The sequence below is a fragment of the Lissotriton helveticus genome, chromosome 5_1 (assembly GCF_964261635.1).
Source record: "Lissotriton helveticus chromosome 5_1, aLisHel1.1, whole genome shotgun sequence".
NCBI lineage: Eukaryota > Metazoa > Chordata > Amphibia > Caudata > Salamandridae > Lissotriton > Lissotriton helveticus.
Window position 1 is genome coordinate 2,038,255,913 of NC_136065.1, and position 270,736 is coordinate 2,038,526,648.

General features: G+C 46.5%; 1 protein-coding gene across 2 annotated transcripts; it reads right to left on the bottom strand.

The window, feature by feature from the left end:
* Nucleotides 1–9,976: 9,976 nt before the first annotated feature.
* Nucleotides 9,977–155,647, bottom strand: LOC144756227 (proteasome subunit beta type-7-like). 2 transcript variants are annotated; one of them, XM_078645846.1, is made up of 8 exons: nt 155,341–155,647; nt 76,927–77,020; nt 46,681–46,778; nt 19,699–19,839; nt 17,467–17,582; nt 16,380–16,438; nt 12,428–12,579; nt 9,977–11,657 (listed from the first exon to the last, which is right to left on the bottom strand). In XM_078645846.1, exons 1-8 carry the CDS (start codon nt 155,403–155,405, stop codon nt 11,546–11,548), a joined length of 837 nt encoding a protein of 278 aa, XP_078501972.1. In that variant the 5' UTR covers nt 155,406–155,647; the 3' UTR covers nt 9,977–11,545. The 2 variants fall into 2 exon arrangements, with proteins under 2 accessions (XP_078501972.1, XP_078501973.1); XM_078645847.1 differs by lacking the exon at nt 155,341–155,647 and adding an exon at nt 113,447–113,772.
* Between the last annotated feature and the right edge of the window lie 115,089 nt (nt 155,648–270,736).

A 270,736-nucleotide genomic window follows, 5' to 3' on the forward strand; every position in this document is an offset into this window, starting at 1 on the left:
CACTGGCGCGTTTGCAAAGGGGAGACTAATTCCCCTTGCATACTGGGGGTCCCTGAGTCATATCTGCCCAAACGCCGATATTCCTAACGATTGAAAATGACTTTTCTTGAGAAACATTTGGATTTGGATTATCATGTCCTATTCTTTGGAAGTTTTGAAAGACTGACTTTGAGGATGCTATAAATTACTCAAGTCTGCCCGAATTGTGTGGGTAAAATTGATACCTAGTCACTTTGAATAAGAATGTACTTACGTCTCGTCTAACATTTGGAAGAAATATCTAGTTATATGACAACAGGATACCGACATAACTTGAAGGAAATAAGAAGTTCTGTTGTACAGAACGAAACTTGTCGGTTGGCTGTGGTACATAAACTTAAGGAAAATAAAAGCATTTGAATATACACCAAGATTCAGCGCTTCAATAAGGACTCTAAGTCATATGATTTGATTGGACTTATTGTGCAAGTGGTGCTATGCCAAACTTTGGAATATTCTCCACTATTCTCTACTACTTACTTTCTACTTCTCCACTACTCTCTAATACTCACTCTCTACTACTCATTCTCTAGTACTCTACTACTCTCTACTACTCTCTCTCTACTACTCACTCCCTACTACTCACTATCTACTACTCTCTACTACTCACTGTCTACTACTCTCTACTACTCTCTCTCTACTACTCACTCTTTACTACTCACTCTTTACTACTCACTCTCTACTACTCTCTACTACTCACTCTATACTTCTCACTCTCTACTGCTCTACTACTCACTCTCTGCTACTCACTCTCTACTACTCTCTGCTACTCACTCTCTACTACTCTCTACTACTCACTATACTACTCACTCTCTACTATTCTCTCTCTCTGCTACTCACTCTCTACTACCCACTCTCTACTACTCTCTACTACTCACTCTTTACTACTCTCTACTACTCACTCTCTACTGCTCTCTACTACTCACTCTACTACTTACTCTCTACTACTCTCTACCACTCACTCTCTACTACTCACTCTCTACTACTCTCTACTACTCACTCTACTATTCACTCTACTACTCTCTACTACTCACTCTCTGCTACTCTCTCTACTGCTCTCTACTACTCACTCTCTACTCTCTATTACTCACTCTCTACCTCTCTCTACTTCTTTCTCTACTAGTCTCTACCTCTCTACCTCTACCTCTCTACCTCTACACCTCTACCTCTCTCTACACGCACACACATATACACATATATATATGCATATATATGCATATGCATATATATGTTTGTGTATATATATATATATACATACATATATAAACATATATAATCTGCATATCTATATAAATACAAATATAAATGCATGCATACATATATGCATACATATGCATGTTATTTACATGAAAGTTTTAAAAACACTAATAAAAGCAAAGCTAAAAAGCCACCTCATTACAAACAGAATGGCTTTAACTTAAACGAGGGCGAGATCTATTGCATTTTCAATGCTTGTTTACTTTGGTTCCATCAAGAAGGCATTCAGATGTGTCACACATTTGCCATAAATTCTGAATGTTAGCACTCTAGTTCATCATTAGATCACTGTAGGAAATCTACTGCTCACCAGGGAAGTCTGCTGCTGGTATTCAAAGTGCTTGTTTCAGTCTGCATGTCGGAATTTTTTTAAAGAAATAGAAGAGGATTTGAGAAGTCACTCAAAATGTGCCCTAATTTTTCTTTTTGAAGCACTAATCATACTTTCTATGGCAAAATGAACCCCCTCATTTTGTTCCTTTTTAAATTAAATGTTTTCAGACTTACCACTTCATTCCAATCAAGATAGCTTCTGGTGTGCCATACTTTTGTCATAAATAAGACTGTTAGCGCTCTAGTTGTTCTTTAGAACACTCTGGGACATTCTGTCATTGGGCTTTACTTGGGCTACATCTGGGTGATATTTGGGCTACATTTGGGCTCTTTTGTCTCTGGTGGCCATCTTGGGAGACTGCATGTCAGAATTTTTTAATGAAATAGAAGAGGATTTGAGAAGTCACTCAAAATGTGCCCTAATGTTTCTTTCTGCAGCACTAATCATACTTTCTATGGCAAAATATACCCCCTCATTTTGTTCCTTTTTAAATTAAATGTTTTAAGAGTTACCACTTTATTCCAATCAAGATGGCTTCAGGTGTGCCATACCTTTGTAACAAGTAGGACTGTTAGCACTCTAGTTGTTCTTTAGAACACTCTGGGACATTCTGTCATTGGGCTATACTTGGGCTACATCTGGTGATATTTGGGCTACATTTGGGCTCTTTTGTCTCTGGTGGCCATCTTGGGAGACTACATGTCAGAATCTTTTAATGAAATTGAAGAGGATTTGAGAAGTCACTCAAAATGTGCCCTAATGTTTCTTTCTGCAGCACTAATCATACTTTCTATGGCAAAATATACCCCCTCATGTTGTTCCTTTTTAAATTAAATGTTTTAAAAGTTACCACTTAATTCCAATCAAGATGGCTTCAGGTGTGCCATACCTTTGTAATAAGTAGGACTGTTAGCGCTCTAGTTGTTCTTTAGAACACTCTAGGAGGCTGCAGTAGAACACAAAGGAATGAACTGACAGTCTCTGTCCTTGTTGGATGTACATGTTTTACTGGGAATGTCAGACTTCATTCTCACATGACTGAGAAAGATAATGTGAATTTACAGAAAATATGCTTTCAGTTTAGCTTATAGATCCCCTTCCAAACCACTGTGGGAAAAGCATGAGATAATACTTTTCTTTCAAACATGATTCATGATATCCCAGCAGAAGGCTTTTTCACATGGTAAAATCACCTTAGAACACACCACAATTCCTAAAATGAGTATGGTACCATCAACAAATGATTTATAATGTAACTAAAGTCCTAAAACCCTCTATTAACTACAATGTTTTTTCATGAGGTGCTATCATGTATATTGGTCACAAGATGGCTGCCAACACTTCTTGGATGAAGTGCTGACAGCCAATCAGATTTCACGATGAGATATGTGGTTAGGCTCCGCCCAGATATATATGTGTTTTTGAAGTTAATTTTCATTAAAACCACTGGAGCAATTTTCACCAAATATAGCAAAGGCACTTCTGCGTACCAGTCCCTACAATTTTGCCAAGTTTGGTGTAATTCCGTTCAGCGGTTCGGGCTGTAGACTTGTCAGAACGTCCTATGGAAATTAACATGGAGAAAACACGTTTTGGGACCCCCCTTTTTTCTCAGCCCCCACTTCACGAATCCCCCCGAAAATTTCTGGGAAGGAGCGCAGCGGAGCTGGCCAAAATTTTAGAAAATTACACGCAAATTCCTCAACCGGCACTAAAGTTATTCCCAATAGAATGTTGCGGATTTCCTGTTTCAGGCCTTATATAGTTAGGAATTAGCATTTAAAAAGCCATTGAAATTGCTCCTATATAGTTAGTTGTACTAACTGTATTTCGCGCACCCGCAATCCACTGCTGATGATGTCACATGTTACATCATTCATGACATGGCCAGTGACATCACTGATGACATCACTGATGACATCTCAAATGACATCACTGATGACATCACTGATGACATCTCATTTGACATCACTGATGACATCACTGATGACATCATCCAGTAACTGTGTGTTTCTGTAAAGTTTAAATATGTTTTACATATTGAAGAATGAGTGGATGTATAAGTGTCTGGATGAAGGATTTAGTAGGTGCGTGACTGACTGTATGAGTGAGTGATTAAACGTGTCTTACTAAATGCATGGGTTAGTGACTAAACTGTCTGAATGTGTGCATCAGTATGTCTGTTGTTGTGTAAGCTGCTGCATGTGTTGATCAGTAGCTATATGAGTGGCTATATGGGTTATTGATTGGTTGCCCAAGTATTTGAAAGGGAGACTGAGTGTGTGTGTGGGTGGCTGGGAGGTGTGTGACTCTGTGCATAGATGTGTGAGCAGTTGATTCACTAGGTGTATGAGTTCAAGAGTGCATGTAGAAACAGCTATATGGGCGGTTGACTGTGTGCATGGGTGTGTTGGTGAGTGAATGGATATCTCAGTGCTACATGTCCAAGTAAGTACATACGTAAAACACAGTGCATGTGAGAGTTGGCATATATAAATGACTATACATGAGAGCCAGTGAATGTGCAAGTGGCTGTATGGATCATTGTGTACTTGTATCAGTGATTGTATAAGAGAGTAAGTATGTGTTAGTATATGTTTGAATAAGTAAGGTGTTGTGTGTATAACTGTATAGTTGAGGAAATGGAAGTGTGATTGATTCTTTGCATGACTGACTAGGTGTGTGAGTAACTCCATGGATGAGTGGCAGTGTGTGTGAGTGTCTGTATAGGTGTATGAGTGCATATGATAGTGTTGTATTGATGAGTGGCTGTATGTATGAGTGATTCTATGGGTGAATGAGTGAATGTGTGTGTAGACCTAGGAATCAGTGAGTGCGTATGTAGTAACTGGTATTGGTGTGTCAATGGTTTCAAGAATGGTAGTCTGTATTTAACACTGGGTGTATCAAAGGTTATATTAGACTGTGAGGAGGTGCATTGTATTATCACATGAATGATATCATCAGTGATGTGATCAGTGATGTCAAATGAGATGTCATCAGTGATGTCATTTGAGATGTCATCAGTGATGTCATCAGTGATGTCACTGACCATGTCATGAATGATGTAATATGTGACATCATCAGCAGTGGATTGCGGGTGCGTGAAATATAGTTAGTACAACTAACTATATAGGAGCAATTTCAATGGTTTTTTAAATGCTAATTCCTAACTATATAAGGCCTGAAACCTCTGGTTTTTTAAGGGAATTTGCAAGGTTTTAAAAATGCTAATTCCTAACTATATAAGGCCTGAAACCTATGGTTTTTTAAGTGAATTTGCAAGGTTTTTTAAATGCTAATTCCTAACTATATAAGGCCTGAAACATATGGTTTTTTAAGTGAATTTGCAAGGTTTTTTAAATGCTAATTCCTAACTATATCAGGCGTGAAACCTATATTTTTTTTCAAAAAATGTCAAAGGTTTTGTAAATGCTAATTCTATTAGCGGATAACGTTTATATATGTTATTATCCTTCTGGGACCACCTGAGCAGCCATCTTGTTTCTCAGGAGAAGTGAGGCACAAGAGAGCACAAAACAAAAGTGGAAAACGCAAAAAGGGGGCAGGGTAGAGACCCCCTGACTCCCTAGCCGTTCTCAGGGGGTCCCAGAAGGACCACCAAGTGCAAATATATATTTTTTTAAATCGCGGGGTATGCGCATGGTACGCGTACCGTACGCGTATGGTGCGCGTACCCCGCGATTTTCTTTTTTTTTTTTGCCCTTGGGGGTCCTTTTGGGACCCCCTGAGAAGGGCTAGAGGGTTGGGGGGTCTCTACCCTGCCCCCTTTTCGTGTTTTCCACTCTTGTTTTGGGCTCTCTTGTGCCTCAGTTCTCCTGAAAAACAAGATGGTGGCCAACACTTCCTGGTTTGGACAGTTTAGAATGTTGACAGTCGACTGCCAGCCAATCAGAAACTCGCTTGCGCACGTAAGGGTACGCGCACGTACGCGTACAGTGCGCGTACGGTGAGCGCATATAGATATATAATTTGCTCAAATTCAATTTTCTCAACAACTACTGGAGGGATTGTCACCAAATATAGAAAAGGCACTACTGCATACCTGTCCCTACCATTTTGCCAAGTTTGGTGTAATTCTGTTCAGCCATTCAGGCTGTAGCCATGTCTAAAGGTCCCATAGAAAATGCCATTTGAAAAATGTCAAATTCAATTTTCTCAAGAACTACTGGAGGGATTCTCACCAAACATAGCAAAGGCACATCTGCATACCAGGCCCTTCCATGTTGCCAAGTTTAGTGTAATTCCATTCAGCCGTTCGGGCTGTAGCCGTGTCTAAAGGTCCCTATGGAAATTAACATGGGAAAAACACGTTTTGGGACCCCCCCTTTCGGCCCCCGCTTGACGAATCCCCCCGAAACTTTCAGGGAAGGAGCGGAGCAGAGCTGGCCAAAATTCTTGAAAATTACACGTAGATTCCTCAATCGGCGCCAAAGTTATTCCCAATAGAATGTTGAGCGCATGTAGATATATAATTTGCTCAAATTCAATTTTCTCAAAAACTACAGGAGGGATTTTCACCAAATATAGAAAAGGCACTACTGCATACCTGTCCCTACCATTTTGCCAAGTTTGGTGTAATTCCGTTCAGCCGTTCGGGCTGTAGCCGTGTCTAAAGGTCCCATAGAAAATGCCATTTTAAAAATTTCAAATTCAATTTTCTCAAAAACTACTGGAGGGATTTACACCAAACATACAAAAGGCACTGCTGCATACCAGTCCCTACAATTTTGCCAAATCTGGTGTAATTTGGTTCAGCCATTCAAGCTGTAGCCGTGTCAGAATGTCCCTATGGAAATTAACATGGGGAAAACACGTTTTGGGACCCCCCTTTTTTCTCGGCCCCCGCTTGACGAATCCCCCCGAAACTTTCAGGGAAGAAGGAGCGGAGCGGAGCGAGGCAAATTTAAGGAAAATTACAAACAGATCCCTCAATCGGCGCCAAAGTTATTCCCAATAGAATGTTCGGAATTTCCTATGGTAACTAGGTCCTAACTATATATACCTACTGGCGACCGCTAGTAGGTAATATATATATATATATATATATATATATATATATATATATACACTAGCAGCCCGTCCTGACGTTGTCCGGGTATGAAATAGAATGTGTGTATTTGGCAAGGGCAATTTATTTTAAAATATCGCGGTAGACAACATTTTTGTTTCATTAGAATATGGACGGAGAAGGCCCAGCTGCAGCCCTTGTTGATGTTAGCAGGCGCGTGTAATTGGTGTAGTGATCTGCCGCCTGAGCCCGGCTACAGCCATGGTTGATGTTAGCAGGCGCGTGTAATGTTGTTGAATGAGAGAGTTATCAGCCGCGGGTAAATCCGTTTAATGAGAGAGTTGAGTGACAGCGAGTAGGAGAGGCTGCAGTAATTGTCCCCGCAGACACGCTCATTTGCGTGTTCCCCCGCTTGAGGCCCAGATGCAGGCCCGTTTGATGTTAGCAGGCGCGTGTTCCCTCACTTGAGGCCCAGCTGCAGCCCTGGTTGATGTTATCAGGCGCGTGTAATTAGTGCACTGATCAGCCGCCTGAGCCCGGCTAGAGCCCTGGTTGATGGTAGCAAGCGCGTGTCATTTCGTTGAATGAGAGAGTTCAGTAACAGCGTGCAGGAGAGGCTGCAGTAACGTTACTTACCAGGCCTCCAGGTGAACGCGTTTGTCACGCCCCCAGCACACGGCCACAGCAGACGATCTTCTGATTAATGTACGACCCACATGGCATGAAGGGCGGAACGTAGCACACGCCCCCAGCGTTTCTCACGCCCCCAGCGTGCCCCTTAATGCGGCGCAATTGCGTTCACATGGCATGAAGGCGGGACACACGCCCCCAGCGTTTCTCACACCCCCAGCATGTCACGCCCCCAGCGTACCCCTTGATGCTGCGCAGCAACGTAATTGGCGCTTGTATGTACGACTCACATGGCATGAAGAGCGGACACACGCCCCCAGCATTTGTCACGCCCCCAGCGTTTGTCACGCCCCCAGCACAAGCCCACAGCCCACGATGTGATGGCCGTACGACACGCCCCCAGCGTTAGTCACGCCCCCAGCCCACGCCCACAGCACAACGCCGACACGCCCACAAGGGACTAACGGCTAAGGCGCTCGACCTCGGACCTCGGACCTGGGGATCTGGGTTCGAGTCTTGGTAACGACGCCAACATACTGTGATTCTGGGCAAATCACTTAATCTCCCCGTGCCTAACAAAAATGAATGTGTGTCCTCATGTAACGTAACTGGTGCTATGTAAAGCGCTCTGATACCTGATTCAGTTCAGGTCAAGTTCGCGATATATAAAATTCTGCAAAAAAAGAAAAAAATATATATATATATGGTGGCCGTCTGCATAGCCTATGTCCTTCTGCTGCAACTGCCCTTTCCAACGCTGTATTGGGTGTTGTGATTGGCGCTGTGGTTACTGAGATTACCCGCCTCAAAGGTTTGGGCTCTATCTTTATAATATTAGTATGGATATATATATATATATATATATATATATATATATATATATATATATATATATATATATATACTAGCAGCCCGCCCCGATGTTGTCCGGGGGCAATCAGGCTTGCTGGTATTCCACCCGCCGACATGTAATTACACTGGTCCCGTACTTCTAAGCAGAGTTTTGGGTGCTGGTACTTATTCTTAACTCTGCTTAACCCCCAGGCTCACTTCCATTCCCACGTTGTCCGGGGGCAATCAGGCTTGCTCCTAGTCGCCGAAACCCAGGCCCCCAACCACCTCCTCAACCCAAGTTCACCGCCACCTTCAGTGCCCCCAATCATCCGCACACGCCCTGCTCCCTAACACTGTGGCCACGCATCCGACGCTGCAAACGAACAAAGCCAGTATACACGCCCCGCTGCAGCGCTAAAGTTTACCTGTCATCCCGCTCCAGTCCGCCTTACTTCACCGCTCCTCCCCGCGATTCACGTACCTCAGGCCGCTCCAGTGTGGCTAAGTTCTCTGCTCCTCCCTGCGCTGTTGTGCGCCGCCGCTGCAGTCCAGTCCTCCTTACTTCACCGCTCCTCCCCGCGGTTCACGTACCTCAGGCCGCTCCAGTGTGGCTAAGTTCTCCGCTCCTCCCCGCGCTGTTGTCCGCCGCTCCTCCTCGCGCTCCCGTCCTCAGATGATGATGTCAGCACTTATGTGGTTAGTGCACACGGCCGGCGCTACTTCGAAGGGACTACTTTTTTTGTATTGTAAATTTTTTAAATGACGTATATATTTTTTTTATATAGCCTATGTCCATCTACTGGACCTCCCCTTTCCAACGCTGTATTGGGTGTTGCGATTGGTGGTGTACTTTCCGAGTTTACCTGGCTCAAAGGACACTGTTCTCTCTTTATAATAGTAGTATAGATATATATATATATATATATATATATATATATATATATATATATATATATATATATATATATATGAAAACAACCTCGGCTTTCTTTCGCCTGGAGCCCAGTTCTGGATACCGTCGGCGCAGAAGGAGAGAGGAGACCCAAAGTGCAGGTGAGCAGTATTTTTTATTCAGTGAAGAAAGCGGCACACCTCAGCTACATATATATATATATATATATATATATATAAAAAAAATATATATATATACATATACACACACACAAGAAATATATGTGCCACCTTCGTTTTTTGTGAAAATGTAAGCATTCATGTGTATACAATTTATTCATAGATTATTTGATAATACACCATGGACCAGTTCATGAATTTTTTGATACGCAAGCAAGATAATTGGAAAGACTGATGATAAGGGATTAATCGGGGTAATTGCCAGTGTGATTCAGAAGAGCACATAAATAGCCAATGGACTTTCTCAAAATGACTCTCCATTATTCTTTATCACCATATATTACCGTAGATAAGTCAATGCAGTTAAGGAAATAAAAGTCTTTCAAAATTCAGGAGCAGGAGAGAAACCAGAGTGAAGCAAGGTGGAGGATAATGAGTTGTGCCAGTACAACAGGGTACAAGGAAGAGAAGAAAATAATAAAGTGTGGAGACAAGGCCAGATGATGATCTGGTTCAGAAGTGTGGAAAGCTAAAATAGCTGGTGAATGTTGCCCGGTACCTATACACTCTTGGGCGGATCTTTTAAAGCACTTCTGTCCTCTCTGCCCCAAAAGTACTGCCCCAAACCCAGAATTGAGTATCATGTAAGGTGATATACATAATGAACTACATAATAAATTATTCTCAACGATTATCCAAAATATGGAAAGCATTTTTCAAACATTGGAAACTCAGAAAAAAGAGGTGAAACACATTTAAAGAAAAACACTTGCATCTTATCAATGAGAAAATCGTTTAGAGATTTACTTTATTAAATCAAATCAGGAATCTTCACATAAACAAATGATCACAGAACCAAAAAAACTAAAATGTACTGTTGAATCAACTGTGGTAATTGTGATTACTGAGAGAAATAGTGCAGATCAACGATAAAGGCAGTGAAATCAAAGTAAAAGATCATGCAACATGTTGGCCAGTGCACACAGGGATAACAGAATATTCGGTGAAGTTATTTAATTTCATTTCACTATAATTACATCATTTCACTATAAGCATGAAGAAAGTTAAATCAACAATTGGCATACATTTCAATCAATATAACCATAATCAAACACAAATAGATGTATCAAATATTAGAGGTTTTAAAATCAAATAGAGGAGGAGGAAATGCAAGCCTGAATGCATTGAAACAAGAGATCTTCTGGCTAAAAACATTTAGAACCGTACATTCAAGAGGCATGAATGATGCCGATGAGCTGCCATGTCTTTTGAGAGTGTAAGAAAAAAACTTAATGGAGAATAAAAACTATTGACTACATCAAAGAGATTGAACGTAAGAGTTGAGTAAGGAGACTGGGCATGAGGTAAAGAACATTGTGAAAAAGATGAAAACTCCAAAAGCAGGAGTACACCAAATGGATGTACATCACACCATCAGCAGAAGCAGTGAATCAATCCAATATTAGGTGTATATGTTGTTTTCCATGGCAATGTTTGGAATGTATCTATTGAGGAACCGGTACATATCCCAAAAAGCAATGAGATGTTAAATTTTGTCCAAAATAAGATTATATTTTGATACAATTAATCAAAAAATCCCTAACAAATAATTGAATTAAAGTATAGAAAGGAAAATAAAAATAGTGCATTGTTGTAATCAAAATGGTGATGCATATTCAGAGAGTAGCAATTTCATGTGGGGACACATGGGAGTAGTGCAAGTTAGCTGAACCACTGTGGCTCGGGGAGGAGAGCTTGAACTGTATACCTCTGGACCTGTGGGAGGATTCAAAGAAAGAAAAATAATTTTTAAGTTTAGGGGTGGAGGAGTATTGAAGGAGCTGCACACCTCTGAGGGCTATGTGAAAATAGAGGGAACCTCACAGATGTGGCCCAAGTCTTGTGGTTAATCCAAGGAGAGTCGCGTTCCTCTGGTAAGGCATGGGGGATGGGAGTAGCTGTTCCTCAGTGGCCTAGGACTGAAGGTGGATTGAATAAGGTGTGCAATCTAGTCCAGTGGTTCTGGCCTGTAAGGAAGGATGTAAGGAGCTATGAGTCTCAGAGGGTTGCTCATCTAGAAAGGACAGAGCTGCATGTCGTTGTCACACAGCTCATGATATAATGGTATGAGACCTCGCGTATTTAGAGGAGGGACAGGGGATGATAGAAACAGTTCATGGATGGAGCCAACTAGCCAGGCACCACTAGCCTACAGCAGGGCAATGATTAAGAAAGCTGCAACCCTTTGTTGGAGGGCAGGGGGACAGCCATGTCTCTGTTCCTGGCTGGGGAAGACAGACTGATTTATACACCTCTAGTTCAGGACTGATGAAGGCTCACAGTGGATTTCACTCTGTGTCCATGGGCTGCACCACCTCTTCAACTAGTTCCAGCTCCAGGGGCGTGATGGTCTTTGTCAGTACTGCGGTGGTCCCCTTCCTGTACCGGTAAGACCCAAGCCTGGGAAAAACAACAGATTCAGAAGGCCTGAGTTAGACACCTGTTAATGTTAATAAAAATGTATAGAGCACACATACGTCGAGTGGCTTCATGGCGCTAAAAGGCTCCAAATACTGTCGAAAGGGAACATATAAGCTAATCTAGCTTTGTGCAAATAGCCAGGTTTTCAGGAGTTTCCTAAATTGCAAAAGGTCTGTACAAGACCGAATTTCCAGGGGATAGGAATTCCACAGTTTGGGGGCAAGAATGGCAAATCTGTGGCCTCCTTGACGAGCCCGTTTAAACACCGGGGTGGAAAGGAGAGAGAGATGGGTAGACCTTGAATTACGCATGGGAGTGTGCCTGAGAATTAGACTATTGATAAACAGACACGTGTAATAACTTGACATCAATCCATGGACCACAGCAACAGAAGCGCATTGTTATGATGGTGGTGGACAGGAATCCCTAGAATGGAGCAATTGAAGGGGTCACTGGTACAAACACTATCTTAAAACACCCAACAAACATCATGTCCAGACACAGTCCTTTCTCATGTGGTCTCAGATCTCTACTGTTTTGCTCTGCCAGAACAAGAGGGAAACACACCTTCACCCTGGAGACACATTGCACTGCTAACTACATACTGGGTTAACATTTCCCACAGCAGAAATCACAGGAACAATTCACAATTATAACCCTTTAAGAAAAGACCAGCTACGAGTTAACGTATGTCTATTAGGGATATGCATAAGCAGAGATGCAGAGGAGCAGAACTGTTTCAGGCTCACCTGTGTCCGCTCTGGCCTGGGCTGTCGTAGCCACGCAGAGACTCCGTGCCCTCCTTGGTGATGATGCACAAGTCCACATTGCTCCCGGATCCCAGGTCACAGGTGATTCCAGCAGTAATGGCCTCCCGCACCAGCTGTTTGGCATCCTCACGCTGTGAGGGATGAAGTGGACCCACAAATGGCAGAAGGGAAGAAAAAGCGATAGAAGAGGTCAAATTGGATGTCCACCTGCGTAGAAATCACTCGCAGTGAAATGAAATTTCTAGATGATTTTTTCCCCCATGGTGAGTCTGCAGGCAAAGCAATATGGAAGAGAAGTACAACTCCAGGAACACACATTAGGAAAAGATGTGCAGAGTTGTGCTGCAGAGAGACAAGTTCTGGGAATCAGCTGCTGTCACACACATGCTGGAGGGACAGCTTTGTGTTCCAGATAATGTAATGTAATGAAATTTGTACTTGTAAAGCGCACTGATACCCATGGGTGTCCTGGTGCTGTAACGCATACCGCTGTGGAACCCTTCCTGGCTTTTCCCTGTGAAATGTCCACTCCTGGGCACCCCCAAGGTGAAGCCAGGCATCCCAGCGCTGTTGGGGCTGTTGTGGAGATTAAGCAAGCTATTGCCCAGAGTTGCAGAGTGGGACCCATGATTAAACTAGGTACCGAGGCGAGAATTATCAGGTCCGAGGAAATTGAGCCCAAGACCTGCCGAGGTGGGAATTGAACCCTGGTCCCGGGCCAGATCTCTGCATCAGGGTCTGCCGCTCTAACCATTGAGCCACACTGTTGATGTACAATGATAGCATTGTACATCAACATTCACTCACTTGCCTTCTGCTGGGACAGCCCGGCTTATACTCAAAGAAGTTACATGGTGTGGAGGAAAGAGAGGACAAACATCCTACACATAGGAAACATCTTACACATTGGTGCTATGTCTCTCACTGCCCCATCAATCCTAGCCCACTGCAGACAAAGCAAAACGTATTCTGACACCATATCTGGCAATCTGCAATCATCAGGCATTCATTCACCTTGGCTCTTTACAAGAGCTCTGTTGGGGACTGGTTCAATAGATAGTGCTGGGAGTAAGTGGCACGTGTTTCTCTTTTTTTGGTTGTTCGAGAAGGCAGTGTCATCTGCCCATTTAATGATCTTACGTAGCAGTGATGAGTACAGTTGGTCTTCGATTTTAAATGCCACACCACAGAATCCACCCAGCAATTTCCCTGGCCTCACACTCCATTCCAACTTTGCACCGCGTGCCCTGTCCTCGAGGCCGCAGCAGGTGGAGAGGTTGTGGCAGGGGATGGGACAGCATGCACAGTGTCTCTTCTGCTACACATGCTGGTCCTGCTGGCAGATGACTCCTCACTTGATAAACACAATATACAATTATACAGCTCGCTAAAGCCACTAAAAGTGTTCTGATGCTTATGAAGGGAGCGGTGCACCGAATCAGGAATGCAAAAACACTTAGGATCATTATCAGGAGACCTGATGATGTGATGTTGGCTCACAAATACCAGTAACGAGTGGCCAGAAAGTCAAAAATTCTGCATCGAGAATGGAGTTTATGGACCTTTTGGAACACAGTAGAGTCAAAGAGCATAGGGTGTGGAATGGTTGATACATGACCAGTTTTTGTTTTTTTCAAAATATGTTTAGGATCTAAACCATAAAAATCCCTATAACAGAAGCAGTGAACATCAGACGTCTACCACATCCTAAGGACACCAGGACAAAGAGCGGAGACCAGAAAAGACAGCAGCATGGCACAGGAGGCCGAGGAAAGCTGGCATGGTCAAGCCCTGACCTAAAAATAGACTGGACCATGGCATTGTGGGGGTCCTCTGGAAGAAAATGAAAAATATTGTGGATGCCCTGAAGATAAAAGAAACTGCTGGATGTAAAATGGCATAGTAGGATGAAGGCAAACTCCCATGTTTTTGACAGAATGAGTATGGGAGGGTAGAGGACTCAGCCTCAGATGGTCATCAAGAAGCTGTCCAGGCACTGGGGGTGAGGGGGTCGATAATTAAGAGTCGTATCAGTGTTGAGTATGAGCCACAATGTGCAAGACATAGAAAAAAATAATATGGGACACAATAGCTGCCGGGATATCTAGGCGGATCTGGGGAGCAATGCCTCCCAGATCCACTGCAAGTCTCAGATCAGTGACATACAGGATCAGATTCAGTGACATACAGGAAAACAGATTCAATGATATACAGGAAAGCAGATGCAGTGGCACACATGAACGCAGATTCGGTGACATGCAGGAAGCAGATTCAGTAACACACATGAAAGCAGATTCAGTGATACAGGAAAACAGATTCAATGATATACAGGAAAGCAGATTCAGTGACATGCAGGAAGCAGATTCAGTGATATACAGGAAAACAGATTCAGTGACATTTTAGAAAGCAGATTCAGTGACATACAGGAAAGCTGGTTCAGTGACACAGGAAAACAGATTCAATGATATACAGGAAAGCAGATGCAGTGGCACACATGAACGCAGATTCGGTGACATGCAGGAAGCAGATTCAGTGACACACATGAAAGCAGATTCAGTGATACAGGAAAACAGATTCAATGATATACAGGAAAGCAGATTCAGTGACATGCAGGAAGCAGATTCAGGGATATACAGGAAAACAGATTCAGTGACATTTTAGAAAGCAGATTCAGTGACATACAGGAAAGCAGATTCAGTGACACACATGAAAGCAGATTCAGTGACACAGGAAAACAGATTCAATGATATACAGGAAAGCAGATGCAGTGGCACACATGAAAGCAGATTCGGTGACATGCAGGAAGCAGATTCAGTGACACACATGAAAGCAGATTCAGTGACACAGGAAAACAGATTCAATGGTATACAGGAAAGCAGATTCAGTGACACACATGAAAGCAGATTCAGTGACACAGGAAAACAGATTCAATGATATACAGGAAAGCAGATGCAGTGGCACACATGAAAGCAGATTCGGTGACATGCAGGAAGCAGATTCAGTGACACACATGAAAGCAGATTCAGTGACACAGGAAAACAGATTCAATGATATACAGGAAAGCAGATTCAGTGACATGCAGGAAGCAGATTCAGTGATATACAGGAAAACAGATTCAGTGACATTTTAGAAAGCAGATTCAGTGACATACAGGAAAGCAGGTTCAGTGCTATGCAATGGTCCTAAACCAGACTAATTAGAGTTCAGGAAAGATTTGAATTCAACAAAAAAAAAATCTTGAGCATGAATATGCGTTTCTAGTGCTTTGGGTTCCAAAAGGAGCAAAGATCTGTGGTGAAAATTGCTCCCGACAACCGGGTTGGCAGAAAGTTTTTTTGAAAAACAACACGATGACTGTGTCTATTCAAATAACAAGTCCATAGTCCGAATCCAAGGAGGAACTGCAAAGATCAATCATGGCTATACAACTAATACAAAGCTGTTAGAAGTGACATAATATTGGTATTACAGGTGATTTCTTACGTCAGCCTGCCTCTGATATTAAAAAGAATCCCCATAGGGAGAATAGCATATATAATATAATATGGCATCACATTGTATTATATTATGATATAAAATATGTATACACTGCACGTCTCAAAGTGAATTTTGTAAATAAAAAGTGTAATTAGTAACTTAATAGTGTCCATTTTGTTAGCTTCTGTTGGATCTAAAGCTTAGCTAACCTTTCATGACTGCAAACTGGTGACCTGTGGGCTTTACAAAGATCTACACCAGAGGCTGTATTACACCAAGTGCCCTGGGGATATCACAGGCGTGTGCGCTTGCTTGATACAGAGCCCCCTCTGTTATACTGATAGCGCTGGCGTATTAACACATATATGCAGCATAATCTTTACCCCTCATTCTCTGCATTGGGTGATGAATCGACATTAGTAAAAATCATTGTTACATGGGGAGAAACTCTCACCTCCAAGTTGGGCTTGAAACGATCTTCCAATACAGCGATGGCAGCCGCTGATCCGGAACCTGTGGCCGCAAGATGAGAGCGAATTAGAACCAGCATCTAGTGACAAGTCACTCATCATCATCCATAGACTGCTCCAGAGGTAGAGTATGTATGTCTGGTCTGTCTACAGTTATGACTTTTTTGTCAATCAAATGGTACACCTGCCAGTCTCTCTCTGTTCATCTCTCCATCCATGGCAGTGTGTGTTTGTCTGCCTCTCGGTCGGTCATTCGCTCTTTTCTTTTATGCCTGTCCATCCATTAGTGAGAATTAATCTATCTATGAGGCTCAACAGGTCACTATGGGCCATATGTATCAAGATACCCATTTGCGATTCCCAAATAGCGATTTTTAAGAAATCGCTATTTGAGAATCGCAAATGGGTATGTATGTACAAAATCGCATTTTTTTTGCTATTTCTTAGAATTCCTTAATTGCGATTAATTGCGATTAGCAAATTGGGAAGCGCAATTAAGGAATACTTTCCCATTCATTTCTATAGGCCAGGAGGCCCATAGGAATGAATGGGAAGTTATTCTCAATTTGCGATTCTCAATTTGCTAATCGCAAATTGAGAATAATTTCAAGGGTGCAGGGGTGTCCAAAGGACACCCTGTTGTACCCCTGAAATATGCATGGGTGCACATGTGGCGCACATACATGCCCTAAAGGCATGTATGTGCATCACATGGCACTTTGAAAAATGCAAAAATGTGCATTTTTCAAGGAATTCGCAACTTACCACCAACTAGAAGTTGGTGGTAATTTGCGATTCCTTAAGGGCATTTTGCTAACTTTTTTTGCTACATACATTGCATTTAAGGAATCGCAAAATTTGCGATTCCTTAAATGCAATTGCAAAATAAGGAATCACAAATTTAGCGATTCCCTATTTTGCACCAGTTTTGCTTAATACATTCCATTTAGCAAATTCGCATTCGCAATACATATGGCCCTATGTCTACTTGTGTGATTGTCACCATGGCATCCGCTGTCCATTATTCAGAACACCTCAGTCATGCTTAAAGTACAGGAAAGAAAGTCTTACCCATGGCAACAAAGGGAAGCGTGTCGGTGGATCCATGGGGGTAGATACTGTACAGGTGGGACCCCTTGCAATCCACGCCGCCCACAATTATAGATGCGCCAATGTGGCCCTGGTACCTGCGGCAGAGGAGGGCAGTCATAAGCACAGAAGTGAGAACATGCATGACTTCGATTGCTTCTCAACCTGGGCTCGAGCACCGTTGCAGATGGAATACGCAGCCACTTGGATCACAACTGAGGGTGCGATGACCAAGAGCGCCAGTACTGGGGTGCCACAGCACCAACATATGACTAGACGGACAACTGGAGGGGGAGGGGGGCAATGAGAAGACGGTGTGGTCATTACCAAGCATGCTTTGAATCTCAGAACAGGGACGTGTAAGGTCTGTACTCCATATCAGTCAGTAGTTACTGGCAGTATCTACTTTGGGTTCTGTAATTAACTACTAGCACCTGGGGCCTCTGTTTTTCCTCGTTGTACACTTTTCTCTCCATGGGCAGTAAGGGCAAGCAGTCAAGGCTGTCTCTAGGAAGTAACAGCAACACAAGCAATTTCAAAGAAATAGATTTAAAGTCTATGCTGAGTTATATCTTTTTTAAGAGGAATGCCCAAAATACTTTTAGGAGAGCCCCACACATGCCACATTTTCTAAAAACTTAAACCTATTGGCAGAGATTTACATCACCAAACCTACTTTCACTGTTTTTTGTAGTAGATTTTCCCAATCATATGTCTGGACAGCTGAGCCATATGCAGGGATCTAGTGAGAATGTCTTCCGGCATTTCCCACAAGCTACTAATCTCTGTGCGGAAACTAAATAGCACAGAATTCCTACAGAGGAAATGGAGCCCTCAGTGCAAACACACTTTTTTTTAAAAACGTATATTCACTGTAAAAAAGCCCTTTATCTTCACCCCCACCAAATGTGGGAGTAATAAGTTCTCCTTCCCATCCTGGAAGGGGAATTACTTCAGCCTTTCCAGCCACTTTGCCTACCCAATAAATCTATGATTCATATAGCCAGGGTGAGGAAATAATCTTTATTCTTTTGAATACTATAATGTTCTCAGAGGCGCGATCAACAAATACTGTGGCCAAGACCAAAGAACATTTTTCAAAGTATCAGATTCTATTGGATACACATATTAAAAATATACGTAAAAACCCCTAACACAACTGAAACACATAACCGTTCCACACAGATCATAAAAAGTCATTTTGAGGTAATTTAGTCAATTATTAAAGTAGCCCTGCAGTTGCTGTGCACGAAAAGAAACACTATCTCATTTTCATGCCAGCTAAAGAAGAGAAGATTAGCTGCAAATTACACCAGAACTGATGTTTTGGCTATGCTATAACTTTAAGTCTTCATCAGGCGGAAGCAGTATTCTTTTTCTGGAATACTAACATCTGTCCTAGTCTGCAGATAATGTTATATGTCAATGTCAATGAAAGTGATAACTGCTGATGTCAAATAATGGGAAAATAAATATTATTGTAGATCATCTATTTGTTTTTATCAATTGCAGTATATAGGTAATGACTTCACAAATGGATAAGAATACTTGTTTGCAGGAATCATGTCAAACAGCATTCATAACTGAAACTATCTTAAATTGAAGCCGGTTATAAATACTCTTTCCAGAACCAATTTCACGCGTTAGTAGAAGAGGCTTTTAGAGTTTGAATACCCGTTAAAGGTGACCTGTAATTTGGCACCAATGACTGGCACCAGTCAGATGTTGCGTCGCCATGTTTTGCTATAAGCATCAAGAAAGTTATCTGTGGTTTTCACAAGTACCTTTGTTAGCTTTGCATCAACCCGACACTTAACTCAACTTCTCACACACCCACCTCCTTCTCACAGACCCACTTAATTGCAACCTTTTCCTGCTCTCCTCCTTCCTCTCAAACCATTGCTTTGCCCCTCAGTTCCTCCTACTCTAGTCTAGGCCACTGATTCCTTCCATCCATCTCATATTCATTCCTTTTCTCCGAGTCTCTCTTCTCCCCGTGTTACCTCTCTCCCACCCTCTGATGTTCTTTCCTCCTAGTTCACTTCTTTTCTATTTCCTATTATATTTTTCCCTCGTAACTATTCCCACACTCCTTACATTTCCTCACACTCTCCCTCCGAACCCTTGAGAGGCAGTAGAGTGTAGAGTCTGTTTTATTTCGCTGAACACGATATTTTCCTGGGCTCGGGGGGCCAGGCCTGCCCGGGCACCCACCTGAAGAGCATCTGTTTCAGCATCCTGTTGACGGTCACCACGCGGGGGGTGCGGCCAGTGGAGAGGGCGTGCAGCTGCATGTTGGAGGATATGAGCTGGGTGGTCACCTCAGCGTCCGCCGCCACGCCGGCTCCGCAGCAGCTGTGCGGGGGGTGCAAGAAAACAGGAGTCAGTGCACAGTGTCGGGTATCAGAAACTCACCTTAACACCCTTTCTGGCTGAGGGCCCTTTTTAAACTGACATGTCCTATTAGTGCCAAGCTTTGTTGCATAAAATAGCCAGCAGGGGGCGGTGCTGCACAAGAAATTAAACTTGCCAATAATTTTTTTTACTCATACGCACTTGGTGCACCTTTCACATTCTTTTTTTTTTATTTCTGTAATTTTTTATTGTGTAAAAAAATATATATTTACATGGAGCACGGAATATACATGAGTGGAGGAAAAAGGGAGGAAAGAAAGGCAAAAGAAAGAGGACGAGAAAGGCGCCAGGGGGGGGGGGAGGTAGGAGGGGGTGTTGGCCACCGTCGTTCCGTGGCTTTGTTCGAGTGTCAGTTTCAAAGTCCAGCTTGTCATCATCTTCTGCCGCCCCCTCCGCGTGGCTCGGTTGGTGTCCTTGACCCGCGCCCCGGACGAAAGAGAGGGTTGCGGAGGATAGAAGTCGAGAAAGAAAGAGTGGAGGAGCCTTGCGTATTAATTTCCTTCTGTTGGCGCGTGGATCCTCAGGTTGCGACCCTCTGCGGTGGTTTAGAGTTTGCGCCTATGGGGGTTTCTGCGATGATAGGTAGAGGTCTAGGGGTTCCCACATGTTCGACTGCCTATGAGTTTTCGGCGTATATTTCGCTGTGATGTTATCTGCCCCCCTTAGGAACGTGACCCAGTTTAGCCATGCCTGGGGCGCAGCCTTTGAGGTGTCCTTCCAGTTACTTAGGACTATTTTGACTGCAGCCGTCAGCAGTAGGTCAATGAGGTCACGCTCCTCTTTCGTTGTGATGGCCGGGGATGCAAAACCTAGGACTAGACTTGGGAAATCTATGTGTATGGCTACTCCTGTGATCTCATTGATAAGTGTCCCAATTCTGTCCCAGAATTCCCTGATCTTAGGGCAGCTGAGAAGCAGGTGTTCTAAGTCTCCCTTCTCTCTGTCACAGTTCCAGCATGCATCACTCTCTCGGATCCCCAAGGAGGCCAGGCGGGCTGGTGTCCAGTACGCCTTGTGTACTAGCCAGTATTTGGTCTGGTTTAGCGTTGCAGTTATTTTTTTCCTAGAAGTTGATCTCCATAGTTCCGCTTTCTCGGTCTCACTTACCCCCACATGCATCAATCTAGGATTTTGCATTTCTTAAATAGCGAAAATTAAGGAATCACTATTTAGGAAATGCAAAATCCTATGCATCAAGAAATCCTAAAAGTTTTTAGGATTTCTTAATTTTCGGAAATTGCGATTCCTTAATTGCGAATCGCAATTAAGGAAGAGGCCCATAGGAATCAATGCCGTTTTGCATTTTTTTTTTTTGCACTCGCAATTTGTTGATGCATTGCAAGGGTGCAGAGGGGGTTCAAAGGACCCCCCCCCCTGCACCCCTGAAATGTATTTTCAAGTGCATGTTTCACACACACATGTCCTAAGGACATGTGTGTCTGTAACATGCAAGTTTAAAAAATGCATTTTTTTGCCTTTTTAAAAATTTTCGCAAATTAACACGAGGGTCAACCTCGTGTTAATTTGCACTTCCAATTTCAAAATTCGCTATTTTTTACAAATTGATGCATTGCATTTAAGGAATCGCACAAATGCGATTCCTTAATTGCATTTGCATTTTTAAGAAATGCAAAAAATAGCGAATTGTTTCATGCATCCCAAAAAAGTATTTAGGAAGTGCAAACGGCCGAATTTACCGATTCGCACCGTTTGCACTTCCTAAATAGGTTGATGCATGTGGGGGACAGTTCCTTTCCTGCTGCACCTCCCCAGAAATTTGTAACCTTATCATTGAGTTTGGTCTTTTTGGGGCGGAGTGTTTTGTATAGGTGTGCTACTTGGTGTCCTAGTGTGTTGAGACTGGCTGCAAGTTGTATGAGTGATGGTGTTCGGTTGTTAAGGTTCGCTTTCCTGATTGCCACTTTGATTTTCAGGAAGTTGTAGAGCTCTATGCTTTGTAGATTGTGAGCTTCCTTGAGGGTGTCAAATGTTGTGTACTCGCCCTGCTTTTGAAGGTCCTGGGCAGTGGAGATACCATGTTTGTACCATTCGTGCATGTCTAGAACCTTATCCCTGTATCTTAACTTAGGGTTATACCAGATGGATTCTAATTGGCCTCCCTTGATGCTTGTTGTCAGGAGTTTGTCAACACTTAGGAGAGCTATTTTTGTGTTCTTTAGGACTGGGTTGTCTTTGGCTGCTGGGTGTCGAGTGGCAGTGAGGAGGGCGATGGGGTTCATGCCTTTTAGTAGTCCTCGCTCGAGTGTGAGCCATGCTGGGGTGTATTCCTGTCTTGGGTCTAACCAATGTAGCCCCTGTCTGGCTATGCAGGCTACCTGGAATCGTTTGAAGTTAGTTATGTTTAGCCCACCCTGATCTTTTGAGAGTCTAAGCTTTTGTAGGCTTATTCTAGGTTTTTTCCCTCTCCACAAAAAGTTGTTCAGTATTTTGTCTAGTCTCTTGTGGAAGTCTTCTGTGTTGGTAAGTGGGAGCATGGTTAGCATGTAGTTGACCATCGGTGTGATCATCATTTTTATCACTTCTACCCTTCCCCACCATGTTGTGAATCTGGGGGACCACCCTTCTACTTTATCCTTAATTTTCTGGATTGTTGCTTGTTCATTATGTTCCAGTGTCGTTCTTAGGTCTCTCTCAAAGAGGATGCCTAAGTATTTTATGGGCTTCTGTTGCCAAGCTAGTCCAGACGTTCCTAGTACTGTTCTTGTCGTGTGGATGTTTAACGGTTTGCACTCTGATTTGTCTGTATTGAGTTTGTACCCTACGCATATTTCCCGATAGTGTCAGTCAGTGCTTTGATGGATCTTTCTGGATCTTCTGTGACTATTAATACGTCATCAGCGTATGCCGCTAACTTGAATTTTTCTCCTCCTATTGGCATCCCCGCTATGTCTTCGTTCGTTCTGATCATTGTGAGGAGCAGTTCTATGGCTAATAGAAAGAGGGCTGGTGAGAGTGGGCAGCCTTGTCTTGTTCCCCTGCCAAGGTGTAGTATGTCTGATGTGCCTCCGTTGACCACCACCCGCGCTTTGGGGTTGTTGTATAGAGCCATCACCATCCTTCTATAGTTTGGCCCTAACCCGAATTTTCCCATGCATTGGTCTAAAAAGGGCCATGAAACCCTGTTGAACGCTTTCTCCGCGTCCAGGGCTATCATAACGGCTGCATTGCTGCTTCGGGAGGAGTGGCTGATTATGTGGCATAGTAGTCTTGTGTTGTCATGGGACATACGGTTTTTGATGTAGCCCACTTGAGAGTTGTGTATCAGTTTAGGTAGGTACGCATTGAGTCTATTGGCTAGTATTTTTGCGTAGATCTTGCCGTCTACATTTATTAGGGAGATCGGTCTAAAATTCTTCGCCTCATTTGTGTCTTTCCCTTCTTTAGGTATAACAATTATGTTTGCTTCAGCCATTGAGGGTGTCATGCGTCCAGTCTGGACACATTCCGTGAATACTTGTTTCAGTGTCTGTTTGAGAGTGTGCATGTACTGCTTGTAAAAGGCAGCTGTGAAGCCATCAGGCCCCTGTGCCTTATTGTCCTTGAGGCTTGTGGCTTTCTCTATCTCATCCTCTGTTATGGGCAGCTCTAAGATGTCGCGTTCTCGGTCTGATAGTGTAGGTGTGGGTATGCTTCCTAGCAGCTCCTTGCCCCCGTCCTCCTTAAGCGTGTCATCTTTGGTGTACAGTCCCTCATAGAAGTCTCTGAAGACCTCCAGGATGTCCTTGTTTGCAGTCTGGGACTTGCTGTGTCTGTCTTTGATTGCTTCTATCGTATGCTGTTTCTGTTTCCCCTTTAGGTAGGACGCTAGGTTTTTGCCCGCTTTGTTTGCAGTACAGAGGTTGATAGACTTGTATTTATTAATCCAGGTCCCTGCTCTCTCACTCAGTATTCTGTTAAGTTCGTACTTCCGTCTGGTAAGGTTTGTGAGTGTATTACTATCTTCCATTCTGGCGATGTGGCTGTTCTCCAGCTCTTTAATCTCTTTCTCTAGGTCTTCAATTCTTTTGTTCCTTCCTCTGTTCATCCTGCCCTTAATGGTCATTACAGTACCCCTGATGGTGGCTTTTAGGGCGTCCCATAGCACTTCCCTGTTTGTCTCTGATGTGTCATTTATTAGCAGGTATTCCTTTATTGCCTCCTTTATCTCAGCCTTCGCCGAGATGTGTTGGAGTAGACTGTCATCGAATCGCCAACTGCAGGTTGGCTTTTCGTTGTGCTTGCCTGATAGGGTTAGGCTTATGTGCGAGTGATCTGATACTGATCTGGGGCCTATCTCCGTGTGGTCTATGAGGTGGGTGTGTGTTTCTGACATTAGGATGTAGTCTATTCGGCTGTATGAGTTGTGTGGGTTGGAGTAGAATGTGTATTCTCTGGCATCTGGGTTGCTTAGGCGCCATGGGTCTTTCAGTCTTAATTTGGAGCATAAATTCTTAAGGATGTTGGGGTTGTTTGTTGATTGGCTCGGTCTGTGCGGGTGTTTGTCAATCGATGGATCAAGGACTTGGTACATATCCCCTGCAACGATCAGCAGGTCGTCCAGCGGTAGGGTGTGTAGTTGTGCTCCTACCCCTTCCCAAAATGGTTTGTCCTCGCTGTTGGGGCCGTATATGTTTGCTACGTGGAATGTCTCTCCCGCTCTTCTAAGTGTGGTCACAAGTGTTCTTCCTTGGGTGTCTGCCTGTGAGTCTACCACTGCTATGTTGGAGTTTCTGCTGATGATTGTTACCACCCCATTCTTCTTATTCTGCGCAGGTGATCCCACTACCTCACCTATCCAGTTTGCACTTATGCGTCTAATGTCTGCTGCTTCCAGTCTCGTTTCTTGGAGCACATATATGTCGCTTTTTTGTTTCCTAAGATGTTCGAGTACCTTCCTCCTTTTCACTGGGCTGTTGAGACCCTTGACGTTTAGGGACACTATCTTAATGTCAGCCGTGATGCTGCTCTGGTTGCTGTTTGTCATTTGTGCATCTCTGTATTTCGCGGCTTGTATGGCCCTTCTCTGTGCGCTTCTCGTTTCCGTGTTGTGTGTGGGTCTATGTCTCTACGCCTGCGTACGCATTTGCTGCTCCAAGATGTGAGTGTATAGAGAGAAAAGTAGTGGAAAAAGAGAAAGTGATAGTAAGTAAACCCATGTACATGCTCCCCGCACCCCCCCCGCTCCCCCAGCCCCATCCCCACCCTCCCTTCCCTCCCCCGCCCTCCCATACTTGCTGATTGGGTGTGCGGCGACAAAGTTCCTCTGCCCCGCATCGTCCCTGAGGTAGAGTTTGTTCTTCCTTGGGTGTAGCCTTTGAGGTAGTTGAGAATAAAAAACACAGTCAACATCTGTCTCTGTGGCATCGCCTTTGGTGGTGCAGAGACCTGGTGTGCCTTGTTGTGTCAGTTTTTGTCTGTCCTGAGCACGGTGCGGTATATTTGTTGTCTTGTAATTTTTGGTCCGTCATGCGTCTTACTCCAAATGGCCGTTCGCGTCTGGTGAGGCACTTCTTTTCGCTGCTCCAGGGTTCTTGGTTTGCTCCATCTCTTCTACTGGCGGTCCTTGCAGGTAGTTCCTTAGGTCTCCTGGGCACTCGAAAAACATTGTTTTCCATTTGTCTGTTACTTTAAACCTGGCGGGCGCAACGAAGCTGAAGGTGGCGCCTCTTTTACGCAGGGCTTCTCTGAGGGCTAGAAATCCTTTTCTTAACTCTACAGTTGGCTTTGAGTAGTCCTCGGTCAGCACGATCTTGCTCCCTGCCCACGTAAGGTTTTGATTTTTCCTGGCAAAGGCAAAGATGGCGTCTGTTTGGCTTAGTCTGAGCGGGTTGCATATTATTGCCCTTGGCCCCTTGCCTGTCGTTGGTTTTCCTGCTGGTACTCTGTAGGCTTTTTGCACTTCGAAGCCTCTCTCAAAAGTGATGCCTGTGAGCAGGGGGATCATCTCCTCTAGCATGGCCGCACACGAGCCTGCCTTGTCTTCTGCCCCTTCTGGTACGCCCAGGATCCTTACGTTGCCTCTTCTTGCCCTATTGTCCTTCTCTGCTAGCTGTTTTTGTACGTTCTTAGTGGCTTTCTGCAGCTCTGCTATGGCCTTGGTGTTCTCACTTATATCGTCCTCCACTGAGCCTATTCGGCTCTCTGCTGCCTCCATTCTTGTGTTTGTGTTGTGGAGGTCCGCTCTTATCGCCGCCAGCTCGAGCTGCATGTTCTCCACTTTGAGTTTCGTCTCCTTCGCCACTTCATTGCCTTCGTTTATTTTCCTTAGGATGGTCTCAAGGGTGACTGTTTCGCCTCTGTTTTTAGTGGGGATGCTTGATTGTCTATTTTGGGCTTTTTCTGGTCGCCCACCGTCTTCCCTTCGTTGCCTGCCATTGTCCCAATGCCCCTTCTAGATAGAATGTTGCCTAGCCGCCCCTCTGCTTGGACCACCTTTGGTAGGGTTGTAGCTTTTGACGCCGGTGTGTGAGTGCCTTGAAATCTATATCTGCTGGGCTCTCTGATGTGCCTTGTTCTGGTCTTTGCCTTTGGCCCTGCCAGCGTGTGCTTTGTCTCGTTCGCGGCTGTTCAGCCGCCTGTTCTTTGCTCTGCGGCGTTCTGCGTCTTGCGTCTTACTTTTGAAGGGGTGTTTGTTGGCGCGATTATGGTGGGGGTCTTAGTGAGCACTTGTTGATATGTTAGGCTTTCTCGTCGACACGCCTCTGTACAGTCTCTTGCTTAGGAGCTTTCTGCTTGCCTTGTCTGCTGGCGTGCCACACCTCCGTGTCGCCCCTCACCCCCGTGCCGCGTTCCCCGGGGTTGGAGCTTACTTGTGGTCTCGTGCCTTCTGTTGGTGCTTTTTGCCCCTCAGTTCTGCTTCTTTCCCCTTGCTTTCGTCTGTGGCGCTTAGTGTACTTCCGCGGCTCCTTAGGGCTGACTCTTTCCACTTTCCACAGCTGAGAGAAACCACTGCTCTCCGTGGTGGCAGTAGGGGGATTTTCGTGGGCAGGGCAGGTTTGCTTAGCGTGCGGGGTACGCCTTGCGGACAGAGTTGCCCGATTGACCTTTTAGCTTTCCTGATTGTATCTCCTCACTGTTCCGCCTCTGGAGCACCTGTGTAGGCTTGACCCCGTGGGACAAGGTCCAGTGCAGGCTCCCAGTGCCTCTCGGTGCGTGTCCCTGGTGGCCGGCTGGCTGTGGTTGCTCAGCGTCTCATGCGGTCATTTTGGCCTCCCCTCTCCGCGCTGTTGCTTGCGGTATCAGGGCGCGGTGTGCCTCGTGGGCCCCCCTGCCGTCTCTGAAGACTGCTGGGCGGGCCGCTGTCCGACACCGGGCTCCTCCTCCGCCTCTCCCCCGCTATTACCTCCTGTATCTCGTCTGGGTCGGGGGGCTCAACCTGCGCTTCTGGCTCCGGTGCTTATTTCTCGTCCGTCCCCGTCCGTGCGGAGCTTCCGGTGGCGCCGTCCTTCCGTTTCCGGTTCGTCACTTCCGCCTGGATTTGGTGAAGACGTCCGGTAATGGCGTTTCTTCCCTGCAGCTACTTCCGGTTCTCCTTTACTCGGTTGGCGGGTCTCCCTCTCGGTAGGCTTGCAGTTGAGCGGGCCCTCCTGTCGCTGCCTGCCGCTTGCTCTGCTCGCTGTGAATCTGTGCCGATTGCCGGGGTAGTCCGCTCTATCACCTCCTTTTCCTGGGTAGTTGGATGTCGCTAGGCCTCGTGGTCCTGTTAGAATAATAGAAAAGAGCGGAAAGAACCGGACTGGATGAACTACCTATGCAAGGGAATGAGAGACGTAAGAGCTAAGGATGGAACCCATCCCATGTCAGTAGAAGTGTTTCTTCTGGTGCATATTTTTATAGCCAACAACCTTTTGCATGGGAAGATTCCCAGACCCAGGCTTCACCTTATTGTCTATTTGACCTCACTCACAACCCCTCGGTGAAAAACATCCCGGTAATTCCCTGTTACCCATCTTTAATTCTATACTTTATTAGGTGAGTTAGCCTAGTTTGTTCAACTGAAGGAAACAAAGACTAAAAATGTCAGTCAAATTATCTTTATTCGATTTAGTTAAAAATCATACAATGAAATTGTTTAATTGTATTTTACTTGTATATAAATGTTTTTTTATGTTCTTTTATGATTTTTAACTAAATCGAATAAAGATAATTTGACTGACTGACTGACTAAAAATGTCAGAATGCACTGAAATAATAAACTAAAGCTCAAGACTAAATGGTGACTTGATATGGAGAGATAGAGCAGCCAGTTGTTGGTGGAAGGAGATAGGGCAGTTATAAAGTGCGTCTTTGTGTACCTGGTGACGGCTTGGAGACTCCCTAGACATTAGAAGTTATGACGGTCTTGCGTAATGGCGATGGCTTCACTACTCACAAGATTTTACAGAGTATGAACTGTGTCTTGTGTAATGACGATGGCCTTAATGCCCACTAGATGTTGGAGGCAATGAACAGTGTCTTGTGTATGAGTGAAGGCTTCAGTACTCGCCAGAGGATGGAGGTTATGTAGTGCATCTGTAGTGCGTTTTAAGGGTCAGGGCTTTAATACTCACTAGAGTTCAGAGGTTATGAAGTGCGGATTACTGACATAATATCGACGGACCGAATATCGACCTACAAGAATATCGAGTACAGAATATCGATGGACAGAATATTGACATCCTATCTGTACAAAGGTAAGTACAAAAATATCGAAACCAAAATATCGTTGTTTAAAATATCGTTTTTTTAAATGTCTTAGAAATAATATAAAATTAATTAAATAATAAATATAATTATGAAAACATAGTTAGAATTATTTTAAAAAGTTATAGATAATAATAAATGTGAAATAAGTAAACATACATATTTAAAAAAAATATAGATATATTAACTTAATAAGGTATATTAACTTAATAATATTAATAAATACTTTTTTTATTTAATAATAAAATGTTAGAAACAAAAGAAAAATTATAACTACATATATATACATAAACCTGTAATATACATATAAAAATAAAATATATGTATTATACATTTAAATATTAAAATGAATTTTTATTTGTATAAAAATATTTTACTCTACATTAACCATAACAATAGGGAAAAAGTTGGATAGCGTAGGTGATACACTTACTATTCCCACTCCAAAGAGTGCACCAGTAGGGAAAGTGTTGGATAGCGGAGGGGAATAATTTACTATTCCCACTCCACAGAGTGTTACAGTAGGGAAAGTGTTGGATAGCTGAGTGGTTAAAATTACTATTCCCACTCCAGTAATTACAACAGTAGGGAAAGTGTTGGATAGCAGGAGGGTAAAATATACTATTTCCACTCCAGTGAGGACACCAGTAGGGAAAGTGCTGGATAGCGAAAGGTAAACATTAATATTCCCACTCCAACAAGTGTAACAGTAGGGAAAGTGTTGGATAGTGGAGGGGTAAAATGTACTATTCCTACTCCACCAGTAGGGAAAGTGTTGGATAGCAGAGGGGACTAATTTACTATTCCCACTCCACGGGGTACAACTGTAGAGAAAGTGTTGGATGGCGGAGGAAATAAATTACTGTTCCCACTCCAGCGAGTGCAACAGTAGGGAAAGTGTTGGATAGCGGAGGGGAATAATTTACTATTCCCAATCCAGCAAGTGCAACAGTAGGGAAAGTGTTGGATAGTGGAGGGGAATCATTTACTATTCCCACTCTAGCAAGTGCAACAGTAGGGAAAGTGTTGGATAGCAGAGGGTAATAATTTACTAGTCCCACTCCATGGAGTGCAACAGTAGGGAAAGTATTGGATAGCAGAGGAGATAAAATTACTATTCCCAACAAATTAACAAATACTTAAATAATACAAAATAATGTACCTCTCACCAAATACCCCTATAAATAACACCACCACTATTGTAAAACATGACACAATTAACATCATTGCTTAACAAGTAATTAATTGGCAAATAAAAATAAACAATACAATTAAAAACAATGAGTAATAAATTAATTCATACTATTAAGACTATAAAAAAACAATAAATAAATATTCTCTCCAAAAAAAGTAAAATTATATTAATGTTTAATTACTTGTCATATTACTCCCTTCTAAATACACACTCCACGCATAAAAACATGGACACAATTTACATTTTACCAATTAATTATTAATAATTAATAACCAATTCATAATTAATACATAATTACTACATAACAAATATTTAACACAATTAGCAATATTAAATATTAAATACACAAATAATAATTAATACAAATGATTAATGAATTAATTATAATTAAATTACTTCCCACCCTACTCCCCTATAAACCCACAACCCGCTCTTAAAAAAATAACACAATTAAAATATTTACCAATTAATTATTAATATACAATTATTAACTAATTAATAACAAAATATTTAACACAATTAACAACATAAAATATTAAATACATACATATTTATAAATACAATTATTAATTCATTCATTTTAATTAAATTACATCCCACCCTACTCCCCTTTAAACCCCAAACCCGCTCCTAAAAAAATGACACAATTAACATATATTTACCAATTCATTATTAATAATTAATAACCAATTGATGACTAATTAACAACACATTAATTAACACAATTAACAATATACATTATTAAATAACAATATATAAATTAATTAATTACCAATTCAATTCAATTCAAGAAGTCTTTATTCGATTAGTTCATCATAAAAGACATAAAATACAATATAAACATACATGTGAACAATTAAAACAAGTATTAAATCATTTATAACTAATCAGCTTCTTGTACAAATAAACAAACATTTTTATAGTGGGACTTAAATACAACCATAAAACAATTTAAAACAAGAGTTTAAATCATTTAAAATTAATCAATTTCTTGAACAAATATGCTACGTTTAACATAGGAGCTCTAATGCAACCGTAGGTCAGGCGGTTACCAAAAACTAGGCTGTCACCGTTTGAGTACTTTTAATATGCCTACTTCTAAGCACCCAGGCCCAACCTAGAAATTTAGCAACCCCGACAACAATAAGGGAATCTAAGTTAGTTCTTAACAATCTGGTTGCTTCCATAGCCATTCGGGTACCTAGATGTCTGCAGGCCGGTCCAAGCCATTTGGCTCTGGGGGCAGAATATAGAGGGCATACATACAAAAAGTGATTCAGGCTCTCCCCAGTACCATAACACTTGGGGCAGAACCCCGTCCTTTCTGTTCCCCACTTTTTAGTGAACTCCCCAATGGGAAGCGAACCGCATCTGAATTGAAAGAATAATTTACGGTCCAGGGGTTTGGTTATAGTGTCCCAATACCCTTCAAGCTTAGGCGCATCCTTATGTACAATAAACAGACCGGTAAGGCTGCTGGGGCTCGACTTCAGGTACATATTAAGAGTCACCCAATCCCAGTAACATTTTTTAAGATCCCTTTTAGAGGGGAAAATGGCTGACTCAGGCGAGGACCACAAAGAGCCAAGACCCAAAGCTAATAAAGTAGCCTTAAGGTCTCTGAACCAACCAATATTCGTGGCACCAGGACTATTTTTAACCTCCAAGCATGCTTCAGCATAATAGTGGAGTTCAGGTGTTGTCCACAGACGACGCCAGAATGTTAATGGACGAAGTCTTGCTTGGTCCACCACCGAATGGCACCCAAGATCATAAAGAAGAGGGGTTAAAGGGGTCGACTGTGGCAAACCTATAGTTAACCTTAAAAATTTATTTTGGGCATGTATTAATGGGTTCAGATTACTGCCACCCCATAGTTCCGCACCATAGAGGACCGCTGATAATACCTTCCCACCATAGATCTTTATAAGCGGGGACATTGGCCTCGTAAATGACCCTTTGTGCTCCTTAGTCAGTGCCCCGCCCAGCTGTTGATGTTTCAAAGTCATGAGCTCAATCTGATGGGTCCAGCTCAACGTGTCGCTGAAGGTAACTCCCAGGTAGGTGAAATGCTTGGTTTGTTCCAGTGGGATATCCCCCATGGAAACCCTGGCGTTTATTTGCTTGTGCCCCCTCAAAACCATGAATTTGGTTTTGGACACGTTCACCTCCAGCTCATGTTCGCTGCAGAAACTCTCGAACCTTGTCAGTGCCTTTTGCAGACCCTGTCTGGTTCGTGAAATCAAGAGAGTGTCGTCGGCGAACATGAGCAGGGGCATTCGCAAGCCCGCCTGGCTTGGAGCATCCGTGGAGAAGTTATCGAAGTATTTGGTAACCCCATTGATATATAGGGAAAACAAGGTAGGGGCCATAACACAGCCCTGCCTGACTCCCTTATCCACAGGAAAATTTTCCGTCACCTCTCCCGGTTTTCCCCAGCGCACATACGCAAAGGTCTGGGCGTGGAGGTTCACTATAAGGCGAACCAATATAGGGGGCATACCCATATCCAATAAGGAGTTCCATAGACCTGCCCTCGGGACCAGGTCAAAAGCTGACCTAAGATCCACGAAGGCCGCGTACAGGTTGCCTTTTCCCAAAGTAACTGTCTTCCAATGCAGAAGCATAAAACGGAATGCCTGATCCAAGGTGCTCACATGGGATCGAAACCCTGCTTGAAGAGGGGTGAGGATGTCATACTCCTCTATCCATGCCTGGATCCTAGTGAGCAGAAGACGGGTGATAATCTTCTGTACCGCGTCTATTAAGCTGATCGGCCGGTAGTTGGATGGAACCGACCGATCGCCTTTCTTGAAGATCGGCAGTATTTCAGCACCAGCCCAGGAATCGGGTACTCTGGCGTCCGCTGCCAATGCATTAACCAAACGCACCAAATATGGAACCCAAAGGTCATGGTCCTCCAAGAAAATATCCGCAGGGATACAGTCAGGACCAGGCGCTTTGCCCCTAGGGATAGCTCTCAAAACTACTTCAACTTCCTTAGCCGTAAACACAAGAGTGTCAAAGGATAATGGCCATCTAATGGAAACATACGCTGTATTACAACATCTAAATTGTTCCACAAAATGGGACACCCATTTTTGTGGTTCAACAGAAGCAGGGCTTGGGCGATCGTCCTGTGAATTACCCCACCTAAGAAGGTGCCAGAACTGCTATAGATTCCTACTCCCACAGGACTCAGATAGCGATGTCCAACGCTCATTATCCCTATCATCTTTGGCATGGCGCTTTGCTTCATTGAAGGCTTTCCTACTTACTTTAATTAGGGCAGGGTTCTTTGATTTTAGAGCCTTGAACAGATCTGCATGAGACTTCTTGCAGGCTTCGTTAAACCAATTTAGTGGTTTCTTACCCTTTCCTCTCCCTTTATTTGCAACATATTTAACAAAAAAAGATTTTAGGGACAAAAATAAGCTGGCATGAATAGCTGCAATGTCTAAATTCTGTACACCACAGTTTGCAGTTTCTGCCAGGGAGTTTGAGACCAGAGCTCTAATCTTTGTACGTGCTTCCACGTCAACCGAAACCTTTGGCCATCGTACCCTCCTCATATCATTTGAAAGTGCAACCGCCTCCTGAACAGGATTAAGGTGTCGTACATTCAACCCGAGGAAACTAAAATCCTTTAACTCTGCCACCAAAGGGTCATGGTCACTTTCTTGCCGCGGTCTAACAGACATATCCAGAACCACCGGCCACATTGATATGTCAACTAAAATGTAGTCAATACGACTACTGTGTCTACCATTAAAAAAGGTATAATTACCCATCCTATCCGAGCTAGTCCGACCATTGAGTGCACGAAGCCCCCAATTCAGACAAAGACCTTTAATATATACCGCTGCTTGAGACCATTTGATTATCGGGGGTAATTCAAGTTGTGGGATTCCCCAGATCTCATCCTCTGCATTTGTTAACAGACCATCATCATTACTTAGTGGTTCAAAGCAGGTATTAAGGTCACCCATAAGCACTACATGACCAGAGTTTACATTGGAACTTAAAAACTCATCTAAGCAAGCAAGGGTGTCTACGACTCTGCCACCCGTCATACCCCTAGCATAAACATTGATCAACAGTATATCCAACCCACCGCATGTTCGGATGCTAACTATCAATAAATCTAAACAATCAATAAAAATTTCATTGACAGTTACACCTGCAGCTTGACGAACCCAATTTGTTAGGCCACCCATAGCCCGACCTCTTAGGCCTTTAGTCGCGGGTTTATGGAAATTCAAAAAACCGGGGAGATACACTGGAGAAATTGCCCAGGTTTCCTGAAAACACCAAATATCTCCTAGTGAGATAAACTCTACCCAATCAGGATTACATGTACGAGGTTCTAACCCTGCAATATTCCAGCAACCCATAACAGTTCCCTTGTTGTACATTTGTTCACATAGGTTGGTATTCTCAGACACGCTGGAAACATTAGACAGGGAGGGAGTTTCTTCGTGCCCAAGGGCAACCAAGCTTGTACCCAACATCGTCAACCCAGCAGACCCAACTTGGGGACCTGGGGGTTGATTTGCACCCACTATAATAACATTCATTGATGGCAAAGGGGTTAGTGACAAATCCAGTGTACCCATCTCCAATTGATTACTCATACCCCCCTTCATAAAGTTACATGGATGCGCAACAGAACTTCCAGAATTATTAGATAAATTAAGGAGAACCGCCCCCCCTCCCAAGTATACCGGATGAGACACTTCATCCCCTATCGACAATACTGGTCAATCGTTTGATGATAACCCTGATAGGGGATCATAAAGGTTCCTCAACGGTATATTCCAATGATCTTTTGGGTTAAAACTAGTTAGATTTGGATAAACTGGATAGTAGTTGGGGGGTTGTTGGACCTGCGGAAAGGCATAGTTGAAAGGAACTGTAGGGTACAGAGGATTATTTGTGACAAAGTTATTTGATAAAACGGGTGGACCAAGGGGTTGAAGTTTGATTTTAGCCCAACCCGGTGTTTGCGGGGGACAGTTGTAAGTAGATTGGGTGTAGGAACGATACCGTTCCTCGGGGTTAATTTGTGGTCCATGATAGCTAGGTGTAAAATTGGACCATTTGAGGAGGCTTTTGGTATTTGAAACATGGGGTCGTTCAGTTGGATTAATCAGGGTCTCAGGATAAAAGTAACTAAGATTCCTGGTAGAAACCCCTCCCTCATGTTTCCCTACAAACCAATCAGAGATGTAAGATACTACTCTGTTGTCCCTAAAGTTGATGATAACTATATCACCCTCTATATCCTTTGGGCGAACCCCCACCCATTGACATCTTCTGACCGTGACTATGTCCCCATTGAGATGCGCAGGAAGGGGTCTATGAGTCTTTAGCCAAAAGATGACTTTGTTTTTTAAGCTATCAATGTTTTCCCGATCCCCTTCCGAGACAGGTGGCACCCCCGTCATTACAATAACAAAGTTCATAGAGTCCGGCGGCAAGTCCACATTATGCCTCTTTAATGGGGGATTGTGGGAATTACCAATAAAGGGAGCCAGTGTACCCTCCCCTTTCTTTGTCTGTTTCATAGTTCCCTGTGGCGGGAGTTTACTAACAACTGCCCTGGGGTTCGCATTGGCCGTGCTGGCTAGTCTTGGAGGTTTAACAGCCACAGCCGACACTTTAATTGGAATAGTGGCTGCATTGGTTACACTATTAGGGGGTTTACTGGTGTTAGTATTTATAGTACCTGTCACGGGTTTAGCAATTTGGGTGTTGATAGGAACACCCTTGCCCTTAACAGAGGTGGAAGGCTGTATTAGCTCAGGGGACACCAATAGGCAATCCAATTTTTCACTCACAACCCTAACCCGCTCTAGCAAGGGTAACATGTAAGACTTAAAGAGCTTCTCTATGAAGACACGAGACGCCTCACTGAGTCCTTCAAGAGCTAGGTCCGGAAAAGGCGGGATTTGTATTTCTGGTGTCAATGAATCTACATGATGAGGGATTAGTTGTTCTGGGATAACAGTTGGTGGGGGGGTTATAACAGTACGGCGGTTTTGGCCTTTCCTTTTTACCCCACCCTTTCTCCTTCTTTTCCTCGGTGGGGAACATACCACCCTCTTAGCATCATCAGGCCCAATAACAGCATCGCCCACACCCTTCAGTGGTGAGTTCTCACTGGGTTCAATACAGACCAGTGAAGGGTTGGGGAACGTGGGACAGGGCCCCTGATCCCTAGGTTGGCTATCTAGAATATTTACATCCACAAAACTCGAGTGATCAATAGGAATACAGAGTAGCTGATCACCACAGGTTGCACTGACACATGGCGGCGAAATAGTAGGAAACCTAAATATGCTAGGAGTTTGGTTAATATCTGTACCATCATCCTCAATCGAGCTCAGCCCTCGGACATCCGTGGCCTGAGTAAGATTTGAGTCTGATGGGAGGGGCAATTGGCTTCTCTTCAGTTGCTCAATTGAGCGTCGTCGCACCGCTCTTCTTTCCGCAAGGAGGAGATCCCTATCTACCTCCTTTGTTGTTTTTTAAAAAAATTTGTCAAGAGGGCCAAGTGGAAAACTACACACACCAGGGGGGGCTGAGTGACTCATATCAAACAGTGGAATAAACAAGAGTAGAAAGAGAATATAATAACTACCCCTATTTGATACCTTGCTACAGAGCTAGCAGCAGCAAGGCGGTGGGCAACTATAAAATAAATAATTAAAATGACATACAATTTTACATACAAATGTCAATCCCGTGGCCCAGCCCGGCCTCCAGCGGCCCCGGACGGCCACAGACGGTCCCGCCCTTGTCCCGGGCTTCTCCCGCGCGCTCTCTGGTGGCTATTATAGAGTGTGCACACAATAGGTGGAAGAGTAGGAGGGGTCGGGGAGAGCGGCCCAGGTGTTGCTGCTCCGGGCTGGCGGGCGCTCCTGGGAGTTGCAGTCCCTGATGAGCACTCGCTCTCGCTCGCAGCCCCGTAAAAACACTTCCCACTGCTTCCCTTCACGCAGCTGCAGTCAAGAACACCACACGCTGCGGGACCCGCGGAGCGGGTTCCGCGAGAAGAAGGTCTGATGGCTGGTCAATCCCAAACGGGTAATAAAAGGTTCTGTAAAGCGTCCCACTCGCCGTCTCTGAGAGTGCTGGTTAAAAGGGCTCGGTGGAAGAGTAGGAGGGGTCGGGGAGAGCGGCCAAGGTGTTGCTGCTCCGGGCTGGCGGGCGCTCCTGGGAGTTGCAGTCCCTGATGAGCACTCGCTCTCGCTCGCAGCCCCGTAAAAACACTTCCCTCTGCTTCCCTTCACGAAGCTGCAGTCAAGAACACCACACGCTGCGGGACCCGCGGAGCGGGTTCCGCGAGAAGAAGGTCTGATGGCTGGTCAATCCCAAACGGGTAATAAAAGGTTCTGTAAAGCGTCCCACTCGCCGTCTCTGAGAGTGCTGGTTAAAAGGGCTCGGTGGAAGAGTAGGAGGGGTCGGGGAGAGCGGCCCAGGTGTTGCTGCTCCGGGCTGGCGGGCGCTCCTGGGAGTTGCAGTCCCTGATGAGCACTCGCAGCCCCGTAAAAACACTTCCCTCTGCTTCCCTTCACGAAGCTGCAGTCAAGAACACCACACGCTGCGGGACCCGCGGAGCGGGTTCCGCGAGAAGAAGGTCTGATGGCTGGTCAATCCCAAACGGGTAATAAAAGGTTCTGTAAAGCGTCCCACTCGCCGTCTCTGAGAGTGCTGGTTAAAAGGGCTCGGTGGAAGAGTAGGAGGGGTCGGGGAGAGCGGCCCAGGTGTTGCTGCTCCGGGCTGGCGGGCGCTCCTGGGAGTTGCAGTCCCTGATGAGCACTCGCTCTCGCTCGCAGCCCCGTAAAAACACTTCCCTCTGCTTCCCTTCACGAAGCTGCAGTCAAGAACACCACACGCTGCGGGACCCGCGGAGCGGGTTCCGCGAGAAGAAGGTCTGATGGCTGGTCAATCCCAAACGGGTAATAAAAGGTTCTGTAAAGCGTCCCACTCGCCGTCTCTGAGAGTGCTGGTTAAAAGGGCTCGGTGGAAGAGTAGGAGGGGTCGGGGAGAGCGGCCCAGGTGTTGCTGCTCCGGGCTGGCGGGCGCTCCTGGGAGTTGCAGTCCCTGATGAGCACTCGCTCTCGCTCGCAGCCCCGTAAAAACACTTCCCTCTGCTTCCCTTCACGAAGCTGCAGTCAAGAACACCACACGCTGCGGGACCCGCGGAGCGGGTTCCGCGAGAAGAAGGTCTGATGGCTGGTCAATCCCAAACGGGTAATAAAAGGTTCTGTAAAGCGTCCCCTTATTAATTAATTATTAATTAATTAATTTTAATTTAATAACTTCCCTCCCTATTCCCCTATAAACCCACAACCCGCTACGGAACAAAAATGCAATATTTAATTGCTTAAAAATGTAATAATTTCCAAAAATATATTAAAAAAAATATTACAATTAAATTGCTTGCCACCCTATTCCCCTATAAACCCACAACCCGCCTTACACCTAAAATACGCAAAAATTACTTAACATAAAATTAATTACTTCTAAAAATTTCAAACAATACTTTCAAAAATAAACTATACTTTTAACACATAGACTAAAATACAGAACACTAAAATAAATTTCGATATTATTAACAACAATATTTTGACTAACGATATTACTAACTTCGATATTAAAAAAAATTATATTTCTTAATTGCATGTTGATATTCTTTTCAACGATATTCTTGCAGGTCGATATTGGGTCACATCAATATTATTGCATATCGATATTATGACTCAATACCATTAAGTGCGTCTTGTGTAAGGGTGATGGCTTTACTATTCACTGTGGCGGTTGGAGGTTAATAAGTTGATCGTGTCTTAGAGTCCGTTTTGGATACCTGAACAATTTTGACGTTATGAAGTGGGTCAGGTGTATTGTATTGTAATGTCAATTATATAACGCTTACTACCCCTGACGAGGCGTTGAAGCGATTTTTCAGCGAGTAGCACGCTACTCAGGGACCCATAGGGAATTAGTGTTGAATTAGTATAGTGAAACATGCAAGTAAACTTGTGGTGGATAGGTTAGTCAGTTATTTGGATTCGGAAGGATAGCAGAAGTATAGAAGAGGAAAAAAAAGGTTTGTATTTATATAGTTTGTATTTATATAGTGCTTGTTACCCCTGATGGGTTGTTGAAGCAAGCTACTCCGGAAATCCATAAAGGATTAATGCTGAATTAGTATGGTGAAATATGAAAGTAATTTGAGTGGTGGATATTAGTCAGTTATTTGGAGTGAGAAGGATAGCGGAGGGATAAAAGGGGAAGAAAGGTTTACATTCATGTAGCACCTGTTACCCCTGATGGGTGTTGAAGCACTTTTGTGGCGAGTAAGACGCTACTCCGGAACCCATAAAGGATTAGTGTTGAAAATGAGTATAGTGAATTATGAAGTCATTTGAGTGGTGGATATGTTATTCAGTTATTTGGATGAGGAAGGGTAGGTTGCGGGATAGAAGAGGGAAAGAGGTTTGTATTTATATAGCGTCTGCTAACCCTTGATGGGGTTTTGTAGCGCTTTATTGGCAAGTAGCACACTACTCTGGAATCCATAAGGATTAGTGTTGAATTAGTATGGTGAAACATGAAAGTAATTTGAGTGGTGGATATGTTAGTCAGTTATTTGGTTAGAGAAGGGTTGTGGAGGGGTAAAAAAAGGGAAAAAGGTTTGCCTTTATATAGCGCTGGTAACTCTGATGGGGTGTTGAAATGCTTTATTGGCAAGTAGCAGACATCCCCAGGCCTGAAGAGGCCGATTTCAAATTGATATTTGAAGCTCCCTCTAAATTATTGTCATGCGCACGTAAGCAAAACAATAGATGCAAGAGGCTGATACCTAAGGAGTGAACATAATATTTGCCGGAGTACTGAATCAGTGGGAACTGTCCATTATTGGATGTATGGGCATGCAGAAAAAGGGCACTCAAGAAGGGTCTTTGTGGCTTTCCTCTATCACCATAAACTATGTTCAAACTGTCCATTTATGTTTGAATTGATTTGTGTTAAAGGCCAGTTTTCCTCGAAAGCCTGAGTCAGGAACAATACAAAGTACTATCTAAAATGACACAATTAAGTGTGTAGCACACATAATAGATATATTAATTCATCAGTTCAAATCAATAAATACCTTAGTTCAACTTTACCCATAAGTCCGTTGCAAGCTGCACCAAACGTCACCTTTATCACCCCAACCAGATACAGTTAAGAGTCCTTGATTGATACATGTTTTGACTATTCAGCTCAGCTAGCTGTTTACTCTACTGGAAGCTCCCAATGATTGAGAGGGAATGAGGGAATGTACTTGTAACAGAAATTCTCCTGATCTCTGCCATTATAGGTATGGGAAAGAGACATTAATATTGATCGCTGCGAAGCTGGATCCTTTACCATTATGGTGAGCCCTAAATATTCCCTATCGGGCATTCTTCTATACAGACCCCCGGGAAGACTGTTTGATTTTACATGCAGCCTTATAGAGGCCACAGCCCATCTTACTTTAAGGAAATCTAGACTTTTGGTGCTAGGAGACATGAATATACACTTTGATGATGCTGGGGACAAAGACGCCACCAGCATACTAGCAGAATTACTGTCTCTGCAGCTAGATCTGAAACATCAAAGTCCCACCCATAGACAGGGTCACCTGCTCGATCCAGTATTTAGCAAATGGAACGGAGTAAAAGTGCTTCCTCCTGTGCCAGTGCCCTGGTCTGACCATTTTGTGGTCCCCTTACATATATTAGCAACTGAAACGGCAGTCAAAAATGAAAACCTGCAGACCTATTGCTGTCGCAAATGGAAAAATTTTAATCCCAAAACGTTCACCGACAAGCTTGAACTGGCTGGACCCCCTAAAGGCTCCGACTGTGAGACCGCCTATACTTGTCTAAAAAATATGATCCTCACGGTCCTGGATGAAACGGCTCCCATCCGTAGATCAGTGACCAACAAGAAATTGAGGAAACCTTCCCCATGGTTTACAGCTGAACTTCAAGATGCTAAAACCGCCTGTAAAAAATTGGAACGAGACTGGCGTGTCAACTTCTGCCCCACTGCTAAAGCCCTTTATAAAAATGAGCAAGCAAAATACTATAAATTGATCCGTTCCGCTAAAGCTCTACACTATAAGACCCGTATAGGTGAAGCAGAAAACTCCTCCAAGGAGCTTTTTAAAATTTTTAAGGAAATCTCAGTAGTCACCAACGAGAGCAATGCCCTTAATGATTCGGTGGCGAAATGCAATGATATTGCCAAATACTTTGCTAATAAAATTACTACCATCTATTCTAATTTCTCCACCGACCTGCTTTCAGGATCTGATTTTACTGAAAATTTGGAGCTCATCCATACAAAAAAATGTCTGACCAGTTTCTCTGTTCCTCACACTACTGCTCTTACCAGCATCTGTAGGAGCATTAAGTCTGGCTCGCCCCGGGACCCTGCTCCCCCCAAGATACTCACAGCTAGTTTAGAAGTCCTCGAGTATCATTTCAGGCACATCCTCCAACTTTCTTTCTCTACGGCTACCCTCCCTATGGAATGGAAAAAAGCTATTGTGCTGCCGATAAAGAAGAAACCCAACATCAGTCAGGACACTCTGGAAAATCTCCGGCCCATCTCGCTGTTACCCTACTTAGCGAAGGTGGCTGAGAAAATAGCTAATAGCCAACTTATGGCCCATCTAGAATCCAATGGTGCGTTTCACAGCTCCCAATCAGGTTTCAGGGCAGGCTATTCTACCGAAACCGCCCTACTGAGAGCGACAGAAACCCTACGGGCAGGTGTAGATTCAGGACAGACCATGGCACTTATAATGCTGGACCTGAGTGCGGCGTTCGACACTGTAGCACACTCCATCTTGCTACAGTGTCTGAACAAAGCCGGGGTCACCCAGGAAGCTTTGGGTTGGCTAAAGGCATTTCTCACCAACCGCTGCTTTCAGGTTCAGAGAGGTGCTTCTCTCTCTGACAGCATTGCCTTGGAACAGGGGGTGCCTCAGGGCTCTGCCCTGAGCCCCACCCTCTTCAATCTGTATATGGCCCCTCTGGCTGAAGTTGTTCAATCGTTCGGCATTGAATTAGTCTCATATGCCGACGATACCCAACTTCTCATCTCCCTATCTCAAGCTCCCTCTGTTTCTTCTGACAACTTTAAATCTTGCATGCAAGCTCTGGCGGTTTGGATGACCCAACACTGCCTGAAGCTTAATGGCTCGAAAACAGAGGTTCTTGTTATGGGAGGTAGGGATTCTAGCTGGACCAAGGAGTGGTGGCCTTCTTGTCTGGGACCGCTACCCACCCCCTGTGAAGCAGCCAAAAATTTGGGGATTTGGGTTGACCCTAAACTCTCCTACGACTGCCACGTGAACAGGGTGGTCGGTAAATGCTACGGGGTCTTAAAGACCCTTAACCGCACCCTGGATCTCCTCCCTCTTGAAGCAAGGCGCACCATGACCCAAGCGCTCGTGTCTTCCAGAATAGACTATGGGAATGTGCTTCTGCTCGGAACATCGCAAAAAAACATCAGGAGACTTCAAGTCCTGCAGAACACAGCAGCACGTCTAGTCCTTAGGCTTCCCAAGAGAGCCCCTTCCAAACCTTCTCTAGATACCCTCCACTGGCTACCCATAAAAAAGAGAATTCTTTTTAAAGCATTATTAATATGCTATAGGATCATCTCCCAAAAAGCTCCTTCCTACATGAAAGACTTAGCCATTCCCTATGAGCCCAATAGAACTCTTCGCTCCAGGGGAACTGGCTTGCTCACAGTACCCCGTATCAGGAAGGCCAGAATGGGTGGCCACTCTTTTCGGGCTATGGCCGCCAAAGAATGGAATGCTCTCCCTATGGAGATTAGACTTGCGGACTCGGAGACTGCTTTCAGGAAAAGCTTGAAAACTCACCTGTTCTCTCTGTAACTCCATCTATGCACCTGATTTCTTTCTCAGCGCGGGGACACGCCGTGATGGCGTCACCAGGCGCTTTATAAACTCCTTTGTTGTTGCTGTTGTTGTATTAAACAAATGTGGGTAATCAGGGGTTCAATATCAAAGTTGATCCTGAAAGAGTGCAAAGCTTATTTTGAGTCGGTGGTTTCCGATGCTCGGCACAGGCACTGAATTGTCACACTTGCAGCAGGGTGATGGTTAGAGGTTGTGATGGTACTTTTTGGTACTGTCATTTGCAACCCTGGCGGGGCAATAGGTGATGCAAGCTGCAGTGGTCTCCTGACAAAGGCCTTGACTCTTATATTTTAAAAAATTAACCGCTGGTCTTGTGTAATGATAAGAGTTAGATACTTAGTAGATCACAGGGTTATGAAGTGTGTCTTGCGTAAGGGCGAGGGCTTCGCTATTCACTTATTCACTGGAGGTTGGAGGTTAATAAGTGGATTGTGTCTAAAAGTCGGCCCAGGATACTTGTTACATGTTTGAGGTATTGAAGAGGTCCTGGTGTAAAGGTAAGAGTTTGATACTTAGTAAATTACTGGGTTATGAATAGCACCTTGTGTAAGCGACACAGCTGGATTCTTGCTTGATATTATGAAGCGTGCCTGATGTAAGGGTTGTGACTTGGAGTGAATTATAAAGGAAGGGACGCTTGGATACGCTGTAGCTGTTGGGGGCCATGAAGGGAGCTGTAAAGAAATGGAGGCTTGACTCAACTGGTGGTGTAGGTTATGTTTTGGTTAGTAAAAACAGGAAGTTTGAACAATCACTAAATGTTGGAGGTTATAAAGTCAGTCTACTGTAGGGATGTGGCCGGATACTCACTACATGTAGGGGGGAAGTGAGTTGATGGAAGGGTGGATTAAATGAAATATCTTGAGTTCTACAGAGTAAGGAATGGAAGGCTTGCAAGCTCACTAGAGGTTGAGTTGTAAAGGAAGGGAGGGCTGGAAACTAACTAGCTTTTGAGTAGTAAGTGAAGGGAGGACTGAATATTCACTAGATTTTCAGTTGCAAGGGAGTAGGGGCTTGGATGCTTATTAGATGCTGATGATTATGTATTTAGTAGAGAAGAGAGTCTTGAATACTCCCTAGATGAAGAGCTGTCAGGGAGGGAGGGCTTGGATGCTCACTAGACTTCGATCAGTAAGGGAAGAAGAGCCTGAATACTCACCAGATGTTGGGATTAGGTTGTAAGGGAATTGAGGCTTGGCTATACACTAGATGTAGGGGTTATATTTTGAGTAGTAAGGGGAGGGAGGCTTGGATATACACTAGATGTAGGGGTTATGTTTTGAGTAGTAAGGGGAGGGAGGCTTGGATATACACTAGATGTAGGGGTTATGTTTTGAGTAGTAAGGGAAGGGAGGTTTGCATGTTCACTACATTTTGAATAGTAAAGGAATGAATACTTGGATACTCAGTAGAAGTTGGGATTATGTTTAGGGTGGTACTATAAGTGAGGCTGTTTGGAAATTATTATTAACATTTTATAAAGAGCACTTACCCCTGGGGGTTTCCCGGTGCTAAACACCAGGCAAGGGAACATCAGGACTAGAATTCAGAACAGCCATCTTTTTAGCTGCTTCTGAAAAATCGTTGGCGAGGGACATTGTCTCTGTGGTTCTGGAAGGGAATTCCATAACTTGGGCGCCTGATAAGCACACAAAGTACTCCTATGCATGACCGTTTTATTGTCAGGACCACACAGGGATAAGCCACTAGAGCGCAATGACCAGCTCGGATGATATGGTTTAACAAAATCCTGCAAATAGCACAGCCCAACCCCAGCGTTTGTTCTGGACACATAGCACAGTGTTTTAAACTAAATTTGTTTCTCAATTGGGAGCCAGTGCAGTTACCCTAGTAAAGCTTCCACGAAGGTGCCCCCTGGGAGCCTAAACAGCATCCTGGCCGCAGAGTTCTGGACCACCTGTAGCCTTCTAATGAAGCATTTGTCAGTCCCCAAATAGAGCATGCTTCTGTAGTCCAATCTCAACATGATGAGAGCCTGTACCACTGTCTGTTGCACTGAAAAAGGAAGTAGCAAGATGATCTTCCGCAACCATTTCAGAAAAGGCAAAACAAGTGGCCGCCACCTTTGTCATTTGAGGCTTCATTGACAACTTTTCATCCAGCATGAACCCCAGATTGTTGACCTTGTGTGTTGGATGGATCAGACAGTGGGTTCAGATTTTCTAGGCCAATGGTGGGGGCTTCACGAGGATGGATTCTTTCCCAGTACCAACATCTCTGTCTTCTCCCCATTCATTTTTAGTGAATAGCGGTTCATCCGTTCTACCACCTTACTTAAGCAGGAGTCCAAAGCATCCAAGTTGTGCTCTTGTGCCAATGACAACGAGAAGATGAGTTGTGTGTCATCAGCATAAGAAAATAATTTAAGACCACAGCTTTCCACCAAGTCTGCTAATGAACGCACATAGATGTCAAAAAGTGCTGGACGGGATTCACTAGATGCTGGATTATATTTTGAGTAGAAACGGGAGTGAGGCTTAGATACTCACACATGTCAGGGTTATGTTTTGAGTAAAAAAGTAAGAGAGGAATTGCTACTCACTAGATGCAGGGGTTATGTTTAAAGTGATATTGTAAGTGAGGCTTGGATACTCACTAGATCTTGGAGTTATGTTTGATCTTGCAGTTATGTTTTAAGTAGTAGCAGAAGTGAAGCTTTGATATATGGTAAATGTTGTGTTATGTTTTGAGTAGTAATTGAAGTGAAGCTGTTAGGATATTCACTGATGTCGGTGTTATGTTTTGATTAGTAAGGAAAGGGTGGCTTTGATGCGCACTACATTTCGAGTAGTGAAGGAATAAATCTTGGATATTCACTAGATGATGGGTTTATGTTTTGAGTAGCAGATCTTGAAGTTAGGTGTTGAGTAGTAACAGAAGTGAAGCTTTTCTATGCAGCAGATGTTGTAATTATGCTTTGAGTAGTGTTGGAAGTGAATCTGCTTGGATATTCACCAGATGAAGGAGGTATGTTTTGAGTAGTAATTGAAGTGAGGCTTGGACAGTTACTATATGTTAGGCCTATGATTTGAGTAGTAACAGAAATGTGGCTGTGATGCTCACTAGATGTCGGGGTTAGGTTTTGAATCAAAATGCAAGTGAAGTTTGGATACTCACTAGCTGTCAGTGTAGTGATTTGAGTTGTACCACAAGGCAGCCTTCGATGTATGCTAGATGCCAAGGTTATGTTCTGTGTAGTAACGGGGTGAGGATTTAATAGTCATAAGATGTTGGGTTTATGTTTTGAGTAGTAAAAGAAGTGAGGCTTGAATGCTCACTAAATATTGGGGTTATGTTTTGATTGGTAATGGTTGTGAGGGTACTTGGGTACTCTCTAGACAGTGAGGTTATGTTTTGACAAGTAATGGAAGTGACAGTGAGGTTATGTTTTGACAAGTAATGGAAGTGAGGCTTGAACAGTCACTAGATGTTAGGCTTATGGTTTGAGTAGTAATAAAAGTGAGGCTTTGACAGTCACTAGATGGCAAGGTTATGATTTGACTAGTGATGGAAGTAAGGCTTGGATGCTTACTAGATGTTGGGGTTATGTTTCAAGTTGTAATGGAAGTGAGGCTTGGATACTGACTCAATGTTGGTGGTTTTGTTTTGAGTAGTAAGGGAAGTGAGGCATGGATACTCACTAGATGTTGGTGGTTTTGTTTTGAGTAGTTGAGTAGTAAGGGAAGTGAGACATGGATACTCACTAGATGTTGGTGGTTTTGTTTTGAGTAGTTGAGTAGTAAGGGAAATGAGGCATGGATACTCACGGGATGTTGGTGGGGTTTGTTTTTAGTAGTAAGGGAAGTGAGACATGGATACTCACTAGATGTTGGTGGTTTTGTTTTGAGTAGTTGAGTAGTAAGGGAAGTGAGGCATGGATACTCACTAGATGTTGGGGGTGATGAAGTGTATCTTGTCACAGTTCTTGTCGGCCACAACCATGTCATCTGTGGCCCTCGTATCTGCTCCCAGAACCACGCCGTCCTGCAGGGAGAGAGGGAAATAAAGGGTGAAGGTGTAGTAAGAGAGCCTTTACTGCAGCTTGCAAAGACACATACATGTACAGATTGGCATATGCACACAGATCTTGATTTGCATATATACAGGAATGCATGCAGAGTCCCTCTCTCACACACGGGTGCTGCGCACGCGAACACACAAAAGCACACACAGATATATTTGTGGATACACACATAGGACCATATGTGCATAGAGACAGTAAGCAGATATATTTTTTTTGTAAATCTTTTTATTAACAAAAGCTCGGGAGACCATACCATACAGAGACAATATCATGAGAGTAAGCAGATATAATGATATGCAGTTACATATCGACACAGGTGTGGACGCCCACTAACATACAGACTTTGGAAGAGGGAGGTCAAAGGAAATGCTGAGTAAAGATCTCTCCCAACCACAACCCTCTCCTTACAGAGACTGGGCCTGATTCACAGAATTAACTTAAGACTCAATCCTAAACTTACTACTAGTTTGGTATTCACAGAATGCACTTACTACTTTTGGCATTCACAGAATCCACATACTACTTTTGGTATTCACAGAATGAACTTACTACTTTTGGTGTTCACAGAAGTTAGGATTTTGTCTTAAGTTTGTCTTAAGACAAACTTAAGACAGACTTAAGACAAACTTAAGACAGACTTAAGACAGTCTTAAGTTAGGATTTTGTCTTAAGTCTGTCTTAAGTCTGTCTTAAGTTTGTCTTAAGTCTGTCTTAAGTCTGTCTTAAGTCTGTCTTAAGTTTGTCTTAAGACAAACTTAAGACAAAATCCTAACTTCTGTGAATACCAAAAGTAGTACGTTCATTCTGTGAATGCCAAAAGTAGTAAGTGCATTCTGTTAATACCAAAATAGTAGTAAGTTTAGGATTGAGTCTTAAGTTCATTCTGTGAATCGGGCCCACTGTGTGTAAGTATTGGTAGCTCTTACTACCCATCAAACCAAATAACTTTATAACTGAGTAACTGTAACTTCCTGGTTATCCGCCTACTGCCTTGTAGTCTCAGCATTTAAACTTTACGCCATCCAACACTGGAATTAGTACTAGATTTACAGCCGCTATAGTTAGGTTAAACTAGGGACTCCCAATGAAATGCCATTGTCATAAACAGTATGTTTTCTACCCACTCCGGTCTCAGAAGGCTTCATGGTGCGGTTTGTCAATGGTGGACCGACACAACCACGAGGGAACTAATGATTATGAACTCGAAACTCTGGGTATATCTGCCCTATAGATTTAAGGCATGCATTGCAACTCTGAGGCCATGCAACACATTACAAAGCTTGTATGGTATTATACAGTGACCCTCTCCTGTTTAACAGTTATTTCAGAGCACGTTCTAACCCCTCTTATGAGCATTAAATATGATTCTAAATTGTGTTTTTACTTTGTCTAATTTGCTGTGGGTTCAAGGACAGAGGTCAAATGTCAGTCTAGTACTCTGAAAATGTGCTGCTTATTCTTTTAAGAGGGAAACTGGGTGTTTACTTTTCTTTCAAAATAAAGGCTGAAAGATGTCTTTTTCTTCTAGCACACAGCAACATTTAAATACATATAAATGAACTGTACACATATCTCTAAATGCATAAACTGTTGGGAAAGCACAGATAACGTCTTTTCCCTCAAATTGTGAAGTGAGACGGAAACAAAGATATTAATAAGATGAAAAAAATCAAGACACTACTTGGTAATGGGCAAATGAACAACTTTCTCATACTTCAGTGAGGCCTAAACCTTGGAGATGCAAATGCATCCCAGCAGCTTTCTGCTGAGGCAAGCAACATGAGACAGACGCTTAGTTTCAATCATAGAGCAAAATGGTGGCTGCATGGCAGAAAATGGCGATACAGATGCTAACCTTAACTCACAAAATATCTGCAGGGATTGATTACACACGTATGCAATAGTGATTAATACAAAGTAACTACATGAATGCTAACATAATACAGTGTAAAGCATAAGTGATGGAACAATAACGCATTCAATTCCAACAGGAGAGCAGATACACTATTCTAAAGCCAAAACAAACAAATATTAGGCTAATCCAGCATATGTGGAAGAAAGCAGATTCACTATTATAACTCGAAATCTAACTTCAAGGAGATCAAACATTGTGGTAACACAGCCTAAATAGGGGAAAGCTAATTCACTTTTCTAACTCCCCAAGACCTACAAACAGTAATAGAACACAATAAATGAAGGGTCGCCTTTTTAAAGACCACTTGTGAGGAAATGGGGGGTATTACATGGTGTGGCTGTGCGACATCACCATGTAATACACCTAAGAACCCCGTTAGGACCCTTAGGTTTCATTTGTCAAACCTGCAGCTCTACCCTGGGTAGCGCTGGCTCTGAGCAGCAAGGCTAACACAAAGAAACAAGCGTAAAGCAATTAAGCAGCACCAACAAAATTGAAGAAATTTCCAAGACATCAAAGAAATCCAACATAAGAATTTATAAAAATGAAATGATTGCATTTTACTCACCAAACTGAAAAACACTAACTGGACAGTTCCAGAAATATAGAATTTACAAGGTATAGTAAATCAAAGCATTTCACTCAACCACAAACAAACATTGGCAAATTCAAAGAAATTGACACTTCGAAACGTTCTCACTAAAAAGTTTGGACTCTTTATGCGTTAACTTGGAGTCACTTTAGGCTACCAAATCCAGTAGGGAGCCAGTCAGGGGGACCAGCAATGTCTTCAGAAACAGTTACCTCAGCAGTCTTCAGTCAGTTCCAGATGCTTTTATTCTTTGCAGGGCTTTCCTTTAGAAGTGGTCCTGATGCAAGTGATGAGGGAAACTGAAGATGCTCAAGGATGCTGGGGATGTGATGTGATGGACGGGGGTCTTGCTGCGACTCCTCCTTGGTCCACAAAGGGGGTGTGGTGATCCTGGTCACAGGGTTGATGTTCCTCGAAGACCTTTCAATGCTGAAAGAAGTCCAGTGGCCACTGAACTACCAGTTGCCCAGTATCATGGTCACCAGTCAAGCCTTCCTGGGTTGATAACTTGTCCATCTGGGGGTCCCTGCTGCACTCAGACATCACTGCCAGGCTCAGAAAACTCAGGTGAACTTATGTGCACCAGGCCCTGGGCCCTGGGTTGGCAGCAGGTTGAAGACTTTGGACTACCAGCTTGCCCCACCAGGTTTTTTCAGCTGTTGTGTCCCTGTGCTGCGAACATGAGGCCAGGCAGCCGGCCCTTGAAGTTCCTGGGCTTCGGCTGGGCTCTGGAGACAACTTCTCATTGAGCAGAGCATGGCAGGCTCAGCCCGTCTCCTTTGCTAGCCACCAGGTGCAGTGCATGATGGTGCAGCCTCCTTTTGCCTATTCCACTGTGCAACAGGGCAGTCCTTCCTTGGTCCTTTTTTCTGTCCAGTCGAGATCTGGGTGCCAGGAGAGCCATATTTACATACATAAAATGCCTTCAGGGTACAAGCAAAGGGTCCATGGATATATGCTGTGTGTATAGTCAACTATGAAAAGCACCAGCATGAGGGCCAAAGATTGGTATCCAGTGGACTACCAGGGCCCCTACCTCCGGATGACCACTTCCTAGGAAGTGTGGCATCTGGCTATCACAGGATGCTCTGTTCTGTCACTCCCAAGATGGCAGAACTCCTATCTTGACGTCCAGAGCTATCTAGACCAGCCCAGAGGTGTAGCTCTACATGCCTCTGGAAAAACGGTTTGGCAAATGCTTTCCCTTCTCCTGTCCCTAGTGTCAGCCTGTCTTCCTGCACAATGGAGTAGCCCCTCTTCAAAATGTTACCCATATGCCCTTCAAAGGCAGCTTCTCATTTTAAGCTCACCTTCTGGGCCAACACCTGTGTGACTGTCTACAGGAGGGAGGTGATGCTTCCTTCCAGAGCAGGACCTACAGTCTCCTTTCCTGAGAGGCACTAGGACATCTACTCAGGAGGGGAAGAAACCTGTCTGCAGCACAGATACCGAGTAAATGGGCACTGGAAACCTTAGGCAACTTCTAAAGGTACACTTTACCCATCAGTGATATTAGATTCGATTTAACAATTTAATTGGATTTAATGCTCTGATTCTTTAGACACCTTACAATACCAACTTTAGTAGTCCCATTCAGACGTTAGGAGGGCTGAGATGTCAGCCTGTAAGTCTGTTCTAGCCAAAAGGGCTATTATCCTTTCCACAGTAAAAACAACAATTTACGTTTTTTACTGCTGGACGTGCTCCACTTTTAAACATGCAGCACTCTGCCTTCGGGCTTGTTACGTCTATCTTAGGGGTGACATACATTTATTAGCAAGGATTGGGCTTTGCCATTACCTTAAATAGCAAAATTGAATTTGCAGTTTAAAACTGCTCTTTGAGCCATGTTTACCTTGTCCCACTCAGGGTGGTACAACAAGTGCTGCAGTTCCTAATTTACAGGCTCTGGGTACCCGTGGTGCCATGTACTAGGGATGTACAAGTAAGCTAGGCTATTGGGGACAAGCCAATTAAACATGCACCATTTTAAGGGTCAGAGCACATGCACCGAGTCCAATTTAGCAGGGCTCAGGGCATTTCAGAGTCATTACATCAGTATCTAGTAGTCAACATGAGGGCAAAAACTGGAGGTAAACCTGGCACAAGAATGTTTCCTTACAACACTACATCACAATACAATAACAACACACTTCCGCTTCCAGAACTCAGCTACATCTCCTATCACTCACTGACTGCATGCTTGCCTTTGCCTCTGTACAGCTTTACGGTGCTTTTGGCTGAGTCTGTGCTATACACATACCACATATACATGTGTAATAAATTTGGGGGAGTGCAGATTAATTTTCTAACTATAAGGCTTACAAACATTGGACCACTGCGCCTCTACCGGCCTGGTCGCCCCCACGCTCCGCCTGTATCCCGCTCCTACCTGCCTACCTGCTCCTGTGCCTGCCGCCGCAGCCGCCGACGCCGCCTGCTCCCTCCTCCCTCCGCCAGCGCCCCAGCCGCCCACCAAACCCGCACTCAATTTTCCCGCCGCTGCCAGCCCGCGGCCCCGCCCCCCTGCCAGCCGATTGGCTAACCCGCTCCCGCCTCCCCGCAGACCCTCCCTACCGGCTCCCTTCTTATGACGCCCCCAGAGCGACCGCGCAGCGGACGCGCGCAGCAGGAGCACCGAATGAGCGCCGAAGGTGCGCCAAAGGTAAGCCCGTCTGCGCCCGTCCGCACCTGGACCACGCCCAGTGCCAGGACCCCTGGCTCCCGCAGTCACCAGCCCTCCCGCCGGACCTACGCCGCCACCGATCTCTACGCACTCAACGCCGGCAGACTCCCGGGCTGCTACCGAGCCACCCCGAGACGCACCCACGGACCCTTCTGCTGCAACGCCTGCAAGTTCACCTGCATCCGGACCTGCACCACTCCAGCAGTGCCCAAGACCTCGACGAGCAACAGCAGCAGCCACCTGAAGTGCATCCTGCTCAACACCCGCTCCGTCCACAGACACGCCGTCGAGCTCTGGAACCTGCTCGACACCACAGCCCCAGACGTCGCCTTCCTCAGGGAAAACTGGATGAACGCCTCCTCAGCGCCCGACATCGCCATCGCCATCCTGGACGGCTACAAGATCATCCGGAGGGACCGCACCAACCAGACAGGAGGAGGCATCGCCATCATCCACAGGAACTCCATCCGCATCACGACCAACACCGACGACACCCTCGCACCCGCCGAGCACCTGCACTTCCAGATCCACATCAACCCCAGGACCACCCTCAGAGGCACCCTCATCTACAGACCCCCGGGACCACGCACACAATTCAGCGAGGACATCGCCGACTTCGTCAGCCCGCATGCCCTCCCCTCCGCTGACTACATCCTCCTCGGGGACCTCAACTTCCACCTGGAGAACAACAACGACCGCAACACCACCACCCTGCTGGACATCCTCGCCAACCTCGGACTCAAGCAACTGGTGACCACCCCCACCCACTACGCCGGACACACTCTCGACCCCGTCTTCTCCTCCAGCAAGGACATCGCCTTCAGCCACGCCACCGGACTCCACTGGACGGACCACAGCTGCGTCCACTTCAGCTTCAAAAGGACCACGATCCACCACCACCAGCAACAAGTTGCACGCAGAAGCTGGAACAAGATCACAGCCGACCAGCTCGCTACCTCCCTGAGCAAGAACCCACCCACCAGCGCATCGAACCCCAGCCAAGCGGCCACCAACCTCACGAAGTGGATCAGCGACTGCGCAGACGACCTCGCCCCTCTGAGGACCCCGCCTAGCAGACCCGGCAGCAAGAAAGCCCCATGGTTCACCGACGAACTCAAGAACTCGAAGAAGAACTGCAGAGCCCTTGAGAAAGCCTGGCGCAGAGACCCAACACCGGACAACATGACTGCCCTCAAGCTCGCCACCCGAAGACACCACCAACTGATCCACGCCACTAAGAAAACTGCATTCAAGGCACGACTGGACAACAACGCACACAACAGCAAGGAACTCTTCAACATTGTTAAAGAGCTCTCCAACCCCAATGCCGGAAACAACGACATCACCCCTTCGCAAGACCTCTGCAACTCCCTCGCCTCCTACTTCCACAACAAGATCGCGGACATACACAACAGCTTCAGCACTCAACCGACGCACGCCACGACCGAACCATCGCCCCCCAACACCACCCTCCGCGCCTGGACCCCGATCAGCACCGAAGACACCATCCGCACGATGAACACCATCCACTCCGGATCTCCGACCAACCTTTGCCCTCACCACGTCTTCAACAAGGCCGACGCTGTCATCGCACCCTACCTACGGGACATCATCAACACCTCCTTCAACACCGCCACCTTCCCGGAGAACTGGAAGCACGCCGAACTCAGCGCCCTACTAAAGAACCCATCAGCCGACCCCTCTGACCTCAAGAACTACCGACCCATCTCGCTGCTCCCGTTCCCCGCAAAAGTCATCGAGAAGACCGTCAACAAGCAGCTGGCCCCCTTCCTCGAGATGAACGGATCCCTCGACCTCTCGCAGTCTGGCTTCAGGGCCAACCACAGCACCGAAACCGCCCTGATCGCAGCCACCGATGACATCCGAGCTCTGCTCGACAACGGAGAAACAGCGGCCCTCATCCTCCTAGACCTCTCCGCGGCCTTCGACACCATCTGCCACCGTACCCTAGTACAGCGCCTCAGCAACGTCGGAATCCGGGAGAAGGCGCTGCAGTGGACCATCTCCTTCCTCGCCGGAAGGACACAGAGAGTCCGCCTCCCCCCGTTCAGATCAGTAGCCACCGAAGTCATCTGCGGCGTTCCTCAAGGCTCCTCGCTCAACCCAACCCTCTTCAACGTCTACATGAGTCCCCTCGCAGCCATCGCACGACAGCACAACCTCAACATCATCTCCTACGCCGACGACACCTAGCTGATCCTCTCCCTCACCAACGACCCCGCCACCGCCAGAGCCAACCTACACGAAGGGATGAAGGAGGTAGCCGAATGGATGAAGAACAGCCGCCTGAAACTGAACTCGGACAAGACGGAAGTCTTCATCCTGGGATCCTCACCCTCCGCCTGGGACGACTCCTGGTGGCCCCCCGCCCTAGGCAGTGCACCCAAACCAACAGACCACGCACGCAACCTGGGCTTCATCCTGGACTCATCCCTCTCCATGACCAGACAAGTCAACGCCGTCTCCTCGTCGTGCTTCAACATCCTACGCATGCTACGCAAGATCTTCCAGTGGATCCCCACCGAGACCAGGAATTCGGTCACCCAGGCCCTCGTCACCAGCCGACTGGACTACGGCAACTCCCTCTACGCCGGAATTACCGCCAAACTCCAGAAGAGACTCCAGCGGATCCAGAACGCCTCAGCAAGACTCATCCTGGACATCCCCCGTCGCAACCACATCTCCGGACACCTGCGAGACCTGCACTGGCTCCCGGTCAACAAGAGAATCACCTTCCGTCTCCTCACCCACGCACACAAAGCCCTGCACAACCAAGGACCAGGATACCTCAACAGCCGCCTCAATTTCTATGCTCCCAAACGCCAGCTTCGATCGACCAGCCACGCCCTCGTCGCCGTCCCCCGCATCCGAAGAGCTACCACAGGGGGAAGGTCCTTCTCCTACCTCGCCGCCAAGACCTGGAACTCCCTCCCGACCCACCTCCGCCTGACCCAGGACCACCTCGCCTTCAGGAAGCAGCTCAAGACCTGGCTGTTCGAGCAGTAACGGATCCCCCCTCCCCAAGCGCCTTGAGACCCTCCGGGTGAGTAGCGCGCTATACAAATACTTTGATTGATTGATTGATTGATTGGGTACCAGAGCCTAACTGGGTGAAAGCTGATTTAATATTCTAAACCCGAAACATATAAGCAATGGGCTATAGCAGCATAAGCATTAATTATAAAATAACTCAAAACATAAAATCATGGGGGTATCCCATCATAATTACTATTCTAACTCCAAAACATAAAATCACGGGGGTATCCCATCGTAATTACTATTCTAACTCCATAACATAAAATCATGAGGCTATCCCATCATAATTACTATTCTAACTCCAAAACATAAAATTATGGGGGTATCCCATCATAATTACTATTCAAATTCCAAAACATACAAACATTGGGATATCCCATTATAAATACTAATCTAACTCTAAAACATACACGTGTCGGGGTATCCCATCATAATTACTATTCTGATTCCAAAACATGCAATTGACGAGTATCCCATCATAGCTACTATTCTAACTCCAAAACATGCATTTATCGGGGTATTCCTTCATAACTACTATTACAACTCCAAAGCATGCAATCGTTGAGGTATCCCATCATAATTACTTTCCTAACTCCAAAACACACAATCTTGGGAGTATCCCATCATAATTACTATTCTAACTCCAAAACATAAAATCATGGGAGTATCCCATCATAATTACTATTCTAACTCCAAAACAAAAAATCATGGGGGTAACTGAGCATAATTACTATTCTAAATCCCATCATAATCACTATTCTAACTCCAAAACAAAAAATCATGGGGGTAACTGAGCATAATTACTATTCTAACTCCAAAAGATAAAATCATGGGGCTATCCCATCGTAATTAATATTCTAACTCCAAAACATAAAATCATGGGGGTATCTCAGCATAATTACAATTCTAACTCCAAAACATAAAATCATGGGGGTATCAAATCATAATTACTATTCTAACTACAAAACATAAAATCATGGGGTATCTCAGCATAATTACAATTCTAACTCCAAAACATAAAATCATGGGGGTATCAAATCATAATTACTATTCTAACTACAAAACATAAAATCATGGGGTATCTCAGCATAATTACAATTCTAACTCCAAAACATAAAATCATGGGGGTAACTGAGCATAATTACTATTCTAACTCCAAAACATAAAATCATGGGGGTATCACATCATAATTACTATTCCAACTCCACATCACACTGTGGAAAAGTAAATTTTGCCATGTTCTGTGTCCCTACGCGTCCTCCATCATATGTTATATGTGCATGATTAAATATGCATATGTATTCCCTATGTTTGATTAAAGACGCAATTATAGTTGTGTCCACCTCTAGTATGGCAGTTTCCAGTTCTCGTGAATACTACGAATATCAGGCCTATGTAAAGCTACGTTGCCACGTTTCTCAGTGTGCACGTTATTCCATTGTAAAGTCCCCGTTTCTAGGCCTCAAAAGGGCCCGGACACCAGATTCAGCTCCTGTCTCCTGTCTCCTGAAGCCTCGCGGAGGAGCGATACAGCCCCCACCTGTATCCTCGACCCTTCACTTACTTCCTGCCTCGCAGTGCCCGGTTCAGCTTGGCCCTGCCTCTGAGTCTGCCAAGAGTATGTTATGATTCCAGATTATCAGTTCAGTCCTCTTCCTCTGCATTCCTAAAGCTACTGAACTGCATCAATAGTTTCCGTCATTGTCTAGCCTTTACGGCCCCATGTTAGAGAAATACTGTATTAATGGTCATTTAATATTCTTCATCACGCACTACATGTAGAATAATGCATGGTCCAGTCTTAGTGTCTGTTAGCCTTTCCCCTCCTGACTTCTAGTTTATATCAACATGTTCCCTAAACATCAGATACTAGATACTGCTTAGGTACATGTCGCCCTGACTCTCCAGACTTCAGTCTCTGCTCCTAGCACAGAGTTCGAAGCCCCCAGCCTCTCCTAGTGATACGTCATTGCCAGTTTGCGCGCACCATCAGGTTAGAGGTCCCGGCTCCTCAGGTAGCCCCCTCCATGGTTTCCGCCCCATTCATGACATATTCTGTTACGTTTGCATCACATGTCTATGTATACGCCCTGTTACACCTCTTTTCACCCTTATCTTTCGCGACTGCTACGCGTCACGCCTGTTGCTCCACCCACCGCTACGCCTATTGCAATGTAATGCTATGTGTTTGCGTTATGTATATATGCTCATGTACTGTTATTAAAAGTTACGCCGTCATTCCCGATCCTGTCCCCGGCAGCGCTGCCATCCTATTCCTGTGCAGGTGGTCCTATTCCTGTCCTTATGCTGTATTAAACCTGCAAAACTCCTACTACCTCGAATCTTGACTCTTATTTATTGAGCTATCTGTTATTCATTTATTCATTCAAAAATAGGGTATTATTTATTTATTTACCACATAATGGCGCCCGAATAGGAACTTGCCCTTTCCCCACGCGTCGGTGAAGCCACGCCGACCCCCTGACCCTCTGCAGTCGTGACGGAACTCTTCTGCGCACCGGCAGATATTTCTGCTTCAAGTATCCCTCAGGCCCACGGAGGAGACGGAGGAGGCGGTCCAGCGTCCAGACGAGACGGTGGAGGAACGCGGCGAGTCCCGACCAGAGCTCAAGCCGAGAGTCCAAGGTCCGAGGTATCCGGAGGTCCACCCGTAACTGAAGTCCGAAGTTCGTCGTCCGTCGTCGTAGCAGTCCAGTCCGATCCGAGGCCTTCCGTTCTTGCTGCCCGGTGAGTACCGTCGCTGGGGTAGTATCTAGACAGGGTCAATCTAAATTGACTCTGGTCCGTGGGTTGGTGGTACACAGACCCACAAACGAAGTGTTCACCTAGGTGGATACGGGTCTTGATGCGTCCCTTTATGGGACCGGTATGTTCCGTACTGTTTCAGCAGTGCATCCAGTAACTCTAGTCTGTTCCGTTCTCGAGAAATTCTTGTGTTTCTGTTCTCAGTATTCCAGGTAATATTCTGTCCGAACTGTTATGTTATGATGTTCTTCATGTTTTTTAACGTCGTGGTATGAATGGGGAATAAGTATCGTGTTCATTGTGTATTGTATTGTGTCTAGATTACAGTCCAGTCATGCCCTTGTTTTCTAAGTTACGTCAGTTAAAAACTAGAAAGGGTCTGCTGGAAGCAGCAGTTCCAGTTCCGCCTAGGGACAGTCCAGGTCATTTTATGTATCAGAAGCATGGCATAAGCGCCATATTGTATCTAGATTTATGGGTAGAGTATACCAAACAGTTAGAAGAAAAGTATAGATGGCCCGTATCGGGCACATGGGATGCCGAGTGCATCATGCGAGTAGAAGAAGCATTATGGAAAAAGAAAGCCAGACAGTCACAGAAAGATGCCATCGAGTTATGGCGCAAAGAAGCTCATAAAAGAACCGAAAAAGAAATCAGAAAGTCAGAATTAAGTAGAGAATCCTCAGAACGAGCACAAGAAAAAGAGTTAATCGAGATAGGTGAACGAATTAGAACTGAACAATCAGAGAGACAGAGGAATGCTCTTATTAAGGGTATGTATCCTCTCCTTGCCGAGGGCTTGCCAAAAGCGACCCCGGAGGCATCCAGTAACTTTCCGCCACCGTTAGTTCCGACCAAGCTACGTCACAAACCGACCGCAGCTGATATTTTTATTTCGTCCTATTTGGACGACACAGTCCCAGAATATGCAAACCCTGTTCGCGCTCCGCCAGTCCCTGTAGATCAGGCACTTCCCGCTCCTCCAGACACCGGAGTACCTGTTACGGTACCCCCGGTCCAGCCCGCCATACAAGTTCAGCCTACATTTCCATTTCCCACTCTGCCAGGACGAAGAGCATCAGTAGACGACTCTAGTTTAGGGGCCGCAGGAGGAGGTCCTCCTCAGACCCCGCCGCCACATAAGCGTTTAACGACAGCCGAATTACATATGCAAGCGTCACAGCGTACGCCCAGACATCAGTCTGTAGCAGAAATAAGAAAAGCCCTTAATGAATGCGGCTATGATCCAGTCCCAGGAGAGGATAATATGGTTTTATATTCATTACGTGTAAGAAGGGTGGCCGAGTATCTAGTCACCCTACCGAATATGAAAGAAGACCTAGACAGAATATATCGTTTCATCCGTACAGGGGATGATCCAGAAAGCATTGGCGAGGCCATGTCTCAAAGGAAAGCTGAGACCCAGCTCATGATATTAAAGTTTCTGATCAATTGTCTAATAAGAGAACAAGATTACCCGTCCAAAGATCAAGCCGAAATGAGAACCCTGACAAAGTGGAGTGATAATATAGCCGAGGGTAAGCACAGAACCATGAGTGCTATGGACAGTATGTACAAGAAAATTCGTAAAGAAATAATAAGGTTACACGATCAACGTAAAGCAGCACAAGTAAGCGAGAAAGAAAGTAACTCTGATACTGAAGAGGTAGAGGACGAGAATCCCGACAGAATAGCGTATGTAGGAAAATCTAGATTTCCAGATCGCCATTTACGCCTAGAACACAAGTCTACTTTCCATCATCCAGCACCAGAACAAGGTTCTCTAGAACAAGTATTCCAAGCTACCGATCACATTCTGAAATCACGAATCGGTTACAGTGAGTTGAGTACCATGCATGAACAAGAACTAGTCCGATCAGCAGTCCGATGGATTACTGATTCTACCACTTTTCCAGACGAAATAGTGGCACAAATGTTTCTGAAATTGCCCCCAGCCGAGCAACGACTGGCGGGTATGTATATGATTCAGCACCTCATTACATTGTATGAGGGTCAGCACTCTGATCCAGGCCCGTTACATGATATCCTGAACGAGTTACTCCAGTATAGATGGAAAGGTTTAGGTACCGATTTAATTAGTGTCGTTCTAGAACAACGTCACAAATATAGAACGTTTTTGAACCCGCATTTTGTTCATGTCTCACCCCCAGAAAGTAAACCATTTTACATGGAGAGACAGAATCCGTTACGAGAAGTCCACCCAGTTAGAGGAACGGGTGGCGAACTAGAACGAGTGTTTGTTTACACTCCGATTACAAAGATGGAACTCCTAGAGATGAAGAAATTAATTCCCTGTCATGATAAAGATCCAGCAGGGTTCCACCGAGAATTAAAAGACATGCTCCGTATGGGAGAATACACGTATCCAGATATAATTAAAATGTTAAAGGTTCTGCTGCCCGCAGGGGTGTATGAAAAGCTCAAGGAAAAAGAATGGGAGGTGGGAGAGAAAAAGATCGATTGGGCAGTTCTAGAAGCTGAAGATAAGGCACGAGTACCAGGTACCGGTCTTGGAGCGAAATGTAAAGAATTACCAGAATTATTAATACAAGTCTTACCCAGATTATTGACAACTAGAAAAGAAGACTGGGATGCAATCTCAGCCTGTAAACAGAAACAAGATGAAGACATTAGTGATTTTTATTCTAGATTTGAGAAATGTTTTAGCATCAACAGTGGCCTCAAGACAAGTAGTGAGTCATACCCTCATCTTTTTGTTACTAAATTAGTCGAGAATTCAAGTCCACAAATTAAAAATCGAGTTTTGAAAGTCGAAAGTACCTGGCAAGCTAATACCCCGTCCCAGATGTTACAGATGCTCCAATACCACCAGAATAGAATCAGGGAAGAGCAAGACCACGAAAGGAAGCGTATGAAAGACACGAAAATGAAAGTACTAGTTGCACAATCTGTTCCTCAAGACAGTCAGAAGAGGGGTCCAAATCAAGCCAGTCATCCTGCAGCTCCCGTTAAAGGGAACTGCAATTATTGTAAACAGCCAGGTCATTTTATAAACGAGTGTGCAGTTCTGAAACATAACATAGCTACCGGTAAAACTAAAGAAAGACCACGTCCGCCTAGACAAGAACAAGTTTCACAGACTCCTCAGCCACAGAATGCACCACAGACAGTTACAGCACCGCAGCCCATCGCTGCAACACAGCATGTTACACAGCAGATGTACCAGTATGCACAGTCTGAGTATCCAGAGTACCAGCAGTATTCATGAAACAGCCTAGAGAGGGAGGTAGGCTTGCCTCTCATCGAGATACCTGTAGATCAAGAAGGTCCCTATGTTCACAGTCAAGTACTAGGGAAAGATAGAAAGTTTTTGATTGATACAGGGGCAAGTAGGACCACAATTAGTCACGCCGAAGTTCCAGGGGCTCCGCTCTCAGGCTCAAGAAATGTTTCCCTTGGATTTTCAGGAAAACCTATCGTAAATGAAATATCAAAGCCAGTTACTCTAGAAGTAGGTCCATTGTCCCGTACTACTGATCTGTTACTTACTAAGTCATGTCCAGAAAACCTATTAGGCATTAAAACACTGAAAGAATTAGGTGCAGTTATATGCTGTTCCCCAGAGGGAATACGTCTGTTCCTACGTGACTTCAAGGGTCACTATGTATTACGAGATTTTGATCCCAGATTGTCTAATGTTCCGCAGCATTTATGGGCGCAAGGTCCAACTGATGTAGGTTACATGCAAATCACACCCCATCGTGTGACTCTCAAGCCAGGTGTAGTGTTACCACGAATCAGACAGTACAGATTGCCACCTGAGGCTGTAGCAGCCTTATCCAAAATTATTGACGAGCTCATCGCTCAAGGAGTAGTTGTAGAAACTGACTCCAATGTATGCAATTCTCCGATCATTCCAGTCATGAAACGTACTGATCCAAATGCACCCCCAGTATAGCGATTAGTGATTGACCTACGAGAACTTAATAAATGTATTATTCCCCAGTATCCAGTAGTCCCAGATATCTCTTCCCTATTAACAGCCATTGATTCCGAAGCTTCATTTTTCACTGTCATAGACCTCAAGAATGCATTTTTCAGTGTCCCCATTCATCCAGACAGCCAGTTCCTTTTCGGATTTTGTTTAAATGGAAGGAGCTATATGTTCACACGAGCTCCTCAAGGTTTCACAGAAAGTCCTAGTATTTACAGTCAAGCACTCAAGAGACAACTAGACAACATTCACATGCCAACTGACACTGCCCTGCTCCAGTATGTCGATGATCTACTGATCACAGCCCGTTCTGAACGTGATTGCGAGCGAGCATCCCTTACAGTCTTGTATTTCCTAGCCGAGATGGGGCACAAGGTGTCCCCTTCGAAGCTTCAATTCTGTGTCCAGCAAGTGGTCTACTTGGGACACTTACTGTCCAAGAGGGGTAGGCAGTTGACACCAGACCGTATCCAGTTAATAGCGAGTCTTCCTCAGCCCAAGACCCAGAAGGAGGTACGTGCTTTTATCGGCCTCACTTCTTATTGCCGACAATGGATTCCTCAGTATGCATTCCTAGCCAAGCCACTGATACAGTTAACGACACAGGAGGCAGCCGTATCGACTGTCCTCCCTTGGACATCTGAACATACACTCAGTTTCAATGAGTTAAAGAAAGCCCTATGTCAAGCTCCAGTTCTAGCTACACCAAACTACAGTAAGCCTTTTACACTTTTCGTCACTGAACGTGAAGGTACAGCATTATCTGTTCTCACACAAGATCAAGCAGGACAATACAAGCCATGTGCTTATTTTTCGAGCACATTAGATCCTGTAGCCCAGGCTCTGCCTGCGTGCCTCAAGTCAGTTGCAGCCACAGCACTAGCTATCAGACAAAGTGATTCCATAGTCTTAGGACACTCCCTGACAGTACAAGTTCCACACTCCGTGGAAGTTCTTTTAAACCGAACACAGACTCAGCATTTGACAATTGCACGTTTAACAGGTTATGAATTGACACTGTTCCAGCCACACATAGAAATCAGACGCTGCAACGTTTTAAATCCTGCTACATTGTTACCATCAGTTACTTTAAGTCCGGACACACATGACTGTGTGGAAGTAGTTAACATTACGACAAAGCCAAGACAAGATCTGACAGATATTCCGTTACCAGATCCCGACCTGACACTTTATGTGGATGGTTCATGTATGAGAACAAGTACAGGAGAACTAGTCGCCGCATATGCAGTGACTACCGACACCGAGGTTATTGACACACCGTATTGACACCCTGTCCGCTCAAGCAGCAGAGCTAGTTGCTCTGACACAAGCCTGCATACACGCTAAGAACCGGAAAGTTAATGTTTACACAGATTCACGCTACGCATTCGGAGTTGTACACGACTTTGGAGTGCTCTAGCAGGAGAGAGGTTTCATGACTTCTCATGGAACCAAGATTCAGCATGGTCTCCTTATTCAAGCTCTGTTAGATGCCATACATTTACCGACATCCATTGCTATCATGAAGTGCAAAGCACATACGAAAGTTACTGACATTATTTCCCAGGGTAACGATCTAGCAGATCGCACAGCCAAGCTTACAGCACAGACTCCAGACATTCCAGTTAACATGACACACACTCCAGATCCGACTACATGCATGACAGTTAAGGACCCTACACAAGATGTCATAGATATCCAGTTACATGCTACTCCTGAAGAAATCAAGAAATGGTCCGAACAAGGAGGGGTCCAGACAGATCAAGGATGGTTAACGAAGGGTAGAGCCACATGGTTTCTCCCCGACTCTATGGTTCAAGTCATTATCAATACCGCACATAGTCCAGCACATTTAGGAGAAAAAGCTATGTTAGACAGTATCCAGAACATTTGGTTCAACAAGCATTTACGAGCTGCAGCCAAGCAGAAAGTCCGTACCTGTATGATATGTTGTCAGTTTAATCCAGGTAAAAGTGTCCCGGTGGAACAAGGGGGATTCCAGCCTCCTGACCACCCTTTTGAAGTCCTCCAGATGGATTATATTCAGATGGAGCGATGTCGAGGTTTCAAGTATGTCCTTGTAGTTGTATGCGCTTTGTCCAGGTGGACAGAAGCATATCCAGTCCCAGATTACACAGCTGCGACCACTGCCAAGCAGTTGGTTCGTGAGTTCTTCCCCCGTTATGGACTCCCTAGGGTCGTATATTCTGATAACGGCCAGCCATTCTCATCAGAGTTAATGAAACACGTTTCCCTATTGTTAGGGTACCAGTGGAAGTTCCATTGTGTACGCCATCCTGAAGCAGCCGGTCTCGTAGAGAGACATAACCAGACCCTGAAAATTCGCATCGCAAAAATTTGTAAAGAGAAAGGTGTGGACTGGCTAGTAGCTCTGCCAGTTGCCTTGTTCTATATGCGCATGGTCGCACATTCCAGATCAGGTCTGTCCCCGTATGAGGTCGTTTTCGGCCGCCCCCCTAACATGTGGGGTACTCCTAGACCCCGAAGTATTACCGATGTTTCAAGTAATATGCTGACAGATTACCTAGCTTCCTTGATGTCTGCCCTCAACTCTTGTCGTTCACAGGTTGCCGCCGCATTTCCAGACAATACCGAGGTGGCACCGCATGAAATCGTTTCAGGATCCATGGTCCTTGTCCGGAATTTTGACCGCTCAAGTCCGCTGGAGCCACGCTGGAAGGAGCCCCGACAGGTCCTCCTCGCCACCCGTACAGCCGTGAAGTTGGAGGGTCGCAAAGGCTGGGTGCACCTTTCACATATAAAGAAGTTTTATGGACTGAAACCCGTCTCAAAGAACATTTCCCAGGATTTGAAGGATTGCCAAAATATTGTTCTCAAGGACTGTCCCGCAAAAGACATTGCTACAAACCCTCCCCTGTTAGAGAAAACTCCGCAGCAGGAGTATAAGTTGAAACTCCGGTCTAGTAAAATAAGTCAGCCAGTTTGATTGTCTAAGTCCTCCCCTAGGTGAAACGGTTAGACTGTTTCTGACATGTATAAAATAGACCCCCATAGTGAGAGAGTTAGTCAAAACTCAATCCGATGTATCATTTTTCTATGTTTCATATTATTTCTCAGCATTATGATTTCCTGCACCAGTTATGCATTTTACCTGTGTTTCCCAGTTTCTCATGTAAATACGTCTTCTAATGCTACAGTAGAACACACGTTTAGTGATCTGCCTCCTCATGAACTCTCTTACCGCCTCGCTATGCGAAATAATTCTTTCATCCGCATGTTACATTATTCACACCAAACCAGCAATGCCACTAATTGTTGGGTGTGTGGTCGACTCCCCCCTTTCCAGACACCGAAGGGAGTTCTGCCACTCTTTCCTTATCCTTTTTCACATAATGGTTCGTGTGGAGCATGGTCCACGTTAACGTCATCCTCAACAGATATGTCTTTTCTTAACAGTACATGTTTTCCAGACAAGCAAGGTCTTCCCCACAGAACCGGGTTAGATCTAGAAAATGAAGTTTACAATTTAGGTAATTATTCTTCGAATTTCATGGTCCTGAATGTTCAGTCTGATTCCACTCCAGATTTACCTGCAATTTCAGTACTACCAGTCAAAGGCGAATTATGTGTCCGAAATAATGGTTCCGTACACGTAGGACATAGTGATTGTACTACTATTGTCAAGTATAGTGACAGTGGGAAATCTATCTTCAAAGCTTCACGTCATTCTTATTTTATTTGTGGTCAAACTGCATATGTTCGTCTGCCCCTCGATTGGGAGGGAACCTGTTACATTGCCTTCCTACTGCCACCAGTTTTCCTAGCCCCATCTGATTATCATAGAAACACACATCTAGTACACATTAGACATAGAAGGGAGTCCCCAATTGTCGATTATACTGAAACTGCTCTAGAACAGTATACAGATTTCAATAGAGGTTTCTTTTTCTTTATAGGACCTATCCAGAATAGTAAACTAATCCGTAGGTCAACCAGAACCCTTGAAGCTGTAGTCAATGAGACTGCCTCTGCTCTAGGTAACTTAACCGAAGAGCAATCTGCTATGAGATTTGTCGTTTTACAGAATCGTCTCGTCCTTGACGTCATATTGGCCGATAGGGGCGGGGCCTGTAGAGTCATCGGATCTAGTTGCTGCATTTTCATTCCAAATAACGCGCCGTCTGTTTATTCAGCTATAACCAGACTCCATAAAATTGCCCATCTGTTACACCAAGATCCAGGCACCTGGACATGGTCCGGTTGGTTCTGGAATATAATTTCCGCCTGGGGATGGAAAGTCTTGTCCTTTCTAGGTATTGCAGTAGCGATCATATTCAGCTGCTGCCTCTGTATACAATGTGGCCCTGCGATTTGCGGCATTTGTGCTACCTCTTGTATTCCTAGTCCCAAGTCCCGTTCTAAATCCCGTTCCAAGAAAATTCGAGACGAGCAAATGATACTGTATGAAATGATAGATGGTATCATGAATATTGATGTTTCCTGATGAAACGTAGTGACAAGGAGGGAATGTGGAAAAGTAAATTTTGCCATGTTCTGTGTCCCTACGCGTCCTCCATCATATGTTATATGTGCATGATTAAATATGCATATGTATTCCCTATGTTTGATTAAAGACGCAATTATAGTTGTGTCCACCTCTAGTATGGCAGTTTCCAGTTCTCGTGAATACTACGAATATCAGGCCTATGTAAAGCTACGTTGCCACGTTTCTCAGTGTGCACGTTATTCCATTGTAAAGTCCCCGTTTCTAGGCCTCAAAAGGGCCCGGACACCAGATTCAGCTCCTGTCTCCTGTCTCCTGAAGCCTCGCGGAGGAGCGATACAGCCCCCACCTGTATCCTCGACCCTTCACTTACTTCCTGCCTCGCAGTGCCCGGTTCAGCTTGGCCCTGCCTCTGAGTCTGCCAAGAGTATGTTATGATTCCAGATTATCAGTTCAGTCCTCTTCCTCTGCATTCCTAAAGCTACTGAACTGCATCAATAGTTTCCGTCATTGTCTAGCCTTTACGGCCCCATGTTAGAGAAATACTGTATTAATGGTCATTTAATATTCTTCATCACGCACTACATGTAGAATAATGCATGGTCCAGTCTTAGTGTCTGTTAGCCTTTCCCCTCCTGACTTCTAGTTTATATCAACATGTTCCCTAAACATCAGATACTAGATACTGCTTAGGTACATGTCGCCCTGACTCTCCAGACTTCAGTCTCTGCTCCTAGCACAGAGTTCGAAGCCCCCAGCCTCTCCTAGTGATACGTCATTGCCAGTTTGCGCGCACCATCAGGTTAGAGGTCCCGGCTCCTCAGGTAGCCCCCTCCATGGTTTCCGCCCCATTCATGACATATTCTGTTACGTTTGCATCACATGTCTATGTATACGCCCTGTTACACCTCTTTTCACCCTTATCTTTCGCGACTGCTACGCGTCATGCCTGTTGCTCCACCCACCGCTACGCCTATTGCAATGTAATGCTATGTGTTTGCGTTATGTATATATGCTTATGTACTGTTATTAAAAGTTACGCCGTCATTCCCGATCCTGTCCCCGGCAGCGCTGCCATCCTATTCCTGTGCAGGTGGTCCTATTCCTGTCCTTATGCTGTATTAAACCTGCAAAACTCCTACTACCTCGAATCTTGACTCTTATTTATTGAGCTATCTGTTATTCATTTATTCATTCAAAAATAGGGTATTATTTATTTATTTACCACAACACAATCATGGGGGTATCTCAGCATAATTATTATTCCAACTCCAAAAACACACAATCATGGGGGTATCTCAGCATAATTACTATTCCAATTCCAAAACACACAGTCATGGGGGTATACCATCATAATTACTATTAGAATTCCAAAACATACAACCGTTGGGATATCGCATTATAAATATTAATCTAACTCTAAAACTTACACTTGTCGGGGTATCCCATCATAATTACTATTCTAATACCAAAACATGCAATTGACGGGGTATCCCATCATAAATACTAATCTAAAACCAAAATGTACACTCGTCGGGGTATCCCATCATAGCTACTATTCTAACTCCAAAACATGCAATTATCGGGTTTCCTTCATAACTACTATTACAGCTCCAAAGCATGCAATCGTCGAGGTATCCCAACATAATTACTTTTCCAACTCCAAAACACACAATCATGGGGTTGCCCCAGCATAATCACTATTCCAACTCCAAAACACACAATCATGGGGGTATCACAGCATAATTACTATTTTAACTCCAAAGCATTATTACTATTCCAACTCCAAAACACACAATCATGGGGTATTTCAGCATAATTACTTTTCCAACTCCAAAACACACAATCATGAGGGTATCCTCGCGTACTTACTATTCCAACTCCAAAACACACAATCATGGGGTATTTCAGGATAATTACGATTCCAACTCCAAAAAGCACAATCATGGGAGTATCTCAGCATAATTGCTATTCTAACTCCAAAGCATAAATACTATTCCAACTCCAAAGCACACAATCATGGGGGTATCCCAGCATAATTACTATTCCACCTCCAAAACACACAATCATGGGGGTATTTCAGCATAATTACTATTCTACCTCCAAAACACACAATCATGGGGGTATTTCAGCATAATTACTATTCTACCTCCAAAACACACAATCATGGGGGTATTTCAGCATAATTACTATTCTACCTCCAAAACACACAATCATGGGGGTATTTCAGCATAATTACTTTTCCAACTCCAAAACACACAATCATGAGGGTATCCTCGCGTACTTACTATTCCAACTCCAAAACACACAATCATGGGGTATTTCAGGATAATTACGATTCCAACTCCAAAAAGCACAATCATGGGGGTATCTCAGCATAATTGCTATTCTAACTCCAAAGCATAAATACTATTCCAACTCCAAAGCACACAATCATGGGGGTATCCCAGCATAATTACTATTCCACCTCCAAAACACACAATCATGGGGGTATTTCAGCATAATTACTATTCTACCTCCAAAACACACAATCATGGGGGTATTTCAGCATAATTACTATTCCAACTCCAAAACATACAATCATGGGCGTATCCCAGTGTACTTAATATTCCAACTCCAAAGCAACAATCATGGGGATATCCCAGCATAATTACTATTCCAACTCCAAAACACACAAACATGGGGATGTCACAGCATCAGTGGTTGAAGTGGGCGGGATCGGCAGGGCATGGCGTGCCCCTACTTCTTTAATTTAATGCAGTCCGTTCCCCTACTTTATTATTTTAGTTATGCGTCCCAGGACGCCCGGAATTACCCGGCCGTTCGTGGCTATTCAAGGAGGGGCGGGCACAGAAGGAAAAGGGCTGTTGTTTCCTTCTTGCCCAGAGAAGTCAAGGACAGTGTCCACTTCTCCTGCTCCACCGCCACCGCCCTCTCTTTCTCTTATTCTCTATCTTTTTTGTCGTGCTCTAGGTCACTTGTTGAAAACCGTGACTTTTCCTTCCTCTGCTTTCCTTCATTCTTTCCCCTGCGAAATGGATCCAAAAAAAGAGGAAAAACTTTTGCTGCAAATGTCTTTTTCTGACATTTTTCTGTGCAGCCTCGGGAGGAGAGAAAAAAAAGGTTTACAATTTGAACAATAAATACATAACTAAATAAAGCAAGAGAGTGTGGTTGCAAATTGTCCTGATTGATTTTATTCTCCCCCAAACACATTATCGGCACTTTACAGCGTTTGCCAATGAAGCGCTACTTTTCTTTTCTCATCTTATTTTGAACAGCATTATTCCCCAAGTGGGGAAGTGCACCATTCCTCGAGGTACTGAAATACCTGCTTGATGAGCGGATTGGAAAACGTTTAATGTGATCCTTATCAGTTGTTTTGCCTATTTTAGTTCATGAGATGTGTACCGCAGGTCTGTGTTAAGGGATGTGGTCTTTTTAAACCATACTGCCTATGTTTTGTAAGGATATAAGCAATGGACAATGAAACGGTTCCCTTCCGAGCCCTGTAGTCATGTACTTAACTTTTCAGGCAAAAACGCTCATTGATTTCTGAATAATGAGTGTAAAAGTGTTAAGTTGTATTCCCTATGAGTGTTTGCTTTTTCCAGAATGTTGTTACTTTTTCCAGCCAGCGTATTACTCTTGTCGAGTGTATAATTTGAATTGAGTCTCATCTAGGTGTCTACAGATGGGCACAATTGGGGAGAGGATGTAGCCTTACGGCTAGAGTGGTCGACGTTGATGCTGGGGAACTGGGTTCGAGTTGCGGCAACGACGCTCAACATCCTGTGATTCTAGGCAAATCACTCAATCTCCCCACGCCTAACAAAAAAAAACTATGTCCTTGTGTAACAAAACTGGTGCTATGTAAAGCGCTCTGATACTCAATGCCTCGGGTCTAATTTGCGCTATATACAACAAACAAAAAATAAAAAATTGGGTTGTAGTTGAAGGCAGTGCGATTTTCTCTCAGTGGGGCAGTATGGTGTCCAGTGGGAGAGAGGATTTGGCACTTCTTTGGCCAGAGCTGTCGAATTTGGAACTGGGGAACCGGGTTCAGCCTTTATGACCAGTCCACCAGACCACTCTCTTGAGAGAGCACAATCCCATGCCAGACCTTAGAAGCCCTGGTGTCTTAGCATCAGCAGGTGGACCTAGGGGAGGCAAGTGTGGGTTAATCTTCAAGGCAATCCATACTGAAGTTCACCTCCAGTCTTGTCGGCAGGCATACGAAGAAGCACACCCTAGAGCGACAGTGACTCTGTCCCTGAGGTCCTAGGACCTTTGATTCCGGTCCACCTCAGCCATTAGTACCTCCATTGGCCTTGTTTCAGCAGTACTAGCTGCAACCCATCAGGGATCGGCAATACAGGATTTGCACACACACCAAAATAAGTTCACAAACTTCATAGTCTCTTTGCTTCATGCACAAGCACTTTTAACATGTACAGCCTGCTTTGAAGTCGCTGGAATTATGCAGCAATTGAGGAGAAAAATTATGCCGCAGTGTTAACTAAATTATGCAGCAAGAAAAAGGCTGCAGCGTAATGCGGTATATTTCCTGATACTTTATAATTTTTCCATTTTTACACATACTAACAGTCTCTGCAAATACTTTGACTCGTTAGTACCAGTTCAACATACAAATGTAGCAGTGGGAAAGGTGACCACTCAACCTTTGCAAAGGGTCCTTCACTTCGCAGCAACACAAGTCACATTTTTTGTAACTTTTCATCCGTTTGAGCTGCAAACAATTTATTAGTTAAAAGTGTCAGATAACACAGCAGATGATGTATTATGTAGCAAACATGTCAGAGCCATAATTATGTGGAAAACATTTGCAAAATATGATATTTTGCCATTCATGTTTAAACTGCTTTTGTGGAAAAGGGGAGGAAAAGCGCTAATGACCGAAACTGCATGGCTGAGAGACAAATGGCTGCGATTCTACTGTGAAGCGTATTTGGAACTTTCTGTGATTGGATACGTATCCCAATTTGTGAATGTATTTTAATGTCAATTTGAATTAAATAACGTAATGAGCTGTAACTGGTCAGTGAAATGCAAAACAGATACTAACAAGCATTGGCATAGCCAATAGGTCTCGTCTTTGGGACCATATAAGTGTTTAGCCATGTAACCTATTGGCTATGCCATTGCTTGTTTTTTAGTAGGACTTTGCCGTGATGAGAGGTTTTTCAGCTGCTGGCCGGATGTAACCCCTGGGGTTTGGGTCTGTAGGCACGTCAAGCGCTAAGGTTCAACATACCCCCCGCCACCCTCTCCCACCGTAAGCACGAATGAAGAAACTAGCGATTTATCCGGGCACCGGTCAAACATTGTCTGCAGTTTAGCCGGCGGTGGGTAAATACTTGCTTCCCTCGTGTAATCCCTCGATTGAGATTCTTACATTTTTGATGCGTCGGGATATTATACACGTCCCCCCCTTCCCTGCCGCCGCACCCCCAGGAGGAGCAGCACTGGGGCAGGTAACTACAGGAGGTACGAAGAGGCAGAAAGTGTCAAGGAGGCATGGACAGAGAAAGTGACATAGACCGTGGGGCTTATACGGGTGGAGGGAAGAGAGAGACCTGGAGAGAAAGGGGTAGCGGCAGATACATGTATGTAGCTTTAGATAGAGACAAGCAGTAAGGGCTGATGAGACATTTATAAACTGGGAGAGAGAGTTAACGAGTGAGATAAGGGCAATTTGGAAGGAGGAGAAAGAGAGGGAGACAGACAGTGAAAGATAAAGAGACTCAGGTCTCCATGACGAGAGGTAGTGAGAGACAGACAGTAAGAGCGAAAGGGAGTGGACAAGAAACAAAGAGCGGAGGAGACAGACCGTGACAGCTAAAGACAATCGGAGATTGGCAGGGGGAGCCCCATGGCAAGATGCAGGGACAGACAGACAGTAAGAGCGAACGAGAGTGGGTGAGAGACAACGAGGGGAGGAGACAGGCAGTGCAAACAAAAGTAAGAGAGAGAGAGAGAGAGTCTGAGAGAGAAGTAAAGTGAGCGCACGAGATGCAGAAATCCAAAGCCTCAGAAGAGAAACGAATGTGAGAAGGAGTGAGAGACAGACAGATAGAGTCAAAGACCAAGAGAGTGCGCGAGACGACCACATAGTGCTAAAGAGTAAGAGAGACCTGGAAAAAGAAGGAAAGTGCAAGAGACGAATAAAGCAAGGCAGAGAGGTCTAAAGAGAGAATGAGAGACAGACAAGGAACATTACCTGTGACTGAGAAAAGACAGATGGCGGCTGCGCACGTTCACGCGCACATGCACGCAGGCTTGAGGCCAGCGGCTGACAGCACTTTGAAAATCCCCTTACTAAAAGTCGAGGAACAGCGCATGCGCTGTTCTAGACTAGACCTAAAAATTGGTATGTTTTGCTCCTTCTGGCTTCCCCTCTGACTCCGCCCACTGCCCCAATCTTTGAGTTATTCCCGCCCTCTCATTCTCTGCCCACAGTTCCCCTACTTTTTTCCCCCACTTCGACCACTGCACAGCATAATTAATATTCTAACTCCAAAGCACACAATCACGGGGGAATCCCAGCATAATTACTATTGTAACTCCAAAACACACAATCACAGGGGTGTCCCAGCATAATAACTATTCAAACTCCAAAGCAACAATTATGGAGGTATCCCAGCATAAATACTATTCCAACTCCAAAACACATAATCACTGGGTTATCCCAGCAGAATTACTATTCCAACTCCAAAATACACAATCACGGGGTTATCCCAGCATAATTACTATTCCAACTCCAAAACACATAATCATGGGGGTATCCCAGCATAATTACTATTCCAACTCCAAAACACATAATCACTGGGTTATCCCAGCAGAATTACTATTCCAACTCCAAAACACATAATCATGGGGGTATCCCAGCATAATTTCCATTACAGCTCCAAAGCAACAAGCATGGGGGTATCCTTGCATAATTACTATTCCAACTCCAAAACATACAATCTTTGGGGTATCCCCACATAATTACTATTCCAACTCCAAAACACATAATCATGGGGGTATCCCAGCATAATTACTATTCCAACTCCAAAACACATAATCACTGGGTTATCCCAGCAGAATTACTATTCTAACTCCAAAACACATAATCATGGGGGTATCCCAGCATAATTACTATTCCAACTCCAAAACACATAATCACTGGGTTATCCCAGCAGAATTACTATTCCAACTCCAAAACACATAATCATGGGGGTATCCCAGCATAATTTCCATTACAGCTCCAAAGCAACAAGCATGGGGGTATCCTTGCATAATTACTATTCCAACTCCAAAACATACAATCTTTGGGGTATCCCCACATAATTACTATTCCAACTCCAAAACACATAATCATGGGGTATCCCAGCATAATTACTATTCCAACTCCAAAACACATAATCATGGGGGTATCCCAGCATAATTACTATTCCAACTCCAAAACACATAATCATGGGGGTATCCCAGCATAATTACTATTCCAACTCCAAAACACATAATCACTGGGTTATCCCAGCAGAATTACTATTCTAACTCCAAAACACATAATCATGGGGGTATCCCAGCATAATTTCCATTACAGCTCCAAAGCAACAAGCATGGGGGTATCCCAGCATAATTACTATTCCAACTCCAAAACACATAATCATGGGGGTATCCCAGCATAATTTCCATTACAGCTCCAAAGCAACAAGCATGGGGGTATCCTTGCATAATTACTATTCCAACTCCAAAACATACAATCTTTGGGGTATCCCCACATAATTACTATTCCAACTCCAAAACACATAATCATGGGGGTATCCCAGCATAATTTCCATTACAGCTCCAAAGCAACAAGCATGGGGGTATCCTTGCATAATTACTATTCCAACTCCAAAACATACAATCTTTGGGGTATCCCCACATAATTACTATTCCAACTCCATAACATACAATCATTGGGGTGATACAGCATAACTGGATGACAGCAGTTTTATTATTCTAACTCCAAGGCCTACAAACCCTCGGGTGCACAGCCTAACCGGTGGGAGAGGGGGCAGCTTTACTATGCTAATTCCAAAAGCTACAAACTGTGAGGTAAGAGATACATTTTGGAGAGTGTATACCTGCTATCCTAAATTGAAGGCATACAACCATTGGAATAACACAGGCTAATTGGCGGAGGGCAGAGTCATTACCTTAATATCAAAGCATACAAATATTGGAGTAACACAGCATAATTTGAGATGGTCAGATTTACTATTCTAAGTCCAAGACCTACACGCAAAGGTGTAACACAATATATTTGGGGGAAGGCAAATTTACTAAGCTAACACGAATGTGTACAAACACTAAAATAACATGGCCTAATTGGGTGAGAGGAGATTTACTATTCTAACTCCAAGTGTACAAAAATAGGGTTAACACAATTTAATTGGGAGAGATCCGATTTACTATTGTAACTCCAAGACCTACAACTAATGGGTAGCACAAATTTGGGGAAGAACAGAATTACTAATCTAACTCCAAGTCATACAAACATTGGGGTAACACTGCATGATTGTGTGAGAGCAGATTGTTTAATTTAACTCTAAAGCTGCAAACAATGAGGTAAATCAATTTTGGTGGAAATGAGATTACCCATTATAAGTCTTTATTTTTTAAAACACTACCCAGCCTAACGAGCTATAAAGCCCACAATCCGGATAAAAAATATTTGAATTATCACTAAAATAAATCATCACTGCCTTTTTAAACATTTGCATTTAAAGCAAATTAAAAGAACTTGCCAATATCACATACAATAAACCCCTTTTTTTAAACTACCCACCTACCCAAAACCCCAATAATTATCCAAAAACAGTATTGTTTTAACTATTACTAAAACTATAAAATGGAATCCGTAAAATAAATTAGTCTAAAAATTGAAAAGCAATTGCAAAATGATATTACACTTAACGATATTTAAGTAAACAATATTTAAAATGTCAATATTATTGCACAGAAATTGATGTACTTACCATCAACATACCCATCTTTGTTATTCTGACGGACATGATATTTCCAACTTTATATTAAGGTCAATCAAAATTCTAGAGTTGATATTCAGGATCTGCACCCCTTGCCACCACGGGGTAATTAGAAATGCAACAAAAAACGGTGTGGTTGCTGAGTGAACGTCTGCTGCCAGCTGTGCTCTTCTCCAGTTGTGCCATGTGAACTCTGTAGCCTCTTCCCAGACCTTTGTTCCGTTAATGTGCATAATTTCCTCCACTGACTGTGTTGAGACTTAACTTGATGTATTTATCAAGCGAGGGGAAGCAGGTGATATGAACATAAAAGTAGAGTAGTCTACCTTCCATTAACTTTGTAACATATTTCTAGAGTGAATTACGTTTTAACTTGATTTCACATGTAATAACGTTATTTTATTTAACACAGTGTAATGATAACTCATAAGCCATCAACCTTTTATGTAAACTGGGCGAAAGACAGAGATACCCATGTAGTGGCTGAATTGCACATTGTGAAACCAGGTGGCCTGGGATTTATTCCGACTGCCCAGCTTGTCAAACTGTGGGATCCTTAGAAAATAGTGTATTTCACTGTAACTCGTTTTCCTTCATTTTCACATATAAGTGACCTTGAAATACATCAGTACAATAACCTATCATGTACATGGTTTATTGGACTACAATTCTGCTCCTTCTATAATTGCATCTTAGGCCTCACATGGGGTACCCATGACAACTTATTTTCAGTTCTTTCAGTAATTGCATGGGTTTTATGGTCGGGTGCAGGGGAGCAGGAATTTTATTTTAATTATTTCTCGACGTGTCACCCAAATAAATATCACTGAATGCTATAACACAACCTAATGTGGTAGCAGGAAACACTTGCACAGGCTACAGGAATACACGTTTTTGAATTTCTAAGAGCCTGTATCATATGTTTACATAATGTTTGTTGCACAAGTCAGAAGCCGACTATGGCTCAAAGCATGGCTCTTGGGGCCAAGCCAGAACATTGCGTCGGCTTTGCCCTGCCCACCTCTATATACACATTTTAACACAAAAGCTACCAGGAGGAAGAGGGAATGCAAATCTTTCTTCCCCTTTTATCCCTCCGCTATCCTTCTCACTCCAAGTAACAGACTAATATCCACCACTGAAATTACTTCATATTTCACCATATTAATTCACCACGAATCCTTAATAGGCTTCCTGAATAGTGTGCGTCAACAAGTGCTATATAAATACAAACCTTTGTCCTCCTCTATCCTTCTGCTATCTTTCCAAATCCAAATAACTGACTAACCTATCCACCACTTAAAATGTACCTCCATGTTTCACTATACTAATTCAACACTAATCCTCTATGGGTCCCGGAGTAGCGTGCTACTCGCCGAAAAAGCGCTTCGACGCCTCGTCAGGGGTAGTAAGCGCTATATGAATGCAATTACAATACAATACAATACGTAGTTTGGAGTAACAAACCACCAATGAAGGCAGCTGGTGCCTGTGATTGGCTGGCAGCTGTTGGTGATGTCACACAGGATAGAAGCAAGCACACGAGACTGGCTGGTCAATATTGGTTGCACACAGGTGGAATTCACTCCTACCTTGAAGATGAGACCCGCTATGGTGGTTCCCGTCTTCCGTGGTTTGGGGGCCTTCACCCCAGATTCCAAGAGGTGCTTCTCGAGTGACGCATTCCTGTAAGGAGGAAGAAAAATACTGAGATCAGTAAATCTCACCTAAACCATTCTCACCAACACCACACTGAGCACTCAGTACTGCAGCCTCATGGGCCTGACCACTGACTCCAGGCTCACCTCTGTAAGTACTACAGACTTACGGTCTCTACATTCACTGACTCCAGAGTCCAGAATGAGCTCTGCCAGTACACATTTGCCTGTATTTTAATATATAGGCTGTGTACACATATTCTTGTTGTCTAGTGTATATTTTAAACTTTTGTGAATAAATTGTGTACCTTTTGAACTACGTGATATTCTGGTTGTATAACATGGCTGTATTCTCCGGGAAAGTTTGAGTTTTCATATAGGTAAATGATTTAGCAATTACCCTATAAACACTCTGTGGTAGCGGGAGTGTCATCTTTGCATCCCCAGTCCTAACTGGACCATATGTCAAGACTGGCCATATTCATTTGGTGAGTGTGTGGGTATTTTATGTCCAGCGCCACCATTGGGATAGTCGATATTTGAGTTTTACCTGCTCTGAAATAGGGAAACTTACGGTATTTTCGCCTGTGTTGTTTCACTGCTTTGTGAGTGACGGAACCGTATGCTTTTCATACCTATTAATTGTGTGAGGGAAGCTTACATCTCTGCCTCTATTGCTATAAAGCGAGATTGTTTTAGAGAAACTTGGTATACACCTTAACATCACACAACATTTTAAATTATGGTAACAAATACCGACACATTTTTAGAAATGGACTAATACATTTTGTGAAAAAAATAGCTGCCCACGTCTTGTGTGACATCTTCATACAGTCCTAACTTTTACATTAACATCTCTTTGCATGCTAGGATTATTTAGACCATAATGACATGCTATTTGTTGAAAAGCCCGGTCTGGATCATGCTATCACACATGACATGGAACCATTAGGCGGTGGAATCAATAACAAGACTTAATGTACTCACCTTTCATTGTTGCATTTTGTAACAAAAACTAGCATCATTTAGGCTCTTGTTTACTCACCTTTACATCTGGTCCTGCCCTTCGGCATACCTGGAGCACTAGATATGCATCTAGAACAGTACTAGTTCTAAACAGGAAGTTGTCAAATGTTTAGGAGTCACGTGGGGGCGGCAGAGGGCGCGTGCGCGTCGAGGCGGCCTCTGAAGCGCAGATGCTCGTGGACGCCACTGCCGGACACGCATAACACCCCTGTGAAAGAAAGGGCGATGCTAAACCCACTTCTCCTCCAGAATAATGGTAAAACCCCAGCCCTCAAGTGAAGACATTGCCTAACAACAGGTGCGGCATGTCTGAGGCAGGAAAATGAAAACAATGGCCCTCGCGGATCTGTGGCTCGCCCTCTCTACCTTGTCATAGCTCTCTTCTCCCTCCCTCCACACGCGTCTTTGCAACGTTCAATTTCCCACTCCTAGACTCCCAATCCTACTCTGTCCCTCCCTGCTATCCCTCATCAGAGACGGCACGTGGCCCACGTCAGACGAACACCTTGAGCAGCCCTGCTAAGTGCCACGCATCTAGGGGCGGGCTAACGCATTTGGTGCGTTTTCCCGCATCACCACAAGAACCCCAAGAGGAACAGAGATATCACTGTGTTCCATCTCACAGTGCCTTGGAGTGATTGGAACGCTAAGCTGAAATGTCTACACTGATGTGTTTAGCCTCTGCCATGGTCTATTTGAAGTCATTTGTCCTGGTAACTGTTTAGATAGCGACCATCCTGACATCATTGGCAGGACAGAGCACAGTGGTACCTGACCCCGGTCTGCTACTCGCCATGATCCATGTCTCAGAGTAAGACCCATAAGTATTAATAAGCAAGTGTTATGCACTTTAGACAGACCTGGGGCTGGCTAGTACCTGCTGAGATGTGGCGGCATGCCGCACACCCTGCCTGTATGAGAGCACTTATGTTGACGGTCTCAAATTGCTGAGGCTGAGGTCCCAGGCTGCCATGAGAACGCAGGGCATGCGCTGTCTGGGTACTGCAAAGAACTTGCCCTCCAAGCCTAAATTGCAGAAGTGTTGTCCAAAATGTGCATAATTTATTTTACTGAAATTATCCTGACTTATAGAACTGGTCATTTATAAAACAGACAGCAACCTAAAGTGAATAATGTACCAGCCAGAGGGGGGCGTGTTTACTGGAAAGTCGTGGTGTGTGCAGATACAAGTCGCACCTATCAAATCTCAAAAACATTCCCTATATGCGATCTCTGGTAGCATTAAAAAGAAATCAAGCCACCCATACCCTCTCCCCCATATTAAAAGTGCATCTGTTAAATTACTGCCACGCCTATAAACCAATCTGCATGTCCGTGTCCTGCCGAGGCTTTATTCTAGTCAACGTGACTTAAAGCTCCTAAGACCCTACTCCGTTTTAAGTAGGCCCCAACTCCATCTTAGGTAGTGGGAATCGTCATTATTTCAAATTTATGTAGAATCATGGTGATGTGTGCCATTGATGCAGATGTCGTCTGCCCTTATCATTCCAAGAATTGTGAAACAGATATGACACCTGATGCAACATCAGTCTGGGACAAGTTTCTAGTTTTGACAGTGTCAAGGTCAAATAAGAGCAAACACAGACATATCTCAAAACAGTGTATTCTGAATTGACGTCCATTTACCTTTATATGATCTCCAGGTAATTTCTGGAACATACACCTTGATGGAAATAATCTATGTCAGAAATTCCTGAATTTATGTCAGAACTTCCAATCCTTGATAAGAGATGGTATAATAGATTGCCACTAGTCAGGAGAGGTCCTTCTCTCAGATTATCACACAAAAAAACTGCAAAAGACGGTCTGAACTGCTGCAGGCATACCATGAAGATGCTACATCACACCGGATATGAATATTGAGTTGAGTCCAGGAGAAAGGACGCTGCCACAGCGTGTTTTTCTTTCACATGAAACACTGCCTTCACACCTCTCTGATATCTGCAGCTTTTGCTGTCAACAAGGCATGCAGTGCATTGCTTCTTCTAAGAAAGTCTAGATTGCAAGTTCTACTTCAAAAACTCTCATAGCGTAGTGCATAGAAGTATGTTTTAGGGTGTTAGTTTTTAAATGGCATTTAATTTTAGAGATTTTCATATTATTCTCGTTGTTTGCAACATGCCTATTTGTTGTTTTTGTGATATTCGGTGTGGTTATTGTAGACATGCTGAAAAACAGTTTTGTCCTGTTGAAATAAATGCTCTAAAGTGTCTATTCTTTTTAGTGCCATTTTTGTGTGTGATATTGTAAAGAGTGAAATAAGTTTGTTTCTGGTACCACGGTGCCCCAGATCCTGGCTTCGGGATTGTTAGTAACACAAAAGAAATGATTCTAATACAACAATGTATTGGGTAGGGTTCTGAACATATACCATAACCTGTCTTTCACATTCAGCGTTGGTGCACTGAACCACTTTCACATGTGCCACCCGTGGGATGAAAAGCAAACCTTGTAGAACTATGTCAGAGTCGTAGGCAAACCTTGTAGAACTATGCCAGAGTCGTAGGCAAACCTTGTAGAACTATGTCAGAGTCGTAGGCAAACCTTGTAGAACTATGTCAGAGTCGTAGGCAAACCTTGTAGAACTATGTCAGAGTCGTAGGCAAACCTTGTAGAACTATGTCAGAGTCGTAGGCAAACCTTGTAGAACTATGTCAGAGTCGTAGGCAAACCTTGTAGAACTATGTCAGAGTCGTAGGCAAACCTTGTAGAACTATGTCAGAGTCGTAGGCAAACCTTGTAGAACTATGCCAGAGTCGTAGTTTACTCAACAAACTTGTATTGACCTTTTTGCCCTGCACTGCAACAAGCATGGTTATGAAATGAGAGTTGCACCTTTAATTCAAGGCATAAATAAAAAATGTTTATTCCACGGCTCATCCTCGTGGAACCTTGAAGCTGATAGCCTGTAAGACATTTTCAGTGAGTACTGGTGCGGTAGCCAACAAACCATATAAAAAGCAAAACTACAAGCCTGAATGTAATGTGATATTCCCTGTAAAAGCCAGCGCATGCTGAAGGTATAACGTAATATGGGGGAAAAGCTGCTTTTCACTGAGAATATCAGCTTATCAGGGTCCGAGCCCTGCCTAGCCATTATGTAAAGCAGCACAAAAGGAGTTAACTTTATAGAAACTGATTTCATTACATGAACACAATTACGTTATTGCACTGGCAAAATGTGTCACTCAAAGTGTCACTCACACATAAGGCACTGAAGTGTCACGCATAAGCACATTGAAACTAGCCAGCTTTGCTTCACCATTCCTAGCATTTTCTACCACAGCACTTGCTGCTGGGACCTTTTAATCTATGCTTTCAATGATAACAGCAGATGGAGGGGTGGAACTTCGGTTCAGATCAAGAAAGATGATCCCTAATTGAGCTCTGTGATTGCGGGGGTCACTTTGGCTTGTTAACACCACCTCACCAGGATTCCTTAATGCAGTGCTGGGGGGGAGCCCCCGGCGAATGAGGGAGCGAGTTGTAGCTATGGGGTGATTGCGGAGGGTCTGGACGGTGCTGCTGTCGGCTTGCACTGATGGGCGCTGCAGGCTTTCAGACTTACCCGGCATGTTACTGAGTGCAAGAAAGACAGGGAAGGCAGATACCTCATGATCAAGGCTCTATGTTTTACTGATTTTTACAGACCGAAAACCATTTATTTTCCTGTCTGTATTTATTTTTACATGTGGCTAAAAACAGAAATTGGATTCTCTTTTGAGTTATTCTAAATGCTGTCTTTCATGACTGCCAGGCCAATAGCTGTGCAGACTCACAGGTACGGGGTTAAAAAACGAAAGGAATGTTAGTAAAGAGGCTTAAACAACAGTAGTTATGCACAAACTAGATACTAAAATGTTCATGTTTTTATCAAGTGCATTGATGTATCATCTTTGGACATTCATATCAAGGAAACCTATCAGGCGTTTAAGCACAAATGCACATTTATCGGTTACATAAATGTGGAAATATACTAGTTTCAATTTCACAAACCCCAAATTTGGATAATATTAACAAAACAGAAACATGAATAAATACAGACTGATGTCAAAATAAAAATGCGATAAAACACGGTGCCCTACTCATGATTAAGGACTCGGTCGATGGCTGGACACTGACAGTGATGGTGCTCTAAGCCCAAACACTGGCCAAGATGCCTTCCTGTGTAAAAGTATTGATCTAGTGGCTGAATTTGTGGTGGGTGATATCTTTATGGGAGACTCTATATTAGCCTGGAATCGCTGAGATAATAGGACAGGTTTCTGCACCCCACACTCTGGGGGATTCTCCACCACACTGAAAGGAAAGGGGTGATACCCCTCTGACAAAGACTACACTTTTTTCTCCTTGTACGCCAGACGCACTTGAGAATACAAAAATATATTCAGTAGCTCCCCTTCTAGCTGCTTTAACAGGGTCCTTAGAGATTGCTATAGATGATCATGCCCAGGTGACAGTGACACTAGATTAGGGGGACCTACCTCGGAGATTTCCCAGATGGATTATTAATCCTGGGCTGATTAGTAGGGGTGAGCAGAATTTGCGTAGTCGCGCTACGCAAAGCTCCGCGAAATGGTAAAAAATCTCAGAGAGCACGCAAAAGTTCCACGAGCACGCGGAATTGCTTGTTCCACCCGTTCCCAATGCTTTTTTCCTGTTCGCGAATGCTGTTTGCGTGCTCGGGGAGATATATCTTGCGAACACGCACTTAGAAAGCGCGAACAAGCACAAAATTCTGAAAAACTGCGAATCGTGGAATTTTAGGCAATTCCGCGTTCACCGCGGCTGCGAAATTACCCAAATTCTGCGAGCGGGTCGGAATTTACCGCCCAGGCCTACTGATTAGGCACACAGTCCTTCAGACCGAGTTGATGGAGCCCATAAAGGACTATTTCCAACCTAATGACACCCCTGATATGTTGATGGAGAAGTTATAGGATGCTTTCAAGGTGGTACTACAGGGAACTTGCATAAGTAAACTATCCTATCTTAGAAGACTCAGACAGCAACAAACGGAGGTTCTTGAGAGGGAGCTTATAGATCTAGAAAGAGACTACAAACTAGCCCCAACACTCCCTAAGCAACAGCAGCTTATGGCGCTCCGAGGCCAGATACTCACTACGGACACTAACAGGGCCAAACTTACTCTCCTCAATCCGATAGCATTGACAGGGGGAAACTTTGGGCAAAACTTTCCAGGTGGGGAATAGCCCCAAACCTCCTGAACCAGTTAATTTTACTTTACTACAAGACATGGGTCCAAATTAAATTAGGGGCCGGGGACTGTTTGTCAAAGAGAATACCAACCACCCAAGGGCTGAAGCAGGGTTTTGTCCTTGCCCCGACCCTGTTCAACCTCTTTGTTTCCGACCTCTCTACAGAGCTGGGCAACTGCAACCATCATGCCCTATATCTGGGGGGCCTGCAGCATCTGATAAATACCACAAGCACTTCGCAGACAATAATGGGTTAAGTATAAACCATGAAAAATCCAAAGTCATGGTACTAAACCTACGGAACCACAAACACCAACCCCGATGGACGTTAGGGGGCCGGCTGATGGTTGAGGAATTTAAGTAACTGGGAGTAATCTTCGACAGGGACGGATCGTTCCTCAAACAGAAAGCATCTATCAAAGGCAAAGGGACCACCCTGGCAGTTTCATTAAAAAATATCAAGCATAAAATAACCGGCCCCAATCTTCTTCCTTTACTAGAAGTGCTCCAAACAAGGTTTTTACCTACAATCACATACGGCAGTGAATCAATGAGAGGGAAAGACGAGGTTACCTTGGATAAAGCGGTCTCTAAGGCTGTGGAAATAATATTCAATCTACCGCAGTTCACTTTGCCAGCACAAATAAGGCTAGAGTTCGGCCTCCAAAAGCAGCAAATATCACTGAAGGGCGCATATGCAAAGTGCTGGTACAAAACAAAGGTAGCCGAGCCAGGCACACTGAACTCACACTTGTGGAAGGAAATGACAAGGAAAAAAGACGGCCCGGCCATGGGTTACCTTCAATCTGCAATATCAATCAATCAATCATGACATTTGTATAGCGCACTACTCACCCGGGGGGTCTCAAGGCGCTGGGGGAGGAGGGCCGTCACTGCTCGAAGAGCCAGGTCTTGAGTTGCTGCCTGAAGGAGAGATGGTCCTGGGTTAGTCGGAGGTGGATGGGGAGGGAGTTCCATGTCTTGGCTGCCAGGTAGGAGAAGGATCTTCCACAGGCGGTGGCTCGGCGGATGCGTGGGACGGCGGCGAGGGCGTGGCTGGTCGACCGTAGCTGGCGGGCGGGTGTGTAGAAGGTCAGGCGGTCGTTGAGGTACTTGGGGCCCAGGTCGTGGAGAGCCTTGTGTGCGTGGGTGAGGAGTCTGACCGTGATCCTCTTGCTGACGGGGAGCCGCTGCAGGTCTCTCAGGTGGCCGGAGATGTGGCTGTGTCGGGGGATGTTCAGGACGAGTCGTGCGGAGGCCGTCTGGATGTGTTGGAGTCTTTTCTGAAGTTTGGCCGTGGTTCCGGCGTAGAGGGCGTTCCCGTAGTCCAGTCGGCTGGTGACAAGGGCTTGGGTGACCGTCTTCCTGGTTTCAGTGGGGATCCAGCGGAAGATCTTTCGGAGCATGCGCAGGGTGTTGAAGCATGATGACGATATGGCGTTGACTTGTCTGGTCATCGAGAGGGAGGAGTCCAGGATGAAGCCCAGGTTACGTGCGTGGTCCGTTGGCTTGGGAGTGGAGCCCAGGGCGGTGGGCCACCAGGAGTCGTCCCAGGCGGAGGGAGATGGTCCCAGGATGAGGACTTCTGTTTTGTCTGAGTTCAGTTTCAGGCGGCTGTTCTTCATCCATTCGGCAACGTCTTTCATCCCCTCGTGTAGGCTGGTTCTGGCGGAGGCTGGGTCGTTGGTGAGGGAGAGGATCACCTGGGTGTCGTCTGCGTAGGAGATGATGTTGAGGTTGTGTTGGCGTGCAATGGCTGCGAGGGGGCTCATGTATACGTTGAAGAGGGTGGGGCTGAGTGAAGATCCCTGTGGTACGCCGCAGGTGACTTCGGTGGCCTCGGAGATGATCGGGGGGAGGCAGACTCTCTGGGTTCTTCCGGCGAGGAACGAGATGATCCACTCCAGCGCCTTCTCTTAGATCCCGGTGTTGCTGAGGCGCTGCACTAGGGTGCAGTGGCAGACGGTGTCGAACGCTGCGGAGAGGTCCAGGAGGATGAGGGCCGCTGTTTCCCCGTTGTCGAGCAGGGATCTGATGTCATCCGTGGCTGCGATGAGGGCGGTCTCGGTGCTGTGGTTTGCTCGGAAGCCGGACTGCGAGTGATCGAGGGATCCGTTCGCCTCGAGGAAGGCGGCAAGCTGTCTGTTGACGGTCTTCTCGATGACTTTGGCAGGAAAAGGGAGGAGCAAGATGGGTCGGAAGTTCTTGAGGTTGGTGGGGTCCGCTGTTGGTTTCTTCAGGAGGGCGCTGAGCTCGGCATGCTTCCAGCATTCCGGGAAGGTGGCGGTGTTGAAGGAGGCGTTGATGATGTCTCTGAGTTGGGGTGCGATGATGGAGCCGGCCTTGTTGAAGACGTGGTGGGGGCAGGGGTCGGTTGGGGATCCGGAGTGGATGGTGTTCATCGTGCGGATGGTGTCTTCGGTGCTGACCGGGGTCCAGGTTCTGAGGGTGGTGGTGGGGGGCGCTGGTTTGGTGGTAGGGTGCGTGGTCGGAGTGCCGAAGCTGTTGTGTATTTTGGCGATCTTGCGGTGGAAGAATGAGGCGAGTGAGTCGCAGAGGTCTTGCGAGGGAGTGATGTCGTTGTTTCCGGCGTTGGGGTTGGAGAACTCTTTGACGATGCTGAAGAGTTCCTTGCTGTTGTGGGCATTGTTGTCCAGTCGTTCTTTGAATGCTGTCTTCTTGGTGGTGCGGATCAGCTGGTGGTGTTTGCGGGTGGCGTGCTTGAGGACAGACCAGTTGACTGTGGTCTGGTCGTTGCGCCAGGCTTTCTCGAGGGTGCGACAGTTCTTCTTGGAGTTCATGAGTTCGTCGGTGAACCAAAAGGCTTTCTTGCTGCCGTGTCTGCTGGGAGGGGTCTTCAGTGGTGCGAGGACGTCTGCGCAGTTGGTGATCCATTGCGTGAGGTTGTTGGCTGCTTCGGTGGGGTCCGTTGTGCTGGCAGGTGGGTTCTGGCTGAGGGAGGAGGTGAGCTGGTCGGCGGTGATCTTGTTCCAGTTCCTGCGGGGAACCTGTTGCGGGTTGTGGTGGGTCATGGTTCTTCTGAAGCTGAAGTGGACGCAGCTGTGGTCAGTCCAATGAAGTCCAGTGGAGTGGCTGAAGGAGATGTGCTTGCTGGAGGAGAAGACTGGGTCGAGCGTGTGGCCGGCGTAGTGGGTGGGGGTGTTCACCAGTTGTTTGAGGCCGAGGTTGGCGAGGTTGTCCAGCAGGGTGGTGGTGTTGCTGTCTTTGTTGTTCTCCAGGTGGAAGTTGAGGTCCCCTAGGAGGATGTAGTCATCGGAGGAGAGGGCGTGCGGGCTGATGAAGTCTGTGATGTCTTCGCTGAAACGAGTGCGTCGTCCTGGGGGTCTGTAGATGAGGGTGCCTCTGAGTGTGGTCTTGGGGTCGGTGTGTATCTGGAAGTGGAGGTGTTCAGCGCGGTGAAAGTGTCGTCGGAGCTGGTCATGATGCGGATGGTGTTCTTGTGCACGATGGCGATGCCTCCTCCAGTCTGGTTGACGCGGTCCCTCCGGGTGATCTTGTATCCGTCCGGGATGGCGATGGCGATGTCGGGCGCTGAGGAGGCGTTCATCCAGGTTTCCGTGAGGTAAGCGACGTCTGGTGATGTAGTGTCGAGCAGGTTCCAGGGTTCGATGGCGTGTCTGTGGACGGAGCGGGTGTTGAGCAGGATGCACTTGAGGTGGTTGCTGTTGGTGTTCGGCTTGGCGGGTGCGGTGCAGGTCCGGAGGCAGGTGAATTTGCAGGCTTGGCAGGTGACGGGTCCGTGGGTGAATTTCGGGGTGGCTCGTGGCATGCTGGCGATCGGCCGGTGTTGAGTGCGTTGAGGGTGGCGGCGTTGTAGGTCCGTCGTGTGGTCTTGCGATGGCAGGGGTCAGGGGTCCTGGTGCTGGGCGCGGCCAGGCGCGGACGGGCGCAGACGGGCTTGCCTTTGGTGCGCCTTTGGCGCATCATCGGCGCACCCGCTGCGTGTGAACGCTGCACGTGAACGCTGCGCGTACGCACGGTCTCTGCCATAAATGGAGAGTGGGGGGGGGGCGAGGGAGGAACAGCTGGGAGGCGGGAGCGGGGTGGCGAGTGGGGAGGGGAGCGGTGCGGTGATGCTGGAGGGAACGGGGGTGGAGCCGCGGGGGAGCAGCGGCAGGGAGCGGGGTGGAGCAGCGGGGGAAAAACGGCGGTAAGTTTGCTTGCGTTACAGGACATATGGGAAACCAGTATGCCCCATAAAAGTTTGAAGGACCTGGTAAACAAATCAGTAAAGATTGTATCTCATGAAGAAGATAAATCAGCACTCAGTAGGAGGGCCCACGGTTGGTTTGTAATTCAGACCTATGGGAGGGGCAAACCACAACCATACCTAGGAACAGGCTTCTCGAGAATCACAAAAGAAAGATTCTTGCTTCTGAGGTTGGGAATTTTACCCGCAAAGTGTCACCTTCCACCATGGAAACTCCCAGACACAAAAAACCATTGCAGATTATGCGGAGACACCAATGAGGATGTTCTACATCTACTATACATTTGCAAGGACTTGGATGCAGAACGAAGACAGCTATTAAAGCTGCTCCTGATTGAAAGCCAGGTACCAACATGTAGATAGGTGGTAAAGGCTTGTTTCGAGGGTAGCTACATTCGGTTGGTCTGCAGCTTTGCTTGGTTTATGAGTGCGGCAAAAACAAAGCTAACCCCGGTAGTACTCTAACAAACTGGTCATCAATTTAGGCCCACCGTCATCTGAGTTATTCATGACAATCCTTTTTTAAAAAGATTGACTCTGGTAATTTTGTCTACCACCATTGTTCCTTCGTAATTTTAAGCAGCCATTCTTGGGTTGTGGGCCAGTAACAGCGACATAAAATCTTCAAATCTATTGTGTCATCCCAGGCTTAGCAACGTGGCCTAGGAACTAGCCTATCACTAGCATGGGAATTACTTGGCAAGAGGTGCAAGGAAATGGTATACCATCTAGATCCTTCAAATGTGTTAAATAACACTAATCTCATGGGTCAAAGATGTGGGTTTTAGAAAGAAAAACAGGCAGAGGTCCCCAGAACCACAAAAAATGTGTGAAAACAGAGAGAGTGCCTCACGGTTGTAACTCCCGAGGGGGTTCCTGGTTAACAATTGCCAGTGTACCCACTTCTCATCATCGGTCACTCTCTCTGTGTATAGTGTGTAAGAAATGGCCAAATATAACCATGTGTATAAATAATAATAGTGGTTTGTAAAAGAAATAACCAATACCAATGTGCAGTCTTGTAAATCGTGAACCAATGCACCTAGAACCCCAAAGTAAAGCAAACCAACGTGTTAGGTTCAACCAAAATTTAAAAATTATATGGTGAGGGTTGCTAGCTCTCTGTCTTTATTCTGGTGCTGCAAGCCTCCCAAATTAAAAATGGGTACTTATATACCATCCATATTTATATAGTGCCGACATGTTTCATTGCTCCACTTTCAGCAATTTCATTAGGGCAATCTGGGGTTCTCAATTCTTAGTCTTCACACTTATATTTATGTCGGACCTGCGTCAAAATTTAAAACAGAACACAGAGGTGAAATCATAAAAGCCCTCAGCCGAGGGTCTACATTTGCGGTCACTCACACAAAACATATATGGACATGCGGAACAGAAAGTTACCTTATGCCTGCCAAATCAGAGTGTACCGGCAATCATGCAAGGGACCCCGTGTCACGTGATCACGTGTACGCCAGTGGCTCAGTGTATCTCAAGCCCCCTGAGAAAACCAATGTATAAAAAAGATGTTGCATGTCAGGCAAAGATGCAGATATCACTTCAGCGCTCCAATCTACATTCTTCATGAAGGAAGTCCTGCTGTTCCTGTGGGGTTTACCTTATACCACACAACGTGATACTACTCTCTTCTGTTTAGTAGAGAGCAGTATCATGTTGTGATACTACTCTCTACTAAATGTGACCGCAAATGTAGACCCTCAGCCGAGGGTCTACATTTGCGGTCACTCACACAAAACATATATGGACATGCGGAACAGAAAGTTACCTTATGCCTGCCAAATCAGAGTGTACCGGCAATCATGCAAGGGACCCCGTGTCACGTGATCACGTGTACGCCAGTGGCTCAGTGTATCTCAAGCCCCCTGAGAAAACCAATGTATAAAAAAGATGTTGCATGTCAGGCAAAGATGCAGATATCACTTCAGCGCTCCAATCTACATTCTTCATGAAGGAAGTCCTGCTGTTCCTGTGGGGTTTACCTTATACCACACAACGTGATACTACTCTCTACTGTTTAGTAGAGAGTAGTATCATGTTGTGATACTACTCTCCAATATACATTCTTCATGAAGGAAGTCCCGCTGTTCCTGTGGGGTTTACCTTATACCACACAACGTGATACTACTCTCTACTGTTTAGTAGAGAGTAGTATCATGTTGTGATACTACTCTCCAATATACATTCTTCATGAAGGAAGTCCCGCTGTTCCTGTGGGGTTTACCTTATACCACACAACGTGATACTATTCTCTTCTGTTTTTTATACATAAGGTACAATTCATGAATGAACAATTTGAGCAATGGAAATAAGTACAACATTTTAAAAGCTACTTCTTCCATTAGAGCAAAACTAGATAAGAGACCAAATTAAAAAGGGGGAGATTTAAAATACTTCATTCTCATAAAGCAGAAGTCCTCATTTTTGGGAACCCCTCTATCTGGTCCCATGAGTGGTGGCCTCATTCTTTGGGCGAATGCCGGGCACCTGCAACCAAGGCCAGGAACTTAGGAATTCTATTTGACACTAAGCTCTCGTTGGAGCTGCATATTAACAAATTGATGTCAACGTGTTTCCTACTCTTGAGACTACTTAGGAAGGTTATCCAGCTTGATCCTCAGTTTTCCAGACAATTTGCTGGCACACTCCTTGGTCCTTAGACTGGATTACTGAAATGCCCTATAAATCGGGCTCCCTGAGTGCCTTACCTGGAGGTAACTTATGCAAAATGCAGCAGCCAGACAGATCTTTGGTAAGAGAAAATGTGACAGTGTTTCCTCTAATTAGACAGCTTCATTGGCTGCCTCTTAAGGGGGGATGCCCACAAAGCTCTTTATCACGCAACGCAGGGCTCATATGTCTCAGATATGTTAAAAATATACTGTCCCTCCAGACTTACATGGTCGTCTCCTACCATTCCAAAGTTTCGTGAATTATGCCTAGGGGGCAAGGCCTTGTCTGTGTTTCCTGCCCAGGACTGGAACAACCTGCCTTTGGCTCTTCGTCTTGAGCTAGGCTCACAAAAATATTGTAAACCCAAATTATTGTCATAAAAATATTTTTGCGGATTACCTTATTTAAAAAAACATTAGTACTATTAATAGAAAAATAAAATATGACAACTTCATTCCTGAAATTGAAATTGTCATTACTGACTTTAAATAGTTTTCTTTTTACAAGAATTTTAAGTTATCATTTTTGCAGAAGTCATCTTTTTAGATTTGTCCAAAACCGTAGAACAATTACGGAGCAGTCAGTTTTCAGAAGGTAGGTGCCTGCTTAATTTTCCATTTGTAATACTGAGCACTCCTTATTTCAGAAGGACAGAAATGTAATACCTACTGTACATATGGGGGAGGACGCGCCAAGTGCGTACATTTTAGATTGTGATAACAGCTTCCCCTCTCCCCCACCCTGACTTTTCCAGTCTGTGCCTCATTTTCAGTAACTAATAAGCCAGTATGCTTTTTAACATATCCGTATATATGCAGGAATGGCCGTGATGGACTATCATTTACTGCAGTCATTTGCGCACCATTTAGAACTTCTTCAGCGTTTTGGGGAGTCTTGTTTTACAGCGGCGGCTCCTCCACAATGGCGGAGGGGCGTCATCTCACTGCCTGGCTCAGAGCCAGCAAATGAAAAATAAAAGAGACTGGTCGTGGCATGGGATGAGGAGTGCTATGTGCCTCAAGCTGGCCAAACACAAATGCACACTTAAGTTTCTCCAGGCCGGCTGCATTGAGCTGCTGGGCTGGATAAACCCCAAAGACTCCCTGGTCTGAGTGGAGCGTCTTTCCAGCCTGCTCAGGCCAATCCCTGCTCTGCTTTGCAGCATGGGGATTGGATGAGCGTCTGTCCCAGGGGTTACTGGGGCCAGGAAGAGAACAGAAGGCGCGATACGGGAGGCAGCCGGTGGCTTTAAGCAAGTTATTTTTTTAATATATTATTACTAACACCCCCGCCTCTGTGATACCCCCCACGCGCTCCCCCTCTCACGTTCCCTCCACCCGCTGTTGTGGTGGCCGCCACTGCGTGGTTTACCAGTAAATACAATAAGACTCCCCCAGTAGCGTAAGGCTGCCAAAAGACATAAGAGTCATTTACACGGGTAAATAATGACCAGTACAGCTTATGGTAATTTATGAAAATATAGAAAATTAATATAGCACGGAAATTTGACAGTAACCGTCTTAAAAACTACCTCCCCCTTTCTGGAGAATTACTGCAAGTTCTACACAGAGGCAAAATGGGAAGCAGAAGTGAGTCCATTCACAGAATGCGCATTGTCTAGATCACTGTCTAGATCACAACACAAACTAAACGGCCTCTGGACTCACTCAATGGCACCGCCAACGGACTGAGGTCAGATGTAAATACTTATTAGATAACACTGTAGGTCCTCAAGCCCTGCTGGTATGTGGAAGAGTGTATAAAGGAAAGGTAGCTGACTGCAGCACGTGCCCTAGCAGCTGAGCAGGTGGCAAGCCCAGTGTTTTTAGGCTTTTCAGAAACTGACATTGTACCGGAAGGAATGATGCAAAATGAAGGGGCATATTATCAAGGGTGGCGATAGTGAATTATCGCCGCTTTAGCGGCCGTTTTCGGCCGCTAAGCGGCTATAATTCTATCGCCCTATTAGCAAGCTGTCGCTAACAGCAGTTAGCGACAGCTTGTAGGCGATAGCGAGCGGTTTGGGGCCCGCTTTGCATGTCAGCGATATTTATCGCTAATGACATGCAAAGTGGGCGTTCCCAACCTGTTAGCGACTGACAGCAGTCACTAACATCGCTATCGCCTAATACCAACACAGCCGTAGCGTTGGAAATATTTGCGCTAAGCGCGAATATCTCCAAAAACTAACGCCTGCTCAGATCAGTTCTTAGCCATGTTATCCAATGGGAGGTGGATAACATGGCTAAGAGCATTTTGTCGCTAATGCGTGAATATCGCTGTATTCTCAGCGATATTCACGCATTTCGCCGCTATCGCCGGAAAATGTATCGCTTTGGAGATAAACGTAGCTAATAGCACGTTATCTCAGCAATATATTCCGGCGATGCTCAGCGATAAAAAAATCATCGCTAAACCTATTTAGCGATAAATTTCGCTACTTGTTGGTAATATACCCGAAGTGCTGGATGATTGACATTGAATTGCCAGAGTATGAGTGGCTGCTGGAATGTACATTGACTAGAGGGAGAAAGAGAGAGAGCGAGAGAAAGAGAAAGAGAGCAAAAGAGAAAGAGAGAGAGAGAGAGATTTTTTTCCAGACTGTCAAGGGGGTTGAGAGCTAATCCCCCAGAGGTAGAAAAGTAGTTAGTGTATGTGGGCCAGCAGTAGGCCCAGCTCTACAGGAGAGCCAGGTGGGCCAGACACACCCAAGGGAACCCAGTGGACCTCTCAAGACCCATTTAGCTGCAAAAGGTAGCCTGTTTTCTGAGAACAATTGCAATTTCTTTCCTTAAGGAGATTCTTGAAAGGCCCTACGCTGGTGCCTGCATATAGGGGCCGATTATGATGGCGGACGGACCTGAGTCCGTCCGCCACCATAGAGTAGGGGGGAACGTCCGCATGGGCAGCGGCGTTCCCCTCGTGAAGATTAGGATGTGACCGCCAGGGTGGCGGTCACATGCTCTATCCTTAACATTGCGGCGGGTGCAGCTTCAAGCTGCACCCGCCGCAATGTTAAAAATGCATACTTTGCATTTGTATGCAGAAAGCGGCAGGCACCGCGCGGTGCCTGCTGATCTCTGCATACAAATGCAGGGGGGTACCATAGGTACCCCCCATGTGCACCCCCCAACCCCCCTTCACCTAGGGGGCCCGCCACGGGCCCCCGCAGTGAAGTTCCACATGCTTTTCCACGGCGGACAATCCGCCGCGGAAAAGCATCATTTCAAGCATTTCCTAATATGGTATGGTATGGTATGGTATATATTAGAGCTTTTCCGCCGCGGTTGTAAGCCAACCGCGGCGGAATAGCTGCGGACGGAAACCAGGACCCACCAGCCATCCTAATGTGGCGGTGGGTCTCTGGTGGGTCCGCTGCGGTTTTTCCGCATCCTCTGGGCCGGCGGTGGCTTCCGCCGGCCCGGAGGATGCGGAAAAACCGCAATCCTAATAGGCCCCATAATCTGTAAACTTATCTGTATTCTTTTTTAACCAGGTAGTTCTCCCCTGTTTGGTTTAAAGATCGCTTAGGAATAGTATAGACAACTGTAAAACACCTTTGAAGTGGTTTGTTGTGCTGTTTTAACTTTGTCATGAAATTGAAAAATGCTGTCTAATTTCATTTTCCCAGTTGCATAAAAATGCATGCCAGACCAGGAACAATACTGCGGGGTGGCAACCTACCCACGGTTGTTTAATGATAAAACAGTTATCGTCTCTGAAATGTTGATAGGGCTGGGTCAGAGTCAACCACATGCCAAGGAATACTTATTTTGATGTTTGCCATGTGACTTAGTCTGTCCCATCCTTTGCCCCCTACAAAGGCAGCAAGATGCTTTAAACCTCCCTTTTTGTAAACGCATTTTCAAATCATTCTCTTTTGTGCGTTTTTCTAAAACTATACCTCTTTATGAAAACTGTCATTGCCGCAAGAGCTTTAAATGAACCGTACCTTTGAGAGACAATCCGAATCTCATGTAAAATAGAGTTTAATTCCAATTGTTTTAAGGCGTGTTTCTTGCCCATCATCCATTACAATGCATCATTTACTGGTTTTCCCAAAAATCTAACAAGGGGAACCTATCTCCCTCCTAACTATAAATCATCTTGTGTTCCTATCAATGTTATTTGTCCGCGTTGTATTAAAACTCCCAATCGTTAGCATTCCCTTGCACCCCCAAAGGTGAGAAATTAATAGGTTTGATTCGTCTGAATCCCGGCATTGACGCTAAACTCAACAAAGTGTGATTCGGACAAATCACTAAGGGCCTAATTTAGATCTTGGCGGGACTGGTTCCACATTCATTTTTTTGTAGTCTTCCCACCCGCCGTCTTGACAGTACAACTGCCCGATTTAGATGTTGGCTGCGCATTGGAGGGAAGATTGCCATGGTCCTGCGAACTCCGCCAGGATCTGTCCCCTGCATGGACAACATCAGCGACTAAAACAGCTGTTGGAGGTAGTTCTGCCGAGATTCCCACCGTCCAGATTACAAAGTGCCTTTCCAGGAGGCAACTGTAGTGGGAAAACCTCCAAGCCCGGGTTGGTGGAAACAAAGAAACAGAGGTAAAAAAATACCCTTTTTTTGGGGCCAGAACACCGATTCCATCTTTAACGCAGTTATCCAGGTCCTCCCTGCCCTGCTGCTACTTGACCACGACGTTCAGCCAACCCTTTGTCGCCATATTCTAAGATAGGCTTTTGTGGTGGGTGTGCATGTACACTCATTGGAGTGTGCATGTTGTTAGTGTGCAATGCTATAGGTAAAAACAATGGCCAGTAGACATTACCTACATGTACATATTGACATATACACAACATATATGTGTATTGAGATGTAAATAAGTAGTACTTACCTGTCTCCACCCGACAATTGCCTCATTACATAAGGCCTCCGCTGCCAGCACACCGCCAGCTCAATGGGAACATCTAAATCGGCTCGGCAAATTCCTGCCGGCCTGACGGCGATTGAGTACTGCTAGCCAGCTAATAAGACCGCCACGCACCCGTGTCTATTGCCGTAAAATCAAAATAAGACAGGCAAGCCACCGTCAAATTGACAGAGTACTTAGGACCGTCGCCGCAGCGGTACAGCAGTAAGACAGCAAGATTTAAATCAGTCTCTTTATCTCCCTGTGCCTAAGTGTGTGTAAAATTTATTTCCGTAATGATGTACAGAATAACTGTAAGAATTTGGATTATTTATTTGGGGCGAGTGACTACTCACCACAAGGTACAATCGCAATTTTTGTCAGGGTGAACCATTAGAGTCACTCAGTTAAGTTGAGCTCGACCCGCTGGTAGCTAAAGTCCAGAGAGGGCAGGCTTAATTTAGGGCAAAGTGTAAAGCATTTATTCAGTACCAAAACAGTAATAAAGTCAAATCAGCAAGCAATAAAAATCCCAAACTGAATCAGAAAAATAGACATCGTAATTAATAAAATGACACTAAAATAATCAAAAATCAAATAAGGGGAACCAGATATGATTTTTTACAGATTTGAGGCAAAATAGCATATGAAAATGCAAAGCACCAATTCTAGGCAATGGTCGTGGTAGACCAGGACCTAGGTGTAATGTCAGGCTGACCGCGGTCGAGTGCGAATTTGCTAAACCAACGAGGTTCGACATGGTTAGAGGTTTTACCTTTGGATTTAGTCTTAAAATTGGAAGTCAAAATCCTTCAGCATGGCAAGGTAGCAAGCTGTATCTGAAGAATCCTTCACAAAGTCAGTTGGACATTGGTCTATGTTCCACCGAAGCCGTTGGTTTTGGTGGAAAATTCTCAGATTGGGAACATTTGAAATTCGCACACAGGGATATCCTTTAACCAAATGAATACTTTTAACACTTTGGCCCAATCAAGATTTCTTTCCTCAGACTTACTCTCTTGTTCAGAGCTCAGAATCCTTTAATGGGCAAGGCAGCAGGCTGTATTAGACCGTGGATTGCATAAGGCCGCATACCTTCTCACGAATCATATATGCTACTGCGGAGAAACTCCTAGTGGGAGAATCCTAATTTCTTAGCCCAGCAAGGTTGTGCCTTGGATGAATAGGTTGGGAGGGTTTGCCCTGGTCGTCTGGAAGTCTTGAAGTCCAAAATCTTACAAGTCCTAGGTTCTCAGGGCTGGTAGGAGATGTCTAGGTAGACACAGCTAAGGGGCCCATTAGCATGGTGGGCGGATGGCCACCGCACGACCGGCGGTGGCGATCTGCCCGCCAAAACACCCTGCAGGATGGCCTTTTACCCCCGCCACATTAGCATGGTGGGGGGTACCGCGGCGAACGGAAAGACCGTCCGCCTTTTTTCCGCCAGTAGGCAATCGTCACGATTGCCTACCGTGCGGAAAAGGCCTATAATATGGATCATATTATGATGTGGGCGGTATTATGCCTTTCCATGGCAGAGACTCCGCCATGGAAAGGCATGCGGGAATCGCTTTGGGGGCCCGTTGTGGGCCCCCGGTGGGGTGGGGTGGGGGCTGTACTTGGGGGTATCCATGGTATCCCCCTACATCGGCATACACAAGGTGGCAGGCACCTCGCGGTGCCTGTCACGTTGTGCATGCCAATGTACGCTATGCATCTTCTACATTGTGGTGGGTGCTGCTCACAGCACCGCCCGCCACAATGTTGAATATGCGGGATGCGCCCAACAGGGTGGGGGTCGCATCCTAATTGGCGGTGCGGGACCGCCGCACCACTGGCGGACAGTCCCAGCACTGCTAGGGTGGCTGGTGGACTGAAGACCGCCCGCCATCCTAATGGACCCCGAATTGTCAAAACTCATTCCAGAAGAGGCCACCATCTCACAGACTCTTGGCCCCTCTCAAATCAATGGGTAGAAGTTCCTGGTGGTAACCCTACCCACTTTTGCAGCAGTACCCTAATGCAAACAATTCCACAGTGCGCCTCATTGTTACAATCCACAATGGGGAAACCTGTATCCCCTGTGCAGAGCATGTGTGCCCACCCATAAGTGCAGCAGGGGTAATGAACAGTCCTCTCCATTGTGGTCACTCTTAACCAGCTCAGGGGACAACTCACTGCCCACTGTGGTTGGTGCCTTCCTGACTGGGAGGACAGAGGCTGGGGGCCTTTCCAGGCGTCACCTAACATTCGCTTGTGACAGGGTAGACCCCTTTGAAGTAAATTAGGCTCCTGAGCCCACATCAACTAATATCCATGTCAGAGGGACAAAAAAGCCTCCCAACACCAAAATCTCTGATCTAGGAGCCGTTATCACATCAGGGCTAATCACTCACTCAATTATTACTGGATAGCTGATTCAAATTAGCCCCAAAAAACTTCAGACAGGGAAAAGGTAACATCCCTAACATTTATTAAACATTCGACTTTACCATTGTATTGGGTTTTAAAATAAAAATTAAAGTAGTCGTTTAATCATTGTTCTAGATGGCCCTAATTGGGGATAGCAAAATGAATATGTAATATCTCTTCCCAGTGTTTCTATATAGGCCAGCCAGGCATCCTACAGTGAAACTAGCTTTTGTGTGTTAGTCACTGTGAGGACATCTTAACTTAAAATTTCTACATGTCCTACTGTTAAATATCATGCACCCTGCATTTTGAGCTACAATGCCCACATAGGGCTGACTTATTAATATTTACTAGGAAGGATTTCTCCTGTCAAAAAGGGTTATTGTAACAGGTTGCATTCTAGCACTCAAGCAACACTATGTAGGAACAGTCAAGCTACACCAGGTACGTTTGAAGACATGTTTTCCCTGCCACTGTAGTGGATGTCACAATAGGTGCTGCTATCCACAAGTGGCATTTTACTTCCAGTCCCTGGTGCACTTTAAACCATATACTAGGGGCTGATAGGCAAATTAAATGTTCCATTTAGCAAAAAGCCAATGTAACAATGTTTACGGGGAGCACAGGTACTTTCCTACTGGTTAGCTCTGGTAGAGTGCACATAATTCTAAAGCCTGCAAAGCAGATAGGGCAATAATCAGGGGGACATTATGCAAAAGATGGTTATCTCCTACAGTCAGGTAGATCGTCTCCATGCACCAATCCAATTTTCAATACCTCCTGCAAATCCAATGATGTTGGTATCATGCTGGGTGTAACTAATGTAATTTGCTGTAGCAAATTTATAGTAAAATTGTGTGCGATTATGCAAGAAGGATAACCCTGTATTTAGAACTATGGGGCATAATATCAAGGGTCTTATCCCCGTTTTTTTGGCTTTTAAAGCCAAAAAAGCGGAGACAATGTTTTCGCCCTTTTAACAAGGCAGTTCTAAGATGCATTATCGCATGTTAGCATCCTTGTTACTGACGCCTCGCTTTGTATCTGTAATGAGATGCAAAGTGAGCATCACTGGGCAGTACAACCTTGCAAATATCACTGATGTGCACATCGCGATATTTACAAGGCTGCCCCAGCATTTAAGCAGACGTTAGTTTTTGGAGAAAACCGCTGTTTTCGCCAAAAACTAACATCTGCTAAAATGCAGATTTACCTATCCCTAACATTGGTGTGGATTATGCTGATACGACCACAGGGTCGTATCAGCAAGGTTATCGCCGTTTTGCAGGGATGTTCCCAGCAAAACGGCGATTTCCCCGGTATCGCTGGATTTTTTATGGCCCTAGAGAAACGCATTGTTAATAACACACTACCAGGGCAATAAATTCCAGCAATGGACGGCGATAAATGAAAAAGCGCTAAGCACGCTTTGCGTTATTTATCGCTGTCCCTAGATAATATGCCCCTATTTTCTTAGCACTAAATTCACTCTCATGTCCATAATGGAGCTGAGGATGCTTTTTGCTCTAAGAGAGTAGTGCTAAATACAACAGAACACGAACAGCAGCACTCGGCTGCAACTCGCTTTCTATTCCTGTGCAAGAGAAGTTTATTTCAACAGATTGACTGACAACCTTATCCGTTTCTGAATTTGTGTTGGATTGAACATGGTATTTTTGCAGCGCACTTTGAAGTTCGTTTTTTAGAAGTATATTCCGTCGACCTTTTCAGACCCCGACCGGGTTGGAATTATCACCGGTCCAGGGCCCTGAAGAGTCTGAGTTGATTGTACTCTGACCAAACACGTGTCGGCTGATGTCCATGCAAACTAACATTAAACCAACAAGAAAAGACGTGGCAAATTTCTTCCTTTTTGTTCACATGCTCATGATATTTACATATTATATGTTGTGACTTTATGTGTGCACAGGTCCTGGGTAAATGTTGTACAGGTTTGGAGTTCCAAACACTAGTTTAGGGGTTGTTAGGGTCACCCCTTGCCTGTCAGCACCATAGCACTTGAATACGTATAGACCTAAAAGCCAGTGACACGGCAGAGCGCAAGGTTCCCTTTATACTAGAAAACCCTACTTGTGGATATTAATATTCTGAACAAGCTAAACTGATCTCTTTGAGAGTTTCCCTGTATACTGTATACGCCTCTGCAGTAGAGGCCAAGGTGCACAGAAATATGGACTTGCTGCATCTAGGATTGCTTTTTATGTTGGGCCTGCAAGGTGAGTAAAAATACGTACAACACATGCAAGAATACGTTTTCAGGGTTAGCAATTGTCATTGATCATAACTGTCCTTTTCGTTGAACCAAAACAAGGTGTCTTTAGGCTGGTAATTTGGCAACTGCTTGACTAGTCATACACCACTGCCCTGCTTTCTTGATCTTTCAGCCAAACACTAAAACATCTATGCTTGTTGATTTTAGTGCTATCGCTGTATATACGAAAGGCACCTGATTGATGACCCAGGCTGATAGTTATTCCATTCAGTATGATTGTATCCGCATCTTACTGTAATAATGGTGTCAAGTTCCATTCCCTTTTTGGGACTCGAGATCTATAATAGCCAAAACAGCCCAGACTTCTGTTACATAGAGGCTGAACAAGAGATGGGTGAGCTCACTGCCATGTTTCATCCCTTTATTTATATAGATCCTGGAGGATAAAGTGGAGATACTGCTAAGCTTTATTTGAACCCAGGATCTAACTTAAAGCTGCTGGACAGCTTGTAACAGAAAGTATGGGAGCCTGCAGCTAATAAATGTAATCCACAATATGTTCCTCTCAACTCCAGAAAATGTCTTTTCGATGTCAATGAAGCAAGCATACAGTAGTTCCTCAGCATTAAAATATTTGCAACCTTAGACAGTGCTAACATTTCGTGTGATATGCCATTGAAGGAAGCCTGTTTAAAGACTGGCAAAAGATTTTTGGTGAGCAGCCCAATATTCCAATTCTTGTAATAACTCCAACATCAAGTAGTGCCATTAATCAGTAGTTTGCTGGTTTTATGTGGGAGGGTTTTTTTATGTACAGATGCAGTGCATGCACGAACATTGATAGTGCAATGTACCATTGTAAGTAGATTAGACTACTGCAACGCCTTATTGCTTGAAACCCCGAGATTTTTACTGGATAGGCTCCAGAGGATTTAAGCAATAGCAGCTAAACTTGTTCTGGGGAAACCAAGACGCTCTTCTACTTCCTTGGCTTTGGCTGAGCTGCATCGGCTCCTGGTATTTCAAAGAGTCCAGTTTAAATCTCTTTTTATAGTTTTTAAAGCCCTGCATGAACTCGGGCCCATACTGCTGAGGAGGAAATGTGCTTGGTATGTTCCGGAGAGAAGCCTTCGCTCTGCTACAGCGAGATTGGTAGAAGTGCCTAGGTTTAAAAAAATTATGGAACAGGCTCCCTCTGGAGATGAGACAAATGGAGGATCTCCTCCTTTTCAGAGAGAGATTAAGAACTTGGCTCTGTCCAAGTTCGTGATTGGTCACTCTTGCGCCTCCGGGAGCACTAGTCTGATTGTACACTATTGGTTCAACGCCCGGATGCCTGTTAGGTGATAGAGAGGACTCTATAAGTGTTATAAATAAATAAATAAAATAAAATAAAAAGAGTGCACCAATGACCTCTGTCTGTGTATCCAGTGGGCCTTTGTTGTTTCTTGCCTGCTTCCCTCATGCATCTTGATGGCCGACCCAGGGGTTTTCATGGCCCTCCCAGATTGAAAGCCCTGGAACCAGGCCTGGCCAGTGGGGTCACTGCCATTACAAGACAAACATGGTTCGGAGCCAGCTGGTACCACTCCTGAAAGAGGCCATGCTAGGCCAGGCACAGACTGGATTAAAGCGGTCAAGGACTGGACTGCCAAGTATTAGCCCTTGTCGAGCAGCTTCATGCAGACTCCCCAAGGCTCTCAGTGTCATGAAGTCAGATATTGCGAGATGCACCGGGCCAGTGGGGAGCTGTCCGTCCCACCAGCTCCTGATGTGTGTGTAGGCAATGCATAGCAAGTCACCACTCTAGCTACCAACCCCGTAGGCCAGTTGGGGCCTTCAAGAGAGGGAAAACCTAGATCACCACATGTGAACAGGACCCTCCTAGGATTGCCACCTTGCCAGTATTTTACCATATTGGAAAAGCTCTCTCCTATTGCAGCCCTCTCATATGGAATGAACTCCTGCTTCACTTAAGACAATGCTCCGAACATCTACAGTTCAGAAAAATGCTCAAGACATTTCTTTACTGCCGTGCCTGATCCGTTTTCATTTGTCTTTGAATTTATAGCCTTCCCTTCACAGCCCTGCTAAAGCGCAGATACCCCTTCGTGGTCGATTCTAGCACTATACAAACAAATACAAATGATGATGATGATGATTACGCACGACTACCCGTAGGCATCTCGGCGCTTGTACGAATACCACAGAGGAACCCTTCCTGGCTCTCCCTGTGAGATGCCCTTCCTGGGCACCCCCAAGGTGAAGTCAGGCATCCTCAGCGTTGTTGGGGCCGTTGTAGAGATTAAGCAAGCTATTGCCCAGAGGTGCAGAGTGGGACTCATGATTAGAATAGGCACCGAGGTGAGAATTATCAGGTCCGAGGAAATTGAGCCCGAGACCCGCCGAAGCGGGAATTGAACCCTGGTCCCAGCCAGACTACTGCATCAGGGTCTGCTGCTCTAACCATTGAGCCACACTTCTCTACTGTCCATACCAGTAAAAAATATTGGGAGCAGCTGTGAAATCCGGTATTACCTCATCATGCATTGCGCAATCATCTCCAACAAGTTTTTTCATAGACCCATTTTTATGTCTAATAAAAAGGTGGAAATTATCCCCTCCAAATAAAATAAGCAACAGTCTACTTCTCTTCCAGACTACTATCTCTGAATCGATGGGTGAAATCCACTTTCTCTCTTGCTTACAAAGAGAAAGGTTTAACTTGTCCTGGGTTTGTACAGGGAAGATCAACCTGGGGGATGTCAGCTTCCTGGGTGGAGGTTCAGCGACCATCTTTTTTGGAAATGTGCAAGGCAGCAACTTGGGCGGTTCCTTCTACATTTGAAGCTACACTATAAATCCAATGTGATGGAAAGGATTATGGTGAGTTCGGAGTAAAAATAGCATTATTATTAAGGCTACCTGTTTTTTATTTTTATGGATTTTTACTGATAAATACAGACAGAAAACAACATGTTTTCTGTCCTCATTTATTTTTCAAAGTGGATAAATACAGAAAATGGTGCTTCTTTTAAGCGACTTTCGAGCTGTCTTTAATGAATTGTAGACTAACAGCTGAGCAGATGGACAGCATGGGAAATTAGAAAACAGGATAAAATTTCTTTCAATAATGGCATATGTCATTGTAAATTTGTGGTATAATGCTAATATTTAGTTGATATATTGTTGCGTAATATTTGTCAGTTTAAGTGCCTAAATCACGGCAGACATCAAAGTATGAGTACGTGTCTTATCAGCTAAATAAATATGGAAAAGTACAGTTTTACAACTACGTTTATAGACAAAACATAAAATAAATATGGATAAATAAGGATAAAATGGTCCAAAAATAAATATGGATAAATATAGATGGAAATGTTAAAAAATAAATACCATAAAACCGGGAGCCTTAATTAAAATACAGTGGTGAAAACACTTGTATAAATCTCATTAGAGCAGCATTTGTTTTATGTCTTTCTCTCTTTTAAGTTCCTCCTAGGTGTTGGTTGAGCATACATTGATCTGAATGCCTTTGTATGCATTAATGTGAATTGTCTGCAATGAGGAAGTAAATGAGAAATTCATGTTTTATTTGCTTAGTGGTAATTCCGTAACACTGAGGTCTATCTTCCTCGTTACAGTTTTTAGTAAACAACCACCTTCCAAGTTGATGGTTCAGTTTAAGCTTGGTATGTTCAAATAGACGACACTTCTCAACCTAAACTTTCAGGCAGGGCAAGCCGCTGGATAGGCCACACCCTCTGCAACCACGCATCAAACGCCACCAGGCAAGCCCTTTCCCGGAACCTTCAAGGGAAACGGAACAGAAGCAAGCCAAGAAACAACTGGTGTCTTGGTCTTGAGGCTGACTGCAAGGAGATGGGAATCAGATTAAAAGAAAAGCCTAGGACAGAGATGGCTGGATTGTCCTAGCCAATGACCTGTAACCCAAGAGGGGGCAGTAGACAAGGCCAGCCTGGCGCATAGCAGGCACTTGGTGTTTGGGGCACACCAGTAGGTGAGGGGGGGAAGCACTGACACAGACACCAAATTAGTGTGATAAAGGCCGCTTTATTGGAATCAGGTGCACCTACAACAAAGTCCCACCTGGCCTGTGCCGAACAAAACTAGTGCTCACTAAATAACAACTGCCTGACAGCCCCCCCACCCCACCCCTAAAATTAACCCCAACATTGCAACTGAAAATACAACACATCCGCTCAGCAACCTACCCCCGACTGAATGCCACAGTGACCTCCATGACCTCACCCCCGCCTACCATACAGTACCAGGCCTCCAGCAAATCCACCCTATCTCCTAGGAAAGCGCCCCCAGTAACCGCACCTGTTCCAGCGACACCACAACTCTAAACACCCTAAACCAGTGCACCATCGACCAACAAAACCCCTCAGAACCAGGACCAACCCCGCCACACAAAACCCCCGATGGAAAATTACAGGGAGGGAGGGAGGGCAAAAAGCCACCTACAGACCCCTGGCTGCTGTGTCACTGCACCACCAAACAGTGTGCAGTGACACAAAATGGCCGACTATATAATGGGACCAGCCCAAAACAAGCCCAAAGAGCCCATACCAGCCCAAACAGTCCCAGCTGCGGGAAGCCCCGTGTGACAAACTTCTTCCCCCTCCCTCCCCTGGTGCCCCAAACTTCCCCGGGGGGAGAGCCTCCCGCTGGTCGGCCACCCCCCCAAATCCCCATTGGGGCACACCAGTAGGTGAGGGGGGGAAGCACTGACACAGACACCAAATTAGTGTGATAAAGGCTGCTTTATTGGAATCAGGTGCACCTACAACAAATTCCCACCTGGCCTGCCCGAACAAAACTAGTGCTCACTAAATAACAACTGCCTGACAGCCCCCCCACCCCCACCCCTAAAATTAACCCCAACATTGCAACTGAAAATACAACACATCCGCTCAGCAACCTACCCCCCGACTGAATGCCACAGTGAGCTCCATGACCTCACCCCCGCCTACCATACAGTCCCAGGCCTCCAGCAAATCCACCCTATCTCCTAGGAAAGCGCCACTCAAAAATCGTTTACGACTTTCGACCCCCCCCTAAGACTCCTGCCTTCTGGGATACCGGAGCACCCCCAAAGCCCCATCCAAACCCTCCTTCAACTGGATGATGTACAATTCCATGCCATACCTGGACAGGTGAACCCCATCCTCCCGGAAAAAATAGACCGCGCCATAGCGCAACTCCGGGTGCTCCATCCTCCCCACCCCCTCCCTGGCACAAAATTCCTTCATCTCCCGATTAATCTTCCTCCGTGCCCTGTCTATGGCTCCCAGGCACTCCGCTCCCCTCCAAACCCGCCTGGGAATAAACTCGGACCAGATAACATGACAGCCAGCCCATTGCTTCTTAATTTCCCGCAGGTCCCTCTTCATTTGCTTGAGCAACGCCAGCCCCTTGCACTGCAGCAAATCGTTTTCGCCCAGATGAATCACCACCACATCCGGGCATACCCCCTCCCTCACCACCGTGTTCAACAAGGGCAACAACTCATGCCAACGCCTACCCCCTTTCCCCCTCCAATGACAACGGTACATCCCCGCATCCAATCCCAAATTGAGTGTCCGATGCCTGTCCCACTCCGCCTGTTCTGCCCTCTTGACGAATGAGTGTCCCACAATATATACATTCAAAACAGCCACCTACGGCCCTGCCACAGCACGTGAAAAGACACACATATCAAAATCGGGAAACACTGTTACAACACCCCATCCGCCTCCCTCAATCGCACATATGACCGGTAATAATCCGACTTCCACCGTCCCAGCCTCTGAATCTCCTCCTTACCCCAACCCCTCCGTGCCGCCTCCGTTGCCGGCCCGATCCGGAAGGAATGCGTCCCGAAAGCCAGCGGGTCCTCACCCATGAACCACAACGCCTGAGCCGCTGTAACTCCGACACCCCCATCTCGACCAAAAACCTCCCCCACCGTCTCGCCGCAGCCTGCCATCAACCGCCTCCCCCACGCCGCCGGGCACACCCCCTCCCCGCCGCCTGGGCCCAGTACCACCCAGGTCCCGACCCCCCGCTGGTCCGTCTTCGAGCGACGCAAACGCACCGCCACCTCCTGTGCTCGCAACTCCACATCCTCCCACAACACCCCCGTACCCCTTTGCGCCCAGCAATTCCGACACCCGAAACGCTCCAAAGAACAGCCAGGACATCAAGGTAGAAAAACGCACCGCCTCGCCCTCATCCCTGCACACTGCCGGGAGCGCGCCAATGACTCCTTCCAGTAACTGAACCGTGATGGGACGTCGCAGCCGCACCACCGCACCCCTCTCTCTCGCCCACCCCTCCAGCAGCCGGGTCCCCAATTCCCCCGCCGACGGAGGGTAACCCCACCACAACTTACCCATGAAAGCCACCGCCGACAACTTGCCCGCAATCGACACCCGCGACAAACCTCTGTCCATGAGTGCCAGCATGAACCTCACCACCTGTTCCTCGCACCGCCACCGGTCCTCTCTCCTCACCACACCGGACTGCAGAAATTCCTCCCACGCTTGCTCGTATGCCTTTCACGTGGACACCGCTACCGACGTCTTCACCAACTGAAAGACCCGGCTTCGCCCACCGACCACAGGTCCTCCAGCACCGGCGTCCTGACTTCCTCCGCCGCCATGGCTAGCCCATGGAACCTCTCCCACTGTGAACGAGACAAAGCATCCGCAATGTCATTGTCCACCCCTGGAACGTGGCACGCCTGAAACAGGATGTCATTCTCTAAGCAACGCAAAACAAACACCCTCATCAATTTCAGCACCTGCGGGTCCCGGGCCGACTGCCTGTTTACCACCTGCATGACGGCCATGTTGTCCACTCGAAACAGCACGCGCTTGTGCGCCAGCGCCCCCGACCACACCGTGACCGCCACCACCAAAGGGAACAACTCCAAAAACGCAATGCTCCTCCCACCTGCCTGCCAGTGCTCCGGCCACTGCTCCGCACACCACTTTCCCTCCCAATACAGACCAAAACCTCCGCCGCCCGCCGCATCCAAGTACATGGTGATGTCCCACTCCAAGTCCTCCGCCGGCGCCATGGGTACTCCATTGAACCGTTCCAAGAACGCCCGCCACATGCACAGATCCTCCTTCATCCCCGCCGAGAGGCGCACATGGTGATGAGGCAAGGTCAAACCGGACAACGCCAAACCCAAACGCCGGCAAAACGTTTTTGCCCGCCCGCACCACGCGGCACGCAAAATGCAAATGCCCCAACAGCACCTGCACCTCTCTCACCGTCACCTTCCTCTTTGCCAACATCCCATCCACCAGAACCAGCATCGCTGACCTTTTGTCTTCCGGCAGGCGCGCTTCCATGGAGACCGAGTCGAGCTCGATACCGAGAAAGGACAACACCGTACTGGGACCGCACGTCTTCTCAGGCGCCAGGGGAACCCCAAATTCCCCCATCAACCCGGCCAAACCATCCAGCTGCTGCTGACAGTCCGCTGCTCCGGGCCGCCCCACCAGGAAGAAATCATCCAGATAGTGCGTCACTGACTCCGAGCCTGTGCGCCTGGAAAAAACCCACTGCAGGAAAGAGCTAAAACGCTCAAATAGCACACACGAAATGGAGCACCCCATCGGCAGCGCCTTGTCCACAAATATGAGTCCCTGGAACTGGATCCCCAACAACTGGTGATCCGCCGGGTGCACCGGAAGGAGTCGGAAAGCCGACTTGACATCGCATTTTGCCATCAGTGCGCCCCTTCCCGCCGCCGAAACGAGCCTCCGCGCCACGTCCACCGACGAGTAAGTCACCGACGCCAATTCCGCCGAAATGTAGGCATTGACCGACTCCCCTTCCGGCCAAGACAAGTGCTGTATCAGTCGGAACTGCCCCTCCTCCTTCTTGGGCACCACCCCGATGGGGGAGATGATCAGGCCCGGCAACAGCAGTTCCGTGAAAGGGCCCGCCATCCTACCTTCTCTGACTTCTTTGAACAGTTTCTCTCGCACAATGCCCTTGTGCGCGTTCACAGACTTCAGATTGTCCGCCCAGCGAGCAATCCGGGGGCCCTCATAGCCCAGCCGAAACCCCTCCCGAAAACCACGCCGCAGCACCGCCGCATCCTCCGCCCGCGGATATGCCGCCAGCCATGGCTCCATCCGCTCGATCCTAACCGGCGTACAAGCCTTTGCCCAAAGCTCCGGCTCCCCCGCCTCTGCCTCCCCCCCCACCACCCTGTCCCCCTCTGGCTGGGGCACCTCCCTGCGCGGGCTGCAGCCCCTGAGGGCCCCGAGCCCCCAACACCGCACCACTGGGTGCCGTCGCCCGCATGTCGAGCACTCATGTCGGAAACGGCATGCCGCCCGCCCGCAGGCTCCTCTATTGAAGTCCCAGCAGGCCCCGACCGTGGCCTGGCCGCCAGAGTCTCCCTGCCCCACCCCCCCACGGGTGGGGCGGGCCGCAAAGGGGGGCGGCACCAGCAGCAAACCGCTTGGCGTGTAAATGGTGCGGCCAAACTTGGCCCCGCCCATCGTCTGCTGGTACAGATCCGAATCCAGCTCCCCCCATTGCGCCTCCTGGTCCGCCGCCATGCGCGCCCGGAATTCCTCGTCGTAGTGTGACCACGTGAAACCGCCGTAAGTGACCTGTGCCCTCCGCACTACATCCATGTACTTGAACAGCGTGACGGACCGGTCCGGGAACTTCTCGCAATACACGCTCGCGTATATGAGGAAAGCCGCTGACCAGTTGTCCAGTGTCAGGGGCACCTTTGGGCGCCGAGCTAACTCCTGTTCTTCTTCCTTCGACCCCTCCTTGGACGTCAACTCCCTGTGGAGAAGCTTCAAAATGTCAATGTACTCCCCTTTTCATATCTTTTCCTTCGTCGCCGCTGAAAGGTGCGCCCCCAGTGGCTTAGTCAGCCCCATGTACGGTAACTTACGCACCGGCACCACACAACTCTCCTTCCCCCCGCCCGCCGGCTCTTTCTCTCCAACCGCCGCTGACCCGCCGCCCGCGCTTGACCCGTCTCCACCCGTCGCCGCGCCGTCCGTGCCCACTCCAGCGTCCTGGCCGTACCGTCCTCGCACCAGCCGCCACCCATCTACCCCTTCACCCCCCGTCCCCACTGAAACATGCACACAGCGCCGCTTGCCACTCCCCGCTCCGTCTCCCTCCTTACATGGCGTCAAGGTCGGCGTCCTTGCCGGATCCCGCCGCCTAACCAGTGGAGCTGGGGGGGCCGTCACCCTGGGCACTTCTCGCCTTGTTGGCACCTGTAATACACTGCTAACAACATTACAAGCCCCCCATCCTCCCGAATCTCCCCTTCCTCCTCCGACTCTCCATCAGCCGGCTCCACACCACCCCGGCCCCCCACTTGGGGTTCCAGCCGGCTCAAACCCGCTCTCTCCCGACACACCCGCATCAAATCCACCAAGTCCACACTCCCACTCCCATCCGCCACACTCGCAGTCCAATCAGAAGTATGCGCATCCATCCTCACTCCCCTACCCCCGGCGGCCGTAACAACCCTTCGGGGTGGGGCCGGCGGAGACGAAGCCCGCCTCCATTTGCCGTGGTCATGAGCCAGGTCCCTCGCTGGAGCTCGGCCGCCCGCACCAGACAGAGCCGGCCCATCCTCTCGGTGGTTTGGAGCCGCATGCTGCTCACCCGAGCGCCTCGCAAACAGCTCTTGCCAAGTAAAAAAGGTGGAGTCCAGCATGCCAGGGTGAAAAGACCCCCCTTCCCCGCCCCACGTGCCGCCCCCCTCCCCCGCACCCCCATCCCAGTGCCGCCCTCCGCCCCCATCCTGCCGAGTGACCTCCGCGCCGCGACGGGATCCCCCCGCCACCTAGACCCCAACCCCCCTCCCAAGTCCAGCCTCCTGGCCCTCCCCACCCCCGTAACCCCAACTCGGCCCCGCACCCCCCCCACGCCCCCCACCCCAGGCCACCCCTGCCGCCCCCCCGCCCCCCTCCCCCTTGCCGTAAATCCCCCCTGGCCCCCCGCCCCCCCACAACCCCCTCCACCACCCCAATCAACCCCCCCCCCCCACCCCGGTCCACCCCGCCTGCCCGCCGCTCCCCCTCCTCCGCTCGCCCCCCCCCAGCACCCCTGGCCTGCCACACTCCTCTGCTTGGCCCCACCCCCCACCCGCCGCCCCGGCGTCACCTGCCTGCTCGGACCCACCATGCCCCCTCCCTCCTCCGAGGAGGATGAACCCCAATCCAGCTCTGTGTCCGCCCCCCCTCCTCCACATCCGTTTTGTCAATCAATAAAGGGGAGACCGCCCCCCCGCACCACTCCCCTTGCGGCCCACCCTGCTCTTCCCGCCTCGGTCCCCCTGCCCCTCCCGCGCCGTGCCCCCCTCCCCCATGATCCCCTCACCATCCTCAGCCCCCCGGCCCCCCACCCTACCCTCCCCCGGCGCCCCCGCCTGGGCCCCCGCCGACGCCCCCACCCCCCCCCTGCCCCACCATCTCTGGCACTGCCTCGCGAGCCTCCCCCCTCCCCCCACCTCCTCCACAAAGTCCAGCGCTCGCCTCTTTCCCCTCCGCCCTGCCCTCGTGGCACCTCCCTTCGGCCTCGCACGCGGCGCTGCCTCCGTGCGCAGTCCCCCGCCCCTCGCCCCTCCGCCCCCCCTCCCGCCTCGCTGAGCCGGCCGCGGCCGCGACCGCAGCGGCTCACATGCCACAACAGCTGCAGCGGCGCCGTTGGCAGCGCGCCGCTGCGGCCTTACCTGGAGGTCTGGCCGCACGATGTCCATGCGGCCCGCCTCGCTCAACAGCCGCAAAGCCTCGGCCACCCGCGGATCTGAACACGCCGCCATCCCGCCAAAGCTACCACCGCCTGGGCACCAAAAAACTCCGCACAACTTTCAAATTGAATTTCGCAGTGACTCCCGCGTTTAATCCACGACAGGTAAATAAGTCTCACAGAAAGCCTACAAAAAGCCGCCTACAGACCCCTGGCTGCTGTGTCACTGCACCACCAAACAGTGTGCAGTGACACAAAATGGCCGACTATATAATGGGACCAGCCCAAAACAAGCCCAAAGAGCCCAAACAGTCCCAGCTACGGGAAGCCCCGTGTGACAAACTTCTTCCCCCCCCCCCTCCCCTGGTGCCCCAAACTTCCCCGGGGGGGAGAGCCTCCCGCTGGTCGGCCACCCCCCCAAATCCCCATTCTCCACGGACCGCCAGAGTGGGGGCCAGGATTTAGACCATCCGGGATGTTTGTGCTACTGGGGGCCAGTTTTGCAGCATCGCCCCCTGCAACAAAAGCAGCACAAAGTATTCCACTAGCCCCCCCTCCTCCCCCAGGGGCCGACCGAGCGCTTGGCCAGGGTCGGTTAGTAGGCAGAGGGAGGAGGAAGGAGGGGAGTGGGAGGAGGGAGGAGGGAGGCAGGGATGCAGTCTAGGAAACACATGAAAGCCTGTACCGGTGTACTGCAAATTAGACCCAGGCAGTGAGAATGCCCCACAAGCATCAATTAAGGGGTTACTCTATTCCACCTCTCTATGTGTGTATTTTAGGGTGCATTGCATTATAGGGAGAGCCCCACACACAGAAATTGGTGTGTTGCCCAAAAACCACATGCTTGAACTATGGCGCCAAAAAAGTGTGAGACAGCCCTGGTTACTGTTGTGTCTGGACCACCCAAAGTGTATAATTGATGATGCTAACATGGGGCAGAGTTTTTGGAGTGGTCAGTGTCAGGCCCGGTTCTAGCGGGTGGGCCAGGCCCACCCAAACATGAACCGTGGCCCTAACGTCAGGGGGGCAACAGTAAATTGGCCACGGCAATTAAAACGTTCATCTGAAAGTTATTTTTCTTATTTTTCTAGGAATTGCGTGATTGGGCCTGGGCTTTTTCTCACAGGCACCACCAATCACGGTGGGTTGTGTCCCCGCCCACTTGTGCAGGTACAGGGGCATGGCATAGGGGAGAAATCCTCTTTGGCACCAGGTAATGTGTGTGCACTGTCCTACTGCGTGGCTATTTCAGCCTGGAGAAAAGGATTTTGTTGATCCAGATTCACCTTTCCTGACCCTTCAGCTGTTTATGAGATCGGGCTGTGCCACAGAGTTTGAATTGAGCAGTTAAGAGAATGTGTGGCTATTCTATTTTTTTAAATCTGCAAAGGCCCAGCTAGATGTATGCTTCGAGGATGTGTGTATATTAGTTTCTTTTTTTAAATCTATGAGGGCCCAGCATGACACATACTTCTGTATGCTGTGTATATTTTATATCTTTATCATGACGGATGCAAGACAACTACTAAAATGTCCAGATAACTCTGGTGATTAATGATCCTGCTGGAGAGCAATATTTTGTCTGTTCCTAATTTTTAAGTGCAGATAAACTGTATTTATGTGGATAGCTCAGTGGGTTACTTGCAGTACAGAAGTTACCATCCTAACATAGGACAGTGACCTATGAACTGACATCAAAGATCTGCATACAAACCTGAATGGTATAATTAGAACTTATTTTTTTGGGTGTTGCAATATAGTTAGAATTTACAGTGTCTTTCATTACTCTAATGTTGCTATAAAGAGTTTGTTTTGGCAGATATACATTTTATTCAGGGAAGCCAACTCCGCAACCACTGGGGTATGCTTTAAGTCCTGTGTTTGTGCTTCTCCAGACCAAACCCTCTTAAAAAATGCTGCCCACCAGTACAGATGACATGTGATACCTACACCTTGCAATCCTCATTGGCTTATGTGACATTCCCTATAGACTGATTTACATTCTTGTATGATTCATTGTCTCTGCATGATGTAGGTACTGCGACACCCTACACTATGAGTAATGCTATACAACAAATGAAATCGAATATGAGAGAGGGGCTACAGAGAGATGAAGGACAGTTTTGGAGAGTGACAATTAGGGAATCCGAGGAGGAGGTCATAGGGGGCTACGGAAAGTTGAAGTGCACTGTTGGAGGGTGGTAGCGAGGAAGTCTGAGGAGGAGGTGATGAGGGCGAGAGGCTATGGAGCTATGAGCGACACTGGTGGAGGGTGGCAGTGAGGGAATCCGAGGAGGTAATTGGGGAAGGGTGGGAGATACGGAGAGATGAAGGGCACTGGTGGAGGGTGGTAGTGAGGGAGACTAAGGAGGAGGTCATGAGGGTGAGGGGCTACAGAGAGATGGAGTGCACTGTTGGAGGATGGTAGTAAAGGTATCTACAGATAAAGAGGTTAGTGGTGGGGTGCCAATAAATAACTCTCCACATGCTCTGTGTACACAAAGAAGCAATCCTTGTATCTTGGTAACTGTTTGCAAGTAGATATGATGTAATCTATGGCTTGTAGATTACCTCCAGAAGCGACAAATTGGGCCAGTAGTGGCCCACCCAAAAGCATCCTTGGCACACCCAAATATAAATTCCTGGAGCCGGGCCTGGTTGGTGTGCAACATCATAAACCACGGATCCTAATGGGTTGGGGGGGGGGGGCTCGAACCTACCACCGGGGATGGTCACTCGTTTTCAGATGCACGGGCGAAGCCGGTACAAGGGTCCTCCCCGCACCCACCCTGGTTTCTCATGAGGATCCCTTAGGACTCTCCGGTGAGGGGTCTGAACCTTCCAAACCTCACAGGAGAGGGTCTTGTTCCTGAGGTGAAGCGCTCCCTCAGGCCATGGTGGAGGTCACTCACTCCTAAGGCCGGAGGCTGCCACCATTTTGGATGTAAAACTACTCAGTCCTGTCCAGCTCGGTACGAGGGGTCTCACCTGAGGAAGTTCTCGAAGCTGAAGCCACCTGCGGGGGGCGTGAGTGAGACCCCTCTGGCGAGCATGGTGGGCGCGCACGAGCCTCCGGCCACCAGATTCACGAACTGGACAAGCAGAGACCCAGGTTACTTGGTGCCTTCAGCGATGCCTCATCGTCTTCCCCTCTCTACCCTGATCTGTCTTTGTCTTTCTCTTCCTAATGTTTCCCTCTCTCTCTGATAGATGTCTCTTCGGTTGTCTCTTCTTATCGCTGGTCTTCTCCGGGTTTCTCTGTCTCACTAGTATCTCATCATCTGTGTATTTGGCTAGTCTTGATTGGCTTTCACCTGTCAAGTCAAGTCAAGTCAAGTCAGTCAAGTCAATATTTATATAGCGCGCTACATACCCATAGGGTCTCAAGGCGCTTGAGGAAGGGTGGGGAATTACTTGTCGAATATCCAAGTTTTAAGTTGTTTTCTGAAAGCTAGGTGGTTCTGAGTAAGGCGAAGATGAGTGGGAAGTGAGTTCCAGGTTTTAGCTGCCAGGTAGGAGAAGGATCTGCCTCCCATGGTGGTTTTGTTGATGCGAGGTACAGTGGCAAGGGCTTGGTTGGAGGATCGTAGCTGACGGGAGGGGGTGTAGAAGGACAGTCGTGTGTTGAGGCATTCGGGTCCAAGTTCGTAAAGTGCTTTGTGTGCGTGGGTTAGGAGGCGGAAAGTAATCCTCTTATTTATGGGGAGCCAGTGGAGGTTTTTCAGGTGACCAGAGATGTGTTCTTTACGCGGGATGTCTAGTATGAGCCTGGCTGAAGCGTTCTGGATGCGTTGGAGTTTTTTCTGGAGTTTTGCGGTGGTACCGGCGTATAGGGTGTTTCCGTAGTCCAGGCGGCTCGTGACCAGTGCGTGGGTGACCGTTTTTCTAGTTTCGGTGGGGATCCAGCTAAATGTTTTTCTGAGCATGCGAAGAATGTTGAAGCAAGATGATGAGACGGCGTTGACTTGTCTGTTCATAGAGAGTAAGGAGTCCAGGATGACGCCCAGGTTCCGTGCGTGGTCCGTCGGGATGGGTGCTTTTCCAAGGGCCTCTGGCCACCAAGAGTCATCCCAGGCGGAGGGGGAGGTGCCTAAGATGAGGACTTCTGTTTTATCTGAGTTCAGTTTCAGACGGCTGTGCTTCATCCACTCGGCTACTTCTTTCATTCCTTCGTGTAAGTTGGTTTTGGCGGTGTTAGGGTCTTTGGTGAGTGAGAGGATCAGTTGGGTGTCGTCAGCGTAGGAGATGATGTTGAGATTGTGTTGGCGGGCGATGGCCGCAAGGGGGCTCATGTATACGTTGAAGAGGGTGGGGCTGAGTGATGATCCTTGTGGCACGCCGCAGATGACTTCAGAGGCCTCTGACTTGAATGGTGGGAGGCGGACTCTCTGTGTTCTTCCGGTGAGGAACGAGGTGATCCATTCCAGTGCTTTTCCTTGGATTCCGACGTTTCTGAGGCGCTGTAGAAGGGTGCTATGACAGACTGTGTCGAAGGCAGCGGAGAGGTCGAGGAGGATGAGGGCGACTGTGTCTCCATTGTCCAGTAGAGTTCGAATGTCGTCTGTTGCTGCGATAAGTGCGGTCTCAGTGCTGTGTTTGGCTCGGAAGCCGGACTGTGAGGGGTCGAGGGATTTGTTGGTTTCGAGGAAGGTGGCTAGCTGATTGTTGACAGCTTTCTCAATGACTTTGGCCGGGTATGGAAGAAGCGAGATGGGGCGGTAGTTTTTGAGTTCGGTGGGGTCAGCTGTGGGTTTTTTCAGAAGGGCGCTGAGTTCTGCGTGTTTCCAGCTTTCCGGGAAGGTGGCGGAGTTGAGGGAGCAGTTGATGACATCTCGGAGATGTGGTGCTATGATGGAGTCTGCCTTGTTGAAGATGTGGTGAGGGCATGGGTCAGTTGGGGATCCTGAGTGGATGGAGTTCATCAGGCGGATGGTGTCCTCAGTGGAGATTGGGTTCCAGTCGTTAAGGGTGTTCAAGGGAGGTGAAGGTCCTGCCGAAGGTTGGGTGGGTTGGTCTCCGGGTCGGTTGTCGAAGCTGTTGTGGATGTCAGCAATTTTGTTGTGGAAGAAGGAAGCTAGGGAGTCGCAGAGGGCTTGGGAGGGGGTGATGTCGTTTGAGTTGGCTGATGTGTTGCTAAATTCTTTGACGATGTTGAATAATTCCTTGCTGTTGTGGGCGTTGTTATCTAGTCGGTCTTTGAATGCGGCTTTCTTGGCAGACCGGATTAGTTGGTGGTGTATGCGGGTGGCGTTTTTGAAGGCGTCCCTGGTGCTGGTGTTTGGGTCTTTTTTCCAGGCCTTTTCGAGGGAGCGACAGAGTTTCTTCGATTTCTTAAGATCATCGTTGAACCAGGAGGCGTTTTTGCTGCCTAGTTTGTTTTGACGTTTTTTCAACGGTGCTAGGATGTCGGCGCTGTTGGAAAGCCATTGGGTGAGGTTAACGGCTGCTTGGTCGGGGTTTGAGGAGTGGGCGGGGGGGTTTAGGAGAAGCGATGAGGAGATCTGGTCGCTGGTGATTTTGTTCCAGTTTCTTCGCAGGGTGGGTTGAGGATGGTTGTGGATTGTGGTCTTATTATAGGTAAAGTGAACGCAGCTGTGGTCCGTCCAATGAAGAACTGTGGTGTGACTGAATGAGACATGTTTGCTGGGGGTGAAGATGGGGTCGAGTGTGTGACCTGCAGTGTGGGTGGGGGTAGTGACCAGTTGTTTGAGTCCGAGGTTGGCGAGATTGTCCAGAAGGGTGGTGGCGCTGCTGTCATTGCTCTTTTCCAGGTGAAAATTGAGGTCTCCCAATAGAATGTAGTCCTCGGAGGGGAGGGCGTTTGGGGTGATAAAGTCAGTGATGTCGTCACTGAATTGTGCACGGGGTCCTGGAGGCCGGTAGAGGAGGGTGCCTCTGAGTGTGGTCTTGGGGTCGGTGTGGATCTGGAAGTGGAGGTGTTCGGTGCTGGCAAGGTTGACGTCTGAGCTGGTTGAGATGCGGATGGAGTTCTTATGGACGATAGCGATGCCTCCTCCTGTTTGCTTGATGCGGTCCTTACGGATGATCTTGTATCCTTCCGGGATGGCAATGGTGATGTCTGGGGCTGAAGAGGCATTCATCCATGTTTCTGTTAGGAAGGCGACGTCCGGTGAGATGGTGTCTAGTAGATTCCAGAGGTCGATGGCGTGTCTGTGGACCGAGCGGGTGTTGAGCAGGATGCATTTTAGGTGGTTGGTGTCAGGTCTCTGATTGGTGTTGGTGGATGAGGAGTTGGTTTTGGTGCCGTCGAATTTGCAGGAGTTGCAAGAGAAGGGGCCATGGGTGTGTCCAGGAGCGGCTTGGACGCAGTTGGGGAAACGGCCGGGGTTAAGGGCTAGGAGGGTGGTGGCATCATAAGTGATGCGAGTGGGCTGGGCATTACGGGAACCAGGGGGTCTGGCGCTAGGCGCGGTCCAGGCGCGGACGGGCGTAGACGGGCTTACCTTTGGCGCACCTTCGGCGCGGCCGTAGCGCGTGGACGCTGCGCGTTGGCTCATCAGCCTTAAATGGATGGTGGAGGGGGCGGAGCGTGGGAGGGGGAGCAGGGAGGCGGGAGCGTAGGGGGAGGGACGGGCTGCAGGCACAACAATATGGACGGGGAGATAAGCAACAGGACCGGGAAATGCGAGCTGGCGCTGAAACACGGGCACAATAACAGATTCAGTTAAGAGAAAGCAATGCCCAGCTTTCCTAAGAGCGATATGCAAATTTGGCTAAACAATGCGTGTAAATCACAGTTCACGAAGAAAACACACTGCAAGCAGAGTTATGCTGAGCGCTACGCAGACAGAGCGGGTGCAGATCCAATTAGTGGAATAACAATTATGCCAGAGGTGGGGGAGCAGCGCTACGATACCAAAAGCAGCGCTATGGATCCAGGAGGGAGGGTGGAGCGGCCGCCTCACACGGAGTCAGGCAAGTCACCTGTCTCTCTTGGTTAGTCTCACGCCAGTCTCTGTCAGTGTCTGCAGAGTTCTCTCTTCGTCTGTCTCTTCCCTTATGTTTCTTTCCTTGAATTGTGTATCTTCTCCGTCTTCTTTAGTTTGTCTCTCTTTTTTAGCTTCTCCGTAGACTCTCCTGTTTATCTTTCTGTCTTCCTCTGTCTTTTGCCTTGTTCTCTGGGTAGATCTCTCTTCAGCTTTCTCTTCGCTTTCTCTTTCGTCACCTGGTCTCTGTCTTTTTGCACTAATCTCTCTCTGTCAGCCTTTCTCTTGTCAGGATTTCTCTCTCCCTCTTGTCTCTTGCCCTGTTCTCAGGACCGGTCTCTTTCCGCCTCTTTTTTCACCTGGTGTCTCTATGTCTTTCCTCAGGCTCCGTGCGCTAGCCTGTCTGTCAGTCTCTTCTGATGCTATTGCTTTCTCTCCCTCTGGTCTCTTCCCTTGATCTCTCGCTCGGCGTCTCTCCGTCTGTCTCTTCCCCTGGACTCTCCTTACTCTCTTTTCCTGTCTCTGCTTCCTTTGGCGTCGTCTGCTGATTCCCCAGTCTCCCTCCGCTTCTGCGTTGTCTCTTTCACTTTCGGTTTGAAGTCGCACGTCTGTTTGGATGAGCTCCAGGGCCCTGCCCGTCCAAAGGGGATTTTTATTCTGCCTTGTAAAGTTTGCAGGGCATATGTCACCACTCTCTCCCCTCGCACCCCCTCATTTGTAACTCTTCAGGGCAGGCTGCAGTGTGTCCTCACACCCTTCGGTTTGAACTCTTCAGGGAAGGCCGCCGTGTGTTCTCACACACCTCGGTTTTAACTCTTCAGGACAGGCTGCAGTGAGTCCACTCTCCCCTCACAAGGCTCGGTTTTAACTCTTCAGGGCAGGCCGCCGTGTGCCCTCACACCCTTTGGTTTTGTCTTGACTCTTCAGGGCAGGTCACTGTATGCCCTCGTTCCCCTCACATCACTCGGTTTTAACCAGTGCTTCAAATGCCTGGGAACAATAAGTGCAGGTACTCATTAAAATGAACTAGAGGTGTGGTGAGGGGCGGAGCGAAGGGCAAGACATGATGATACTTAACAACTTCTATATTACTGGCAGCACATGCCAAAACACATGAGAAATGTGTTTATATAAACAAAGCAGGTTAACTCATTACACAAAATGAAAGAGAAAGATAATATGTCAACATTTCCTTTTTTTGCAATAGTTGCACCTTCTTAATGTCATACTGTTAACTGCTGTTTGGCACAATACTATAAAAAAGATTTGAGCATGCGAGTAGGAAGAAACTGAAAATACCCCCACGTTGCAACAATGCTCTTATGGCACCAAGCAAATAAAGCAAATCATCATGACCCTCCTCAAAAGATATCTCATGTCTCTTTCATCAATTTATCCATTCATCCTTTCATCCTACCATTTTCCTGCTGATGTCCACCATATAATATTTACATTGTATTGTCTATTCAGTCCTTCATCAATCATTCAGTTTTTCACCATTCCATCTATCCACCCTTCATATCCAAACCTATCCATACATCTCCAAACCTATCCATTCATTCTTTCACTCGTCCATCTCTTTATCCACCCTTTCCCTCATCCATCAATCCTTTTGCTCATCCATCCATCAACCCTTTCACTCCTTTATTCCATCCACCCTTTCACTCAATCCCTTTCACTCATCCATCATCCACCCTTTCATCCATCCTCCCTACCTTTCATTCATTCATCCAATCTTTCACTTATCCACCCATCATTCACCCATGCATGCTTTTACTCTTCCATCCATCCACTCACTCATCCACTCAAACCAACTCTCCCTTTTACGTTATTTATGAATCATTGTGTTCTTTAAAATGGCTCCTGAGAGTGTCTTGATTCTCTCTCTCTTTCACTTTTTTTTACAAAATCAGGCATACACACAAACATAGCACCTACCATGGCTTTTTTAATTGCCACTAGGGCCGGACTGGCCGTAGCCTGATTACCACAGCCAGGGGACTGACATGATTCCTGCGCTTGCAGGAACACACAAGATAGTGTGAATGTGATTGACAGCACAGGGCTTGGACGGACTCTGCTCTGTCAAGCAGAGATGATGGTTAGCACCCGAAGACTATTCAAATGAGCCCTGCTGAGTAGCAATCAATCACTCAATCAATCAATCAGGGGTTTGTTAAAGCGCGACTACTCACCCGTAAGGGTCTCAAGGCGCTAGGGGTGGGGGGGGGGGGGTGCAGGTTCCATTCCATCAAGGAGGGGGTCTGTCGAAGAGCCAGGTTTTGAGGTTTCTTGCGAAGATGGGGAGCGATGTTGTCTGTCTGAGGTGGAGCGGAAGGGCGTTCCATGCTTTGGCAGCGAGGAAGGAGAAGGAGCGGCTTCCCGATCTGGTCTTTCTGGTGCGAGGGACCACGGCGTAGGAGAGCTGGGCTGATCGTAGGGTCCTTTGGGGTGCGTGGAATTTGAGTCGGCTGTTCAGGTATGCTGGTCCGGTGCCGTGGAGGGCCTTGTGTGCGTGGGTGAGCATCTTAAAGGTGATTCTCGCCTCGACGGGGAGCCAGTGGAGTGTTCGCAGGTGCTGGGAGATGTGGCAGTGTTTTGGCAGGTTGAGGACCAGTCTTGCAGCGGCGTTCTGGATGTTCTGTAGCTTGCGGTTGAGGTTTTCATTTATTCGGGCGTAGAGTGAGCTGCCGTAGTCGAGTCTGCTGGTGACCAGGGCGTGAGTGACTGTCTTTCGGTGTTCGAGGGGGGTCCATTTGAAGGTCTTAAGAAGGAGGCGGAGGGTGTGGAAGCAGGAAGATGAGACAGAGTTGATCTGGAGGTCCATTTTGAGCTCGGAGTCCAGGATGATTCCCAGGTTGCGTGCGTGGTCTATGGGGGTTGGCGGGTTTCCGAGGGCGGTGGGCCACCAGGTGTCGCTCCAGGCGTCGGGGTTTGGGCCCATGATGAGTACTTCTGTTTTGTTGGTGTTTAGTTGTAGGCAGCTGTTTTTCATCCATTTGGTGACGGCTTCCATGCCTTCTCGAAAGTTGCGTCTGGCGGTGTTGGGCTCATTGGATAGGGAGAGGAGGAGCTGGGTGTTGTCTGCGTATGACACGATGTTGAGTCCGTAGGTTCTGACGATGGGGGCAAGTGGAGCCATGTAGACGTTGAAGAGCATCGGGCTGAGGGAGGAGCCCTGGGGGACTCCGCAGGTGGTAGGTGTGGGGTCCGAGAGGAAAGGGGGGAGTCTGACCCGCTGCGTCCTGCTGGAGAGGAAGGAGCAGATCCAGTTAAGGGCCTTGTCCTGGATTCCTGCGTCAAAGAGTCTGCGTATTAGGGTGCGGTGGGAGACTGTGTCGAACGCCGCTGATAGGTCGAGGAGGATGAGGGCTACTGTTTTCCTTTGTCCAGTAGGGTGCGGATGTCGTCTGTTGCGCGAGGAGGGCGGTTTCCGTACTGTGGTTTTTTCTGAAGCCGGATTGGGAGGAGTCGAGGATGTTGTGTTCTTCAATGAATGTGGCGAGTTGGCTGTTGATGGCTTTCTCTATGACTTTCGCTGGGAACGGGAGCAGGGAGATGGGTCTGTAGTTTTTGAGGTCGGTGGGGTCCGCTGAGGGTTTCTTTAGGAGGGGGTTCACCTCGGCGTGTTTCCAGTCGTCGGGGAACGAGGCAGTCGCCAGGGAGCGGTTGATGGTGTGGCGGAGCATGGGTGCGATGGTGTCGGTGGCTCTGTTGAAGATGTGGTGGGGGCAGGGGTCCGTGGGGGCCCCTGAGTGGATTGACTTCATTGTCTTCAGTGTGTCTTCGGTGGTGAGGGCTGTCCAGTCATCAATCGCTGGTTTCCTGGTGTCGGGGGTGGTTGGTGAGGGTTCAGTGTGTTGGTTGTCTTCGTCGAAGTTGTCGTAGATGCTCTTGATTTTGTGGTGGAAAAAGGTGCTGAGTTTGTCGCAGAGGTCTTGTGAGGGAGGGATGTCGGTAGACTCGCTGGTGGGTTGGGCGAACTCCTTGATGATGCTGAAGAGTTCCTTACTGTTGTGTGCGTGGGTGGAGATTCTGTCTTCAATCGCTTTTTTCCTCGTTTCTCTGATGAGTTGATGGTGGGCGTTGGCGGCGGCTCTGAAGTTGTTGTGGGCTTTTGTGGATTTGGTGTTTCTCCAGGCCTTTTCGAGGCGGCGGCATGTGCGCCTGGATTCTCGAAGATCGGTGGTAAACCATCTGGCTTTCTTGGCACGGGTATTGTTGTTTTTCTTGAGGGGGGCTATGGTGTTGGTGCTGTCCGAGATCCATCTATGCAGGGTTCGGGCTGCGGTGTTGGGGTCGTCGTTTTCCGCGATGGTTGGGGTGGAGTTGTTGAGTGAGGAGGTGAGCTGGTCGTCGGTGATTTTGGTCCAGTTTCTTTGTGGAAGCAGGTGCTGGTGTCTGTGGATGGTGGGTGTTCTGAAGGTGAAGTGGACGCAACGATAGTCGGTCCATGGGAGTTCGGTGGTGTGGCTGAAGGTGATGGAGTTTCCTGTAGTGAAGAGGGGGTCGAGGGTGTGTCCTGCTGAGTGCGTGGGCTCGGTCACGATCTGGGGGAGTCCAATGTTGTGGAGGTTGTCCAGGAGGCATGTGGTGTTGGGGTCCAGTTGATTGTCAAGGTGGAAGTTGAGGTCTCCCAGCAGGGTGTAGTTAGTGGATGCGATGGCCTGCGGGGAGATAATGTCCGTGATGGAGTTGGCGAAGGGTCCGCGGGGTCCAGGGGGTCGGTAGATGAGGGTTCCTCGGAGGGCGGCGGTGGGGCTGGCCAGTATCTTGAAGTGAAGGTGTTCCATCAGTTCTGTGGACTCATCAGGGAGTGTGCTTATGCGGAGGCTGGATTTGTGGACGACGGCGATTCCTCCCCCTGGGTGGGTGGGGCGGTCCTTCCTGGAGATCTTGTATCCTTGGGGGATGGCGATGGCGATGTCCGGTTCCGAGGTGGTGTTGGTCCAGGTTTCGGTGAAGAATGCTACGTCCGGGGTGGTGCTGTCAAGTAGGTCCCAGATTTCTGTGGCGTGTTTGTGGAGGGATCGGACGTTGAGGAGGATGCATTGCAGGGTCTTCGGTTTGGTTGTGTTCTTGTGGGCGGGTTGTGCTGGATCCGTGTTCTTGGCGGTGCTGCAGGTGTGCCGGCAGCGGTGACAGCTGAAGGGTCCATGGGTGTCGGCTGGTGATGCTAGCTTGCAGTTGTTGTTGCAGCCTGGGTTGAGTGCGTGGAGTGCTGCTGGGTCGTAGCGTTGGCGGGGCGGAGGTCCAGGGTTCCTGGTGCTGGTCGCAGACGGGTCGCTGACGGGTGTAGACGTGCTTGCCTTTGACGCGCCTTCGGTGCACCAGCGGCGCGCCCGCAGCCCGCGGCCGCACATCGGCCGCGCAGTGGCCGCCATTAAGTAGGGGTCGGGGAAGGCTGGACAGCTGGGAGGCGGGGAGGGGAGCTGGATTGGGCCGGTCGCGCTGGGGGGGTGGGGCCGCGGGGGCAACAGCGGCGGGGAAAGGTAAAGGGAGGAAAGAAGGGATAAAGAAAAAGGGAAAATAAGCAGAAATAAGGCACAAAAGAGCAGAGATGCAGAAAAGAGCAGAAAGGTGAAAGATAGAAAGGGTAGAAAAACGAGTGAAGGAGCAGAGGGAGAGAAAGGGAAAATGGGCAGAAATAAGGCACAAAAGAGCAGAGGTGCAGAAAGGTGAAAGATAGAAAGGGTAGAAAAACGAGAGAAAACGAGTGAAGGAGCAGAGGGAGAGAAAGGGAAAATGGGCAGAAATAAGGCACAAAAGAGCAGAGATGCAGAAAGGTGCAGAAAGGTGAAAGATAGAAAGAGTAGAAAACGAGTGAAGGAGCAGAGTGAGAGAAAGGAGACAGAGGTCCACTGGACCACCAGGGATGAGGCGCAGGGAAACCTGCGGGTGGAGGAGGGCCTCGATCACCAACACTCAAGAGTGCAGGGGCAGGGGCACCTCACTTAATGGTGGAGCTGCGAGGGTGGGAGAGCAATTTCACTGACAATGAGTCAGTGGTCTTGCTCGCCTGTCCCCGCAGTGGCCGCCATTAAGTAGGGGTCGGGGAAGGCTGGACAGCTGGGAGGCGGGGAGGGGAGCTGGATTGGGCCGGTCGCGCTGGGGGGGAGGGGCCGCGGGGGCAGCAGCGGCAGGGAAAGGTAAAGGGAGGAAAGAAGGGATAAAGAAAAAGGGAAAATAAGCAGAAATAAGGCACAAAACAGCAGAGATGCAGAAAAGAGCAGGAAGGTGAAAGATAGAAAGGGTAGAAAAACGGGTGAAGGAGCAGAGGGAGAGAAAGGGAAAATGGGCAGAAATAAGGCACAAAAGAGCAGAGGTGCAGAAAGGTGAAAGATAGAAAGGGTAGAAAAACGAGAGAAAACGAGTGAAGGAGCAGAGGGAGAGAAAGGGAAAATGGGCAGAAATAAGGCACAAAAGAGCAGAGATGCAGAAAGGTGCAGAAAGGTGAAAGACAGAAAGAGTAGAAAACCGAGTGAAGGAGCAGAGTGAGAGAAAGGAGACAGAGGTCCACTGGACCACCAGGGATGAGGCGCAGGGAAACCTGCGGGTGGAGGAGGGCCTCGATCACCAACACTCAAGAGTGCAGGGGCAGGGGCACCTCACTTAATGGTGGAGCTGCGAGGGTGGGAGAGCAATTTCACTGACAATGAGTCAGTGGTCTTGCTCGCCTGTCCCCGCAGTGGCCGCCATTAAGTAGGGGTCGGGGAGGGCTGGACAGCTGGGAGGCGGGAGCGGGGAGGGGAGCTGGATTGGGCCGGTCGCGCTGGGGGGGGAGGGGCCGCGGGGGCAGCAGCGGCGGGGAAAGATAAAGGGAGGAAAGAAGGGATAAAGAAATAGGGAAAATAAGCAGAAATAAGGCACAAAAGAGCAGAGATGCAGAAAAGAGCAGAAAGGTGAAAGATAGAAAGGGTAGAAAAACGAGTGAAGTAGCAGAGGGAGAGAAAGGGAAAATGGGCAGAAATAAGGCACAAAAGAGCAGAGGTGCAGAAAGGTGAAAGATAGAAAGGGTTGAAAAACGAGAGAAAACGAGTGAAGGAGCAGAGGGAGAGAAAGGGAAAATGGGCAGAAATAAGGCACAAAAGAGCAGAGATGCAGAAAGGTGCAGAAAGGTGAAAGATAGAAAGAGTAGAAAACCGAGTGAAGGAGCAGAGTGAGAGAAAGGAGACAGAGGTCCACTGGATCACCAGGGATGAGGCGCAGGGAAACCTGCGGGTGGAGGAGGGCCTCGATCACCAACACTCAAGAGTGCAGGGGCAGGGGCACCTCACTTAATGGTGGAGCTGCGAGGGTGGGAGAGCAATTTCACTGACAATGAGTCAGTGGTCTTGCTCGCCTGTCCCCGCAGTGGGGTCCATTAAGTAGGGGTCGGGGAGGGCTGGACAGCTGGGAGGCGGGAGCGGGGAGGGGAGCTGGATTGGGCCGGTCGCGCTGGGGGGGAGGGGCCGCGGGGGCAGCAGCGGCGGGGAAAGGTAAAGGGAGGAAAGAAGGGATAAAGAAATAGGGAAAATAAGCAGAAATAAGGCACAAAAGAGCAGAGATGCAGAAAAGAGCAGAAAGGTGAAAGAAAGAAAGGGTAGAAAAACGAGTGAAGGAGCAGAGGGAGAGAAAGGGAAAATGGGCAGAAATAAGGCACACAAGAGCAGAGGTGTAGAAAGGTGAAAGATAGAAAGGGTAGAAAAACGAGAGAAAACGAGTGAAGGAGCAGAGGGAGAGAAAGGGAAAATGGGCAGAAATAAGGCACAAAAGAGCAGAGATGCAGAAAGGTGCAGAAAGGTGAAAGATAGAGAGAGTAGAAAACCGAGTGAAGGAGCAGAGTGAGAGAAAGGAGACAGAGGTCCACTGGACCACCAGGGATGAGGCGCAGGGAAACCTGCGGGTGGAGGAGGGCCTCGATCACCAACACTCAAGAGTGCAGGGGCAGGGGCACCTCACTTAATGGTGGAGCTGCGAGGGTGGGAGAGCAATTTCACTGACAATGAGTCAGTGGTCTTGCTCGCCTGTCCCCGCAGTGGCCGCCATTAAGTAGGGGTCGGGGGGGGCTGGACAGCTGGGAGGTGGGAGCGGGGAGGGGAGCTGGATTGGGCCGGTCGCGCTGGGGGGGGAGGGGCCGCGGGGGCAGCAGTGGCGGGGAAAGGTAAAGGGAGGAAAGAAGGGATAAAGAAATAGGGAAAATAAGCAGAAATAAGGCACAAAAGAGCAGAGATGCAGAAAAGAGCAGAAAGGTGAAAGATAGAAAGGGTAGAAAAACGAGTGAAGAAGCAGTGGGAGAGAAAGGGAAAATTGGCAGAAATAAGGCACAAAAGAGCAGAGGTGCAGAAAGGTGAAAGATAGAAAGGGTAGAAAAACGAGAGAAAATGAGTGAAGGAGCAGAGGGAGAGAAAGGGAAAATGGGCAGAAATAAGGCACAAAAGAGCAGAGATGCAGAAACGTGCAGAAAGGTGAAAGATAGAAAGAGAAGAAAACCGAGTGAAGGATCAGAGTGAGAGAAAGGAGACAGAGGTCCACTGGACCACCAGGGATGAGGCGCAGGGAAACCTGCGGGTGGAGGAGGGCCTCGATCACCAACACTCAAGAGTGCAGGGGCAGGGGCACCTCACTTAATGGTGGAGCTGCGAGGGTGGGAGAGCAATTTCACTGACAATGAGTCAGTGGTCTTGCTCGCCTGTCCCCGCAGTGGCCGCCATTAAGTAGGGGTCGGGGAGGGCTGGACAGCTGGGAGGCGGGAGCGGGGAGGGGAGCTGGATTGGGCCGGTCGCGCTGGGGGGGGGGCGCGGGGGCAGCAGCGGCGGGGAAAGGTAAAGGGAGGAAAGAAGGGATAAAGAAATAGGGAAAATAAGCAGAAATAAGGCACAAAAGAGCAGAGATGCAGAAAAGAGCAGAAAGGTGAAAGATAGAAAGAGTAGAAAACCGAGTGAAGGAGCAGAGTGAGAGAAAGGAGACAGAGGTCCACTGGACCACCAGGGATGAGGCGCAGGGAAACCTGCGGGTGGAGGAGGGCCTCGATCACCAACACTCAAGAGTGCAGGGGCAGGGGCACCTCACTTAATGGTGGAGCTGCGAGGGTGGGAGAGCAATTTCACTGACAATGAGTCAGTGGTCTTGCTCGCCTGTCCCCGCAGTGGCCGCCATTAAGTAGGGGTCGGGGAGGGCTGGACAGCTGGGAGGCGGGAGCGGGGAGGGGAGCTGGATTGGGCCGGTCGCGCTGGGGGGGAGGGGCCGCGGGGGCAGCAGCGGCGGGGAAAGGTAAAGGGAGGAAAGAAGGGATAAAGAAATAGGGAAAATAAGCAGAAATAAGGCACAAAAGAGCAGAGATGCAGAAAAGAGCAGAAAGGTGAAAGAAAGAAAGGGTAGAAAAACGAGTGAAGGAGCAGAGGGAGAGAAAGGGAAAATGGGCAGAAATAAGGCACAAAAGAGCAGAGGTGCAGAAAGGTGAAAGATAGAAAGGGTAGAAAAACGAGAGAAAACGAGTGAAGGAGCAGAGGGAGAGAAAGGGAAAATGGGCAGAAATAAGGCACAAAAGAGCAGAGATGCAGAAAGGTGCAGAAAGGTGAAAGATAGAAAGAGAAGAAAACCGAGTGAAGGATCAGAGTGAGAGAAAGGAGACAGAGGTCCACTGGACCACCAGGGATGAGGCGCAGGGAAACCTGCGGGTGGAGGAGGGCCTCGATCACCAACACTCAAGAGTGCAGGGGCAGGGGCACCTCACTTAATGGTGGAGCTGCGAGGTTGGGAGAGCAATTTCACTGACAATGAGTCAGTGGTCTTGCTCGCCCGTCCCCGCAGTGGCCGCCATTAAGTAGGGGTCGGGGAGGGCTGGACAGCTGGGAGGCGGGAGCGGGGAGGGGAGCTGGATTGGGCCGGTCGCGCTGGGGGGGGGGGCGCGGGGGCAGCAGCGGCGGGGAAAGGTAAAGGGAGGAAAGAAGGGATAAAGAAATAGGGAAAATAAGCAGAAATAAGGCACAAAAGAGCAGAGATGCAGAAAAGAGCAGAAAGGTGAAAGATAGAAAGGGTAGAAAAACTAGTGAAGGAGCAGAGGGAGAGAAAGGGAAAATGGGCAGAAATAAAGCACAAAAGAGCAGAGGTGCAGAAAGGTGAAAGATAGAAAGGGTAGAAAAACGAGAGAAAATGAGTGAAGGAGCAAAGGGAGAGAAAGGGAAAATGGGCAGAAATAAGACACAAAAGAGCAGAGATGCAGAAAGGTGCAGAAACGTGAAAGATAGAAAGAGTAGAAAACCGAGTGAAGGAGCAGAGTGAGAGAAAGGAGACAGAGGTCCAATGGACCACCAGGGATGAGGCGCAGGGAAACCTGCGGGTGGAGGAGGGCCTCGATCACCAACACTCAAGAGTGCAGGGGCAGGGGCACCTCACTTAATGGTGGAGCTGTGAGGGTGGGAGAGCAATTTCACTGACAATGAGTCAGTGGTCTTGCTGGGTGCTGCAGAATAGATCAGCAGGGTGCTGCAAAAGCGGCGCCTTGGCTGCCAGAGACACATTCTAATCCTGCTCACCAGCAAGGCCAATGAGCCTGCCTTTTTATGAGTACTGGTACTCTCCAGGGTAGTAGAGAAGTGCTGGTACTCAGAGTGATAAATCTAAGAAGTGCTGGTACTAAGTACCGGTGAGTACCGGCCCATTTAAAGCACTGGTTTTAACTCTTCAAGGCAGATCGCTGTGTGCCCTCTCTGCCCTTGGGTTTAACTCTTCAGGGCAGATCGTGTGTGTCCTCTCTCCCCTCACACCCCTCGGGTTTAACTCTTCAGAGCAGGCTGCTGTGTGTCCTCTCTCCCCTCACACCCCTCGGTTTTAACACTTCAGGGCAGGCCGCCGTGTGCCCTCTCCCCTTACACGGCTCGGTTTCAACTCTTCAGGGCAGGCCCCGTGTGCCCTATCTCCCCTCACACCCCTCTGTTAGTGGCCTCATGAACAGACAACGTTGGGGCAGTAAAATACAGCAACTGTGAGGGTTCAATGGAGCCCTCATAGCTCTGGGCTCGGTGCCACTTCACCTGCTGCACCCATTGTAGGTACTTCACTCTGAACAGAGCCGCGCAGAAGACGGCGCTGCTGGGACAGTGTACTGCTAGAAAAGGGGGGTGGGGGAGGGACAACTACTTGAGTTAAAGGTTTGGAGCCAGTGGCTTGTTTTGATATGAGTTGATGTTCGCGGACGACACTGTGTTGTTGTCCAAGACATCAACGGGTATCCAACGCACCCTGGATGCCTTTCCCGATTTTTGTGCATTGAGAGGCCTGGAGATAAATTTAACAAAAGCTAAATTTATGATCTTCAACCCTCCTAGGCTGACCCGCCCAAACCCACTTCTGGACGGCACTCCCCTGGAGAGAGTGAAGACTTTTGAGTACTTGGGCATTACCCTATCAGAACACCTGGAATGGGATACACAGTTAGCAAAGGCAGCTCTAAAGTTAACCCAAGTGGCGGGGGGGATACAGAAAATGCACAGAGTGTCTGAGTTTAAGCCAGCAGCCCCTGTCATTGAAATGTATAAACTACAGGCCAGAGCGGCCTCCGTGTATGGGGCGGAACTCTGGGGGCACCAAAGGCCTACCAACCTCATGAAGGTAGAGCATATATATATGAGGAATATGTTGGGACTTCCAGCTAGTACTCCGCTAGTCCCCCTCCGTATGGACCTAGGGCTACTCCCTATTGAGTAGGAAGTGGCATTACGGCCACTTACGTATTAGAGAAGATTATGGACAGTCCCTGAACTAGCTTCTTACAAAAATGAATTTAGGGAGGTTTGGGTTGCAATGAGAAGTAAGAAAACACCGTGGCTAATACACATGAACCCCTTCGGTGCTCATAACGAGCTCAGCTCGTCATGAGGTACACCTCTCATGTACTCATGACCACACCCATTTCTATTTTGGTCCAGCACAGCAGAGGAATATCTCAAGCAGCCAAGGTGTTAAGGTAATCAGCAGCAGGATTGGACTGCCTGAGCTCTGGGAAACACCAGATGTAGCATGCCCAGCAATAACCAGGGCTGACCTAGTTCGCCACTACAGGCACTATAATCTATTGTCTCTTCATGTGAGTTCTACAGTCGGAAGATTGACAATTGAGTTTCTTAGAGTAAAAGAAGATTACAAAAAGGAAGACTTCCTAGACTTGATCTATCCATCATTGGCGAGGAAATTATACATGCAATTCAGGATGGGCAATCTTCATCTTATGTTGTTTACTGCAAATGGGACAGTAAAAAAAACACTGAGGGTCCAGCATGTAAACACAACCTTGAAAATGAAATTCATGTCTTTTTTATCTGCCCTGTGTATCATGCTGCATGTAAACATTGGGTGATACCTATTTGTAGAAACCTAGGTTTTAGACATTGCTCCCAAGCTTTTAGAGTCCTAAAGTATGACACCCACCCCCTATTGTTTTTCCCTTCTCCCATTTTTTAAACGGCATGTGGCATAAACGTAGATTTTTTAAAACTAATCGTCCTCTGTACTGAAAATGTTCCCTCTCTTTATATTTCCGGTTAAAAGGGAAAGTATCCAGTTATTGTAACAACTGGACAGCTGGAATATTTGTACAAAACTTAATGATTATTGTCAATAACTACATTGAATGTTGAATTTGGTTTTATGATGGGATGCATAAATGCATAGTTTTAACCTTGTCAATAATGTGTACATATATATATAATCGTGATTGTCCTTGACTTGTTCCATGTTATTTATTTATTTTATTGTTCTCGCATGTATGTATTTTACCTAGTACTTTTATGGTCCGTTGTGACCGAAATAAAGTTATCGACTGACTGACTGATATGAGTTCCACACTCAGTGACCACAAGCTGAGCTACTCCAGTACGATGGAATCATGGGTCCTATACTCAATTACTCTAAGCTGAGCAGGGGGTGGGCGTGCGCCAAGTAATGAATTCTAGAGAATCAGTATTATGTTTCCAAAAAGTCTTTATTTCCAATCAGTTCATTCTCATGAAATAGGAGCATTAAACTCAGCCAAAGTGTTTCGTTCTCACATGGAGAACTTGGTCAGGGCTCCATTGAGGCGAGTATCCTCACGATAATGTGTGGTTGTTACAGGGAAATGCGCTCCAAAAGAGTACATTGGGCGCTGTCTAGGGTGTTCAAGAATCCAGGTCTGGCCTGTTCATATAAGTCTAAGGTAAAAGAAGATATTACGAATGATGATCAAGGTCGGCGTTACTCTAAGCTGAGCTCTGTCAGTACTATAGACTCATGGATACTGTGGTTCTGAAAAATATGGATCCGTAACAGTACCGGACTCGAGAATAAAAACTTCGTCGAAATAGGACGAATTTGGTATCAAAAGACCGAGAATGACGAGTACATCAAGTACATGTATTTTCGGCATATTCGAGTGATGATTTCACCTCGAAATCGTCATTTACCTTCTAAACCCTTAGCTACATGTTGCCCTCTACATAGGCCTTAATCCAGTCGAATTTGATTCCACAAGGACACGTACTCCTTAATCGACTTCTTCCTGACCCCAGTACAAGTTAGAACCATTGCCCCAGGCCGAGCTCGTTAGGTCAGTTCCCTCCCAGTGGCCAAGCAAGATAGTATCTAGGCCCAACCGGCCATAAAACCATTTCAGCACGCACACCTGCCATATCTCGCTCACATCTTTCTTCTTTCCTTTCTCGCTTATTTTATGGTGGGGAGGTGACCATTTTTATTAGGGGTCCAGCGATATCTGATGAAATGTTGGGCCTTGCCGGATGATTTGTTATAGGCATCACGACGTGAAATATGTACATGTCATCATGACTTTGCTTTCTTTTGTAATCAGTAACCATAAATGAAATACCGCGCACCCAAGGAATGTTTCGCCAAAGGGCAAATGTTATGTATAAGAAGAGAAGCCTAACTTTGTGAAAGTGTGCAGTCTCCTGAATATACTGGCATTGTACTTCTAGGACCCTGTCACCTTGGTTGCAGCCAATAAACTAATCGTTGACTTCACCTAGAAGACTCTGAAGTTTCTGTGGGTCTGACTCAGGAGAACCCGAGGTATTTGGTGTGTTGATCCCCTGGCACCGCTGGGTTACCGGTTCGGTACCGGTTCCTAAAAACCCAGTACCTCATTTGGCGCCCAGCGTTGGAGCGATTCCAGTGGTACCAATCAGCCTGAAGATCGTGAGGAGCTTCGTGTGAAAATTCCGGAGGAGGGCCCACCACCTCATCGACCCCTGCATGTCGACGTGGTCCGAAGGTCTTTACTGCGAGGTTCCCCGCTTCCCGACGGCTACAAGGACTGCTGCCCTGGCTATCGCACTGATGTTGGACCCTTGACTTTTTCGGTAGAGCGAAACGCTGAGACGAGTCTTCTGGTGAAGCCATCGATAATTTTCAGTTAAGTATAAGTGGAGCGTCTCCTAGTCCTTAGTTGGACTTACTTTGTGATATCTTAGAGATACATAAAGGTTTTTATTGGTTCTTGCAAGTACCATAACCAAAGGACTCGTGTTTTCACGAGCAATATCGTAATCGATAACTCCTTTGAAGTTTTGGAACTAGACTAGAGAGAAAGGATGCCTAGTCTTAGACTCGGGAATTTGTTTTGTCTTGGTAATAATAATAGGGACTCCCGATTGGAGGACTCATGTCCGGTTCCTCCAGTTGGAACTCCGACTTACGAGCTGTACGTTAAACATGGGGTAGGCCCCATCGTTTACAACGAGGTATGGATTAAATACACTAGGAAAGACGGTGTTTTAAAATGGCCCCAATATGGTAGCTTTGATTCTGAAATCTTAGACAACCTTGAAGTTAAACTCTTCAAAAAGAAAGCCCGGCCGGCGATGTTTGACTCTTTCCGCATATGGCGCAAAGAAGCCAAACAAAAAGAGATTAAATTAGCTAAGAAAAATAAGAGAGAAGAGGGACTTTCAGTAATGCAAGCTGCCGTGCAGTTTAAAGATAATGAGGAAGAGCAGATAAATGAACAATTGCACAGGCAACGTAAAATGGCAATAGATAAGTGTTATCCAGTTTTGCCGTCTCTTCAGCAAGGGAAAGCAAAAGAGCGTGAAAAAGACCAATTAATGTCGCAATTGTTAACTTCGCCACCGCCCTATGCGCAGAATGCTACCGCACCCCCGCAACCTTTAGTTGCACAAGCTGCGCCTCTGGCTTTTCCACAGCACCCACCAGCTGTTCTTCAACTGGCTCCTACTTCTTCGGTGCAGCCTCCTCTAGGCCCACCGACCGATTCTGTTGCTCCTGTGTTTTCTACGATCTTGCCTACTGTACTTTCTACAAATGCCCCTTCTATGATTTTGCCTAGTACCACATCTATTATTCCTCATACCTCTTCTGTCATCTCTGCATCCGCTTTACCTCACCCCGTTCTTTCATCTGTTTGTTCTTCCGTTTCACCTTCCCTTCGGCAGAAAATGGCCAGTACTGTTACTAATCTTCTTTTACCACTTTTCGGGTCGCCTGCTACGACCCCTAACATAGGAAAAAGACAGTTGCGAAGTCAACTGCCCGATTATCAAGAGAGAGATTCCCTGAATAATTTAGCTCGGAAATGGGTCATGGACACTGCAAAATATGATTTACAGTCTGTCATGGAAGTTTTCCATCAATGGGAAACAGCGACACAGAGATATGTGTTTGAACAGATGTGTGTTTTTCTTTGCGAAGATTTAGAAGACAATGATCAGGATTGCCTCCCACAAGAGATGTGTCGTATAAGGTTTCATTTCAGTCTGGGTATGATTGTAGGTCCCGATGTGGAAGAAGCAGTTGAAATGCTATTATCACATCGAAGTAAGGGAAGTAGTTCTGGGTCACCATCAGAATCTAGTGCATCTAGTAGGAAAAAGGCACGACAATACCCTATGAGAGAAGTTCCCCCACAATGGAGAGAGGGTGACGCGACAGCTGTCCCACCTGTCCTGCCCCACTTTCACCGAGTATGGGTACATGTTCCATGGAAGCGAGCTGAAGTTTTAGCACTCAAACAAACACTACCAGATCCGCGTAAAAATCCTGCAGGGTACTATAAGGAATTGTCGCAAACTGCTGGATCATGTATTATGAATTTAGCTGATATCGATATGTTATTCGGGAACGTCGTTCCACAGCCTTTATGGGGAAAAATTCGTCATGAAGATCATGACCAGGAATTAGGTGACACGTGGGCTAATATCACTGTTGCAGATGCACGACAAGTTGGTGGTGCAAAACCTGAGCCCCTGATAGCGGAACTACCTGGTAGGATAGTAGATTACATGAAGACAATAATGCCTGCGATACGTGTAAATTGGGATAAGTTATCTGCATGCAAGCAAAAGAAAGAAGAAACTGTGTCAGATTTCTTCACCAGATTTGAAGAAACATTCATTGACCACAGCGGTCAAGATATGACCACAGAAGGTGGTCAGAGATTGTTCGTCGATAAATTTGTGCACAATCTGCTTCCAGACTTGTGTAGAAAATTGAAAGATTCAGAAAGCTCTTGGGCAGTCTCATCTTCAGCCCAGATATTAGCTACCGCACAATACTATGAGAATAGAGACAAGGATGAGAAAGATAAAGTAGAGAAGAAAACTAGAGAACTCAAAACGAAGGTTTTGCTACAGCAAGCATATCCTCCACGTGGTGGTGGTAATAAAAATAATAATGGTCCGAATCACTACCGGAACACTTTTCAGCAGCCGCAGAGAAACTTGCAGAGATTCGATTACAATCAAAACCGCGTAGGTCCCAATCAGTGTTTATACTGCAAACAAGAAGGTCATTACAAATATGACTGTCCTGCCCTGTCGCAACGTACGAACGAGTTTTCTGGTGTACGAGGCCGTGGTAGTCAGCAAGCGCCTAGAGGTAGAGGGCATGGAAACACCCCTCAGGACGCACGTCCCCCTCCACCACAAAACTCTATGAACAGGTTTGACCAGCAAAATAACGTATCTGACAGGACAGCTCAATACTACGTCGATGAGTATTACACAGAAAATGAGCAGTGGGAGAATAACGATTGCTAGGACAGCCTTAGACGAAGAGAGGGAGTCGTTTCAGTTCCAGTAGATCAGAGTGGACCTTACGTTGAGGTGATTACATCGGGTGTGTCAGAACCTTTTCTGTTGGATACTGGTGCTACAAAGAGTTCTATTATGCACTCCAAACTCCCTGGCGCACCTTTGTCTGGCGAAATGAACGTTTCCGTAGGTTTTTCTGGCGCCCCGGTTAGAAATCCGATTTCTGACCCTTTATCTCTTTCTGTTGGTCCTTGTGAATTCGAAGCACCCCTTATTTTGACAACAGGTTGTGGTGAAAATTTGCTAGGATTAGATTTGCTAAAAAGATTGTATGCGACTTTGTACTGTTCTCCCTCAGGAGTACAACTGACTTTAGGTAAGAAAGTGGTTTCTCCCATGTATTTGTCGAGAAATACGCTTCCAACAGAATTGACACTTCTACCAGATATTCTTTGGGCTACTGGTCCGAATGATGTAGGTCTTTTAGAAATTCCACCATATGTTGTAACATTGAAGTCGAATGTCAAAATACCACGAATTCCCCAATACCGAATATCGAATGAGGGCGAAAAAGCTTTGCTAGCGATTGTTTACGAGTTGATTGAGAAAGACGTAATAGAGGAAACACGAGGAAATGTTTGCAATAGTCCTGTTCTGCCTGTTTTAAAACGAACTGACCCTTCTCAGCCACCTGTGTATAGATTTGTGATTGATCTTAGGGAAGTAAATAAGATAGTGGTGCCACAATTCCCAGTTGTCCCCGACATTACAACATTATTGACTATGATTCCAGCATCCGCATCATGGTTTTCGGTGATTGACCTGAAGAATGCTTTCTTCAGTATCCCGATTGCGGAGGAGAGCAGGGATATTTTTTCCTTTAGTTTAGGTGGTCGCAGTTTCCGCTTTAAACGCGCTCCTCAAGGCTACTGTGAGAGCCCCTCAATATACAGTCAAGCTCTGAAAAGTCAGCTTGACGCAATGGTTTTGCCCAAAGGTTCCACTCTAGTACAGTACGTGGACGATTTGCTCATAGCCGCGGATACTGAGAAAATATGTAAAATGGCCACATTGGCACTACTGCGTCATCTATGTGATCTACATCACAAGGTGTCACTTTCCAAGCTCCAATATTGCCGACAAGAAGTGACCTACTTAGGTCATCTCTTATCGAAGGAGGGAAGGAAACTGACCCCAGAAAGAATTCAGGCAATAGCTAAATTGAATGTGCCAAGAACACAGAGAGAAGTACGCGCTTTCTTGGGCATTACATCGTACTGTAGACAGTGGATTCCAAATTTTTCGTTATTAGCCAAACCCTTATTGGCACTAACGTGTACAAATACACCCAATCCCATTCCTTGGTCCGATGAGTGTCAGAAAAGCTTTCTCGAATTACGCACAGCATTATGTTCGGCCCCTGTGTTAGGTAACCCCAACTACAGTAAGCCTTTCACATTATATGTCCACGAGAAGGAGGGCTGTGCATTGTCTGTGCTGACTCAGTTATACGGAGATAGACAACGGCCATGCGCCTATTTTTCGTCAACTTTGGATCCGGTAGCACGAGCATTGCCAAGTTGTCTAAGGGCCACAGCAGCAGCAGCTGTTTCTATTCGACAGTCTGCAGGCCTAGTAATGAATAATACACTAATCGTGATGGTCCCGCATGCAGTAGACACATTGTTAAATAGGACCAAGACACAGCACTTAACTAGTGCTCGACTGTCCAGTTATGAATTGACGCTACTAGCAAGCCATGTGCACATCAAAAGATGCAGTACCCTGAACATAGCCACATTGTTACCAATTGCTGAGGAATCGGATGCTTCAGAAAAGCACGATTGTTTCCTCAGGACGGAGGAGGAGACCAAAGGGAGAGTTGATCTATCCGATACTCCTCTCGCCGAATGTGATGGTACATTATGGGTGGATGGTTCATGCTTTAAACTCCCAAACGGTAACGTGACTACAGCGTATGCTGTCACAACTCTGCACACAATCGTTGAAACTGCGCGAATACCACATGGTTCGGCTCAAGCCGCCGAACTCGTGGCACTTACGAGAGCATGTGTGTTATCAAAAGGAATGAAAGTGACTGTCTATACCGACAGTCAGTATGCTTTTGGAGTGGCTCACAGTTTTGGACGATTGTGGAGAGAACGTGGGTTCCTGACTTCGCATGGAGCTAAGATTCAGCACGGTCAGTTGGTGAATGAGCTTCTTGAATCACTGACGTTGCCCCTGAAAGTAGCAGTTGTGAAATGTAGTGCACACAAGAAAGTGATCGATGATGTTGGTCGTGGAAATGCATTTGCTGATGAAACTGCTAAAGAAACGGCAAAGAATGTGATGAGCCGAATGTATGTTGCGAGCCCAGAAAGATGGACTGGTGATGTTGGAATATGTGAAGACACAATAGAGAGTGTGAAGTCCATCCAAGCTGAGGCCACGGAGAAAGAGTTAAGCATGTGGAAAGAAAGTACAGGGAGAATGGATGTAAATGGTTGTTGGATTGAATCGACAGAGCAACAAAGATGGATGTTACCCGATGCATACGTGCCTGCAGTGGTTACAATGGCTCATGGGATGGCCCATATCAGCGCGAAAGGGATTTGCGAGTTATTGGCCCCAGTGTGGAAGAATTCAGGGATTCCCAAGTGTGCAGAGAATGTTGTCAAGAATTGCATGGTATGTCTGAAACACAATCCTGGTAGGGGAACCCCAACTCCAGCTGGTCATTTCGCACCTCCTACGTATCCGTTCGAGGTTTTGCAGCTAGATTTCATACACATGGAGAGGTGCAACAACTTAAAATATGTGCTCGTGGTTGTTTGCGCCTTCTCAAGATGGGTAGAAGCCTATCCCCTAAGGGACAATACTGCCTTGTCCACAGCGAAAGACCTTGTGAAAGAGTTCTTCCCCAGGTTCGGAATGCCTAGAATGGTCTGGTCGGACAACGGAAGTGAATTTGTGGGTTGTGTGATGAAACGAGTGTGTGAAGGGCTAGGCATTAGTCAGAAGTTCCACGCTGCAAATCACCCCCAATCAGCTGGATTAGTGGAATGTTACAATGGCACGCTTAAACTTAAATTGGCCAAAATCCAAGCGAGCACGGGTCTTAAATGGCCCGACGCTCTACCCTTAGCACTCCTATCCACCAGAATGACTGTGCATTCGCGAATGAAACTCAGCCCCTATGAAATAGTCTTTGGTCGGCCAGCCAACATATGGGGAGTGCCGAGGCCCACGAAGTTTAGCGAGCTGCAACACCCAATTTTGCTCGACTATCTGTATGAATTGACGGCTAAATTGCGTGTTTTATATCAACAGGTCCACAACACCTTGCCTCCGGTTTCCGAGACACCGGGTCACTCCATTGACCCCGGCACCTGGGTGTTGGTCAAGAATTTCCAGAGGACAAGAAACGACCAGCCCAGATGGACCGGACCTCACCTCGTCCTCCTGTCTACAAGGTCAACTGTTAAGGTGGAGGGGAAGGCCAATTGGGTCCACGGGATCCATTGTAAGAAAATACCTTTCCCTCTGCCACATGACCAATGGGTCCGGACAGGAGGCACTGACTCAAAGCGCACAACTGATGAACGCGTAAAAGAAGCTAAACGCGATTGTGACAGTAAGAACATTTTTCAAGAAACTACGCCGCCATCAGAACAATTGAACTCTGTGGAACCTGAGCTACTATTTCCGGACCAGACAGCACCCGGGAAAAGACGCTATAATTTCCGACCGAGAAAAACAGACGAAAGTAGAAGTGATTTATTTTTGATCCAAGAAAAAACCTGTGGACTAATAAAATAATGAGTTTTTTCCTTCCAAAATGCTATTTTGAAAATGCAGATTCTCCCATCTAGGTAACTTGCTTATTTTTGTTTTTTTTGAACCGCCATCCGGGTTCCGCTGCTAGGGTCGCGGTTGACTAAAGACTTTTGGGTGCAGCTGACAACAATAGGTTGCTGGTTCCAGTTGGTCGAAGGGAGCCACCCTAGACTGACGGAAGCATCCTTTAGCAGAAACAACCTACCGCCGCGGGCAGCACCTTAGAGAGGATGGAGTTTCCTGATGTGGAGAGAACTGCCAGACAAATGAACTTTAAGCAGAGACTGTTGAAAACAATGAGAAAGAAAATTTTTATAATGATGTGTATTTTTATGATATTTAGCGTAATGGTGTTTTTGATAAGCTATGTTTTATTCTCTTCTCATATGACATTCACGCCTACTACATCGCCCATACCTCCCCCTACTGTTTCCTCTCACTCTTTCCACTCTTTGCCTGACCACGAATCAAAAAGGAGATTAGAGTTCATTAATAACTCCTTCGTTCAGCTATTACACCAACACCAACTTGTAATGAACACAACCAACTGTTGGGTGTGTGGTCTCATGCCCCACACCACGGATAGAGGTATCCCCTATTTGGTCCTGCCATTTAGTCACAATGGGTCAGTATGGGCATATAGGACAATGTTCATATATGCACGAGAAATCCAACCCCTACGTTCTGTAAAAGACAACCTCAAGACTAGCGCCCTAGTGAAGGGTATAGTTGACATGATCAAGGAAGTGACTTCTTACGAAGATACCCCGGATGATGAGATACTTGCATATGTGGGTTGGAATGTGACCGGATATGGCACTACATTAAGTGGGGATGGTTCTGGGAACTGATATCTGCCTGGGGATGGAAAATTCTGATGGTCATTGGGATGGTCTTAGCCATTCTTTTCCTGTTCTGTCTATGCATACAGTGTGCTCCTGCAATATGTGGCCTCTGTGCTACATCATGTGTAAGGAAGCCTGTGTCAAGACACGAACTCAGCACTAGAATGATGTTGCAGCAACACCTCAATGACTTTAGGAATATAGATCTGGACTCAGATTAACATGAGGATAGATTAATTGCCTATGTAAGGGCAAAAGGAGGGTCTGTGGTTCTGAAAAATATGGATCCGTAACAGTACCGGACTCGAGAATTAAAACTTCGTCGAAATAGGACGAATTTGGTATCAAAAGACCGAGAATGACGAGTACATCAAGTACATGTATTTTCGGCATATTCGAGTGATGATTTCACCTCGAAATCGTCATTTACCTTCTAAACCCTTAGCTACATGTTGCCCTCTACATAGGCCTTAATCCAGTCGAATTTGATTCCACAAGGACACGTACTCCTTAATCGACTTCTTCCTGACCCCAGTACAAGTTAGAACCATTGCCCCAGGCCGAGCTCGTTAGGTCAGTTCCCTCCCAGTGGCCAAGCAAGATAGTATCTAGGCCCAACCGGCCATAAAACCATTTCAGCACGCACACCTGCCATATCTCGCTCACATCTTTCTTCTTTCCTTTCTCGCTTATTTTATGGTGGGGAGGTGACCATTTTTATTAGGGGTCCAGCGATATCTGATGAAATGTTGGGCCTTGCCGGATGATTTGTTATAGGCATCACGACGTGAAATATGTACATGTCATCATGACTCTGCTTTCTTTTGTAATCAGTAACCATAAATGAAATACCGCGCACCCAAGGAATGTTTCGCCAAAGGGCAAATGTTATGTATAAGAAGAGAAGCCTAACTTTGTGAAAGTGTGCAGTCTCCTGAATATACTGGCATTGTACTTCTAGGACCCTGTCACCTTGGTTGCAGCCAATAAACTAATCGTTGACTTCACCTAGAAGACTCTGAAGTTTCTGTGGGTCTGACTCAGGAGAACCCGAGGTCTTTGGTGTGTTGATCCCCTGGCACCGCTGGGTTACCGGTTCGGTACCGGTTCCTAAAAACCCAGTACCTCATTACCACACTCAGTGACTTCAGACTGAGCTCTGGTATGTTATGTTATTGGGCTCTTGTATAGCGCATGACTCACCCTGGGGTATCTCAGTGCTTACCGAAAAAAAGATATCCCCAAAAGCGGAGGTCTAGGAAAGCTACAATTACAGGTAACACAACATTAAAACAAAAAAGTTTTAAGTTGCTTTCTGAAAGCCAAGTAGGAGGTGGATTTGCGTAAAGCCTCAGGGAGAGAGTTCCAATACTTGGGGGCTATATATGAGAAGGCTCTGCTGCCAGCGTGACTACAACTAATTTGGGGCGTCTTCAAGAGGGCCAAGGAGTTTGACCTAAGATTTTGCCCAGACACCTGTTTGCAAAGTTTGTTTTGCAGGTAGCTTGGACCTTCTCCGTTGAGAGCTTTGAAAGTAAGGCAGCAGATCTTTAAAAAAGCTCTTTTTTTCACTGGAAGCCAGTGAAGCTCTCTAAGCAGAGGCAATGATGAGGACCCCGGGGGATGGTTTAACACCATCCTCGCTGCGGTGTTTTAAATAACCTGTAGTTTGGCTAACATGGTTTCACCCACTTCTGCCAATAGCGCGTTCTCGTAGTCGAGGCGGCTCATAACCATTGCCTGAACCACCTTTCTACAATGTTCTAATGACAGGTAAGGAAGAATCCTGCGTATAAAGGCGGAGACTGTAGTAACAGGAAGCACTGATATTCTTAATATTGTCTTTCATATTCAATTTGTAATCCAATTGTATTCCCAGGCTTTTTACTGAGGAGGTAGGACTGGGGGCCCCACTCAACTGGGATGGCCACCAGTCAGCCAAGCAGATGTTAGTGGCTTTCCCAAGGAGCATAAGCTCGGTTTTTTCAGGATTGAGTTGGAGGCAGGATTGTGTCATCCAGTTTGAAATGGCAGTCATTCCCGCCGAAAAACGCAATCTCTCATTAGTTGGGTTAGAACCAATTGGAAATATCAACTGGGTATCATCTGCATATTATACTATCTCGAACCCAAATGGTTGGACAATCTTAGCCAAGGGAGCCAAATACACGTTGAAGAGAGTAGGGCTCAGACATGAGCCCTGCGGTACTCCCTTGTCCAGCAAAGATTTTTGAGATCTAAACGGACCCAAGGAATTAGTTTGTCCTCTGCCAGATAAGAAATTTTTAAGCCATTCCAGTGCTACCCCCTCGATATCGCAATCCCGTAACCTCTCCACTAGCAGTTGATGAGAAATAGTATTGAAAGCTGCGGAGAGGTCGAGGAGGATAAGTATCGTAGACACTCTTGCATCAAGGGTTTGTCTTATTGAGTCTGTGACCACCAATAAGGCTGTCTCGGTACTAAAACCACTTCTTGTTCCTAATCGTCTTTGTCATTTATATCTTATTCTTGGCCAAGTCATTCATTACCTCCATATTATTGGTCTTGTCCAACACCCAAAAGGGTCAGAGGAAGGTGCCTGCTTTCTTTTTCCCAAAAAACTCAAACAGAGTTCTTCCTGTCATGGTGTGAGGCATGAACCTTTAATTCTTGACCCTATTCGAAATCTCAGTCATCCAATATTTCAGATTGGCTAATGCTCTTTGAATGGTTTCCTTTAGGACACGGTTGTACCTTTCAACCATTCCATTGGCCTCTGGATGATGAAGGGCCGTCCTCCAAAGTGTGATGCCTCTCTCATTCAAGTACTTTTCCATCTCCCTAGAGCCAAATTGCACACCAATATTAGAGAGAATATTTAATGGAAAGCCTTCTCTCTCATAAATATTTTCCAGGAAGTTTATCATGTCTTTTGTTTCAATAGTTTGTTATACCGATCTCCGGCCACCTAGGGCCCGATTCACAGAACTAACTTAAGACAAAATCCTAAACTTACTACCGTTTGGGTATTCACTGAAGGCACTTACTCATTTTGGTATTCACAGAAGGCGCTTACGCATTTCGGTATTCACAGAAGTTAGGAGTCCTATTTTATTACTCCTAAATGCCTTTTGTGAATACCGAAAGTCTAAAAGTTAGGATTTTTCTCAGTTTAGGAGTAATAAAGTTAGGACTCCTAAATTTAGGACTCCTAAATGCCTTCTGTGAATACCGAAAGTCTTAATGTTAGGATTTTTCTCAGTTTAGGAGTCCTAAAAATATCTGGCTCCACCCAGTAAGGTAAGCATTTTTGAGATGTTAGGTAAAGGTTACTGATCCACAACAATACATCTATTGAAGTCTCTCAAATCTATACTAAGTCTGGCTTCACCATTGGCCTTATGTGCCATGGCCACCGGAGTCAACCATTCGGTGGCCACCACTTCTTCAATTATGCCACCAGATTTCAACTTCCACAATTCCTCCAACATTTTTTCCTTCACCCTGATCCGAATCCCTCTGACTTTTCCAACCACCAGAACTGTGCAACACCACTTTATCGGTTAAGCTTTCCAGATACACCTCGTTAGGAATTAATGTGATCTTGGCACCCAAATCGAATAGTATGGGAACCAGCACTCCTTCAAAAGAACAGTTTCAATGGGACCATTTTCTCCAAGATCAGAAACATGTAAAATAATGATCTCCTCCACTTCATCTACCACACCACACGTGACTTCACGAAAGTTCTGTTTCACACCCCTACAACACTTGGATACATGACCTTTACGACCACACTTCTTTTATTTGGTTTTCCAACCTATACATTCTTTGTAACTGGCTACATGAACATATTCACCGCACCTATAAGAAGTGCCTTGACATTTTTTATCAGCTTTGTTACCAGAAGTCCCTTTATGTTGTGAAGAAGTGCCTGAGCCTTCCTTACTCTTCATGTCTTTAGAAGTCTGTATAACCTGCAATGACTCATCTTTACCAACTTCACCATCACTTTTCTTTAGTCCATCAACACATGCATGACTATGCTCACAGGTATTCGCAATAGTTAAGACTTCAGACAAAAGGGATTATCTTTCTGCCAACACACCTCCTTGGCTTTCTCAATGTTGCAGCCTTACATAAATTGGTCCCGTAAACGCTCTTCAGAACTACTGCCAAAGTTCCACATTGACCTCAACTTCCTTAGGACAGATATATATTCTTCAACAGGTTCCCTACTTCCTTGCATGCGTCTATCAAAATGATATCTTTCCAAAACTGTTGACACTTTTGGTAAATAGTGTAAATCCATTTTTTTTACCCACACTTCAAAGTCATCCAATCCATCTGCTTGATCTATTGTTCACTCCAGTAGATGTTCAAAGACCTCTTGACTCTCCGATCCCAGACAATGGAGTAGTAGACTTGCGCTTGGCTGATAAAGAGGTCCCACACACTCGTGCGTAATGCGCAAACACACCTTTCCATTTTTTCCAGTGTATTGATTGATCACCTGGTTGCACTAGAAAAAATGGAGCTGGAGTAACATCCTGCATTATGACCGTAGAAAAATAAGTGAGATTAAAAAAACTAGCAACAGAAGTGTAATAAGCAAACAAAATGCAACAGTTTTCAAAACAAAATCTAAGCAATGCAAGCAGTACACTAAAGCTATATATATAAAAACGAATGTATGTCTTGCTGTCTGTTTGTCCTTTATGCATTACTACACCATTCATCCGATCGCCATGAAACTTTGGGAAGTTATTGAGTACACGCCCGCGAAGGTTTCTGGCATAACATTTTTTAAAGATCGGCCCCCCAGGGCCCTCATAATCTTTCGAATACTGAATTTGCAACCACGAATTTGCAATGGTACAAGACTTTCGGTGAAAAAGATGATGAACAATGTCATCGAAGCTACAATTTTGAATGAGAAATTCAAGGGGGAAGATGTACTGTTGCCATGTATTCCAATGATCCCAACAGATATTCCATTTGAATTCAAACGTTTACAGTTTCCGGTGCAACTCACTTTTGCAATAACCATCAACAAAGCACAAGAACAATCGCTGCAAGTGTGTGCACTAGATTTGGAGAATCCGTGCTTCTCACATGGACAACTGTATGTGGCCAGCTAACGCGTCGGAAAACTTTCTGATTTATTTGTGTAGGCAAGAGACGGAAAAACAAAAACATTTGTGTATCCACAAGCACTCGAATAAATAAATAGAATTAAAACGACACTTTGAAATGTTTTCCATATTAAAATGAATACGTTTCAATAGAAATGACACAATGTAACTTGAATGTTATCATAACGAGTTTACTTGAATTTCCTTTCTTCTGAGATCGACGGGTAAGCTAGTGTACAATAAATATTCAATACCAATGAGAATATTAGCGTAACTCCGTAAATTTGCAGGCCTGAAAGTGATCTTGCCAGGCTGTGCACATCAGCGTGTAAGCTGCATGCACTTCAATGTGCTCACAGAATATGAAGTTGATAAGATGCATATCAGCATAAAAGCTGAATTCAACTCCATGAAATCACAAAGGTTAAACAATAACCTGTGGCCAGCTGTAAGAACGAAGCAGTTTTTACCCAGATATCCTCAAGCACTGCTTGGCGTTAGACGCCTCTAGTTCAATCGTGGTTATCAAATAAAGAGGTGGGCGCTGGAAATTGGAAAGCAGGAAACGGATTTATTCTTCGAAGGAAAACACGTCAGGACCGACGAACAGGTCGTCGTTTCGAGGTGCTCTAACTGCCTCTCGGAGGCCTGGCCTCTTATACAGTTCTTGAAATGTTTTATTGCAGTGTAACACATTCCTGGCATTACTTTGATGCATTGTAAACCATCTTTGGAATCCCCGCTTCAGGCCCGTTCCCACACATATCAACAGTACTAAACCCCACCCCTGGTCTCAGTAGGTGATTGCTATCGCGCAGCTGGGCATTCCGGCAGGAGCTGAAATACGCAGAATCGGTCGGATCTCATGGGGTTGGGGCATTGATTAATTCCGGCTCCTTTGATGAGAGGCGGAATCCTACTGTACGGGGCAATAAACTGTATCCGCAGGGGTTGGTTATGGCCTGGGATCGGATCGAGCAGCCAGGTGCAGGGAGGAGATTATTGAAGGGCCTGTTCGTGCGCAAGGGATGAAAGGGTATGTGGGCTCGGCACGGGAAGTGGTTCCGGGGCAGGGTCGCGCTGAGGATGCTTTATGATTCCAGCATGTGTGCTTGGGGGCTGCCAGCGCGTGGTGGATTATTGCGAGGTCGGGGAGAAGTGCAGGCGATCGTCAATGTTACAAACTGGCCACAGAGTCTAAAATGGCTGCCGCTTACGCGCTCGCAAAGGCCAAAGTGGGACAAGATGGCGACGGTAATGTTCACATCGTAATCTAATATTTAACACAGCTGTGCACATCCGTGTGAGAAAACAAAGCAGGACGATCACAAACCAAGTGGAAAAGTGATACTCCTTCAAAGCTAATGAGCGTATCACTGTTTCCCAATAAAAATGGCTGTCAAGCATGAGCGCAATACAAGGTTGAAACAGAACAACACATACCAGTGTTTCCAATATCTTTAAATCTGTTGCGCTTGCGTCATACTTGCCATTGTGCTTATCCAGCATCAACTTCACAGAAGCCAATGAGCACATCCTGTACTGCAACATGTGTAGCATGAGCTAGCTGATTGCATTCCTCCGTCGGCTCAAGGGACCTGGAGCCATATTATCAAGAAAGGGCGACACATTATCGCCGCTTTTATCGGCAGGAAACTGCCGCTAAAGCAGCGTTAATGGGCTTGATAATATGCCCTTGTGAATTCCCATAGAAGCCCAGGTTAACACCAGAACCTAGGCTTCTATGACTCTTGATCTTGTGGCTGGTGGCAGTGACAGCCAATACCCCATGGATAAAGGGACAGCACCTGAAACTCTGCAACGACCTCCTAGAAGAGACCTGGTGCTCTGCCTTGGGAAGGAGCCTACGTGGCGTGCTCAGAGAGGAGTACGGAGAGTACACCTGCAGGACGGAGTATGCCCGGAGGGGCAGCACAGTTACAGCCACCTGGATGAGAAGACTGCCTACTAAAAAAGCGGGCAGGATGGGGGGACATCACAGGAGTCTGCCTGAATGCTCCCTGCCACCTCCCGCTTCAGCCTGGCTTGTGGACTAGGCTAATGCATGTGCTCACACCCACCCGGCAGCGATGCTGCAGGAGCTGGTCGAGTGCTGGCATTGTCTCCCTGCACCCCCTGTTTGACATGGCGTGCTTTTCCAAATGTTTTGGGTATGACTACTACCTGTAGGCACCTGAGACCAGGATAGACGTTGCAGGAGCTGGCCTGTGTACTAGAGTGCGTTTCTTCTGCCCTTCCTCCCCCACCCCTCACTGGTCACTGTGTGAACTTGGTGTGCTCCACCAATAAAGAGATATGTGACTACATCTCTTGGTCTTCATTGTGCTGTTCCCCCTTTCCACCCAAGAACTGTGATGCATGCAGACTACACATGTGACTTTGACCTTCCCGGGTACCCAATGGACACACAAGTGACTTGTAAGTGGGCTCTCATCACTGTTGGCACGTTTGTGAAGGAGACAACCTCTGTCTACCTGCAGTCCCTGGGGATGACGCAGCACCAGAGACTGTACATGCCCTGCTGAACGCCCGTGCCGTCTGCGTCTCCACCAGCAGAGATAGTGCGGCCACACACATTCAGGGCACCCAATGCTCAAACAGAGAAGGGTAACACTAAATGAACCCGGTCCCAGAGGCAGACGAGGCCTAGAACTGAGACTGCAGCCTAATGTCTAATCACTAAGAACCCAGGTACCAAGTTCAACACTGACTTCTTGTTCATGGACACAATAACCTGCTCGCCCTTTCCACTCTGAGCAGTGCTTTAAATGGGCCGGTACTGTCCGGTACGGAGTACCTGCACTTTTTTATTTTGAGGATGAGTACCAGCACTTTCAAGAGAAATGTAATACTTTTAATTGGAGAGTACCGGCACTTCCCAGAAACAAGCAGGTACTATGGCATAGAGTACCTGAACTTCTATTTTTCCATTTCAAGCACTGGCTCTGAGTCAGAACCAGTGATTTCCTTTAGTAGATCGCTTTTGCCTTAACTATAGCACTGTGTTAAAGCCTGGAGTTCCCTTGCATATGTTATGTAGATCAGTAAAGCGCACTGTCACCCCGGTGGGTACACTGGCGCTGAGCAGGTGCAAGTCTAGCCAAGCTTAGGGCCTAGTGGGAGCACTTGAAAAGCCAGATTTTCAGTCTCTTGAGGAACTACATAAGTGAGGAGGCTCTTATGTGTAGTGGTAGGTGATTCCATGCTTTAGGAGCGGTGTAGGAGAAGGAGCAACCGCCGGATGCGGTTTTCTGTATCAGTGGGATGTGTGCATGTAGAATTCCTGTCTGGAAGGTTTGTCAGAACAGATGCAATTGTTGCGGAATGCTGGGCCAGTGTTATGTAGTCACTTGAAGGCCTGGGTGAGAAGTCTGAATTGTGCTGATTTGTGTGTGGGGAGCCATTGGAGCTCCTTTAGATGTGGTGTAATGTGAGTGTTGCATGGGAGGTGGACAGTGATTCTGGGTCCTGAGTTTTGAATGCTCTGCAGCCTTCCGGTGAGTTTTTTTTATTGCGCCCCACATAGATGGTGTTCCCTTAGTAAAGCTTGCTGCTGATGAGAGAGTGTGAGGTGGTTTTCTGGGTACTAATTGGAAACCATTTTAAAATCTTTCTCAGCATCTTCAAAGTATGGAAGCATGAGGCAGTGGCGTTATAGACTTTATGTTATTGACGATACCAAGGGTCTTCGCATCGATGGTGGGGGTGAGTATTGGCCCTAACTCTGTTGACCATCAGGTGGACAACAGTGAAGTGCTCTCCCCGAAGAGCACACGTTCGATCGTGATGGTGTTCAGCTTCATACAGCTGGCCCCCATCCAGTAGGCGGCTTAAGTCATTCAGGCAGTGAACTTGATCTGGGTACTGGGTACCTTGTCTGTGAGAGACAGAATGAGTTGTGTGTTGTTTGTGCCGGAGAGGGCATTGATGTGAGAGTGGGAGATGCTGGTTAGAGAGATCATATATGCATTTAAGAGGGTCGGGCTCAGGGAAGATCCCTGCTGAACTCAGCAGGTGAAGTCACAACCGTCCAAGGTATACGGTAGGAGTCTGACTTACTAGGTAATTCCCATCAGAAAGGAGTAGATCCTTTAAGTTTGTGTCTGTGGATTCCTATGCTGTGTAGGCATTGGATGAGGGGTGGGAAACCATCTAAAATGCTGTGGAGAGGTTCAGGCGGATGAGGGCTGCATAATCTCTATGTGATGTATTACGTAGTCAGTATAATAAAAGTACATTCTCTTTTTTATAAAGTTAAAGCACTGAGCTGTAAAGTCCCTACTGAGTTCTACTGTGTGTTCCTTTAGCTCTGAGTCTTTACCCCTGCACTACAAACCTGAGAAGTGAACAGCTCGCCTCGCTGTCCTAAGGGTCAAGTGCTGTAAGGGTGTACGTGGTGCTCAATTTTCCTAATCAGAAGGTCAGGCCCTGGGGTATCAAGAGGTAAAATGTCTCAATCACATCAGACGTGACCTATTAACCTGGGACTCCCAAAACGGTTCTCACATCCTCTATTTCTGTTCTGGGCTAACTCACCAGCCAAAAACACATGAAGCTTCTTGAAAAAGCAAAATATGTGTCTTTTTGGTTTTCTTAGTGAGACAGTGTTTTTACAGTTTTTTTGTGAATGGCTGACCCTGGTCAAAACTCTGCCTATGTTGGGGAGTAGGAACTCATAAAACGCAAGGCTGCGACCAGTATCACTGGCAAAATCAGGAGTTCTGAAGAGGACCACAAACTTTGTGTGGTGACAGTGCCTGAACCGTCTAACCCAGGCGCTTCTTCAAGGTCCAACGTTCTCTCGTATCTAGGGTCAAATCCCAATACCGTCAAAGTTTCAAATCATGGATTTGTTTTGTGTTCCACCCACCTCTCTGCCTAACACCCTCTAGCTGGTGGTACTCATAGTATGGACCGCGGGCCGCCAGCGGCCCGTCAGGCCTTCACTGGCGGCCGGAGGACCTTAAAATAAATTGTCCCTTGACTCACTCAAACAGCAAGAACACGCTATCAATAGTAGATTTCTAAAATTCATGTACAACACATAGATAAACTTTAAAAACAAATTTCACTCAAACAATGATCCCACTATAACATGCAGTGCAAAAGGTCAATGTATTTCTTTAGTACATGTGAATATTATTAAAGCACAATTTATAAAATAAAACACCTATAATAAAACACAATGCAACAGTTCAACATAATTAAAAACAATCAAATTCATCAAATCAGGACATAACATAACATCTTATAACAATTTTACCACAGAGAACCCTAAAAGAATAGGGAAAAGAACAATGATAGACAGTATACTTTGTCTTTTAGCTTGACAGTTCCCTAGGAATGATATTAGCAAGATCAGCCTGGATACATATATTCTATTTTGTACCCTGAATGAAAGAGAGCTGATATTTGCACTTATTCTTGTACTTCTTTTGCAGACTCAAAGAATGGTCTATTACTGGACCCCTTCTTAAATGGACTTGAATAATCGTCATTTCCCAACTGCCGTATATTCTTAAACGGTTCAATCCGGAACCCCAGATTTCTAATTCTGTGCCCAAAAAATCCGCATATGAAGTCCAAGGGGTTTTAATACATACACCTCCTCACCTGCCGGTGCGCTTATTAGCTCATGGATTCCCCGTCCTACTTCGTCCTTTTGGAAAGACCTTGCCTTGCAGTTTCCACGGTCGGCAGTAAACACAGATGATCGCAGGAGCATACGTAGTGAATACGTATTAAATAGGTATTCACTACCTATGCTCCGGCAGCCATCTTCTATGTTTACTGCCGACCTCTGTGACGTCATGGCACCATTGGAAAGCTTCCCAAAAGGCCCTTTAAAAAGTCAGCTGTAAGCGCTTTCCCAGCTGACTTTTAGAAGAGCTTTTTGGGAAGCTTCCTTCAGAGACAGATGCGACAGATAGAGGCGGAGAGACAGATAGAGGGACAGACAGAGATAGAGGCAGGGAGAGACAGAGACTGGGAGATGCAGAGACAGATAGAGGCAGAGACGGATAGAGATAGAGACCGATAGAAGCAGAGATAGATAAAGACAGATACAGAGACAGATAAAGGCAGAGACAGACAGAGGCAGAGACAGATAGAGATAGGGACAGACAGACAGATAGAGGCAGAGACAGATAGAGACCGGCAGAGACAGGTAGAGACAGGTAGAGGCAGAGACATACTGAGACAGCCAGAGATAGAGACAGAGATGGCGGCAGGTACAGATAGAGGCAGAGACAGATTGAGGCATAGAGAGACAGAGATAGGGACAGACAGATATAGGGACAGACAGAGATAGGGACAGACAGAGACAGGGGCAGACAGAGACAGATAGAGGCAGAGGCAGATACAGGGACAGACAGATAGAGGAAGAGACAGATAGAGACAGTGAGAGAGACAGGGAGACGGACAGAGGGAGACAGAGGGAGGGGGGAGACAGAGGGAGGAGAGAGATAGCAGAGGAGGGAGACAGATGGAAGGAGACAGAGGGAGGAGGGAGACACACAGAGGGAGGAGGGAGACAGAGGGAGACGGGCTGTGGGAGACAGAGGGAGGAAGACAGGGAGACAGACAGAGGGAGACAGACAGAGGGAGGAGGGAGACAGAGGGAGTGAGACAGAGGGAGGGAGACAGAGATAGTGAGACAGAGGAAGGGAGACAGATAGAGGGAGGGAGACAGAGGGAGACAGAAGGAGACAGAGAAAGAGAGGGCGGGAGAGATAGAGAGAAGGAGGCAGAGAGAGATTGAGGGGGAGAGAGAGAAAAAAAGAGAGAGAGAAACAGAGATAGGGACAGACAGAGATAGGGACAGACGGTGACAGGGACAGACAGTGACAGGGACAGATAGAGGCAGAGACAGTGACTGACAGATAGAGGCAGAGATAGATAGAGACAGAGAGAGAGAGACAGAGAGACAGGGAGACGGAGAGGGAGACAGACAGAGGGAGGGGGAGGGAGGGGGAGACAGAGGGAGGAGGGAGACAGACAGAGGGAGACAGTTGGGGAGACGGACTGTGGGAGACAGACAGAGGGAGGAGGGAGACAGACAGTGGGAGACAGAGAGAGAGAGAGGGGGGAGACGGAGGGAGTGAGACAGACAGAGGGAGACAGAAAGAGGGAGACAGAAGGAGACAGATAGAGTGAGACAGAGGGAGGGAGACAGACAGAGGGAGACAGAGGGAGCCAGACAGAGGGAGGCGAGAGACAGACAGAGGGAGGATGGAGACAGACAGAGGGAGGATGGAGACAGACAGAGGGAGGATGGAGACAGACAGAGGGAGAAACAGGGAGACAGACAGAGGGAGAGAGAGGGAGGGAGACAGACAGAGGGAGAGAGAGGGAGGGAGACAGAGAGAGAGAGGGAGGGAGACAGAGAGAGAGAGGGAGGGAGACAGAGAGAGAGGGAGGGAGATAGAAAGAGATGGAGGGAGCCAGAGAGAGAGGGAGGGAGACAGAGAGAGAGGGAGGGAGGGAGACAGAGAGAGACAGGGGGAGAGAGGGAGACAGAGAAATAGAGGGAGAGAGAGAGGGAGAGAGAGAGAGAGAGAGGGAGAGAGAGAGAGAGAGAGAGAGAGAGAGAGAGAGAGAGAGAGAGAGAGAGAGAGATGTGTGTATGCCGGGTCTGGTGGCTCAGTGGATGAATGTGTCCGCTACAGGGGCCTGTGTTCAACCTCATGGTCACAGTTTTTTGTTGTTGCTCTAGAACGACCCCCCGCCCCCCTCCGGTGGGGCCCTCGGCCACAAACCACAGTGTAAATGTAGCCCCTGAGAGAAAGTATGTGAGTACCCAAGCGTCTAGTCCCTTACTTTTCTATGCCCATTAGTTACCAGTGCTCGAAGGCATATTTTAAGACTCACTGTATAACTGAGGTTGTATTCTTTGTTTAATAAGGCTCTTTATTAATTTGCTAAGCACAGGATTCTTGTTAACATCCAGAGTACGTAAGCCGCACCTCTTATAATGGAGTTCTAGTTGCACTTCGACCATGTGTTCCCGTTTAGAAATTCCCTGTCCTTTTTCATCTCAGTTAAAACGCTGGGTTCCACACTCAGTGACACCAGTACTACAGACTCGCAGGTCCCACATGACTCCAGGCTGCACTGTCCAACGACTGCAGTCTAGCAAGTGTCACAATCACTGACACCCGGGCCAAACTTTCTCTGGTTAGCAGACTCATAGGTCCACACTCACTGAACTCTCCCAGAGCTGCAGACTTGCGGCTCCCCAAAACCGTTGACCCCAGGCTGAGATATTCTGGAGCATAACTCAGAGTACTTATAAGTGTCTGAGAATAATTCAAACATTCCATCCATCACTTTGTTTTCCTCAGTGAAACATCCTGAGTATGTCGGCTAGCCCCAGTTCGGGTCTCCTGCTTGCCATGCCATAGGATCCGAGATTCTCCTCACTGATGAGGCCCATGAAGACTGAACCATCCTGAGGTCACTTGTGTTAACCTACAAAGGGGAGCGGCCTGGCATTTCATGCTAGATTGTTCCTTGTAGAGCAGAACCAAGGCTTATGTGCACATGGTTAGTCCCAGTCTGAAGTGGCACAGTGAGCAAAAAGGATAGACTCAAATGTAATTATAATGTATTTATATAGTGCTTACTACCCCTAACGATGTGACAAATCGCTTTTCCTTCGCAGCCCAAAAAGGATTAGTGGTGGATTAGTACAGGGAAATATGAATTAATTTGAGCGGTGGACATGCGAGTCTGGTACCTGGATTGAAAAGGAGACGAGAGGGATAGAAGAGGAAAGAGTCTAGAAAGTGTTCCTTGGGAGATCATAGTAGTAGTAGGAGGGTTAGGATGAGTAGATACATGAGGGAAGAATTTAGAAAGGGTTGTTTGGGAGATCTCAGTAGTAAAGTGAGGATTGAGCTGATGCAAGGTCCAGAATAATCAGTGTCCAATATCAATCACCTTTTTGTTTTTTTTAAGATGATCTCTTACAGCACATAAGCATCATGGGTCCAGCGCTCACTGACGAAGCTGATCTCTCCCACTACTTAGTAACGTGAAGTATTTGTAAGGCAAACAATTACTGTGAAGTGTATCTTGGAGCTAATAACAGATGTGTGTTGTTACTTAATCAGTGGTAATCATTTTATTGACCTTGGGTAAATCAAAGCTGTGGTGGACTTGCCAGGCTTTGACCTCATGACTATGGGATCAAACACAAATGTCACGTAGCCATCAGCCTCTGGTCCCAACACTCTTGTAATCTCATTCTTAGGTCTCTTTAAATAACATGTTGCAAGATAATCAAAATACTTTATCAAACTCAAAAATATACTGAATGATTACAATTATACCACACACCCTTCCCTTGCCGCCATTTTGTGCTGGGACTTGAATCTGTGACCTGCATGTTACACGCATATCTCTGGCAAGGGCGCCTCGCCCACATCGTTATCTCAGTATGTGTCACCCGTAGCCAGCCCTGCCCCCTACTCCAGCCACCCAGATGTATTCTTCTCTGTCCCTCCCCCTGCTTGCCTTGCTCCAATCCACAGCCTGTCGCCTCATCCTTCGCTCTCCTTTCTACTGCACTCCACCCACCTCCACTCCTCAGAGATGGCACGTGGCCCAAGTCAGGTGCACTCATTCAGTTAGTTAGTCCTGGCACTTTTCCAACAGCACTTTCCCTGCTGGGGTGTTTTAGTCCATACTTTCAAAACTACAAAGCCCAGAATGCAGTGTTGTGACTAAAACTTCAGAAATAGCAATAAGTATCACACAAGACACGAGATTACGTTGCAGATGTAACTCCTTACCCAGTGCCTGAACACTCACCCACACCCACTTCTTTCCACTAACCTGCTCACAACCCCTCACCAACAGAGATCTGGTTAGTCTGTGTTGCGAATGAGCAGCTCAAAGATGTGTACGCAGAATGAAAAAGAAAAAAAGTAGATCCTTAAATGGGAGCAGTGGAAGGATACAAATCAGTGAATCAAAAGGATTGTAAAGAGTCTATGCTTCAGGAGAGAGACAAACACAAAAAGTTGATGGTAAGCCATTGAGTATGAAGCAAGCAAATGAGAGTGACAATAAAGCCAACCAATGGTAAACAAGGGCGGGCTTAAAGCCCACTTGAAGCTTACAATATGTCTTTCGCAACCTGACGCTCGACCGGTTAAGGATACTAAGAATTGTACACAAATTATTTTTCTCTTACTAGACTTTGGCCCTTCCAGAGCAGCAAAATTTAACAAAATGGCCTGTATATTTTTCTCAAAAACTCTAGCCACTCATGAGACATGGGAGGGCCCCTAGCCATTGTCATATATGTCATGTGGCGCAGTCAGTAAAGTTAAAGCACAGCTAGTTGTATTGGGGAACCGAGAAGAGCATAGGGGAATGCTTACGTATACTTCTGACCAGTGCCTGTACCTGGCTTTCGAGAGGGTTCCTCGCTTCCTTCATGTACCCCGCTTATCCCGGCTAGCATTGTGTGGAAGGATACAAAATGGAGGGGTTTTGAGGTCAGAAACCCCTGTGGTCACTTGTAGGAGGATTTTGGAATCCCTAGTACATCACCATGCAGACTAGAATAGGCAGGCTCACACGGCAGATTAACAGCAAAATAAAGCACATATTAACAGAGCATGTTAATGCATTGCATTATAAGGAGAGTCTGGTGCACCTTGACACACAAAAACTGGGTGATGTGTTTAAAAACATGCTTGCTGTATGGCGCCAAAATAGTTTGAGACATTCCTGGATGCAACGAATTTGTTTTTATGATGCTAACATGGTGCAGAACTTTTGGGGTGGTCGGTGGGCAACGTCATAAACCATGGGTCCGAACATGGAAGGCATCAATTCAGCCAGGGAGAGGCCCTCCTGTTACCAACAAGGGGCAAAGTCCAGCCCACTGCCCCCCTCCGCCCTGGCTTCTTGTGGGGGTCCCTTAGGACTGTCACTAGAGGGGCTCCAACCCCCACAGGAGAGGGTCTTGTTTCTGAGGTGAAGCCCTCCCTTGCAACTTTTGTGGAGCCGCACGCAGCCATCATTTTAAGAAGCAAAACTACTCAGTCCTGTCCAGCTCGGTACTAGGGGTCTCACCTGAGGCAGTTCTCGAAGCTGAAGCCACCTGCGGGGGGCGTGAGTGAGACCCCTCTGGCGAGCATGGTGGGCGCGCACGAGCCTCCGGCCACCAGTTTATCTTTGTTAGCCTCTCCGGATGCTTCCCTTGATCTCTCTCGCTCGTTCTCCCTCTGTCTTTTCCTCTGCTCTCGCAGTCTCTTCTCCGTGTCTCTGCTTCCCTTGCACAACGTCTGCTACATCCCCGATCTCTCCCCCTCACCCCGTTGTCTCTTTCACTTTCGGTTTGAGGTCCGTTTGGCTGGGCTCCGGTGCTTTCCCCGCCCAAAGGGGATTTTTGTTCTCCCTTGTGAGGCTGGCAGGGCAGGCTGCCATGTGCCCTCTGGAGCTGCCGCCCTCCCAAGAGATTAGGAGCCAGTCTGCACAGGACTTTTCTGCCTTTGTTTACTTTAATTATTAGTCAGAGATCATCAACACAGCACTGGAACACATTTAAAAGTGTTTTCTATTTATATGTGCAGTGTTTGGTTGAGCATGTATGTTTAAAAAAAAAAAAAACATTATTGCAGGATAGGACAAGATGGATATCAAATTATAACATTCCTTAACAATGAGTTGGATTTTATCCAAATTACATCCAGCATTCGGAAAGAGATCTTTAACAGCAAGCCAACGTATCCAACGAAACAGGACATATGGCTTTGTGCAGCACATAGTTTATAAACCTTAAGTAAAGAAAAGAAAGACTAAGCAGCAGCAGAGGTACAATATAACAGGCAAAGGCGGAACAAAAACAAGGAGGGGAGGGGCACTGAGATGGAAGGAGGGGTACGGGGAGGGGCCCTGAGGTGAAAGGAAGTGTACGGGGAGGGGCCCTGAGGTGGAAGGAGGGGTACGGGGGAAGGTGACCTGGTGGAAGGGGGGGGCAGAGAGGAGCACAAAGCAAAAGGCGCGGACCACGCCTCTCGCAGAGTGAGCATGTATTTTGATATGTAGAATTGTGTGTGTGAGCGAGTGAGAAATTATAAGTGAGTCAACTAAGAGAGAATGAGAGAGTGCAAATCAGTGAGTAGGGTGAGTGTAAGTACAAGAGACTGAGGGAAAATGAATCAGTGCAAGTGAGTGCAAATCAGTGAGCAAGAGTGAGTGGTGAGAATGAGTGTGTGTAGGAGGCTGCGTTAGTATATCGTGCACACGTATCTAAGTGAAGCACCTTGCACTAATCCAGACAACCCTCATGGTGATTTTAGTGGTCTTAGACAACCATAGAAAGCTCTCTAAGTGGTAGCTGTGTAGAGCAGCCTCCAGGCTTAGTCCAGAAGGAGTGTGAAGGAGCTTGTTTTACCAGATCTAATCATATAGTTAAATGAAAAGAACCACACAGTGTAGTTATAAAAATAGTTATATTTACTATACAAACTCACTAACATATTATTATGTATCCTACCCGGAGATATCAACACAATACACACAATATTCCAAATGTAAACAGGTAAGGAGGCACTAATACACAGTGGTCTCCAAGGGGAGACCAAACCATATACTAAAGAAGTGGAATGTAAACTGCAACTGAAGTTGGGACTTGGACCAGAAGACTCAGAGCCGGGGACACAAGGAACCATCCAAGGTAATTACCCAGGAACCCCACGGAGGCTTTGGGCAGAGTGGAAACACATCCGCGTACTCAATGCAAGTCAATGGTAAAGTCGCGGTTGCAGTTTTTAAGAAGAAGCAGCCTTCCAGTGGACCCTGAAAAAACCTGTGGAAGATGGAAGGTTGGCGAGTCACCCCACCCATGGATATCCCAGGAACCAGGATACCTACACTAGGGAAGCCGGGTGCATAGGTGCGAAGTGACATTGGAAACTGCTGTAGACCACAATGAGTAAAGATGCTGCTGGCGAAGAAGGGGAAAAGAGTCAAGTGGAATCCACGGATGGATTCATGAAGCAGAGGGGACAGAGTCTATGCCGCTCAGAAGTGGCCTGGAGGAACGGAAAACCAAAGATCACTGATGATGGAAGATGCAGGAGTGAAGACAGTGAACTTGTTGCTGCAGTTGTGCGTAACAGGGGATGCTGTGGAAGACCAGGAGCCATTCACAAGCTGCCCCATGTCGGATGCCAAGAAGAAGGGTGTTGGTATCCAGTGAGAACACCAACAAGCCTTGGGAGCAGCAACAGGGGTGGTAAATGAAAAAGGTGCAGCGTTGGGACCAGGAAAGTTCAAGGTACTCACCCAGTGCAGGAGAGTCGGAGCAGGCCAGAGCAAGCAGAGGAGCCCACCGCAGCCAAAAAAAGACACTCAAGAGGATCCACAGGCCAAAGGCACAGGAGTTGCAAGAGGACCTCGAGCAGCTCACCAAAGATGCAGGACCACGATGCAGAAGATTCAGTGAATAAGATGATCTTGGCAGGACAAGATGCTGGAGGCTGGAGCTTCTTGTAGCCCGAAGATCTCTGGAGGACAGAGTCAACAAGCCTTGGCAATGGCAAGTCGATGCAGTGTACAGGGATTCTGTTCCAGAGGTTTTGATGAGGGATATTGGCCTCAAAATTGCTTAGAAGACAGTGCTGGCCTGGAGGGAGTTGCAGGACCACCACCTGTGTTGCTGAGCCTTTGGGAGTCCATAGGACGTTAGGAGCAGCAGACCGATCAGCTTGGTTGGGGTGCCTGCAGATGCAGGGGAGTGACTCCTTCACTCCAAGGGAGATTAGCACAGGTACAGATAACGCAGAAGACTGGCAGGACGACAAGACCAGGAGCAGCAGAAGTCTTCCTTGATGCAGTCTCGGTTCCGGGCGAAATCCAACAAAATGCAAGATGCCCAGACGGCGGAAGTTGAAGTGGTTTCGGACTTGAATCTTGTCCCATGACGAATCTGAAGAGCCACCCACAGGTAAGCCCTTAAGTACGCTAGGGAAAGGGTTGGGACAATTCGAGGCTCCCTCCCATAGGAGGGGCTGAAAAGAAGGAGGACACTCCCATTTCCTTTGTCAAGTTTTGCACCAGAGCGGGAGCAAACTGCTCCCTGAACAGGCTAAGACTGGAGTATGCAAGGAGGGCATCAAATGTGTCCTTCAAAGCAGTCTGATGGTGCTGGCAAGCGCCCCAGCCCAATGCACTAAGTCATGTCTGGGAGATGGTTACACCTCCTTGTGACAGGAAACCTATTGTTCTGCCTTCCCCTGCTCAAGCTCAGCTCAACAGCTGGAGGGCATAATCCTGTCTGGGGTCAGCAGCAGCACTAGCTTGCTATTAGACCCTAAAAGGCTGGTACCAGGAATAAAGGGGGGCACCATAGGGGAGCCCCACAACACATGTGATCCTACATCCTAACCTGGAATTGGTGTTGGGGTAGGAATCCAACATGTTTGATACCAAACATGACTGGTTTCAGTGCAGCCAATATATAGTTAGACATCTCTTATGTAACTTAATGTCCGCTATATGTATTAAATGGCTGACTGCACTTACAAAGCTTTGAGAATCAATTCCAGGGTTTGTAGAGGAGCCCGGCTCATGCAAGGGTACACTCACACTTGTAACCGAGCACCCGGCCCTCAGGAATGAAGAGCCTGCCATACGGGTGCCTCATAGGTTTTAAGTGCAGTGACCTCAGATATAAGGAAACATATCTGTTAGGAGTAGTGCTAGCACCAACTTACACAGACTGCCATTGCAGGCCTGTAGTCACAGTTTGAGTGGTCTCTCATGGGTGGCACAATACATGCTGCAGCCACTGGAAGACCCGTGGTGTACCTATGCCCTTGGTGCCTCAGTACCTTATGCTAGGGACTTACTAGGGTACACCAGTGGCCAATTGTGGAGGAACTAAAGTACTTACCATAACAAATTTAGGGAGGAAGCACAGTGACTGACTGGGGGTCTGACTAGTCAGGAAACAGAATAACACCAACAAACGTGGGGGTAATCATGAAAGCAGATCCTACTTTCCTACAGTGTGAATAAGTCAATGTAAGCGAGCATGAGTGAGAATGCGTTGTTATGCTTGTAAATCTGTTACTGGACCTGACATACTTCTTGCTTATAGAGGGCCCCATGCAGGGGCAGCTCCTCCGTTGGAGTGGAGAAGCATCGCACCACTTAAATTACCGCCAGAGATGAAAAATAAAATGGTAATTCATTACCATTTTATTTTCCATCCCTGTCCCGAACAGAGCATTAGGACGGGCTGGGGCCTTCTGAGTGACAACAGCAGGGAGGGCTGTGAAGGCACTGTCTAAAGTACACGTCTTTTTGTCTGGCCATCTTGCGACAGCCAGCCACACATGCACATTTTAAACATCTCTAAACCAGCTGTCTGAAGATAGCTGGGTTTGAGCAAGGTCAGGCCTCCAGAGCGCTGTTGATCGCCGAGTGTGGCCGCTCCCTACAATCATGGCTCTGCTCTCATGCTGCATGAGAGCAGTGCCAGGATTGGTCAAGGGAGTTTACTGTTGGCCCTGCTGCAATCGGAGAAAGATTGGGGAGAGGATGTAGCCTTACGTGTAGAGCGGTCGACTTCGAAGCTGGTGAACCGGGTTCGAGTCTCAGCAACGACGCTCAACATACTGTGATTCTGGGCAAATCACTTAATCTCCCCGTGCCTAACAAAAATGAATGTATCCATCTGTAACGAAACTGGTGCTCATGTATAGCACTCTGATACCTGATATCTTAGGGTCTAGTTTGCGCTATATAAAACAAACAAAACAAAAAAAGATGTTGGGTTGCAGAGGACATCGTGTTTGTCTTCAGGTAGTTTTTTATTTTTTTTTATATAATTTTTGCGCATGCCTGCTTCCCTCTCCCCATAGATGCCAGCCGCAACTGCTGCCATGGCAAAATGCTGGTGCTGGCACACTGGAGGCAATACTTGCATATGGGACACCCACAGCAAAAGGTTGGCACTGGCACTAGAGGTGAATCTTGGCATGAGTCACCCATGGAATAATACTCGGGCTGGCGTACTGGAGGAAATTCTTTGCATAGGTGGCACCATTGGTAAAATGCTGGGACTGGCAACATTTAGGAAATTCTTGGCATTAGGGTGGATCCATGACAAAATGCTGCTACTGATATACTAGAGTTAACTCTGTATGTAATGTTTGGGCGAAAGCGATACCTATGACAAATTGCTGGCCTTAGCAATGGATGCGATTTTGCATACGGGGGCACCCATAGGACATTTTAAAAACAAAATGGGTTCAACATATGGGGACTGTCAGGTTTCATTAGCTTGGCATGCCATGAAAGGACTTAAATATTTAATGAGTGTCTTTTCAGAACCTAACATTTTAGCAAAATTATGGGACAAATATCCTTTCCAATGCACTATTAGAGTCCATTTCTTTCACAACTTTCCCAGGGGAGAGAATCCCACCCACCCCATAAATGCCCCGGGAAGTCAGAATCACTTACTTTGCTCACTTACTGCAAATCAGACAAATGTTTCCTTGGCATATCATGTCAGCACCTTAATTTAAATGGCATCTAAAATAGACATTTGTCTGAGTTGTGTTGTTATATTATTCATGCAATTATTATGAAACTTCAACAATGTTAATTGTGATGCCATCACGGTTAAGGTCATGTGACATCACTTATTACAAAGATTCAGGGTCAAAGGTCATGTGATATCACCTCCTGAGATGTCATTAAGGACAAAGGGTGTATGATGTCACTTCTGCTACCTCCAACCTTTTTTTGAATCGACGTCCAGTAAGACCGAGGTGAATTGGTTGAGCTGTTAGTAGATTCAATGACAAAGATTGTAAGATTGAGGTGCATCGCATGAACTGCATGTGAGTCCAGTGCTGTAATGTTAGGGAGTGGTGCAGGTCAGGATTGAGGTGCACTTCACCTATTGAATGAGACTCAGTTACACTCCAGGAATAGCCGGTGTGCAGTCAGTGACGATTGAGATGCACCGCATGAGGTATGTGGCATCTCAGTAATAAAACAGGAGGTGGTGCAGGCTCAACCAGACAGAATTGGGGAGTGGAGGGCACAAGCAGACTCTGAAGGGGGTACTGTCCACGCAAGGGAAGAGAGCTCTGGTATCCCCCTTAATCCATGTAATGAATTCTTCCTGGTTGCCAGAGGACTCCATGACACTGTGATTCAATCGACGAAGAATAGTTTTAAGGTGAGTGGCATCACCTCCTCCAACAAATACACAAACATGTCAACCGAACCATCCACAGTGGGCACATGATCAACATTTGGGCAGGGTGTACCTGTTGCATAGTCACATCTACGTGTCACGGGTCTGTAATGTGGTTACCAGCTGCACCCCTCCCTGGCTAAGAGGGACAGGACTTGCCTTCACACCCAAGGCCCGGGGAGGATAAGTTCATCCACTGTTACGATGGCATCTATCTCAGCAGTTGATCCTGTTTTAAAAATCGCGCCTCCATCCACAGAAGCCCGAAGATGGAAGCTGTGGGTCCAGCGGTTAGCCATGTACTTTGCAGCAATGGCAGGTGACAGTGAGTAGAAATGGCTCGCGTTGATCCACTGAGCAGGTGAAGAAATCTACAAAATCTCCAAAAATGTCACAGCGGATGGACCACCTTTCATGTATGCTACACTAAAGACACCCTAAACAATTACTACATGCCGATGGCCAATCCGCAGTATGAACGATTTCTACTGTGCTAAGTACAGCAAAAGCCAGATAAGTCAGTAGACACTTTCTAAACATGACCCTGGGCACTGGCCAGCACGTGTACCCTCCCTGAGGAGATGGACAAAATCTGGGTTGCGTGCCAGCCAAACTAAAAAAACAAGTTCTGCCAGACCTAGTAAAATCCATGCAAGGCATCCTTGAGCTGGGATGCTCCAAGGACATCCCCAAAGCTAAAGCAGCCCAACTTGGAAGCAGCCCAATTAAAGCCAAACTGCTCAACCAAGATTCTTGGTGACCACCAACAGGGAAAAGAGACAGAAGCAAGGCGCAGCCACCTTGCAAGTCTTGAAGACGGTGTGGTGGCCCCTTCCCACACACAGGAGAATGCCCTGCTATGGGTAGGAAATGTTTGGCATATGGAAAAATGAATCACTATGCCACGGTGCACTGGTTGACTCCAGTACAACAAAACAACTCAAGGAAGGTGGTGAACACCATAGAGCCTCTGCTAGATACACCCGAAGATGACAACCTGGACGATGAGGAAATAGAGGGCACCCTACATGTCATCCAGGCTGTAAAGCTATTCTATACCCAGACTAGGGTCACTGTGAAATGCTAGCTGCAATTGGAAGGACACACATTAACAGCTGAGTGTCTACAAACATCATGGTGCAGGAACTCTTTGAGACTCCAGAAAAGCAGCCCAAACTTCAGACAAACTGCAATAAGGTGTATGCATATGGCAGCACCAAGCACCACCTGCTAGCAGGGATGTTTGTAACCGACATCGGCCATAAAGGACACTCTACACCTGCCGAGATATGTCACTAAAGAAGCCAGCGGCATGCTGATAAGTTGTGAGTGCTGAAAGACTATAACGAATCAAGTTTGCGCTTAGCGTACATACATTAAAAATACACTGACTACTGGAGGAATTCCAGACCCTGTTTCAAGGAATAGAATGTTTAAAAGGGAAAATAGTGTGACTTTACATTTCTCGATCCAACCAGTGGCACGCTGTTACCGTGGGGTGGCATTCCATCTCGGGCCCAAAGTAGAGGAAGAGCTAAGAAGGTGGAGTCAGCAGACAACAATGAACGGTTGGAAGGCCCGACACCATTGATGTCCCCAATTGCAGCAGGGGCAGGCACGGATCAGCGGCAGTGGCGTAACGAAACTTGAGGGGCCCACCTGCTGGGTGCGTGAAGGGGCCCCCTCCGGACTCAGTCTAGAGCTCACCGGCAGAAGTGCGGTGCTGAGGGGGCTCCCTGGAGGTTGGGGTTCCCCCGCATCGCAGGGCCTGTGGGGGCCTGTGTTACACCCCTGCTCCCTGCTTGCCACTGCAGACTGGAAAGACAGTTGTCTCACTGCAAGTTCAACTTTACCAGTACAACTAATGGCACAGCCACCAGTATGTGTAAGTCTACTCCAAGGAAGACCTATAGAGCCCTAGGGCCGGGAACTTTATATTGTTAAGCAAGGCACATCGGTTTATATATGGCTTAGCTGCAAAACCTCTAAAAGTTGTCGTTTTGCTGAGGAAAGTTAGTAGCCCCAATGGCTAACACAGGGTTACCTGCTGGCATCCCAGCCTGGTTAACTTCTGAATGGGACTACTGCTGGAACCAGCACCTTCTGGTTGGCTGAAGGGTTACCCCCAGCCAGGCAGAATCCATCGCTCCTGTCAAGGGTAGGTTATTACACAAACTGTACTAACCATGCTCCCCCTCGGGTAGCTTGGCACTGAGCAGTCAGGATTATTACAGAGGCAATGTGTAGAGCAAATGCATAACACGCCACCACTGTAAATACACGTCACGTCACAAAAGAGAGACATTACACCAAATATTGTTTTTAGTCAGCACACACATTAATCAATGCAACATAAATATCATTTATTTATGGGCATAAATCACACTTACCAATATTATTAGCAGTACTAGGCCCAATCGTGTTGATGGGATTTCAATAAATGCACACATGACAAAAAGTTGTATTCTAAACCACACACATCACCCGTATCTGGTGCAACACATTGTCAGTCTCAAGCCCACCCCCACAATCCTATTACTGCAATATCGCACAGTTTAATGGTGCACCTTAGGCTACAACGCCATCAGTAATATGTACATACAAAGAATGATAACACTTTTGAGCAGCACCGCAGGCCGGGGCAACATGGGTAAAACCAGTGTAAACTGTATGTACTTTTGGCAGGAAATCAACATATAAGCCATCACTGCCGTTTAGTATCATTAATCACAGGTGGTCCACAGACTGTCACTCCCACACACTCACTCACTCACTCTGCACCGTTACATGATGCAACAGGTACCAGCCCAGTCTGTACAGGACACTTTTGTACACATACACACCGACACCCTAATGTGGTGCCACTAATACGCGGCAAGTCAACTGATAACACACTGAAGACCCCAAGGCTCCAAGTCTCCCACCACCCTCCTATTTAAACCCACTGTCCCCGACACCCTGGGTAGAAGATCAACAGTCCCTCCCTCCAGATACTAGGCCACACGCGTTCATGGTCACACTTAGTCTAGGTCCCTGGAAAGCAGGTGGGGATAAGTAGTCTAAATAAACAAGAGGTAGATGCAAACAAAGGGGTCTTGGAGACACTCTGGAAGTTCACCAATAGGTTGTAAAGCAGAAGCAGGTTTGTGGCAATAACTGGTTAGAAACAGGGCTCCGCCCGGGTCTTCTCATACCAGCCCAGTTCTGGGAAGCACAAGGGGGTCACTCAGTGTCTTGACCTGCTTCCGAACCTTCTCAGAAGTGTTCCTTTAGCCTAGTCACTTACTCTCCCACCTAACAGGCACCAACACATCTCTAAGAGGGCCAGGTGGGAAGAGAGCAATTGGTCCACTGTGATGAGGCCTGTGATGGTGCCAGGAAAGTACAAGCAATGAATGGGAAATAACAGGGAAACGACTGGGTCTGAGGAGAACCCCTTCTGGTACACGTTGATCAGGGTCATGCCCAGGCAATCCAGGCAGAAGGTCTGGTGTGTGATACGATGAGATGCACCAGTCACCTCAGGTCACACAACGAAGAGTTACAAATTCTTTACCTCCCTGGAAATAAAGCACTCTATCCGGCAGACTTTGATGTAGGTTGCGCCTACAGCGCATCCTCCATGCACGCCACCCCACTGCTGTACATTGCGTTCTCCATGCATGCTAGCACACTGCTGCACAAAGCGTCCACCATGCACAGCTTGAATCCAGACAGCACCAGTATGCCATGATAACCACCAGCTTCTCCTTCACTGAAAGCCATTTAGTGTAAAAAAAAAATCTTTTAAAAAATGGCACCATGATTGAGAAGTCTTCTGCCTCCATGACACTAATTGGGGTGGCATGGACTAAATGTAGACAGACCCCCCCCCCTCCCCTGTGTCCCTGAACTGTTGTACAGATCAAGATGCCCACTAGTATGACTTCTGGCGGACACACATATGGTGTATTTGCATATGTGCTAATTCTGTACAGTTTTACTGCACTCAGTAACACTGCATGGAATTAGTGCACATATAAGTACCATTCCCAGGCAAAATCATGGGTGTGGTGTACATATTTAGAGTATGGAAGTGGCGTTTGCAGATGCTGCCAGTTTTGCTCTCTAACAACAAAGAACTTGTAAGAAAGCTGTAACAGATTTCTGCTTATTATACCATTTTCAGAGCCACTATACTGAAACTTCAGTGGCAGATTTTCTTGTGCATTTATTTACCCATGAATTTATTCATATAACCCACAAGGTAAACATGTGAGGCTGGCATTTTATTTCAGGGCACACACCAACACCGTGTGATATCCAGTAGTCGATGTGGGGGATAAAAGTAGGGGAACTGTGGGCGGAGAATCAGAGGGCAGGAATAACCTGTAGATTGGGTCAGTGGGCGGAGTCAGCGGTGTGGCAGGAAGAGCAAAATATCCCAATTTTTGTATTTGTTTCCCATTTCACTGACCAGTTGCATCTTATTACGTTATTTATTTTAACCAATGGATACACATGTTTACTTAAGGTTTAATATGAGTTATTGACATTAAAATACATTCACAAAGTGGGATACGTTTCCAATCACAGAATGTCCCAAATATCCTTAAAAGTGGAATCGCAAGCCATTTGTCATTTGCCATTTGTCTCCCAGCCATAGAGTTTCTGTCATCAGCACTTCTCCACAAGAGCAGTTAAAACATGAATGGCAAAATATCCTAGTTTGCAATTTTTTTCCACATAATTATGGCTCTGCATATTTGCCACATAATACATCATCTGCATAATGTGATGATTTTTAACTAGTAAATTGTTTGTAGCTCAAACAGATCAAAAGTTCCTAAAAATGTGACTTGTGCTGCTGTGTAGCGAATGGCCCTTTGCAAAGGCTGACTGGTCACTTTTCTCACTGCTGCAGTTGTATGTTCCACTGGTACTAATAAGGAAACATCTTTGCAGAGACTGTTAGCAGGTGTAAAAATCACAAAATAATAAAGTATCAGGAAATTTACAGCACCACTAATACCAATGTAGGGTGTCAGAGCATTTTACATCACACATATTACACAGAGACACTCAATCTTATGTGTGTAAATCACTGAATAGGAAATATTACATAAGACAAAGGACTGCAAGGTGGAGGAGTCACATGACAACCATACTAGTAGGCAGCATAGTTTAATAGAGATTCGTCTGGAGAAACACAAACTCAGAATTTAAAACGAAATGCCATGGTTGGTGGTCCTCTTTAATAATCAGAATTGATTTCTACCCAAATCAACCTCTTTTCTGTAACATTAGGATAATCAAAGACTGGGGAAAAACCGGAACGCTCTAATTTATACCTTGCAGTTTGCATGCAGCTCTTATACAACAATTAAGAGCTCACTGTTCTATGTTAGGATTTTAACTTATTAACTGCAAGTGACAATAGGGTCTCTCTGACAAAAGCAGTAGCCCACTGATCTATTTACATTATGTGCACTTTGTGATCTGCCTGGTACATGTTCTTAGCAGTAGGGACATTAACCCTCTGCACTTTGATTCCATGAGTCAAAATGTCCACAAGACAAATCACCAGTTCTCTAATAAGAACATTAATCACTGGAGTTATCTTGACATTTTTATTGTTGCCGAAAATTGGTGGAGGCCAGGAAGGAGGCAGCAAGTGTTTTTAAAACCATTTTATTCTTGCAAACACAACGCCCCCACCTAAAGTCAGCACCTGCCGCAGCCCATGCAGATAACAGCGGTGGGCCCGTGTGAGGGGGGATTTAAAGGGACAATGCAGAGGGAAAATTAATTATTTATTTAATTTTCCTTCTGCATCATCCTTCGAAATCTTCCCTTACCCGGCTTCACTGCCCCGCCGCTGTTACCTGCACGGATCGCGGTTAGTCAGTGCCTGGTGCAGTGACACTGCCCTAGAGCCACCCTGCTCTAGGGTCCTGTGAACTCAGTGACAGAGTCACTGTCACTCTATGGTGTGCTGCTTCATAGGTCTAAAAGGGGGTGGTGATGGACGGAGCATCTGAACCAATCAAACACTCACACCCAGTCAAAACATCTGGGTTTGATCCATCACCGTTCTTTAGCCCACTCTGCCACCCCAGTTCAGACATGGCTATATGCAAATCAGTCTGACCCTGTGCCTCATGGGAACAGTCCAGCCGAACTGCCAAGCCACGCCTTCCCTGGACCCGAAACAAGCTTCCGAGGACCGGATTCTGGCATTACAACCGTCCATCACCACCCCCTTTTGTACCGCTTTGGCCGCCATAAGTGTGGCAGGGTATGCTCAGACGTGAGTCCCTTGCTCACTTTGCCACTGGATTCAAGCAAGCCGGGCTGAAGACGGCTGTAATGCAAGAAACTGGTCCTCGGAAGCTTGTTTCTGGTCCAGGGAAGGTATGGCTTGGCAGTTCGGGCTGGACTGTTCCCATGAGGCACAGGGTCAGACTGATTTGCATATAGCCATGTCTGAACTGGGGTGGCAGAGTGGGCTAAAGAACGGTGATGGATCAAACCCAGATCTTTTGACTGGTTGTGAGTGTTTGATTGGTTCAGATGCTCCGTCCATCACCACCCCCTTTTGTACCGCTTTGGCCGCCATAAGTGTGGCAGGGTATGCTCAGACTTGAGTCCCTTGCTCAGTTTGCCACTAGATTCAAGCAAGCCGGGCTGAAAACGGCTGTAATGCCAGAAACCGGTCCTCGGAAGCTTGTTTTCGGTCCTGGGAAGGCATGGCTTGGCAATTCGGGCTGGACTGTTCCCATGAGGCACAGGGTCAGACTGATTTGCATATAGCCATGTCTGAACTGGGGTGCCAGAGTGGGCTAAAGAACGGTGATGGATCAAACCCAGATCTTTTGACTGGGTGTGAGTGTTTGATTGGTTCAGATGCTCTGTCCATCACCACCCCCTTTTGTACCGCTTCATAGGTCTGCCTGCAAGACTGGAGGTGAACTTCAGAATGAATTGTGGCGGACAGGCCTTCAAGGTTAACCTTCTCTTGCCACTGCTAGGTCCACCTGCTGGTGCTAAGACACCAGGGTTTTTAAGATCTTGTGGGGCCTTCTAAGGTTTAGCATGGGAAGGTGGTCTGGTGGACTGGTCATGAAGGCTGAACCTGGTTCCCCAGTTCCAAATTCAGCAGCTCTGGCCATAGTGCCACATCCTCTCCTCCACTCAACACCATTGAGAGAAAGTTGGACTGCACTGACCCGCTATAAACACCTGGATGCGACTCAATTCAAATTACACACTAAAAAGGAGCAATATGCTGCCTAAAAAAAAATTACAACATCCTAGAAAAAGCAAACATTCATAGAGAATACACTATTAAGTAAATCATGTGAAATGTAACTAGGAACAACATGGTTACCTTTTTCTTTTTACACTCAAAATATGCTTTTGCCTGAAAAATTAAGTCCATTACTACAGGATCCAGAAGGGGCCCGTTCAATGCCCATTGCTTATATCCTTACAAAACGTAAGCAATGTGGTTTAAAAAGATCACGTTTGTGAATACAGAGCCTCAGTATGCATTTTGTTTAACAATTCACCCATCAAGCAGGTATTTCAGTACCTCCAGGAATAGTGCACTTTCCCACCCAGGAGAAAAAAAAGTCGTTCAAAGAGCTAGGAGAAAACATAAGTAGCGCTTCACTGCAAACACTGTAAAGTGGCGCTAATGTGTTTATGGGTTAATAACTCAATCTGGCCACCTTGCAACCACTCTGTCTTGCTTTAGTTAGTTAGTTAGTTAATTTTCATAATTTGAATGTTTTATTTCTCTCCACCCCGAGGCTGCACTTAGAAATTGAATAATGCCGGAAAAAGCTGACATATCCAGCAAGTGTTTTTCTTTTTTGGAACCAGGGGAGCAAATAAACGAAAGGAGGAAAGAGAAGGTAATACGAGTTTCTTGAAGTCTCGGTTTTACTAAATGAGGAGGAGCGCGACAGTAAGAGAGGGAAGAGAGAGGGGGAACAAAAAGGGGGTGGGGCAGCTGCCAGCGGCAGGGGAACTAGACAATGTCTTTGTCTTCTTTGGGAACGAAGGAAAAGACCGAGGGGCATATTACCAACGTTAAGCGATATTTATCGCTAACGATGCTTAGCAACGAATTTTTTAACGCTAAGCATCGTCAGAAATTATCGCAGATAAACCTTGCTATTATCAAGGTTTATCGCAAATGCGATAAAAAACGGCCGCAATGCATGAATATCGCTGAAAAGTCAGCGATATTCATGCATTACCGAGCTAATGCTCTTAGCCATGTTATCCACCTCCCATTGGATAACATGGCTAAGAACTGCTCAGGGCAGGTGTTAGTTTTTGGAGATATTCGCGCTTAGCCCGAATATCTCCAAAGGTTGGTAATAGGAGATAGCGATGTTAGCGACTGTTTCCAGTCGCTAACATCTTGGCACGCCCACTTTGCATGTCATTAGTGATAAATATCACTGACATGCAAAGTGGGGCCCAAGATGGTCGATATCTCCTACTAGCTGTCGCTAACTGGTGTTAGCGACAGCTAGGTAATAGGGAGATAATTTTATCTCCGCTTTCTTGGCTTTTAAAGCCAAAAAAGCGGAGATAAACCCCCTTGATAATATGCCCCAAAGTCCTTTTCCTTCTCTGCCCGTCGCCTGTACTGATATCGCTTAGCAGGTTAATGTGTGTAGGTATTCGGCCGGCTGGCTGGGAATGAAGAGGATTGCTCGTAGCCGGGCTCCATTGAGTGAGGGGGCCCCTGGAGCGCGGGGGCTGCGGGGGGCCTGTGTTACGCCCTTGATCAGCGGTAGGGGGGGGTGAGCGGCAGGGGAGAACGCAGGGGAAGCTGGTATAAAAAAATAAGCCTTGACAATGTCTGAGCACCGTGTTTTAGTGCTCAGACGCTGACTGGAGGCCTGGGCATATTCTCCACGTAGGCTGCAATGCAGCCTGCATGGAGAAAATGCGAAGTGCACAAGACTGTTTTGGAGGGTGCTGCCTACCACTCACCCCCCCCCACACACATAGCTGTGTAAGTAGGAGAAAATAAAATGATAGTAACGCAAGTTAATATAATTTTATTTTCCCTTTGTTTCACTGCAAAAAAGTAGTGGGGTGACGCTCATCTGCCTTAGCTGAGAAGCCACCACTGCCCAATTGTGGTAACTGCAAAGCCAAAACAGCGAGGTACAGTATTCATATTTGTGGATATGCGCATCCCAAACCTAGCCATCAAGTGAGAGAGACATGCAACTCCAACAGTTCACAATATTGTGAGAGAAGTCACAGGATCCAGGTGGGTTCTGAAAGATTGATTTTGGGTCGGGGTACCATCAACTCTAACTAGCCCTTTAATTGCAAAGCATAAGTCCATGCTCAACTCACCTGGGCATTCACCTTTGTGAACTGGGGCAATGTTGTGTGACTAACATTAACTTTAGAAAATCCGTACATGGGGGGGCTCCCCATGCCCAGCTTAATTGACTTTAAGCCTAATGCACATTGAGCCAGATGCTATGGTTTGAACAAAATGCTTTTGACTAAAGGCAGTATGACAGTGCTGTCATGTGCTTCAGTAAGATTGTGGTCGTTGGGGTATGAACATGTGTGCGTATGAATGGGATATAAGTTGTCGAGTGACTGAGAGACTGCATATGCACTTGCGGCACACAGCATACCTTTGCTGTATGTTACTTGTATAGCCAGTGTTGCCAAACGGGGCGATTTCCTGTACAAATGGGAGATTTTTTCCCATTTGTGTGGGGAAAAGACACTTGTGGCGGGTTGGACATAATTGGGCGATATGTTCCCCCTGGTACACAAAATATTAGCCAATGCAGCACCGCCAACAGATGTTTGGCAAAATTTGTTCTGAGGTGTCAGTCATAAGGCAAAAGCACTATCAATGACAGCCTTGTTTCATGCACCAGGCCTGCCCCCCGAGTGACTGAACCAATGCAATTACAAATAGTAAAAACATCTCCGGGTTAGAGGGGAGGAGGGCGCAGCGCTATTGGTTGACTCCACTCGCACCGCCCTTAAAACTAGAGGCTCATCATTCGCGCAGTTGACGCGCGCCAGAGCACAGCAGTCTCCGCTCCTCCTGAAGCTTTTAAAAAAGTTTGTGTGTTAAAAACTGTATAATTTGTCGCCGTATTTTAAGATATAGGAAGTCACGAAGCCTGATAGCACCTACCAGCACACCTGCACCCTTGGACGCTCGGCTACCCGCACCTCCCCCGTCCACCACGGGATTCTTCCCGATGGTTGTGGAGTGAGGCGCGGAATAGTAAAAACATCTCCGGGTTAGAGGGGAGGAGGGTGCAGCGCTATTGGCTGACTCCACTCGCATCGCCCCCTGCACCGCCCTCAAAAACCAGATGCCTTTCTCCGCGCGTAACTTTGGGCCATAACCCCTACCCGTCCACCCTCCATTATCAGGAGATACAGCCCAACGTTTTTACATCAACTAAGAAGAGGTACCCCTGTGTCTTGCCTCCCTTCCTGGGACCCAGCGGTCCAACACACCATCTGCCCTCAGTGTGGCTTTCGGTTCCACCCCACCTCCCCACCCAAGGTGGCACAGCATAGCATGTACTTGTTGAACTGTAGGTCCCTCCCCAAACACTCTCTAGAAATGTCAATGCTGCTAGAAGAGCTCAAGCCCGACATCCTGTTTCTAATAGAGACATGGCTGCATGATCAGTCGGAACCTGACCTTGTTCAAAACCTTCCCCAAGGCTTCCAAATACTTCGCGGCGATCGCAAAGGGGGTAGAGGAGGGGGACTAGCAGTCATCTACAAAAATGGTTGTGGATGCCGGAGCTCCTCCGTTTCAATCCCAGACTTCGAAAGTCTCTCCTTCACCATAGAGTTTTCCCCCACCTGCACCTTCTCCGGGATTCTCATATACCGCTCCGCTGGGTCCACGGGGGCAGTTTCCCAGCACCCTCACATCAATTATTGTGAATCTGGCCTTCAGCCCATCTAACTTCACCCTCCTAGGGGACCTCAATATTCATTTTGATGACCCCACAGACCACACTGCCCGAGAAATGATCAGCAGCCTCTCAGCTCTGCAGCTAAAACAGCGAGTGCTCGACCCACAACAAGGGCCATCTCCTTGACCCCATATTCTCTAATTGCTCAGATCTGCAGGTAGGAGCACCCTCCCCCCTACCCTGGGCAGACCACTTCCTCATTCCGATATCCTGGCGTACCTACGAACCGCACTTCCCTATACCTCCGGGAGCTTGCAGAGGCCGCAAATGGTCGAAACTTCCCCTAGCCGAGTGGAGGGCAGGTCTTGAAACAGCTAGACCTACCAGCTCCTCCGACCCCCTTCTGGCCAAATTCAACAACTGGATCTCCGAGTCACTCGACTCCATGCTCCCCATCAAACCTATCACACTCAAACGTAGCAACAAGACTGCCCCTTGGTACTCCCCTGAACTTAGAGACCTGAAGCGCACCTGAAAAAAACTAGAAAGGAAATGGCGCCTTGACTACTCTCCTTCCAGAAAAACTGACTACAGAGCAGCAATTAAAGCCTATAAAGCTAGCCTTAAATGCACTGAGGCATCTTTCTTCGAGGAAAAAATCACCGAAGCCGCGTGCAAACCTAAAGAAATATACCGCATCGCAAAAACGTTACTCCAACTACCAGAAAAGCAGCAGGACGTTTCAGACGCTCAAACCCACTGTGACAACCTGGCTGACTTTTTTAACCAAAAAATTTAAAATATCTATACCTCCTTCCACCAACCCCCGATAGATACTAAATTGTCTGTGGAGGCAAGTGCCCTCCACAGACAATTTAGCCATGCTTCGCACAGCAAGATCCAGGTACCACAAGCATATCTTCCTTGAGAAAGCGGCGCACTTCAAAACCCTCCTCGACTCCGCCAAAAATAGACCCAAAAAACTATTCGATCTCATCAAGACTCCGAGCTGCTCTCCCCCATCCTCCGAGGTGGAGGATCCTACTAAGAGAGCAGCGGATTTCGCTATTTTCTTCTATGAAAAAGTGAAATCACTTGTGGATCAGGTCGCTCATCCTACACTGCCAGAGGAGCGCAAATCCTTAGCCATTTGGCAGAGCTTTGACCCCATATCTGAAGATGCCCTTCTCGAGTGCATACGCGAAACAAAGCCCTCCAACCATTCTCTTGACCCTATCCCCAGTGCCATTGCCTTGGACTTCTATACCCATTCCCTCTCCTATTGGACCACTCTGATCAACCTCTCCCTCTGGCAAGGCTCCCTTCCTGTCTCCTTCAAAACTGGGCAGGTCACCACTCTGCTTAAAAAGCCCACTGCTGATGCGAAGGACCTCAACAACTTCTGTCCCATCACTAACATTCCCTTCCTTGCGAAGATCACAGAAAGATGTGTAGCAAAACAACTCTCTCGTCATATCAAGGACAATGATCTTCTTGACAATTGTCAGTCTGGCTTCATGCAAAACCGCAGCACGGAAACAGCCCTACTGCAAGTGGTTGATGACGCGCTGAGGATACTCGATTCGGGGGGGTCCTGTCTTCTAATTCTCCTTGACCTTTCTGCAGCCTTTGACACTGTCAATCACAACACCCTCCTCAATATCCTTCAACAGAGAATGGGCATGGAGGGCACTGTGCTTAAATGGTTTGCATCCTTCCTCTCTGACAGATCCCAAATGATCAAAATAGCGAACAGTCTTTCTTCTCCTGTGGCGGTAGGTCAGGGTGTTCCTCAAGGCTCTATACTTGCACCCACATTGTTCAATCTATACTTAGAACCACTGGGAAACCTCCTAAGTAAATCCGGGATTCACTATCATCTCTATGCAGACGACACCCAACTCTACCTCAAGGTTGCCTCCACTCATGATCTCTCCTTCCTAAGCTCTACTCTGGACTCCATCCAAAATTGGATGTCGACTCATCAACTGATTCTGAATCCCTCCAAAACTGAATTCCTCCTGTTCTCCTCCTCACTCTCTCCCCCCCCGGTTCAATCATGGATGGATCAGACGAATCTACTAAACAATAAACCCATCATTGTCGACAGCGCAAAATCCCTTGGAGTCATTCTAGACAAAAAACTCAATCTAACTCCCCACATCAATTCTATTGCAAAATCTGCTCATTACCAACTGCGCCTTCTTTGGGGAATCCGACGCTTCTTCCCGGAGCAGGACCTTATAACCCTGGTGCAATCGCTGGTCCTCTCCAGACTAGACTACTGCAATTCTCTTCTTACTGGCCTCCCCAAATCTCACCTGTCCCCACTTAAGTCTGTTTTCCATTCAGCAGCTCGCTTCATTTATGGGGCCAAAAGAAGCGATCACATCACACCGATGTTATCCACCCTTTGCTGGCTTCCCTTCGAGGCTAGAGCTATCTACAAGACCGCTTGTGTCACCCACAAAGCCTTGCACTCCTCCTCTCCTCGCTACCTGGCGAATAAACTGAAACTCTCTGGAGGCTCTAGACCTTCACGCAATGCGGAGAATCTATTGCTTGAACCTCCCACTTTCAAGAAGGAGAGAACAATGGCCCAATCCTTTTCAGGCAACGCAGTGAGAATCTGGAACTCCCTTCCGCCTCAGCTCCGGACCACCGCCTCCTCCCAGGCCTTCAAAAAGGACCTCAAAGCTCTCCTCTTCCAGAGACACCCCCAAAAGTAATTCACTACCTCTTGCTATTTGGAGGAAGACTTCCCACTACTGATAACTTCCACGACCACGGAAGTGCCTTCCCAGGATATTCCTGGGGTTGGAGTGTCTGCCTCTTTGGAGTATTTTCCTTGTACTTGTGTTTGGTGCCCGTGTGTAACATGCACACACCACTTTGCCCTTGTAATACACGGTTTGCTACCTCTCACATGTTTATACCTTTGATACTTGCACAAGTGCCACCTTTGCCTACATAACGCTTGTTCTTGTGCGTGAGTGTCTAGCGCCTTTTGCAGTATTATACCTCAAATGATACTTTGTTTTCTCTTGTAACCACACACCTGTCACTTTTTCCTCTTGTGCACTTTTACTACCTCATGTATTTTTGGCTGCTCACAATTATTACTACCTCATGTATTCTGTTTGCTCACAATTGTCACTTTTACCTTTACTACCTCATGTATTTTTGGTTGCTCACAATTTTTACTACCTCATGTATTTTGTTTAATCACAAATGTCACCATTACCTTATGTAACGTAACGTATGCTTTTGTAATGTTTCTCATTATGTTTCATTTCTGTTCCTTTTGTGAAGCGCTCTGACACCTTCGGGTAAAGTCCGCGCTATATAAAAATGCATAAATAAATAAATAAATAAATAAATAAATAAATAAATAAATACAAACCCCCCCCTACAACTGGAGTCCCAATCCCACACCACACTCGATCACCTCCCCCCTTTTTGACGCAAGCACCTTAGAACTCATCATGCACCAGGTAAAATCTGGCTCCCCTAACGACCCGGCACCTCCTCGCATCCTACTCTCAGTCGCCACCCACATTATACCCACCATCTTGGAATTACTAAATAATTCCCTCTCCACTGGCATCATCCCTCCCCCATGGAAGCGAGCCATGGTCAAAGCATTTCTAAAAAAAACAAATCTGGATCAAAATAACCCGGCCAACTACCCACCAATTTCCCTGCTGCCTTGGCTGAGCAAAATCCTGGAAAAACACGTAAACACGGTGATAACAGACTATTTAGAGTCTAATAACATCTTAGACCCCACCCAGACCGGCTTCCGCCCCCTTCATGGGACCGAGACCGCTCTGGTTGCCGTGACGGAGGAGGCCAGGAGGATCCTCGACAATGGAGGCTCCGCTGCCATCATCCTCCTTGACCTAAGTGCCGCCTTCGACACAGTGAACCACAACATCCTACTGCACAGACTCAGCAGCAAGGAAATTTCGGGCTTGGCATTCACCTGGCTCAAATCCTTCCTATCCAATCGCTCTTTCCAGGTATTTGAGGGGGACAACTCATCTCCCAGTAAGCTTCTTGGCTGCGGCATACCGCAGGGCTCTTCCCTGAGCCCTACATTATTTAATATATACATGAGCCCCCTAGCTAAGATCGTCTGCCCTTTCGGCGTAAAAATAATCACGTACGCGGATGACACTCAGCTAGTGGTGGCTCTCAACCCCTCACAAAACGCGCCCATTGACCTTAAGAACTGCCTAGAAGCAGTCCACATGTAGATGACATCCTCCTGCCTCAAGCTGAACGGGGACAAAACAGAGCTGATGCTCCTGGGCAGTCCCATGAATAACACCATCGATTCACTCTGGCCCCGATGCCTAGGAGCTACCCTCGCACCTAAGGACAAAATCAAAAGCCTAGGAATCTGGCTTGACAAGTCCCTCAATTTCAACTGTCAGGTGGCCAAGCTCTCCGCTACCTGTTTCGGCTTGTTAAGGCTCTTGCGCAAAATCCTCCCCCTTCTACCCTTCCATGCTAGACAGACTATGGTCCAGGGCCTAATCCTGTCACGTCTGGACTTTGGAAATGCCCTGTATCTAGGTGCACCCCAGACCACTATAAATAAACTGCAAATTATCCAAAACTGTGCAGCCAGAACCCTCCTCCAAATTCCCTGCCGTCTTCCCGTCAAAACCAGACTCAAAGATCTTCACTGGCTCCCAATCAGGGAAAGGATTCAGTTCAAAGCAATGTGCATTGCGCACCGATCCTTCTGGGGGACAGGTGCCATCATCAACCAACCTCTGATGACCGCCTACCACACAACTAGACAGCTTAGATCGGGGTCTTCCTTCCTACCCGTAATACCTAGGGTAAAGAGAGCCAGGTGTGGAGGCCGCTCCTTCTCCCACAACGCGGCCGGGCTTTGGAACTCCCTCCCCCTCCAACTCAGATCAGAACCTAAACTGCTTGCTTTTCGCAAACTTTTAAAAACTTGGCTTTTTAACAAACCTGATTAGCTCATGACTGCCGCGGATCAAGCATGATTGTCTGCAGCGCTAGGACGCCTGAGGGTAGCTACCGCGCTATATAAATGGTCTTTTCATTTCATTTCAGGTGGTTACCAGATATATCTGAGTATCGTCTGCGTAAAGATGGACACGGATGTTGGCTGCTCTGAGTAGTTTGGTGAGAGGTTCCATGTAGATGTTAAAGAGTTGCGGGGAGAGCACTGAGCCTTGAGCGACTCCTATGTTGAGAGGGTGAGAGTCAGAAGCAAAGTTTTTAATTTTTATTTTTTTAGTGCGATTGTGCAGGAATGAGGAAAACCAAAGCATTGTCATCAATGTGGTGGCAGAAATGTTTCTCAGTTCATGTTTAACTCTCACTTTTAATAAATACTTTTCAATGCAGTGGTATAATTTGATGTACTAAGTTGAAAAGCTTTGCATGTTCAAAAACTACCCGTTTTGAATTGTTAAGATACTTTATAATATTGTAACATGAACTTTGTGGCATAATGTACAAGCCAAATATTTTCATGCTTGGCTGAGCCAGGGGGTCTTTTAGGGCCTTGTTTTTAATTCTCAATCTTTCGTTATTCCAAGGTTGTTAAAAAGGGTCCCTTGGATAGCAATAAAGTCTATAAGCAATTTCAACCACTGCATAACATTTTAAATCCTGACTTTGTGTCTCTACAGACCAAGTGCTCTTAACATGTAAAGCCTACTAATTTGGAGACATGTGTCTCCCACACCGTGAGGCCATTATTGTCTCCTTTGACATTCCCTGTTCTTTGATTTACACACTTCTATTACTCATTGTCTCGGTATACTATATGTTTTCAATCTATAGTGGTCTAAATCTTATATTAGGATGAATAATGCTATAAAACTAAATATAAAAGAAATGTATATTATAAAACTAAATATAAAAGAAATGTATATTAGTATATTATATTACAGTAATTAGTCATACAGCTAGATCTGACATTCTAACACTGCATACATGTCTCTTACACATAGGGGCTGAATAAAGTAAAAATCCTTGTGTCGCCAAAGCACTTGTGAAGTTAAAACAAGATGAGTTTCTTTGTTTTCCACCATTGAATTGGCACGTAGGTGTTAGACTCCAGATAGCAGTAAGCTAGGATGAGATGCTAACAAAAGGAGGACCGATGAACATTCAAGTGTGGCCCTGTGCCCAGCTGGAAGTGAAAATAAGAAACCCCCCTCCTCTCCTAAAGGTTGCTGCTCTGAAAGAAAAGCAGACATCGTGTGGATGTTACAGAATATGTCCCAGTGTCAGAAATGACACAGACAAATTGCTGTAACTTTCACTGATGCTAGCCTAGATCGGGCTCAACAAGAGCTTCTGGATCTGGCTGAACCCCCCTCAATTCATCCACTGAAGGAAGGGAATATGCACAAAAATAGAGGCTGAAAACGAGTGCTAAAGAGGACAGCGGTAATGTGAGCTATGCAGATTGAGGATTTCAGAATGATTTGGGGAGAAAAGGGACCCTCCAGCCCTGGCTTAACCTCACCCATATGAGCATGCAAAATTGACCATGACCCACGCTCCGTCGGCACATGCATAGTAGTGCTTTAATTTACAATTGGCATTTTTATGATTATTGCTCTGTGCGCTCTCCAGAGAGGCCAAGGATTGAATGTGCATTTAGTTTGAATAACCCACAGTTAGGCACTGTGAGAAGCTAGAACTGGCTTCAACCTCGGGTTTCTCAATCATGCCCATAATAAAAACCTACCCTCAATCTGACCTCACCCAGGTGGTTAAGTTAATGATTTGTTCCACATTTAAATAATATGTTGTATGAAAATAAACTACAGTAACACATCATATGGAAAGGAAGTGCAAGATGAACTAAAACATGTGAAATTCAAACAGAGACAGACTGCTTTGTTGAGATGATTATGTTAGGGTTTTTACAGTCATCGATGAAAAATAAAGTTAAAACCATCAACATGAATACTCGAAGCCCTAGGTGGGTCATAGGTGTAGGGGAGCTGCATAGCCTCACAAGATTACCCAGGTCAATGGTGGTATGAGCGCAGGACAGCGCTAATGATGAAGGAGAATGGAGTGGGATTGGACAATGGGAGTGATTATAGCATCAGGAGAGGTGAGGAAGTGTTGGTGTTGAGATGTTCAGGAAAAATGTTTTTTTTATCTTTGTGCACCAACAACCTTGCATTCATCTGGATCCCAAACAAATTGCTGCTTGCAAAGATTGGAAGCTTTAGTCCAGTCTTTGCTGCAACATGAGGGCAACCACAAAGGTTGTCTAAAACTTTTAGTGGCAGAGTATTGGTCATGGTGAAGGACTTTGGGGTGGAGGGCAGGGAATTGGTCAAAGTAAGTGACTGTCTCTTTTCTGGCCTCTTCAATACATTTGAACTGAATAGGTGTGGGTCTCTTGTTTAGAGGGGCAAACCTCGCAGCTGTCAGACAGAGACAGGACACTTCTTCCAGTCTTTTAAGTTTTCACATTGTCACCTCACACTGATGAATAAGAGTAAAGGTTCTCTTGGGACTACCGGAAGGTTATCTCAAATTACCTACATTCATGTGCACATCATTTGAGATAACCTTCTGGTAGTCCCAAGAGAACCTTTACTCTTATTTACCTGTGGTACCCTGCCTCTTGGGTAGTGGGGTCGCTCCCTTTCTTTACAGACCTCACACTGATGTACAAGTGGACAACAGGATGTGGGAGCACACCGCTGACCTCTCAGGCAAGGTTCGCCCCTGTCATTCTGGGAAATGCAGTCTTTTGTGGCTCGCTCTGATATTTTTGAGTATTTCACCAAGGTTGGCGCAGATAGCGCTGATCTCTAGACACGTGTTTCTGGTTTAATATTCATCATCAGTAGAGAATACAGTCTTATATTTTGAGGTTTGCTGAGTAGGCTACCAAACATTATATCAGGTCCGGTACCTCTCACTGGCGTGCAGGTGCTTCATCCACAAGCTCGTCAGCTCAATGACTCACGGGAGTACTTTAAATGGACAACAGGATGTGGGAGCACACCGCTGACCTCTCAGGCAAGGTTCGCCCCTGGCATTCTGGGAAATGCAGTCTCTTGTCGCTCACGCCGATATTTTCTAGTACTCCCGTGAGTCTTTGACCTGATGAGCTCGTGGATGAAGCACCTGCACGCCAGTGAGAGGTACTGGACCTGATATAATGTTTGGCAACCTACTCAGCAAACCCCAAAATACAAGACTGTATTCTCTACTGATGATGGTTAATAAACCTGAAACACGTGTCTAGAGATCAGCACTATCTGCGTCAACCTTTGCGAAATACTCGAAAATATCGGAGCGAGCTACAAGAGTCTGCATTTCCCAGAATGCCAGGGGCGAACCTAGCCTGAGAGGTCAGTGGTGTGCTCCCACATCCGGTTGACTGATGTACAAGTGTTTTGCATGAACTCTACTCTTCAGGTTGTCTTCCTCAGTGTTTCTTACTGTTGTCCTATACTGTCATTGTAAAAGATGTTTTTGTCCTGCTGTCCTTTTTGGTTTTTTTTGGGCAAGTAGATAGAATGCAAGACTTGCCAAACAAGTTGTGTTGGAATTACTTTAACACAAGGGTTGTTTCTTAATGTGTATCATCGTGTGGTGTTAATTCTGCAAGATATGCTCCATATTTATTTTTGGAGCCACACTGCTGAAATAGCACTGACATTTCTGTTCTTAGACTTCACTAAGGTGGATTATAATCTGCTCCTGCAGAGGTAATTACTGCGAAGACGGTTTTGGGTTGCAAGTGTTCTGGTTCAAGGAAGACCTCGCCTGGCAGTTTCAGCTGCCTTATTCCTATTGGAGCAAGGTTAAGGCTGATTTGCATATGGCTGGCTCCAAATTGAGATGCCAAGGTGTGCAAAATTTCAATACACTGGGATGTGGCCCAAGTAATTACCAATGGCTGAGATTTTATGTCATGTTATCGTAGGTAGAATTTGTATGGCACCTCTTATCATCATGAGGCTATCCTGGTGCTTGAGCAGGAGTGGGGGCCCGGCAGTGCTCTTAGTTGAACAGCCAGGCCTTCAGATTCTTATGGAAGTTGAGGAGTGGAGTAACAAATTCTGATGTGTAGGGGATGTTCGTCCCAGATTTTGTTTGCGATGGAGGAGAAGGCCCACCCATCTGCGGATACACTGGATTTTTGCGAGGGAGAGAGAGTTGGAGCGAGTTGTCTGGTAGGATGGTAGAGTTGGAGTCGGTTGTTGAGGTAAGCTGGTCCAGTGTTGTGGAGGGGCTTGTATGCGTAGATGAGCAGATTGAACTTGCAGCGTTTCTGGATGGTTAGCCAATGAGGTAGGGAGTGATGCAGGTGTTTCTGTGGATGTCTAGGATGAGTCTGGTGGAAGTGTTTTGGATGGTCCGGAGTCTTTGCATAAGACATTTGAAGATGCCGATGTAGAATGCATTTTTGGTAGTCAAATCTACTGGCTATGAGGAACTGTGTGGCTGTGTTTCTTATGTATGTTGGTAGCCATTTGAATATCTTGTGCAGCATTCTAAAGATGTGGTAGCAAGATGTGGTCATGGCGTTGACCTGTTTGTTCATCATGAGTTTGTCATCCGGGATGATGATGATAAAGTTTCTGGTGTGGTCTGTGTGGGTGGGCATGAGACCCAGATTGGGTGTCCACCAGGAGGAATTCCAGGGGGAGTTCTTATTTACGAAGATCAGGATCTCTGTTTTGTCCATGTTGTGTTTGAGACAGTTGCCATGTTGGACATGCAGGCAGTGAAGTTGGTTTGGCGGTGCTGTTTATGTCAGTGAGGGAGAGGATGAGCTCAGTGTAGTCTGCGAGTCTGCTTAGAAGACAATGTTGATGCCGTAGGTTTTTATGATTAATGCAAGCATTCCATCTATCACATTTTTGTGTATTTTCATACCTGCAGTTGTTGCACGAAGTATTATCAGTCCTTGTGATATTCTGAATAAAATGGTTTCAGTCACAGAAATTAGAAGGAAGTTGGCTCAAAATCCCTTCCTGTAGAACAGAAGCAGCAGCATTCCAGTAGGAAATTTTGTACAAGACTTTGCTTCAGTCTGCGATTCCTGTGTTCCAGACCAGACCAGTGGGAGTTGCTAGTAGTGACATCGAGTTATGCTACCAACTTAGTCATACGCCTCCATATTTGGGCCTCATCGTTACTCCTGTCTCCAGTTATTGGATCGGGGGGGGGGAGCATTGTTATATTAAAAATATTTTTTAAGTGCACGTACACCGATTGGTTTCTTGGCGCTAGTATAGGAGTAGTAGAACCCCCATAGATCTATTCATAAGCCTGGACAAAAAGCCATGTCTTAAGAAGTCTCCTGAACACAGATACGTCTGTATAGAATCTGATTTCATAGGGAAGAGCATTCCAGAAGTGTGGAGCCAACACTGCAAACCTGCTGCCCCCTAGTCTCATCCGTTTATAAGACAGAATGACCAGTAAATTCAAGTGGGCAGATCTCAGATTGCGCATTGGTACATGTCTCTTGCGTAGATTAGAGATTAATTTCGGGCCAACATCCTGTAGGGATTTAAAGATGAGGCACCCAATTTTTAAAGCGCAGTGTTGTGGTATTGGGAGCCAGTGGAGCTGCCGCATTAGGGGGGTGGCATGTTGCCATCTTGGTTGAAGGAAGATCAGTCTGGCAGCCTGGTTCTGCACCAGCTGCAGTTTTCTGACTAGAAACGCAGGTAACCCAAGATATAAGGAGTTGCGTAGTCTAGATAGAAGAGGACCAGGGCTAGGACAACCTGCACCAGTGCTTCTCTCATAAGGAATCTACTGATTTTTGTAATCCTCCTTAACTGGAAGAATCTGGTCGAGACTGCTGTTTCGACCTGGGACTTTATAGATAAGTCACTGTTTATTGTGACCCTTAGGCTCTTTGTTGAAGGGGATGGAACTGGAAGACAGCCCAACTCCATAGGCCAAAAGTGTGAGCTCCAGGGCCTCTGAATGCCTCCAGTCAAGATCAGTTTGCTTTTGTCTGGGTTTAGCTTCAGATGGTTTCTGTTCATCCAGTTACTGATGTACAGCAGAGTAGCCTGAAAGTCAGAGATGGATTCGGGTGTGTTATTGATCTTAAAAATAAGTTGTAGGTCATCTGCATAGTTAAAGGTGTTCACCTTATGCTCCCTTAAGGATCGGATCAATGGGAGTAGGTATAGGTTAAACAAGTGCTGGGATAATGACGATCACTGTGGCACTCCACAATTGGTCATAACCGCAGGCGTGATAAAGTGACACAGACGGACAGATTGAGATTTGTCTTCTAGAAAGGATGTCACCCAGTCAAGGGCTGTACCCTGGAGTCCTGCATCTCTGATAAGGTCCACCAGAATTCCATGGTCGACCGTGTCAAAAGCCGCGGGAAGATCTAGCAGCACCAGATCCTGAGGGGTGCCCTTATCAGCTTCCCTTCTTAATTCATCCAATACCAACAGAATGACCGTCTCTGTGAATCTATGACAGAATATCGAGGCTCAGAATATCGACAGACAAAATATCGACGTTGGAATATCGAAGGCAAGTATATCGACACCCTATCTACAACATGGTAAGTACAAAAATATCAAAAATAAATTATCGATGTTAAAAATATCGTAATTAAAAATATCGGGTTTTTTTGTAAAATAAAAAAAGTGAAACTAAGTAAATAATACTTATATATAATTTAAACTTATTTAAAAATATGTTATAATGTTTAAAATGAATAAATAATACTTATTTAATATTAAACATTTAATTAGAATTAAACATACAATATATAATATATACTTATTTAATAATAATATATATATTTTTTTAAATTAATTAAAAAATATTAACAAATACTATAAATTACAAATACATCAACACTCATAAAATAATAACATAAATAATAATAAATAATTATGTTTAATAAATAAAACAATTAAATATACTTTCAATATTTTAAAAATTAATTAAATACAACATTATGTAACATATTAAATACATAAATAAATATAAATAATATTGGATCGCGTAACGGTAAAAATTACTATTCAAACTCCAGAGGGTGCAACATTAGTGAAAGCGTTGGATAGCGTAAGAGTAAAAATTACTATTCCAACTCCAAAGGATTCAACAGTAGGGAAAGCGTTGGATAGTGTAGGGGGACAAATTACTAGTCCCTCTCCAGAGAGTGCAACAGTAGGGAAAGCGTTGGATAGCGGGTGGGTACAAATTACTATTCCCACTCCAGGGAGTGCAACAGTAGGGAAAGCGTTGGATAGCGTAGGTGGAATAATTACTATTCCAACTCCAGAGGGTGCAACAGTAGGGAAAACGTTGGATAGCGTAGGGGGAAGAATTACTATTCCCACTCCAGAGAGTGCAACAGTAGGGAAAGCGTTGATAGCGTAGGGAGAAAATTTACTATTCCCACTCCAATGAGTGCAAAATTAGGGAAAAGGTTGGATAGCGTGAGGGTAAAAATTACTATTCCAACTCCAAAGGATTCAACAGTAGGGAAAGCGTTGGATAGTGTAGGGGGAAAAATTAGTAGTCACTCTCCAGAGAGTGCAACAGTAGGGAAAGCGTTGGATAGCGGGTGGGTAAAAATTACTATTCCCACTCCAGTGAGTGCAACAGTAGGGAAAGCGTTGGATAGCGTATGGGTAAAAATTACTATTCCAACTCCAGAGGGTGCAACAGTAATCCAACTCCAGAGGGTGCAACAGTAAGAAAAACGTTGGATAGCGTAAAAAGAAAATGTACTATTCCAACTCCAAAAGGTGCAACAGTAGGGAAAGCGTTGGATAGCGTAGGTGGAAAAAATACTATTCCAACTCCAGAGGGTGCAACAGTAGGAAAAACGTTGGATAGCCTAGGGGGAAAAATTACTATTCCCACTCCAGAGAGTGCAACAGTAGGGAAAGCGTTGGATAGCGTAGGGAGAAAATGTACTATTCCCACTCCAATAAGTGCAACATTAGGGAAAAGGTTGGATAGCGTAAGGGAAAAATTACTATTCCAACTCCAAAGGGTGCGACAGTAGGGAAAGAGTTGGATAGCGTAGGGGGAAAAATTACTATTCCCATACCAGAGAGTGCAACAGTAGGGAAAGCGTTGGATAGTGGGTGGGTAAAAATTACTATTCCCACTCCAGTGAGTGCAATAGTAGGGAAATCATTGGATAGCATACGGGTAAAAATTACTATTCCAACTCTAGAGGGTGCAACAGTAGGGAAATCATTGGATAGCGTAGAGGTAAAATTACTATTCCAACTCCAAAGAGTGCAACAGTAGGGAAAGAGTTGGATAGCGTAGGGGGAAAAATTACTATTCCCACTCCAGAGAGTGCAACAGTAGGGAAAGCGTTGGATAGCGGTTGGGTAAAAATTACTATTCCCACTCAAATGAGTGCAACAGTAGGGAAAGCGTTGGATAGCGTACGGGTAAAAATTACTATTCCAACTCCAGAGGGTGCAACAGTAAGGAAAGAGTTGGATAGCGTAGGGGGAAAATTTACTATTCAAACTCCAAAGGGTGCAACAGTAGGGAAAGCGTTGGATAGCGTAGGTGGAAAAAATACTATTCCAACTCCAGAGGGTGCAACTGTAGGGAGAACGTTGGATAGCGTAGGGGGAAAAATTACTATTCCCACTCAAGTGAATGCAACAGTAGGAAAAGCGTTGGATAGGGTACGGGTAAAAATTACTATTCCAACTCCAGAGGGTGCAACAGTAAGGAAAGAGTTGGATAGCGTAGGGGGAAAATTTACTATTCAAACTCCAAATTGTGCAACAGTAGGGAAAGCGTTGGATAGCGTAGGTGGAAAAATTACTATTCCAACTCCAGAGGGTGCAACAGTAGGGAGAACGTTGGATAGCGTAGGGGGAAAAATTACTATTCCCACTCAAGTGAGTGCAACAGTAGGGAAAGCGTTGGATAGGGTACGGGTAAAAATGAATATTCCAACTCCAGAGGGTACAACAGTAGGGAAAGTGTTGGATAGCGTAGGGAGAAAAATTACTATTCCAACTCCAGAGGGTGCAACAGTAGGAAAAGCTTTGGATAGCGTAGGGGGAAAAATTACTATTCCAACTCCAAAGGGTGCAACAGTAGGGAAAGCATTTAATAGCGTAGAATTTAATTTTAACATACTTATAAATAATGTATATATTTGAAATAATGTATAATTAATATTTTTAATACATAAACATCAATAAAAAATATTAATAATTAATAAAAGCAATAACATTTGAATAATTAATTGACAATAAATTAGCAACAAACAGCAATAAGTAATAATTATTAAATATTACTCACCAAATAATAAATATAAAGAAATAAACTATCATAAAAATATTATATATTTTTAAATTTAAATCACAATTAAAAAACAAAATAGAAACAATATACAAAATGCAATACATTTTTAAAAAATGTTTACCAATTAAGTAATGAATTTTTCTACTGAATAAAAAATAATTACAAATTACAAATATTAATTGCCAATTACATAAATTAATTATGTATTAAAATAATTAATTGCCAATTAATAATTAATTAATACATTAATTATCCATAATTTTTTTATAAATAAATAAATATTTACAATTAAATTACTTCCCACCCAATACCCCTATAAACCCACAACACGCTCCAGTACTAAAACATAACATTTAATTTAAATTAACATTAATTACCAATGAAATAATTATTTTATCAATTAAAATAATTAATTGCCAATTAATAACTAATTACAAAATAAATTATACATAAAAAAATAAATCATTGCAATTAAATTACTTCCCACCCTATTCCCCTATAAACCCACAACCCGCTCCGGACTAAAACATAAAATTTAATAAAAATTAACATTAATTACCAATTAAATATTTAATTTATCAATTAAAATAATTAATTGCCAATTAATAACTAATTACAAAATAAATCATACATAAAAAAATGAATTAATTACAATTAAATTACTACCCACCCTATTCCCCTATAAACCCACAACCCGCTCCGGTACTAAAACATATAATTTTCTTAAAAATAAATGTATTAATATATATAAATAATACACATATAATATAAATTAATTTAAATATTTAACAGAAACATATAACACATACATAATAAAAAACATAAAAATATTTTTTTTAAAACGATATTTGTGACATCGATATTACTTACATCGATATAAAGAAACTCGATATTACTTACATCGATATTAAGAAATTCGAAATTACTTACCTTAGGGTCGATATTCTGTCCTACGATATTCTTGACATCGATATTCTGTACCTTCGAAATTTCAAACACGATATTTTGGGAGGTCGAAATTTAATACTCGATATTTTGACTGTGTACCGTCTCTGTAGAGTGAGATGGACGAAATCCTGCTTGATGGCGGGCAAGGAACTAAGATTGCTCGATGAATGAGCATAAGCATTTCACTACATAAGATTCCAGTATTTTAGTCCAATAAGGAAGCAGAGATATGGGACGGTAATTAAGTAGAGCCAAGGGGTCGGCCCCAGGTTTTTTCAGAAGGGGGACTACAGTAGCTTTTTTAAAGGTTCTGGGGACATGGTCCTGCTTCAGAGATTCATTCGGAAGACGGAGAGCAGGAGCAGGGTTTGCAGTGAACACTTCCTTAAGAATGTGTGGTGGACAGCTGTCGGGTGGGGGAAGGGGGGAACCCGATTTAACCCTGCCCAGGAGTTCCAGGAAGGCTTCCCTGCTAATCAGTGGGAATCGGTATAAAGAGTTAGGGTTCCTCGAGGCCTTAGGGGGTAATAATGTCATAATTATTGCAAACGAATATGATTGTTCCTCTACCGTTAGAGGAGATTCAATAATGTATGCCATCCTCTTTCTTGTTGGACAGGCAGCAGGAGGTGTATCAACACTCTGGTATTTACAGTTAATTTTAAAATGGGCTTCCTGCAGAGAATTATCCCATTGATTCAACCAGCGGCGTTTATAGCAACTCTGGATTTCCAGAACACTTCCCTGCAGATCCCTATGAAGAAGTGTCAGTTGTTTGAGATTTACAGTACAGGAGCAGCATTTCCAGTTTTATGAATTCCCTTCTGGCCTCAAATCTGCCTGCTTGGAGGAAATTCAACCCAATGACAATCTTAAGTTTCAGAATGGTGGAAGAAAGAGGTATGAGGTGGAATCAATACTTGGCTGCCTTGGTATTCATGAGATACAATGGCCAGAACTATATGGTGAAGGAGGAAATACTGGACAGCCATTCATGAGATAAAGAGACAGGAAGTGTAAGGTGGTCAAAGAAAGGCATGAGATGGAATGAATACTGGGCTGCTTTTGCATTCATGAGATAAAGAGACAGGAAGCGTAGACTGATGGAAGAAAAAGGCACAAGATGGAAACAGTACTTTGCAGCCTCGATATTCATGAGATAACGAGACAGGGAGTACTGTATGGTAGAAGAAAGAGGCATGAGATGTAACTAATACTGGGCAGTCTTGTTATTCATGAGATAAAGAGACCGGAAGCTTAGGGTGATGAAAAAGAGAGGTATGAGGCAGAATCAATATTGGAAAGCCTTGGTATTCAGCAACCCCGACATTCGGCAACACCATTGACTGGCATAAAAGAAAACCTTTGGCCCTTGCATTTATTTTTTTCTATACAATTAAGCACTGCCCTCATGTTAAGTAAGGACCTAAACACAGCTCAGTATTATCCCTAAATCAACCACAATCACATTCCTAAGTCTAATAATTTTGAGAAGAAATGAGAAATTAATTTGAAAGGCATTTCAGCTCATGTCTCCCTTCAACCTTTTCAGACTTGATTTTTCATTCAGCCCTGATGGTGGTTCACCCGTCTTTTCTGAGCACATTAGCCCTGTACCTGTTCATAACTTATACTCAATTGTTATGATTTGTGTTAGTTTGTGATGCTTGTGTAATGTTCTAGTTCTATTGTAAAGTACTCCAGCTCCTCTGGGTAATGATCAACCTCATAGAAACTGTATTAATAATGAATAAACCCCTATTATAGAACAGTGCAATATAACCCTTGCCCCAACCTAACCCTAATCGTCACTTTTACCTTATCCCTCAAACTAACCTTGGGTCCAATGCTACCTCCAACCCTCACCCCAATCCCATTCCTGAGCTTCAAACTTATCTTCTTTAACCCTCGACCTAAAAACAACCACAAGGCCACCTGCATCACAAAACAAACCCTGCTCAAGCAGGCCCTGTGAGACTCACTTTGCATTGTGGGATATGTAGTTACTAATTTTCCTGTAGCGAGCATAGGCCTTCAATTCCTGCATTCAACAAGGACACAAGTCGGGGACAACTCAGCGAAACGGCGTCCTCCCACTATTTTCATAGGGTGGATGCCGTCCCCCATGCCAAGTTGGGCCCCCCAGAAACATGCTGAACTTGTCCCGGTGTACTTTTCAGGGACTGGGACACGTTCAGTAGCACCTGTAGGTTGTCTGCTTTCCATTCCCAGCAGCAACATGCAGGCAGTGAGGAAGCTTTTTTTCACCTCCAGCTGGCCCTAAGTTAAGAGGCCATCCGGGCTCCTTTTATTTGAATATCCTGACTTGAGGCTGCCTGGAACCTCACACTTATATGTAAATGCCATGGAGGGGAAACAAAAGAAAGCAGACAGCTTGTTATCTCTTCACAGGTACTTAAGAGAGGAATGTTTTGCCTTTGTTCATTTCCTGTATATAAGAGATGCATGCACTGTAAGAATGTCACATGTTTTGGTCTGTCCCAGTATTTACCCAAATAACAATTCTAATAGCACTATTTTATACCATCCCATACCAAGCAATGTATAAAGCGCTCGGCTACCACCAACGGGAGAGTCCTGGTGCTAAGTGGTCAGAGAGGGAGGGAAGGTACACACTAGGGTAGATCAAATAGCCATGTTTTCAGCGCCTTCCTGAAAATAGGTTCTGATTCTGCTTTCCGCAGATGGTAAGTTATAGCAGTCCAGAGAGCGGCAGTTCTCACTGCAAAGGCTCGCCTGGCTATCCTGGCTTTAGATGAAGCGAGGAATATGGAGAAGCATCTGAGAGTTAGAACGCAAGTTCCTGGATTGATGGTATTTCTGATGTCTCAATTTCAGGTATCCTAGACCTCTATCTCTTGTGGCTCTAAAAACGAGAGATAATGCCTTAAACTCAATTCTCCATTTCACTGGGAGCCAATGAAGCCTCCGCTGATGAGGGGAGATCTGGTGTCCGAGGGGCACATTTCTGATGAACCTTGCTGTGGCGTTCTGGACTGTCTGCAGCCTTTGGATAAGGTAAGCTGGCAAACTTAAGTATAAGCTGTTAGCATAGTCCAGCTGAGATGTGATAAGGGCATGGACTATGGTGGCCCGACAGTCCATCGGCAGAAGATGAAGAAATCTTTGCAAGGTTATGAGTTTCCAGACGCATGCTCTGGAAACTTGACTAATCTGAGCCTTGGCCGACAGTTTTGAGTTGAATTTGAAACCTACATTTCTAACAGAGGAGACAGGGGTAGGAGGGGGATTCAGCTGCAACGGCCACCAGAGATCAGCCGGAGGGGGTGAAGGTTGATTAAAGAACATCACCTCTGTTTTGTCCGTGTTTAATTTCAGGCAATTGTCCGTCATCCAGGAGGTGATCTTAGTTAGACATAGCAGAACGCAACCCAATTCAGGGTGTGCAACCTCTTTACGTAACATACACATTATACATAGACAATAAATCACGTACAAGTGTAAATCAATGTATAAGACGAGTTACATATGTGTGGGTTACAAGGTGTAGGAGTCACATGTCCTTCATAGCTCACTGTGCCATATTACAAGGATTACAATTTCTGAACTGTGGGTAACAAAAGGATCTGTGTATTAAAAGCAGTAACCCAATTTACTATCTACATAGAATAAAAATATGTTACATGATGTGCTTTGCAGGAGACACATTAACCTTCTATCCTACTTTGATTCAAATCTTGGACTTCACAAAGCACAAATCTATCACACAAATGACTTAACCTACAGAGTTATCTCAGCATTATTATCATTCCGAGATTTACTGGGTACCTTTACAGCAGATGCTTTAACCCCATACAATATTTTAAAATGTAGACTTTGCAACCAATTAATAATAATAATAATAATAATAATACTGATATTTGTAGAGCGTGAACAGCTACCTCACGAGGAGGTGTCCAGGCGCTATGAGAGCAGTAGAGCAGAGCGAATAGCAGAGGGGAGGCCTAGATTTTCTGCATAAAGAGCCAGGTCTTTAATTGCTTCTTAAATCCAGATTCAGTCGTGGCAGATTGGATGGAGGGCGGTAGGGCGTTCCACAATTTCGCTGTGCCAGCAGAAAAGGACCTGCCTCCGAGTCGAGCTTTTTTGACTCGTGGGGCAAGTAGCTGAAACAGGGAATTTGAGCGTAAGAGCCTCTCCTGATGGTAGCGAGGAAGTCTGAGTTTTAAGTAGTTAGGGCAAGTGCCCCTAAGAGCTCTGAACGCCAGGGTCAAGGCTTTGAATTTGATTCTGCTAGCCACTGGGAGCCAGTGCCGGTCACTCAGATGCGGAGAGACACGCTGTCTAAAAGGAATGTGCTTTATCAGTCTCGCAGCTGCATTCTGCACAATCTGTAAACGTTGAACCAAATATTTTGGTAAGCCAAGATAGAGGCCGTTCGCGTAATCTAGTCTGGGTGTGACAGTCGCGGGGACTACCATTTTGCGACAATCTTCTGGTAGAAGAGAAAGAAACTTGCGGAGATTCCTAAGTTTGTGAAGACACCCTGAAGTGACTTGCTGAATATGGGAAGAAAAGGAGAGACTGTCATCCCATCTCACCCCAAGTTCTTTGCATTGGTACTGGGGGTCGGTGAGGGGCCCATTTCAGGTGGCCACCACAGGTCCGGGGGGGGCGTGTATTTTTGCCGAAAAAGACTACCTCGGTCTTACCTGCGTTCAGTTTTAATTTATTAGTGTTCCTCCAGCAGGCCACATCTCGAAGGCAGCCCCTCATTTTGCTAAAAGCTGCCTCCGATACTTCTGAGTAGGGGAAGACTAATTGAGTATCATCTGCATACGAAATCGCCTTGACCCCCCATTTTGCAATCAAGGTGAAGAGTGGAGCTAAATAAACATTAAAAAGTAAAGGGCTAATTAAGCAGAACATAACTACTGCCATGCTTCTCCTTGTTGCCAATTTCTTTGTGGCAGGGTGTAAAAAAATATGGGGCAGATTTACAACAAAGTAACGCAGCACGGTGCAGCAAGTCATTTTACTGCGCCGTGCTACGTTAGTTTGGAAAGCACGGAGATGCGACATATTTACAAGAATATGTTGCATCTCCGTGCTTCCCCTGCGCTGGCGCACAAACTACAGCCATGTGCCGGCGCAGGCACCCTTGCACCATGGTGCAAGGATGCCTGCGTCATGGAAGGGAGACCTTCCTGCACAAAAACAATCACAAGAGGCTTTTTCCTCCTTCAATGTGTGCTGTAGAATGCAGCACGCATTGAAAGAGAAAAACCGAGGAGAAATGAAAACATGTCTCATCGTTGTGCCACCTTTAGGGTGGCGTAGCAATTACACACATCTCCAGATTTACGATTTCTCGTAAATCTGGAGATGTGCTTGTTCCATGGGTGTTGCGTGGTAAAACCCAAAGCAATACCCATGGAACGCCCCTTCCACGCACTGTGCTGCGTGTGAAGGGGACATATTTACAAGGAGAAGAAAAGTCACACAGGGTGGCTTTTCCTCTCCTTGTAAATATGGAAAAGCCCCCTGCCCCACAAGTACGTCACGAAAAGTGACGTACTGGTGGCACAGGGGGCTTCTAAATCTGCTCCTTAATGTATTAGGTGAGGCCCAGATTTTGCATTGGGATGCACCACTTTTATGACACAACCCTGACGCCAAATCTCATTTGTTAAATATCATAATGCACTTAACTGTACTCAACATATACCTGATAAACATCTGTGTGAGGTCTTAATATCAAATGTCCCTTCTTGTGATGTCACTTCCTGTGATGTCACTTCCTGTGATGTCACGAGCAATGTCAAGCATCTTGACATCATGTGCTGTGATGGCACGCGTCATGATTTCACTTGCATACTGCCCAACCTGGTTAGTCACCCCACTTCTTTTTTTAGAACTTGTGCCCTGCATTCAACGTGCTGTTTATTTTTTAAAAAGGCAGGACTGGCTGAATGTTTCAAACATATGAATGAGCCGTTTGGAGGCTGTGCTGTTACTATGCCTCGTTTCTGTGGTATTTAAATAATTCTAGCGCCATTCATTAGAATACGGAATTGACGCTCAAGACTTCAACATGGGTTATTTTCAAAAACATTGTGGGCCTCATTTATGAGAAGTGACGCATTGCTGCGTGAAAGCAGAGATGTGTCTCTTCTCAGTGCGCCCTCCTTGCGACATGATTGATGCGTCATATTTACTGTATGATGCATCATGTCGCAAGGAGTTACAGATACATCAGTATTCCTGACGTACTTGTATGGCGCAAAAGTGATTCATTGCTGGAGTGTGTCACAAAAGTGACGCAACTCCAGCAATGTGTCCTTTCACATGGGGCAAGCACCATGTGAAAGGGCCTGCATCAATCGTACGCCTGCTGTGAGGCAGACATAAGATATTGACGCATTTGCGTCCTAGAAGTGGCGCAGTGAAATCTTATTGATTTCACTGCGTCACTTCTATGACCCGTTCTTGCGTCAGAACGCCCCTCCCTGCATACATTATACCTGGCGCAGGTATAATGTAGCGCAGGGGTTTACAAAGTGACGCATCTACTTTGTAAATATGGTGCAACAAGGCACATTTTTTACGCCGCTGGTGCTGTATCCTATGACAAAATGTCATGGCAAACTCCGCTTGGTCGATGGGACGCTGAAGTTGAATACGGACTCTGAGCAGTCACTGAATAGGCCAGGCAATTCAGATCGTGGTTGGCCAGTACCTGCAAACGCCACTAGAGTGCGCCCTGATATCAATGATGCAACAATAGTCTTGAAAAATCAAAGCGCATGAAAGGAGCCTGAAAAAAAATCCCTTCGGACGGGTCTCTCGTGGAGATGGTGAGAGTATGAGGCCTCAGAGCGAGGGGGTCATGTGTGCATCCTTCTGCAGGTGGGTAGGGTGTTGTAACCTCAGGTAGAGTCCCTCCTGCAGACTGGGCTTTGTCGCCGCCCTGATCATGTCTTTAAAGCTGTGACAGCCTTTATCTCTGACAGGACAAATCACTATTAGTAGTTGAATACGATCAGGTCCCCCTGGGGCAGGTGTGCACTCTGACCTAAACTCAGCTTTTTCAAGAACTACTGAAGGTGCCTCTGGGTGCGCCATTGACCTATGACCTGAACAAATAATTCTATAATACAATATGTTGAGAAAACGAAACTGGAGCCGCCTTGGACCTGGTAACACCCATCTTCTGCCTGTGGGCCTGGAGGTGTCTGCAAAGCGGCGGCCATTTTGTTTGAGTCCAGCGCGAGGCCCGTGGGCCGCATGGCCTGAGCTTAGCTTTGCCCTTTTGGCGGGAATTGCGGGACTTGTGCCATGCCTTGACGGGAGGGGTGCTGCTGCACTGGCACATGCCAGGGTGGCCGAACAAGAGGACACCTCTGTCTTTCTTCCTGGAGAGGAGGAAGGAATTCCAAGGGCGAACAATGAAGCCCTTCTGTCCCCCCACCGTCCCAAAAGGTCCCCGTCTTTAGGGGGGACGAAGGAATCCAGGCCTGGGTGCACGCGTCACACGCTCGCCCTCGGGTTCAAGCAAGGGAGAGCAGCAAGTGGAGAAAGACAGAAAAATAAGACATTGCTTTCCCTGCCCGATGACTCACTGCGCCCAGACAAGCGGCCATTAATGAAGTGTCCGCCCTGGACTGTGGGAGCGCCAAGGCCTTCCATTGTCCATTCCGGCACAGAGGCCTTCTTGACTGGCTTTCTGCTTCTACAGCAGTTCTGGGGTCGGGGGTCAAGTGGTACAATTAATACCAAGCAGCGCACATTCCATACATTTGACGTGATCTGATATACGTGATATTTTAAACATAGTTGTATAGCACATATCACAGACTTATTCTCTGGGTGCTTCAATAATGGCTATTATTCAAGTGAATGGTTTTCATTTAATCGAGCTTGGAATGATGAAAGCCTGATTCAACACCGCCAGTCACTAAACCTATAACCTACACACCTAACACACACATTTCTGTAACACATTTATTAACTCACAAGGCAGCACACATGGAACCCTTTCACGCTAACCATAGCGTGAAATGGTGCCTTATGTACAAGGCAGGGTTAAGCCACGTTAAGTGGCTTAACGCTGCCTTGTACATAAGACGCAGCCCCTATCGCCACCACAATGTCTGTAAAAGTGAGGTTGTGGTGGCGATAGGGGCTTGTACATATGCCCCTCAGTCTCTTATGTCTGAACAAACCAACATGAGTCAAAAAGGTAGCAATATAACTGTAGTTCTCTTCCAGCTTGAGTTGATGGTATCTTTTATGCAGGTCAAGACGGTAAAAGGCTTTGGCTCCGTTCAATTGCATGAACTTGTCCACAATGTGCCGACCAGGGTGTCTCTCCCTCGCAACTGCTTTGTTTGCTTGGTGCATATCAACACAAATTTGCACCTCCCTGGTACTGTCTTATTTCGGTACAACTACTATGAGAGAAACCCATGGCATGAGATCTGTATAGTGTTCAATGCAGTCATGCAGTTCCCCTGTTTTTGAGGAGCCTGAAGGAACTCTCCTCCTTTAAAAAAGGGCTGAAGTCTCACTTTTTTCCCCAGGGCAGTGTAATTTTGTGATTGCGTGAAGCTAGGTAGAGTCAAAGCGCCAGGATACCCTTTGGGTGACAATTCGCGCTATAAAAGTATGCGGTACATACATACATACATACATGTTTTAAACGTGTTTCCAACTCCATCTCTACAGCTTCTTGTAGATGAAAAGCAACTTTTCGGTGCCACTGAGCTACTGGGCAAATGTCTTTATTGATATAAAGCTTCACTTTTATCTTCTTGAGTTTTCCCAGGTCGCGGAATAGCGGCAGGATTTGGCTTGTGATCTCAGACTGAACACAGAGGTTGTTGTGGGATATCAACCCCATGACAGCAGCGGTGGCAAAACTGAGCAGGCGTGCACTAGACGAGGTCCCTTGTAGAATATGAATGGTGGCCTGCACTGACACCTTTTTGTGTCTCATCGTCATTGTAAATGACCCTTGGCTTTGTAATGGTTTAGAGGCAGCCCAGGTATATAACTTTGTGCCTGATAGAGTGAGGCAGGGCACAGGGGATAAGCTGTTAAACGTTTCCACTGGCATGATATTAGTGGACACACCACTGTCAGTGATGAAGGTTATCGGGTGACAGTTTGCGTTTATTTATTTTTTAATGATTTTATTGGACTTTTTCAACTAGAGTCAGAACAAATGTTACATTAAGTCTTCATTGTTGGCATTCATTTATAATAATCCACATTTGTAAAGCGCACAATCACCCGTAAGGGTCTCTAGGCGCTGGGGACCGTCGGGAAGATTAAGCAAGCTATTGCCCAGAGTCACATGGTGCTGGGCTAATCTGCCGCCAGTGCTGGGGATCGAACCGTGATCCCCAGATTCCAGAGTCAGTCGCCCTGGCCGCGGCGTCACACCTCTTGTAACTTCATCGTATAAATAGACCGTATAGGAAGCAAAAACATAAGGTAATGCAAAATTATAGTAGGGGAGCTAACACAATACAAAAATTAGCATTTGTTTAGTTGGGAACTGGGTTGGATCTATACATTTCCAGTTATAATAATGACAGGCCGTCTTACCCTCCTACAGCCAATGTAAGTGAGACCAGATCCTTTCCACCTTATTAACTGATCGGGGTCCCCTGGCCTTAGCTACTGCCATTTCACCTTCATAAGTTTGATGGCGCACGGCTCAAAATTCCATTATTTTAGGGTGTGCAGGGTCAATTCATGCCCGGGCGATACATCAGCGTGCACAAACTATTAAGATTGAAAGCAGAAGGCTGAGCCTATAGTGCAACCCTCTCTTATGACCCAATAATATTTCTTTACTATTCAAACATATTTCGAGCCCTAGCTATGCCGATACCAGTCGAAACATGCTGTCCCAGAATTCTTTAAGCCCAGGGCACTCAACGAACATATGGACTATATCTGCCGCCAAAAGTGGCCACATAGGGCAATATCACAATTCTGAGATTCCAGACAATGCCCAGTTAGAAATCCACTCCAGCATATGATAGAGCATACAGACTGTCCTAAACTGCTGTAGCTTAAAGTTGACAGAGACTGATCTAGTGTTGCGAGGGTGTCCTATATTTCAGTAGCTGTGATTGCCGTTGCGAGGTGCTGGCTCCAGCTTAATGCCAGTTGGGCACTATCATCCAGGGCATAATACGTAAATCTCTGGTACATTGTGCTTATATTTGTGTAGCCTGTCTCCCTTGATGGTTGATACAAATATGTAGACAGTTCGCTTTCAATGTGATTTTGGGACAGTGTCCAATTGAAGTTTGTCTCTTTGCTTGGTGAGTTTTCCTTCAACTGTGATTTTCTTTACAGGCAGCTAACCACATATGTGCACACCGCCCTTTGATAGATATCATCAGCGCACACTCATCTTCTTCACTGGTACTCAATAGTGACATTGAAGCACCTTTGTATGACAAACTTGACAACAATTGATTTTTCTGGGTTTCCACTTGTTGTAGCTGATGATGGTTTTTGTTTTTTTGAGCGTGGCGAGAGTGCTTCTGGAACATTCTTGCATCCTTCTTTTCTTTCCCGTCGTGACACACAGTATTTTTCCAAGCCTCAGCACAAAGTCATGAAATGGTTCTCTTTCCCACAACCTTGGTACACTTGTCTTAGGACTGGACATTTACCTTCATGGGGAAATGAAAACCAACATTGGAAGCATAGCTTTAATTTCTTCAAAAATGTTGACTTCTTGTTTGTGGTTCCTTTTCACAGTCAATGCTGATTCACTGTGTGCTGTTCTTGCTTCCATGTCAGCAGCTTGTTGGTCTCCTCATTCATCTGCTCTTGCAGTCATCAGCCTTCGCTCCAGACTGGGTGTTTCTCTCTACATGCGCCTTCTAAAAGAATCTGAAAGGCAGCCATTGATGACTCTCAGGCACATGGCTTCATCGTCGGTGAAGCCACAGAACTTGCAATGTGTAAAGAGTGCATCAAGTCTTTACACAAACTCATCCATTGTTTCACCAACCTGTTGTCATGCTTGGTTGAAGATGTACCTTTCATAATAAACAATTGGCATTGGATTGAGCTTGGCTTCGAGTGCTTCTTTTACTTTTTGGAACGATTTTGCATCAGTCTGTGAAACTTTCTATAGCACTCCTTTCACTCCATCACCTTCAAGGTTTTTCAAATATTTAATGATCTTCTTCTCATCTTCTTCCACTAGCGCATCTATGAAGTCATCAAATGCTTCGATCCACGCAGCCCACCCGGCACCAATGTTCTGCTTTATAAAGTGTCGAAAGGCGGTGGTAACTTCAGGAACAAAGCTCATTCTCTTCTGTCTTCATTGTGTTGGTACTTGCCCTTCAGGTGATCGTGATGTCGACTGGCTCTAACAACTTCTACAAGCACTAGCCTTGAGTTGAGTTGAGGTGTGACATGCTTCAATCACCTATGACAGTGAGTAAATTCTTTGTTTCCTGTACCTTGATGGCGTTATCGTTATTTCTAGCTGCGTCTGACTAATTACTCTGAATTCAGGGCGCAGCGCATCTTCTCTGTCAACCACTTCACCTGCAGTTTAGGAGGGCATCTGAATATGCTCCTCTGCAGGGCCTTCGACTTCTTCTGCGGCCGTGTATGGGTTGGAGCAGGGCTTTGACTCCACATGTGTCTGATCGTTGCATCGATTCTGGGCACGCGTGGCATGCACGAGCAGTTTGCAGTACTGTTGCCTACTCTAAGGGAGAGAAGTCTTGTTCCTCTTGGGCACGCATCCCCTACTTGTCGCCAGTTGTAGCATCTTCCTCAGCCCTGGGGCATGCAAATAGATTACTCCACATGGAAGCTGAGGTTAAGCACTGCTTTATTCTCCAGCATTCACTCACTGACTGCGCATTACATCATAGTTCCCATAAGCACACCTTAACACATCCCCGAATATAAAGATGTTCCTGTTCACGTTCTGCCCCAGAACCATAAGGGTCCTAGTGCGCATAACATCAATATGCTACAACATGCAATGGTGACAAAATGTACAAAAGAAACAGAGAGAGCAAGATAGAAAAGTGGACTGGAAGAGAGGCACCAAGGCAATGAAAAAGAGAAAATGAAGCAGAAAAATAAAAAGAGATTAAAAAAAGGAAGACAAATGCAAAAGCACAAAAAAGGGGTGTAACAATGTATTTATTTTTGAAAATAAAGAAGAATTGAAAAGGGAAGAGAGAGAAGGAGAAGGAAAGGGAAAAAGAAAGGAAAAAATACTAAGGAAGCACAGATGGAGGAATAGATGGCCAGACAAACAGACAGGGGTGATGTTATTTGGGGATTGAAAATATGCTGCTTGAGACGTTCCTGTGCTTCTTCTCAGAAGCACTGGAACAAATCTTAAACTCTCTGGGCCATATTATCCAGAACGGCGATAACATTTTCGCCGCTTTAGCGGCAGGAAACTGCTGCTGAAGCGGCGATAAGGGGCTTAATATTATGCCCTTGTGAATTCCCATAGAAGCCCAGGTGTGATGTCCTGCACACCAGAACCTGGGCTTCTATGGGAATTCACGAGGGCATATTATCAAGACCCTTATCGCCACTTTAGCGGCAGTTTCCTGCTGCTAAAGAGGCGATAATGTTATCGCAGTTCTTGATAATATGGCCCTCTATCTTTGTCTCCGCGTGCCATCTCTCTCTTCCCTTCTCTTTTCTACCGCTCTGATCACTTTCTCAGTATCTTACCAATCCCCCTCCCTCTCTCTCGCTCTCTTGGAGCCTTGCTGTGCCTGCTGCTTAGGGAGCTTGGTAAAGTGACAGAGGACCTGGAGAGGCTTACAAAACCTGGCTCCGACTAGCAATAAAGTGTTCCTTGGGACCACACTTGCAGAAAAGTAAAGCTGATCATTTATATTGGAAGTCCGTGAGTTGTTCTAAGATTTTCAGGTGTGCTGAGGGGTTGTTCAGACTTTCCTTGAAAACACAAGGCCCTCAACATTTCAGCTCTTTAAGCTTATTAGCACCAGCTCTAGTTGACAAGGGGATAGGATGACAGAAGTGTATGATTTCAGTTATTTCCGAGCACGTCACCTGTACATTTGTTTAGATTAAACGAAAGACTTTAGCTGAGACCCTACTTTTAATAAAAATCTATTGTAAAGACCTCAGAGCAGCTGTTACTTAGAACCCAGTGGCGGCCACTCAGCGAAGGCGGAGTAGCTTCGCCCCACTGCTCTTAGAGCAGTGCAACAAGGAAAAATAAAATGATAATAACACATTGTCATTATCATTTTATTTTTCTACACAGGTTTGGGTGGGGTAGGGCTGGTTCACAGGAGGAAAAGTGGTATAGGCACTATTTAGTGCACATGATAGTTTGGCCGGCCGGACGTCTTGGGCCTGCCAAACCGTCATGCACACTTAGCCTTTTTCTACCCGGCTGTTTTGCACAGCTGGGTGGAGAACTGTCCCAAGGCTCCCAGGCACTGCTTGAGTGGCCAAATAGGCCACTCAGACCAATCACGACACTGCTGTCATGCTTGTGACAGTACAAAAGGGGGTGGTGATGGACGGAGCATCTGAATCAATCAAAGACTCACACCCAGTCAAAAGATCTGGGTTGAATCCATCACCGTTCTTTAGCCCACTCTGCCACCCCAGTTCAGACATGGCTATATGCAAATCAGTCTGACCCTGTGCCTCATGGGAACAGTCCAGCCCGAACTGCTAAGCCATGTCTTCCCTGGACCGGAATCAAGCTTCCCAGGACCGGTTTCTGGCATTACAGCCGTCTTCAGCCGGGCTTGCTTGACTCCAGTGGCAAAGTGAGCAAGGGACTCACGTCTGAGCATACCCTGCCAAATTAGGGAGAACAAAGAAAAACCAAAGGTGGTGATGACGGAGCGTTGACAATACAAACACTCACCCCCAGTCAAAAGATCTGGGTTGAATCCATCACCGTTCTTTAGCCCACTCTGCCATCCCAGTTCAGACATGGCTATATGCAAATCAGTCTGACCCTGTGCCTCATGGGAACAGTCCAGCCCGAACTGCCAAGCCATGTGGCTCAGTGGTTAGAGGCGGCAGACCCGGAATCTGAGATCGACCGTGGACCAGGGTTCGATTCCCCGCCTCGGCGGGTCTCGGGCTCATAAATTCCACGGTCTCGACAATTCTCGCTCCGGTGCCTCCTCGACTCACGGGGTCACACTCTGCGACTCTGGGCAATAGCTTGCTTAATCTCCACATCGGCCCCTCGCGGCGGGATGCCTGGCTTTCACCTTGTGGATACCCTGCCGGGGTTTCTCACAGGGGAATACCAGGACGGGTTCCCTAAGCAAGCGCGGAGATGCCCCAGGGTAAGTCCTGCGCTATATAAGTTTCATACATTTACATTTACATGTCTTCCCTGGACCGGAAACAAGCTTCCGAGGACCGGTTTCTGGCATTCCAGCCGTCTTCAGCCCGGCTTGCTTGAATCCAGTGGCAAAGTGAGCAAGGGACTCACGTCTGAGCATACCCTGCCACACTTATGGCGGCCAAAAGCAGTACAAAAGGGGGTGGTCATGCTTGTGACAGCAGCATCGTGATTGGCTTTGGGGAGCCTGGGAGCTTTCTGCTTCCGGGAGTCAGGAGGAAGAGGACGGAGCAGAGACGGTGGCCGCAACCAGGTAAGGGATTTTTTTTTCAAGCGCTCCCACCCAAGCCAGCCAACCCTGTTCCTTCGCAGCCACCACTGACTTTCACAGCCTCTCGCACACAGAGTTCTCCATCACTGGCACCCTCTTCTCCAGCCACTGATTCTCAATGCTTCCACTCTCACTACCCACCCTGGAAAAATGAGCGGAAAGCCATTAAAATCCCACCACTAAGATTAGTATGATTAATAAGCCGAGCATTAGCGCGGACCGCCATCATAGATCTGAACAAGAAACACACACCTAACACTTAAGGTAGAGGGTAGTAACATCGTGCATGTTATACTCTGTCGACTTCTAGAAATGTGCCTCAATTCCCAATCCCTTTCATTGGTTCCAGCCGTGGAAGACGGTGCCCACCTGTTTCCGCTGTTCCGCGTTCTTGGTGAAGGCGCCCATCAGTTCCTCAGTGTCCCCAGCATCCAACGCTCCTTTCTTGAGACACTGTCATGGGGTGTAGAAAGCATGCACCCTTACTCTCCACATTTCCAAGCATGAGTAAATGTATGATGGTATCTTCTTGTATGCACACGCCAAGGCTGTACATGCAAATAGAACATGTGAAGTACACACTTAAGAACTGTCCATGTTAGAGGCACAATACGAACCTCTCGTCGTGTTGCTAAGCACAAACCATCCATAGCAATAATTTGCGTATATTAGACTTCTTGACAGACGTATTCAAACACCATCAATCATCAATACATTGGTAGCAAGCACTCCCTTATATAACCTCTTGCAGCCGAGCTGCAATATCAAAAGTTGACAAAACAATTCATAACCTGAGGTTAGTATATAAAATTGTAACCTGTTAGTCTATCCAGACGCAAGGCTCTAAAGAATCATGACACCTCCTTTTTAAATTCCAATGACACCCCAACACATGTATACCTTTTCGACTTTTCACCCAGGTTATGTTGGACGCAAGGACCTCTACCACTGAGTGCATCATAATATAACTAAATGCAAGGGTCTCTCACAGCAGACCTAAGACACGCACTCTTGACTTGGATATTTCCAGCTGTGTACCATTGGACTTCCTCTCTTGCACCTCTGGATGTCAAGCAGATCTTACATAACCCCTCAGCCACCCTGTCTGACAGCTGCACATGCCTCGCTTAATTAGATGCTCTGAGAAGCACAATGTTAGAGGCAACCGCAATACCCGACAACCTTACACAAAGTCTATCTTTTAATATAGACTCTGTAAGTCCCTCCATTGTTGCAATACCTTGCTCACCTATATTGTCACTTCTTTCTTTCATGGTTTTGGTTCTTGTCACTTTGGGTTCTTCCAGAACACTTCTTCACTACTCACTTGACTGTTAGATTGTGTGATTCAGGATTGGACATTAAGATTATTATTATTTTTTATTCTGCTGAATCGAATTTATTCCTAATACTGGTTGTTTTTTCTTTTAGAGATTTAATCAGAACCAGAAATTCTTCCCTGTTAAAATATTAATGCTCTTCGTGAGATTAAACCTATCCAAGTTATGCTGTATTTCCAAATTGTTTTTTAGAGAATGAGTTCCACCCTTGTCTTAAGATAAACGGACAATACACCAGTGGAGGAGTGTGAAGCCATCAATGGAACTACAGTGGAAGGACCTTGAATATTGCAACATTAGGAACAGTATAAAGTTAATTTACACTGCATGCACATTTAGGAAACCTACGGTGACAGAATGTTGTCCCAGACGCGTGGGCAGAGTTGAGGCACCAGGGGCGAGATGGGAAGGCGAATGGGGCTTTGCGGGGGGTGGCCGACCGGAGGGAGGCTCGCCCCCCCGGGGATTTTGGGGCTCCGGGAGGAAGGGGAGGGGAACAGTTAAAACAGGACACAGGAAGGGTTTTTTGGGCTGGTTGGGCTTGGCGGCGGTTTTTGGGCTGCTTTTGGGCTGGGAGGGTACTTAACCGGCCATTTTGGGTCACTGGTCACCATTTGATGGGACAGTGACCCAGCAGCCGGGGAGTGTAGGAGTTTTTTGTGTGGTGTAGGGAGCTGTTAGGTTATTGCACGCGTTTTTGCACGTTGTGGTAGTGAGAGCGCTTTGACTTACTTGCGCGCTGGTTGCTGGTCGGTTTGGTGCGAGGCGGTCGGCGACGTGGTGCAGAGGCAGGCAGACGCGGAGAGCAGTCAGGATGGCGGCGGACGATTTGGCGGATCCGAGGGTGCAGGAAGCGCTTCGCCTTCTGGGAGAGGCTGGCAGGACCGATCTCCTCCGTTGCGGAGTGCGGGTAAGGCCACCGCGGCGCGCTGCTGATGGCGCCGCGGCGGCTGTTGCGGCCTGTGACCCACCGAGGTCACGTGTGCAGAAAGGGGAGGGGGCGGGAGCCGCGAAGAGGGCGGCGCGCGGTGGCGGCCCTCAGGCGGCTGGGGCGCCGAAGCACAGGAAGGCCCCGGGGAGGAAGCGCGGTCCGGTTAAGAAGGCGCCTTTGGTGTTTGTGGGGGATGTCGTGGGGTTGGTTGAGGAAGGACAAGACGGGGGGCGGAGGGGGATGGCCCAGGAGGATCGGGTGGGGCCGTGGAAGGGGGTGTGGTGCCGGCGAAAGACGCGAGTGCAGGGGTGGGCGAAGGACGCGAGGGGGGAGGGGCCGGGGGGCTGGGGCTGACGATAGTTGAGGTAGGGGAGGGATTGGAGGGGGAAGGGGGCGAGGGGTTTTTGGAGGGGGTGCATGGGGGACCAGGGGGGGCAGGGCAGGGAGGTTTTGAGGGGGATGGAGGGGTTTCCCCACTATTAATTGAGGATACGGAGGGGGAGGAGGATGAGGGGGTGGGGGGTGAGGGTGGGCAGGAGGTGGAGGAATCTGAGGAAGAACAGGTCAACCCGACAGGCGGTAGGAGTCCACCGCGGGGCGGGGGGCGGGGGCGGATGGGGGTGGGGGTGCGCAAGGGGGCAGAAGGGTGCAGGTGGGAGGTTGGGGGATGCGCCGGGGGGTGGGGGAGGAAGGGGGTGGGGGGAGGTTTTTTGGGGGACACAGCGGGGGTGAGTACAGTTTTGAGGGTGCGGGGGGGAGCAGCGGGGGGGAGTTGCGTGGTTGGGGTGGGTGGGGGGGTATGGGGGGGGGCCCGTGGGGCGGTCCGGGCGGGGTAGGAAGCTGGGGGTGGGGGGAGAGTGGGTGGGGGGGTCGCCCGGCGTGGAGGGGTGGACATTCTGCGACAGGGGGGAGAGGCGGTTGGGGGGGTAGCGGAGACAGTTTTGCCCCGGCTTGCTGGACTTCCCCGTTTTTCTCTTGGCAGGAGCAGTGGGGGAGGGGCTCGGGTGAGCAGCATGCGGCTCCACCCCGCCGAGTGGATGGGCCGGCTCTGCCTAGTACGGGCGGTCGCGCTCCAGCGAGGGACCTGGGGTGGTCCGAAAGAAGATGGACGGAAAGTAGCTCTCCGGCGCCCCCCTCCCGATGGGTCGATCCGGCCGCCGGGGGACGGGGATGGAGCAACGAGACAGCGGTTTCTTCTGATTACCAACATGAGGGTAGACGGAGAGTGAGTGTGGACCTAGGGGTTTTGATGACGGAGTGTAGAGCCAGAGCAGGGTTGAGCAGGGTGTCTACTGGTAGGATTGTGGCAGGAGGGGCAGGGAGTGCGGAGCTGGAGTCGGAGGAAGAACGGGAGCTGCGGGAGGACGGGGAGGTTTGTAACGTTGTTGCCAGTGTTTTGCAGGAATGCCCCCGGCAAGTGGTGCCGCGAGTGACGGCCCCCCCTGAGGATCTGGTTAGGCGGCGGGATCCGGTGAGGACGCCAGCCTTGACGCCAGGTAGGACCAGTACGGGGTCGGGGAGTGGCTTGGGCACGCCTCAAGGAGGCAAGGCGGGAGGAAGTGGCGTTGGAGGACACCACGTGGCGGTTGGGACGGATACGGAGGGTGGGGATACGGTGAGACTGGTGAAGGGTAGGTATGTGGTGGATGCCGGTGTGTGTACTGAGGCGGGTGGCGGGTCGGCGGGGAGTGCGGGGTCGAGCGTTCCCCCTAGTGAGTTAGTGGCGGCGAGTGTCGGAGCGAAGGGGAACGGTGAGGGTCCGGTTGCGAGCGCGGCGGTGGGGACCGCTGGGACGGACGTGGGGTCAGGTGGGGCGGCTGCGTCGAGTGCGGGGGCGAAAGAGAGCTGCGACGTCCCGGTTAAAAAACTGCCGTACATGGGAGTGGCGAAGCCGTTGGGGGCGCATTTGTCATTGGCGACCAGGGAGAAAATATGGAAGGGAGAGTATGTTGAGATCTTTAGGTTGCTGCACCGGGAGTTGATGGCCAAGGAGGGGTCGAAGGAAGAGGAACAGGAATTGGCACGGCGGCCGAGGGTGCCGGTTACTATTGAGAACTGGTCAGCGGCGTTCCTAATCTATGCGAGCGTCTACTGCGAGAAGTATCCGGACAGGGCGGTCGCGCTGTTCAAGTACATGGACGTAGTGCGGAGGGCGCAAGTGACTTACGGTGGCAATGCGTGGTCGCATTACGACGAGGAGTTTAGGGCGCGTATGGCGTCGGACCCGGAGGCTAAGTGGGGGGAGTTGGACGCGGACCTTTATCAGCAGACAATGAGTGGGGCGAAATTTGGCCGCACTATTTACACGGCCAGTGGTTTGCCACTGGCTTCCACACCCTTTTCGGCTCGCCCCACCCGTGGGGGGTGGGTCCGGGGGGAGCCGGGAGCTTCCAGAGCGGGGGGGCCTGCTGGGATTTTAACAGGGGTTCCTGTCTCCGGCAGACGTGCAAATTTAGGCACGAGTGCTCCTCTTGCGGAAAACGACATCCGGAATCGCGTTGCTGGGGGCTTTGGGGAGGCCCCTCACAGGGTCAATTCCCGGCTCCCGGGCCCGGCAGGGGGAGAGGGGGGGAAGGGGGGGGTGCGAGTGCCTTGGAAAAAGGCTCGTACTCCGGTTAGGCTGGACCGGTTGGAACCCCTCTTGGAGGTTTATCCGCGGGCGGATGATGCGTCGGTGCTGCGTCGGGGTTTCAGGGAGGGTTTCCGGTTGGGGTACGAGGGTCCGCGGATTGCTCGTTGGGCGGAGAACCTGAAGTCCGTGAACGCACACAAGGGCATCGTCCGGGAGAAGCTTTTCAAAGAAGTGAGAGAGGGGAGGATGGTGGGACCTTTTGAGGTGGCGCCTTTGGAGGATCTGATCATTTCACCCATTGGTGTGGTCCCGAAGAAAGAGCAGGGTCAATTTCGCTTGATTCAACACCTCTCATGGCCGGAGGGCGCGTCGGTGAACGATTTTATATCGGCAGACTTGGCGTCGGTGTCCTACTCGTCCGTGGACGTTGCGAGAAAATTGGTGACGACGGCGGGACGAGGGGCGCTCATGGCAAAATGTGATGTGAAATCGGCATTCAGGTTGCTGCCGGTGCACCCAGAGGATCATCAGTTGCTGGGAATACAGCTGGACGGGTTGATTTTTGTTGACAGAGCGCTTCCGATGGGGTGCTCCGTGTCATGTGCCTTGTTCGAGCGATTCAGTTCTTTCTTGCAGTGGGCTTTTTCCTGGCGCACAGGCTCTGAGGCGATTACGCATTATCTGGATGACTTCTTCCTGGTGGGTAGCCCCGGTTCAACGGACTGCCAGCAACAGCTGAGTAGTTTTATGGACCTGATGAAGTACCTGGGGGTGCCCTTGGCGCCAGAGAAGACACAAGGGCCCAGCACGGTGCTGTCGTTCCTCGGGATAGAGCTCGACTCTGCGGCCATGGAAGCACGCCTGCCGGAGGACAAGAGGTCGGCTATGGTGGTTCTGGTGAGGGACATGTTGGCTAAAAGGAAGGTGTTGGTGCGTGAGGTACAGGTGTTGCTGGGGCACCTGAATTTCGCGTGCCGAGTGGTGCGGGCGGGGCGGACTTTTTGTCGACGGTTGGGATTGGCTTTGTCTGGGTTGTCGATGCCTCATCACCACGTACGGTTGCCGGCGGGCGCGAGAGAAGATCTGTGCATGTGGTTGGCTTTCTTGGAGAGGTTCAACGGTGTTCCCATGGCGCCGCCGGAGGAGTGGGAGTGGGACGTGACAATGTCGTCGGATGCGGCGGGAGTCGGCGGTTTTGGACTCTACTGGGCGGGCCGGTGGTGCGCGGAACAGTGGCCGGAGCAGTGGCAAGCGGGGGGGAGAAGCATTGCTTTCTTGGAGTTGTTCCCGCTGGTGGTGGCTGTGACTGTGTGGGCGCGTGAGTTGGCGCACAGGCGCGTGTTGTTCAAGGTGGACAATATGTCGGTGGTGCAGGTGGTGAACCGGCAGTCTGCAAGGGAACCTCAGGTGCTGAAGCTGATGCGCGTGTTTGTGTTGAGGTGCCTGGAAAACAATATCTTGTTTCGGGCACAACATGTGCCGGGAGTGGACAATGACATTGCAGATGCTTTGTCTCGTCAACAGTGGCAGAGATTCCATGGGCTAGCCACGGAGGCGGAGGCGGTCAAGACGACGGTGCCGGAGGAGATGTGGTTAGTGGGAGAGCGCGGGTCGTTCGATTGGTGAGGTCGTCAGTGGCGGTGTCCACGTGGAAGAGTTACGAACAGGCCTGGTTGGAGTTTCTGCGTTTTGGAGCGGTAAGGCAGCGGGACAAGTGGCGTCGGGAGGAGCAGGTGGTGCAATTCATGCTGGGGTTGATGGACAGAGGTCTGGCGAGAGTGACCATTGCGGGTAAGCTGGCGGGGGTGGCGTTTATGGGCAAGCTTTGGTGGGGCTATGCTCCCTCGGCGGGGGAATTGGGAGGGCGTCTTTTGGAGGGTCGGGAGAGAGAGAAGGGGGCCCGGGTGCGGCAGAGACGGCCCATTACGGAGGCAATGTTGGAGGAATTGCTGAGTCGGATGCCGGTGGTGTGTAGAGATCAGGAAGAGGCGGTGCGGTTTTCTACATTGATGTCGTGGTTGTACTTTGGGGCCTTTCGGGTGTCAGAGCTGGTGGGTTTGAAGGGGCAGGCGGGAGTGACGTGGGGGGACGTGGAGTTTCGGGGAAGGGAGGTCGCCGTGCGGCTTCGACGTTCCAAGACCGATCAGCGGGAGAGGGGCACGTGGGTGGGTCTGGGTCCGGGGGGCAAGGAGGCGGTGTGTCCAGTGGAGTGGGGGAGGCGGTTGGCGGCCGGTGGTGCGCAGGCAGGTACGGAGGTTTTTGACAGGGGAGAGGCGGGACGTGTGACGGCCGCGCAGTTGTTATGGGTCCTGCGGCACGCCCTGCGGTCTATGGGTGAGGATCCAAAAGACTTCGGGACGCATTCTTTCCGCATCGGGGCGGCGACGGAGGCGGCACGCCGGGGTTGGGGGAAGGAGGACATAAAGCGGTTGGGGCGCTGGAAATCGGATTGTTTTAAGACCTACGTCAGGTTGCGAGGGGTAGTGGTGGAATGAGAAGGGGTGTGGACTTGCTGCTTACATGTGTCTCTTTTCAGGTGCAGTGGCGGGGCCTACGGCGGCGGCAGTGTCCATTTATGTGGTGGGACATTCTTTTGTTAAAAGAGCGGAAAAGGTCGAATGGGAGAAATGCAGGAATCTGAACCTGGAATTAGACGAACAGTTGTTTCAGTGCCATTGGAGGGGCAAAGGGGGAATGCGTTGGCACGAGTTGGTGCCGGTGTTAAATAACATTGTTCGGGGAGGGGTGTGCCCGGATGTTTTAGTGGTCCATCTGGGTGAAAACGACCTGGTGCAATGTAAGGGTTTGGCTCTGGTGAAGCAAATGCGGAGGGATCTGTTGGAGATCAAGAGGCAGTGGGCGGGGTGTCACATTATCTGGTCTGAGTTCATTCCGAGGAGATGCTGGAGGGGGGCAGTGCGGCCGGGGGCGATTGACAGAACTAGGAGGAAGATCAACAGAGAGATGAGGACCTTTTGTGAGAAAGAGGGGTTGGGCAGAATGGAACACCCGGAGCTAACGTATGGGGCTATATATTTTTTCTTGGAGGATGGGGTACATTTGTCCAGGTACGGGATGGAACTTTATGTGGTACAGTTGAAGGAGGCGTTAGACAGGGCGATAGGGGTCAGACGGTACCCGAAGGTACAGAGGTCCTAGGGGGGGGTCGAAAGCGGTAAAGGCTTTCGAGTGGCGCTTTCCCTAGTTATAATGGGGGGGGGTAGGATAGGAGGAAGGAGCTTTACTGGTTGGAAGGGAGGGAGTGTACATAGGGCAGAGGTTATAAAACATTGAGCCAGGCGTTTTGTGTAAATAATAAAGAGGTTTATGAGGTTGTTTGGGGAAATGTTTAGGGGTGGGGGTGGGGGGATTGGCAGATATGTGTATATTTAGTTAGGCCTAGTTTTGTGCGGCAAAGGCCAAGGTTGGGGTATGTTCAGGATGCACCTGTTTCCAATAAAAGCGGCCTTTAACACACTAATTACCTGTGTCCGGTCGGTTCTTCCCCTCCCCGTCTCCCGATGGGCCCCAATGGGGCTTTGCGGGGGGTGGCCGACCGGAGGGAGGCTCGCCCCCCCGGGGATTTTGGGGCTCCGGGAGGAAGGGGAGGGGAACAGTTAAAACAGGACACAGGAAGGGTTTTTCGGGCTGGTTGGGCTTGGCGGCGGTTTTTGGGCTGCTTTTGGGCTGGGAGGGTACTTAACCGGCCATTTTGGGTCACTGGTCACCATTTGATGGGACAGTGACCCAGCAGCCGGGGAGTGTAGGAGTTTTTTGTCCCACCCGCCCTCCCTGTTTTTATGGTAGCTAGGGTTGGGGGTGGATAGTCAAGGGTTTTTGTTGGTTGCAGGTGCTTTCTGTGGTAGGGTTGAAGAGTGTGTCGCTAGGAGCAGGTGCTGGGGTGGCTTTCTTGGGGTTGGCGCTTTCCCTAGTTATAATGGGGGGGGTAGGATAGGAGGAAGGAGCTTTACTGGTTGGAAGGGAGGGAGTGTACATAGGGCAGAGGTTATAAAACATTGAGCCAGGCGTTTTGTGTAAATAATAAAGAGGTTTATGAGGTTGTTTGGGGAAATGTTTAGGGGTGGGGGTGGGGGGATTGGCAGATATGTGTATATTTAGTTAGGCCTAGTTTTGTGCGGCAAAGGCCAAGGTTGGGGTATGTTCAGGATGCACCTGTTTCCAATAAAAGCGGCCTTTAACACACTAATTACCTGTGTCCGGTCGGTTCTTCCCCTCCCCGTCTCCCGATGGGCCCCAAGAGCAGGCGTGAAATGATAATTCAGCATCAGAGCAACATTCATGTTAACTTAAAACAGAAGTTTTTTTCCAGCAAAATGTGGCCTAACTAAAAAAAGGTAATAAACGCACTTATGTGCATTGCTTTCAAAGCTGAGCTTCGAGCGCCGGCTCACAGCACTATTGGCAATCTGAATGAAAGTGGACCGCCCGGAGGGAGGGTGGGGAGGGGGATAGCTGGGGGAGGGTAGAGAAGAGTACTGTTTACAATATTTAATTATTGTGAATTGTATAAAATCAGAATTGTATTGTATTAGCACTCATAAGGAAAGACGAACGGGAGGGTAACCATTATTAAGACAGCACTCCTATACGCAATATGTACAAAGAAATTATGGATTGGCACTCCTGACTAAATGTTATTGCATGTAATTGATAACACTTGATGGTTCATGGAAAATTCTGTGAAGTCTGTTTTAAAAAAAATTGCAGAGATTACATAGGAATACCAGAGGCAGAAGAAAAGAGAGAGCAAGCAGGGATAACAGCGGCAGAAGCAAAGAGAGAGCAAGAAGGGATAACAGCGGCAGAAGCAAAGAGAGAGCAAGCAGGGGTACCAGATACAGAAGCAAAGAGAGAGCAGGCATGGGTACCGGTGGCAGAAGCAAAGAGAGAGCAGACATGGGTACCGGTGGCAGAAGCAAAGAGAGAGCAGACATGGGTACCAGTGGCAGAAGCAAAGAGAGAGCAAGCAGGGGTACCAGAGACAGAAGCAAAGAGAGAGCAGGCATGGGTACCGGTGGCAGAAGCAAAGAGAGAGCAGACATGGGTACCGGTGGCAGAAGCAAAGAGAGAGCAGACATGGGTACCAGTGGCAGAAGCAAAGAGAGAGCAAGCAGGGGTACCAGAGACAGAAGCAAAGAGAGAGCAGGCATGGGTACCGGTGGCAGAAGCAAAGAGAGAGCAAGCATGGGTACCGGTGGCAGAAGCAAAGAGAGAGCAAGCATGGGTACCGGTGGCAGAAGCAAAGAGAGAGCAGGCATGGGTACCGGTGGCAGAAGCAAAGAGAGAGCAGGCATGGGTACCGGTGGCAGAAGCAAAGAGAGAGCAGGCATGGGTACCGGTGGCAGAAGCAAAGAGAGAGCAAGCAGGGGTACCGGTGGCAGAAGCAAACAGAGAGCAGACATGGGTACCAGTGGCAGAAGCAAAGAGAGAGCAAGCAGGGGTACCAGAGACAGAAGCAAAGAGAGAGCAGGCATGGGTACCAGAGACAGAAGCAAAGAGAGAGCAAGCATGGGTACCGGTGGCAGAAGCAAAGAGAGAGCAAGCAGGGGTACCAGAGACAGAAGCAAAGAGAGAGCAAGCAGGGGTACCAGTGGCAGAAGCAAAGAGAGAGCAAGCAGGGGTACCAGTGGCAGAAGCAAAGAGAGAGCAAGCAGGGGTACCAGATACAGAAGCAAAGAGAGAGCAAGCATGGGTACCGGTGGCAGAAGCAAAGAGAGAGCAGACATGGGTACCAGTGACAGAAGCAAAGAGAGAGCAAGCAGGGGTGCCAGAGACAGAAGCAAAGAGAGAGCAGGCATGGGTACCGGTGGCAGAAGCAAAGAGAGAGCAGACATGGGTACCAGTGGCAGAAGCAAAGAGAGAGCAGGCAGTGGTACCAGTGGCAGAAGCAACGAGAGAGCAGGCATGGGTACAAGAGGCAGAAGCAAAGAGAGAGCAGACATGGGTACCAGTGGCAGAAGCAAAGAGAGAGCAAGCAGGGGTACCAGAGACAGAAGCAAAGAGAGAGCAGGCATGGGTACCGGTGGCAGAAGCAAAGAGAGAGCAGGCATGGGTACCAGAGACAGAAGCAAAGAGAGAGCAGGCAGGGGTACCAGAGACAGAAGCAAAGAGAGAGCAGGCATGGGTACCAGAGGCAGAAGCAAAGAGAGAAAAGGAGCAATCAGGGTTACAGAGGCAGAAGCAAAGAGAGCACAGGCAGTGGTACCAGTGGCAGAAACAAAGAGAGAGCAGGCATGGGTACCAGAGACAGGAGCAAAGAGAGAGCAAGCATGGGTACCAGAGACAGAAGCAAAGAGAGAGCAGACATGGGTACCAGAGGCAGAAGCAAAGAGAGAGCAAGCATGGGTACCAGTGGCAGAAGCAAAGAGAGAAAAGGAGCAATCAGGGTTACAGAGGCAGAAGCAAAGAGAGAGCAGGCATGGGTACCGGTGGCAGAAGCAAAGAGAGAGCAAGCATGGGTACCGGTGGCAGAAGCAAAGAGAGAGCAAGCATGGGTACCAGAGACAGAAGCAAAGAGAGAGCAAGCAGGGGTACCAGATACAGAAGCAAAGAGAGAGCAGACATGGGTACCAGAGACAGAAGCAAAGAGGGAGCAAGCATGGGTACCAGAGGCAGAAGCAAAGAGAGAGCAAGCATGGGTACCAGTGGCAGAAGCAAAGAGAGAAAAGGAGCAATCAGGGTTACAGAGGCAGAAGCAAAGAGAGAGCAGGCATGGGTACCAGTGGCAGAAGCAAAGAGAGAGCAAGCATGGGTACCGGTGGCAGAAGCAAAGAGAGAAAAGGAGCAATCAGGGTTACAGAGGCAGAAGCAAAGAGAGCACAGGCAGTGGTACCAGTGGCAGAAACAAAGAGAGAGCAGGCATGGGTACCAGAGACAGAAGCAAAGAGAGAGCAAGCATGGGTACCAGAGGCAGAAGCAAAGAGAGAGCAGGCATGGGTACCAGTGGCAGAAGCAAAGAGAGAGCAGGCATGGGTACCAGTGGCAGAAGCAAAGATAGAGCAGGCATGGGTACCAGTGGCAGAAGCAAAGAGAGAACAGGCAGTGGTACCAGTGGCAGAAGCAACGAGGGAGCAGGCATGGGTACAAGAGGCAGAAGCAAAGAGAGAGCAGAGAGGGGTACCAGAGGCAGAAGCAAAGAGAGCACAGGCAGTGGTACCAGTGGCAGAAACAAAGAGAGAGCAGAGAGGGGTACAAGAGACAGAAGCAAAGAGAGAGCAGGCATGGGTATCAGATACAGAAGCAAAGAGAGAGCAAGCAGGGGTACCAGAGACAGAAGCAAAGAGAGAGCAGGCATGGGTACCAGAGGCAGAAGCAAAGAGAGAGCAAGCAGGGGTACCAGATACAGAAGCAAAGAGAGAGCAGACATGGGTACCAGAGACAGAAGCAAAGAGAGAGCAAGCATGGGTACCAGAGACAGAAGCAAAGAGAGAGCAGACAGGGATAACAGCGGCAGAAGCAAAGAGAGAGCAGGCATGGGTACCAGAGACAGAAGCAAAGAGAGAGCAGGCATGGGTACCAGAGGCAGAAGCAAAGAGAGAAAAGGAGCAATCAGGGTTACAGAGGCAGAAGCAAAGAGAGCACAGGCATGGGTACAAGAGGCAGAAGCAAAGAGAGAGCAGGCATGGGTACCAGTGGCAGAAGCAAAGAGAGAGCAGAGAGGGTACAAGAGGCAGAAGCAAAGAGAGAGCAGAGAGTGGTACCAGAGGCAGAAGCAAAGAGAGAGCAGGCATGGGTACCAGTGGCAGAAGCAAAGAGAGAGCAGAGAGGGGTACAAGAGGCAGAAGCAAAGAGAGAGCAGAGAGCGGTACCAGAGGCAGAAGCAAAGAGAGAACAGGCAGTGGTACCAGTGGCAGAAGCAACGAGAGAGCAGGCATGGGTACAAGAGGCAGAAGCAAAGAGAGAGCAGAGAGGGGTACCAGAGACAGAAGCAAAGAGAGAGCAGGCATGGGTACAAGAGGCAGAAGCAAAGAGAGAGCAGAGAGGGGTACAAGAGGCAGAAGCAAAGAGAGAGCAGAGAGCGGTACCAGAGGCAGAAGCAAAGAGAGAACAGGCAGTGGTACCAGTGGCAGAAGCAACGAGAGAGCAGGCATGGGTACAAGAGGCAGAAGCAAAGAGAGAGCAGAGAGGGGTACCAGATACAGAAGCAAAGAGAGAGCAGGCATGGGTACCAGAGACAGAAGCAAAGAGGGAGCAGACAGGGATAACAGCGGCAGAAGCAAAGAGAGAGCAAGCATGGGTACAAGAGGCAGAAGCAAAGAGAGAGCAGGCATGGGTACCAGAGGCAGAAGCAAAGAGAGAAAAGGAGCAATCAGGGTTACAGAGGCAGAAGCAAAGAGAGCACAGGCAGTGGTACCAGTGGCAGAAACAAAGAGAGAGCAGGCATGGGTACCAGAGACAGAAGCAAAGAGAGAGCAGGCATGGGTACCAGAGACAGAAGCAAAGAGAGAGCAAGCAGGGGTACCAGATACAGAAGCAAAGAGAGAGCAGACATGGGTACCAGAGACAGAAGCAAAGAGGGAGCAGACAGGGATAACAGCGGCAGAAGCAAAGAGAGAGCAAGCATGGGTACAAGAGGCAGAAGCAAAGAGAGAGCAGGCATGGGTACCAGAGGCAGAAGCAAAGAGAGAAAAGGAGCAATCAGGGTTACAGAGGCAGAAGCAAAGAGAGCACAGGCAGTGGTACCAGTGGCAGAAACAAAGAGAGAGCAGGCATGGGTACAAGAGGCAGAAGCAAAGAGAGAGCAGGCATGGGTACCAGTGGCAGAAGCAAAGAGAGAGCAGGCATGGGTACAAGAGGCAGAAGCAAAGAGAGAGCAGAGAGCGGTACCAGAGGCAGAAGCAAAGAGAGAGCAGGCATGGGTACCAGTGGCAGAAGCAAAGAGAGAGCAGACATGGGTACCAGAGGCAGAAGCAAAGAGAGAGCAGGCATGGGTACCAGAGACAGAAGCAAAGAGAGAAAAGGAGCAATCAGGGTTACAGAGGCAGAAGCAAAGAGAGCACAGGCAGTGGTACCAGTGGCAGAAACAAAGAGAGAGCAGGCATGGGTACCAGTGGCAGAAGCAAAGAGAGAGCAAGCAGGGGTACCAGAGGCAGAAGCAAAGAGAGAGCAGAGAGGGGTACCAGTGGCAGAAGCAAAGAGAGAACAGGCAGTGGTACCAGTGGCAGAAGCAACGAGAGAGCAGGCATGGGTACCAGTGGCAGAAGCAACGAGAGAGCAGGCATGGGTACCAGTGGCAAAAGCAAAGAGAGAACAGGCAGTGGTACCAGTGGCAGAAGCAACGAGAGAGCAGGCATGGGTACCAGTGGCAGAAGCAAAGAGAGAACAGGCAGGGGTACCAGTGGCAGAAGCAAAGAGAGAACAGGCAGTGGTACCAGTGGCAGAAGCAACGAGAGAGCAGGCATGGGTACCAGTGGCAGAAGCAACGAGAGAGCAGGCATGGGTACCAGTGGCAGAAGCAAAGAGAGAACAGGCAGTGGTACCAGTGGCAGAAGCAAAGAGAGAACAGGCATGGGTACCAGTGGAAGAAGCAAAGAGAGAGCAGAGATAGAAAGCCTGTAATTCTACACTTCTAACCTTCTTTCCGTTTAAATTCAACATCTGGCGCAAATATGATAATTTTGCCATGTCATATGTGCCATTACATGGGAACTGCAAGTCCGGGTTTTTAAATGTGAGATCGTGCCATTTGTGGGTGTACATAATTGAGCTTAAGCCTCTTTTTAAGCCCACTATATATGCAGGTGAGTTCTTGGGTGGGGCTGGCTGAGCCGTATCTAAATTTATTGTACTATTGCTGTTTCCCATGGTTGAGTTGTGTGTAGCAGCTAATCCTAAACGCCTCACAAATAACTGTTCAAGTATACCAGACAGATGGATTGCAGGGTGGACTTCAAAACGGTAACATGTTATACAATAGGTTGACAGAAATACTTTATAAATATTTCAGCCACACAGTATTTGCAAGAGAGCAACAAGAAAACCATACATCAATCACCCCAACAGGTCATGCTGTGCCAATTCACCAAAGCTGTTTCACAAGGAAGAAAGAAGCCGGATCCCGGTTGTTTGTTGAGCCTTGATGACCTGTGAAATAAGTAAGATAGGAAAAGAGACCCTGCCTGTGGCTGTGCCACAAGGTCCCGACATCCAACAATAGAGCAAGAGTGATGAATTGCTTCGTGCAGTTCAGACAATCACATAAAACATCTAGGACAAATTCTGGGGATCCTACGTGGCAGCGCTGTAGAAAAAACCATCTGTGCTGAGAATGCGTGTGGGTCTGCTGTACTTAATCCCAAAGGAGTGAGGGGAATAACAGAAATACTTTTTAGTTTTGGAAATTTAGAGAAGTGCACATTAATCGGTCTTTACAGCCAGTCCCTTTTAGAGGCCAGAGAGTATTATGGACGGAAGTACCTATTTGGCAACGTTGGTAAATGGGTGTGTGAGGTAAAGGTCTTTTATCAGATCTCCGTCAAGTAACATTCTAATACCCAGAATAAATGAATAAGCTGGCAAAGGAAATCTAGAACCTGGCACCAAGTGAAAACACTCCACATACCTAACAGTATTTGGCCACTAAATAAGCCAAGCACATCACAAGGACCCAATAAAAGAATGCAATGAAACCTATAATGATTGAGAAAAGAAACACTGGTATACCAAGTGTCACACCCCCCTCTTCGTGCCGAGAAGAATCCCGAGGCACAAACCTAGAACCACTCTGGCGCCTAGAAGGATGAAGAATGCCCGCATTCTCCACCAAATGTCGAAGCTGAAATGATAAAGGTAAATAAAAACACAAACACTATTCGCTCTCAGCACACAAGTTTTGCAAGATTTATTGGGAACCCAACCAGAATGCAAAATATACGTGCACACGGAGGCCTCAGCAAAGCTTACTGAGTGCCCAATTGGTATGACAGTGCAGAGACATTTTATAGGTGCAAGCCAAAGAGGATGGGTCATAACAAAATACATAACACAGATCAGACTATGCCCTGCTGGACCAATCAGTGAGGGCCAACCCTGGTGTGATACCTTCTAAGGACCGAAAACACGCCTATGGTCTGGTGTTGCTGCCTACATGTCATCTGCAAAGGCAGACTTGGGGTTCTTTCCATAAAGGTGAAATATGTGTTTCTCGTATGCGTGGGCATGGCACGGGCGTGACCGGTCAGGTCATGCTGACACTGATGGGAAATGTGAAGTTTTGCAATAGCTAGCTGGAAGCTGGCACGCTTGTTCTCGAAATGCCTTGCGTTGCTTTGCACGTTGCAGCTGACTGACACACAAAATGGAACGTGCAACCATTTTGTGAATTCCTGCTGGTGTCAATTCTTAAGTAGCTCAAAGAAAACTATAGGCCTGGAAACAAATGTATTTGGTATCATAGAAATATCAGCTGCATCAGGGGTACCAGAGGCAGAAGCAAAGAGAGAACAGACAGGGTTACCGGATACAGAAGCAAAAAGAGAAAAGCCAGGGTTACCAGATGCAGAAGCAAAGAGAGGACAGGCAGTGGTACCAGTGGCAGAAGCAAAGAGAGAGCAGAGAGGGGTACCAGCGGCAGAAGCAAAGAGAGAGCAGAGAGGGGTACCAGTGGCAGAACCAAAGAGAGAGCAGAGAGGGGTACCAGCGGCAGAAGCAAAGAGAGAGCAGAGAGGGGTACAAGAGGCAGAAGCAAAGAGAGAGCAGGCATGGTACCAGTGGCACAAGCAAAGAGAGAGCAGGCATGGGTACCAGAGGCAGAAGCAAAGAGAGAGCACAGAGGGGTACCAGAGGCAGAAGCAAAGAAAGTGCAAGCATGGGTACCAGAGGCAGAAGCAAAGAGAGAACAGGCAGTGGTACCAGTGTCAGAAGCAAGGAGAGGGAGTGAGCAAGCAGGGGTACCAGAGACAGAGGCAAAGACAGAGCAGACAGGGATACCAGAGACAGTGGCAGACAGGGAGGACACAGGATACTAGAGACTGAAGTGAAGAAAAGGAACAGGCCGGAGTACCAGGGACAGAAGTAAAGAGAAAGCACAAACAGAGATACCAGAAGCAAAGAGAGAGCAGGCAGGGTATCAGAGGGAAAAGAACGGAGAGAGAGGGCAACCAGTGGTAGCCAAGGCAGACAGAGGTTCCAGAGACAGAAGCACAGACTGAAAGCAAGCAGTGGTACCAGAGACAGAGGCAAAGAGAGAGAACAGACAGGGGTACTAGAGACAGAGGTAAAGAGAGAGAGAGCAGATGGGGTATCAGAGGCAGAAGCACAGAGAGAGAGCGCAGACAGGGCTAAAAGATGCAGAAGCAAAGAGAGAGTAGACACAGGCTCCAGAGACAGAAACACAGCCTGAGAGCAGGCAGGGGTAACAGGGACAGAGGCAACGAGAGAGAGAGGGACCACACAGAGGGTGTACACTCACAGGGCAGAGGAGACAAATCTAATAGACTGAGCTCAGACAGGCGAAAGAGCTGACGGAGGGAAAAGATGGGGGAGCAGAGCAGCAGCTCTGTGACAGAAGCTGGAGCCAACAGAGACAGATGCAAAGGGACAGCGGCCGAAGCAGAGACGGTAGACACAGCTAACTAGGAATACAGTCTAGTGGTTCAGCCAACAGCACTAAGCATTCTGGAACTTGTAGTTTAATGTGTCTCTTTGGTGCTTTTGGTTCCTGATTGGTTGAAAGACAAGGGGATGTTCTAACCCTGCTTGGTCCCTCTCAGGCTGCAGTGTAAACACTTAAAACATCCTACAACAGAGGCCATCAGCACTGGGAAAGTTTTAAACGTGTACACTCCGCTACAAACATCTGACATAGAAGAAGAGAGAAAAGAGAACAGAGATAAAAGGGCTTCAAAAGATTAGACAGACATATTAAAGAGGGAAGCACAGTGAAACCAGAGCTAACAGATAAACCCAGAGAAAGCAGACAGAGCTATAGAAAGGGAAGTAGAGAGAACACAGAGCTGATTTTCCATTCATAAACAAGAGCCCTGTGATTTGAGCTTGTGCTAACATTAACTTGTGTTTACATTGGCCTCCATCTTGCCCCAACGTCACAGGATATCACATGATGACTGTTGTTGATTCAGTTTTTAAAAAAAACTCTTCAACTTTTGCTTGAATAAGCAGAACAGGTTCGCAGAGAAATGTCCTCGCTATGCTGTCCCAGCGATGTTAACAATGTATCAGGTCAATTCTACATCTAAAACTGTGAGAATGGGTGAATCTTAATGTTGACAGAATCTTCAAATGTTCAATTGTAAAAAAAGTTCTTCTAAGATGTTCCTTATTGGTCCAAACCATGAGAAATCATTTATTTCCAAGGAATCTATGAACCTCTTTGTCTGAAGTCCTATATAAGAGTTTCTATTTTGCCAATAAAGGAGGCCCCCTCTTTCCTATCTGAAGGCAAATCTATGCCAGATTTAATTTAATTTGGAACTGTACTGAAGTTCTTTGTACTTATGACTTATATGCTTTGCTGCTAAATTTGCTCTTGATACGTTTTCTGTATTTTGCCAATGATCACACACATAAAGAATTGAAAAGATACAACTTGTCTGCCAATCTTATGAGAATGATTCAACAACTGTGAATGAGTCCTTTTAACAAAAGAGACGATTCATGTCAGGGTGCACTTAAGTCTGTATGGGACTACACCACTTCGGACTACACCACTTCCGGTCGTAGATGGTGGCGTGTCCCATGAGCTGGTAATTGGAATAGTTTTTATTTGGCAGCAGAGGCGATGGTTCCGGTTGGAGTCAACCTACAATCGGAACAACCAGGTCTAGACGGTCTGCCCTAAGATTCAAATAGACGAATCCCAATCCAATCTTGGTTCTGGAGAGAGGAGGTGACTGACAGTAGAACAACTATGTGAGTATCCATAGAGATTGCATGTGAAATGAAGATACGAAGTAAGTGGTGCAGTGTATGCTGGGAGTTGTAGTAAGTGTAGAAAAAAGGGATGCAGTGGGAGATAATTGAGGACAAATATTGTGTGGCTTTGCTTGTCGGATTTGTTGGAGTTATAATTATTGTTGTTCTGATGATGTTTTTTAACTTTTGATGAGAGGTACCTCAAGTTGAATACTGAATCGGTAAACGTGCCTGAGGGGCTATCAGATACACTAAAATTTCTTTTGCAAGCCTCTTAACAGAGCTCAGTGGTGAATTGTTCCTTGGTGCATAGAGAGTGGACATGCTGAGTAGTGACTTTTGAAGATCGAGAGCTCACATAGTACGAGAGTACATAGAATTCCTGTCCTTTAGAAAACTTTTGTGTCGGTGAACCAGGTAAAGGTCAAAGACTCAAAAGAAACTTCAGAGCGATCGGAGTATTGCATCCATACAGTGCCGTGCAGTGATCAGCTGGTGAATGACGAAACTGCTTTGTGATAGGGTGACCATTGACAGAGATGCACTGTGATTGGTGGACGGATTAGAGTGATTGTCCATGTAAGAATAGTGAAAGTTTGACCGAGATTGCTTGCGATTGTAATGGGGAATCCATTGTCTAAAAGATAGAAGAGTGCAAATAAAGAAGAAAAGTTTCCTCCCAAAGGCACACCAGCTAGGTAAATGCTGGTGAAACACACCTGAATGTGGCTTAACCAATGGCACGAATATACATCTAAAGATGGGGAGCTCTGATTTCCCCTGAGCAGAACATTCCATATTCCCTGAAAAGAGAATTTGAGGAGAAAAAAGTAAGATCTAAAACCCCAACCCAGAACCACACAAACTGAGGCTCTAAATCTTTGGGAACAAATGGCGAGGGAGAAGAAGAGAAAGAAATTTGAATTTAAGATTCGTAGTAAGGCTCATTCACGGAGAAAGGAGTAGGATGAGGACAGGCAGAGAAGGCGGAGGATGGAAATCACCGAAACAGTAGAAGAACATCTTCTGTTAGAAAGTAGACAAGGAAAAGGAAATCCGTGAGAAAGAACCAGGTACAGAAAGTGTGTAGGAAGATGCTCTCATGGAAGAGCTTCTCAGTGTTAGACCACTCCCATAGAATGCCACAACCACAGGAACGACTAGTGCTACCATACCAGTACTACCTGCAAATGCAGTATCTGCAGGATCTTCAGTAGAATCCTATGCACCTCCAAGTTATACAATGACACCTGTTTCATTCTCTACAAAGACTCCTGTATCAATTGCAATAAATATCATATCCTTGGTGAGCACCATTCATGCCTCCCTAGTTGAGCCTTTGGTTAATTTAACTCAGAGACAACCTGTCTCAAGTTTGCTATGAGATTCAGCAAAAAGCACAGGAGGCATGGCTATAGTTCCTTTCCAAGGAAGAACTTTGATCAATAAAGAAATTATGAGTCAGACAGCCACCACAGCCTTGTCCGCTAACTCACCTGGTGTAGGTCAAACCACCCACTGGAATAAACTTATCTCAGTTAAAGATGGAATTTGAAGAGCTAGTAAACAGAAATTGTGGAAATAGGTTACTTAGGGTATTATGGAGAAAAAAAGTTACTTTATATGTCCAAGGAAGCAGCAAGGGTTGCAAAAGAGGCCCATGCTATGAGGGAAAAGGCGGCAAATGAATGTGGGGGTGATATATTTATATATATATCTATATATATATATGATATATTAATATATATATATATTTCCAATCTGGGGCAAGATCATCAATAGCTCCTTAAGCGAGGGCCTCATCCCTGACTGCCTTAAACTAGGACAAGTCACCCCTCTGCTCAAAAAACCCGGCCTTGATCTCACAGACATGAACAACTTCAGACCGGTCTCGAATCTTCCGTTCCTAGCCAAAATTCTGGGAAGATGTGTGCTGTCACAATTAAACCAACACTTAGAGAATTCTAACCTACTGGATCCTCTCCAATCAGGGTTCAGAAAGGGCTGCAGTACGGAAACCGCTATCCTAAATGTCCTTGGTGACTTGCACATGTCACTCGACTCCAACCAATGTAGCCTCCTCAGTCTCCTTGACCTCTCGGCTGCATTTGACACAGTCGATCACTCCCTCCTACTTAATGTCCTCCGAGAAAGAGCGGGCATGGAAAACACAGTCCTAAAACGGTTCGCCTCCTTTCTTAACAAACGCTCTCAAAGAATAAAGATCAACAGTTTCGAGTCAGACCTCCTCCCCATCAACAGAGGTGTTCCCCAAGGATCAGTACTCTCCCCGCAACTTTTCAACATCTACATGGAACCCCTCACCTCTCTCCTAAGGAACTCTAACATCCCCTTCCACCTGTACGTGGATGACACTCAACTCTACTTGGAAACCACTTAGATCGCTGACATTCACAGACTTAATGCTACACTCATGGAGGTTCAACACTGGCTCTCAGCCAACCACCTCAAACTGAACGAAGAGAAAACGGAAGTTCTCCTAATTTCAAACAAAGATGAAAACCCACAAATAGTGGATAGGCTCAAAGCCTTAAATGCCCTCAATGTCTCCCTTACTCCAACGGACTCAGCTAAATGACTAGGAATCACTCTCGACCCCAAACTGGACATGAAGAAGCACATCTCTAAAACCGCCAAAAGCGCGTTCATGAACTTGAAACTTCTCTACAAAATTAAACCCTTCCTCCCCCCCAAAGATCTGAAACATGCCACCCAGGCACTTGTGCTCTCAAGAATTGACTATGGCATTGCTGTACTGACTGGAACAGCCAAGTCACACCTGGGACCCCTCAACTCCACCCTCAACGCTGCCGCAAGAATGATCACAGGAACAAAGAAATTTGACCACATCTCACCGGCACTCAAAGAACTGGAATGGCTCCCGATTGACCAACAAGCCAACTTCCGCACAGCCTGCCTCACACATAAAGCCTTGCATACAGGCAAACCAGAATACCTGGCCTCTAAACTCAAAAGGGCTGGACAATCCAGGAACCTCAGAAGCTCCAACACACTCCTGCTCATCCCGCTGAAATCACAGAAACGCAAGACCTCAAATAAATCCTTTGCGGGGAACGCTCCCAGGATTTGGAACTCCATCCCCCCACATATCAGAACGACCGCCTCCTTCCTACAATTCAAAACGCTACTCAAAGCCCTCTTCCTTGAACGCTCCGGTGCGTAGCGAGAAGCCCATCTCCCAACAGCAGAAAGCTGATATCCTTTGCGGAACTCAGAATTAACTGATTCGCCCCCGAACTCCGTCTCTTGTTGCGTTATTATTGTTGTTGTTTTGTTGGTGCACAGGCTATATTTCCCTCCTATCGTTTCCGATTCTTGTATTCTATGCTTATTGCCTTGGTTGCATTTCTCTATTTGCTGTGAAGCGCTCTGATACCCCCGGGTCCAGCTAGCGCTATACAAAACTTCAATAAATAAATAAATAAAAAATAAAAATATAACACAGTAGAAGAAGTTGCGGAGGAATGCTAGGATGGATACGAGTGAGAAAGAATTACAGATGTTGAAGTTGAGAAGTTTGCGTACGTATCTAACAGATTTGATCGAAAGCATTAGAGAGTGGATTGACACTGAGAAACTCAGAGAATTGTGGTCCAAAAAAGAAAGGATCAAGGTGAAGCAAAGGGAAAAAGAGGGGAAAAAAGTAGTAGTTGGAGAAGAGGTAAGGGAGTTTCCCTTACGAGAGGTACAAGGAGGACGGTATGTACATGTCCCATGGTCTCGATCAGGTCTTTTTCTATTTACCAATTCCCTTCCAAAGCTTAGAGAAAATCCCAATAAGTGGTACACCCAGATGGAGTAGATTGTGTCCATTTCGAAGGTACTGTGGGAAGTGTTGTTTGAGGTAGCTGTCCCAAAGATTTATGGGCAGAATGTAAAAGAGATGCTGACTGACCCAAACAGGAACCACCACATGTGACAGGGAATAATGCTCCATCACCTGTTGTTAAGACCAAGTATGAGGAAGTTATAAGGCACCTAAAGAAGAAGGTTAACCAAAGGTAGATTACCTGGCATAAGATTTACCAAACTTCTCAAGAGCCCAAGGAACCAGTGAACACGTATCATGAGAGACTAAGGCAGCTGTATAGAGAACACAGTGGGATGAAGGAAAATGTGGGAGGAGGAGAGGAGAGTGGCTAGAGTTGTTATCGGAAGGTCTGTCCAAGAAAGATTGTTTTAGTCTTATGCATCTAAGAAACGCAGCTGATCCTCATGTAGGTCATAAAAAAATCTTCGTGGTCTAGTGTTTTCACCAGCCGGCTCTTTATACTCCCAGCAGGCTTTGCTGCATCAGTGCAACAACCTGCATGTCAGCCGGCACAGGAGTAACTACCACTCAGCATTTTCCCTTTATGGAGAAGCTTGGATTGAGAACTGCCTAATTTTAGGTAAGCCAACATGCACCTGAGGTGCTGCCTCTGTTGCATACGGGTCGTTGTTCCCTAACAGTGTTTTTACTATATTACACTTTCTCCCTTCTCGCTGTAGCTTTGAATCTCTGGATGGTTCAGGATGTCCTTAATCGGGGATAACACTTTCATATCCCTCCATGTGCCTGCTGCCCGATCCTTGGGTTTATTGAATTTCCCAAGGCCCACAGTAAGCGCATCTATCTTCCTGTTTCCTTTTCTCTTTCTTTCAACATTGGAAGGTCCTGTAATCCCATTGGCTCTTACAGTCATACCACCTCCTTTATTTCAGAAATCATCTCATGCACCTGCTGCCCAAGAGTTTATTGGATCACTCTTAGACACACAGTAAGCCCGATTGATCACATGTTCCCTTTAACACAATTTCTACCAATTAAAAAGAAACTGAAGCACCAGTGGCCTGTAAAGTTGTAATAGGCCTTCAATCAATCAATCAATCAATCACGACACTTGTATAGCGCACTACTCACCCGGAGGGGTCTCAAGGCGCTTGGGGGGAAGGGGTCCGCTACTGCTCGAACAGCCAGGTCTTGAGTTGTCTCCTGAAGGCGAGGTGGTCCTGGGTCAGCCGAAGGTGAATGGGGAGGGAGTTCCATGTCTTGGCCGCCAGGTAGGAGAAGGATCTGCCTCCAGCGGTGGCTCTTCGGATGCGTGGTACGGCTGCAAGGGCGAGGCTAGTAGACCGTAGCTGGCGGGTGGGCGTGTAGAAGATCAGGCGGTCGTTGAGGTACTTGGGGCCCAGGTCGTGGAGAGACTTGTGTGCGTGGGTGAGGAGCCTGAACGTGATCCTCTTGTTGACGGGGAGCCAGTGCAGGTCCCTCAGGTGGCCGGAGATGTGGTTGCGTCGGGGGATGTCCAGGATGAGTCGGGCGGAGGCGTTCTGGATGCATTGGAGTCTTTTCTGTAGCTTGGCTGTGGTTCCGGCGAAGAGGGTGTTTCCGTAGTCCAGTCGGCTGGTGACGAGGGCCTGGGTGACCGTCTTCCTGGTTTCGGTCGGGATCCATCGGAAGATTTTGCGAAGCATGCGAAGGGTGTGAAAGCATGATGAGGAGACGGCGTTGACTTGTCTGGTCATCGAGAGGGAGGAGTCCAGGATGAAGCCCAGGTTGCGTGCGTGGTCTGTTGGCTTGGGGGCGGTGCCCAGGGCTGGTGGCCACCAGGAGTCGTCCCAGGCGGAGGGTGATGGTGACAGGATGAGGACTTCCGTCTTGTCTGAGTTCAGTTTCAGGCGGCTGTTCTTCATCCACTCGGCGACGTCTTTCATCCCTTTGTGTAGGCTGGTTCTGGCGGTGTCGGGGTCTCTGGTGAGGGAGAGGATCAGCTGGGTGTCGTCGGCGTAGGAGATGATGTTGAGGTTGTGTTGGCGTGCGATGTCAGCAAGAGGTCTCATGTAGACGTTGAAGAGGGTGGGGCTGAGTGATGATCCTTGCGGGACGCGGCAGATGACTTCGGTGGCCTCGGATCAAAACGGGGGGAGGCGGACTCTCTGTGTTCTTCCGGCGAGGAACGAGATGATCCACTCCAGTGCCTTCTCTTGGACGCCGATGTTGCTGAGGCGTTGGACTAGGGTGCGGTGGCAGACAGTGTCGAATGCTGCGGAGATGTCCAGGAGGATGAGTGCCGCTGTTTCCCCGTTGTCGAGCAGGGCTCGGATGTCGTCTGTGGCTGCGATGAGGGCGGTCTCGGTGCTGTGCTTGGCTCTGAACCCGGACTGCGAGGGGGCGAGGGATCCATTCGTCTCGAGGAAGGCGGCAAGCTGTCTGTTGACGATCTTCTCGATGACCTTGGCAGGAAAAGGGAGGAGCGAGATGGGGCGGACGTTTTTGAGGTCGGTGGGGTCCGCTGTAGGTTTCTTCAGTAGCCTTCCTTTATGTAATTATTTATTTTATACCACACAGTCCGTGCGCATCACCCCATAGGTGCAGTCCTTGACGCACCTCATTGTGATCCTACACAACCAACTCCTGGGGTTGAATTGTCTCCTGAAGCCTTTTGATTGGCATTAGGATTCCTTTCCTTTAATAATTAATTAGGTAGCTATCAGTTCTTCTCACTACCCATCCCTTCCTCATTTTCTTTCTTGTATCCTATCCTCAATTTAATTTTTGTCTCCTATGTACAGCACCTACTGACCAATTGTGTAATCCCGTCCTGATGATGACCTGAACTCTTACTGGTCAAAATGCCATTGACTGTTCAACGTATCTTGGCTCTCTTGTTTCCTAACATGTTCTCAATTAATTGTTCTCTCATTGCACGTTACGTATCCATTTTAAAACATTGCGCCATTTTCACTGTTCCACTACTTCACGTCTCACTTGGGCTGTTCACCTTTTCACGAGCACTTGGTATGCACTGGTGCACTAGTGCTGGTAGAACTAATGCATACTGTATTAAGAGACTTCAATATATACTGCATTTTTCAACTGTATTGTTTTCCCCTCTCTTTTCTTTTGAAATTGATTCTGCATCCTATCAAATTGTCTTTTGAAAATATTACCTGTTGGGACATTGTTGTTTGTTACATGTACCAGAACTTCACATTCGATATCTAGCCACCTAACCCACTATGAGAGAATCCTTTTGGGAGCTGCAAATTTTTCCTTCCAGAGATATAACACACTAAACCCAGCTTCCCTTTTACCAATCCCAGAGGAACACGATGAGAGTGATTTCGACCATGACTGCATTAGTTTAAATGAGTTGAGCACGAAACCAAGACTGGATGAACCCCATACCGAATATGACCATGTTCATTTCCTTTAAGGGTCGTGTCAGCAAGACTGAAGTGGTATTTTGAGAGCTGCTTATGCCATATGTACTTTGAGTGGGGTAGTAGAAGCATCTTTTTTCAGCCATGTTACTTCTGCACAGTTTGCTGAATTGATAGCCCTTACCAGAGCCTGTTGTACTTTAGAAGGCTTGCGAATTACTGACAGCCAGTATGAATTTGGAGTTGTGCATGATTCCGGTCAATTATGGTTGCAACAGGGATTTTTTTTTTACTTCAACTGGTACCCCAACCCTCATTGGGTTGTATGTCTCAAATCTGTTAAATGCCATCCGATTGCCATAGGAGATTGCTGTGGTGAAGTGTGCTGCACACAAAAGCTGAAATTAATTTGTCAACCAAGGCAACCGCTATGCGGATGAAGTCACACAATACTGTGCTCTTGAGTCCAATAACTTTCACCTGTCCTAGACGAATCATACAGAAGCAGAGACAGGGACCAATATGCTATTGAAAACTGTACACACATTTAATGAGTTGAGGGGATAACAACATTTTACTCTTTAGATAGAAAAGGCCAAGTGGGAAAAAATGGGATGTGCAAAGGATATTTGGGAATCAAATGAAGGAAAGCCATTTCTCCCGGACTCTCTATTATCAGCGATGGTGATACACATGCTTGGTCCAACTCATTTGGGAAGGGAGGGAATAGCGTCTCCCTTCCATTCTCACTGGTTTAATACACGGTTCAGAATGATGGCAGAAGAATTGTGGCAAAGATATATGATCTGCAAGAAGCAAAATATGGGCAAGAGTGTTGTGGTGACTATGGGTGACATTGGAAAATCTGATGAGCCATTTAATTTGATGCATAGCTGAGGTGCATCCTCATCATCATGTGTTTGTTTTCACAATGGGATGAGGCTTATCCCTCCAGGAATTTTGAAAGTTTAATAGTTGACAATATGTTAAAACTGGATAACTAATTATCTGCAAATGTCCTTGATATGATTTAAGTTGAACATTTTCAGTTGCCATTTCAGTTTCTATGTTTGAAAGGCTGTTGGAAGTTTATTTGCTGTGGGTTAACTCTCAAGTTCTAAATAAGTTCCCCTTTGCAGCTATAACCAGCCCTCCCTTGCCTGAGAGTAAGATTTCAAATCTCTCACAGCATGAGAGTGTGTACACCTATTACATATATAATCAGTTGTTTTCTGAGTATGTAAAGGTCATGGAGTTTGAGGATGGTTATGTGTGTTCTTATCTTCCTCCTTCAGCAGCTAAAGGAGCAGCTTACTTTCACCTACACATGTCTTACTCTTTCTCCTGTTCTGATTACTTAAATCTATTCTACCAAGCGAATACCATTAAATTGTTTTATTCTGCGCTTGATGATTCTTTAGAAAATTTACCTGTAACCAGTGGAGAAAATCTGTATCTATGGGCTACTAAACACATTTCTCACCCTCACCAAGGGTCAAAGTCAAGTACATTATGAAATTATTTACCCCTGTTAATAACATGAGCACTACTAATCATAGCTTGCATGATGTAACCTTCAAAGTTAGCAATGAAGAAAGGGTCTTTGTAGATGAATTGAATGGAAGGATACGAATAAATGGGCAAAGGGATGTAGATAAGATGACTGCATAGAATGTTATTGGTAAAGGGGAAGAAATCTTAAAGGAACCGCTCCCTAGGTTGAGCATTGAAATCAACAATAAGGGAGCATTGTGCATGATACGACAGCCAGAAGGAAATGTGACAGTTGAAAGGCTGGGATGGAGTGTCAGCATAATTAATTAGTGAAGGGGAAAACTGTTTCTAATCTAGATGTTATCATTAATGGTATAGACTATGTATGTAATAAACTTGCATATTTTCAACTACTGCACAATTGGGTAGGTAGCTGCTATGCTGCATTATTTTTCTCCTGGATATATCATACTAATGAGTTTTATTTTCCACTTGAGAAATATATTAGGCAAAGTAAGCAAAGCTTTAAGAAGATTCTTAGTGATATTTTTGGAGCACTTATCCCATATATAGGTGTAGTAGCATTGAATGATATGAAGATTAGAAAACTGTGTACTTTAGTTGATCGACTTGCAACTAACATGTTGGGTGCGTTGACTGTAATTAATAAAGAATTGCCTGCTATGAGAGCTATGATTATGCAAAATCGCTTTGCGTTGGACTTGCGCCTCGTGAAGGAAGGTGGAATCTGAAAAGCCATTCATGGTCGAGGATTCTGTGTATATATTCCTGTAATAGATAACTAGCTTAGCAACAACATTACAAATATAACACATGAATTAAGTGCACTGGAAGAACCAGGTGCCGGGGAAGGATTAGATCATTCTTCAGCTCCATTGGTAAGGGATTTGTCAAGATAGGTGAATAGCGGGGAGGAGCCAAGCCGGCGACCAAGATGGTCGCGTAGAGAGTCGGCTCCTCCGACCTCCGTTCCTTGCGACTCTATCCTGTAACATATCCTGAACTCAAACTTCCCTCCCTGATTTGGGAATACAAGCGACGCCCGAGCAGTCTTCTCCGACCCTCCTCTGTGGTCCGGAGGCTGAGCAGCGCTGTCCTGAAGTTTGGGGCCTGGTCTGACGTGGGAGCCGGGGCCTCGCGTGACGGTGAGGCCGCCCACTAGTGCAACAATAACGGGGGCCGCGAACCGGGATGGGTCGGTCTGACCTGTGGTTGTAAGTTGATGCCCCGGGATTGTTGCTGTGCCCTGCCACCGCAGCCAGGATGTTCATATTGAATTGAGTGGAGCACGGGCGCTCATGACGTCTCGGCCCGGCTCAGAGAGTAGACTGCGGAGCAGCGGGGCACTGCGACCGCCCTGGATGCATACTGAAGGGAACACCGGTGCTGAAATCCCCGTCCCTGATCGTCTGTGGGACTTTCTTTTAATTGACCATGGAGTGTCCTGTGAACCCGTCCTGAAGATTGTGACGGTATTTAGGAGCCCGGGGATTGCCGGCCCTGGAAGCTGGCCCTGGATCACCCCGGGGTCTCCCAAACTGCTGGTGGTTTGAGAGATGTTCGGAAGCCACCAGATAGGGACCAGCGGGGGATACGGAGCATATTAATGGCCTGACAAAGAGTGGACCCGCCCGAGCTGACCAGAGGAAGCCCCATTTATTCGTCTGGCACCGCTAGTGTCTGTTGAGTACCCATCAGTGTCCCGCTTTGAAGAGAAGGAGGGAGCACCAAAAACATATTGTGAACCAATGTCTGGGGTGCGCTACCTGGCTCACCAAGATAACTCGGAGGAGATCACTGGCCGGGCGACAGCGGGGGATGACGCAGCTTTGAAAAGGTGAATCAATTAAAGGGGATGCGACAGAGAATGAAGATAATGCTCAATGAAGTAATCAGCCCCTGTCAGAGTTCTTTTCATGCTGCAACTGGTCTGAACACTTTGGCATAGAAGTATACCCCTTGCGTCCCTGTTTACTACTCGGAACCTGTTCCAACAAGGGAATTCCCCCCTTCTTGCTCTTCCTAGTACACTCACTCTGTCTTTTCACTCCTCCCGGGGAACTTTATCCAGAACGATCCTGTCAAACAAACTGGATCGCTATACTTTACCTAAGGGGTCCTCGGTAGAGTTGAAGAAGACATCGTTGGAGGGTGGAGAAATCCTAACCGCCCCCACTGAACCAACATTAACGGATCTTATCAAAACAAAGACAGAGCACAAAAGTCCATTGATTGAGTGATATATTCAGGGTGGCCCGTTTTATATTAGATTATACTGTGGGTGGCACGGTATAAGACATTGAGCACGCTTAAAAGAGAAAGTTATGAAGAGACTTTGATGCAAACTTAATAGAGGTGCTGGCTACGTTGCTAATTTTCCACAGCCACCTTTTCCTTCTATATTAACGGATCTTTTGGCAGCTATCAACGGGGTGCAAGCGTCACTGGGCCAGAAGATGGAAGCTCTATATAACAAACTGGACACTGTTACAATCGAGATGGCGCTGATGCGGACAGACCTCGCTAAGACCAATGAAAAGGTCAAATCACTTGAACTTAACACCAACAGCCTAATTGACGATTTGAGCCAGTTGCAGCAGGAGGTGCGGGACCTCAGGGCCTCGAGAGTCCTCACGGATCGCAAACTGGAAGATTATGAAGGAAGGGTCAGGCGTAACAACATCCGCATTCTTGGGGTACCCGAGAAATCAGAAGGCCAAACACCGGATCTATTTGTGGAAACTCTGGTCCTTAATCACCTGAAGCCTAAAGGCCTTAGCAACTTATTCACAGTTGAGCGTGCGCATTGAGTCCCGGGAGGTAGGCCGCGGCCGGGAGCGCCCCCTCGTCCCATGATTGCAAGGGTTTAGAATTTTCGGGACAGGGATGTAATTTTGCAAGCGGCACATAATGGACCCCCTTGAAGTATGAAAACGCAACCCTCTCCCTTTTTCCAGACTTTACCCAGATGTTTCAAAAACAGCGTCAGAGTTTCCTATCGGTGAAAAAGAAACTGAGAGACAAGGGACTAAAATACGTATGATGTTCTGGTTCTTTGAAAACCCCGAGGTGGCGTCGGATTGGTTGGACAGTGTGATTGCGGCTGAGATGGAGGGTCAAGACCGAAGCGCGACGCAAGAACAATAATGAAGCGTAATTGGTGTCAGTGGGCTTCAGTAATATTATGTTATGGTCAGGGAGTGGAATGGGAACGTAAAGTTTGCTCTTGATTTGCTGCATCAGTAAAAGTGTCCCTATATATGGACCTAAAATGGGGTAGCGGTGATGTAGCAGGGAACGGGGTGGGATGGTGGGCTAGTTTGGGCCCTCCCCTCTATTTTCTACCTCTAGTTAGTTGTAGATTAGTATTGGTTGTGAAAAGGGGCGACAGGCACACTGCTAGTTGGGGATGTGCGTAAGCGGCATGCAGGGGTGCAGGGTGGGGTTGAGAGCTGAGCAGATTTTCGAAATATTGTGTCTCACATTATTGGCAACGTGTTTACATTTTCTTATGTTTTGCATTGTCAATGGCATAAGTATACTGTATTTGATTAGCATGCAACAGGCAGTAGAGGATCATTTCCTTTTTTCATATAACGATGGGGGTAGTGAATTGAAGGTTTTAAGTTGGAATGTGAATGGGTTGGGGGACAAAATTAAACGTAGTGTGGTTCTTCAGTATCTCAGGCGCCAGCCCCGGACGTGGTCTTGTACCAAGAAACGCATTTGGTTGGAAACTCATGTATGGCGATGCATAGAATGGGGTACAAGTTGGTGGCCCATGCCGGGTTCACATCTGGGTCCAGGGCCGGTGGGAATCCTGATTTGGAAGGCGCTCCCCTTAGTGATAGATTCTACGTGGACGGATGACAGGGGAAGATATGTTGGGATCACGGGTCGATGGGAGGGACATGCTCTTACCCTCTTGTCGGCCTATGTCCCTCCGGGTATGCAGTCCACTTCATTCTTTGATTTGGGAAAGCTATTACTTGAACTGCCGGTGGGGCTCTTGATCCTGGGTGGTGATTTCAATGCGGTCGTTTCTGGTCTCCTAGATAGACATCCCCCACGGGATACCGGGCGTGCCCAGAGGTGGTTGCCGGATTTTTGGGATGCAATGGGATTGGTGGACGGCTGGAGATTGCTCCACCCAGACCGGAAGCAATATACATTTCACTCAGGAGTGCACGGTAGTCTCTCCCGACTGGACTACTGTCTGGTCCCGGCGGCTCAAGCATCTTATATCGTTGAAGCGGTCCATCTTACTAGGGGTATCTCCGACCACTCCCCGCTTTGGCTCCGGATTTGTGTCGCTCCAGGATCGGCAGGCTGGATCGCCCCTATCAAACCCTGGTATATGCGGAATCCCAAAATCCGTAGGGACCTCAATAAGGCTTTAGACGATTATTTTATAGATAATGAAGGATTGGTGCCTTCTTCAATATCTCTTTGGGAAGCATTTAAAAGAGGCCAAGCTTTATCATTAATAGCAGGAACGAAAAAGGAAAGGAGTAAAGAGATTGTTGAGGCTGAGGCTGTGATTGGTCGACTAGAGGAGGATCTGGAGCAAGAGGTAACACAGGCTAACTTAAATACTCTGCACCTTAAACAACATGTTTATAAATCTCTCGTCACTGATAGGGCTGAAGCTCTCGGCAGGGAGCAGCAGAGTAGGCTTCACGACCTCGGGGATAAGGCAGGAAAGCTTATTGCTTGGTTGGACAAAAGAGATGGTGCCGGGCGTGTCGTCCCAGAACTTGTTACCGATGAGGGAGAGTTACTTACCAACGCCCATAGTAGTGTCGATAGCTTTGTGTCGCATTTTCAAACTGGGTATGCCTTGGTCTCAGGTCGGCCAGAAGAGGACTCCCATTTATTGCTTCGTGATATACGACTCCCATGTTTGTCCGGAGAGGACCGTGATTTTATGGATAGTGCCCTGACAGTAGATGAAATAGCGCAAGCCATTCGCTCGTTGAACTCGGGCAAGGCCCAACGGGCTCCCTATCGAGCTATATAAGCTTAAGCCAGATAAGCTGGCTCATTACCTCAGGGGTATGTTTGTCGAAGCCTGCGAGAAGGGGACTCTGCCTCGGGACCAGAGAGTGGCGTCGGTGGTGGTAATTCACAAGTAAGGTAAACCAAGGACCAACGGTGCCTCTTATAGGCCTATTTCTTTATTATATGCGGAGCCCAAAATATTAGCCAAGCTTCTCTCTAATAGACTGGTAAAAGTGATTAATGAATTGATCCACCCCGATCAATCGGGCTTCAATCCCCATAGAAATACGGCCCTAAACTTACGCAGGTTGCATGGATTGATAGCTATAGCCCACACCCTGCAGGAACCGGCCGTGATCGCTTCCCTTGACGCAACCATGGCCTTTGATACCGTAGAATGGGACTATTTGTGGGGGGTCATGGCTAAATTTGGATTTGGACCTGCCTTTATTGGCTGGGTGCGCTTATTGTACACTGAACCACTTGCCCAGGTGGTGGTTAATGGCGGGTATCTGCATCCTTCGTTTGGCTCGGGGCACTCGACAGGGCTGCCCCCTCTCCCCCCTCCTTTTTTCATTGGCTTTAGAACCCCTGGCGGCATGGATTCGCTGGGAACCATGAATCCGAGGCATAAGGTGGTCTCCTGAGTGGGAGGATCGGATCTCCCTAAACTTGGATGATATTCTGCTTTATCTGACTTCCCCTCGGAAATCCCTTATTGTGGTGTGTGACGTTCTGGCCTCTTTTGGTAAAAACTGCGGGCTCTCTATCAATTGGGGGAAATCTCTGATGTCTGTCCACCGAGGGGAGGCCCCGGTTCCTCCGAGAAACTGTCCCGTCCAGAATAATACGAGTGGGTTCAAATGCCTGGGTATTTTCATTTCCCTGGACCCGGCAGTCAGATATGTTGAAAATCTTCTTCCCCCGTTGCAGAGGCTTAGGAGAGACTCCGCTCATTGGGGGAGACTTCCGATCTCTCTGTTGGGTCAAGCAGCCCTCTTCAAGATGATGTCCCTGCCTCGTTTCCTTTATGCCCTTCAGAATACCTTGGAAGTAGTGCCCGCTAGTTATTTCCGTGAGCTAGAGGGGCTACAGCGTAGCTTGTTATGGGAGGGAAGGTCCCTTATTGCTCTAACCAAGCTGACGCTCCCATAGTATGACGGATGTATAGCCCTCCCAGATATCAAACATTATTATTGGGCTTCTCAGTTGGCCGCAATTAATCATGGAACGTACGGACCCGTAACCGATCCCGGATACGCTATGGACAAGTGGCTCCTCCCGGGGGGTAGTTATAACAGGGCACTGTATTCTAGGCCAATGAGGCTGGGATTGACGGGACCAACTAAACATGCAGTGGAGATTTGGCAAGATGCCACAAGTTCTTTGTGGTGGAGGGATAAGTTAACACTAGCTACCCCTCTTTTTGATTCGGAATGATTGGGTAAACTGTGGAACACTAAGGGGTTTGATAAATGGAAGCTGATAGGGATTTAAACTATTAAGGATATGTGGGGGAAGGGGCGGATAAAAACATTTGAGGAAATGCAGGTCGGATTTGCGCTTTCAGGCTCTGAATATTTCCGTTATGCGCAGATTGGGCATTCATTACAGGTTGTTCTGCCGGAGACATCACCCCTTTGAAGACAGAATTTTGGACGGTCATCTTCCTGATCTACAAGAAATTGATTCATAATAGGAAGGATCTACTTAGGGAATTGAGGGACACGAGACGGAATAGAATTGGATGATGAGGACTAGCAGTCGGCTGTGTTCTCCCCAAAAGTGGTTGCTATCCCTGCAAGATTGCGACTCGTACAGTTGAAGATACTACACAGGGTCTATGTCACCGCCCCCCGCCTTGTACAGATGGGGTTGATGGATGTTGGACTGTGCAGACGTAAGTGTGGTCCTGTGGGTACATTTCTTCACATTATCTGGGAGTGTCGATACATAGTCAAGTACTGGGGTGGGATTCATAACACTATTCACGAGGTCACGGGTGTCTCCTTATTACCGGAGGCGCGAAGATATCCTCTCAACATCTGGGAACCCACTGATCTTAACTCTGCACAGACACAGTGGACCACACTGGGCTCCATGATAGCGAAAAGGAATATAGCCCAACTATGGGGTTCCGAGTTGCCTCCCACCCTTGAGAACTGGAGAATTGATTAAGAGTGGGTTATGTTTCGAGGAAAAACTGTGTATATGGCGAGGGGACGTCCCCGAAAATGGGCCTCAATTTGGGATCAGTGGAATAAATATAGAGGAGAGATCTGTGTACCGCCTAGTAATTCTGTTTTTGATGTTCCCTCCTCCCCGTTATGTTTTCAACATGTATGTAACTAGGTTCTCCCCCCCCCCCCGAAGATGTACTTCAGATTAAAATGTGATTCTACTGTACTGTGTCTTTTGTTTGATGCCTCGATTTAATAAAAAGAATTATAAAAAAAAAAGATAGGTGAATAGCTGGGTAGTGTTGGAGGAGGAATTTTAAAGTTGCTATTAACACCTCTTTTGATAATACTTTTTTTTAGTTCAAATCTTTTTTATTGAAAAAAGAACATAAGAAGCATACAAAGAAAAAGAATGAAAAGCATAGTACAAAATTTACATACAGGACATGTGGATACGTTTGGCTCCTGCTTAACTACACAGATGATGTACTAAAGGATCTTGCGAAGATGTACAACTATGACGTGATACTTGTAGCGTACAGCCAAGTGGATTGTATATACTCTGAACCAAACATATATCAAGTGAGTGGATAAATGAAATAAATAAGTAGATGGATAAATAAAATATATAATATAAAATACATAATGCATGGTACAAATACGCAGGTACTACGAGGAATGTTCAGTTGGTATAAACATTGGTACATTACTTAAAAATTCAAATATAGCCCATGCTGGGTTTCCAACAGATTCGCAGCAGTAAGTGAGGAAGAAAGTAAGCTAGTAATTACATCACCCTGAGCATATACACATACATAGAAGCAAGAGGGACCAGTATCTCTCTAGGGAGGATCAAACGAGAAGGAGGAGGCATCAAGAGATTTCCAGAGTTTTTTTGTTGATGCACGCCAAGGAGAAGATTGAAGGGCATTATTGTCTACTCCTCTGATGCAAGAGACCCACTCACGCCACATCTTGAAGGATACTTCCCCAGCAGCCTTCCATTTACACAGTACGACCTTGCATGCTAGGGTGAGGAGTAGGTCTAGCAGTTGTCTATCATACTCGTTAGCGACCGTTTAATCCAACGCACCTAGGATGACATAGATAAATTCTCTCCGTGGCTTGATTTTAAAAATATGTTCTATGCAGTCGAAAATGTTATTCCAATAGTGTTTTAGGGAGGGGCAATGGAAAAATATGTGGGACAAATCACCGTCGGCCTGATTGCAGTTCCAGCATTTTGGGGAATCTCTCAGTTTGAGTTTAAATAGTTTTTGGGGTGTCCAGAACACCCGGTTGATCAACATGAATTTTGTTTGCGATAGGATTGGGGAAACTTTGTTCACAAGAGCTGTAGCATTGATTCTATCCCAGTCAAATTGAATACCTGTGTTATTGGGTTCCCCCTCCCATTTTACTTCATTACGTGTTTGTGCTTTCCCGGCTTTTGGGATAAGTAGTTTATAGACCTTTGATACGAAATGACCTGCAGCTAGGAGACGCGTTAGTTGTGAATTAAGCCATGGCTCAAGGGGTTTAAGTGGACGTGGGGCAAGGACCGTCTTCAGCTTTAGGAAAGCGTAGAAGTCCATTGGTGTAAGGCAGTGAGTTGCCTGAATCTCCGAGTATGGAAGTGGTGTGCGTCCATCATATAGGTCAGAGACCATGTTTATGCCTTTTAACGACCAATGCTCCCAGTGGAGTGATTCCCCATTAATTCTAATGGCTGGGTTATGCCATAAGGCAATGGAGGTAGTGTTTTTTATTCTTGGGCCGGACGATTGAGCTTGATCTAGCCTTAGAAGAGCTCTTCTAGTGTTCAATAAGATAAATTTAGAGTGAGGGAGATGCGCTAGATCCATGGTAAGTAGTGCTTTGAGCGGTGCCTTGCCTATTATAGCTTTCTCTATATCTATCCACAATGGGGTAGAGCATGGCCCCTCGACGAACCAGGCTGCTCCCTGCTTGCACAAGGATGCTGTCTGGTAGTTTCTAAAGTTGGGAAGCCCCAGGCCGCCTTTTTCCTTAGTAAACTGCTGCTTTTTCATAGATACCCTGGGCTTCTTCCCATGCCACAGAAATGTTCCAAACAGTTTATCTATTTTGCGTAGGAAGTCATCCGTGAACGTCATGGGGAGCATGCTCGCCAGATAATTTATCAAGGGTGTTACCATCATCTTCAGCGTTTCAGCTCTCCCCCACCACGATAAAAACTTAGGGGACCAACCATCTAGTAATTTTGTTATTTTGTTTAGGAGGCGATCCTCGTTGACTCGTAATGTCGTAATTAGGTCTTTGTCAAAATATAATCCCAGATATTTAAAGCAGTCCAGCTGCCACGTTAAACCAGAGTTCCCCAGTATCTCCTTACTTCCTACACTATTCAAAAGTTTAACCTCAGTTTTGTCCTTATTCAAGGAGTATCCAGAAGCCTCAGAGAATTCCTCAATGGTTTTCGTCAGGGCTGGTATTGCCTCATCCGCTTTCTAAGACATGACCAGAACGTCATCAGCGTATGCTGTAAGATTGATGACGCAGTCGTTAAAGGGAATTCCGGGGATTGTACTGTTATTACGTATCTGGTACAGGAAGGGTTCTATGGCCAATAAGAAAAGTGAAGGAGACAAGGGGCAACCCTGTCTTGTGCCCTGTTTTAATTTGAAAGGCGAGGAGAAGGCACCACCCGCTCGAACTCTGGCCGAGGGACAGGAGTAGAGGGACATGACCAGTTTTATGAATGTTGGACCTAAGCTAAATTTATTTAATACTGCCTCCAAGAACGTCCAGTCTACCTTGTCAAAGGCTTTTTCTGCGTCAAGTGTTATTGCTACAGTGGGAGTGGAGAGGAGTTTTGACTTTTCAAGGATGTGTCCTAATATTCTAGTATTGTCGCTGGAGAGTCTGTTTTTCAGAAAGCCAGCTTGTGAGGGATGGATAATTTTCGGTAAGATTTTCTGGATTCGGTTTGCTAGGATTGAGGCTAGAAGCTTACAGTCTAAATTGATGAGCGAGATGGGTCTGTAGTTTTTTGGGAATTTCGGATCTTTGCCCTCCTTTGGCAGGACCACTATGACAGCCTCCGCCAGTGTACCTTTAACCTCTCCCGTTTCGCTAATTTCATGGAACATATGAAGCAAGGGCAGTGCCAACGTAAAGGAGAAGCATTTGTAAAATTTAGCCGTGAACCCATCAGGTCCTGGGGCTTTACCGCATCTAAGTGATTTTATAGCCTCTGACACCTCAGCCTGTGTTATCGGGATGTTGAGCGCCTCCTGGACGTCTGGAGGGAGGGTGGGCAGATCACATTTATCCGAGTAGCGTTTAACCTTATCTTTATCTATATTCTTGTTTTTCGCGTATAGACGTTCGTAAAAATCCTTGAATATGTCAGCAATTTTAAGTGGGTCGGAGCAGGACGTTCCCTTGTCATCCAATAATGAGTTGATTGTGTTCTTCTGCAGCTTAAATTTCAGGTACGCCGCTAAACCCTTCCCCGCCTTGTTAGATTCGCAGACCTTGTAGCGTTTCCTTCTGTCCAACCATACCCCAGCCCTTTCACTTATAATTTTATTGTATGCATATTTTTGGTTAGTTAGTTTATTTAGAGTCACTTCAGACCTGTTCTGTATATAGCTGGCCTCTAATGCAGCAATGTCCACCTCTAATGTCTCCAAGGCTGCGTTGTAGTTTTTATTTATGGCGGATTTGAGTTTAATGATTACGCCACGTATAGTACTCTTCAGGGCCTCCCAATGGGTGTAATCAGTAGTTTCCCCTCTTTTGTTGTCCGTTAGATAATCCTTTATTGCATCTTCAATTGATTTTATGTGTTTCTCATCTCCTAGAATTTCATCATTTAGCCGCCATAAGGATTGGCGAAGAGTCGGCTTTATATTAGACACCGTGAGCGAAATGCATGAATGATCTGATATGACCCTCGCTTCTATACTTGTGTCTTCAATTCTAGCTAAGGCATTTTTAGTAATGAATAAGTAGTCGATTCGTGAGAATGAATCATGTGGAGGGGAGTAGAATGTGTAGTCCCTGCCATCCGGATTTTGTATACGCCATGAGTCTACCATATTGAATCTGCTACAGAGTTTGGTGAAGGCCTTATGTGCCCTACTGCTGCGAAACGGGTATTTAGAGTCCCTGTCTAGGGTGGGGTCAACCGGTAAATTAAAATCCCCCGCTAGAATGTGTACCGCTGTGTCAGGGACAGAGTCCATCTGCTTTGTGAGCTCTGACCAGAATGATAGATCGCATGTGTTTGGGGCATAGACGTTTGTGATATAGAACTCGGTGTCATCTTTAAGTAATTTGGTCGTGACCCATCTGCCTTTAGTGTCAGTTGTTGATGAAATCACTTCTACATTAGCCTTCCTAGCGATCAATGTCACTACCCCATTCTTCTTTTTAAAGACTTCGGATTCCACTACCTCTGTGAAAAATGTGTTCCTTAGCGCGTGAAGTAGTTTGGCCTCTAGCTTCGATTCCTGGAGCAGGGCGGTGTCACTTTTCTGCCTACGAAGGTAGTCCAGAATTTTCTGTCGTTTAACAGGTTGGTTTAAACCCTTCACATTAAGTGATACTATTTTCAAGTTACTGAGTGTTGTAGATCCTACGGGTGTATCAATTACTTGTGTCATCTTAATTGTGTGTCAGAACATATATGGTCAGCGATTGGACATGTGTGTCTGAGTATATCAGACCTTTGGTTGCTACTAATCTGGTTTTTGACAGACTCCTTATACAATCCCTCGGTCAACCTCCACTGTGACTTCCCCGCTATGATCCGCCTATCTGGTAAGGCTCGGTCAGAAACTCCGGGGCTATTTTGCATCCAAATTAACTTGTGAGCGTAAGTACCAGTACGAATTAAAGTAATAGTTGAGACAAAAAGAAACAGAAAAAAACATCTCATACCCAACCCCTTCCCTCCTCCCCTCCCGACTCCCCCCACCCTCTCCCTCAACCCACCCTTCCCACCCCAATTATAGAAATAGGACATGGCGATACAGGAACAACAACAGCGAACTTCGCCTCCATAGCAACTCCATAGCAACTTTTAAATTGACATATAATGAGAGCTACATTAGATTTCTAGTTCTCAAACAATTTTAACTGGAATCCTAAATGGCTCGGGCAGCCCATTGCATCTATATTTAGGACATATAGTGCACAACTTATACAGTCTATCAAGCTTTGGTATTCTAGAGTATCCCTGAGTGTCTCTAACACTCAGGGATACTGTTAAATTGCGCCACAAATACAAACAGGTCTGTTGCCACCATTTCAATGTGATACTGTGTGGTGACTTACCGCACCCTCACAAAGTAAGTTAGCAATCTCGAACCCTAAACAGTAAGGGTTAATCTGCAAGTTCGTCAAGTGTTGCCAACATCAAAGTAGACCTTAGTGCATAAACATTCGGGGAAGAGAGGCAACCTGGAAAGAAAAATGCGTATCAATCTCTAAACACTTCTAGTCACTTCCAGTCACTTTTAGCCAGTACCAGATGCACCAGCCGCCTCTGTTGCTGATACATCCATGCGCGCTTCTTCTGCGTTATTCAGCACGCGTTTGAGCTTAGTTGGATCAGTAAAAATGTGAGATACTCCTTGGATAGTCACTTTGAATTTGGCCGGACCAACAAAACCATACTGGTGACCCAATGATCGCAGTTGTGGCCGTAGTGCAAGGAAAGCTTTCCTTAAGTCCACTGTCTCTTTACTGTAGTCTTGTGAAATGTAGATCTTGTTTCCCTTCCACAGAACATGGTTGCTTTTACGCACAAATGCAAGGATTTGTTCTACGTGTTGGTACCTCAGTGGTTTGCAAATGATAGCTCTTGGACCTTTTTGACTTTTTGTAATCCTGCCTGGGACTCTATGCGCCCTATAAAATTCCAGCGGCTGGGCAAAAGTAAGGTTGGTTGCTTGTGTGAACCAAGTCTCCAAGAAGGCAATACAAGAGCCATGGGGCTCCTCTGAATTTTCTGGAATGCCAAAAATTCTAAGGTTACCCCTCCGATTTCTGTCCTCTAATTCCGAGAGTCTCCTCGTGACTTGTTCTGAGGCTATAGTGAGATGTTTAAGAGCTCCACATGTCTTGACCTCTGTGTCCTCGAGCTTACTGATCCTTGATTCAGCTTCCGTGATTTTAGAGTTGATATCTTTAATATCTTGCCTGATGGCCACTACATCTTCTTTTGTGGACCTAGCCAAATCACGTACTTCCTCCAGTCTATTCAAGATGGTATCTATGGCTTCACCAAAGTCTTTCTTGCCCTTGAATGGTGACAGCGGGTTTGGTGGCTCAGCCTTAGGGCGTTTGAGGCCTTTATTATTTTCTTTGTCACCCATGATCCTCGTCTGCTTAGGTCACCAGGTCAATCTAGCCTCAGACGATGAACAGTTGTATAGGCACTCAGTCCAAGCACCACAGTGTGTTTGAACAGGTTGATTCGCCCCACCACAGCCCAGGAGTCAGTCTGTCGCGGTTCTCTATTGGTTTAGAGCCTGATCCAACGAACCACGTTTGGTGCCACAAACACCGTTTGTATTACAATAATCCTCTTTTCGTCATAGGGTCACACAATTTTCATTGAGTTACATGCACCATCAGCGCATCAGACAGTTCTCACAGTATGCAGATGCGCGTGAGGACCAGATTCTCGACTGAGCCACTTGAGCGGTCCGCATCTACTTCTGAGCAACAGCGACACGTATTTTGCGCATTTTTAGACCAGAACCTGATCAGGCACGCTTAAGAACATTTGGGATGCTTGACATGTGAGTTCAGGCTATCGAGAGCTTATTATCCTTATGTCCATTAGTAAGAAAGACTTTTACTGACACCCAGTCATTTACGATGCATTGTACTCACTGCAGCCTACTATTTCGTGCCCCTGCTGACCTTTATAGACCGTTATTTAGTGGAAATACAGTTTTGATTACAAAAGCGATTTTGCGCCGGCCATTTTGTGTGCCCCGAGCAGCTTCTACTTGCGAATTGCGTCAGCAAACGGCGAAAAGGTCGGGAAGGTTTATGTGTGTCTAGCTCAGAGATTACGTTAGGCGCCAGTGTATTTTGGTGAAATCGTTTGTTCTAAAGACCGAGGTTTGTGCTGTGGCAATAGCTCTGTTAGATTTGTTGCTCATTAGCCTTTACCAGCTCAGCACCAGCACAGTCACAAAATTCATTGTTAAAGTTGAGACTGCATTTCAGACACCACTCGCTCCCTCCCTTGAACTTTCTCTGCATTCAGCGTCTCTCCGGCATTATTTAGCGTCTCAGCAGCAGCCCAGTCACCAAATTCACCAAATTCATTGTTAAAGTTGAGATTGCATTTCAGACACCATTCGCTCCTTCCCTTGATCTTTCTCTGAGTTCAGCGTCTCACCGGCATTATTTAGCGTCTCACAAGCCTTATGAATCACACCAGAACACGCAGGATAACAATCTGAAAAAACGTTATGCCGCCATTTTGAAAATTATATCCTCGTGTATATGGCCGAGTTAAGGGGTATTTTTGCTACGGTTTTGCGCTTACAGCGCACTCACTGTTCTTGTTGGTCTTGCCGGACCCCCTTGCAGATGGTCACTCGTCCCCGGCGGTCGCCGGTGTTGATTGCGGCATGCGCCACTTCAGGCAGCCATCTCGTCCTGGCCGCCGCCGCTCGTACCCGGCGCTGCACTGCTCCAAGGCGCGGGAGAAGCGGATGAGATTTTTCACCCTTTCCCGTGACCGAAATTAGGTCAGGCTTTCACTGTGGGCGAAGGGAGCCTTCCGACGCCAGAAACTTCGCTCAGGTTAAATAAAACCCGGTTTTTGTAGCTCTCAGCTCCATCTTATTCAGAATGCAGCGGAGGAGCGAAGAGTCACGCCGCCATTCTTCCCGGCGTCCAAGCCACGCCTCCCTCTTTTGATAATACTAATCGGAATTTCATGTGTGCTCATCTTCTTTAAATTTTGTAAGGAAATTTCATCACCAAAGGGAATGAATTGCGGGTGTAAGAAACTGTCAGTAATGGGAGGAAGAAAGCGGAAGAGACTCGATGTCGAGGTTGAAGAAATGTAAAGTGAGATCTATGATACCTTGAAAGATCTAGGAGACACTAAGCAGAAGAACCCAAAGTTGATGAGTAAAGTATTGTAGTAAAGATTTTGGGTGATAGAATAAAATAATCAGAGGGAGCGGTTGTGAGAGTTGATTTTCTGTTAATAAAAAGAGAACTACGATTTGAGCTTGTGCTTACATTTGCTTGTGTTTACACTGTCCTCCATCTTGCTCATTGTCACAGGATATCAAGTGATGACTATTGTTGATTCTGCTTCTAAATAAACTTGTCTGTTTTTGCTTAAATAAGCAGAAAATGTTCTCAGAGACATTTCCTCACTACTCTGAATCAAGGGCAGGTGTTACTGTCCTAGCTATGTTAATGAAACAGGTCAGCTGTGCAGCTCAAACTGTGAGAATGCGTGAATCTTAATGTACCCTCATGTCAAGGGAATACTCAAAGGTTTTCAATGATGAAATGTTTCTTTTAAGATTTTCCCTATTGGTCCAAACCATGAGAATCATGTATACCCATTGAACACATGAACCTCTTTGTCTAAAGTCGTATATGAAATGTGGATTTTGCTAGTAAATAAGACCCCCGTTTCCCTATCTGGAGACAAGTCTATGCCAGATTTCATTTAGAACTTGTGAGAAGCTGGCCTGGTATATGATGTCCACTTATTTATGGAAGTGGGTACCCTGCACCAGTCCAGACAACCGATATGGTGATTTAAGGGGTCTTAGACAACCTTAGAAAGCTTGCTAAGTGGTAGCTGTGGAGAGCAGCCTTCAGGCTCAGTCCAGAAGGAGTGTGAAGCAGCTTGTTGTACCAGAATGTAATCTTTTAATATAGATTAAGAGAAAAGAACCACACCAAGTATTTATAAAAACATGTGTTTATTAAATAATACTCTCTAGTACGTTCAAATATCTCCAACATGGATATAAAATACAATGCACACAATATTTTAGCAAGAAATACAGTAAATAGCACGAAATACACAGACGGCCCCAGGGGGGACCAAACCATATATTAAGAAAGTGGTATGTGAACCGCAACTCGAGTCAGGATGATGTCGAAAGGATGTAGAATTGCTGGGGACCCACAGAACCACCCAATGTGAGTAGATAGGGACCCCACGGAGAGCTTGTGCAATGTGGGAACACAACCTCGTGCTCTGTACAAGTCTATGTGTAGGTCGCAGTTGGATTTTTAAAGATTAAGGACCTTTCCCAGTGGACCCTGAAGAAACCACGTGGAAAACAGAAGGTTGGAGAGCCACCCCACCTGTGGATACCCTGGTACCCACGTTACTTACTCCAAGGAAGCTGGGTGCATATGTGTGAAGTGGTGTCGGACCGTCTTCGAACCCAATGGAGGACTTCAGGAAAGTGCCACTGTGGAGGAAGGAAGAATTGTCTGGTAGAATACGAAGATGGATTCTTGATGAGAAGTACCTGCAAGCAGAGGGTCTATGTCACTCAGAAGTGGCCAGGAGACCGGGAAGATGAATAGCCCTCCGATGTCGGGTGATGCAGGATGGATGACAAGGACCTTGACTCTGCAGCTGTGAGTACCAGGCGATGCTGAGGAAGACCAGGAGCCATGCAAACGCTGTCCCATGAGGGATGTTGAGTGCCGAGGGGTCGGTGTCTGGCAGGAGCACCAACAAGCCTTGGTAAATGCAACCAATGCAGGAAACAAGGAAGGAGCAAAGTCGGGACCAGCAAGGTCCAGGGGACTCACCATACGCAGGAAAGTCAGGACAGGCCCCAAGCAATCAGGGGAGCCCAAAGGAAACAAAAGTGACCGTCAAATGGACTCACAGGCCGGAGGCACTGGAGTCACGAGAGGACCTCAAGTAGCTCACCAAAAGATGCAGGCCATGACGCACACAATGTGGTGTGGCTGAAGATTCTGGTCACTGTAGATGCTCAAGGCTGGGCTACTTGTAGCCCAAAGATCTTCTTGGAAGGAAACAAACACGCCTTTGCAACTGCAAGTTGTATGAGGTTTACAGGCAGTTATTGCAGCCCCACGAGAGAAACTGGCCTCAAACTTTGTGAGAAGGCAGAGCAGGCTTTGGGAGCTGTGGAAAACCATCACCTGTGTTGCAGAACCTTACGGAGTCTGAAGGAGCTCAGGATTTACAGAATGGTCTACTAGTTGTTGAGCCTGCGAATGCAGGGGAGTGACTCCTTCACTCCAAGGGAGATTCCTTTAAGTGTATTTGATGCTGTACAGGCCTTAGAAGGTTTCTGTATGATTCACAGCACAGACAATGCAGCAGACTGGAAGGGAGACAAAGTCAGCCCCAAACGAAGTCCAGCGAAGTCCAGAGTGCCTAGGCGTTGGCAAGCGTACCCACTCTGTCCAAATACACTAAATCCTATCTGGGATGTAGTCACACCTCCCTGTGACAGGATGCCTACTGTTCCTCCGCTCGAGCTTGGCTCAGCAGCAGGAGATCAGAAATGTGTCTCTGGTCGGCAGCAACCATTTTGTGCTGTGCGGGTCTAGAAGGTTGCTACCCGGATCACTGAGAGCCTAACGGGGGGCTTTTATACCTCCCACACTGTTTACGGTATTAGGGTATGATTCCAAATTGTTTGATACCAAACATGATACGATTAGTTGCAGCCAGTTTCGAGATGGTCATCGCTTAATTACGCTGTACCACTCCATATAGTATATGGCTGCTTCACTGACAAACCGGGAGAATGGACTCCGTAGGCTGGAGGGGTGTCCTGCTCTTGCAGGGGTACCCCCTCACTTAAAACCAAGCACCCTGCCTTCAGGATAGCAAATAATTTCAAAAAGGGGATGGTGATGGACAGAGTATCTGAGTTAATCAGAACACTCCTACGCAGTCAACAGATCAGGGCAAGATCCATCACCGTTTTTTAGCTCACTGCACCATCCCAGTTCAGAACCTGGCTATATGCAAATTAGTCTGTCCCTGGCCCAGTGCATCATGGGAACAGGGCAGAGCAAACTACCAAGCCAATTCTTCACTGGAAAGGAAACAAGCTTCCGGGGACCGGTTTCTGGCATTACAGCCGTCTTCGGCCCGGCTTGCTTGAATCCTGATGGTGCAGTGAGCAAGGGACTCATGTCTGAGCATACCCTTCCACACTCATGGTGGCCAAAATAATTTCAAAAAGGGGGTGGTGATGGACAGAGTATCTGAGTTAATCAGAACACTCCTACCCAGTCAACAGATCAGGGCTTGATCCATCACCATTTTTTAGCTCACTGCACCATCCCAGTTCAGAACCTGGCTATATGAAAATTAGTCTGTCCCTGGCCCAGTGCATCATGGGAACAGGGCAGACCAAACTACCAAGCCAATTCTTCACTGGAAAGGAAACAAGCTTCCGGGGACCGGTTTCTGGCATTACAGCCGTCTTCGGCCCGGCTTGCTTGAATCCTGATGGTGCAGTGAGCAAGGGACTCATGTCTGAGCATACCCTTCCACACTCATGGTGGCCAAAATAATTTCAAAAAGGGGGTGGTGATGGACAGAGTATCTGAGTTAATCAGAACACTCCTACCCAGTCAACAGATCAGGGCTTGATCCATCACCGTTTTTTAGCTCACTGCACCATCCCAGTTCAGAACCTGGCTATATGCAAATTAGTCTGTCCCTGGCCCAGTGCATCATGGGAACAGGGCAGACCAAACTACCAAGCCAATTCTTCACTGGAAAGGAAACAAGCTTCCGGGGACCGGTTTCTGGCATTACAGCCGTCTTCGGCCCGGCTTGCTTGAATCCTGATGGTGCAGTGAGCAAGGGACTCATGTCTGAGCATACCCTTCCACACTCATGGTGGCCAAAATAATTTCAAAAAGGGGTTGGTGATGGACAGAGTATCTGAGTTAATCAGAACACTCCTACCCAGTCAACAGATCAGGGCTTGATCCATCACCGTTTTTTACCTCACTGCACCATCCCAGTTCAGAACCTGGCTATATGCAAATTAGTCTGTCCCTGGCCCAGTGCATCATGGGAACAGGGCAGACCAAACTACCAAGCCAATTCTTCACTGGAAAGGAAACTAGCTTTGGCTTGGTAGTTTGGTCTGCCCTGTTCCCATGATGCACTGGGCCAGGGTCAGACTAATTTGCATGTAGCCAGGTTCTGAACTGGGATGGTGCAGTGAGCTAAATAACGGTGATGGATCAAGCCCTGATCTTTTGACTGGGTAGGAGTGTTCTGCTTAATTCAGATACTCTGTCCATCAACAACCCCCTTTTTGAATCGTTTTAGCCACCACAAGTGTGGAAGGGTATGCTCAGATGTGAGTCCCTTGCTCACTGCACCATCAGGATTCAAGCAAGCCGGGCCGAAGACGGCTGTAATGCCAGAAACCGGTCCCCGGAAGCTTGTTTCCTTTCCAGTAAAGAATTGGCTTGGTAGTTTGGTCTGCCCTGTTCCCATGATGCACTGGGCCAGGGTCAGACTAATTTGCATGTAGCCAGGTTCTGAACAGGGATGGTGCAGTGAGCTAAAAAACGGTGATGGATCAAGCCCTGATCTTTTGACTGGGTAGGAGTGTTCTGCTTAATTCAGATACTCTGTCCATCACCACCTCCCTTTTTGAATCGTTTTAGCCACCACAAGTGTGAAAGGGTATGCTCAGATGTGAGTCCCTTGCTCACTGCACCATCAGGATTCAAGCAAGCCGGGCCGAAGACGGCTGTAATGCCAGAAACCGGTCCCCGGAAGCTTGTTTCCTTTCCAGTAAAGAATTGGCTTGGTAGTTTGGTCTGCCCTGTTTCCATGATGCACTGGGCCAGGGTCAGACTAATTTGCATGTAGCCAGGTTCTGAACAGGGATGGTGCAGTGAGCTAAAAAACGGTGATGGATCAAGCCCTGATCTTTTGACTGGGTAGGAGTGTTCTGCTTAATTCAGATACTCTGTCCATCACCACCTCCCTTTTTGAATCGTTTTAGCCACCACAAGTGTGGAAGGGTATGCTCAGATGTGAGTCCCTTGCTCACTGCACCATCAGGATTCAAGCAAGCCGGGCCGAAGATGGCTGTAATGCCAGAAACCGGTCCCCGGAAGCTTGTTTCGTTTCCAGTAAAGAATTGGCTTGGTAGTTTGTTCTGCCCTGTTCCCATGATGCACTGGGCCAGGGTCAGACTAATTTGCATGTAGCCAGGTTCTGAACTGGGATGGTGCAGTGAGCTAAAAAACGGTGAGTGATCAAGCCCTGATCTTTTGACTGGGTAGGAGTGTTCTGCTCAATTCAGATACTCTGTCCATCACCACCCCCCTTTTTGAATCGTTTTAGCCACCACAAGTGTGGAAGGGTATGCTCAGATGTGAGTCCCTTGCTCACTGCACCATCAGGATTCAAGCGAGCCGGGCCGAAGACGGCTGTAATGCCAGAAACCGGTCCCCGGAAGCTTGTTTCCTTTCCAGTAAAGAATTGGCTTGGTAGTTTGGTCTGCCCTGTTCCCATGATGCACTGGGCCAGGGTCAGACTAATTTGCATGTAGCCAGGTTCTGAACTGGGATGGTGCAGTGAGCTAAAAAACGGTGATGGATCAAGCCCTGATCTTTTGACTGGATAGGAGTGTTCTGCTTAATTCAGATACTCTGTCCATCACCACCCCCTTTTTGAAATTATTTTGGCCACCATGAGTGTGGAAGGGTATGCTCAGACATGAGTCCCTTGCTCACTGCACCATCAGGATTCAAGCAAGCCGGGCCGAAGACGGCTGTAATGCCATAAACCGGTCCCCGGAAGCTTCTTTCCTTTCCAGTAAAGAATTGGCTTGGTAGTTTGGTCTGCCCTGTTCCCATGATGCACTGGGCCAGGGTCAGACTAATTTGCATGTAGCCAGGTTCTGAACTGGGATGGTGCAGTGAGCTAAAAAACGGTGATGGATCAAGCCCTGATCTTTTGACTGGGTAGGAGTGTTCTGCTTAATTCAGATACTCTATACATCACCACCCCCCTTTTTGAATCGTTTTGGCCACCACAAGTGTGGAAGGGTATGCTCAGATGTGAGTCCCTTGCTCACTGCACCATCAGGATTCAAGCAAGCCGGGCCGAAGACGGCTGTAATGCCAGAAACCGGTCCCCGGAAGCTTGTTTCTTTTCCAGTAAAGAATTGGCTTGGTAGTTTGGTCTGCCCTGTTCCCATGATGCACTGGGCCAGGGTCAGACTAATTTGCATGTAGCCAGGTTCTGAACTGGGATGGTGCAGTGAGCTAAAAAACGGTGATGGATCAAGCCCTGATCTTTTGACTGGGTAGGAGTGTTCTGCTTAATTCAGATACTCTATACATCACCACCCCCCTTTTTGAATCGTTTTGGCCACCACAAGTGTGGAAGGGTATGCTCAGATGTGAGTCCCTTGCTCACTGCACCATCAGGATTCAAGCAAGCCGGGCCGAAGACGGCTGTAATGCCAGAAACCGGTCCCCGGAAGCTTGTTTCTTTTCCAGTAAAGAATTGGCTTGGTAGTTTGGTCTGCCCTGTTCCCATGATGCACTGGGCCAGGGTCAGACTAATTTGCATGTAGCCAGGTTCTGAACTGGGATGGTGCAGTGAGCTAAAAAACGGTGATGGATCAAGCCCTGATCTTTTGACTGGTAGGAGTGTTCTGCTTAATTCAGATACTCTGTCAATCACCATCCCCCTTTTTGAATCGTTTTAGCCACCACAAGTGTGGAAGGGTATGCTCAGATGTGAGTCCCTTGCACACTGCACCATCAGGATTCAAGCAAGCCGGGCCGAAGACGGCTGTAATGCCAGAAACCGGTCCCCGGAAGCTTGTTTCTTTTCCAGTAAAGAATTGGCTTGGTAGTTTGGTCTGCCCTGTTCCCATGATGCACTGGGCCAGGGTCAGACTAATTTGCATGTAGCCAGGTTCTGAACTGGGATGGTGCAGTGAGCTAAAAAACGGTGATGGATCAAGCCCTGATCTTTTGACTGGGTAGGAGTGTTCTGCTTAATTCAGATACTCTGTCCATCACCACCCCCCTTTATGAATTGTTTTAGCCACCACAAGTGTGGAAGGGTATGCTCAGATGTGAGTCCCTTGCTCACTGCACCATCAGGATTCAAGCAAGCCGGGCCGAAGACGGCTGTAATGCCAGAAACCGGTACCCAGAAGCTTGTTTCCTTTCCAGTAAAGAATTGGCTTGGTAGTTTGGTCTGCCCTGTTCCCATGATGCACTGGGCCAGGGTCAGACAAATTTGCATGTAGCCAGGTTCTGAACTGGGATGGTGCAGTGAGCTAAAAAACGGTGATGGATCAAGCCCTGATCTTTTGACTGGGTAGGAGTGTTCTGCTTAATTCAGATACTCTGTCCATCACCACCCCCCTTTTTGAATCGGTTCAGGATAGCAAAGGCCTGCTATAGGGGTGACATAGGTTTTAAGTGCTGTGCTAGATATAGGAAACCTATATCTTTAGTAAGTGTTGCAAGCACCAAATTACACAGGCTGCAATGGCAGGCCTGTAGTTCCCTTTTACATGGTCTCTCATGGGTGACATAATACATGCTTCAGCCCATGGGAGACCTCTGTGGTACCTATGCCCTGGGTTCCTTAGTAACATATACCAGGGACTGATAAGGATACACCCGTATCCAATCTGGGATGTACCTAAGTACTAAACACCACTATTTATTTATTTATTTATTTATTTATTTTATTTATTTATTTTATTTTGAAAGTTTTATATAGCGCGAACAAGATCTTCGCAGATATCAGAGCGCTTTACAGAGGCGGGGAGCATGTATACGCAGATACATCAATCATGTTAACAGTACATTGAAGTGATATCATAAAACAATCAAGTAAGTCAATTTCAAAGTCAAAAATAAAAATACAAGGGTTCGAACAAGTAGTACAGATGAGTATCGAGTCTTTGTAGTTTTTCCTCAGTAGTCGTTCAAGTGTATTTAGCCATGAGGATCGCTTTTACTTCTCTCTTGAAAAGTATGGTAGAGGTGATAAGCCTTGTTTCAGGGGGGAGCGAGTTCCAAATCCTGGGAGCCATTCCTGAGAAAGAGCGTTTAAAGGTTTTTTCCTTGCGGAATCTTTTAGGCTTTAGCAAAAGGTTGTTTGTGCCTCTAGTGTTTCTGGAGCCTCCAGAAATCGTCAGCTTCTGAGCGAGGTATCTAGGTGAGCTCAGGTGGACAGCCTTGTGGGTCAAACAAGCTATTTTCAGGTGTATTCTGGCTTCAAACGGCAGCCAGTTCAATGATTTGAAGTCAGGGGAAATGTGTGAGTGTTTTTTTGATCCAGTGATAAGTCTCGCTGCGGCGTTTAGAGAGGCTCTTATGGGTGCCGTAGTAGCTAGGGGGAGACCGCAGAGGGCGGTGATGCCGTATTCTATTCGAGGTATGACTAGTGATTGTACCGCAGTCTGGAAGTCTTTGGCTGGAAGGAAAGGTTTAAGTTTCCTAAGGGTGTTGATTTGGTAGTTTGCTCCCTTAGTTGCTTTGTTGATGTGTTCCTGCATGCTGAGATTGGTGTCAAGTGTTATGCCCAAAGATTTCGCTGAGTCCACGATGGTGGGTTGGACATTGAGCGCCGTTAGGTCTTTAAGCCACATTTGTGCGGTAGTGATCTTCGCTGGAGGTGAGATCAGAAGGAACTCTGTTTTTAGGGCATTGAGTTTGAGATGATTAGCGGCCAACCAAGATTGGGTGCTTCTGATCGTTGAGTTCAAGAGCGTGATGTCTTTGGGTGATTGTAGTTTGAGATAAAGTTGGGTGTCATCAGCATACATGTGGAAGTGTACATTGGATTCTTGCAGCAAGGTGGTGAGGGGTTCCATAACTAGGTTGAACAAAGTTGGGGATAGGGAGGATCCTTGTGGTACGCCTAGCGATACGGGTCTTGGTGCGGACAGCAAGTTGTTGCTCTTGAATTTCTGCGACCTGTTTTGCAAAAAGGAAGTGAACCATTTGAGCACAGTTCCAGATAGGCCCATTCTTGTGTTTAATAGTTCGAGTAAGCTCTCATGTTTGACGGTGTCAAATGCGGAGGAGAGATCAAGGAGGATGAGGAGGCAGGTATCGTTATGATCTAGGATTTGGAGGGCGTCGTCGATTATGTGAATCATGGCAGTTTCCGTACTGTGATTAGCTCGGAAGCCTGATTGATGAGAGTTGAGGAGATCAAATTGAGTAATGTGTTTAGCCAATTGTATTTGTGCGCATTTTTCCAGCAGTTTGGCCAGAGTCGGAATGTTGGTAATGGGACGATAGTTGTTTAGGTCAGAGGGGTCGGCTGTAGGTTTCTTTAGCAAAGGTGTTACTTGTCCAACTTTGAGGGAGTCGGGAATGATCCCTTGTTGAAGTGAGCTGTTGATAATTTTGGTCCAGAGTGGAAGGAGCGACGGGGTAAGGACTTTGACAGCGTTAGCAGGAAGGGGGTCCGTGAGGGTATTGGATGGTTTCAGAGTGCTGAGCAGTTTGCCAATTTCTTCTTCCGTGTAGGTGACAAAGGTTGACCAGGTTGCATTGTTTTTTGGTTTAGTGGGTGTTATGCGGTGGGGTTTGGGATAGAGGCTTGCGTCCATGAGGAGATCATTCTTTATGTTGTCAGTTTTTTGGTTAAAGAAAGAGGCGAAGTCTTCGCAGGAGGGAGCTTCGCATATAGTGTTGAGAGGTTGGGGTTGTTCTTTGGTTTGTGTTCGGATAAGCTCAAACAGCTTTCTCGGACGATTTTTGGCTTGGTCGAGCTGACGGCTGAAGAAGTCTGATTTTGATCGTTTTATTTTCCTGAAGTAGGCATTTCTCTTTTTCTTCAAGTTTTTTAAGTTCAGTGCAGAGGGAGCTGATCTCCAGGAACACTCTGCCATTCGCATGGCGCGTCTATCGTCATTGAGACTCCCGTCGTACCAGGGATTGGAGATTTTTGTGGTGGCATATTTTAGCTGCAAGGGTGCGACTTCATTAATTATTGCGGTCATATTGTTAAGATAGTGATCAGTCAAGGATTGGACGTCCTTAACGCCAGCCGGAGGAAGTAGTAAGTTGCAGCTGTTGGGGGGCAGAGAGTTTGAGTTTAGTTTTTTCATGTCTCTTTTCAAAGCAGAAAGCAGATAGATTGGGTCCCTGATTAGCAGGATCCCAGTCAGACTAGTCATAAACAACATCACATTAAGCAACGAGTAGGGTAACCATGGAAGCAGATTCTACTTTCTCACAGAACTGTACTGAGTTCTTAGTACGTATGACATATGTATTGCTGCTAAATTTGCTCACGGCACCTTTTTTAGTATTTTGCTTATTAATACATTTATGAAGCATTGAAAAAAGAACTTTTGTCTGTCATACTTATGAGAATGATTCAACATCATTGAATGAATCCTTCTAACAAAAAGACAGTTCCAGTCGGGGAGCACCAAAGGCCGTATCAGGATAACACTGCTCTCGGTCCTAGATGCTGGTACCTCCTATAAGTTGGTAATTGATAAAGAGTTCCGTGCCAACAGAGAGAGAGAGAGCAAATAGGGGTCCCAGAGGCACGAGCAGAGAGAGTGCAAGAGTGAGAGAAAGATACAGAGAGAACAGACAAGGGTAAAAGCAGAGAGAGAGCATGAGGGGGGACCAGAGGTGGAGAGAGAGAGAGAGAGAGAGAGACCACACTTTAAGAGCAGCTTGAGTTGCCAGAGAATTGTGCACAGAGAGAAGAGACAAAGCAAACAGACGGAGCTCAGACAGAGGGGAAAGGGCGGATGGAGGGAGAAGAAGGGGGAGCAGAGTAGCGGCACTATGACAGAAGATGGAGTTAACAGAGACAGACTCAAAGAGACAGCGGCAGAAGCAGAGACGGTAGACACAGCTAACTAGGAAGAAAGTCTAGAAAGGGCGGTCTGAGACAGTCTCAAAGAGACAGCGGCAGAAGCAGAGACGGTAGACACAGCTAACTAGGAAGAAAGTCTAGAAAGGGCGGTCTGAGACAGTAGCACAACAGAGGGTGAAGGTGAGCAGTGACTTTCAAGCAGACCTAGTGGTCCAGCCAACAGCACTAAGCATGCTGGAACTTGTAGTCTCACATGTCTCTTTTGTGCTTTTGGTTGAAAACCCCTGATTGGCTGAAAGACAAGGGAATGTGCTAACCCTGCTTGGCCCCTCTTAGGCTGCAGTGTAAACACTTAAAACATCCTACAACAGAGGTCATCAGCACTTGGAAAGTTCTAAATGAGGACACTCCGCTACAAACATCTAACATAGAAGAAAAGAGGCTACAAAAATCTAACACAGAAGAGGAGATTCTACAAACATCTAACATAGAAGTAGAGAGGCTACAAACATCAAACATAGAAGAAGAAGAGAGGCTACAAACAGATCTAACATAGAAGAAGCAGAGAGTCTACAAACATCTAACAGAAGGAGAGCCTACAAACATCAAACATTGAAGACAAAGAGAGGCTACAAACAGATCTAACATAGAAGAAGAAGAGAGGCTACAAACATCTAACATAGAAGAAGAGAGGCTACAAACATCTAGCAGAAGAAAAGGGGCTACAAACATCTAACATAGAAGAAAAAAGGCTACCGGCATCTAACATAGAAGAAGAGAGGCTACAAGCATCTAGCACTGAAGAGGAGAGTGTACAAACATCTTACATAGAGGAAGAGAGTCTACAAACATCTAACAAAGAAGAAGAGAGGCTACAAACATCTAACGTAGAAGAAGAAGAGAGGCTACAAACAGATCTAACATAGAAGAAGAGAGGCTACAAACAGATCTAACATAGAAGGAGAGAGGCTACAAATATCTAACACGGAAGAAAAGAGGCTACAAACATCTAACATAGAAGAGGAAGAGAGGCTACAAACAGATCTAACATAGAAGTAGAAGAGAGGCTACAGACAGATCCCAACATAGAAGAAGGAGAGAGGCTACAAACAGATCTAAAATAGAAGAGAGACTATGAACATCTAACACAGAAGAAGAGAGTCTACAAACATATAAGATAAAAGAGAGTCTACAAACATCTAACATAGAAGAAGCAGAGAAGCTACAAACATCTAACATAGAAGAAGAAGAGAAGCTACAAACAGATCTAACATAGAAGAGGAAAAGAGGCTACAAACAGATCTAACATAGAAGACGAAGAGAGGCTACAAACAGATCTAACATAGAAGAAGAGTGTAGGAACTGGGTTCGCCAGGTCCCAGGGGGTAGCATGGGCCGAGCAGGCAGGCACCCAAAGCTTAGGTGTTAAGTGACTATACAACACACACATCCACTGAGATATTAAGTGCACGCAAAGACCGAGTCCACACCAGAATGCCTGTTTCAAATAAATAAGCTTTATCAGGGATCAAAATCAGGTTAGTCAAAAATCACAGCAGCATTAACTCATTGCTTTCCCTTAAAAACACATGCTTTCCATTTCTTGGCCATAAATACTTAAATAAATAAATATTAAATATTAAATAACGGTAGGCCTGGTAACAGCCTTGCTCCTAGTCAGCACCTGCAAGGATTTCTCTTTTAAGACATTTAAATAACATTTCATTACTCAGCAACAGTCACTTCGTCGCTGCAGGAATCGGCGTGTCAATAAATGGGGGGTAAACATTTCCTAGCTGAAAAGATCAGCAAATGTAGTGCATTTCACAAGGCTGGAATAAAGCAGTTCAATAACTAGAAATAAGTGTTTCTTTTAGGTAAACTCCAACAGTTCATTAGTTGGGCAACAGGCACTAATAACCTTTTCTGCCGGCAAAATGAGCATTTCTTTTGGTCAGAATAGGCAGGACATTACTCTCAGGAGCTAAGCATGACAATTCCAATAACAATCAGGCCACCTTAACAGAATAACCTTTCCCCTACTAAGGGGTTAACTTTTCCCTAGGGATAGTCACAAAAGCCCCCTGGAGGGCTCCTCAAACGACACAGGGCTCCTGCCCAGTCCACAGTACTTATCGGGGCCAACGGGGCCCATATGCAGTCTCCCCAGGGGAGGGCGGTCTTGGAGCCTCCCCGGGGGTTTACCTTACTTCTCCGGCACCTTCTCGGGCCCTTGCGGAGGTTCAGCACGCTGGGGATGATACTCGGAGGAGCGCTCTCACTACTGCGCTCTCCGGTGAAGTCGGGGACAGGCGGGGGCTCCGGTACTCTTCGCGAGCCCCCCGCGCAGGTGTCAGAGCCGGTCCTGGTCCTCCCTCAGTGCTTGCAGGGACCGGGAACCAATGGGAGGCCCAGGCGCCCAGCGACCGCCAATAGCAGAGCGGCTCGTGGGGCACAGGACAGGGACTCAATCAGCACACGGCGGGGCAGAGTCAACACGGGTGCCCCGTCACGTGATGCCAGATCCAGGCTTCAGGCCTAGCGAGGCCTACTGCGGCCTGAAAAGATTTCACGGCGGCCCTCTCCTGGCTCCGGGGGCCGCCGAGGTGATGCAGAAGGCGGCGTTGGCGTCTCGGGGATCGTGCCGGGCAGCGAAAATGTCGGTGAGGCTCAGAGGGCCCCTGGGCTCAAGCAGTAAGTTCAGGGGCACACTCTGTGGAAAGCGCGAAAAGGGGGCACAGCTGAGAAGCGCCTGGTAGCTAAAGCGCTTGGTCCTCGTAATGCTTTGGGGGCAATTCACGATCGCGCCTCGGGCAGCTCTCTTTGAGCCCACAGAGGGTTTCCATGCAGTAGCGCTTCTCAGGGGGGCACAGCGCTTGCCAGTCAACAGTTCACAGCGCTTCTCAGGGGGACCATAGGAAAGCGCTGGATAGGGGAATCAGACACAGTTGCAGGTCAGATAGCCCAGGACAGGCCACAAGACAGTGGCAAAACAGCAGAGGGGACCCACGTGAAGTCAGGGAGCGCAGGGGGTGACACAGCGCCAATACCTGGTTGATTCCCCACCAGTCCTGTGGGCAGTGAGAAGGTCTTCTTGGCGCTAGCTGGTTCCTATGCCCTTGTTAGAAGTTATTTGAAGAGAGGGGGGGTTTGCGTTGAAGGCTTGTCAAGATTCCTCAGCAGATCACTTCAGGTGGTCCCTGGGTTCCCCTCCCGCTGGGCCAGATCAGTGGGCTAGTTCAGTGTTCCTCACACAGCTTGGTGGGCAGCGCCTAAACCCTGTCACCCCCAGTGACATAGGTTCCTGTCTAGGCCCTACCGCCTAAGTCTCCTGTGTAGGGTCCCCCAGGTCAGTGATGCCCCAACTGACTAGAAAGTTTCCCTCCCTTTCCTTTTATAGCATCAGTTGGCAGTTGGCAGTTGGCAGTGGCAGTTGGTGTCCACTCCCCTATTCTGAAAGGTTCCAGGCGCTTCCTCACTCTAGCTATGGGCAGGCTGGCAGGCTGGTATTGCAACAATGTTTAAGGGTTCCAGCCAGCTCCTGGCTACTAGAGTGCGCCTATAATGACCATGGGCAGCCATGTTAGGGGAAGAGAGCACCTGCACCTTAGCATTGATAAGCAATGGGAAGGTGCCTAGAGACCTAAGGCCAACAAAAAGTAGGTGGGAAAAATGAGGCAAGAGCAAAAAAAATGGAGAAGACCACCCTAAGGCTGACAGGTCTAACAAAGAGAGTCAACAAAAATATCTAACATAGAAGAAGAAGAAGAGAGGCTACAAATATTTACCACAGAAGAAGAGAGTCTACAAACATCTAACATAGAAGAAGAGAGTCTACAAACAGACAACATAGAAGAAGAATAGAGGCTATAAACATCTAACATAGAAGAAGAAGATAGGCTACAAACAGATCTAACATAGGAGAGAGGCTACACACATCTAACATAGAAGAAGAGAGGCTACAAACATCTAACATTGAAGAAGAAAGGCTACACACATTTAACATAGAAGAAGAGAGGCCACAAACATGCAACATAAAAGAAGAGAGGTTACAAACATTTAACACAGACGATGAGAGGCTACAAACATCTAACATAGAAGAAGAGAGGCTACAAACTTCTAACAGAGAAAAGAGGCTACAAACATGCAACACAAAAGAAGAGAGGCTATAAACATCTAACACAGAATAAGAGAGGCTACAAGCATCTAACATAGAAGAAGAGACGCTACAAACATCTGACATAGAACAAGACTAGAGTCTACAAACATCTAACATAGAAAAAGCAGAGCATCTACAAACGCATCTACAAACATCTAACATAGAAGAAGAGAGGCTACAAACATCTAACATAGAAGAAGAGAGGCTACGAACATCTAACATAGAAGAGGAAAGGCTACAAGCACCTAACATAGAACAAGAATAGAGGCTACAAACAGATCTAACATAGAAGAAGGGAGGATACAAACAGATCTAGCATAGAAGAAGGGAGGATACAAACAGATTTAACAAAGAAGGAGAGAGGCACAAACTTCTAAGATAGAAAAAGAGAGGCTACAAACATCTAACAGAAGAAAAGAGGCTACAAACATGCAACATAAAAGAAGAGAGGCTCCAAACATCTAACACAGAAGAAGAGAGGCTATAAACATCTAACATAGAAGAAGAGAGGCTACAAACATCTAACATAGAACAAGAATAGAGTCTACTAATATCTAACAGAAGAAGCAGAGAGTCTACAAACATCTAACATAGAAGAAGCAGAGAATCTACAAACATCTAACATAGAAGAAGAAGAGCGGCTACAAACAGATCTAACATAGAAGAAGAAGAGAGGCTATAGACAGATCCAACAGAGAAGAAGGAGAGAGGCTACAAACAGATTTAACATAGAAGAAGAGAGGCTACTGACATCTACCACAGAAGAAGAGAGTCTACAAACATCTAACAAAAGAAGAGAGGCTATGAATATCTAACACAGAAGAAGAGAGTCTACAAACATATAACATAAAAGACGAAGGGAGGCTACAAACAGATCTAACATAGAAGAAGAAGAAGAAGAAGAAGAGAGGCTACAAACATTTGGGAAACAACCTTTACAACGCAACTTTTAGAACGCACTACCATTACAACGAAACTTTTACAACGCAACATCCATTACAATGCATGCAATTACAACGCAACCATTACAACGCATGACACTACAACGCACACCACTACAACGCATGTTAAACCACTGCAAAGGTGCACCACAACAAGAAATTGAGCAAATTACAATGCTATTAATAAGCATGAATAAGAACGTTTTGCAATGACAGGATGTTGTTAATCTTCAAATGATCTTTATTTTCAGTGTATTCAAAACAACAATGTACAGCCGACGCGTTTCGTCCCAAGCTGGGACTTTTTCAGGGCTGTCGGTAAAAACATACAAACAAGTGATTACTAGACTAGCTACGTTAAGTGATAAACAATTTGACAACAACACAATTTACAAAACAGTTTTTTTTTAAAACAACACATGTTAAAACACGGACCTAGGAGCTTGTACAAACAAATGACCTCAATCCTCAGAGAACATAGTGAGAGAGAGGCTTCCGTCTTGGATATCAACAACTATGTACAACGGAGGATATATATACAGAATTTAAAAAAGATTTTTTTGGTTAGGCAAAGGGAGAATGCCTATAGGGGAAATAACAGATCAATGTTCATGTATAGGTGGACTATTTTATACAAATAAATCTATGTACAATATAAACAGTTTGTGGAGATGATCACCAAAAGTAGGTAATTGCACATCGGTAGGGAAAACAAAACTTGATAGATATTCATAATAACATTTGGGAAGTCATTGACCAAAGGCAGAAATTTCTCATGTCTGACCTGGTCCTACATGGTATGTGGGGGCTGAGAGGAGTGGGCAACCCCCTCCCCCTACCCCTCCCCCTCTTCCTCCTTCAAAGTTAACCCCGCCAAAAGGTCATACAGGGCTCAAAAAGCAAACCGAGGTAAAAATATGCCTGAGCTCTAATGTTCTTAAGAGAACCGCAATAGGAGTTGCTCTCAGCCTTGAAAAACATCTGGAAAGGTTTAATCATATCAAAAACCCGTCTCACACAAGCAAGTCTATGCATTATATCCAATTACCTTTTGTAAATGTGAGCTGTCCCATAAGGAGTGAGAATATGGCGAGATTGAAATTCCTTGGCCACGTATTCACAGATTCAGTCATCCAATATGTATGAATTGATGTATAGAAAATCTGATGTATCCTTTTCTCATTCGGTATGGAACAAACCAGGTTGTACCTCCAAGTGACATAGAATAGGAAAAGAAATATAATCAGATTTGGCAAGATACGAAATGAAAGACAGAATAGGAGACTCCTATGCTTAGACATATCTGATTAGGACATTGACTTAACTTACTATATATCTATTTGTTAGGTCGGGACTTGGTCAGGTTAGAATCCTGAGTTTAGGAAATAAGAACTCCTCAAGAATTCATGTGTTTGAACATCATATGCATGTTCTGAAAAACATGTAAGCGAAAATAAATAAATAGATGGCAAAAAATTAGTAAAGCCTGAGATTAAGATATAAAGACAGAGAAGCTGTCACAAGAAAAATTACCTGTAATAGTTAACAAGGAAACCAAGGACAAGCAAATCCTATAAGTTCCCAGAAGGAGGAGGTGGGCACTGTATTCCAGTAGGCCTGCCAAGTGAAAAATAAATGTAGAAAATATTTGTTGTCATCCTGTAACTTCTTTAGATATCATGAGAAAAATCACTATGCTAAGGCTATCTCTATGTGCTTAAGTAGCCCTGCCCATGCACATTAATAACCTCCGAATTTTACATGTGTGGAAACTTGATTGTATGAGCAGATAGTGTGCAGTATGTCCGTCCCCATAAGCTAATGTGGACATGTCCTTTTCCACTAAGCAATAAGTAATTTGCATAAGTGGGGGTTTAGAAGTATAGGCCCCAAAGGGCAAATCGCCCAAAATTAGATTTAGGCCTAGAGTATAAGGTTCCTGACTCTGAGCAGTACATCACCTTACTTTTTTACTGCAACATGAGCCCACAAGCAGTGTTAAGTCTAGTGATATTGATTGAGCAAGGTGGACACTAAAAAAGAAGTTATTCTAAGTTTTTCCAAGGCTGCATCAAAAGGCAAACAAAACAACCTATCTTAACCTATCAGTCTTACCGCTTGTGTTAGAAGCAGCCGGCTCCCATCCACCAGACCTCCGTCCCGCCGAAACACCCGTGAAATCGCTGTGTTTAATCTTTCTCATAGCTACACTGGTTTATATACCGGTACTGATTCGTTTGAAATGCTCGCAGCTGTGAAGTTCCCGCCAGAAAAGAGCCATCGCCTCCCAACAGAAGAGCGGCGGCCATCTTGTAGTGTGTCTCAAGTAGATATAAGAACCAAGATTCACTGGGCAACATACACTACAAGTGTAAGATCGTCACCCCTATTTACGATTTCATTGTTTAAAAGATAATCCTAACCATTTGCACATTTGAACCCAAATAGATTTAGGTCGAACAGCGAAAAAAGGGGAATTTTATCGTTTTTCCTAAAAGGTGGTAATTCAAAACCGGAAAAGATACTAAGGGCCCCTTTGTTATTGATTTTACTTATTGTACCTGACAAAGATTAAAAAACAAGGAAGTCTAGGCACATAATAAAGTCGGTATTTCCAAACGCGATGTATTTAAGGGGGCGGAGTCCCGAGGTGCCAGTGTACATATTTTTATATGATCCAATCCCAACTGGAACATACGTCCCAAAACCCCCATGCAAAAAGGCGGTGTAAGGCAGAGTGTGCCTGTGGAAGACAAGGAAGTCTAGGCACATAATAAGGTCGGTATTTCCAAACGCGATGTATTTAAGGGGGCGGAGTCCCGAGGTGTAAGGCAGAGTGTGCCAGAGTTGTAGTTAACGCAGCGGCCATCTTAGCCTAGGGTTTTTAAACCGGATAATATAGTAAAAAGCCCGAGGCCTGTGGCGAGATATATTGAATTTAATAGGGTTTACACAGCGGTATGGCAAATAATGGCAAATAATGATATTATGCCAGTGTAAATATTTTTATATGATCCAATCCCAACTGGCACACCACTACAACGCATGTCATTACAACTCAGTCATTACAACGCATACCATTACAACGCATAACATTACCATCCAACACTTACCCTACTGTTGCACCCCCTGGAGTTAGAATAGTAATTTTTACCCCTACACTATCCAACACTTACCCTACTACTGCACCCCCTGGAGTTAGAATAGTAATTTTTACCCCTACACTATCTAATACTTACCAAACATGCAAAGTAATGCTATGCGTTGTAATGGTATGCGTTGTAAAGGTATTATGCGTTGTAATGGAATGCATTGTAAATGTAGTTTTTAAAATTTCGTTGTAATGGCATGCGTTGTAATGAAATGATGATGAAGATGATGAAATGAAATGATTACGCACTTGTATAGCGCACGACTACCCGTAGGCATCTCGGCGCTGGAATGCGTTGTAATGGATGTTGCGTTGTAAAAAATGCGTTGTAGAAAGCGTTGTAAAAGTGTGCGTTGTAACGTCATACATCCCAAACATTTACCACAGAAGAAGAGAGTCTACAAACATCTAACACAAAAGAAGAGAGGCTACGAACATCTAACACAGAAGAAGAGAGTCTACAAACATATAACATAGAAGAGAGTTCACAAACATCTAACATAGAAGAGATTCTACAAACATCTAACACAGAAGAAGAGAGGCTTTACACATCTAACATAGAAGAAGAGAGGCTACAAACAGATCTAACGTAGAAGAAGAGAGGCTACAAACATCTTACATAGAAGAGGGGAAGCTACAAACAGATCTAACATAGAAGAAGAAGAGAGGATACAAACAGATCTAACATAGAAGAAGAGAGGCTACAAACATCCAACACAGAAGAAAAGAGGCTACAGACAGATCTAAAATAGAAGAAGAGAGGCTACAAACAGATCTAACAATTAAGAAGAAGAGAGGCTATAAACATCTAACATAGAAGAAGAGAGAAAAGAGAACAGAGACAATAGTGCAGAGAAATTTGACAGACATAATAAAGAGGGAAGCATGAAGAAAACATAGCTAACAGGGAGTCATACAGAGAGAACAGGCAGGGCTAACAGAGAGAGAAGCACTGGGAATACAAGCTTACAGGGAGACGTACAGAGAGAACAGACAGGGCTAATAGAGGGAAGCAATGAGAAAACAGAGATAACAAGAAGTTACAGAGAGAAGAGACAGGGCTAACAGAGAGGGATGCACGGAGAAAACAAAGCTAACGGGTAGACATACAGAGAGAACAGAGAGGGGTAACAGAGAAGGACGCACAATAAAATAGGAGTGATCTAGAGAGAACAGAACTAACAGAGATGGAGGCAGGAGGCACAGAGAAAACAAGAGTTAACTGGGTCGGGCAGAGTTTGCAGAGCTGCGGAATTTGTTAGGTCATGCACATTTGCGTTGATTTTTAGAGCACAGTGTTTGTCTCGCGCCCGAAAATCAGCACAAACGGCAACATGCGCAGTGCAAGAGGACGCTGCTTCTTTCTGGCGCTTGAGTAGATTTTCTACTCAAGCTGCAGCTTCCCCAATGTGAATGGACGGTTTCTCAACGCGAGTGGTCAGGACAATCCGCTACCTCCAGTATTGGGAAATCTCCCTGGCAGGTGGTCTGGCGTTGGGTTTTCCTCGCTCGTGCCTGCCAACTTAACATTGGCTAGTGAGGAGAAAACTCTGCTCTGCTTCGTGGAGCGGAGTTTTTCCGCAACTCCGTATGCTCTGCGGAGTGTGGAAAACACTTGTGAATGGAGCGGAGTTCACCTCCCAGGCTAAGAGTTAGCATAGAGACAACAGAGAAAGCAGACATAATTAACCGAGAGAAAAGCACTGAGAACACAGAGCTAAAAGAGATAAACAAACAGAGGACTAATAGAGCTAAAGGAGACAGAAGAACAGAGAAAGCAGAATCCTCTTAGACAGTAGCAAAGCACCAGCAAAGGATGCAGAGGCAAAGGCTTACAGGAAACATACACGTATACCAGAGAACAGAGCAAACAGACAGAGATCACTGAGCACATATGCACAGGAGCACACAGTGGATACAGCGCTAGGAGAGAGGTGAGATGTGGGAAGTAAGAGTGAGAAGAAAATGATGATGGAACAGAGCTATAGGAAACACAAGGCGAGAGGAAACAGAGACTTGAGCACACACAGGGCCAATGCCCCCATGCTGCAAGTAATGTAGGGTACCATAACTAAATGGCATTAAAGCACAAGAAAAGGCACCAAAGAAGGCTCATTGTTAGGTGACAGAAAGGCACTCTAGTGACAAAATACTTGTTAACTTGGATCATCGAAAATGTTTGCTCTGTTCCCAGGGTTACCCCTCTAATTTTTGCTGGTCTTGGCCGAATGCCCACACAAGCACACATCCCCCTGAAACAAAATGAATACCGTTTTCACCTACTGCAATTTACTTGCTTGTGACCTCATTTACGGGGATTTGGCATAGGGCAGAGCAGCAAGTCACCAAAGTAAAAGGGCATATTGCACCGTATTTATGCAATGCTGTGCATTCCTGTCCTTTCTACCTGCACTGGAGCCGTTTCGGCTGCCTAGCGCCAACGCAGGCACCCTTGCCCCATGGTGCAAGGGTGTATGTGTTGTCTAATTGTTTTTGTGCATGAAGGTGTCCCTTCTTGCACAGAAACAATCCTAAGAGCGTTTTGTTATTTAAATGTGTGCGCAGCACATGGAAAGAGGAAATAACCAGGAGAAATAAAAATAATTCTCCTCGTTACGCTTTACCTAGGGAGGTGTGAGGATTTGGTATTTGCCCAGGTTTACATACTCTTGTAAATCTAGGGCAGTGTCAGAATCCATGGGTGTTGCGAAGGAAAACCCACCACAACTCCCATGGAACACCTACCGAGCTCAAAGTGAGGCAACGCAGCAATTTGCGCCGCCTTGCCTTATTCCAGATCTACGAGGCCAATCAAAGCCACGCATACTGGCTGTGCGCGGCCTCATAGGTATGAATTTTTGTAATCTGCGCTGTCGAAGTGTCACAAAAAGTGACACTCCGGCGGCGCAGGAGACTTGTAAATATACTCCTTGGTTCTCACTGTTAAACTTACAAATAAGCTTAGAACTCAGCATGAAACATGTTATAAGAATAGGCGAGTTGCCTTCCTTACATAGCACATTGAGGAGCCTATTGATCATGGGTTTGCGTCGTGATTGCACCACTCAATGTGGTGCAGTTCCGACACAAACTCTAAAATGCGAAATATCAAGCCACGCAAGGCTACTTTGCATTGCCCTGGGTGGCCTGATAAATCAGGAGAAACTCAACGCAGTGCAAATCGCTGCGTTGCGTTGCTCTGCCCTGGGAAGGCGTTCCATGGGCGTTGCATGGGTGTTACCATGCAACTCAAATGGATTTTGGTGTATTCCCAGATTTACCATTGCTGGTAAACATGGGAATGTGCCACAACTAGACCCCTTCCCAGGATAGGTGTGAGGAGGATTAGAAATGTCTTTATTTCTCCTCGTTACTTGCTTTTTGCAGCACACAGAGAAAGAGGCATATACCTAAGGATTGTTTTTGTGCAGGAAGGCGCCCCTTCCTGCACAAAAATAATCTTGTTTCTAACAGAGGCAACCTTGCACCATGGATGAAGGGTGCCTGCATTGGCGCTAGACAGCACATTGTGTGCCAGCGCTGGGAAAAGGCAAGAATGAGCCATACTGTGATAAATACAGCGCATTCCTGCCCTTTCTCTGTGACACACAAAGCCCTACTCTGCAAAAATTCGGAGATGTTTTAAAGAAACCTTTTATTATCAATTCCTTTTTGTTTTTTATAATGTACTATGGAAAAGTTGCAAACAATTGATGTATTATATGTTCTATTGTGCATATCCAATGCATAGAGCTATATTTATTAATCTTTTTTAAATATCAGAATTAAAAACTATTTTTTGATATCATATCAGTCTATTGCACTATTTTCTGTTTATTTTCTGTTTGTTGTTGATAATATGTTTTTCTAAATAGCCAGTTCCTTGTAGCTGAAGTCTGCCTGGGCGTATACTTTTTCAAAAAAACTGTTTTCCCTGACCCAGGAGTCGATCCTTACCAGGGGGTCCTTGATACTTACACAAGGAATCTATCGCACCACCATACATTCCAGTCCTGGAGGGGTCCCCTTTGCATCAGAGGTGATGAATCTTCTTGACACCCCCTCAAGGGCACATTCCGAATCAAGCCCCCAAGTAAATACATGTTCAGCTTTTATATATATATATATATATATATATATATATATATATATATATATATATATATATATATTCACTGAAAAAACCATAGGTTATAGACCATATATAGTTAGGAATTAGCATTTAAAAAACCTTATTTTACTCACACAAAACCATTGAAATTCCATATATAGTTAGTTGCACTAACTATATATCGCGCACCCGCAATCCACTGCTGATGATGTCACATATTACATCATTCATGACATGGTCAGTGACATCACTGATGACATCACTGATGACATCTCAAATGACATCACTGATGACATCACTGATGACATCTCATTTGACATCAATGACCACATCACTGATGATATCATTCATGTGACAATACAATGCATCTCCTCACATTTTAATATAACCTCTGTTTCACCCAGTGTTAAATACAGAGTATAATTTTTGAAACCATTGACACACCAATACTAGTTACTACATACGCACTCACTGATTCCTATGTCTACACACACATTCACTCATTCACCCATACAATCATTCATACATACAATCACTCATCTTTACAACACTATCATATGCACTCATACACCTATACAGACACTCACAGTCTGCCACTCATCCATGGAGTTACTCACACACCTAGTCAGTCCTGTAAAGAATCAATGACACTTCCATTTTCTTGTCTATACAGTTAAACATAGAGCACCTTACATTTTCAAACATATACTAACACATACTTACCTTCTTATACAATCATTGATACAAGTACACATTGATCTGCACAGAGTCACACACCTCCCAGCCAGCCACACACACACTCAGTCTCCCATACAAATACTTGGACAATCAATCAGTAACCCATATAGTTAATCATATAGCTACTGATCAACACATGCAGCAGTTTACAGAACAACAGACATAATGATGCACAAATTAAGACAGTTTAGTCACTAACCCATGCACTCAGTGAGACACATTTAATCACTCACTCATACATTCAGTCATGCACCTACTAAATCCTTTGTCCAGACACTTATACTTCCACTCATTCTTCAATATGTAAGACACATTTTAACTTTACAGAAACATACAGTCACTGGATGTTGTCATCAGTGATGTCATCAGTGATGTCATCAGTGATGTCATTTGAGATGTCATCAGTGATGTCATCAGTGATGTCACTGACCATGTCATGAATGATGTAATATGTGACATCATCAGCAGTGGATTGCGGGTGCGCGATATATAGTTAGTGCAACTAACTATATATGGAATTTCAATGGTTTTGTGTGAGTAAAATAAGGTTTTTTAAATGCTAATTCCTAACTATATATGGTCTATAACCTATGGTTTTTTCAGTGAATTTTCAAGGTTTTGTAAATGCTAATTCCTAACTATATATGGTCTATAACCTATGGTTTTTTCAGTGAATTTCATTGGTTTTTTAACAGCTAGTAGCTGTAAAATGTATTCTTCTTTAAATCCAAAAATATATTTTATATGTTTATGAATAATTTTTTTTTAAAATATTTTTTTTTCTTCGTTCCCGCTTCGTGAATCGGGAAGCTTCCCGTTAGCTGACCTTGATGCCGCGAAATAGACCGCGAGCCGGTAAACGTTTCTTTACCGCAACTGCCGCGTTAGAAAACAACATCGTGACGCCTCCCGTCCGCATGACGTTTCACGTTGTCGCGTGATACGTCATATGACGTGCTACGTTAGCGAACTGGTACGCGAAGCGAGTCGCAAAGCGCAGGTTTCTGGAAGCAAACCGGGAGGCCCTGCAAAGCGCTTAACGTAAACACAGCAGGTCATGTGACTTGGTAATAACACTTTTCATTGGTTCATTTCACTTTTGGTTTCCTAATGATGTAAGACTAGGTCATATAATCTAAAATGAACACTTTTCATTGGTTGAGAACTCTTGTTTTTCCCAAATGATGAAAATCCCTCCTTCTTTCCTCACTCTGACTTTTATCATTGTGAGAGAAAGACCCTTTGTTACCAGTGAGCAATGGCTTCTTTAGTAGCTTCAGCTGGTGCTTCCCCACCACCTCCACCACATCCAAGGAAGAGTGGACCACCTGCTCAAGTTATAATTCAACAAGAAGAGGAAGAAGAGGAACAGGACGACGAGCACGAAGAGAGGCAGTTTTTGCCTGAGGAGCCCAGGACGTCTCACCGGAAAGAAAACTTCATTTGGCAATTTTTTAAAATTCCCAAAGGTCAGAAAAAAGTAAATGCAAGATACGTAACTTGCCTTATATGTCAAGATAGACTGTCCAGAGGGACCGAGAAAAAATACAGTTTCGGAAACTACACAATGCATCGCCATATGACTAGGTGGCATCCTAACAACTACAGTGCTGCACAGTTTCGGAACGACCTAGATAATCTCCCTATTATGGCCAGAAGATCTGTTGTACCGGAAGTAACGGGACCAGAGGGCAGGGAGAGGGTGCCAAATATACAAATGAGATTTGGTGAAGTAAAACAAGTCTGCGTACATTGCAATGGATTCATTTGCTACAGAGAAAGTAGCATCACTCTGATCA

Excerpts from the sequence above, each read along its gene's own strand:
- LOC144756227 (XM_078645846.1), bottom strand. The coding sequence starts at position 155,405 with ATGCTCGCCAGAGGGGTCTCACTCACGCCCCCCGCAGGTGGCTTCAGC. Across the intron at positions 46,779-76,926 it reads TAGCGGGTCTCATCTTCAAG|GACGGCGTGGTTCTGGGAGC; the intron begins GTAGGAGTGAAT and ends CTCTCCCTGCAG. Across the intron at positions 19,840-46,680 it reads TTCATCACCCCCAACATCTA|CTGCTGCGGAGCCGGCGTGG; the intron begins GTGAGTATCCAT and ends CCCCCCGCACAG.